The sequence below is a fragment of the Antedon bifida genome, chromosome 9, assembly GCF_963402885.1.
Source record: "Antedon bifida chromosome 9, ecAntBifi1.1, whole genome shotgun sequence".
Classification (NCBI taxonomy): domain Eukaryota; kingdom Metazoa; phylum Echinodermata; class Crinoidea; order Comatulida; family Antedonidae; genus Antedon; species Antedon bifida.
Window position 1 is genome coordinate 12,652,597 of NC_136234.1, and position 234,555 is coordinate 12,887,151.

Below are 234,555 nucleotides of genomic sequence, written 5' to 3' on the forward strand. Positions count from 1 at the left end.
AAAATTAAATTATCTGCAGTTATTATTAAGTCTACATTCTCTGACCATTATTGCCCGTTCTTCTGTTTGTTGTTAGTGCAAGCCTGCGTTTATCACGGTTGCGTCTAGCACTTCAGGCAAGCACACCTCACCTTACCGTATGAATCATTGTTGGACTTGGTCCATGTCCTAAATGTCAAAGTAAATGAAACAAGTGGCCACGAGACTATTATGTCAATGTCGTTTTAGTACAATGGTACTAAAATTACTATTAATAAAATATCACCAGCTGCCCCAGTATCATCTTCATCCATAATTAAATATTTTAAACGGAAACACGTGGTTTTATGAATTTATTCACAATAATATTTGATAAAAACATCATTTTCTAAAACTGTATTGTATAATTACATGATTAGGCATGATTCATTGTATGAGGTTTGCCGAGCCTGTCACGGTTTTTGTTTTCACCACCCTGGTAATGATTTTGTCAACACTATTCCAGATTTTGGCCTTCTCTGGTCAAGATTTTAGCCGACACTTCTCTGTTCAAGATTTTAGCAGACTCTTATCTCAATTTTACGTTTTTACGTTAACTTTCAATTCAAGGTTTAAATATGGTCATCCAAAACAGCTGTATGGCAAAGATTATAGCCAAAAGTTCAAATTTTACAGGTTTTGTCAGTATTTATGTAAACACAAGAAAGATTAAACTTACCATTCTAATAGGACCTTTGTGTTTTTTTAAAATTAAATATTGTGATTTAAACATGCATTTTAAAGTTGTATTTTTAGTCGCGTGGACGCGACTCTATAGTTCACTATGTCGGTCGGTCGGTCGGTCGGTCTGTCTGCCGGTCTGTCGGTCTGTCGGTCTGTCTGTCTGTCGGTCTGTCGGTCCGGTATCACTATGCATTGTAGCACGCGACTTAATGGCTGTTGGCCTTGTTTCTAACTGATCTTTCCTTCTAATATTAGTAAATAGTAGGTGTAGATTGGTATGTGACCATTATGTGTGGATTTTCTTTTGTGTGCGCGACCAATTGTCAAAAAGAAATGCGTGGGATAGTTGAATGATCTTTCGGGCATTATCACATATTGTGATGATTATTTTATATAGCATTCAACTCAAGTCCCAGCTAAAATTCTTTTTAAATATGAAAGTTTTTTTTCTTTGTGTGCTTGTTGGAGAATGTCGCAGACCGGTATGAAAAAAAAATTGAATTCCATCCGGATATAAGCAAACGTTCTACTTTCACAGTCTTTAGTTATATATGTTTTTCTTTTTTTTCTAATGAATAATTGCCTTCCTTTAGGATATCAGTCGTTTAGTTTTCCAATGAACCACATAGGTTAAATATGTAAGATTTCAAAAGAAAGATACTTCATATATATATATAGAATAAGTATAGGCCTTAAACTTTATTGTACTTAAAACTATCAATTACATGGAAACAAATTCTCATTTATCACTGTTAATTTTGTCCATTTTTTGCTCAGTGATTTGCACATTTCAAGCCATGTTTGTTTTTGACCATGAATAAATGGAATGAACTTGTTTTGTTAAAATTATTCTACTGCATTTACTACAGTAACTACATTATTGTCTACTAATAACGTGTTTTATGCAAGTTTTATTATAGTATTATTTTCTATATGTTGTCATTTAATGGATAATTTGTATGTAAGTATGTAAAGATGTAATTGTAGATTCTTTTAAATTAAATTATATAAGTTAAAAACGTATTCAGTACAGTATTGCTTTTCTGAAAAATGAGTTTTGAAAACAAGAAAAACCTCATGATAACCTACATCATTTAGAATATCAGTATTGAAGTTTAAAAAGCTGGAAATAGAAGGAGACAACCAGAGATATTAAACTAATAAACATAAATACTTTTTCATCATATCTGTTTAAAACGATTTCAATTTACAAGGTTGATTGAATTTTGGGTAATGTTTCGGAAATGAATGATCTATGAAACCTTCCCCAAACATGATACAATAATATAACATTGTCAAATGTAGCTGTTTTATAAGGCCCCAAAGTGGGAAGTAAATTCATTAACCGTTTGGTTATATATCTTTGTACTCTCGAAATCTTTCAGACAAAATAGTTTAACAACAATTTCCTTAATTATAGGTTTAATGTAATGTGAATTAATATTAAATTCCTCTATGATATAAATAATCAACTAGTGTATGTTATAATATAGAAGCATGCGCGACTGGCATATAATTCATGGGGTGTCAGTATAAAATATTCAAAGCAAATCAAAATCTAACTTTGTTCGTTCCAAGACAAAACAAGTTTTTCCTCGACGAAAATAGTATTAACAAAATAGAACAATACAATCTATATTATTAAAGTATTGCAGTATTCAAATGTATGATTCACATTTATATAAAAAAAGTATTTCGAAAAGAAGAACTTTCTCTCACAGATTTTCTCCTGCTCGTTTAGTCATTATTCATTTTCCTTTCTTTTTATCATAGTCACCAGTCTTCATCATTTTTGTTTGTTTTTATACAAACGTATAATAAAAGAGACACAATAATTGAGTTTCAAAATTCCCCCAAACATTGTTTATTGATAACGAAATATATGATATTCTACGTAATATGGCAGATTGCCATATTTTCTTTATAAATAGCAATAGACTTTAAAGAGTGTTATCTTTTAGATAGATCTCCTACAAACATATAATCTAGGCCTACTACGTGACGGACAAGCTAAGCTTGATATTATATTTAAAATGAGTTTTTACATAATATCTAAAAAGTTCATGCAATTTAATTCTTATGATAAAATTATAGTTTAAATTATGAATATATGTAAATATTATTCCAAAATCTGGTTTAAATTTGACAAAATGTTCTAATTTTTCTGTTGGCGTGTTTATCAAACATTTAATTCCATTCCATAATGTTAAATGTGTTTGCTATTGAATTAAGTAAAGAAATAACATATACCTTATGAAGAGGTCAGTATAGATTTTCAAATATCCGGTTAATATCATTCGATGACTTATATTTTGACTGACGTTCACATCGTCGGGAATATGTATTATTAGTATATCTCTAGGCCCCTAATCACCATGAGTCGCGTAGTCTGGTGACCAAGACTCGGACAGGATCATCAGTGTCAAAGTCACAAAAACGACTAGCGTTGATATCTGTAAAAAATTACTGCCTTTTTATATTTATATAAAAATAGCATTCTTCTGCAGTGAGACAGTATTTTCATATCTATATTGTTATCTTTTGGTTGAAGTTTCAAGTTAATACTGTAGGTCTAATCTACTACAATCCATAACCGTATATATTATATGATATATTTAAACTCATTTCGTTGCATTTTAAGTGATTTTCATCCATACTTTAATTTCAATTAAATGACTGAATGTTCAGCCAGGGGCTGCATTTGCACGACTGCGCATGACAATACAAGTAGTGCGTGTAACCATGGGGTTCATGCAACTCTTCAGTGAAATTTATATTCAATTCAGTTTAGATTAAACCTAAGTTACATGTTTAAAGTATACATTGTGGAAAATCTGTAGTTTCCTGTGGATTTATTGGTTACAATCTAATCACATACATGTTGTTTTTTTTTTGTCTTTTGTGTCTTTATTATTTCCACTCTTTTTCTTTTTTTTTTCATTACTTCTTACAAACATACATGTTGTTGATACAACAAAATGTTAACTTACTATGAAAGTAATTACTGTACCCCGTGCTGCTTATACGTTATAAGGAAGATAGGCCTAAATTAATATTTAAAATGTCTATTAACATTTACAGTGATGAATTTAAGATATTTTAATCTTGTGAAATTATAAATACGTTATTAACAAACAATATACAATCTATAATACAAAGTATCACTTTCTCTTTTGTTGACAAAGCTGTTTACACTTTTTGAAACATACTTATTCCTGTGTATATTCAGTTCTGGGTAATGTTATTAAGATAAGTGTCGAAATAGCTCATCAAAGTGTATAACTGTTATCTAATGTGCCTTCCTTTCTTATTCTTGGCGTTTGGCCATTCTCTACTAACTAATTTAGCTTGCCATGCCATTCCTATCAGACTAAGTTTTGCGTTAATTGTGGTACTATCGTATTATCTTATTATTACAAATGATAGTAACAGTTTCTTTGTTTTCCATTTTTTCCCCGTTTCCAATTCAACTATTTTCTTGAAGGAACAGAACAAAGTCCCGGTTTATTCGTGGTTTGTTCAAAGTAATCTATTAATCTTCGACTGACTGTGGGAATTGTGTGAATGTATAATATTTTCCGGACTTGCGCCCACGCTTCTTAGATCAAAGTAATATTAGCAAACATACATACAGAATGTTTTCTTCATAAACCAACCAATCATCAATCCCCATTCTAATTCATTCGTGCCAGGGTTTTCTTAGAAATTAAGAAGTAAACTTCCGAAACAATAATTAGGCCTACAATGATTACCAGATACGGTAACCGTCAAAATCAAATATACGGATCTTACCTAGTTAAAGGCAATCTTTCAATATGCTTAACGTTACCGTACCACGTATGTGAAATAATATTAAAAGTACTGTATATATTAGGCATACATTATATGTATTTCTGTATTATTTATCCTTGTCCAATTATGTTTTGTCGATGAGTTGTTCTCTAGGTTACCGTTGAAGGATTTTATTGAAAGATCTGATTTCCGTAATAAAGTAAACAGTTTATGATCTGTCAGTGTTACATAACGATTTCGAATGACCAGTTTTCAGAATAGGTACGGTAGCCTGTACCGGTTTTCGTGATAGTTAAGACGCAATAAACATAGTATTTTGTAGTAAACAAATGGGATAAATTTAGTAGATGGTATTTTTGTGGTAATTATATATTGCATTTCAAATAAGCAAATCAGTTTGAAGAATATTTACAGCTGGTTCAAAATCGTTACTGTTATTGCTATTTTCGTGTAGGTAATTGTTTACAAAGCTTTTAAGTTGTATGGAATTCTGCAATCAGTAGGCCTTCCTTATACACTCTCCAAACAGTATAGTTTTCCTCATAATATATATGTATAATTCGTTTTATTGGTTCACAGTTTTTTAAATTATTATAATTTTATTATTTTATTATTCTCCAAATGGTACAGAATATACTGTATCTGTTACGCTTTTATTATTGAGTTGTTTGTGACACATAGGCTCCAAATAGTCGTTGTTTCCCTGGTAATCTGTATTGATCGGTACTCCTAGAGTGTTTACTTGATATTTGAATGAAACGTTGCTTCTCAAACTGTTATTAATTTCACGTTTTTTCAGTGAAGCAGTCGGTTCTAAATACTCGTTACCTGTACATTTAATTGTATCATATGCACTAATATCATTGGCACATGTGATGTAAAAGTTTTGACCCTGGCCAGGTTTATTTGATGTTAGGCTTCCTTGTTCGCTTCGTGTTATTGTCGTGGCGTAAATACTAGGACGATCGGCGCATTTTCTAAACATCCACGAACTCTGTTCATCACCACCTCGATGTTTACTCGAACAAATGCATCGAATTAGCAGATAAACAGAACAAAATGAAACAGTAAATCCAGTTGTTGCACATATAAACATAATCCAGAAAAAAGGAATATCAAATTCATCTGAAGACTCTGCTACGTCAATTGTAGATAGGTTATGCTGGTTAGCATTGATGCTTACCGTTACATGAGGTTCGGTGTTTACTGGCGTAACTCCTTTTTTCGGCAATGTAGTGGCGGTGGTGTTGGTGACATCAATTGAGGTCGGTTTACTAGTAACATTTTCTTTTAAAGCGATAGAAGACATGTTCAATTTTCTGCTTGCGTTCCAAGTTCCTCCTGTGGATTTCAATGAGCAAGCAATTACAACTCTATCGTCTGATTCCTTTATATCAAATAGTTGGAGTACATGTGTTCGTTTTTTATCAACAACAGCTCGAAGTTTCGGATGAAGAAAGTAAACAGGTATGTTCCACAAAGTGCCAGTGTAAATACCTATGATATCAGTCCCAGAGCAAGTAAGTGTTACATTCGATCCTATGACAGCTGGATCAGATTGCTTGATTTCGACTCCAGGCTGTACTAACTTCAACTTGATAGAACAACGTAGAGAAGTACCATCAACTAGTGACGTCTCCATGCAGGTGAACTTGCTGTTGTGGTCGTTTTCCGTAACAACATAATCGTATTCGACAGCTTTGGCAAAGGTGTATGCTCCTAAGATGTTGCTATCCTTGGTAAGAGTTAGCTTACTCACCAATTTGGTCGAGGAGCATCCTAACTTTACTAGAGTACCGACTTTCACCTTTCTTTGGCTTGCTGAACAACGAGGACCTTCTACCTGGCATAATCCTAGTCGGTACAAAGCAAACAACAAAATGAAACTTAGGCCTGAAAACTTCATCTTATCGGACGAATAGGTGTACGTATCTGAAAAAGTTGGCCTAGCTTCAAAACCAAGCCATGAGTAGATATCCATAAAGATTTAGAATGACTGATTTCGTTAGGCTACTAGTAACTAACTCATCTTCTCTGAGTATACTTCCTTCCCTTTTCAACAACGCAACGCAGCTTACAAAATATGAATCAACTCCTACTTCTATGGATTAACAATCAACCAATCACAATGCAGTATGTAAAACAACTTTCTTGCCCTCTCAAATAGTTATACAACCTGTTTTTTATATTCGTTCTTGTTAAGTTGCAATTTATGTAATAAAAGACATTATTACATTTCTTTGTATTTAATTTTAACAAAAAACACGTAACTGCCAATGTTCTTCTATTACTTCATATCAGACAACCATACAATAACATAGAATATAATACCATAATTTCTCCCGTTTCGTAGAATCAATAACCATATAATTATTATCATATCTTGCTTTGGAGAAACTTTTTTCTCCATGGTATACTAATTATCTGATTTCTTTACAGTATGCCTAAAAATCAATCTATCTGTCTATAATTGGTATTTAGTGTATTGTTTATTTTCAGTCTGTTACATGTCTAATATACCGTTCTTTTCTTCTATTATGGCCCATTCACGACATAGGCGTATGGTAGCTTTCACAATTTCATTCGAAACAAATAATTCAGCAATCATTGTACAAAATTACGAAAAGATACAAGTATTTCATGGCTTAAAAGTAAAACGAATTTCTTTAAAACAATCACATGAGGATGATTGTGTTTGATTGTAAGAAGATTCCCGGACTATTAAAATGAAATGGAAGCGTCATTGCTGAAGAAATTCGTTTCTTTTTATAAAGGTCTGTGTAATCTATCTAAGACAAGTTCATCATCAGTTTTTTGATTGATTTATCTGAAATATAGAAGGAAACTCGTTTCCTGACACATTTTATAATGGAAATGAGAATGAGAAATCTGCTCTAAAGTTTGCAGTATATCGAGCATGAATTGTACATTTTGATTGAATAGCCTTTTGGCCTAATTGCCTCTCATGAAGGAATATTACGTCACAAGATGTCACTAATGTAGGAATATAATAATGAATATTTATCAAGAGCAGACATCGAGGATGATGTCATAGTAGATGACTAAACTTAATTAGCAACCGAACAGGTGAGTTCTGATAAATGATGAACAAAAACTAAGTAAAATATAGTTGGAAATTGGTATTTCCTGCTTTGTGGAGAGTGGGCCTATGGGTTGTAAGGTGAAACTAGAATGTAAGTTATCATGCGGATGCTGTTAACGTAGGCCTACTAATACTCAGCATAAAATTCCACCCCACACTTTTCAATTGTAAATTTCTTTTATTCATCCATAAGAAAATATAGTAAAAAGCATCAAAACATCAACACAATAACAGAGTGGACAAAAAGTAGAGAAAGGGCAACTACATGCCTATTGAGGAAGATTAGTGCTATGAGCGCAAAGGTATGGGATAAAATGGATTAACATGTAAGTCTTGTGAGCTTTTTCTCACAACGTTTTCCGGGCGGGGTGGCGCGCATCAATTGGGATTCCCTATGCTGTAAATGTACATTCTTTTGTCTGAAATTAAAACACGTTTGATATCAATGCTAATTATGTCTAACTTTTCTAAATTATTATGCGGCCTTAGAAAGTTAATTTATGTCGGGGCGTATGCTCATGGTACACTTCCCACCCAATGATGACAATTAGTTCTGCTATTAAGTCATGACTACCGTTCTATTCAGTCGAATACATGTATTGATTACAGTAGATATAGAATGTAAAATTGTCAAGATAATTTCTGTAGGCCTATTGTTGCTCCCATAAACAAGTATAGGACGTTCGTATCTGGGTGTCTATAAAACTTCTGTACGAGGAGTGAATTTTCTAAATCTCAAATTTATATAGGCATCCTCTATATATCATGTCATCCCCTCTACGATCTCCTTATAAAGAAATACACGTGTGGGTCATAGCACAAACACTACATTCAATCAGTTTCATTTTTGAACATAAGTAATTCAATCCGCCGTATCTCAACAAGAAATTGATATTAATAATGGAATATACTACACATTTTTTGACCAGGTGCGCGTAAACGTGCGTGGGCTGCGTTGTAACTTGCATTATGTAAGGAAACGGGATGCCATGTTATCTAGATCTTTAAGGAAATACGTTAATGTTTCTTATAAATGCATAAAGGTATGCAGCTGCGAATGAATGAGTCAGAGATATTATATAAAGATATTATTAGGTAACGGTATTTTTCATTTTCTTTGTCACGGGCCGGAATTTTCTAATAATTTTGTAAGCGAATCCCAGATTTTGATAATTTGAATGTAAAAGATAGGACAGTAGGTTAAGTAAGGTTTTTCATAGCTTCATTGCACACTTTCTTCGGTCCCCATATTTCAAAATCCGGGATCTGCCGATACAATGAATCAGGATCATAAAGTTCATGCTCGACTAGAACTACATCCGTCCGAAAACAGGATAAAGGTGTATGTGTGTCATGTAGCCTAAAGTTATGGGCGCCAAAAACGAAACATTTTAGAGGGCGACTCTCTAGTTTTTTAGATCATCACATTACGTATTTCACGCACAGTACAGCACCCGATTTAACAAACCGAATGTGTTTGGCTCGCTTAAGATGATGGAGAACAAAAAAATTAGAGCCTAATGAAAATTGTATATACTGTTCTTATAGTCGGGAAAAATCATATGTACTGGTGAACAGATCCACATTTGGACAAATCTTGACTTATCGCCGTACCCTATCAGAAGTTCTAATAAAATCTACAAAAAGGAAACAAATGTTCCTAGAGTCGAAATAAATTAATGTAGTGACGGTACACATTTGGGCTTTATAGCTATTACATTAATCAAGCCCGATCCCGGGGGGTCGTAGGGTTCGAAAGAACCCTCTTTTTCCTAAAGTGCCCTTTTCTTCAAACAAGAGACCAGCATTGAATGTTCTAATAGATGACCATGACAATCTTACCTAGCATTCAGGCAAATTATTGTTATCTACCATGCACCAGGCTATATCTTCCTCCGTTGCTTACGCTTGAACTTGGCCCTATTAGCGGGAAAAAAGAACCTCCCTCTAAAAATCTTCGAAATATCTAAAAGTAGGCTGACGACTCCACTCTACAAAAGAGATAAGAAAAGGGAAAATACTGAGACTTTTGCTGACATCAGATCAAGGATACGTTTCAGTCTGTACGTCATACATACATTTTTTTTCTTTCTAAATACTCTGACATTGTCGCATTAAGGTGCACATATTCTAATAATATCTAATAGTTCTGGAATGACTTAAAAGATTTCCTTTTTGAATAGAAACTCAGCTTAAAAGGATACAAATAGGCCTACTCAAAAAAACAAAATATGAAAATGTATGTATAACATTGTAACTTCTACCGATTGTTTGTAATGTTTAGGTATATATCTTCATTCGTTCTGTATCTTATGTGTTTATGTTAGTCACATGCTAAAACTGTAATGGGTAATATTTTTAACTTTTCGAGCCACTGTTTTAGTTGTTATGCATCTCCATTTGTTCTGTATCTTATGAAAGTTTTCTGATACGTCAGTGCCCATGTTAGTCACATGTTACAACTAGGTATTATTATTTTTTGAGTCACTGATTTCTTTGTAATGTAGTCCTGTTTCATTTATTCTGTATCTTATTCTGTATTACATGTTACACCTGTAATATAGCTATTATTTTTAACATTTAGAGTCACTGTTTTATAATGTATCTTATGAAAGTGTCCTGATACAGTGCCCATGTTCGTCACAGCTGTATTCTAAGAAGTATTCTTAATATTCTTAAGGTTATATTACTGGTAGCTATATATAATATCAATTGTCGATCCGTTTGAAATTCTTTTGGACACACATTTGATAGAACAGAGCATTAGTGTATTGGTTATCACGTGATATTTCATGATGAAAAATTCTTACAAAAAAAAATTGTGTACATACATATTATAGACCTAAACAAATAGTTTTTCCTATTTTCTGTTCTAGTAATAACTTAATACATCTTCCAATTTTGATTTAATAATGTTATGTTATCATATTAAAGACATATGTTCATGATTGTTTAACCTTAACCCGTATCACATGAATAATCCGGCAAAAATATAAATCATATTCTTTGTCAAATGGCCAATTACATGGTTTTCTTTTTACATCTTTACTTGATTGTGTCATACAGAAAATCATTTTTAATTATTACTTCTTTATCTTATTGGCTGGATTTAACGAACATAGTATTTCTTTCAATTTCATAAACATGTAAAAACATGTCATGCATCCAGTTAGGCCTAATGTTTTTTCTTTTTGAATATATTAATTTCTCATCTTTTTATTGGCTGGATATAACACTTGTCGTAAGGCAATGTAAGTGCTTTATTTATTTCAATTTCACAAAGTCGTCAAAATATGTAATTGTTATATACTTATTGTGAGGAAGTGAGCCCTCGCGGCACGTGTAATACATATTACAAATTGTGACAACGGCAAAATTAAAAAATACGAATACAAAAACAAAATCGTGAATAGAAAATGGAAACCTTCATTTCCGAATGAGCTTAAAAATATTAAATGAAAAACGGTAAGTTATAATATAGGCCATCAACTGTTGTCTCACGTCGCATCGTCTATCATCATTGTATGTGGTTATTTCAAACGAACATTTCGTCTAATTAAAATGTATTAAGTTTGTTTGTTTTATTCTGTAACAGTTGAAGTTAAAAATTATTTTTAAAAAACATATCCGCCTGTATCCCTACATATTATGGCATTAATTATATCCAAATTCTGTAAAATCACCCTTGACGCCCGTAGGCCTATTATTAAAGATTGAGCTTATGACACAGAACATGTTAAACACATGTTAGCCTATATTGTATCACAGAATTTGCTTATGATACTGGACATTAATGTGGAGATACCGGACATTAATGTGGAGATACAGTACAGAGAATCAGCCCAAACCCGTCATATCAATAACCGATACTGTGGGCCATTTCGTTGAAACCTAATTGCAATAACTGACTTCTTGCAGTCTATTCAAAGTAATATTTTCCTATTAAGGAATCCAACAAATAGTTTCCTCTTAATGGCGGTGTATTGGAGTGTCCCAAAAGAGGAGTTCTACTACTGTATAGTCAGAATGTTTTTTTTAATGAAGATGTAAAAAATATGACGATTTTAATAATAGTCATAATACAATTATTCACTATACCTGTACATTTATGAAACTTTATTTCCTTCACATATCGTTGATTTAAATAAGTGCATTTTAATATACAGCTATATATTGTTCTCATTTTAAAATCAATCGATTGTCGGTAATGTATAAATATTTTGTCCAATATCAGACAAATTTCGTGGTACAGTGTAACATAGTACCATAAGCAATAAACATAACCCTAACATAGTACATGCATAACATGTGATACATGCGATACTCTATTACGGAATTTGCCTATGATAAGATTATGTGGAGGTACACTATAAGAATCGGTTGTGTACATTGATAAATGTGCTAAATTATATTCATATTTATTTAAGAGTAAGTGATACTGTAATGAAAACTTCTGGCAACTCAAGTCTTGAATTCTACAGCAATAAAGCTTTTATTTTTGTGTAAAAAAAGCCATAATCATATCCTTGGCCTTATTAATAATTTATTTATATTGTATTCACATAAAGGTATAGTGCACCAACTTGGCAGCTAGAGACTTTATTAATGATATCGATACTTTTGAGTTTTTGATTAATATTTTATATAATTCTACTATTATTATTTAAATGTGTACCCATTGGGAAATCAGTAATATACAGACAGTACACGCTATTTACAGTAGCCCGCGCCAAATTATATTGGCTGATCGAGGTGATATTTCCGTTCACTATTCAGACTTAGTTATTTACATGGCTAAGTTGGTTCGTATCCACCACATTTTGCGATAATTAGCCTATGAAACCAACTTACTCGTGTAAATAACTAGATATGAACGGGCCTATATAAACGGTTATAATAATTATATTACAATTCAGAGAGGATGTGTATTCCATAAGTTTCAAAACTTGCTCTCTTTACAACTAACTCGCGCATTAGAAAACTTAACGTGTGTGAACGCAGTTTATACTATAATGGTAACATTTCTATCAAATTAATTAATTAAATATTCACAAACGTAAAAATTCGTCATCAATTGTCTCTAAATAACTCAACGGGTGCCGTGTACGTATCAACAAGTGACGTCCTCTTGTACTCTTGTGTGTGGTTATTATTGTTTGTCTGCTGTAGAGGAGGGTTTCGTAAATTCGCCAACATATCAATGTATTCACACGACCCATATTGCAGTTCTGTCGGTTTTACATATTCTTGTATGTTATACGAACGTTTCACTGTATCATATACAGAATCCATGCTTTTAGACTTGTGAAACATCGCTTCCCTGTGCAATTTGTTAGCGGGATGATGTCTGTTATGCCGCTTGCGAGACGGGGGAACAGGTTTTGCTACACGCGGAGGGGGTAAAGCTGGGGGTTGAGGTTTCTGGTGGTATGATGTCAAATCAACATGATAGCGTTCAGATGATGCTGTGCTTGATGTGTTGGTCGGTTGGTTAAGACTCATGTAATGTTCGTCTGGAATGACTGCTCGTCCGCGTTCACATCGTTTTGTTGCTCTGTCAAGATACGGAACTTTTGACGCGTGTCGACGACGTATTAAATTGACTGCTATGATAATACCGATAAAAACACCGATGCATCCCATCACTAGGCCTACACCAATGGCTGTGCCTACCCCAGAACTATGCTTCTCATCTTCAGATTTTGAATTACGATTATCGAAGTTGACTGTCCTTCCTTTAAATATCACCGTTTGTGTTGAGTGAGGCTGCATTAGCTCCATTATCCGCACTGTAACACTCTGTGACCATACTTGCCCCAAATCATTCGTTACTTCGCAAACAAACTCCTTATTATGGTCGTGATCGTTTAGATGGATCACTTCCAATGTCCGTTTTTTATCCCTTTCAGCTAATTTAAACGGTTCCATTAACATATGAAATGGTACTTTCCATTTATATTCCTGTACGTTCGGAATACCATGCGCTACGCAGCGCAAAGTCAGGTTCGTGCCTTTTTCAACGATAGGATCATGCGGAATGATCTCCACGTTTGGCTTAGAATATCTAATCCACGGTCCCTCATAATCACTCGAAGATGTATGGAATTCAGTTGGTAAAACATTTCCAAAAGAGCAATATACAGTGTGAACGCATATTAAGGCAAGTATAGTTAATACGTTCATGTTCACAGTTCCCAACTTCACAGTACAGTTTGTCGTTCGCAAATGATAGATGTTAAAATCATCAGGCAGTTTTTGTTTTGATATTAGTAATATTCTGAACCGTTCTGCTACTGATTAAGCTCGTTATGTTTTCATTTACTTATAGACTATAACTTCACGTCAACAGTCCCTATTGAAGTATTAGGGGAAGTTACGCATTACGCACCGGATAATACACTATTAACCAATAGATCAAACCATGCAAAACATTGCTTGCTGAACAAAATAGCTAAAATCATTAACGAAAGTTAATTTGATAACTTGGATTATTTATTAAAATTAATTATTAATCCTTTAATATGATACAAAACATCGTTTCTCTTGCTTGTTTTCAATAAAAATTCTAAGCTTTCGGTTTAACGAATTTAATCAGTGACATAAGATCCTCGGAGACGAAGAAACGTCCTTTGTGGCAAGGAACGAATTTTTTAGATGTGTTATTGCATTAATTATACTCCGTATAATACTCCGAAAGAGCGACTTCGTCATTGGCTGTGTTTTAAATACTCTATAGACATATCTGACTCATTCATAATTATAATTTTATTCTTCTACATTTCACTCTAAAAAGTTTAAAGTAGAATTATATTGGCATAAAAAAATATAGGCCTACATTAAATATGTATTGAAATCGAAATCGCAAGCAGAAAGCATTTGGAGTTAAATCCGACCCTCTTAAAGCTCTGTCTACACTATCAAACTAGTTTGACAAAACAAGTGTGATGTACCCAAACATTGTAGTGATATACCCAAATATGGTAATGATATAACATCATCATGTCCATATATGGGCACATCACATTTTTTTGTCACATAAAGTTTGATAGTGTAGACAGAACTTAAGGCAAATTTACACAGACAAGTGGTAACTGTAGGCGGGGGAAACCGCGTGTTTGTCCCACGTACAATCTGTATCTATCCTGTGCGGGTTTCCGTTCAACTACCCGTCCGCTCATGTAAATGGTCATAATAGCATAGATTCTACATTTTTGTTTTCTTCTTAATATAATATAATATAATGTGACATTTATATAGCGCTATTTCATGAAGATCAGAGCGCTGTGGACTTAGATGTTACACCTTTTCAACAACATTCTTCACCCCTTTACATTCATCGTGTCATCGGCAGCCAACTACGGCGCCATTACGTCTACGTTTACAGCTTACCGTTACTGCTCGTTCAGTTGACAAAACTGGTTACTATATAATAATGTACATGCACAGATGTCACCTCAACACATTGCATTTCAAAAAGTAGATGTTTTTGCCATAATTTTCGAAAAGAAATCCTGTACTATAGTACAGGGACATTTTCGAAAAATTCCCCAATTTGGACCCTTTTTTTCATAACTGGTTACTATATCATAATTTCCATGTTCAGAATTATATAATGTGTTCTGCGCATGTTACCTCAACATATTTTAATAAGCCATTTTTTAAAAATTGCAAAATTTGGACCTTTTTATTTTTTGACATAACTGTTTACCATATCATAATTAGCATGCGCAGACTGCGCATGTTACCTCAATACATTTTTTAAATAAGTAGATATTTTGGCAAATTTATAAGAAAACATATCTGTACTATTGTACAGGGACATTTTCGAAAAATTAACAAATTTGGACCCTTTTATTTTTTAAATAACTGGTTACTATATCATAATTGGCATGTTCAGAATCACATAATGTGTTCTGCGCATGTTACCTCAACATTTCAAAAGATCGATATTTTGGCAATTTTTCGGAAAAAATACTACTGTATAGTACAGGGAAATTTTCGAAAAAAATTGCAAAATTTAGACCCTTTTGTTTTTTTTACATTAGTGGTTACTAATATCATGATTGGCATATTATCTCAACATATTTTAATAAGTCGATATTTTGGCAATTTTTTGATCAAATCACTGTACTATAGTACAGGGACATTTTCGAAAAATAGCCAAATTTGGAACTTTTTATTTTTTTACATTAGTAGCATGCGCAAAAACACATAATGTGTTCTGCGCATGTTACCTCAACATATTTTAATAATTCAATATTTTGGCAATTTTTTTATAAAATAACTGTACTATAAGTACAGCGAAATTTTCGAAAAATTGCCAAATTCGGACCCTTTCATTTTGTTGACATAACTGGTTACAGCTATAACATAATTGGCATGCGCAGAATCACACAGTGTGTTCTGCGCATGTTACCTCAACATATTTGAATAAGTCGATATTTTGGCAATGTTTTGATAAAAATCACTGTACTATAGCCTAGTACATGAACATTTTCGAAAAATGGCCAAATTTAGACCCTTTTATATTTTGACATAAATGGTTACTATATCATAATTGGCATGCGCAGAACCACATAATGTGTTCTGCGCATGTTACCTAAATATATTTTAATAATTCGATATTTTGGCAATTTTTATAGAAAATCACTGTACTATAGTACAGGGAAATTTTTGAAAAATTGCCAAATTCGGACCCTTTCATTTTGTTGACATGACTGGTTACATCTATAACATAATTGGCATGCGCAGAATCACATGTTTTGATAAAATTACTGTACTATAGTACAGGGAAATTTTCGAAAAATGACCAAATTTGAACCCTTTTATTTTTTTACATTAATGGTTACTAATATCATAATTGGCATGCGCAGACTGCGCATGTTACCTCAACATATTTAAAAAAATCCATGGGAAATTTTCGAAAAATTGCCAAATTTGGAACCCTTTTATTTTGTTGACATATAACTGGTTACTATAAGATAATTGGCATGCGCAGAATCACATAATCTGTTCTGCGCATGTTACCTCAACATATTTTAATAATTCGATATTTTGGCAATTTTTTGATAAAATCACTGTACTATAGTACAGGGAAATTTTCCGAAAATTGCCAAATTCGGACCCTTTCATTTTGTTGACATAACTGGTTACAGCTATAACATAATTGGCATGCGCAGAATCACATAATGTGTTCTGCGCATGTTACCTCAACATATTTTAATAAGTCGGTATTTTGGCAATTTTTTGATAAAATCACTGTACTATATAGTACAGAGAAATTTTCGAAAAATTGCCAAATTCGGACCCTTTCATTTTGTTGACATAACTGGTTACAGCTATAACATAATTGGCATGCGCAGAATCACAAAATGTGTTCTGCGCATGTTACCTCAACATATTTTAAACAGTCAATATTTTGGCCATTCTTCGAAAATATACGTAGACTTTAACATGAAATGCGCGGGATCAAATAATACATGGGGGGGGGGGGTCGAGATTTTGGCCACATTCCGAAAAATACCAAAACTTTCACCTTTTTTGAGATAACTGGTTACTATATCGTAATGTGACATGCGCCGAATCAAATAATGTGTTCTGCGCATGTTACTTCAATACATATTTTTAAAAATCGATATTTTGGGCATGGTGATATACGTGCGCATATTATAATATTATCACATACAAATTAAATATTGAATAATTCATATTTTGGATGATTTTTTTATCCCTATTTGTCGAAAACATTTCGGCCCAAGCGGTCCTATGACAACATGATGGATGGTAATAACAATAATATCCCATTCTTGTTGAATTTTACACAGTTCATTTTTCTTGTGATTTTGCAAAAATCCCTTTAAAAAATTATAGATAAAAACAGTTAAAGTATGATAAATAGTACTTAATTAAAATCAAATACGACAACGATCATTATCCTTTCGTTATAAACAGAAAATGAAACAAAATACATCAAACTATGATACAATAATCCACAATATTAACCACCCATCCAAAATCATCCAAAATCTCAAAATAAGCAAGTACATTACGTGTACAGTGGCACTTTTGAATAGGCAAAAAACAAATAAACAAGATAACGTCATATATTTATGTTTCATAATTTAATCTTTCATATAAAACACATCAACTTACATTCATACACATTTTAATTAAAAATAAATATTAAAAAAAATCAATTTTAAACCAAACAAAAACATCAACCAAATCAACATAGGATGTTCCAACAATGAAAATTACACGGCAAAACCATGTCAACAAATTATAATATTTTTAAATAATAAAATCACAATCTTGAATTGGAATAAAATAACAATATTTCTTCCAATTAATTACGCATATCTTTAAAAAATATTTTCACGTAATATATTTTAGTTTTTCTATAAAAAGCTTTCCTTAATATTTACATTATTATACATTAGAAACACGTATATTAACACACGTACCGTTAAAAGTATACATTTTACACTAGTTACATCATAATGTATTTACAACTGAACGGTAAATCTTAAATATTACTACTTGTTTTATTCTTATCCAGAAATTGATAACATGGCGTAGGAATCTTCCTTTTTCTAGCAAAAAAAACTAATTAAGTAATTCCGGATCACATATAAGTTTAGTTAAAGAGAACAATAAAATACAATTTTAGTAAATAGCTGGATAGTAATTTTTGGGAAGATATCACAGCTTTGGCAAAATAATATTCTATTTAATAATTCTATAATTTAATAAACGCTCAATTACATTAATTAATAAGACCGAGCGTTATAACAATTCCTTTCTTTCATATGCAATCTTATTCTGTATGTTTTTCTTGTAACTATTTTAATCGTTTTTTTTTAAAGTTGGAATACAAATTTCATTTACATGTTGTATTTATTTGACAATAAAATGTAAACTTGAATTCCCTAAACTCATAGGTTTAGTATTTAGTAGAATATCAATAAACAATAAGTTTAAAAACAGTTGTTTAAATAGATTTAATTGTGGGAGGTGTAAATCACTTTACTAAAGTCTGTATTTAGTTTTGCAAAAGAGGTAAATCAGGTACACCCTTTCGATTATTTTATTTACAGGATCTTAGTTGAGCATCATCTATGGTGATTAAAATAGAAGCGGAATATGATTGTAAGGCAGAGGGCAACATGACGCATCATCAATACAATCATTGTGAAAAGACGTAAACAAAGTAGTCAGTTAGACGCATATACATCGAATTGGCATTAGTAACAAAACATATTCAATTATTGACGTTATACGCGATTGTGAATCAATCTTAATATAGTATACTATAAGAAATATGGAGCTGATGAGTTCAAAGAGACAATTACATCTTTATTCTGGAACAGGATATGATTCAATGGCTGTTTGGACGATACGGGGTTGGAAAGTACTTCAGTATAACATCCTTTATTATAGCCTTAACACAGAATAAAATCAATAACTTCCGGTCTGTTTTGAAATATCTGAACAATAAATCGTCATCAGCTACAAAACTATGTTGACCTTGACCTTGATAATAATTTTATGATTTCAATCATGATTAAAATTTTTTGTTTAAATTAATTTGATATTAATGAATTTGACCAATTGATGGATTCAATTTATGGTGGTCCAATCAAATAACTCCTACAACTTGAACCAACCAACCAACCAACATAAAGTTAACATTTAAAATGTGGATATGTATGTCACAACGTGTCAATAATTTATATCCAATTTACAGTATATCACATGATTTTCGAATTACAAAAATTAAAATGTGTAATTTGAACCAGAAATATGAATGTCAGATTAACAATATGTCTGAGCTTGTGAAAATTAAAAGTTAATTACATATCATGATTTGCAAATTTTAAATTAACATATCATTATCATATGATTAATGTATTATCAACATATCATTAACATATCATTAGCATATTATTAACATATTATGTCAAGCACACAAAATTATACAGATTTCTAAATTCTTCCATCGGAATAATTAAATCTTACATAATTATATAAACAGTAAAATAATATTCAAATTAAACTGTTTCACATGATTTTAAAATGCTTCTATAAAATTATAGTCATAAAATGAATCGATGGTTTGAACTTTTCAAGGTGTTAATTTGCAACAAGGTACTACACTCACAACCAAGAATAATATTCAAACTTAAACAAATTCATATCGCATTTATAAATTAATAAATCATAAATGCTTTTACAAAATTTATAATGGGTTTAATTATCATTAACAGAAATGAAATTATGATTTTATTTTGAATTCTATTTTTAAATTTTCCAGTAATTCCATAACTAATAATGTTATGTAATTGTTTTTTTTTGCTATATTTTTTCAAAAGCCAAAGGAAATCAATTTTTCTATTGTAATTTTTGGAGAAATAAATATATCTTATCTTGAACCATGAAACTAATTATTGTTTTATTGAATGATTAGATAGTGCCATGGCTAAATACAATAATATATATTTTATATGAAATACATGTTTTTCTGTCAATGGTTTGTATATTACGAATGTCAACAGTAAATCAATGAATATCAGATGTCTTTAAAAAGAAAATTATTAAGAAGAAAAGAAGTTGAATATTGAGGGCTACATTTTAAATAAGTATCATATATTGATATTTTTTCCTTATAACTTTGTGTTCGAGTTTTAGAAGGGCTTGGCATTTTACAATCAATTAACACTATAACTTTAAATGCACCAAATTTTAATACTAGTAATTGAGGTATAGCATGTGTTAATAAAGCATTTAACTCTGGGGTCAAAATTAAAACTGCTTTTCAGGATAATTTCAGCTTATCACTAATGTATTGCACTGATTTTTGGCAAAAAAAAAAGCTAATATACTCAAGGTTTAAAACAAATTTATGTGGGTGGCGGTCCATTTGTGTATGTGAGCATCGGTTGTAACGATCGAGCAAAATTGTTCATCAACAAACAACTGTAGTCTTCTTCAGTCATTGGGACGAGACAGGCGACGCCTAGCAACAGGATCATCAGAAGATGGAGTGGAAGAGCGGCACGGAAAACACGGCCAAAGAAGGCTGGACGTTTAGCTGGACTTGCTGCATTTCTATAAAAAAACAAAATAGGAATTATTACTAGATGTTCAAGGTAATAAAGTAGAAAAAAGAAAATGGCTAAAATCCACCATTTGTTTTTTCTCTTTCACTCTTTGTTGAATTTTTCCACATAATTTGTTTAGTTCAACACTTAATAACACAACTATAAAGCCAAATGGCCAAAAAGAAAAACCTTGATAGTGAGATAAATCCAAGATTTTAACCTATGACCCTATCATATAGTGCTACTACTAATTATACCTTCCTTCATTTATAAATGTTTTATTTCTACATTTAATAACACAACTAGGAAGCCACATGGTAAATAAACAAGTCTGGGGCTTAGGTAGTGACACTGGTTTTGGCCATAAGTAAAACCTCAAAAATTAGGTCAATCCAAGATTTTAACCCTTGACCCCTATCATATAGTGCCACTATCATTTTCATTCCTAAACTTTTTTTCATTTGTTCCCATTTTGCATAGATTGTCAATTTGTTAAGCTACTACTAATAAGAATTAAGTGAAACCTACGTTGGTTGTTCTGCAGATGATAAGGAAACTGGTGCAATTCCACTGATGTCATCCAGATCATCGTTGTCAGCTCCAGGAACACCAAATAGTGCCATTGGTGTACTAGACAAGATGCCTTCAGTATCAGACGGGATGCCTTCGATGGAATCAATGCCATCAGGAATGTACGAAGATGTTGATCCACTTCGACTCAAGTGAGGTGACTGCAACAATAAAGATATTCAACCAAATAAATTGAAAGTTTTTGTTTATACTGTTAAGACATAACAGTGTAGAAATTAAATGAATACATTATTCATCATATAACAAATGATAACAGTACACTATCAAACTAGTTTGACAAAAAAAAATTGTGATGTGCCTAAATACGGTAGTGATATTCCCAAATATGGTAGTGATATAACAACATCATGTCCATATATGGGCACATCTAATTTTTTTGTCACATAAAGTTTGAGCTTTACATAAAATAAAGTTATGAAATGGGGCCTCAGGAAACTAGGAAGATTTTAATTAGTTTTCTTTATATATAGTAAAAAGAGGAAAAAAGGAGGAAGTTAACAACAAAGGAAAAGTAATTTTTAGAGATTTGTTTAGTAAATAAATTTACAGATTATATTGTTTATATTTATATATACTGTATATATTGTTTCAACAACATGATGCACCACAACAAGTACTGCCAATTACAGCAATTATCCTTGACAGTCTAGAAGGATGTCACCTCATTTATATTTCCCCATTTGTCTATATTTTTAAGCCATCAGGATTAGAACAGGTTATCCCTCATGACAAAGAAAAGGAAGTTGGAAACACCTACCTGATTGATATCAAAGTCTGTAGGGTCAATGACCGTCTCCAAAAGTTCCAAGTTGTCGTGGCATGTTTTACGCAGCTGGTTGAGACTTGTGGTGATCACTTGAAGCTTCTCTCTGGTGTCTTGACATTCTTGTGAGTCAACGTCCACTAGTAACTGGTCAGCAGTTTCCTTGAGTGTCATCACTCGCGGGTGGGTGTCATCTAGCTCTTGCTTTAATTTCTAAACAAAATGAAAGATACTCTTAATATATAGTCATAATAGTGAAGTTCGGGTATATTTCTTAAAAGATTTATTCTTGTTCTCAAGGATTTTTGCCCTCATTTCCAATAAATCTTTAAAAGATTTGTTTTATAGATCAACTTTTTATTTGTTCTATGAATGCATTGGAATGGATTAGGAACTTTTCTGGACTTTTGGATTATATACTCTCTGCTCTCACAATAATAATTATCTCATAACAAAGGGAGACATAGTAAAACAAAGCAATCTAAAGGAAAACCAGAAGTGGATCAATGAATTTCAGCACCTGAAGCAGAGATTATTAAGGAAGAATTTTTGATAAACAGTATCATTTTGGGAAAATAATTGTTAAATTGTACATACCAAGAAAACCCTATACTGTTTTTGCAAGACCAGAACATTAGCCATCAGATCAACAGGTTCATTCTCCAGCTCATACTCCTCACACTGTCGCAACCACACCAGCAGATCATCGGTTGTCTGGTGGAACTCTTCACACTGAGTCACTGCCAACTGCAGCTCCTTCTGCCAATCTGCAGCATAACTGCACATTCTCTTCCATCGCCGGTTCATCAGTGATACATCCTCTTCCAGCTGGTTGGCTTCTGGACTGTTGGATTGCGTGAACTGCTGGCTGCAAAGGTTGATGGACATTGCGATTGCTTTCCGTGAATTCAAACCAAGAAGAAATTCCTATTTAACAGAAAATTATATTCATTACATTATTCACATTCAGCAGTTTATACAATATGTAACATAAGAATGAGCCAATTCTTTGAAGTAAGCCACCTTATGAGTTTGGCTTAGGGAATGGGTGCTTGTTGGGATCGAACCAAAGACTTTGGGAATGGTAAGCAAGCAAGTTAACCACCAGCATAGAGTTCTATTATCTAATGAACTTTGTTGATTCTGACAATTTTATTTTTAATACATATACAGTTGAACTTTTTAAATAGAAATGTACAGAAAGGCAAAGAAATAGCTCTTAGATTTCTCAGTACGGTAATTACTTTACTATTATGAGTGCCTTCAAAGTAATAGTTAATAATCATATCATTCAAGATACCAAACAATATCAAAAACAGTGCATAAGACAATAAAGTTACATTTTTTTTACTATAAATGCTTTCAAATAAAAATACACTGATAAAAACAATATTGATTTATGATTAGTAGTGATTTTTGGTTAGTAAATGTATAGCGCAAAATAATATAAAAAACAAAATAATGTGCAAATCAACTACTGTAAAAAAAAAACCGATGTAGAAAAAAATTTCTTCTTTTTATAGGATATAAATATATAAATAAATATTTAATTTATTATTTTTATTTTTTAAAAAAACATCAAAGAAATAAACATTTTGTTTTAGAATGAATTTGTATTTAGGATGCAATATCCAAATAAAAAGATACCCAGTACTTATAAGCAAAACAAACAAATCAACAAAACAAAACCACAAACAACCCAAATAAAAATCCTTTCTGGGAAAAATTAAAATCATACCGAACTATCATGATAAAATCTTTCTTTTATACAATCAACAAGATTTGTGAATATCTGAAACGGGAATGTAGTTAAAAATAAAGGACATTTGGAAAACTATTTGTGTTTGAATATTAAGAAATTAATTTAAAGAAAATAAAAAAATAAAGAAAAAAATGTCCGTAAACCCCTTTCTAATTTTTATGCATTTCTAGAGTAGGTAACCAAGTTTCATAGCTTTTTATCTCAATTTAGTTACAATTTGGAATGACCGTAATAACCGGTTAAAATCAGTAATAACTAGTAATCACCAGTGAAAACTACTAATAGTAAAAACCAGTACCTAAATGAAACTTTTGGCTACTGATTATGAGAACAGAAATAATGATAATTCAAGGGCTTGAAATGATGTAACTTTTTAGTGGTCACAAACTGCAAAAATAAACTGTAGATTTTTTAATTATAACAAAAGTTACCTTTACAGATATCTAATACACAGTAGTAATTCTATGTGCAGTGAAACTAAAACACAAAATAGCTGATGTGTGTAATTTCATGCAATAATAATAAATGATCATGAACAACTAACTATTATCTAAAACTAATATAACCATCAGACTATACATTTATTTATAAATGCATACCCTATATTTCTTAATGGTATCTTCCAAATCCTCCACATCGCCTGATTGGCTGTGATTTGTGATGATCATTTCTGCTTCATCCAGCCAGGTGTTTAAGTTGTTGAGATCGTTCTTAAACTGCTGCCACTGTTGGTACACTTGGGTTAGGTAAGCCTCTTTGTCTAGCATCTTGGGTTGCATAGCATCCCATCTAGTGATTATTGCTGAAAATAAAGTGGAACTTATTAGTTTAGGATAACATATATTTCAGACTTAGTTACTCAATTGATATTAAAAATCAACGTATGGCGTAAAAACTATGAGCACTCACTGGCTAAATCCGGGGGCCCCAGAGCTTAAGGGAAACTTAAGCTTAAGTTTAAGGGGTCCAGAGGATGAGCAGCCCAATACAACTATCTAGCATTGGAAGGTACTGTACCCTATGAGTGCTAACCTGAGGCCTCGGCCCACTGCGTCACTTCATTTTACAATTTTAGGCCATGGGTCCTCTCATTTTAAATCCTTAAAAGTTAACTTTACAATTGTACCAAATTGTGATACATTGTCTGGGTACTTACCTATAACTTGTTCATTGAGCTCAGGTTGATCTTGGATCCTGTTGCCACGACGTTTTACTGTCGCTAAACATACTTTACAATCTGCTACTAGTACATCCTGAAATATTATAATAATGAATATGTTGAAAAATATCCTTTCTTTGATGGAGGTTGTACTGTACGTAACAACAAAACATTTCTTTCTTGAAAATACTGTACACCAATACACATCATATAATTACTATAAAAATGACAACACTGTGGGTATCAAGGGCTGTTTCTCAATGGAGTTACAAATCAAATAAGCAGAAAGCTAAATCAAAACAATAAAGTACTAAAACAGCCATAAAGAAATTTTGCAGAGGTTTCGGGTAATTTCTACAAAACATTAGTTTGAAATAATTATGTCTTGAATTTACAAAATATTTTATTGTATTAACGACTTACAAAATTTTCTTTTTCTGTTTCAATTTCTGGTCCAGATGGAATTGGTATCAACGATACTTCATCCATCTCGTCCAGTTTGTCGGTGCATTCTTTTAGTGCCCTCTTGAGTTGTGAAATATCTATGTCTTGTTGGCGAGCCTTCCATTTCTCCCCTCCCGGTTCCATACCCTCTAACTGCGATTGGTTGCACGTAACATACATATCCCAGTCCATTGAGGCCATGCTACCCGGAGTGTCACGACCGGATCGATGTTCCCGCGTGGGTGACCGTTTGTGAACAACTGACCTTTGTTCTGTAGTCGGTGAAATAATTTTATTGAGTTCTTTTTCTAAGCTACTTGCTCGACTTGAGCGCAAGGATGGTAAGGGTGATGTGCGTGCTGATAACATTTCCATGGAAGAATCCCTATGACTGCTCCGGAGGGAGTGTGATATACTTCCTTGTGATGCATTGCTATTGTGACTTTGTCTATCTGGACTACTATCCCGTGATTCTCCTGTTTCATACTCGGAAGATTCTGCGCCATCATCATCAATCTGGAAAAATATGAAAAATGAGACGTTAAATGAAATGAAACACTCAACATAATGTTTTGTAAATTTCATTGAAATTAAATTTATTTAAAGCAAAGGCAAATAATTCTATTAAAAACAATTAAATCAGTATGTACACAAATATATAAAATGATATGATTACATATACTATTAATTTTAAATCCAATATTCATTATGAAAACATATACACTGTAAATAGTGGTTTCTCTGGTAAAACACAACGTTGAAAATAGTTTTCAGTGGTGATTTTAATACAGGCAACTAAACCGAACGGAATGAACAAACGAGTTTGGTTTGTCAAAAATCCAATCAAACTTAAGTGAGAAACATTGCAGATTTTTAATTAAGTGGTATTCATTTCAGATATCAGTATTTTTAAATGTAGGTGTATTTAAGTTAAGTGTGAATAGTGAATAAGTAAACTGATACAGTAGTAGACAGAATTTGGGTGCTCAAGAAAATTCCTGTTTTCTTTTACTGGTTTTAAGGGGTCTAGTTTATTTATTGAATTTTAAAAATTGTTAGACAATGTAACATTTTTTTTAATGCCTAATCAATGGCAAGTGTATTTTCTCTTCTACTAAACTTGAATTTACAAAATGGCATGTAGAGAATACAACATTATCAATGATAAAAAATGAGATCTCTGTGTAAGTAAAAGAAAAATTAAAATGTGCACAAATAAAAACAGTGACAACATCAATCAATGTGGAAAGCCTGAAATAGCCATTGGAATGAAAATGTTGTTGACATGGTAACAACACACGGTGGTTACTGCAGAAAAAAGGCAATGAAATTAAAAAATGAATTTGAAACACAACAAATTTAAAACATAATTTATAGAAATATGATGATACGAAATACATATAAACCAATTTTTTTGAGAATATATCAATAACAAAAACAATTTGCAGGTAGTTTATGAATTACAAAAACTTGAATTATCAACACACAGACTAAGGTTGAAGTCAGGTATCACAGCGGTGGATGGGGTTGGAAACAGAAACTGGTAAGATTTGGACAGCAAGGTACAGTGAGACTGTACAAGGGTGCAATAAAACTCTCAAAATACAGTATAGGTTCATGCATTTTACACTGAAAATTTATTTATAGGTGATTTTTTTTAAATGGTGCAAAAATGTTGAGGCTAGGTGTAAAGATAAAAAAGGTACTACAGTATTGTGAGACGTTACAAAGAAGCTTTCTATCGAGGGAATCCAGGATTAACCAGCAAAGTGAGAACCCTGAGGGATGGTATAAGCAATGGACTTATTTTATAGGCCCATGGTATAGCTAATGAACTAGGTACCCTGGATGGAATAAATTCAATGTCTTGTAGACATTAAGACGAAATATCTTTAAGGTTGGGTTCACACTCACACTTAGAGTTGCTCAAGCATGGACCTAACCTTAAAGATCATTTTGTCTTAGCATTTTCTTAACTGAATACAAATATGAGTTTGTAATTGTTAATTTTAAAATACTGTACTAAGTATAAATGTAATGTTAACTAACGGTGTAAAGGATACTTGGATATAATATTGTCGTTAATATATGAGTATGAAATACATATTTAATAAAGCATACAGTAATTGATATTGTACAGGTAGATGAAAATAAATGTAAATAATTGTCATTATAATTATAAGTATAAATGTATTTGTATAAAAATCCAAATTTGAACCACATACCACCAACAATACAAGACAAATTGAACAATGGGTAACATAAACAAAATGGTTTAAAAACATTTAATATTTGACAATCTTACCCGACCCCCAATTGGGAAGGTTAGGCTGCTAAATGTTAGCAGTTCACAATATGTGCCCTTTGAAACCAAAATTAGAAACAATTATTGACATATTGGAAATAAAATTAGTTTTGTATCATGGCCTGTGTCTACAGTATTTATTATAATGAAAATGAAGATAATATATTGGAATGTTAATAAAAAAACTGTTTCAATAGCTGTGAATATATTTCAATCTGAAATGTAAACAATGAAAGCAACTACAGTAGAACCTCTATTAAGGGGACACCATTGGGACTTGAAAAAAAGTGTACCCTTAATAGGGGTTGGCCATTAGTGTTAAAACATATATTTCTCCTCATTTTTTTCACGAGAAAATGTCCAAGAATAGAGATGACCCTTGAATATGAATTTCCCCTGAATAGGGATGTCCCAAAATAAAGGTTCTACTGTATTTAAATATTGAGAAAAGTATATTGAGTTATTGACAAAATGTGTTAGCAATGCACGCCATTCATTATCAACGATAGATGAAGAAGTTGAATCTAAAACCTAGAGACAAAGCGAAGAAAAAGCAAAGAGAAATCTTGTATCTGTGATAAAAGCCATGGCAAACGTGATAGAAGAAACACAACGCAGAGGTAAATGAATAGTTGGTAGCCTGAAAACGGCATAATTATTTGGATAAACTATTACTCTCAATAGAAAAACACTCCTACAATTAATAGATCAACCCATACATGTCATAAACCATTACATCCATGCAATTGGTGCATATATACAATAGATTCCACTGGTCTTCAGGGGTGTTTTTCTATATGAAATTCAACGGCATTAGTTTATCCAAGTAAGTATGCTTAAGGCAGAATCTTGTTTTAAAAGATAGAAATAGTTGGTGAGTGATCTAAATAAGCGCACACCACGGCCTACCTCTGGCGAACAAAACGAATAGTTGAAAATGTGTTACATGCTATCAGGATTCAATGAGAAGCCAAGTCGTAGCCTGTCGGCCCGACCTGCTCGAGTCTGTAATAGGGGGGAATCATTGGGGTTAATATATGCAGCCACCACCAGCAAAACAAAAACTTGCATTAAACCCATCTACAAAAATGACATAAGCATCCCACAACCCATTTATATCTAAAATAACATAATATAAAACATTTGAATTTAAACAATAATAATTACTAATATGTTAATGGGTCTATCAAATGGTTACATTTCAAAATGCTGTTTTCTAAAGCTTGGTTCCCACTTAGACACAAAAATGCAATGCAAGTACTGTAATTTGACCAATCACGATGTGTTGGACAATCTGAATTGTCGCTTGTGGTTGGTCAACTCAAATGCACATACAATGTCATTACGTTGTGTCATAGTGGGAACCAAGCTTAAATTTTCAATATCTGTGTAATGTGTAATATTGGTTAAGTTAGCTTAGCTTTGGGCTATTTTTTCTTTACTTTTGTGTGTGGATAATAGAGGTTGTTATCGGCAATTATTTCTCTTTTTAAGGTTGAATTTAAAAGCTACCAGCCAAGGCCGGGTATGTTTAATAGGGTATGCATTGTGTGTATTTGTGATGAATGAATTTTATAAGTCAATTAAGCAAATCCTAAGATATGAATTTTCTGTTTAGTGCCAAAATAAGAAAGTAGGCATGATTTGTGCATAAATGTAAAACTTTATGGTTTGTGTAAGTTGTAATATGATAATTTTCCTAAAACCTTTATTTATTTATTTGTTTTCGTAAAGCAAAGAAAAAATTGATATGGTCTGTGCAACTAGTGAAGTATAATAACAAAAATAGCATTTTTTTTATGTATAGTGATAATAGCATATAATATGAATTACTGTATTTAAATAATAATTTATTGAAAATGTTTTATATATTTTGTAACACAGCAAACCGATTATAGATATAATTTTTATAGATTGTTGTTGTATGAAAATATTTAGAAAGTATTTTTGTAAATTTTGTAATAACTAAGTGCATGCATGATATTTGAGATATGAATCACAAATCGTAAATATAACTACAAGATTTCTATAACATCCAAAACTGTCCGTAAGAGAATTTGGCTAATAAAACTGGAATTAATTTGGTTTTTTAATGATGTGTTAAATTTAGTAGCAAGTTTGTATTGAAAATGTGGATGCCAAAAGTATTATGTAAATTATAAGATTTATCTTTACTTTTAAAGTAGTTAATACATTTCCATTACTTTTATTGCCGGAACAACAACATTAACAAATATGGCAACAGGAAGAGATTGGTTAAAAATACAGTTGCGACCATAAATTAGAGGTTTAATTACTCTATATTTGTACAAATTTAATAAATTATTTTGGCTCAATTCTATCAGCCAAATTTTCTGATGTGCAGTTTTCGAGCAAGAATTAATTTGAAAGCAAATGTAACCCATAACTATAGCAGATAGATTTATAAAATGATAAAATAAAAGTGATGCATCGTAAAATAAAAATACACACCTGCGCCATTGAAATCCTTTGAAGTTTGCGTTGAAATCTGTCGACGCGAGAAAATACTTCCTCGCAATATCGATGCAGTTCATCCAATGATTCCTGAATGATTACTGCGTCGTTGGGGTCACAGCGCTGCATTAATAACTGAGCACTGGAGTTGATGTCATCTATTCTACATTGGTTTAAATCTATTTCATGTTGGAATGCCTACAAACAAGAAAAATATTATATTTTATTAAAACTTTCTTATTCTGTCTTTCAAATTTTTAAATTTTAAATTTAAGATTTATAATTATAATTTCAAAAACTATGCAGTATACAGGTATAATTCAACTCTTTCTATTTAGAATGTATCTAGAGAAATTGATGGGCGGTTTGAAAATGAAATGGTTAGTGGAAAAATAAACCATCAGGTATCCACTGGACATTTCTTTGGTGCGTGCTGTGTTGAATTTATTTATAGGCCTTAAAGTAAAACTTGTACTGGGTGGGAGACTTTAAAGGTGGTTGTCCCTGTATCACCCACTAACGTAACAAATACAGTCCATGCCTCCACAATTACATTCTTGTTCTATAAAACTGTTTATTATCATTTTCCAAATCAAGTTTTTTTGTTGCAAAAATCGTTAATAAGATATAGCACACATGTACAAATGAAAAATTGTATTTCATACATAATTTTTATATATAATTTATTATAAAAGTTTTTTACATGATTTATTTTAAGCTTTTAAGTAGTATGTATACACAATTCCTACCTTAATTTGTTTTACTTTAATTGATGTATCGGATTCAGAGAAATGCTCTACATTCGTTAACTGTAAATCAATCTCTGTTAACCAAACTAATACACCTTCCCTAGCACTTTCAAACTCTTCTCGTTCTGATTGCATGTATTTCAGTCGTCTCAAAATACTGCTGCAACGACGTGCTAGGCTGTCCCAACGATTGTTAGCCTCATGTACCCTGGTTTTTAGTTGGTCAGTACTGTCTGTTCGGCCTTCACGGGCAAGGCGTCGATATTGCTTGTTTATAATTTCTAATTGGGCTAAGTTTTCGTGAATCTTTCTCTGGAATCCCTGTAAAGATAATTATTTTATAAATTTTAAAACAATTTACAGTATCTTACTGTATTAAAACAGATTTGTAATCCATCAATTAAGAAAAGTTACATCATGTTAGTATTATACTGTATCTACATTTGCAACAGCATTCTATATTTTTTACAACCCATCTAATGTAATATTTATATTTGAACAATAAATGCTGTGATAATAGCAGATTCATTTATTCACTCATGGAGAACACCAGAACAATTAAGGACAGTTCCAAAACTGCATGTACTCTTGTAATTTACACAGCACTAACCTTCTCCCATAACCCTCTTTCCCATGTCTTGTGTCCATACTATTTTCTATTACAAGAGAAGGCATTATCCCACAAATACCCACAAAGTTCTAAAACATGTCTTACTGGTACAGAGCAATATGCCTAGAACCATGATACGCTTACCTCAAATTTCTTAATTTCATCTCTTACTACACAGAATTGTGTGGCAGCTGTATCTGGATATGATACAGCCTTCTCTGTTTTTAGAAGCCACTCTTCAAAACGTTTGTAATCCTCCATAAACTTCTGCCAAAGTCTCCACGTCTCTTCAATTCTGTAAGTAAAAATACCAAAGTGAAAACGAGAAAGCCCATAGTGGAGAAACATATATTTCCTCTTATTCTTTGATTGATCTGTGATAACAATCTTCACCTCATCAGCTACATTCTATACATTACCTCATCTTTTTCTCCATAGAAAGTGTACATATATTGCGCCATCTTTGGTCTAGACTTCGTGTGGCAGCTTGGATGGCTTCACAGTCCGCATCGGTGGAGCATGCATCACAATCGTGTAGCAACATCTCACAGAGGTTTAAAACGGATCCAACACCAGTACTGTGCTTCTCAATGTCCTTTTGGATCTCCTGTGAATGTCAAAGAGAAAAATTTCTTTTAATTTGAAATACAGTATTCACAAAAATATAAACAGTTAAATTACAGGAATAATTTGCTACACTACTGTATAGTATATCATACTATTGTACAGTAGTGTATTTGGGAATAAAATAAGAAGCTTTGGGCCAGCCTAAGCTGTCAGCAATCGAAGAGTGTAAATACTCCACAATGTCAGACTAACTTTTCCATGTTCTGGTTGTACAGTACCTGTATTCCATGTACGAAAGTAAATATATAATGTAAAGTAGTATTAACTATAACATCATATTCTCAGTATTAGAGTCAATAATTAACAATACATTATGGATTCAACGCTATGCAAAATATACCATATGTTTAATTGGCCATAATAAACCATTTTGAATGTAACCCTGTATAATTACATTTAAGTATAAAGCCACTAATAGTTATAATTAATGGTATCACTATTATTTGTTTTGCATACGTTTATCTGTTAGTACTGTTATTTTCATTTCTGTGATATGGGGCATTCCACAGTATTTGGTCCGTGGGTTTAAAAATTTCATTTACTGATTTTGATGTAACTCTTGGCCATTTCTCAAAGTAGACATGTTGAAGTTTATTAAATAACATTTTTTTTATTTTTCTGATATTGATTTTTTAAGTTATTGAATATTAAATATGAAAAAGTCATATTTGGCGTTACGGACGGGACATTTTTAATCCTATTTATTTCATAAACTATGCATCTTATTACTGTTTTTTCAACAGATATAGTTACTTTATGTCTCAATAATACATAATCAAGTATTTAATTAAAATTTTGTTGTTTATTAATTTCATACATCCATTTCAAATTCATAAATGTCCCGTCCGCGACGTTTTAGGCGGTTTTTTTACATTTATTTTAAAAGTAATGATGCAAAAATCTTGATATTTCATTTTCTCCTCCTGAGGACTATATCTCATTATATTATGAACAAATTTTTTGAAAATTTTAGATTTTGATGAAAATATCATATTTCAAAAATATATTGTTACGGACGGGACATTTTTGTTACGGACGGGACGTATCATTTAAATCTTAATTATTTCACAAACCATGCATATTTTGAACATTTTTTTGCCAGATATAGTTACTCTATGTCCCTATTGTACATACTCAAGCATTTTATAACACATTTTGTTTATTAAATTTCATATATACATTTCAAAATTCATAATTGTCCCATCCGCGACATTTTAATAGTAGTTTTATGGTGTTTTTTACATTTCAGTTAAAAGTATTGATACCACAATTTAATATTTTGTTTTCTCCTTTTAAAACTATATGCAATACATTATAAACAAATATTTTGAAACTTTTGGTGAAAATATCATATTCAAAAATATATTGATGATATTTTTCGTAGGCACGGGACAGACATTTTTGTTAAGGACGGGACATATCATTTAAATCCTTTTTATTTCATAATAAAACCATGCATCTTGTTAATATTTTTGCCCATAAATATACTGCAGTTACTTTTTTTTCAAAGTAAGCTCCAATTATTCATAATAAATTATTTTATTTAATTTAATTGTTTATTAATTTCATACTTGCATTTCAAAATTCATTTTGTTTACTTCTGAGACATTTCGATTGGGGTTTTTTCCTCACTTGTGTTTATTGAAGTAATTGGCTTTAAAATTGTTATTTAATTCCTAATTTTAAATCTTAATTTTCAACTCTTAAGGATATTAAATTGCAATAGATTTAAACAAGTTTTTTAAAACTTGGTATTTTTTTTATTAAAAAAACATTACTATCAAAATTTATTGAATGTTACGGATGGGACATTTTTTTTATGAATGTGATGACAATATTGTAAGAATTAAAAAGTGTTTTTGTACTGTAGGCTGAGAAGTACTGTACAAAGGTGTTAACTGTTTATTAATCACAAAACATTGTGGTCTGTATTTAAAATAACAATCCACAAAAGAACAATACCGAAATCCAAAAAAACATGACCAGTATGAATGGGAGTATTGGGTGCGGTCATCGCTTTGTCGATTTCATTGTTTGGTGAATTTGCAACCAAGAACCTTTTATAAATCAGATACTAAATAATTAAGATTGAATTTTAATAGAAGTAGGCCTACAGTTATTAAATCCAAGCAAGGATAGAAGAAAATTTCAGATGCAACTTGGATCCACTAACAAATTCAGACGTCAAGCGCCAACGCCAATTTTTAAAGATTCGCCTTAAATGTGTTAATATCTTGAAGTCTTGTTTAATATGCCAAGCATAACTTTTATATTAGTGTAAATAAATATTTTGATAACATTTTATAATATTTTTTCTCGTTATAACTCTTCGAATAATTAATTTTATAAATAATATTTCATATTTATGAATTTTAATATTTTCACTTGACATAAACTTTTAAACAGTGTTTCAAAGGTTGAATTATATTTTGATTTGTAAATAAAAGATTACATTGATGTAAAAAACTTATTTTTAAATTTTTTTAATAGCAAAATTATACAATTTTTAAACGTGGACAAAGTTGTCCTGTCCGCGACGTTAGAAATGTCCCGTCCGTAACGACATATAAATCATATTTATTAATAAATTTGCAGTTCAATTTTTATAATAAACATTCAGTTATCTAAAACAACTATCTGGCAACATAATAATACAAAACAAATTTTAAAATCTCTTTTAAATGAGGAGAAATATTACAATACGTAAACCTTCTCAAAAGTCATGTCCATTTGCCGTCCCATCCGCGACGCATACAATTTTCATAATAAAAATTTTTTTGTACAGTCTTTTTTCTTTTTTTGACTTTCACAATAAACATTGGCCATATATGTATACATTTATTCTACTTTGAATCTTGTATTCTTTTTTATTTCTAAGATATGTCTAGTTATATTCTCAAAAATGTCCCGTCCGTAACAAAAAAATACTGTGGAATGCCCCATATATATATTTATGTTTTTGTTTCTTTTTGTCTGTTTTGTTATAGTGTCCCTGACACAAGCATTTGCTTTCCAGGTGACGCCACCATTTTTTTAACTAAATGTTTCATGACTGATCCAAAATTAGCTTTATCATAAATTAAGACAAAACATACTGTACATACAGTGAATGAACACATTTTAATGACAATATTCTTGTTGAAACGTAAGTAACGGATTAATTCAATTCAATGGTCATACGCTAATGATCTCACCAAGTAATATTTTGCTATATGTAATATTTTTATCTTATCACATCAGGCTATCAGCAATTAGAAATTTAGGGAACACACATGGGTCCCTCTAATGATCAGTACCTGCTGGGTGAACCACACATACAAAATACCGGTACAAATAACAGAAACGAAGCATACAGTTGTATATCCATGAATACATGGCTTCAAGAAAAATACTGTATGTATGAATAGTTGGGCATGGCAGGAGGCAGGTGTGGAAAATACCGGTACAAACACAAAAATACTGAATGTATATGTACTGTATGAATATTTGGGCATGGCTGCCAGGTGTTCGTGGAGTCACCAGCAGAAGTACTGTACCTTCCACAAACCTGTTACCATCAACCATTTTTGTGTACCTACAGTAGTACAGTAATTCTGAACCTGTAATGAACTTATTTCAAAAGGCCATTGGTACTGTTACAGTAGTGTAGGCCTATTTTTTTTCAACCCACAAATACAGTGCCCCATCATTCAAATTTCATTCAAAGCAATATTTAAAAGAGATTTTGAGATTATTATTATAAGGGACTTTTAATTTGACTAAAAATAACTCATTTACCAATGAAATCTACAACAGGGAGCCCACTGGTTACAATATTCAGTTTTATTGTGTCGAACACAAAGGGTCTGTTATTGTTTTATTGGTTGTACTGTATAGATATTATTATCTCCATCCATCATCATCCTTGACCAATAAACCGTTTATGATGATATAGAATAAAGGAAAGGATGCGTGGAATTCCATGTTAGTAGCAGCTTGTGCTTAAATAGAGCATAACATTTGTTTTGCTCACTGAAAAATCATACAGAAAATTTAAATAAAAAGATTTCTTTAGTAAAACCTAGTTTACATAGTGTATTTATTTGGAAACTTTTGATAATATTGCTAGAAATTAGTATAAAATATCGAACACATTTCTGTGCTGGAGTAAATTTGTACATTAAAACACAAAAGTAAATTTCTACCCATGATCAAAAACAGATGTCGTTGTGTTCTTTTTCTTTTTGTACTATTTATACAATGTGAATACAGTAATTGTAGGCCTACAAGAATCACCATTGTACAAAATTAATGTGCTGACAATACTAGCCATTTTTCAGACTAAAAATCCCACACATCCCTACTGTACTACCTGTATAGGAACTGAAAATAATAAGGTTTATCTTCTCATGATTTCTTAAATTTTCATAGATACAATTTCAATTTTAAAAGTTATTCCAGTTAAGTATTAAAGTATTATTGCTTTATCTATAAAATGTTTGATGATTTAAGCTGGAATGTTATTTTATAAATTAATAAATTATTAGATTTATTTGTTTAAACTATTCTTTCATCAGAAGGCAGTCTTTTTGTTCATACTATTTCTGAAATATCTAAACTGAAGTGGTGCTGACTGAATGACACTTGTTGCTGGATGTAAGTGGAAACCACAATTTAAAACTACTGTATTACTATTACTAATTAATTTAACTATAAGCCTAGATAGCCTACTGTACTTACATAATCACTAATACTCAGTGCTCGTCTTAGCATGGAAGTCATAATGTATGTCAGTATGTTATGCAGTCATTTTAGCACATAAAACATAATATTACTGTAGTACCACCACTAGTGTGTAGGCCTATAATAACATGCTATGCCTCCAAAGAAAAGTTACTGACTATTCGACCATTCAACAAACCACTAAACAAAAGCATCTGTCAATTAGGTATAGTACACCAACCTAATGCTTTTGTTTCTTTGGAATAATTCATTGGGAATATGGGGTGAATTATCCTAAATTGTATAATCAAAATCCAATTTTTTCCCAACCTGCCTATAAATAACACCCTTAAATATGTAAATGGTATGAATGTTCCAGTATTACACAAATTAGAATTATTTGTCTAATAAATATTAGTTAGGAAGCATATGAAGGCAAATTATAGAGTAGATAATTCTGTAGTACCCCTCATGATAATAGCAGAACCTAATTCAAATTTGACCTTGATTTTACAGTCTTTCAATCAGAGGTCATAAGTTAATAACCTAAGGCAAAGTGAAAGCTTTTAGATTAGAAATAATTACCAGCAAATTCTATATGAATTTGTAACAAACTAAATACATTTATTATTATATATTAAAATGTATTCCAGTCTATGTGGTTCTCATTTTGTTCGATGATGAATTCAGTCTTGAATTCAGCGGTAAATAATAGTAAAAGTTTGCTTCTAATCGCACGATTCATCTGACTTTTTTACACACACAAACCTATCTATACACCTGCAAAAAGTAACAACTTGTAACATGTTGTAACCAAGTTTCCATAGTGTGAAGGGACCCCGCTGTGAAAAACACACTGACAAGGGTTTTTTTTTGTTCCGAGATGTCCCCAGTTGTTATGGTGGACACATTGGTATTAAACTGACCAATTATAGTAATCAAAGAGCATGTAACTATGCCTTCTCTTGAGATTTCTTACAGTTAACTTATGTGTGTATGAAAATGTGTCATAAATCAGGAGATCAAACCTGGTTACAAGTTGTAACAACTTATGCAGATGGGAAAAGACATTTTTAATACAAAATGCATCAGCCAATAAGTGTTTGTGAATTGTTTACTTGCCATATCATGTCCAAGATTTCTTTTTATATATATAGTGCCCTCTATCCATTTTAAAATCGGTATACTATAGATGCCCTATATTTGTATAGCCATGGACATTTGCTTGATATCAAAAAAGTTAAACAGGTCGCAATGCTTACCATTTGGTGGATTAGTTTGTCCTGTATTTCTTCACTGCCGCATGATTCATAGTTCACAGGGCAGGCAAGTTCTTTTTCAATGTAACTCAACCATTGTTTTAAGTTTGCCATGTTTGAATCCAACTGCTGTACGGCTGTCAGAGTTTCTTGCAGTTTCTTCACTCTGAAAAAATACAAAATATGAACAATGTTAAATATGTGTCAGGGGATGTAGGATATTTTTAAACTGGGGAGTGCTACTATAATAGTATTAATAGTTAAAAATAGATATAAAAAAGTAGTTGATGCGAACCAAGTACAATCGTGCCAATCCCCTAGATCCGCACGTTTGTGCGTACATTATGATAGAATATAGCATTGCACACTTAGGGAGGCACTCACTCTGCTGTTCATTCATACAGCAAACCCTATAACCATGAATGAAATTTATAATAGCACCACCCCAATTGGAAAGCCATGCCTGAAAATATGCTTTATATTCCTATGCCAAGAGCATTTTTTAAATGTTAAGCCACAGAAATATTACACTACACATCTCTGACTGAAAGAATACGCTAGATGTATAATCGTACTTAATAATTAAAAAAGACAAATAGTAAATAATCCTGCAAATAATTTCTTATGTGTACTAATTTATGCAATATTCAAATGACTTCTAAAGAGTTTAAGTTGTTTTCAACTCCCTGAATGAAATCATCAAAATCAAATATGATTCCTATCAGAAGATTAAAGGTTACCATGAGTTTGGAATGCTAGCTAAGGGGTCGATATCTATCGGGGAATATTTACTGCAACTTTGATCTACTGACAGCAGGTACTATAGCAGCAATGGTATTGATCTAACCATTTATCTCCTTACCAACAAAAAATTGGTTTTAACAAAAATTAATAAAAATATCATATTTTTGAAGAACAATGGATATATAAAACATGTAAATTTGAAAGGAATTTGAAAAGATGTTTATACAATGAATGGAAAGTCATAGAAATGAAAATACATTGAGTAAATTATTAATTTTATTCAGTTGACAACCAACAGCAATGAAAACCTCCACTAACAGGTTAAGTTTATTACAGTATTGATAATACATAACATTTTATTTACAGAAAGACAGAAAGGATGTGGCTATTGGACTAAGGGCGTCACATTTAAAAAGTATAAAGGAGAATACTGTACTGAACTAGTAGCCAAAGTGTGAAAACTACAATATACTGTACAACCCATGTACTGTTTGAAACAAGTCTGTGGTTATCAATTCAATGACAGTATGCCTTTTATATCAATAAGGCCAATTACTAGAAAAAAATATAAATGCTACTATGGCTATAATAAAGCATTTGAAACAAAATGTAAGCAACCATACCAGCGAGAAATGAAGCGTTACTAACATTCAAATGGTATAAACTACATTAATACAATGTACACCAGCCATCATAATATTATTACATAGTACTGTATCTTTATACATTCTACAGTATATTATATGATCAAATGTGTTTCACTGACATCATCTCAATTTGACCTGACCTGTTTCTGTAAACACTTCTATGTGATGCGTGGGCTCTACATAAATGATTCGTATCGTAGCTATTAAAATATATAAGAATCTTAATTTCTATATTTGTGCTACAATAAGTACTGTATTATCAATATTTTATGTAGAAGGCTTGCTTATGAATACATAGATATTTTCATATTTTTAAATATAGATGTTAAAACTGTATTACTTCAAAAATTGTGTATACAACGTATTATACGTAACATATACGTAATAATTTCAAAACTTAGCTATTTACAATCACAAGTTTAATCTATTATATTGTATTTTTTAATTCAAGATTTAAATTTATCAAAGTTTAATTTTTGTTCATAAACTTGAGCATTAGCTGTATCCAACTTGTTGAAGCTGTGGTTAGTTATTTCTCAATGGTTTAACAACATAGCATTTGTCCAAACTAGTTGTTACAGAATTTAAATTCATATGAACATAAATGCATTCATAATTTCACACTGATTGAAATCAAATACATGTTAATAGATACTAAAGCAGTAAGCACCTTAATATCAAATTGCCCTACATTCCTCAGTCTTCCCACAAAGCAATTAAATATCAATTTAAGATTCCTTAGCAAAGCCTAATTATTATTACAGATCACAAGATCCCATACCTTGGCTGGATGACATATTCAATAACCGCGTCCGAAGACATAGTATTATCCACGTTTGTATTATCTAACAGAGAGCATGGTATATCCTGAAGTGAGTTTGTATACAGTTGTTGCTTCAGTCTGTGTAGTATGCTAGTAAACATTCTCAGCCCTGTGTAATCTGAGACTATTAAGGGCACCCAGCTGATCTTGGTGAAATATTGATGCCTTGTATACCAGGTCACAACAGTAAATCACAGGTTTAGTGATAATAACAATGTTTGGAATCTTCCCAGTTTAAACATCAGACAGTGAGAGCAGTCAAAACAACAATAAACAAAAACAATGTTGTTACTCTAGCTGATAAAACTCTGATAAAACTCTGATGAAACTCAGATACAATTCTGATGAAACTGATAAAACTTGGATGAAACTCCAATAAAACTCTGATGTGCTTTGGCTTAGGTTGAAGAGGTATATCTGATTTAACTTTCTCACGTTTAAATACAAAACAAACTGACTGTTTAACTCTGATGAAAAAAGACATAGCTCTGTTTACTAAACTTGGTTGTGGAAATTCAAATTAGAAGTGACAGTCGCCATCAAGAAAATGTTAGCAGTAAATCATTAATCTTTGTCACCTACCATCATCTTTACTTGTCATATATATCACATCTGCCAATTGACAATAACACCAAAAAGATATACCAACACATTTCTAGCCCTTTCTAGTGATCAACTATTGCATAATAAAGAAGTTCCAACTTCATTTAGCTCTACATGTAAAATGGAATTTTGGCCTAATTCTTCTTTTATAAACAACACAATCTGTTCCCTGTATTCAAACCTTGGAATTGTCACATACGGTACCCTTGAATTACCCTGTACATGATTTGAATATGAATACTATACAGAATTCCATCACCAGTGTTTGTCCTGAGTAAATGGTCATTTTGGAAAGTAGAACACTGTATAAGGTGGTGAAGTGCTAACTCCAAGGATTACCATAATAGATGGATATTTGAGGCTTTGTTATAATGGATTGCTTCATAATCAGGTGTGCAAGATTTGTTTGTGAAATAGCCAACAAAGAAATATATAAACAGCACACTTTTTGTTTACGAAATTGAGAACAAAATATTTGGATTTAAATAAGTTTATGTTTATCAAAACATCGAGAAACTCAACATTTCTTTCAGAACTATGTACATGGTGTACCGCAAACTTTATATCTACAAATAGACTTCTACTATGTGGTCAGAAGTATGTTTAATATAAGGTACTTATTATATTTATAAATAACTAATAAGAGAAAATACAAGAACTGAATTGAGCCTAAAATAATGGAATGCAAACATTTCATTCCTTTAAGCATACTAACTGTAATTCTTCTTTGTAACTAATCTGGAATCTTTCCAATTCAAGTTACTATAACTCCACTGAATTTTAACAATAGAATTGATTAATTAAATCACATCAATGCAACACCATTCATTGTCTCTGATTCATTACAAAAAAAAACAATGCTTAATTTCTACACAGTGTGTGAAATTGCAAAGGGTTGTAATTTACAGTATGTATCTATAATAATAATTATTATTAATATTTCACCAGCTGGTATTGATATGATTAAGTACAATTATTGATTTAAGACACTTCAAAGATCAAAGAGGGAAAGCCTTTGAAGTGGATGCCATATAAATAATTCAAGAACACCAGTAATATTCTACAGTATTATCTTAATACATGCATAATAGCATCGAGATATGTCAAGTTGTAGATGTCAGAAAAAGAAAGGTTACAGCTATCTGCTGTAGGCTATGCATGTAATGGTATTACGCATGTTTAAATACTGTTACTGTATGGTGTAGGCCCCTACTGGTATGCAAAGAATTATGTTATGAAAAAACTATATATGAGGGCACTGTTCATTATTTTAGTAATAGTATTACTATGTAAGTTCAAGTAAAGTTCATTATTTTTATTATCATATGCATTATTAAATATGTTAATGTTTATAACACTGGATATAATACTTAATGTTGTTTTTCCTAAAAGCATGAATATCTTATTGTCTGATGAGTGCAGCGTCTGTATGCAAATCAGGGTGATTGCATATTTAAACAGTTCTTAGCTCAAAGCTTAAGACAAAGACAGTAATGCCGTTTACATTATGTTCTCATTGGTTAGATTTTAAAGAAATTTAGCTTATGTAAAGTAATGTTGAAAGGATTAAAGATTGTTTATAGGAACTCTAACTTTATTTTAGGGTACGTAGGACAACAAATAAAGCCTGTAGCCAAGTGGGGTTCGAAGGTTCCAACGAATCCCTGTTTTGCACAAAGTGCCCTTTTCAACGAAAGCAGCAAATTTCTCTGTGCTTTGAAATTAATTTTGGTATGAAAATACTGTGGATTTAGAGTTGGCCAAATGCAAATTTGCCAATACTGAATAATTGTTTGTAGGGTTTAAAAAAACTAAGTATGGGGTAAGCACTTGGTCCTTAGTGTATTCATGTACTTTCTTGTATGTGTATGTATATATCAAGGACTAAACCACACCTGTTAAGTTAAGTCAGATAAACCTTTGCTGACTTACAGGTAAGCAATAATCTACATTTTAAAGTTCATTTAGCTTCAATTGAGTAAATATTGTTCTTTCCTTTCTGCCTTTTTCATGATGCTTTTTCAAAACTATATTCAATTACTGATGGACGTCACTCTCAACCATCTTTTTAATATTTAATTCCTATGATTTTAATTGGTGAGGCATGAGAGATGATAAAGAGTATGAACAATTTCTGGTTTTCCAGAAAGTCCAGTTTCAAGAATGCATAGAAAGTAAGGAAAACTTGGAACATTTTAAAAAGTATAGTTTATGGGGAGTTTCTGAATGTATAGGTTTCCAGTTTTGTAATGTATAATTAAACCAACATTGAAACGTTTAGAGAGTGATGATCATGGCTAGGCAAACCACTCACCATTAAGCGGCATTTACTGATGATATCCGCAGAATAACTTTAAGAGGGAAACTTTAGGGAAGAGGGGAACTGTTAAGAAGAGGGGAACTGTTAGGAAGAGGGGCACTGTTAGGAAGAGGGGAACTGTTAGGAAGAGGGGCACTGTTAGGAAGAGGTGTACTGTTAGGAAGAGGTGTACTGTTAGGAAGAGTTGTACTGTTAGGAAGAGGTGTACTGTTAGGAAGAGGTGTACTGTTAGGAAGAGGGGAACTTGGAGGAAGAGGGGAACTTGGAGGAAGAGGGGAACTGTTAGGAAGAGGTGTAGCGTACTGTTGTAAAATTTGAAATGTGACATTAAATATTTCAATTTCATAATGTACAATTCGTCTCACTAACCTTGCAATGATGAGTTCCATTAGATGTTGCCATCTGTCGTTGAGTTTAGCTAGCTTATATTCGATGTCATTGGACTTGAGTTCATTACTAGCTTTCATTAAGCGTTCACCCAAGTCGATTAGTTGGTCTTTATTGTTCCCAGCTACTGCAATTTCATCTTTGAAACCCTGTAGGAAATAATATATTAAATGTAATCAATATTAATAACAATACAATATAGCATTGTAATATATACTGCTTACTCAAATATCTGGAGAAGGAAAAAAATATAAAAGAAAAAACCGTTACAATGAAAGTTCCCCTTCATTGTTTTTTTTTTGTTTTAAATTTTATTATTATTATTCACTCATTCATTGTATCTTATTCTTTATATAAGTATAAAAGCACTAAACAAAACCAAATTTTGGGTAAATTAAAATTGTATTAAATTACAGTGAAGTAGCTTTGGATAAGGGAGACAAACATCTGACCAATTAAATTTAGATATGAACTACAATGAAAAAATATCCTCGCATTCTGGTCGATTTAATAGCGACCTTTAATTTTCCCAACATGCCACTCATGGTAGTATACCTCCATGGTACCACTAGACTATATGCTGCTGTCAAGCTCAAAAGTCATGTTGTGCATTCTCACAAACACGAGTATGTGATGAGTGACTGTTAGACACAATAGCAGATGTGAAGAGAATAACTTGTCAAGTGATTCAATAAAATCAATTCCCTCCTATTGCCATATGTGCAAGTTCCTTCATTTTTAGCAGTTAAAAAGTAAACAAATAATTAAATATTAACAAAATATATCCATATGTACAATTTTACAAGTCAGTATAAAAATGCTTAAAAGTTATATGTCAGATAAGAAAATACCTTTTTAAACCTCCTATCCTAACCAGAAAATATAACTACAACATCTCCTGTCAAACCTATTATTCAAGACAGCTAAATCACACACAAGGAATTCTAACTACGTACCTTCCACAGTTTTACGCCTTTAGTAAGGCTCAGTATAGCGTTATCCAACATTTTGTAAAACTACCGCACTTAACCGAGATACTAGCATTAACTGAGAATGACTAAAAATCCACATAAAATGTCAGTGGCTTCTACATGACCTAAACAATAATAATAATATCCATTTTCTACAGATGATTCCATTTTATTGAGAGGGAGGTCACTGGCATGAGATTGATGAGTCATATTCTGATATAATGATTGAATTACTGTAGCCAATAGAAGTTCTTTTAAATTTACCGTTGAATAAGAATGTAAATACATGAATAATTCATACCAATTTGAATTTGTAATTTAATTAATAGGTCGTTGCTCATTATGGAATATTCACATACTTGGTAATTATGTTCATCAGCCAATCAATATGTTATATTCAACATTGAACAATGTGAACACTAGTTTTGGATCAAAGGATTCAGTTAATGGTATTTTTAAATCTTAACTACTTTAACCAATTAAAATTGCATTCTAAATCTTAAGATATTAAATTTATTTAAATTAACTGGCTAAATTTTGACATACAGTAATAAAAAATGTGACAGTTGTGACTGTCATTGGACAATAAAATATTTGTATACATTATTAATATATATTTATGATTTTAACATAAAAAAAGAAACTGCAAAGTGTAGGGGAAATTTGCAAAGCAAAGAAAGTCACTTCAACAAGACATGAACTGGAATATTCTGGTTGATATGCAGACACCCTACAATTAGACCACTAGAGCTCCAAAGGGATATTCAAGTTTATATTAATTCAAATGATTTCAAACTCCACAGTGTCTTTACAATTTGTATATCATTATGTATTTACACTATCTTTTGTTATAAAAGCATACTGTACATTAACATACAAACAATTTCTTTCCAATTCAAAATAGTATTATTATTTCTATGTATTTATTTTAATTTTAAAATAATTGTAATTTTGTTTGATTTAATTGATTACACTTGTTTTAATAACTATTCTATTTATGTATAACATTTTGTGTATGAGGGTGATCAAGAAAGTTAAAACTACCGACAAAGGTGATGATTGAATTATTTCTGTTATAAAAAGTGTTTACTTAAACTTACCAAATTCAAATTACTCTTTATTGTCTGTTTAAACTATATTAATAACATGTTTACATATTCATCATGATATCAGATGAATTGTGTAGAGCATACATGTATCTCATGACTTATTAATAATGTTTTATAACAAAGATAATGATTGAATTGTTTCTATTATAAAACGTGTTTACTTTAACTTACCAAATTCAAAACAACTCTTTATCAATTGTCTGTTTAATATTTGTACATAATAATATTCAATGGATTGTGTAGAGCATATCTCATGACATATGAATGTTTTATAGCTCTGAACAAGTTCGTAGACTGATAATTAACCTTATGTCGATGAATCACTTGATATTTTGACTCTCTGTGCTTAGTTTAATATATTTCCATTTAGGTTGCAGTAGTATAATCAAACCAGCTTAAAAGCTACACTGACTACAAGGATATTTGAATTTATTACCTTGCTTTTACCATTTTTAAATATGAGTGCTTGTTATTACTTGGCAAAATATAATTATAATAGTATTTGCTTTGTTTCATTTTATAGTTTTTTTTTTGTTTACACGATAGTGTCCACAATTTTTAAGTTATTGTCCTGAATACATGTAGTAATCTTAACTGACAGTAATCTATCTTTGTTACAGGTTTTGGAATTGAGAAATTAAATTAGTAAGTGTGTAATTATTAATAATTTGTAAGTTAATTAAGGCTTCAATTTCAAGAAGCTAGTATAAATGATTGTGAAACTAGCAAACGACTACTGTTCGCAAAATGTATAAATTATTTTCATAATACACCATACCAGAACATACAAATTAAAATTAATAATATTCTTATACGCTAATGATATTTTTACCTGCTAATATTTATTTTCTTGTCAAACTACTAAATTTTTATTTCCAGTAGTTAGATATATATTTAAATGAAGTATATTCTTATCTTATTTCATATTATGCTATTATTTTACCTGCTCAAAACCTCGTTTATATTTATACAACATAATCCTAGCTACTAATATTTCTTTTTTCGTCAAACTACTAAGTTCTTTCCAGCTTTAAATGTCATGCATTATATATTAGCCTATCCACAGCAAAGTTTGTAATTATATGAGACAGGATACTGTAATTTACCACCTTTTTACCACCAATTAATATCCTTCATGGTCGTGTTGACAAAAGACTTGCATAAGACTATATTATATGTTTACACTTTTCACTATACATACACAGCTGCCTCTAATGCTACGGTTGATCGATTTATATTAATCTTCTCAAAGTGTAAAGTCAGAAATAAAATTAAATATTAAGAAGACATTATTAATTATACAAATAAGCTCTTACAGTATATTCTTCGATAGAGAGAAGTTGGACAAAGTGTTAAGAACAAAAGAAGAATCATGTGTAGACATTTTTTAACATTACAAAGACAAATTTAACAAAACATTTCATCCTTAACTTGCATCTAAAATTATATATACTATGCTTACCCATTTTATTTGCATATTTGAATCAGTCCAGAACGCTTCCCTTTCCCTAGCATGACAACTTTCACAATCGCACAATACGTGTATCACACGTTTACCGTACTTACAAAACACGTTGACTGTTCCCATGTTGGAACAAATAACCCAAAAGTTACAATTAAAACCAGACACGACACTGAAGAACCATAGTAAAAAAACAACAACAAACAAAGTTGCATAAAATTTTACACAATCTTCTTGCTATTCATAAGGACAAACCGTTAAAATTAACAGGAAATAAGAATTTGATTTGAAGTATGTGATTGGACGATGAATAAGATAGGGAAGGAAGTCAATGAAAAGCCCTGCCTTTATATACTCTTAGTTTTTCACTTAGTACAGCTCGGAAATGTTTCTGTCGTCTATATATCTAAACATTTATTTGACAACTTTCGGTTTCACTAACTAGTTTCTACAATTATGAAAGACAAAAAATAATTTATAAGATACTGTATAAACATCTAAAAAAACATCTGAAAAAAAAATTCTGAAATCTAAATTGATGAACAACAAAACTATTTGATAAATTAAACTCTAAAACATTAACAAAATATAATGGTAAATAGTAATCTACAAAAATAAATATTGAATAATGTAAAATAATTTATTCATATTTATTTATTGTTCAAATTGTTAAAAAAAAATACTAATATGAGAATTACAGTGACTGTTTTATATTCTGTTATTTATTAATGGAAATCTGAAATAAGATATTTGTGAATGAATGAATAATAAAAAAACAATTATTTTGACCTTTTTAATCAGTTTGAATTTCATAATTATTAATAATGAATACCATAAAAAACATAAATAAATATTACCTCTTGTAAGTTGTACAAAAGATCTTCAATACTATGCTCTCCATTCTGAGATACTCTAGCTTCCATCTGCGACAGCCAATCACAGATCTCCTTATATCTCGTTCCAAAGTGCGTCCATCGATTAAGCTTTTCAACAATCCTCTTCTTTTTCTGACAAGTTTGATGATGTATTTCATCCCATTGCTTGCTGAGTAACAGCAATCGTTCATGCAACACTGAAATATCATCCGGACTTAAAATATCGGCTAATTTCTTTTCCTGGTTGTTTAACCGATCAAGCTTATGTCGAGAATTATTGAAGCAATCTTCGTACTCCTGGAAATATAAAAGAGCCATTTTCATTTGTGCATTATATTGCTACCTGGTTTCCATCTTGACAAACAATAATAAATAGATTATAAGAACATGGCCTTACAATCCCTATAGTGTACTTGTAAAGTCTTCCTACATTAGGAAGTAATCAGATAAATTATGCACACCTACCACATCCCTACTGACCTGGAAGAAAGATAATTATAGAGGGCTCACTCTACTATCAATATTTTAACAAAAAGTAGATGTAAATAATGGTTTAAATAGTTATGAGAAAAAGACAAAAAAGAAACATTTTTAAAAGAAATGTTTAAAAAGATCTCTTTCCCAAAATCAGACATCTTTGGGCTGGCATAAAAAGCATGGTTTTCTTGAAAATCTGCTGAATTTTTAACAGAAGGAAAGATATTTGAACTTTTTAATTTATTTTTAGAGTTTCGGTAGTCCAGTTTGAACAGAGTCCTGGTATATTAGAATTAGAAAGGTAGTCTATCGATAAATGTCTGTAATATCTCTTTATTATTATTATTATTATGAATTCTGATAAAAAGTTATGAATAAAATAAATTATGCACATGTAATAGCACAGGTCATGTTTTTAGGGGAAAATTTGAACTTTCACCATTCTGCTTAGTTACAGATAATAACAATGAATAAAATGTGTTTTTACCTTGCATTTCTGTAGCATCTTCAGCATATCATCATAAATGACAGGCAATGGATTTGATGACATTGTCCTGATGCTCTTAAGCCATGTGTTAATATCTTCAACGCTTTGATTTGATGTCTCCCAGGCATTGACAAGTTCCTCCAGCCCTTGAAGATTCCTCTTCAACGTGGTGGTAATTTTATGCCAATGGGCCTGTGAATCTGCTAGTTTTTGGCGGATCATGGATGATGCATTACGGTCTGTGTTACGTAATAAGTGTTTGCCTGCTTCATTAAGTGAGAGGTACTTACTTTCGTAGAGAGATACAGTCTTTTGCGTGACCTAAAAAAAGAAGAAATACAGATTGTTTGAAATAATTCAACACATTTTTTGTTAATACTCTTAAAATACTAAGTTTCTCTTTTGTAAAGACATGATCTCTGTTCTGCATGCATACAATCCAGAATTAGCGTTCAACCGTAAAAGAAAGAGGGCGACAAATTGCCAATGCATAAATACAATGTCCCCAGGATGTCTCCATACCAACATGGAGATATTATTTCAAGCAAAAAGTTTCAGTCTTAGTTGGGGAAATCTTTCCACAATTTTCTTATCTTTCTTTTTGCTAATTACTAGCATTCTTGATGGGTAGTATATGATTAACTATTAAATTACCTTAGCATCTTCAAGTAAGTTCTGTAGTGTCTCAATGGATGCAGTATCAAACTCCAAGTGTCTAATCTCTCCTTCAATGTACATAAACCAATCGTTCATCTTCTCTAGGAGTTCCTGATACACGTGCCAGTCGTGGATGTTTCTGTCAATAATCTCCTTACGTTGGCTTGCTCGTTTGATCACGTTCTGCCATTGTTCGCTCAACAATGTCAGTTTGTGTTGGAATTCGTCAGGGTCATCTATCTCCCCATCTTGGATCATTTTCAGGCCATCATTGACAATTGAGAAGAGAATTTGTTGACGATTGAAAATGTCTGCTTCAAAATGCTGTAAAAGATGAGGACTCAAGTAAATGGAATGTTTAAAGTAGTCATATTTTAGTACCAAGTAGTTGTACCAACATGCAATAAACAGAAAAAATGTTGGAAAGATTATCTGTGTTTAAGAAATAGATCCAAAAACTCAAGTATAGACCAGAAAGGCAAAATCAAGTGGGAATTTATTATAAACTTACAGCATAGACTTTTTGCTGTTTGAGCAAGTCTTCATAGTTGCCTGCAATATCAACTGCCAGGTTCTTCTCAGTCTGTGATAGGAAGATCATCCATGTGTCACACTTTTGAGCAAAGCTTTGATGTTGTAGCAGAACAGCCTGCATGTTGCGATACTTCTCTGAAGCCTTTACAGACAGCTTGTTCCAGTGGTTGTTGATCTGAATCAGACTGGAGGCATTCAGTTGGTTTAGGCTGAGCTTGTAGCCCTGGTCGTTTAAACCATCCAACTGGGGCTGATGGCTTGTGAAGTCATGCATGACACTCTGTAAAAATACAATATATAGATAAATAACAAAAGTAGTGAAAAATATGATTAGCATCTTTTTTCATTTAGCATATAAAAACTTGCTTTATGTTGCTCCAGTAAAATGGTAGAATCCCACTAGAGTTTGAGGAGTCAGTGTTGGAGCTACCTTTCTCTATTATGATTTTGATTTTAATATCCTATTCCTTTACTAGTGCTTGTTTAAATAGGTTTTTCCAATGTGGTATAGTAAATGGGTGAAAGCCAGTACTAAATAATCCCTAAATTTGGCATTGGGGACAGCATAAAAACTGGTGTGATCTACAATGTCTTCTTCTAGCAATACTCTTAAAATCAATACAGTAGTTGATTTCAACATTGGATATCTTACAATTTGTAGAGCGTGCAATGGTTCGTATCTGTTCTAGCAGTCGCGATACAAGTTACTTCAACATGAATGAAGACTTTCAAAGTGTTATTCCTACCTTTAAAGTATCCATCCTATCACGGATTGAGTTTTCATCTGATGACCTATTAGGATCTTCTTTAGCGATGACCTGCTCTTGGTCTGACAACCATTCTAGCATCACCTCTGCTTTACTGTAGAACTTCTGCTGTGCATCAATGTCATCCTGTAGGCTTGACACATGTCGTGACAATGACTGTTTCATGTTGTCAATTTTCTGTTGAACAAGAATAAGAAAGAATATTTATATAAAATTCATTAGAAACTAAATTTTTAGCACTACAAGTTCACCAATAAAATCTGTTAGAAGATTGGTACAACTTATGCTATGCATTACAGGGTGTACTGTTTTGATTCCTACAAATTGTTGATACTTTGCAAAATTCAACTCTGAAATTTTTACAAATATTAGAATTGTTATAGGAATTTACCTGCTCCATCATTCTGCGTCGACCTATGACATTTGTTGCAGTGGGTGTGTCCATTTCTTTGGTAAGATTTTGTATAAAGCTATTGAGATCTTTAAGTTCTTGGTAATTACTGAGGTCTGTTAACAAATCCTAAAAATAAAAAATATATACGAATGCCATATTAAACAGATATTACTCAGATTTTAAAAATAAACTAAATAAATGTTCCATGGACAACTGTAACCAAATAATAGTGTTGTTTGTTATTATAACATAATAATGCTGCAGCTACCTACATTAATTAATCAATCATGATAATGAAGAGGGTTCTTTGGCTCTCACAAATGGGTACCTGATTGGAAGTGGGCAGCGTCCTCCCTTAAGCTCTGTCTACATTATCAAACTAGTTTAACAAAAAATGTGTGCCCAAATATGGTAGTGATATGATGTCACCGTGTCTAAATATGGGAACATCACATTTTTTGTCACATAAAGTTTGATAGTGTAGACATAGCTTTAGGCTTCTCTAGCTACATACTGTTACTTACTTCACATTGTTTAAGTTTATTTCCTGAGTCAGTCTGATCATCTGCTTCATTGTTATTGTCTAGAAGTCTGTTACATGTGCGTTCCTTTTGCATTACCCAATCTTTGATGTCACTATACCTCTCTTCAAATGCTTGCCACATCACCAGCGCCTTCTCAAATTGTTTCAACGTGTCTCTTATTTTCTCATCAATTGTTTTCCATCTAAATCATTATATTATATTGATTTCATTATTTTTTATTAAAGAATTGTTCCTAAATAATTGATAATTGTATTGTACATAAGAAAGAGGTCATTTTAGTTAATATAAAAACAAGATCTACCTTCTAGAGACATCATCGATTGTTCTCTCAATATTTTCGGCAACTGGCTTCTCAAGTGCAGGAGTCAGCTGATTGGCTTGTTTTGTCAGTCGATTCAAATGAATTCGGTTATTTTTAAACTCCTTTTGTAGTTCCTGTTTTTAAAATATATAAATCATTTAATAGATTATAGATTTTGTTATAATATTATTTAATGTTAATTTTTCACAACAAAAGTTACAATAAAATAGATATAGAAATAGAAATTATGTTAAATTACATTCATAAAATACCAGTTGGAAAAGTTTGCTTGAAGATATTGTGTCACTATTTTGAAAGCTGGTTGTAATTTATGCATTTAAAATAAAAAAGTCAGTTTAAAGACAAGTAGTTAGAAAATAAAATCATGTCAGACCAAAATGTTTTGTTCAACTTTTTCAGAGTTCAAAGTTTTTTTTATTGTACTATTTTATTAGATTTTAGGAGAAACAGTTACCACATCACATCACATTGAAAAGAAGTATTATTATTATTATTTTATTTTACGAAAGTGATAAGAGAGTACATAAAAATTTTATTTTAAAAATAAATTAGTAAAATCATCACAGCAATCACTTTAATTAATTCTTCAGTTGTTAATTAGTTATTAATTTATTAATCACCTTGACTGATTCAATACTCTGAAAATCATAGTATAAAAAAATAAAAGTTTTAAAATTGCATTACATATTTGATTAATACAAAAATTAAAATGGTAAAACATCATGCTTATAAATATATTATTATTATTTTATTACTACAACATTAAAATATAACATAAAGTTAATTACAGTAGAACCCCTTCTTTGCGACACCATATTCAAGGAACACCTTTATTAAGGGGACACTTTCCCTTGAAACGAAAGAGAGGATATGTTTTAACACTACAGCTAACCCTATTAAGGGGACACTTTTCTGGCTCGAAGATGTCCCCTTAAAATGGTTCTACTGTATTCAACATTTAATTGTCCTCTAGGTACACAGTAAAAAAATAATTAAAGAACAAGTTCGGTACCTTTAGTTTATAAACTTGTAGCCTGAAAGATCCAAGTGTGCCACCAACAGTCTTCACCCTGCCTGCTGAGTATTCTGCTTCCCCCAGACACTGTGATACAGTCTGTAATGACTCGGTATACAAGTTCCACTGTTCTTTAACTCCTTTCAGAACAACTTGGAGTCTGGACAACAAATTTATTAAACTAATTTTAGATTGTTGGATGGTAATCATGGTTTGGTTGACGGCTGTCTCGTCAGCAACTTTTAAACCCATCTCTCGAACTTTTTCAATGTCATCTTCTTTTTTTTCAAGGAGGGCTGACATGACCTAAAGACAAACAAAAGACGATTTAACACTTTAAAAAAGTTAAATTCTTAAAAGGTTTGGATTTAACATACATAAATATAATAATTGGAGAGATGATGAGGAAACTAGTTAACATCAACAACTTTAATTGGTTATAGTGACCTGTCGGTAATCTCACAATGCATCATTCAACATAGTATTATAACAGGCCTACCAAATCTCCCAATAATCGTGGTATTATCCAAATATTTCAAGTGATCTCCCGGTTCTATACCTTGCTTGTTTTGCATCCCAATAGCGCATAAATTTACAATTTAGGTTCTACTACTAAGAGTCAATGAGTTGTCACATGCTTTGCATACCCATTTTTTACTATAGATTCTGATGTTTGATATTTTTTTAAAATAGCTCCTTCTATGTACCCTCTAACACCCTGAAACAAAAAGCTTTCTATTTTACCTCACAATCTCTGACAGCTTGTTGAACAGACATCTCATTTCCACATCGTCTGTCGTACTTCCTGATCTTGGCATCACTTTGATCAAGCCATGTGACCATGTCAAGAACTGCAGCTTCGTACTCTTTCCAATCATTACAAAGTTTTTCTAACGTTTTCACATCATCAGAAATCTTGGCATTTAATAATTGCCACCTGAATATGCAAATTAGATTTATTAGAAACAAATATGTTCATATCAATGGAAAGATGCGGCCAAAAAGGTGGAAAGATGTTGTTATTTAAAAAACAACTATGTGTAAGAGAGGATATGTTTTAACACTACTTCTAACCCTATTAAGGGGACATTTTTTTGGGTCCTATCTAGAAACGGTATTATTTAACTACTAAAGACTGTTAGTCTTTTTTCAAGAATAATAAAAGCCTCAGTGAACTCACCTTTTGTTCATACTGCCTAGTTTTTCTGCGAAGTCTGTCTTGTCACCTCGTTTTTGATCAAGATCTTGGCTGATCTGAAGAACTGATTGGTTGACGAAGTCTACAGTAAGCTGCTTAGCCGACAGGTCTATCTTGTAGCCCTAAACAAATATGTATATTATTAAGAATCTGTGCATATTATACAGTATTATAATATTGACAAAACATACAAATCAACTAAATGTCAATACATTTCTCAACAAAGAAGGACCAAATCAATTGTCTCAAACTTTATCCATAAGCAGAGAAGATATCTCGCTGAAAATAAGGCTTTCCGAACCTAACCCTTTCAGCTTCAATTTAAGTCTAACAGTCTCTGCTTTCCATGAATTATTCATTTTCTAACTAAAACATATTATCTACTAATATACTATCAATTTTATTTAGTATTTTGTTAAAGGATCTTACCATATATCTTTTATACTGTGTTTCCACTTCTTGTGATGTTGTAAATACGTTGCCAACATCTTTCTTCAACCGTTTCTCAAGTGCTTCAATCCATAATATTAATTCATTTAGAGCTTGCCGAGATGGCAGCATTTCCATCTGCAAGAATAACAAAAAATTAATATCAATATCAGTGGCAGGATCCTTCTCCACATTTGCAATATAATCTTGAATTACTTTATTTTATGTACCATTATATAAACTTAATTTGACTTCGCACAAGCAATGATTCAGGTAAACAATTTTGAGACAAATGGATTTACCAGAACATCAATTATATTTATAAACATACAATATATTCAATCCTTATTATTCGATGTTCTTAGCACTGTACATTATTATTAGTGTTAATATTGTTATCTTTTTTGTTTCTTATTTTTTTTAAATAAACATAAAACAAGTTGATATAAATTGTATATAGTTCTGAAAAGAACTGTGGAGTTTCTTGATCGTCCTCAGGAGTGAGAAACATAAAACAATAAACAAACTATGGTGAAAAAAAGACAAAAATATATATAATTGTTGAAATAAGTATGATAGACAAAGAAAGTATCAAACCTGAAGATGATGTAATTGGTCTTGTAATACAGGCATGGTGTTTTGTAGGTTTGACCATTCCTGTTCTATTTTGCTGAGCTTCTCACGAATCCTGTGAAGTTTCAACTCTTTGATCCGCAAAAGCTGCGTTCCGTGACTACAGACAGACACTTTCATTGGAACATGGTTCTCAACCTCTTTACGAAATTCCTATTTTGCAAAGAAAAATATTTATTGGTTTACGTTGATGGTTAATAAAAATCAATTCATGATCCTTTAAAAAATTGGTTAGGGAAAGAGAGATAAATCATTTAAAAAAACCTCCATTCTTTGGGACATAAACAGTTAAGGGGAAACTTCACTAATCAATTAATGACAGCCAATAAATCACCTATCAGGAGAAACAATTATTAAGGGGACACTTGGTATATTGCGAAAAAAAAATCAAAAGGAAATTAATCAGACATTTTATGAATACATTTCCAAGTAAAACTTACTGTAAATCTATCAACTAAGGCAGCTAATGCATTCAAATCATCCACTTGATTAGCCTTCACACTCCAGTCGTTTAGCTGGTTTAGTGACCGATCCAGCCACGGTAGAAACTCTTGGCTTTCACGTTCGAATGACCTCCACTCGTCTAACAGTGTGTTAAGCTTCTTTAAGTCTGTGTCAATTTTGTTCTGTAGCCCATTCCATCTGTCACTGAAATTGGACAGCTTCTTTTCTAGGTTTGCGCAAGTAATGTTTTTGAGTAGTGACTGGCCTTGTTCAAGGACTTGCTGCATGGCGGCTTGTCTTTCGCCTAAAATGTTTTTCATGGCCTGAAAAGAAAATGCATATAATTTAAAAGTTTGCATGGTAATTTATCTTAAGATTGAAGTATAAGCAGAATTGGGTTTGGTCAACTAGAATTCCTGCTCCTAATGAGTCATCCATTCATGGAAGTACTTATGAAAAAGAAATGGCAGTTCTAAGATGTGACTAAGACCAGTAGCTTCAACTTTGGTGATATGAAGATACAAATTTGGTTGTGGCAGTGTCACGAGATAAGTTAGATTTATGTTTTTTAGTTACGTTACGATATTTTTACAATACAATAGAAGTTAATTAGTACAGAACACTCCTTATATTTATGTATGTAACAAGTGGCAGTCTCTGATTGGATGCTCACTTGCACACACGGTATCACTTGTTATGCAAATTAGCAGGATAGAATGTTCTACCACGGGTTTAGATTAGTAGTTGCACAGTACTGGTCGTAGAGAATAGATGTGGGCTAAAAGAGTGTTGTTGTACACCTTAGCTAAGACACATTATTCAGAGTACGTAAATAAAAGGTAGCTAATGCTACACGCTAAAGCTGTGAACTCAAATAGGCCCAAGTGGGGAAATAACGACCGTGAGTACTACTATCGTTATAAGAGTAATTGTAAACTATTTATGTACTAGTATAATTGTGTTCTACTTATGGAATCTTAAATATTAGAAAATGTATATTTTATTATGTTACAATAGATGGTCGGAGGAGAAGCTGATCTCCGTATAAAGTTATTTGTAATAAGAAGTAGTGTAGAGGCACGTCGAAGATAAAGTCTTCTAGTGATCATTGCAGGACTGGAACACTGTGGAACAATTAATTGTGAGCGCCGAAGTACACGGACAGAATCACATGGACTGTTATTGTGTATTGAATTATATCCGTTTGAAACGAACTGTATTTGTTGGAATATTAAATCATTTAAACATATTACTATTACAAGTTTGTGTTTGTGTCTGGCAGTAATATCGTGACAGGCAGTACGATATTAACAAATTTGAATAAAGTACCTGGTATTTGTGAATGCCTTTCTGAACATTTTCCATATTCTCATGACTCACACTCCTCGGAAGCTGAACTTCAACGTGTCCTAGCCATCCCTTTAACTCATCAAAGTTCTTCTCAAATTGAGACCACTCTGTGACAATTTTCTCAAGATTCTGTCCACGAACTGTACCTCGCGCTTGTATTTGGTTGGTTGATTTATCAAGGAATGTTTGTTTGGATGCAAAAAGGCTACGAGTATATGGATCAGCTTTACGAGCAATTGACTCGATTAGGAGATGGTGTGTCTCTGCATCTCCAAAGAATTCCTTGTGTTTGTCAAGTTGATTTTTCAAGTCATCCAGGTCAACTGCGATGACCTCATCCTTTCGTAGTTTCTCTTCTGCCGTTGTTAAATAATCACTATAATCATCAATGATTTTGTGATACTGTTCCTGAAATGATTAAATTTTAATATAATTTTTAAATATATAAATCATGATTATGTATAACCATATTAATTATTTCACATTAATGATATAGCATACATTTGTTACACAGCATTACACTATAATATGACCAAGTGTGGATATGAAATTTGGTGTAGGGGTGGGATTATACTCGGATTGCATTAACAATGTATTTATTATATTTTCTCTCCAAATTTAGTCTAAATTGGAGGGTCATTTATGGTTCACAAAAATGAATAATATATATATTTTTTAAATTGAATATGATTAGGCAGTTGTTCCTAAACAAGGAACCAGTGATTAAAATAATTGGTACATAATTGGTATAAACATTACAAAACAAAAAAATTAATCTAAAAATTGGTCGCTATAACATAATGTACATAAATAATTTCATGACCAATTTGTGAGTACCTTACTTATTAATTTAAAAAACATACCAATATACATATATGAATACATTTAATAAATAAAACATTTACCTGAAACATTTTCTTGCGATGCAGTTGAGTTTTTTTGTTACTTGTTTGTCTTTGTAGCTCTTCCCAGTTTGTCCTTAGTCCAGCAACGTCGACAGCAACAGGCGTTTGTGGATTGTTGATTTGTAGCTCTTGGCCTCTGTCCATCAATTCACGGAATTTACCTTCATATTCTACAAGATCTTCTTCAAGTTTCTGAAAATATAAACAATTGTTTATATAGTTAATTAAAATCTGCAAAGGAGGTATTCTTGGAATAACAGCTATACCAGAACCAATCACCTTAGAATTTCAAGAAAACAACAAAATATATAATAAATTAATTATGCATTTTATGCTATTTTTAAGGGCTGGGGACCGCTAATTGAAAAATCTTGGATCCGCTGTTATTTGAGCCAATTAAATCACATAGACGAATTGTACAATCTGAAACGATGCCTCAAAAATATGTGCATATGTATACCAAGAAAATGTACAAATAAGTGAGTGAAAATGGTTTCCATTCAAAGTAAAATAAGCAGTTCCCGAGTCACTTTGAATACATACATAATGTAACATAAACATATTACTTATATGATAACAAAGTACTGTATTTAGTTATATTATGACAAAATGTAAATCAACTATTGTTAACTGCATACTACTATTATTAAATTGAAATGTTTAAAAAAATTGTGTCTTCATGTTTTTTCATCATTTTTTGTGACACTACAGTGAAATTGATAAATTTATATTAATGTTTGTAATTTAATTTCCAAGTCAAAGCTTGGAAGGACTCCAGTAAATGAAAGTGTATTTTAATCATTGAATGTATAACTGGTAACCATGACAACATGACTAAATACTTTCATGATCATGTGAAATTTAACAATATTGTATGTTCTTTGTTAGTAATATGAAAATAGTATTTGTAATTTTATCAAATTGTAAGTTAATGTGAATAATGAAATATAATATAAAATTTCTATGATATTTTATGGGAAATGATTATTTTAAGGAATCTAACCTGAAACTGTTGTCTTCTTTTCTGTAGAAACAGTTCAGAACACATAATTTGCATATATTATAATTTGCATATATTATAATTTGCATATATTGTAATCCATACCTGATTATTTTCATACCTGATAATTTGCAAACATTATAATTTACCGACTTTTAATTTGCATACATTATAATCTGCAAATATTATAATCTGCATATATTATAATTTACATATATTATAATTTGCATACAATACAAATTTAAACATTCACTTCTATTTCCATCAAGCTTCACCTTATAAGTGCATAGGTTAAGGTTTTATGTGAGCAATGTAAAATGCAAGGATCTCTAAGTCTTTGTGGCACCTGTTTAAAAATGTTTGCACTTAATTTGAATATTAAACTGTACCTGGTTAAGTATAAGACCCTGTTCAACTCCATCAGCACCGTCCACTTGATCTCCCTCATCTTCGTCTTGTAACATCTCTTTTGTGTCGTTCAACCACATTTGGAAATTGTTTACTTCATCCTAAAAATTATTTTGAAAATATGAATATATTATTATAAATGTTATAGGCAAAGACAGGATGACAGAATTAAACTACAATGGCTCACTTGAGACACACCCGGCCCACAACAGGAATAAATGGCACAAAATAGTAGAACGTGCTATGTCTAAAACGACGATAAAGTGTATTGATGATAAAAGGCATAATCTCAAAGGCAGTAAAATGTAATTTTATTACATTTATTTTTACAAAGTAAGTACTTGAAAAGTAAACAATTGAAATGGAATTAATCACTTTAAACTCAAAAACATACAAAAATAAACCCAACATCTACAAACTCTGCAGCAATTGACATATAAGTTATAGTTACTCCATAAACCTATTTCTGTATACTGAACACTGTTACATGTTTTTTCACATACTAAAATCCTTATCAATAACAGTGACAACAAATAACTTCTATAGTGGAACACTAATCACTGTCATTATATTACAGACAATAGAAGGTGTGTATTTAAAATATGTATTCAAATTTAAATGTGTTAAGAACAATAGCAGAATAGAAACAATAAAAACACAAAAGAGCTCAAAATCTTGTGGTTTTACCAGGGAGTTGGTATTACTAAGAAGGAATTCATTCATTGTTTACCCATCACAAGATAGAAAGTACAGTTTTGTCTTTGAAATGTGAAAGGTGGGTGGTGAATACTATTTCTGAAATGGTCATAATAATAATTTTATTGTTAAACCTAAAAAATCTCAGAAGTTTGAATCCATTAGTTGTTATATTAATGTAATGTGTGTTATTAAAACATTACTTCAATTCCTAGTAATCTACAAAATAACCACTTTCACTAAGAAACTTAAGACTTGATTACTTAGCCGGATGTTTTTGGTATTCAGTTGATATGAAAATTAAAGAACGAAAGGTTTCAGAAGTAATGATAATAAAAAGAATGACATTTTATTGCGGGGGTGGATTATTAATTTGGTAAGTTTGAAGTGATCTTACCACTCAACAAAGATGTATAATATGATTTCCTGAACTATTATTAGATTCTTTTTGTTGAAGAAAAACAAAGGTAACCAAATTAAGGTGTTACCTGCAGAAAGCATTTCCTAATTTAATTATTCTCATTGAATATTTAAATAGACAAGTTTCAAGTTGATTTTTCTTTTAAGGGCGGTGCACACAATTTACACGTAAAGCAACGACAAATTATTACAGTGTGAACATCAAATATATGACGTTTTAACTTCAACGCAGTGAATTCGGAGCTTGTGAAAGTTTTGCATGTGAATTCGCTTGAAATACTCCATGGCCAATTTTTTCTAGCTTTTCGCAACTGGCTTCATTTGATACTTGATGCTTCGCATGTAAATGTTCAGTGTGCACCAGCCTTTGCAATAAATTGGCAGAATAATGGAAATAAATAGTAGGGCCTAAAAGAACATAAACATAGCGGTTATATAATTATACGTAAACGTAAAATTAAAGTCTGAGATTTTGGTTAGTTTAAATCTACCCTCTACACCAAATTGCTGACACTACTTAATAAATTTCCAATATAAAATAGTGCAGCAGTCACACAATTGCAACTTTAATTTAAAAATAATAAAAAGTTCATAAGATTTTAATTAGATTTTAAAAATTAATTATGAAATTTAATTGATTGTTGTTGTAATGTACTTTATTAGTCTTGTTATGTGTGGCAATAACCACAAGCAAAATAGCAAGATAATCAATTTTCAATTCTTTCAAATAAGCTATATTTTCCTTGACCCACTTTTCTTTATGTTTTTATATCAATTGTCTGAGTGTTTTCCATTTGATTTATGTTGCAATTGTGGGTTGATAAAAACATCTAGGATGGTAATCAATATAAATGTGTCCCAGTTCTATCAAATTCACAACAGTTAAACGAATAATGTTGTATTGAATTGTATTTTCATATCAAAAGGTTGGCAACCATGGTGATATACTAAGGGTCTAGAAGGAACAACACTTCCATTTAAAAATCAGATGCAAATTATTTTAGTTATAGCTCTACAGCAACCACAGTGCACATAAAAGTACAGCCTGGGCCATCACCATCTGCACACCAGGCGATATTGATTCCTACTTTTTTTGTAATACTGTAGTTTACAAAGTTCCTTATTGTGAACATTTTCTTTACTTTCCATCCAAAGGATGAGATAAGGAGAGTAAAACATCTTGGGTACAAGCGATATGGCAGAGACAGGTCGTGAACATATTCTAGTTTTACATCCCTTATCTTGATACCATCTCACTCTCTATGAATGGAACACATGGGTAACAGTGGCAAAACACAAGGGCTCTCCAACGCTGGGTAATTGTATTCTGCTGTTTATACTCTGAGGCTCCTTAAGCTCTGGGGCCATGGGTTTAGCCAGTCAGCGTTCATAGCCATTACGCCACTGATGGGTAACCAATACTATTTTATAAGACGTTCTGTGTTCTAGAGTGCACATTAGTAATTGAAAAGACTTATTCCACCACAAGAACTATGGACTATGAAAGTCCCAAATATACACAGATGTTATGGCCACAACTTGCCCACTCTCTTCACACATGGCCAAATGTACCTCTCCGATACATCATCTCTTTCTAAATTCTTGAGATTTATTTTCAGTACCTGATAATCTTTGTATTCTTTATTTTTCTTCACAAGTTCTTCTTCTTTCTGTTGTGCTTCCTTCTCTAATGTATTCAGTCTCTCTTTCAGATCACTTAATGCTTGAGTGATCAGGTTGCGATCTCGTACATCGGCTTCAGCAACTATCACCTCGCATGCTTCATTCATCACCTTCAGTTGTTCTTGGAATAATTGAAGTTCATTTTGGATTGTCTTAAAGAGAAAAACAAAAACAAGAATTAATTTTATTGATTTTATAATGAATAACTGATAAAATAAAAATGTAAACAAATTTGTATTATGAAAACAGATTGTACATCTAGGCATTATATTTTGTAGGAAACAAGCAGGTAAATTTTAAAGTATGACAGGATGCTTAAACTTGATTTGAGTTTGACCTAACTCACCGAATTTTCATCCAACTGCGTTTGTGCGTCCTTGCCTTGGTCTGATTTGAATAACTTAACCTGAACACTGTCCAGCCATTTGGAAACTGTCTCAAGCGCTTCTTGATAATGACCCTGGAACTCAAATGCCTGCTCTAACTGTGTCTGTTTATCATCCACCTTTAAACACAAAAAAAACACACGTTATTATTATATATTATTTTATTGTAAACTTTATGATTTAAGTTGAGTCGAGTGGCCAAGCGGTTGGGGGGCAGGGGCACCGCAAACCACAGCTAAACATTCGGCACAGGTTCAAGGCACTCCTCGACTATTTTTCTGGTGGTAGAACGAGTTCAAATAATGACTCAAAACTGGAGAACTGTGTGCACTCCCCTTAGGGGAGTAGAAAGTTGTGGTATGTGTCGTCCACACCTGTGCGCAATTCAGCCTAGTAGGCTGCAAGTCGCAGGTTGATCCCCAATTTACATTTACAATGTACTGATAATTTTTATCTTGATGTTTTCTGTTTGTTTACAGAGAAGATTCAGTCTAAATATCATATGTGAGGGAAAATATATTTTAAAATGATATAACTGAATTGAATAACCTCTTTCATTTCCTAATGACACTTATAGCAGTAAAATGGTTTCATTATTTAAAACAGCTTGATTGAATCATCTTTTTATTAATGTATCTATCATTCTTTATCACTGTTTATTTTTACAAAATTAGATGCTTCTAAAAACATGCCAGATTTTGTGTTACACACAATTAATGTAGACATTCAAATGGCTGTTGCATTGATAAATCAGGTGCATACCTTTCTACAAACAGAATGAAGATTTGATTAATATCCCATAATTATATCACCTGTGTGAATAAAACTGTTCAATATTCTCTTACTTTGATGGTGATTAATACCTTATTACAAGTTAACAATTCAGCTATTATCATCAATAGTACAATAATGTATGCTAAAATATGAGCTCAGACAATTTGGCAACAGGTACTTTGATTAATATTGATTAATAGTGATGAGGTGTTATTTTAATTCAAGTTTGTTATTACTTAAATCCAAAGTCACCATCATAATTACATAATGGCTGTAAAGACAATAGCTTTAATACAGACATCAATGATTTATTTTGGAACGATTCCTGACATATATTTGTATTAAATTTAATTGTATATTTTTATTTTTATAATATTATTGTTTGACAATTTAAAATTACAAAAAAAGTTCTTGCTACAAAAAAAAAAAGAGTTCTTTTCTCATATCAGTTGACTATATTTACCTTTTTGACAGGTATACTTTTTTATTTTGTAATATTTGAATACTTTTAAATATTTTAAATTTATCATATTAGTGTTTTATATATTTTTAATCCGTTCTGTAAGTACTGGGGTTTTCTGCTGTTAAATGTGAGTAAACATTTTTTTAATTTTATGTGGCCAAGGATTACCAATAGCAAATAACCCAATATCCTATCAGAAAGGTGGTAATCCCCCTGATACAGGGCTATTTTGTAAACCAGTTCACCTGGGTAACTTCCTACTTGTCTCGAATTATGAACTGGGTTCTATAAAGTACACAAGGGTAAACTGTGTACACTATAATCTTTTTCCGAGATAACCAACACCAGAACTAGGAGTGAATCTGCCTCGAACCTATGCCGATATTGTTGGCTCCCTAGGTAAGGTAAACGGTGCCCCTGCACTAACCGCTCATTTATATATATGCTTTGAAACCCGACTGGCACTACATTTTACTGAGGTTGTTACGAGTAAAGCAGACTTGAATGTGTACTTACTTGCATTTGTAGTTTTTCCCAGCACTGATTCAAGTGTCCTAACGAAGCCTTGAGTTCCTCTGTAGATGTCACGTCTTCTTGATCATACGTCACTGATCTCCTAGACTGTCGATAAGAGGGTATGGAGTCCTGCAATCAAGTGCAATACAAAAAGATTACGATAATAATAATGTATGAGAATAAAATAAAACACTTTTCAATAGCTTAGCAGTAGAGAAATTTTAAATGTCAGTGTAAAAAATAAAACCACCTGCTATTGATTTTGCTTGAATTTTGTGATTTGTTTTATTATTAAGCTTTCAACCTTACAGTACATCTGACAGGTTTACTTATTTGACTATTCTTGTTTGTCATTGTTTTTCCACACACGAAATTGTTCATATTAAATTAAATTGGTGAATAATCTAAAATCATTTTGGGAAATATAAATTGTAGTTATTAACAATAAAAAATATTATCCCTGAAAGTCGTTTACAAAATGGGAATGCAAAGAGTGTGAACTTGAAGCAAATTCTATTCAATTTAGCCATAAATTTGGACAACTTGAACTCGCATCAACTCAGCCTAACATCTAAAACATACAGGTATATTTTGAAATGTAATAATTAGGGAAAATATTGACTTTTTAGCTTCTATACTTTATTGGGATCAAGTTGATTTGGAGACAAGTTAATTTGGGGCTGAGTTGACATGAGGCTGGGCTGACTAGGACAAAGTTGACATGGGCAGTGTTATGACTGAGTTGGTTTCCCTTTAAGTCTGTCACAACTTAACTAAATGACGAGACAACCGTCATAAGGAATTTTCCCACAAAAAATTGATTGCATTGCAATTGTTTTTACAGTAAAGGTTTTATTTATTCATGTGCAAATTTCATTGAAGAATTTAGTCTGGCACTTACACATGGTGATAAAATGGCACGCCTACCAACGAATCGTAACAAACACGATAGATATATAGATATATCAGCACATGTGACAGATTCCACACAAACTGTTTATCCTAACAATTGACTCAGCCAGTGGTCTTGTGTGCATCAACTCTTTTAAATGTAATTAAGTAATGTGCTATTGTAGGTGTTTAATTAGTGTACAAACGTTCTTTTCATAAGAACCAAGAGCACTTAAACTAATTAAGAAAAACCAGTAAACCTTAGTAATTACAAAATGATGATATACTATCAAAGAGAATTTATTGGTAATACAATTTATATTGAAGGATACATTCACACGTATAGTATAAGGCTGGAGTGGCTTATGCAAGACGTAAGGTAATCCCCGGATTAAAATGAAAAAAAAGTTTTATCTAAATTTTAACTGTCTGAATTGGTAGGAGGTAGTAATATCATTGATTTCAATTCAGTGCCATTGTTTGCCTATAGTTCGAATAAAATCATATGAATAAAATAATAATAATGAAATACAAACCTGTTTACAATGGACCGGACCAATCTAGAATTGAAAGCCGAAAGGATAAGGGTATGTGCATAGGTAAACCATTGTAAACCAACATTTCTTTAATTATAGCCTATATAGGGAACAAAATCTCTTTGAAACTGAGCAATATAATTATGATTTTAATAATACCAGAATAAAGTTCATATCAATAACATACCTAATGAATAACTTCCATACTAGATATCTTGGTACAGCTAGAACATACAATACTTAAAATATCCAATAGACAAATATTTACTGGTGTATAATGTTCCTAATATGAGATACTGTACCTCCATTCCTTCACCCCCTTGGATTGAATAAAACGTTTTATTGGATAAACAGAATATCAAAAAAGGACGCGAATAGAACCCATTGTTTTTGTTTTAAGAAGACATATCAATGAGAAAACAATAATTAGAATCACACTTTAATTAGTCCTGGTTGATTAACCCTATTTCCCAATGTCAGTGATGTGCACGGAACTTCGTAACAAAGAACAAGTTCTCTGTTGTCAGTCAGTGAACCTTATTAGGCCACTGGTTAGACTAAATATATTGTTGGGCTTGGGAAATCACCAGAAAGTATGTTATCATACTAAGCCTAAATAACTATTTTCAACCAATCTCTCTATTGCATAATGGTATCTTATCTCCGATCATTCACTTTCTTTGATGTAAGAGGAAGATGGCAAATATTTACAGAATTCAATTATAATACGTCAGGGCTGTTTAAATATTAAACGTTTCTTTGTTAAAAGATGGAACATTTGGACATATGGTGAACAAGTTTATCTATAGCTTTGTGATATCTGGCTTTACAAAATAAACAAATTGTTGTAGCATGACAACCAGAGTTGCAACTACAACAACCAGAGTAGCAACTACAACAGTCTGAGTTACAAGTACTGTATAACAACATAATTGCAAGTGCAACAGGCTGAGTTGCAACTACAAAACTCTAAGTTACATGTTAACCAACAACATACTGAAATACTTGAATATTCGCAATTTATTATTTTAAAAATCAACTCGATTTAAGCATGCACCACTGCAACAATTTTATAGTAAATTGCCAATTGTTATAATTCTGTGTAAAACGGTAAAAAGAAAATCTAAATATCTCCTTCCGCTAGAACACCTTTTTGCGGTAATATTACAATCGCAGTATTTAAGCAGTTTTGCTGTCTCATTCAGTGAACAGTAACAAAAACAAAGCAATATTAAGTCAGGTTGAAACAACAGTCATGTTGTTTGTTTGATTGATCTTTCAAGTTAAAAAACACTCACACAGAGAAACCTTTAATGAGTTGTGTCATCACCCGACAAGCCTGTATTCAAACGAAACTCCCATTTTTTTTTACCCAAACAAGAGATCAGCAGTGAAAGCTTTACCTTTACCTTTAGCTTATGATGAATTTGTGGAAAACATGAAACCTTCCGTAAAAATCCTGGCTACGGGCTTGCCCATTGCATACTTATACCATGGAGGTATAATAGATTTTTATACCTCCATGCTTATACTATATAATTTTCACCTGATATAATAATGAACTAGATTTATATACAACATAAGGAGTTTAATTAATAGGAATTTATTTTTGAATGTGAACATGTGGTTCTCTGTATTGATAAGTGGGTTTTTGTACAAAATGTAAACAACTTTGGTATATGTAACAGAACCTAATAAAAGTTCTGACAATATGTTATTCAATAATATAGTTTTATGATTAAAGTAATCCTGTATGAAAGGATTTATGGAAGATTAACATCTGATTACTTTAATCCCTTGCTGAATAATATAAGAAAAAATAAAAACCTGAGGTCTGGTGTATTCCAACGATGTCTTCAATTGTCGTTTCTTATCTCCAAGAAGTGCGCTTATTTCCTCCCATCGTGCTTTTATCTCATTCACATCCTGGTCACTGCCCCCACTTTCTCCATCATAACTGGTGGCGCTTGTGAGTCGGTGACGTCTTCTTTGACCCTTTCTGGCGATAGATTTCACAAGAGTTTGATGTGCTGATAACTCCTCTTCAAGTTTCTAAAAAAAAGATGATAAATATGATTAAAATATGAAACTAAAGAAACAAATTAATCTAAAACATAGTTTAATAGACTATAGCAACACACTTTTTGGGGTCAATAGAAATGATTTCTTTGTTAAAGACATAATCATTTTTTACAGTATGAAATAACGTAAACACAGTTTATACATTATATATTTACACAATACACTCAAATGTTATTGCTGCATCATCTATAATTATACAAAATTATTATTATAGGTATTGAATTGTTGAATAAATATTAATGAGGGTATGAAAAATAATTTGATTTCTGTTGAATGTGCATGTAGTACTGTAAAATGACAAACTTGTCCATCGTAATATGTTGTACAACATCATGATAGCCCAATTGGGATAACAATAATCTTTCTTTTGAGGTAATTCTTTATTTATAAAAATGTAACTATTCGATTTACAAAATGATAAGATTCCCATAAGGGAACACTCCCCTCGCTTCTGTTTTACCAAAACAGAAGCATGTTTCTGTTTTACCGAAACTGACGAGATAAATATACTGTAGTTGGATGCTTGGATATTGTGTTAATGGTTTGTTGCAGGTTTTAAAAAAGGTGTAGGGTAGTATTTGAGACTGCAGGTCTTAGGGGAACTTGTATTTGCATTGTCAGCCTATCTCCAAAATAAGTATACAATACAAAAAAAAACTACAATTGTATCAATGTACCATCTCGATTCATCCTGACCCATTAAAACCCACGCAAACACTCTATGAAACAACATTCAGTCTTTTGCTTTAGGGTCAAGTTTAGTATTTGCCAACACAACGAAACAATTGAACCCAACAAACCCAATTAAGGTTATCATTAACCCAATCTACCTCCGCATATTTAATTAGTTACTCAGGGTGTAAAGAACAAGGACAATGGTGATAAAAAGTAATTATATCTAAACTTCAAGTTGACCAAAAACAATAAGACTATTGTGTTTTTTCAGATGTCCAGGATATATAGGCAAACAAGGTTAGAAGAAGGGTAAATAGACAGATAGCTAAACGTGTTACCAATGATGTCATGATACTTGACCTTCAGTGACCAAACAAATCTATTTGACCAATTTTGTTATTTATCAGTTTGAACATAGATAAAACAGTATAACTATAGAATGATTCTGGTAAATAAAATCATCAATTATTTTATAAATTCAATGACTAGCCGAGAAGTAAAGTGGATAGAGTGAAGCGGCTAAGCGGTTAAGGAAGTGTGCCGCAAACTAATATATAGCCATAACATTTTTAGATTTTTATGTTTTCACGTCTTCAACATGATTACATCACTGAGACATTGTGCATGTAACAGGTCGTCTTCCTTGTTCACTTAGCTGCCTTGAGGGTTAGGTGACTATGGATCTTACGCCGCCGTCCTTTAATTATCTTTTTGTCGCCGTCTGGCCACGAAGTATAATCTAAAAGTTTTCAATGAGAGTAGTCAACTTGGTGGGAACGCATCACATGTCACACGATCTCTCTAATATCTGAAAATGTTCAAAGCACTCCTCGAACATATTTCGGTAGTAGACAATACGTCTTGTTGTAGAAAATGAAATAAAACTGAGATCCAATTACGCATTATCTGGCTTCTTTTAGAAGTACTGTAGAGAGTTACCATCTTAGCCCCGTCCAAGTGGGCGCTGAGTGGAAGGCTTGAGATACATTACAGTCCATTGATATACCAAAGAACATAATAGTCAATGAATGACATTTTAAATATTGAACTAGACATGAAACTCGTCACTTTGACGAGTTAGTTATCCGCACCACGACAAACGCCACGTGCACGTCATACGTCGGAATATTGCACACAGATAAAGATTATGGCATTATGACAAGAACTGAAGAATATGACATGCTGTTAGTGCTGAATTTTGTGTCATATAGTATATACATGCAAACAGTATAAGCTGTATACATATTACATACAGTGTAGAATAGGTGAAATTACGGGACCCGCCATTTATTCCAATTTTTAACATGGCGACGGTATCAAAATGAAACACTTAGATAGCAATTTCAGAAGGAAATTATCTCAGGAACAACATATTAACGTGTAGAAGAAATTTGAATACGTAAAATATAGATGCGCACCCTTTTAAATGTGATGAACTATTACGCAAAATATGAAAATACGACTTTTTTTATTCAACTGGCCATATGATGACGTCACAACATCCGATTGGCAAAATGTTTACATGAATTCGTATCTACAATCCAATAGCTTCCAGAAAACGTTTTAATCGTGATTATCACATTTTATTCTTACGAGCTATTACAGATTAAAATTTACTGTAAAGATGAAATTAATGACCCACGTAATTAAAATTTTTAGGCATGATGACGTCATAAAAATTAAAATATTTTTATCTCATGCTAAAGAAAGTTGATTGACCTACACAATATATAAATGTAGGAGAAAAAGGAATACAGATAAGCGCGATGCGCTCCATTGAATGTGATGAGCAATAACGAAAGAGACAAAAATCCTATATTTTACATTCGTGTGGCCATACGATGACGTCACAATGTTTTTTTAGCCTTATTGATGCATGATCCGATATCTACAACTCATCAACTTCTAGATTTTGTAATAAAAATAAACGGTTAACGGTTTACTTTAGAAACTATGACTGTTTAAAAAAAGACATAATTTTGACGATTTTTTAAGCTTTTTCATAAAAAACGCGCACGAATTGTCTAATTCAACGTGTTCGTATGGCGTTATTTAAACTGGAAAAGGTCTAAATTGTTTTCAAAATCACTGGGAAAGGCTTGAAAAATATAATTCAAGAGAAAAAAATATGTTTTTAACGCTATGTGCGCACCGCGCGCATAAAAAATTGCGCGCCCGTGGGAATTTTTGACATGCTCAAAATGACAAGAAACGCGTAAAAAGTTGATTAGAAATTAATTTTGCGCATTTTGAAATTTTAAATGCGCGTGCGCGCGTAACTTCTTGTCAAACATGCCATTTTTAATCCGTAGAAAGTTTGCCCCTGATATGACTTAAATTTTGTCAAAGTGTCAATACTAAATGACTTTTGGTTTTTAATCTATGATCATTGAAATTCATAAAATTGCGCATAAGTCACGTTGCGCAACTATGACGTCATTCAAAAATAGGAGGTGCACAACTTCACGTAAATGCCCATATGTTGTCAAAGTTAAGAAATGTTATGTTTACACATTTTAGAGGAACACGACTCACAAAAAGGAAGGAAGGAAAGAAGAATAATACAGAAAAAAAATATTGATCTCATACAATTACAAGGAGTTATCCGCTTGGTATACCAAGCGGATAACTAATAATAGTCTTTGTATTGCTCAAAACATAGCAGTACATACTATTTACTTGATGGGTAAATAGTGCATTTTCTTCATGAGTAGATATTAGCTACTCCACTTCAATAAGCTGCATATTATTAGAATTAAGAAAGTGGAAAGATCAATAATCATAACCTTTATTCTTTTATGTAAGTGCCTGCCTTATGACACAAAATTAGATATAAATGATTGCCGAAAAACCCAAGCAGGTCAATAATGGCAGATAATTATCTCGGCTAATGGTTAAAAACTTCCATCCTGAGCTATTATTATGAAGAAAAAACTTAATAAAAGCTAAAAATCTGATCTGAAACTCGCATATAAAGGACTAAAAACAAACATTTTAGTTTAGTTAATGGAGTTAGTATTTATAATGAATTAACTATAGTGATAACTGTTAAAAATATAGTCAACTACTAATCTGTCCAGAGCACTGGTGTAAACCTTCAAAGGGCACACAAGCTAGACGTGGACCTCCAGTAAATCATTATTCTATTGCTAAAATTATGATGGAGGAGAGCCTTGAACCTGTGCAATTCTACGGCTATGGTTTGCGGCGGCCTATTGAAGATGGTAGTGTGTGATAATAAAAAAATGCACCAAGATGACTAATGGCGTTACAACACATTATCATTTACTGCACAAATTGAGAACGCCTTTTACATGTTGAATTGTCCAGTTTCTGCTGCCCAGAAAATGTATTCACATAGTAATTTCTATGTGTAGACAGATACATACACGCCCATGGCTAAATTGACACAAAAGGAAGCTAAAAATAATAATATGCTGTAATAATAATAATATACAACATAACAACCTCAAGGTATCAATAAAAACAACAATAAATATTGTTTTGAATAAAAAAAAACAACAGAAATGGAAATTAATTAAAAGTACTATAAGAATCATAAGCCGACCTTGATGGTTGCTAGGCAACGTGACTCTATTACACAAACCAGCTCAATAATCTTACAACTGTATAATTTACGATAAACCTTGATCAAGTGAAAAGCAATTTAATAAAAGCTAGAACATGTGAGCTGCACATAATTACAATTATTCTCAATTAAATATCTCATTCAACAGCTTAATGCACGTTTTGTGACATTTGTTGTCATGAATGAATTCTTCTAAATGGTCATGCGTAATTTAAAATAAAGTACTGTTATACTATTCTTATATGAACAATGATGCTAATAACTCGCCTGGTTGTGGGGACTAGCCTATTGACTACCAAGGAAAATACAGACCAGACAACTAAACTGACATAGGTCAGCTCAAGGCGTGTGTTATTGGGAGAGCTGACCGTATTACTAAGCTAGTCTACTAATTACAGGGTGGATCCAGGATTTTTTAAACAGGGGAGTAATAATATTACAGTCAAATATAGATATCAAAAAGTAGTTGACAATTTCATTTTAGTATTCAAAGGGTGAGCATGCACACGGTAAACCTGAATTTAATCATCAAAACAATTTGTAAAGGTTGTATCATTGCACGTACATATGCACGTTAAACAAAACATTACACACATTAAAAAATCTGTCGTGGACAGAAGAATTTGTGCCGTATTTAGCAGCACTGACATGAGGCTTAGGGGGGAAGAATGTTGTTGAAAAGGTGTAACACCAAGTCCTCATCACCATGGCGCTATATAAATCTCCACCATTTTTAGAAATTTTTTTCAGAAGATACAGTGCTACAAACTGATTTATTTAAATACTATTGTATAATTTTTATAAATATTATTCTATAAATTTGATAAATATTATTGCATAATTTTACATCACACTATTATATTTCACTCTCACTTTCATTGTATATTCTTTCTTTCACTAGTTGCTAGCATAATATCAATATGGTTAATAGCAGATGTTTTAATATAATTATGTATTCAATCAGTTTTTCAATTGATAACGTCAATGTGTGTACTGAATATACAATGCAGTTATTTTAGGTATACACTGCATAGTAAGCGCAGATAGGTGTAAATAATGGATGGTTAAAAAATGAAAGTATCAAAAGTAGGCTCACAACCGTGAATGATCAACTGCTTTAGTTTGCCATAGTCTAGTATAGCATTCCTGGAAATAAGTCCAAAAACAATCAATTTCGTACAAAATCTAGTTGTTTAGGCATTTTTTGTGAGAGTACACTATATTAGTAATAAATACTGTCTTAAGTAGAAATTTATTTGAGTTTAATTTGTGCTGTACTAATCCAAAAACAATTTATTTCAGTTATCTGCAAAGTTAACTTTTGCCTATAGATATAACCATCATTACTGTACACACAATGAAGAAACTATGTATGTACTTGTACTGTATGTAGTATAATTACCATCAGTTTTTCCTATATACAGTAAGCATAAAAAGGCTAGTCACATACTATGATGCATTGATAGCATGAGTTGCATTTTTAATCGGTAAAATTGTGGCTAGCTAGCTTTACCAGGATGTTGAAATCAAAGATATATTTCTTTTATATACAAATTGAGTAGGTATGAGCCTCCCTTGCACATTTTCTCTGTTATTGTACTGTACTTGATCGACGGTCATATTTTATGTTACGCTACCTTGTGTTTTTATATATTTATTTTTCTGGTTTAAAGTGTTTTCATAGTTCTTGAGATGATCCTCACTCAATTTTCATAGTATGAACAAATTTACCTGTGTAGTTTTTTTATTAGTCAAATAAATGTGAGAGATTACCCAAGAATTTATATACAAAATAAAAGCTATTTTGACTTGAAAAACCTAATTGTTAAGCTCTGTCTACACTATCAAATTTTATGTGCCCATATATGGACATGATGATGTCATATCACCACCATATTTGGGTATATCACTACCATATTTGGTCACATCACACTTTTTTTATAGTGTAGACAGAGCTTTATAATGTCTATTAACAATCAATACAGCTTCCTGCTTGAGGTTTTCAAAGACGAGTTTGAAAGGAAAACAGAAATAGTCATGCGGTTTGAAGTTGATATTACGCTGAATTGACCAATTTAAGACTTGTACAAAAATCATTAATGACACAGTGAAAGATTCTAGGGCTTGTCAACAATTTTGTTGAAAAATATATACAAAAGAAATCCTTAAGAAATAGTCAGTGTTTTCCCGAAGCAGGTTTTGCCAGCAAGATTTGCTGGACTAAATTGCTCCAACCAGTATTAAAAATGGTGTAAACAAAAATATGTAAGAATATAAATAAACACATATCTACTGTAAATAAATAAATAAATAACTAAAAACTAAATCAAATTGATTAACATAGTAAAAAAAACAACAGTTGGGGCAATAAGACATGTAGTCTTACTATTTAGGAACCCTTAAATGTTGCCAATGCCCCCTTTTATTTCAAAATCGTTGATTTGCCACTTTTCAGTAACATTGCACTTAAAGTTTAAGAAAGCCATTCATGAATCTAGGAGCTAGAAAAAGAGGGAATCAGCCACATCTCTATAAATCAATGAAAACAATTATGATCAGGAGTACTGTAGGCCTAAATGAAATATAATGTTTATAACTTTTGGCTCTTATTGCAAACCACAGTAAACATTTTATCCACCCATCAAAACTAAGTATAAAGATGAGCTTACCAAATACAGGAGTAGTCCTACCTACAACAAGATTCCAAGTTTTTATTCTATATCCATGACTTTCTCTCACAGGAATTTTGTCAAATACAAAGCTTTTGTGCTTACTTTTTTATTAGCAATTCTTTCTATCACTGAATATAAGGTATTAATAGTATTTTGAATTAAATATATGCACTTGCTTCTTTACAATACTATTAACTGAAGTAGAAAGAGCTTTAAATCTTTTATTTGTAGTCATTTTCAAGCACTGTGTTGCAACTGATTAAACAAACACTATCGTATTAAATACCACAACAAAAAATTGTGATCATCATTGGAATTCGGGTTATTATAGAAGTTTGGTTTTCTTACTAAACAATACTTTTTCTAATAATAGGAAACAGTAGATTAACTTGAAAAAGTAAACGATTGAATGCACATTAAAATACAAATAATTGTGACAGAAAGATTATTAAAATTTTGAGAAATACCAACAAGAGGTCTTGCATCATTAAAATTTGGTTAAATACAAAGGTTTTGTATCTATTATTTCATTTATCAATAAATAGATATAGCAATAATAGAAGATTTACTTTAGTAAAAAAAATAAAACCTCAATGAAATACATGAACAAATTCTAAATCTAATCCATTGTTTGAAAGTTTACATGGTATTAAAGGAATGCTAGCGGTAACCACATTATATGTAATTGAATAAAGAACATCATCTACATCATTTTAAAATCAATAATTGTATAAAAAACCATGAAATGTTATTATTATTAACATTAATCTTAGGATAAATTGTCAAGGGCATTGAATTACCCCCATAGTTGAGCATACTGATAAATCCTAGCTATAAGGCACTAAACAATTATCCTATAGTACCCATCACAGTAACTATTACAAAACAAAAATGTTAATACACAGTGAAAAACACTTAAAAAGAGGTCTTACATAGCAAATTAATAGGACACATGATACAGTTCACTGAGCAGACATAAGGGGGGTAATGTGGCTGGTAATGCATTACAGCATGGGAATTAACGACAGCCAAGGGCAATAAGGCAACAAGGGAAAAGTGAGATCATAAGGTTAAACAGGGTTACAACATGTCTGTCTGACCATGTCTGACTGGCTATAGAAAATACAAGGGGAAATCAACAAATTGAATGCAATGAGATCACTTATGAAGATAAAAGAAAAGTTACTAACTAAGGGAATGAACAAATTTTGATCAAGATGGACATGGCTATTTTTTTGTTTTATTCAATTGAGTAAAGATAAAGAAGCATTTTACACATATGTTTGCCATCAATAATACACAAATTAGTATTACGATAATGTCATTTAATCAGGCAACTTGGAAAAAAATGTTATATTCGCAGTTGATTACAATACTTGAGAATTGGACTTTGAAATCTGAGACTATCTGGTATCATAATCTAATAGGAAATCATTGAAATACAGAATTTTATACTATATAATATATATATTAAATACCATCACAAAAAAGTGTAAACTGCTATGACAATTACAATTATATTATTCTTCTTGCTCCTTTCCATAAACATGACTGTTGATTAAATGTAACAAGTGTACCATATTGTAGATTGAACAAAATCAATTATTCCTAAATACTAATGCAACAGGTGGCAAGAAAGAAAAGGTGAATTGATCTAATATGTAATCTTTTAAAACATGATTTCAATGATAAAAAACTAAAATGTTCACTAATATTTTAAAAATAAAATGCAGTAAAATTTGTCTATTCAGGGGACACTTTCCCATGAAATGAATGAGGTGCCATATGTATTAACAATACAACCAACCCCTATTCAGGGGACACCCCTCTAAAAATGGACAATGTTTTATGAAATGAGGGAAAAATATGTTTTCACACTGCAGCCAATGTCTATTCAGGGGACACTTTGTGGGTCCCAAATAGGGATTCTAATAGGGGTTTTAATGTAGCATATGTTATATACACATTTGATATGTACTGTACTTCCTTTAAATTATGTATTGGATTCATGATATTTATCTACAACGGAAGGAGAATAGCTAGACTTCCTGCAATAAATTTGAACACACTCATTAAGATGTTTGGAAAATGGTTTCAGACCATCTACAGTATGCAGTGAGTAATGATTATCATTCCATGGGTTTATCACAAACAAACTGATATTTGGATATAATTTCACTATTTCAACATTTCTAGTTAATTTTAACTCTACCAGTCCATGGACGATAACTCTATGACCAGTCATACCCCTGTATAATTTTATCAGCAATGAATAGCAAATTCTAGCATATTTATCTGGGTTATGGTTACAAAAAGGTTCCAGAAAGATTGCAATACCTACCTAGTGTCAATACCTACTGTATACCTAAATTCTACACAAACATAAAATGTAAACAATTATTTGAATGCTAAACCGAAACGAATTCTTAATGAAAACCAAGACATCAAAATACTGTTAATGTTGTGCAACTTACATTATTAGTGGACGGAAGTAGTTTGCGTCTCTTTGGCGTAGTCATCTTTGAAATTCTATTCTAAACATCTACAAAACAACTTGTTAAATTGACCATTTCATAATAACTGATATTCAAGTTTAATCTTTGTTGGTAATATTCTTCCAGTGAGCAAACATTTCTGTGACAACAGATTTCTTATCAAAGTCCAGGGCACATATTGAACTATGTACACAACGCGATATGTTGAGCAACAATTGTGATAATGTAACTGATGAACAGTCGAAAATAGACCAAAACACGTACACACAAATCAAGGTGTTTATTTAAATGTCATAAGGCACTGAAAAAATCCACTGAAACAGCTGCTAATAATCAACATAGAATATTCCAAAAATAATATTGAGGAAATGGTAGAAGACGTATCTATAAATAAAGCATCTCATCTATTTCTACTTCCACCTAAATACTGTAGTACTATGACACACACAGCAGATGAGCGTTAAATACTGCTACACTACACAAACAAGTGGAGAATCCCACTATGCTTTGAATCTGTGAGGTCATTAAGATTATGCAAATCAAGTGAGTGATGACACATCCTGTTCTCTCATTGGCTGATAATTGTTCTGGTGTTTTGAATGGGTATTTAATTGTTGTTCATTTAGCTCAATCAAGCATTTAAGTACGGGTGACACATGTGTACACATTTGTATTGTATTATTATGATTTTATATTGATTAAGTCAAAAGTGTGAAATTTCCAGAAGTGTAAAAAGTAATACTTAATTTTGGTTGTCATTAATTATTATCAATTTGTTATTAATATTAATGTTATAAATGTTATAGTTAACATAGTAGCATTGTAATGTGGTTGTTAATAAATATTGTTTGTAGTTTAAGAGAACGCACCTTCATGTTACAAAAGTGTATGTTTAATAAATGATTGTTATTTTTAAATTTAAAAAAATCTGAATACTGTACTACCATTTTATGGACTAAAATATAACTAAAAGCAATCGGTCTTATTCCTCATTCATTGCAATTTAATTTTGAACATCTAGATGTGCTATTTTACTTTAAAATAGCAACTTTAAAAAATAGTATCTATCCACTTAAAACTGATCGGTGCTAATTATTTATACTTTTGCCAAATAAATCACCTTTTAACACAAAATATTAAAAATACAGTAATTTGGTTTACATAATGACACTTTGTATCAAAGAATGCAGTTGGTACTAATAATGGCCTTTTCAGAGTTTGTTCTATATATCGTATTTATTATTATATATTGTATTTAAAAATAAGGACTGAAAAGCTATTATGGTAAAAAAAAAAACATGAATAAAATATTACTAGTACTGTATATTCATTCATTAATTAAATTCATTTGGAGTATTTGCTTAGAACTATCTATGCATACTGTACAGGTATATTATAAATTAATAAATGAATTATTAATCAACTCAATTAGAACCTCCTCATTTAATCAACCATGTTAAACAGTAATTCTCAAATAAAAGGTCCTATTTTGAACATCTCTTTCAAAATATTCTGCCGTTTATAGCAAAAATAAAGAAATGTCCTATAAAACATTTTCATATGTAATGGCTTCTCTTTTATTAAACGGAAATTGTATTCTTTTATTGATTGCACAAAATAGGAAATACTAGGAAATTAAAATCAAACTAGTTGCCATTAATGTAATATTCATACTATATGTGTCGGCTTAGAGTTGTGTAACAGGAGAAGTTATTGTATATTATTGAATATATGAATATTAGTGGGTTTTTATTTTTAAGAAATATTATTTTTTAAATGCTTAAAAAAATAATAACCGTCTTCTGATAAATTGTATACATTTATGGCTAAAAAGGACAGCTTTCGTGTTATGAATCTGTCAGGGGCAGAACCTACTTTACTTACTTAAAAATAATAATTCAAAAGCCTACCTGTTGTAGTTCGGCTTGCTGCTGCAGCATCTCCACATTAAAGCATGCCTCCTCAGGTGATAACAAGAAACTTGATGCAGCCTGGTTCTTTTCCATCCAATCTTGCATCACTTTGTATTCCTGCACGAGTCGCTCAGCATCGCGATTAGCACACAAGTTACCTTGTTTATCGTTTAAGTCTTGTTTCAATCTCTCCAGTTTATCTCGGAGCTCTGCTTCTTGCTCCAGTAACTGGTGACCAAGAGGGATGTCTTCTACAGCAAGGGTGTCTTCGATGAAGGACTGGATGTCATCCAATTTCTGTAGCTTTCGACTAACTTCCAACAAACGATTCTATAATTTCATAAACATAATTAATTAGTCAAAGATAACATTTGTGCAATCAAAATGAAATATAATAAATAATATTCAAATTTAGTCCAGAAGTTACAAACATGTCATAGCATACCATGGGTTGCTTTCAATATAGCATAGTCTTTAGATCAAGGCTATATTGTATGGCTATGTCTTGATAATACCTGTATTGTTAATATTTTTAAGCACATATTATTAGCCCAGTCATGCCTAATCATGGACCTCTAATTTATAGGTCCATGGCTACCTGCTACACATTTTTTCACACTAAGTACTAACATCTATTTATACAACTAATTGTGTTATCCAAATTGTAATACTCACCTAAACTAAAATATATCACGAAAAGTAAATGTTACAATACTGAATAAAACATATTAACAAGCACTGCATAAAATGAAAGGGTATCCCCTGAGAATCTACAACAGTTTATTCTATTGAAATACAAATAGGATTTTAGCATTCATTCATTATTCATATTCTACTGGTATTCAATAGATTAATTGTTAAAAATTCCATCATTTGTTTAGTAAGCTAGCTATTGTTAAGAGTGATCAGGTCATCTGCTCTGCTATCATCCTTTTCAATTTGTTTTTTCTAAAGATTTAATACTATTTATTATAATAAACAGTTTATGACTAGCTTGTTCATTTATACAATCCACTCTCCCAATACCAGATTCTCTGAAAATCAGAAAGTCTCCCAAGACCAGATTATGTTATGGTCCCAACTTCTTTTTAAACTATTAGAATTACCAGAATTTCTGGACAAATTAGACCACCCGAAACATGTCCAGAATATGGGGAGTTGAAAGAGTTGCTATCCAATTGAATTTGAACCATACCATGAAAACTCCAGTGGTCTAATGGTTAGGACATCTGCATATCAAGCAGAAGGTTCCAGGTCTGAATCTCATTTGGTGTTACTATCTATGTAACCTATCCTAACAATTTAATGTATATTGTATCAGTTATTTTATATTTTTGTATAGATAGTAAGTCAAAATCTAAAATAGATTAATATAGTATATTTCACATCTCTCACCCACATACACAATTGTAATTTAAGACACCAGAAAAATTCTATAAATTTGCTAAACTGGTCCCAAAACTTTATTGAATTAAAGGAAAATTATAAACTTTTCAGTAGATATGTGTTCTTTTTCTGCTGCAACCTTGAATAAGCCATTGTACTTAATATATACACTTAATTAAGTACTGTATATACCTAGCTTAGAGCTAAATGACGGCTTGGCACGCAACAGGCATTTAGCAAATCACCGCTTACAGCAATCATGTTTTTATTCTATATTTCTCATTAATCGTATATGGCTAAGTAGTGATTTTACTTCAAAACTCCCTTTCATATCAAATAGAAATACATTGAGTTCTGGTGTAATAAAGTACTTTCATCAATGCATTTGTCATACTGAAAATGAAGGAGTTGAAATGATAGGTCTGAGATAAACACATGCTATCATATACAGTAATCACTCAAAATGGGCGGAAAGCTATTCTCATAAAAAAAATAAAAATAGCTTAACTGAAATGTTCATAATTGAAATCAAGAGGAAGAGACAAATTTTTGACAGACTAGTATTACAAATTAGTTCTCTCTGGTTTAACAAATCCTGGATCCATCACTATTTCCATTTTTCCAGATTATTGGTAGACATATAGTATTCTGTTTGGGGCATTGAGGTTTATAGATTTGATGTTCATATTTTGTCCTTGTAGATCTTTCTGTTGCAAAAATATTTTAGTATTTCTAATTTGTCTTTTCTTTACACACCCAATCTTCTTAATCTTGATCTTGTTAATTTAAAATAGTACTTATATTTGGTAAATTACATTATTTACATAACTTAACTTAAAACTTGACTTAAAATCAATATATTACTATTATAGAGGGCTCCCTTTGAAATTCTGTATAAAAACTGCTTAGGCAAATTGTTGGTAGAAATGAATTCATGTTAACAAAAAATAATCTATGGCAGTGTAATTTATTTAAAGTACAAGCTTAATTTTGTTACATTGTATATTTATGCATTTACGGTAATTTTGATTGTATTGGTGAGGATCTGGTGCTAAATGTAGTATACGGACACATGAAAATACATAGAAAATTACTGTTTGTTTTATATGCTGTGTCCTGTTTCTCAATACTAACTATTAGCTCTGTCTACACTACCAAAAATTGAAATGTGCCCATATATGGACATGATGATGTCATATTACTATCATATTTGGGCACATAGTGTAGACAGAGCTTAAGATACTTTCATCCTTACCTGGTTTTTGATGATTTCCTCCTGTATTCCAGATATATCTGGTTCAAGCTCCTCTACTTCCTCTTCATCATTTTCAACATCAAGAGTGGTATTCAATTCTGATATCCAGTCATCAACATCTTGCAAGTCAGCTTGACACTCCTCTAGTTTACTAACATTCTCCTCATGTTCCTGATGCCTTGTCTACACAATAAATAAACAAAATATTTGTTATCAATACTTAAAGATAAACTATAAACTAGAACCAGAAAATTCCAAATTCACACCCCAAAACTAATAAATAAGTAGTAAATTAAACTCCTCTTGTTGAGAAACTCCTTCCAGTTGACTTCAGAGTCTAGAAATTATAAATATATGTATAATGTAAAAGTAAGAAGGCTGACCTGATTGATGAATTGTGCAACTGTTTACAATTTTGATAATTCAATTCTATTCAAACACAACCTACTGTCTTAGCATAAAAGGGTATATACAGTAACAAAAAAACAATTCCAATTTCCAAAGGAAAACAAATATAAAGGAACTTGTTTCTTACCTCTGCATCGTAGCAAAGATCTTTAGCATTCTGCTTAAGTCTTCCAACCTTCTCTTGCAGAAGATCCAATGACGAAAGCATTGCTTCTCTGCTATTGACATCGCCAGGTAACAAGATACGCTCTCCTTTGTCATGTACTGTATCAATAGCCTTTTTGATGTCTTCCAATTCATCCAGAAGAATCTAGTAAAAGAGATTAATAAACGAAAATGATGATACTCATGTCACACTATCAATTAATTAATACCAATTATAATACCTAAAAAAAGAAATCAAAAAAGTAATTGGCAAATTAAAAAGACTTGCTTGTAATAACAGCGCTCTTGAGATCTTAATTCGCTATACAAAATGATCTATTGTAACTGATTATATAGTGGATAAATGGGATCCAAATAAATGGATTAGTAGATGTATACTTGTGACGTAATATCTTGTATTTATTCATACTGTCTTTACAGTATTCTCCACTGATCCCTCATCAACACAACCACGCACAATGTCTCTCTATCAACGCCCTTTATAGGAGAGTGACTTCTATTTAAAGGGTTACATTAAGATGTGAATGGAGGATGGCGGCATTCTAACACCGATAGGCAGCTCAGGCTTGAGGAAACACTCACCTTAACATGTTCAATCTTCTTGGGAAGATCATCAAGCTGTTCAATTGCTTTAAGGCTGGCTTCTGCTCTCTCCATATCATTGCTGACCTGTGACAATGCATCTTGGTACTCTATCTGACGTTTCAATGCATCTTTCAGTTGCCGTTGCTTCTCTTGCATCTAAAAATGATAACATATGGAAGACATTAAATAGACAGAAAAAGTTTAAATTTGAAAGTAATGAGTTGAAAAGAAACTGAGGCAATCATGTGGTTAATAGACAGACAGTAGAAAGTAGATCAGCTGATTTAAATTTCCTCATATTGCCACCGAAAAGCACTTCTACTACAGTATATAACTTTTGCAGGCATTCATTATATAAAAAATTGAATAAACCTCACTTTGTTCTGAAGATGAATCCATGATTTGTTAAGGTCTTCAACTTTCTTGTCATCATCAGCATCCATAAAAGAGAGTGCTAATGGCTTGGGTACCTCATCAAGATGCAGACCACTTGGAAGACTGACAGCTTTTACTGGACTCACATGTGAACCAATTGCAACTCTTGAACGTGGTGAAAGAACAAAAGAAAATGCATCTGGATCATGTGCAGACCTTGGTGATGAAGCAGAGTGCCAAGAAGAATGGGATTGACTGCGTGGAGGTGTTCCTTGGTTGCTGATTGGTTGTCTAGATGGAGGTAATGCTTGTGACATTGGGTAACTATCGATGAAGATTGGGGCATGGATATGACTTGTTCCATTTACTGCAGGTTTTTCATTCAGGTTCAAATCAGGAATATCATTCTCATGTGGATGATGGTCTTGTACAGGTGGATTACGCCATTTGACACGATTACCTGAACCTTGTCTTCCTGATGGAGCCTTTTCTAATGAAACTCCATCAACCTCATCAAAAAGATCTCCAATAGGAGCTTCAACTGGAGATACACATGTTCTGCTAACCCTTTCATCAATACCAGGATGTTGTGGTTTTTCATTGATGTCAGAATAATTTGGAATCAAATTGGAGTCAATTTCAAGATTCTTTAATTCCTCTTGCAGATCACACAGAGGTACATTCTCTTGAGGATCTAAAACTGGGGAAAGTTTTTGAAGCACTGCCATATCATTAGAGTTAAACAACTTCGGTGTTGTTTCCCCACCGACTGGTGATGGTGGGGGTGTTGGCGCATCTGGAAAGTTCAAAGCTATTGGCTTACTCTGGACATTTTGTTTTGAAATTTCATTTTCATTTATCATTTCCTCTTCTAAGGGAACAGTCACTGGTGGTACTCTACTCACTGGATTAAGGTCCACAATTAAAGGCTTCCAAATATGGACCTCTTCCTTTGGAACCAAAATCTCAAGAGCATTGTCAGTTTCATCTGGGACTTTCTTAATTTGCAATGCGCGATGAATTAGTCCAAGAGCAGAAAGTTCTGGTGATGCCCCAACTGGACTTTCCTCATCCCTCTCATCTCCAGAGTGTTCTGGTTGGGGACTTCCAGTTGGGGTGTAGAATCCAGGTGAGGATACACCACTGGCTGATGATGGCAATGAAATGGCATCACTTGATCCAGATAATTTACCATCAATATCATCCCCAGGAAGAGAATTTACAAAACGTCTACTGTGACCTGACAGAAGCAATTCTGGTAGTGTCTTGATGGATGTAAAACCAGGCAGTTTGTCTGATATGCCATCAGTTGTCCAACGTGTCATGTTAAGTGGTGAGAATTCTTCAGAAGGAAACTCTGCAGAGCTTCCAAGCCCACTTTCAAAGGCATCCTCCTCAGTCAGATTTCTCTTATGCTTCTTTTGAGGGTCTACAAGCTCTCTTGCAACAGCCTCCAAGCATACTGTACCTTCCTCTTCCAGATCTTCAAACGGTAATCTAGGTTTAGAAGCAAGACAAAAGGTATATTCTTCTTTTTCTCTTGGTCTTTCCATTGTATCTTCAACTTTTGATTTTTTTACGATCTCTGATGGAATTGGAGTAGAATGGGATATTGGTTTAGGAGTCGGTTCTAATTTTTCTTTAGCTTTCCTGCGAGCTTCTTGTCGCTGATTAGCTTTCTGCTGTAACTCCTCCTTCTTTGTCTTAATATCATGAATTCCAATCTCAAATGACTGTAATTCTGAAGACAATGCCTAAAGAAATCAAAGAATAGTGAAGATTTGTATAATTATGATATTATTAAATTAAAGCTAATGGGTATACCTCTGTCTAAACAGCATTCATAATTAATAAAATATGTAATTCAGTTTTTAAAGGTGTTTGTATGTGGAGTATGAGGCCAAGATTTGTTATCCTTGCGAAAACAAATTTGTAGGAATTTTTTCAGCACATAGGTGGATTCCAAATTTGAAAAAAAAAACACAAAAGCTTTTCATTTTAAAGTTTAAACCCTGCCTGAACCACTGCTGCACATGAGTCAGGTTAAGAAATATGTGTTTAATCAACAGAAAGTTCTTGGATAAAATAAAATGTGTATAGTAGACTCCTTGAAAATTAAATAATTTCTAATTCCATAATTTGATTTGTATAATTGACAAATTATGTCAGATCAAATATCAATCAGTGCACTCACATCATGTTGACTCAGTTGATGTTCTAAGCCTGGAATGTCATCAGCAGTAATTGGTGTAGACACAACTAGTTCCTCAGCTTCCAACAGCTTTCTGGATAACTGGTCAAGATGGGCTACAAAGCTGTCCTGCAGAGCAGCAAAAATAGACTAATTTAATGACAGACATAAATGCAAATTGATTACATTTTTTAGTACATTTATTTGAAATTCCAACTGTTAAAATTGTAAGGAATTGTAAGAGAATATCACATGAAACGCAGACATTTTTCTTAAAGTATCGTGCAGCTACCACCAAATGACTCCAATTTACTTATCCATGATATAGGTTAAGATGGACCAGAACACCCCTTTCTGGATAATAAGCTGAGTTCTTTACAGTGCAGACAAGCCAGAATAAGACATTCAGTTTAAAGTCCTTATACTAGAACTATGGTGGAGGAGAGACTTACATTTTTGCTGATTTGTATGGCTATATATTGCAATGCCACCATTAATAGTGCACAATGGAAGGGATAGAAATCCAAGTTATTATTCAGATTTAATATTCCGATGCAACTTATTCAATAATCTAATTTACCTGATGTTGTATGGAACTTTCTAAGATGTCTCGATTATCCTGAGTTATTTCTTCAATCTTGTCTAAATCTTCCACCATGTTAGAAAGTTCTGGATCCAAGGATCTGTCTGATCCAATTAGTTGCTGCTTCTTCTCTTGCAGTTCTTTTAGCTTCTCTTTTAATTCAGCCATCTCAGTAACAACAACCTTGGATATAAAATAAAAATAAATTTAAAAGCAAATATTAGAGCAATGAGATCAAGTATATGTTTAATGCAATTTAAATAAATTTGCATAAAAGTTGGTTAATATTCACCTGTGTATGTTCAAGTTGTTCATTCAAGTTCTTCTCATCTGTCTCAGGATCCATCAGCTTTTCTTTTAATTCCTCCAATTTCTTCTCCAGATCTTGTGCTCGTTGTTTGTAATCGTTCCAATCGTTGGCCAACCTCTTCAGAGCTTCCAAGCGCTGAGTGGCAGACATCTCCAGTTCTGTTGATTCTTCATTCATCTCAATAGCCTTCTCAACAAGTGGTGCTGAGTTGCAGACCGTTGCTAGTTTCCCTGCAGCAGTATTCATTGTCTCTAGGTTTTTGTGAATTGCAGGTGATGTAGCAACAACATCCTAAATAAATTAATATTAAGAAAACAATTAATGCTAAGTCTTTAGTTATTATTATTCATTACCTAAGCATATTGGCAAGGATTTTCTATAATCACTGTTTTAAATAGGTTAAAATCTGTTCAAAAGAAATGCACATACTGTACACAAGTTGCTCTCAAGCAAGTCTTATTTAACAAGTCTTTAGGATCAAGTTTTCGTAAGAAAAAAATCATGACAACTGATTAACCCAGCTCTAGGATAATTTAATATATCATAGGCATTTCAACTGTACTGTATTTTAAATTAGGCCTACTATACTTATTTATGATGCATATGATGCTTATTTTGTTGTATTTATTTGTATATGTTATTGTATATTTATGTCTGCTCAATCTTACAATGTATTCATTTCATATCTTCTTAATTCAGAGAAAATTAAAAAAATTATGAATCTTCAGAACAATATCCATTATTGTATTACTAAATATAATACCAAAAACTGTTGATATAAGCCTATGTTATTGTTTTACAATAAACCATTCAACCATTGAAATAAACAAACAAATGTCAACATGTTTAATAACACATGTGTACAAACTTATGATCATGACCTTTGTTTTCAATTTCCTGTGACCTCATTAAGATTTAAATCAAGGTCAAAGTTATTTGTTGAATAAAATGTGATGGTAGTTGGTGTAAAATACATACAATATTTGTAGTTGTAAAGTTGTAGAGTTGTAAAATAACTCCCTGATATTATCTATACAAACATGGCAAGCAACTATGCATAGTCATGCACAGTACAGAATAAATGTAACTTTTTATCAATTTGGAGTATTTTACACTCTACAATAAGCAGTGATAACAATTAATGACAATGAAAATAAATTACAGTTAAAAATTCATATTTGCACAAAATCTGATTTAATTTACTGTACTGTAATTATGTTAAAACACTAGTATTAAACTGTGGAGGTGATATTTGTTGACATTGACCCTTTCAGTTTCTACAGCAAGAACTTGCTGCAAATACTGGGAAATTGCAGATGCACATTTATTACATTGCTTGTTACTATACCAAGAGAGATAGTAAAATAGGTTACCTTATGCACATATAGTTGATCAGTGACATCATCTAGGTTATCGGTAATTAGCTCACTAGTTACTATTGGCTGACTGTTCTCGATCCAGTCCTCAACATTACGCAATGCATCTTGGTAAGCATCCCATACTTCTACAGCCTCTGACAACCTTTCTCCCTTTTTGGATGAGTCATGTTTAAGTTCAGACAGTTTCTGTTGAAGTGAGTTCACCACGGCTATGACTTGTTCTTTTTCTTCTCCACTCTCTGTCTGGTCGCTGATTTGCTGAGCCTGACTTTGGATAGCTTCCAGGATTGAGCTCAGGCTTAGAATGTCATGATGAATACCCTTGTAGAAGGTAGAAATATAAACAAGGTTTACTACAACATGCAGTGATGCATAGGAAATACACAGTTAAAACTGATCCAATTAAGGAACTCCCGCCACAGGAAGTTATACACTTGCCTGTTCCATTATAAACAGAGGGGTGTTTGATTCTTTAAAATGGGTTACTTCAGTTTAAATACTACACCACTGTTGCCATGTTTAGTTTACAATAAATTAAACATTTAAAAAAAATAAAAGAAATATATTTTTATTTTAATTATTAAATGAATAAATTGTAATATAAGTAATATAATATATTTCTGTTATATTATACACTATACTTATATATAATTATATTAATTAAATCCACTAATTTCAATGAAGAAACTTCATCTTCAGTTACTTAAAATTGAAATTAGATTATTCATTATTGTTTGATTCATAATTGGAATGAGATGATAAAAAAATTATAATAATTAATAGATTTATAAATAATAATTACAGTAGGACCTCACTGTGAAAAGAAGCGGGAGAAATATAATTCTAACAATAAAGGGTACACTTTGCTGTGTCCTAAAGATGACCTGTACTACTGTAATTGAATTTCATCAATTTTTTATATACCTATTCATTTAATTTACTAATAATTGTGAAACAGGAAAAATACATTACTCTGGAAGTAGTCTCATTGGGTAATAGAAAAAATAAATAAATGCATATAATATGATATTGCTACAGTTTAATTGCTTTGGTGATAGGGTGATTGGAGTATTTTACAAAATGTCCATTTCTTTGGGGAATTCTATATACTTCATTAGTTGTGGAAGGAAATGAGATAATAAATAGTAGGAAGGAAGAATACAAACATATATAATGTGGAATTGTACCAGAGGGAAATATACTTTATTTTAATATACAATCTCTTGGAGACAAAACCCTTCTAAAATATTTATTCTTTATGACACAAAATGACAGTAGAACTCATGTTTTTGAGACACCTTGGCGAGAGTTGTGCTCGACAGTATTAACCATAGTGTTAGAGAATATATTTCCTCTTATACGCTTCACGGGAAAGTATCCCTTAAATTAGGGGTGTCCCAAAGGGGTTCTACTAATAGGTAATTTTTTATTTTTATGTTCCAGATTTGATAAATTAAAAAATATATATTTTAAAACAGAGACACTAATAAAATTAACACTACCTCTTGAGCTACAATTCCTTCTGGTACTGTATCAACTGGCTCTTGCATTTTGTCTACTGTGGTATTTAGCTGATCTTCCAATTTCTCCAGCTGATCATGGAAGCTCTTCCTCAACTCTTTAGCACCATCAAGACTATCCTCATTCTCTTGCAGTTGTTGGGTTACATCATTTATCAAGCATCTTAACCTGCAGATTTCTGCGGTGATCTCAGTCGGAGGATCTGTATGGTACGCCACATATTTCCTCTCTTGACCACTCTCAATTCGATCTAGTTCACTGGATTTCTTGCTAAGTCCTTCTTGAATTTTCTACAGAGTTTAAATTATGATAACAATTAAGTAGCTGACGCAAGATAATTTTAAACAAATTCATATCTACTGCAAAGATGACCAACTATTTGAATCACCCTCGGGAAGCTGTTCGGGGGAGTAATAAAGTATCAAAATGACCTGAATTGTTCTGGGATTTTAAAACTGTCACATAGATTGGGAGTAATAGGATAACATGATAGGGCTTTGTACTGGGAAGGTTTTAAATGGAGTGAGATAGGGGCGGTTATTTTTTCTAGTTATGTTATTTAAACATTTAAATAAAGCTTTTGGGAATTTCCTTGAACTACAGGCTCACATGTTATTTATTACACAATTAGCATACATATCCACCTTGCAACTGAATAAAAACCTTTTACAATACACAATAAATAACCTTTTCTTCAACATACATACATGCGTACCTGCACGTACATCATAGATTAGACATACAACTCTGATTATGTTATCTAATAATGTAATAATCAGGGTTATTTAAACATTCAAATAAAGCATGTCATTTACCTTTGAGTGTTCTATCTTATCATGAACATCATCAAGTGCTGGGCCAATGCTATCATTCAAAGTGGATGCTGTTCCATTCAATTCACATAATCCCTCTTCTATTTCTGACAGCAATTCCATCACATTGCCTCGCTCCTCCAGCTCTATGCTAATTATCGCTTGTTTCTCAGATGCAGACTTTTGAAGTCTTTAAAAGAAAACACAAAAAGAATATTAAATAGTAATATCCTTTTTCTGACAATGGAATGGAGAAGAAGAAACAGAAAAGAGTTCTAGAATTATGCATAATTTATATTTAATGTTTTATGTTTAATGTAAAACTATTTTGATGCAATTCAAGAAAATTATACAAATATATTAACTTCTCAAAAAATTTCATCTGGTTTCAAATGGATATTAAATAAATCAATGTTAACTTTTTGGTAGCAAGTAAGTACTTGTCAACTGGTTTAACCAAAAAGTTAACATTGATTTATTTAATAAATATATTAACATAAATAAAAGTGATATTCATTAATAAATGGGTTTCACTTTCATTCTATTTTAAGAAACAGGATGCTAAAAACTAAAAGATGTGACAGCTAACTGTATGTGTACAAGTGATAAATTTATACTTTACCGATAATATGTATCCTGTAGCTTCTGGAAATCATCTTTGATTGGTTGAGAGCTCTTTGCATTTCTAATCTGACCAATCAGATCATCTGTAGCATTCTTATGGTAAACTAGCTTCGGTTCTCCAGTAAACAACTTTTCATTGGCCAACTGAAAAAAGAAAGTTAAATGTAACTAATATGAATGTAATGGTTAAAAGTAGAGTAGGTTAATAATCATGTGATGTGACCTATTTTCAATTTATTAATTGACTATGTACTGCAAATATTGATACGAAATAAGAAAAAGTTCTTAATAATAATAACTGTAGTTTTTTAATTAGGGGAGACTTAAACTGAAAAACCGTAACATTAGAAATCCACTTACAGTAGCATTATCTAACTCTTCAATCAAAGTATCATGAGGAGCATCATGGGATAAATTATCCGGTATAAACTGGTTTGCATCAGCTATAACTGCTTCAACTGCCTCCATTGATTGCTGGTGTTCATGCCATTTCTGCAGAGTATCTTGGGCTTGAAGTTCTTCCTTTTTAAGATGTTGCCTTAAATTCAAGATGCTTTCTTCAAGAGGTTTGATCTCAAGGCCAACAGTCTCTTTGCCTTGATCATTAGCTCTTTTATCCAGATTAATGGCCTTTTCCTCCAGTTTTTCAAACTCTGGTTGCAAGGCTTGTAAATCCTCAGCTATTGTCTAAATAAATGAAAAAATATAAATTTATAAACAAAATATAATACATAACATATGAGATGTCAAGCTGGAGCTTATTCAGTGTCTGTATAGCATAACATAATATGAAATCTCTCTGAATGGTTATCCAGTCAATCTAAATGTAACTAATAACATAATGTTGGTAATGTTTAGTAAATGTAACTCTTAATTTCTCAGCCAAGATATTCAAAACACTGCAAAAAATACACCACTGACCTAGTAATGTTATTGTACAGACTATCAATGACAAAATTAAGACTCATTTTCTGTAACATCCTTTTAATCAATTTCAAATATTTTTTAAACACTAAATAATGAATTCACATTTGGTCTCTTCAATTTTGACAATTTATACCTGATTCAGAAGTTGATTTTCTTTCGCAATGTCACACGTTGAAGGGATTGCCATTTTATCTTTTTTCTCTAGGACAGCAACTTTCTTTTCAAGTTCCTGCACCTTGTCTTTGAATTGCTCCCAACCGTTGATACCTTCCTCTAACATCTCTCCACATTCAGATGAAGATGTTGACATTTCTTTCAGATCTGATGACAACTTCTGTAGGACGGCTATCATTGTAGCTTTATCGTCTGCAGGTAGGTTGTTAGCTATGTTTTCAGCAAGTTGAGACAGGTCATCCATTCTGGCCTGGTATTCTGGAGCCTCATCAAAGAATTCCTGTGAAGAAATAACAGAATAAACGATTAATTTGGTGAAAAGCTAATAAGGAATATAAGAATGTAAATGATGCACAATGTCACAAAGAATACTGCATTGAATTTGAAGTGCTATTAAAACAAATAAAGGACTCTCTTTCTGTATATTTATACAGTAACTAAAGTTCTTACATCTTGAATAAGGCTGGCATTATTAAAAGACAAAACTAAAAGACAAGACAAAATAATAGTTGACATTGTCCAAAGGAAATAACAATCTGGCACAAGTATAATACAACTGACAAGGATTGTTCTTCTAGGACTTATACATACCTGATGCTGATGCATCTGGTCCTTAATGTTGTCATAGTCAATGCCTTGTTTTTCTTCTTCAATCAACTTCTTTGCTTTTTCTATCCATTCTTCAATTTCATTTAACTTATTACCAAACTCTTCCCTGAGCTTGGAAGCATTCTGCAGAGTCTCTTCCTTCTGTTTAGAAGCTTCAAGGACTTGTGAATGCAAGTTGTCAATCTCTGAAAGCTGTTCTTGGATCTGGTCAGGAACTTCATCTCCAAGTTTGCCAAACTTTGCATGTGTTGTGATAATGATGGCTTGTGCCCTTTGTAACATCTTCTCCACATCTGGCAGTTCAGACTATATAAGTATTCAAAAGTCAGTATGACGATAAAAGTACATTTATGACAAAGATTCCAAATTATTCTGTTTTGTAGTGTAGGAAATTGAAGAAACTCACAATATATATACTGTAATTGTAATTATTATTAATGCTATCATAAAAGGAAACGGTTCCTTGATAAGATCACCAACTTATTATCAGTCTCTTAGAATTAGACACACTTTGACAGGGCCACAGATATTTCATTTTAACACAATACTGACAATAAAAAGACATACAATAGTTAAATTTGATTACATTTACCTGGTGAATCTGAAGAAGCTCTTCAGCTTGATGTACATCTAGGCCAATAGGTTCCTCTGCTGACATAGTGTCCTTGGTAGCATCTAGCCATGCTAACATCTCAGCAACTTCAGCTGTCAGCTTTTCTTTCTCTAGTACCTTGTCCTTGATGGTTGCCTCTTCATCTTCAAGATCTTGAAGAGTAACATCCAGGTCTTCTTTAAGAGTTTTAATGGTTGCAGACAGCATGGATTGATCTCTGCTGGCACCATCAATGGCAAGAATTTGTCCACTTGCTTCTAATTGCTCAATCTTGGGATGCAATTCCTTCAGAATATCTTTGAATTCCTAAATTGGATAAATGTAAGAAAACATTTGAATATCGTAATTTCTGTAAATTTGGTGATTATTCATTCATTTTGTTTATTCGAAGACTTCTTCCAGTATTCACAATCACAATCAATACACTATGAACAAACATTAAATGAATTTCATAATCTAAAAATTATAGTAAAAGAACTAACTTGACTTTTATTGAGTTGATCCTCTGGTGATGCTCCTGCATCCTGCATGTCTCTTAGTTCTGATTGACACTGCAGCATTTGTCCTTGAACACTTAATAAGTCTTCATGGAATGCCATTCTATCTGCAAGAGCTCCTTCAAGTTTATCACACTGACCATCACAGATTTTCATCAGATCATCCAGAAGATCAATTTGCTCTTGTACTTCATCAGCATGATCTATCTGACCTTTGCTAGTCATCAAGTCTTTTTGTTCTTTTAACTCTTCTATGAGTGGAAGTTGAAGAGCTAATTGGGCTTTCAGTACCTAAAAAAGGAATGAAATGTATGAGATATTAGCCAATTTGAATTACACTGTAATACAGGTACTACTGTGTTCAGATTTGCAAGGATGTGGTAAATTTGCTTCAGTATAAGTATAACTTACTCTGCACTCTTTCAGAGATTCTTCAGCATCTGCAACGTTAAACCCAATTGGTTTTTTGAGCTGCTCAACTGACTTTTTAAGATTTTCTAGATCATTTTTACAACCATCAATTTGAGTTTCATAATCGTCTCGTTCTTCGAGAGCATTATTCAACCTCTCCACTTGTTCTTTTGTAGCATCCGATATCCTGAAAATAATAAAAGATGTTAAGGTATTTTCGAAAAATGCTTTCATCCGATTTTATTTAAATTGTATATATATAAGTTAAAACTATATTGTTTAGTTGACGGTAGAAACTACCCTGCATGTTAAAATGGTATTGAAATGAATAGAATAATTACCTTTGATATTTCTCACATATATTGGCAAGATCTTTTGTTGTTGGTTCACTGACATCTTCATCATTCATCATTTCAGCAAGAGCTTTTGTGGCATCTTGTAGTTTGGCAAGTTTACCTTGACCTTCTGTTAAGATTTCACTAGCAACCTGCAAGATATGAATACTACTGTAATATCTTTACAAACTTATTTTAAACAAACAAATTATAACAATTATATAATAATAAACACTTTTCAAATAAAGAGCTTATCTTTGGAGAAATTTATACCAATAAAATATTCTCAAATATTTTTGCTTGGATACCACCAAAACAAGGGCACATTACAAACTTGTCTTTCAAAACAAACAAACAGCCACAACTCTGATGACAAGCAAGGCTGTAATAGGAAACCAAACATAAGCGAATATCTATCTAATAAAACCAACCTGAGCATTGCTTAATTGCTGATTAATATCTTCTGTTGGAAGGTTTAGTGGCACAGATAATGGAACAAACTGCACTGCATCCATAATAACATCATTGACATCCTGCAGTGCATCTTGATAATCCTGCCATTTATCCACTGCATTTTGCAATTGAGGAGTTTGTGTAGTACAATCTGATTTCAATCTATCTAGTTGGTTCTTGATAGGTTGGATCTTATCTCCGACTGTAGCCTGTCCGGCCTTATTTCCAACATTTAAAAGAGCTTCACACTGGTTTTCAAGCTGTTTCATGGCCATTGTCTGCAACCAAACTTCTTTTTCAATGCTCTGTAATGTAAATACATTAACAGTGCTTTAAAGATATATTGTCCCCCTAAAAAAATATTTTTTTTAATTTTTTTGTTGAATATGTTATTTTAATGTCACATAATAGTTATTCACTCTCACAAAAAATTGGGTCTGAAAAAAATTTATTTACCTGAGAAAAATGTAATTTAAAGCAAAAAATGGTCAAATTGTCTGGAAGACAATGAGTTTTTGGGTAATTTAACTGTTTATTTTGTCTTTTTATAGGTGAAATAATTTTTTTCCCCCGTTTTTTTTCTTATGGAAGTGAACAACTTCATTAAAACTGCAAAATGGCCTATTCAAAGTTCGATTTTAAAAATCTCTATTTTTCATGATTTTGGGGGACAATACATCTTTAATGTTTAATTTATAAACAAAAGAGGCAGAGTTATAGATAAAGGTTAAAGTCAAGGATTGGAAAGTTTTTAGTCGCATGGACGCGACTCTATAGTTCACTATGTCGGTCGACTTAATGGCTGTTGGCCTTTTTAATAGAATACCTTGTTTAATAGCATATTTTCTTGTGCAACCTGCAGTGAATTAGGTAGTGGATAATTTGCTCTTTGATCAAGAGCTTCTAATGCAGACCCAACTTCATCAGTATTTCGCAAGAAATCCTGCCATGTACCACGACTTTCTTCCAATGTTCTGTCATTTTCTCGTGCAAGTGCAAGATCTTGTGACAGCCTCTCCTTCAGCGTGGTCATGTTGTCTTTGAGAGAAATATAGTCATCTGGTTTCAGCGAAGTTGAGATTTTCTCTGACAGCTCATCAAGTTTCTCCATTTTATCCAAAAATGAAGTTTCATCATCAAAGGCGTTCTGGAAAATAAAAGAAAAATACAATAACAAATTACAGAACTATTAATTGGCTTGATAACAACACACAACAAATGTATTTTATATATCAACATAGTAAATGATTTGATTCCAACATACCTTGTGCATTTCAATTTGTGTGTCAATATTAGGAAAATCAATGCCCTCAATCTCAGAAGTAAGAATTCCTTCTGCAGAATCAAGCTCTTCTTCCAATGCCTGCAAAGTTTCTTCAAACTCTTCTCGAAGCCTCAGAGAATTTTCCAATACCTCTTGTTTTTCTTCAGTTACTGCTAGAAGTCTAGTGCAGTCGTCCTCTATTTGATCTAGCTTCTCATCTAGTTCTGGTGGAATTGGTTCTCTTAAGTCTTCATACTTTTTCCTAGTGTCAAGTACAAGTTGTTTTGCAGTTTCAATCTGCTCCTGTATTTCTGGTAACTTGTCCTGCAATAGAAGGTAATAAATATCTTTTACAAATGTCAAATGTTAAAAACAGTAAAGAATACAACACACCAGACTAATGTACACTCTACCTTATGCTCTTCTAAAGAAGATTCAGCACTATCTGCACTCAGTGCAAGAGGTAAATCTCGCTGGAAGTCAGCAACCATCTCTTCCATCCATTCAGTCATTTCATCTACTACCTTTGCCAACTCGTCTTTCTCTTTCACATCAGCAGCTAACACTTCTTGATCCTTGACCAAGGTTTCCTCCAACTTGGTGATTTCCTCTTTCACTTGACTCATGAGGTTTTCCAAAGCATTAGCATCTTCTGGTTGGCCAAGTTCAGCAATTTCTTCATGCAAACTGCTAAGTTCATTTAAAAGGTCTTCCTTATTTTGCAACTCTGACATCAATGCCTGAAAGACAACGTAAAGAGTAATTTAGAATGTTAATAGAATAATATACTAGAACTAGTTTACAGTAGTCTCTAATAAATGCTTATAAACTGAAAACCTACATTGCAATCTTCCAACTTGTCCTCTGCTACAGTTCCTGGCTCACCCCAACCATCAATATCACTTTCACTTTCTTTCAGGAAATTCTTGAGTTTATCAATTCCATCATGAAACTTTTCTCTAACTGTGACTGCCTCGTTGAGCTTAGTACACTTGTCATCCAACTTGTCAAGAAGAGTGTTATGAAGAGCTTCAAGCTTATCAACGTCTTCTGCATGGTCAATTTGACCTTTGTCTTGCATTTTAGCTTGTTTCTCTTTCAGGATGTCTAGGACAGGCTTATATGCACCTACTCGGTCTTTTAAATCCTACAAAAATAATTGATGTTATATATTACTATCCAATCTGAGAGTACTGTTTTGATCTTATTAGAATACTACGTCAGTGAGCTACTCACGTTTAAAAAATAATGACGAACCTCATCTGGTTCAATATAATAGCAATTGGTTAATTGTACTATACACTTCCAAAGGTATGTGTAAATTAAGTACATTTTTGGATGTTGGTATATTTATTCAACAACAAATGTTGAATAAATGTCTCAACTGCCATATAGTATGACAGACAATGGAATGATTAGAATTGATTTATTAACCTCAAAGCTGTTTATAATTAAATTAATTAATGACCATCTTATTCTTCTGAAAGATTATTGATGATGTCACAATAATTTGTCAATTATTTACGCACCTGATGTTGATTCAGTTGTGACTGTGCACCTTCTACAGTATAACTACATGGTAGGTCGATATTCTGTAATATAGACTCTAGTTCCTCAAGAGCATGGTCACAGGCTTCAATCTCTTCCTCATAGTTATGTCGATCTTCCAAAGCAGTCTGAAGGTCTGCCATCTGCTTCTCAGTTGCATCCAACATACTTTAGAGACAACCATTTCATTTATTAATGTCAAAATATTGGATAGAAATTATAGAGAATTCAGTGTAATTTCAAACAAACAGACTAACTGAACTATCAACAAAAAAGTTTATAGCGTGAACTTTTGTCTTTTTGTCATATTCATAATTATAGTGACAGACCGAAGTTTAGGTTTCCAAGCAGTATATTTCTTATAATACATTTAAGCAGAGAACTTGCTATAATAATGTAATAATTCTACACTAAAGTACCTTTGAGTGGCTTCTTCATTAGCTCTACAAACTTCCTCAAGTGACTGCAAGCATTCCATATCTTGGACCTGTTCACCAAGTTCTTTGGCTGCTTCCTGAAGATTCTCAAAAACTGCTTTACCTTCCTCGAGTTTCATATTGGCAGCCTAAAAAATCATGAAATCTATGTCAATATTCTTACAAACTCTCCATATATAGTTGATGAAAACAGTATAGTAAACAATATTGAAATCTTTTGTTTGTTTCCGCAGAAGAATACATTTGCTTGAAAAATTCAAGCTGAACAAAATTGAAAAATAGGGTATGGAATGGAATGAAAAAATATGACTTCTCATTTAAATCTTGCATTGAAACAGTTGCCAAATGAATGTACAGTGCCATTCCTGATCATACAATCACAGTGATTTGTGTTTACCTTAGAATTTTGCAGTTGTTGCATTAACTGTTCTGTTGGCACACCAAATGTCAATTCCTCAGGCATGTAGTTAGTGGCACTATTTACGACGTCATTGGCTTCTTTAAGACACTCATTGTATTTCTTCCACTTGTCAGCAGTAGCTTGAAGGTCTCGTTTGCGGTCTTCTTGCTCAGTCTTGACAGAATCAAAGTGAGAAACTACTGGTTGGATGGCATCATGTATTGCTGTTTGTCCATTATCATTTGCTTCTTTGTCAAGGTTTTCTGCCATTTCCTTTAAGTCTTGCAGAGAACCATCGACTACTTGAATCTGATCACAAAGCTCCTAAAAATGCATAAGTTACACCATTTTTAAATATTGTTGCAAATTAAATAACAAACTAATTCTATATCTATATATCATTATCAAGTCAGAATTACAGGAATCTGTTTAGTAGTTTTACTCCAGAATGTAGAGCTTTGTTTAGAATCAGCTGTAGAACTATCAATGCCTGACAAACAGAAACAATGTAATTGCAATTACAAATGAGGTTCTGAATCTAACAAACGATATAGCATTCCAAATATGTAATGTCCTAAAAGAGTCACTGACACAAACGTTTGGAAGTTATTTTGTTTATTATTTTACAGTTTTTAGTTTATATCATGGTCACCCCCTTGTTAAAAAGTTTCTCTATATATTCTATATATATTAACAATAAATACCTTGTTAAGCAGTTGGTTCTCTTGTGCTACTTCTTCACTTGAAGGAACAGCATAGACTGCTCGCTCTTCAATGGCTTTTAGATCTGTTTCAACTTCCTGCAACTTGTTATTAAACTTATCCCAGTCATTCTTACAATCGGTTAGTTTATTGGAAATAGTACCAGAAGTATCTGATACATCATTTAAACGAACGTTCACATTGTTTAAGTCATCTTTTATATCTATCTTGTCTTCATTAGGCAATGATGAAGAGATTCTGCCAGCCAGTTCAACAACATCATCCATCATATTCTGAAAGTCTGGTTCCTTCTTGAAGAAGTCCTAGAATTAACAATATATATATATATGCATAATGAAATTAAATATGTGAGGAGAATGAATATGGTCAATAAGTATTCCAAAGAAATTGTCAACTAAGGTAGCTTTTTACCCTAGAGGATGTTTGACTTATTTTGTCAACATCCTATAATAGGGTCTTTGTTTCAAGTGTTTTTTAAGTTATAAAAAATACAGTTATTGCTGAAAACTTCTTTGGTGTTGTTGTAGGTTGTAGGTCATCGACATTCAACCTTCAGCCCAACTGAGGTTCAGCCAAATCTCATGACCTTCAAGGATCCACAAAAAAGCCATACGGTAATAGCTCTAGCTTTAATAAATACCTCATGATTCTGAATTTGGTTATCTAAATCACCAAAATCAGTGCCTTTCTTGGTCTCTTCCACCATCTTCTCAGCATCCTCTAACCAATCTTTAAGCTGTTCCAGGTCATCATGGAAGATTCTTCTACACTTCACTCCATCCTCTTGCTTTTTCATCTTCCCATTTAATGACTGAGAAACCTTACTTTTCAGATTTTCAATTTGGTCTAATTTGTGCTGAAGTTGAGGAGGTATCGGTTCGTTAAAATCAATATAGCTCTTCTTCACATCTGATATCAAGTTGGTTGCTTTCACTAGTTCTGCCTCAAGGCCAGGAAGCTTGACCTAATGGGAAAAATAAAATTATAATACTATACATACACTTGTAAAATACAACGATTATGATTATAAATAAAAATAACATTTATTCATCCTCCTTTTCTACATAAGTTACCTTTGATTTTCTTAGTGTGTCTTCAGCAACATCCATCGCTAACCCCATTGGTTCCTCTTTTGTCAACCCAACAGCCGTGTCCATTAACCACTTTAAGGTTGCTCTGATATCTGCATCAAGGTTGTCTTTCTGGTTGATGGCATCTGCTAAGCTATCAGCCTTTTGCTGAAGGTCATTCTTAGTGTCTGTGATGTTTCTACTAAGTCGTCCAATACTAGAGTCCATGGCCTTTTTATCACTTTCTCCTCCTTGCTTTATAACTTGTTCTGCTCTTGTTTTGAGGTTGTCTATCACTGCATCTTTTGAATTCAACTCGGAGAGCAATGACTATGAGAAATCAATTAATTTAAATCAATTATTAAGATAATTGTCTGACTCATTCTTACACTCATTGTCATCCTCATTGTCACTCTGCCAAACTGTCACACTCATTGTCATACCCATTGTCACATTCATTTCCACACTCATTGTCACAGTTATTGCCAAACTCACTGTTACCCTCTTTGTCACACTCATTGTCAAGTTCATTTCCACACTGATTGTCACTGTTATTGCCAAACTCACTGTCAAACTCATTGTCCCACTTATTCTCATACTCACTGTCACATTAATTTTCACACTCATTTCTGTAACTTACCATACATTTCTCCAATTTCTGTTCAACGGTGATGTTTGGCAGGTCTAGCTCTGCCATATCACTGTAGCAATGTTCAAGACAAAACTGAAGCTCGCTCATATACTTCTGACAGTCTTCACGCATAGCCACAGCATCTTCTAACTTTTTCTTATGGTCATCTGCCATGGACACCAGTTCATCATAGATGTGATTAATGGTGGAGACCTTATGTGTATAATCCACTTGACCAGCTTTGTACATGAAATCACTTCGGTGGCGCAGAGCTTCAACAGGTGGTTGACTGGCTGTCAATTTAGCTCTTACATTCTGATACAGAAGATCAAATTAACATAACATAAAACCATATACAGTACTGGTCAGAGGACTTTCGACATTCCTCGCGTGTTTTGAACGAGTGTTTACCGAGCGTTGTTCGAGTATTGCTAGCGATATTCACGAGCGTCGCTATCCTCGAGTAATACATTAAGGTCACAATCCACGCATGAACGGTTTTATCGAGCAGGGATTTCCGGCGAGCAGTTTATCCCGATGTCATTGTCTTTCGTGTTCCACGTTATTAGCGTGAAAAACTAGGCCGTTGTCGGCGATAATAATTTGTTTTAGAAATAGCAAATGTCAATCAACAATCAACAAGTCAGTGATTAACACTGTAACCAAGCTTATAATAGACGATTTTCGTTCGCTCAGTCGTGATCAGCCGAGTGTAACAAACAAAAATAACATAGCGTTTTCATGGTATTTCAGGACACCACGTTGATTAAAAATTGTACCGCCTGAAATGTCAGTAATTGATTCTATTGTTATTTATTTCAAAGGCATACCATGTCATTTTTTGGGGGCTCTTTAGATGTTTAATATAATAAAATCATTTAATAATGTTAGGCTTAGGCCTAGTATTTACATGTCAGACTCGAATCTTGCTGCGGGGAGGAAGTGCACGGTAGAGCATAATGTAAACAAAATGTTTAAAATGCTTTGGTATATTTCTACATAACATATTTAGATTGAATACTTGCTTTATAAATTCTTCATTTATTAGACCACTTAATAAGCTGTTGAATTGAATATTCTACGAGAAACCAACAAAGTACAAACAAATTATTTTCCGACATTTGTCTCTCGTGTGATGTACACTATAAACAACAACGTTTGGTAAATGGTACAATCCACTTCGGGGGTGTCCATATTTTATTATCACGTATTTGACATAGGCAAGGTTCGTGTGAAATCAGAATTTCAAAAATAATAATTTTAATAACAGTATGAGTATATTATAACAGTTTTTATCTATAAAAAAAAAAACGATACTTAAGGATGTTGTTTTTTCCACAAAAACATTACCCCATTTACTACACTGTACTCTTCCACTGTTAATTGAACCATGTGATTGATCTCATAGTTCAGTCAGTAAACACATTGTCTGCAGCCATGGTGCCGCAACTCGCAGATGGCTTAGTTTAAACGTTGTGCAGAAAGAAAAATAAAATCATACGTTAAGAAATTACATTTATTTTCAATTAATTACCGTAGCATAGCCTATGTACTGTATGTAATCATCACTGATATAATTATTATTTATATCTAATGAACAGTATAAATAAACAAAATAAATAAACTGCATCAAAACGATCGTTTTTGTATGCCCTGGAAAAAATCAACAGAAACAATTTTGTCATATTCGCAGCGCGAGAGCTGATGAGAAAACCATGTGCTTGCGGCGTGACGTCACATCGCCCAAAGTTTCGTAAATCTAGGGTTGATGACCACACCAACATAACAAAGATTGTAGATGCGCGTCTATGCGGGGAGTGAGCGAGCGATATAGTAGTCTAGCTATCATCTCGGTGTTGTTGACTCGGAATTTGAAGATATGAATTTTACCATGATTTTAAAGCTGTTCATGTGAATTTTAAACGTATATTTTACTGTTTTTTTATTATGTTAATTAATATATACTTTGTATTATTTGTTGAAGATAAACAAAGTCGGTAATCTAAAGATAAAAAGGGCTCATAATATTATGTACGTATGATTGATTTCTATTGTTGTTGTAAAACGTTCACGCTTCGCTGGTCGAGGTCAGCACTCGATCGCTCGATCCTCGATAAACACTCCAGAAACGCTCCACAAACACTCTAGAAAAACAGCAGAAAAACACGAGCGGGAATGTCGAAAGTCCTCTGACCAGTACTGTACTTCTTTCTTTTATATTGACACATGTGTTCTATTAAAAAGTAAAGTATTAAATGAAAAAAAACAAAATGCACATAGTTTCATACCAAGCACTTCTGTAGTTTCTCCTGAACGGATTCAATTGTGTGTGAAAAGGGTTCTTTGAATTCTTCAGACAATTCCTTCAACTCCTCAAGCATCTCTTCACACTTGGCAATCTGACTCTCATAGGCTTGCCTCTGCTTAATCATAGTCTGTAACCTTTGTACTCGGTCATCTGCTTCTGACACAATACTACAAAATTCAAATTTGGTTTAAGTATACAAGGTTTAATTGTGCGCCTGTTTCGCAACAGCAACATTTAAAATGTTATTATACATTATTTTAAATAATATATTGCAGTTACCTTTCATAGCTTTCTTGAAGTCTTGTCACTTTGTTGGTTAATATTTCCTGTGAGATTTCATCTATTTGTTCTTGCATTTTGCCAGCAGTGTCCAGCATTGAAGACACATTTTTCTTCTCTGCTACTGCATCAGCACAAACAGTCTAAAATGAAAACAAACAATATTTTAGAGTACCAACTAACACAAACAAATTCAGGAAATAACAATTTAAAATGGGCTTATCTTTTTTAACGTATTACATTATTTCATAGCTATTTGTATTCTCTGGTTCAGGCAAGGTATAAACTTTGTATATTCATGTATTTTAAATTATTAGCCATATTGAATCTTACCTCAGCTTGAGACAATTGTAGTTGTATATCCTCAAGAGGGCATTTTAGGTTAATCTCCTTGGAAACTAAAGGCTCGTTGACAGCTAACCAATCAGAGAGTTTATTTGAATATTGTTCAAATGCTTTGCAGTTTGACAAATGAGATCCCAGTACTGATAACTTGTTGGCTACAGTCCCTTGGTATGCCTCACATTTTGCTCTCAGCTCTAATAACGTAAATATAATTGGATGAAATATTACTTTTCTTGTACAGAAAAGTATATTCAATTCCAATGAGGACTATCTATCTTATATTTGTATGCACATATACCTCAAAGTACTTGTTCTGCCCAGCCACGAACACAGATTCTAATGGCAGTCATTTATTGGACAATAAAGGAATATTGTATTGTTTTATTACACCAGCTCAGAGATCCTGGATTTGATTCAAGAATTATTTGCAAATACAGTCAACTCTCTAATACCACACACCTTTGGGCTGGCCTAATATGTCTGGTTTTCCAGATAATATGATATTCGGAATGTGTTTTTAATGGTGAAATTAATTTGGGAAAAGTCTGGTTTTGGAAGAGTTTCCAGTTTTCAGAGAGTTGACTTTATTCGCAAAGTGTTCTTAATGTACTGAACATTCTATACAACCATGTCAGAGTAGGGCAAGCCATCTGACTTCCTTAGCTCTACAATGTAAAGCTAACTTTAATTATCATTTTACTTTCTTACCAATTAGTTTCTGTTGAAGTTGTTGTTTGTCAACTTCATTGCAGTTTTTGATTATACTTCCACTAGCATTACACACACCAACCACATCTTTGAGAAGTTCTTTTAAATTTTCATCAACAGCCTGAAAGATAAATATAAACAAGAAACTTAATCAATAAATATGAAGAGAGTTTGCAAAAGTTTTTTCAAGAATTATTAATAAATAAACGAACACTTTTTTTTACATTCACTTTTTGTATGAATATAAGGGACAATGTCAAAATTATTCAACTACAGTTATTGTAGTATAACTTTTTCTGCGTATTTATACACATATTTATTTCAGTGACTGCCTCATAAACTTTGAAATTGAAACAAACTGTAAATAATTACCTTTACTTCAAATATTTGCTTAATTATTTCATCAACCACTAATTTAGGGGGAAGCATGTCGTCAATAGATTTGGATTCCTCTTGAAGTTTCTGGTAACATTTGTTATACTTTTCCCAGAAATCCTGTAAATATTTAGAAAAAAAATAATACAAAAACGATTTAATTGAAATAATCAAACCGTTAGCAAAAATTATTCCGGGTGGGAGATACTAAAATCTGAAAGGTGGCTGGAAGGCTCCGACTGCTACAGATAATTTGTAATTATTTTAAAATTTTTCTAAAACATAACAACAACAAAAACTTACTTGTCTAGCATGTAAACAGGCATCAAGCTTTTCAGACTTCTTTGCTGCAAGTCGTTGAACCATATCCAAGTAACTGGAGATCTGTAAGATGTGCCGCTGTACGTTAACTTTCTCTCCTTCGCTGAGCCCCTTAACCATGTTGTCTCCTCTCTCTCTTAGACTTTGCATTAACACACGTCTGCCTTCGATTTCATTGCATATGTCCTAAAAACAGAAGAAAATATTTAAAGAATAGGTAAAAATCGGCAGCAAGCTTCAAATATCGAGATGGAAGGTAAGGAAATGGAGAGTTAACAGGTCTTGAAACCTGCTTTCCATCTTGTTGTTAAATGCACTTTGATTTTAAAACACAATGGAAGATGCTCAGTCTTCTAAACCACTTGATGAGTGTGCTTGAGTTATCCATGTTACGTCTTATGCAGTTAAGTATAGAAGGAAGGACTAAAAAACTCCTTACCAAACACTAACAAGAGGGCTTATGATGTTTTGTTTTTTTTAATGTCTAAACATCTCCCTACTGTTGTTTTAATATCCACACACAATACCTTATGTTTTTGAACAGCAGCCTGTACCTCAGGAACATCAGGACTGATGGTGTCAGGGCTAGCAACCTGCCGTTCAACATCTTTCAACCAGTTAAGGCATAGCTGAGCCTTCTCTATGAAACTCTTATAGTCAATGAGCAGCACCTCAAGGGATGAAGTGTGTTCCTTGGCTTCCTCATCATGCCTTGTCCATTTACCATTCTCTGCTCTGTAACACATAATGGTCATACATAACAAACAATTTCACAGAATTTAATAAAAAATATTTCAATATAATAGGTTAGTTACTCTTTGTTTAAGGCACTCCAATCTACAACCAGAGGAGGCGTATGATGTCAACAAAGTATTTCAAGACCAGTTGCTTGTCACCGAGCAGTCAATTGATAAAGATCTCTGATAGAGATCAAAAAACATTTTACTATAGTTTATTCAAAAAAGAGATTTCATTATAATAGTCACTCCTCACAAAATCCAATTATTTTGATAAATACATGTGGGGTGAAATTATTTATTTAAGCCTAATAAAACATTATAACTTCCTTATAGCGCAAACTAAATTATTAACAGCTTCTTAAAACAAAACACAACTCCAACTTCCTCCTTGATATGTTGTTTAAAAAAATGAAATGTCCATCACCCACGAAACAAGGCAAAATTAGGTTCATAAAAACATTGTCAATGTGCAATTGAGGCAGTGTTTCCACAGCCAAAACAAAATTATCGGTTACATTTTTAACCAATAAAGTGTGCATTATCAGTCATTACCAAACAACCAGATGCCCAATCACAACCCAATAATAATAATAATATTTATCGATTTTGGATGAGATAATTATCGGTTAATTTTTCTTAAGTGGAATCGGTTAAACCCTGTTTCCACACGCAGTTTATCGGTTAATTTTTGGCCAAAGACCTATTCAGGTGACACCTCTATTAAAGGGACACTTTCCTAATAGTTCCTTTCGAACGATAGAGGTAATATATGTTTTTTTTTTTCTGTGAAATGAATGAGGGAAAAGATTGTTGTAAACATTATGGCCAACTCCTATTCAGGGGACATTTTTCTGTATCCTGACGGTGTTGCCTTTACTGTAGTTGTATCTGTACTCACTTTAGGTGTTCGTTAATGGCAGCAGCATCAAAAGGCCTCAATCTTGGTGATATCTCATTGGTTGATGACTCTAAGCTTACAAGGCTTGGAAGCTGTCTTGATATATCACTACCCAATTTCTATATTAGAAAATGTTGAAACAACAAAAATACTACGGTAATTCACAAAATCTACTAATTTTCAAAATATTATTCTGTATAAGGTTTAACAGAGTGTTTAGTTCTTTGAGGAAATTAATTTTTTAGAGTTTCGTTTTTTTAAAAACAGGTTGGATAGTTCAGTACAGTACAGACTGAGAGTTTTCTTTAAGTTAAATAATTTCTTAAATGAAAGAAGCAATTACAGTAATTTGTTTGCAAAGCACTCCATTTTTCTTACTATAAAATAAAGTGAATAACTATACTCTTCTTTTGTTGAAAGACACTTGTTTCTCTGGCCATGGGTAGAGAAATGTATCTCAAGTGCTTCTGTACACAAATCAAATGACATGCATTTTTTTGTATTATCTCTTGGATATTGAGCAAGTCCATTGGGAGATGGTTTACAAAAAGACTGTTTGGATTTTAAAATGAAGCATATATTGACAGTTTGTGTTGATTCATGCTACTGCATACGATCTTTATTTTCGATACTAAGGTAATGTAAGCCGACTAGCAAATATGCATACGATGATGCATATAATGATGAAAAGAAAACAAGTTTGACAGGTATATGCAAAGTGGTATTGGTAATATTTTTACTTTTCAAAGTACTCTCACTTGCACGGAGGATTTACTTTTTTCTATTGCAAATGTAAACTCATTATTTAATTCTTTTTTTATTATTGCTTTGATAAATTAAAAATATTATTTAAAAAACACTAATGTAAACCAAAAATAAATGCAACATTAACACACTTGCACATTTCAAACTACAGGCCCTGAAAATATTGACTAACCAAAAACAATAACAATAGACCTACAGTCAAACAGGTAACGGGTATATACAAAAATCAATGTAACAACAAGACTAACTTATATTATGCTGCAAATACATTATTTGAATTTGATTTTTTTTCTATACTGTCATTACAATTTGTTGAATTAATAATAAAATATAATCTTATGGAAACCTCTATTTAGAGGACACCTCTATTAAGAGGACATTTTCTTTTGAAACAAATAAGGGACAGTAAATGTTTAATACTAAGGCCAATCCATCAGGGAACAATCATATAGGGGACAATTTGGTCCGAAGGTAGTGGTGAACCTTCCTTTAATAATTATTATTATTATTACTTATTAAGAGGAAAGTTTCCTGTGAAACAAATGAGAGACAATATTATAATGTTTAATACTATGGTCAATCCTTCAGGGGACAACTTTATAAAGGACACTTTAATGGAGATTCTACCACATAGAGTTACACAGTGTGATTGTCACCATTTTATAGAAATGGTAACTCTATAAATTAAATTTGATCCTAATACCAAAATAGTCCACATACTAACCGGACTTCTGCGCCGTTTTCCATGTTGTGCACTATTACCAGACTCTTTAGAGCTCACAACTCCCATCTCTTGACAACAATGTCTACAGAACATCCACAAGATATCTACACATGCTTAGCATTATGTCAATAACTAAAGAATGAACCTCTACCAAAGCGTCTTCCCTCAATCAAGACAAAATATTTAGAACTAACTATAGTATTGATTTTGCTACCCAGGGACAACAATAAGACAAAAATAACAGTGATAGAGTGGGAGGGGCTTAATATGATAATGAATTTGGCCTGCCAAGAACTAACATCATTATCCCAGTCAATAAAACCAAGCTATTGTTGTTGGTATTTATATATCACCTTATACAATCAAGAAGGTGATTAAATTATTATATGTATGCACATTTAATAAGGTAGTTATTGATCTTTTTATTTTATATCGAATTAGCAGTTTTTTGTTACTATGGTAATCATAAACCATGTTAATATTAACCAAACTATAAATTACACAAACCAGTGGTGTTGGTAGTCTATGAGTGAGATCCCTACCTGTATACACTCTTCACATGCCATTATAAATATTTTAACTGAATTACAGTCAGTCATTTTTGTCAAAAGACTCGTCTTAATGGTCTAAAATACAGAAGATGAACAACAAATATTTCAACCATTCAAATGTTTGTACTGGTTACAATAAGGTCCACTAATAAGTCTCTGGGGTGGATCCAGGATTGTTTTAAAAGGGAAGTGTTAACATATAATATTAATAGTCTTTCTGTCAAAATAGATATGAAAGAGTAGTTTTATTTTAGTAATAATTAATTTTAGTTTAGTTCAATAGGGGAAGGGCATAAATTATTTAAGAAATTTACCAAGTTCAAACTGTTAATTATATATAATTTATTAATTCAATTCAAATAACTTTTTGAATTCGGAATATAAATTAATTTGGGCATGGCAAATTCAAATTAAAACACTAAAAGTTATTTAAAAGTAAGACTTCAAACTTAATCAAGACAAATTACTAAAGCTGTTTTAATCAATATGACAAGAGTGTGTATTGTTCCAAAGGGTTTTACAAAACGAGAACACAAAGTTTACCTTCACGTCAAGGCAAACAAGAATCAATACACATCATGTATTATAGAGATTAAAGTTATTGATCTGAAGGAGGTAATCTATAGGGCCAAGCCTGAGGGTAACAAGAGGAATTAATAAACTTGGCTACATGTCAGTACAGTCAAATATATTTGCTCAGCATGGGGTCGTTCTGAGTATATTAAAAACTCTTTAATTGTTATAAGTGTTGCTATGAGTACTACTTCCTCCATGATGTTGCTAGTGATAGGTCAAGAGTGTAACTTATTTAAATGGACAATTGTATCTGTATCTGTTAATCACATTATATATAATAAAACTACATTATTTGTTGATTTTTTCTTTTTGTAAAAACTTTAAATTTCCCCATAAACTGAATGAAGATTAATCAAATAAATGGGCCATTTGCTGTTTTAATGAAGTTAATTTCCCTCGGGAAAGGAAAAACGATTTCGCTCATAAAAAAGACAAAATAAACTGTTAAATTTAACCAAAAACCCATTAGCTGACTATTTTTGCTTTAAATTGTATTTTCAAGTAAACATTTTTTTTTCTCGATCCAATATTTGGTCAAAGTGAATATATGAACTGTTTATTAGACATTAAAATAAAAAAATCAACAAAAATAATTTAAAATATACCTTTAAGGGAATTACTTTATGGATATGTAAAAATGGTTTCTTAAAACTTTGGCTTAGACTGTATTACGTTTGGGTGTTTGGGTTTAATTCAATCAGCACACAGGTTTTATTATTCAGACAATTAGTAAATATCAAACATGTTACTGTTGTTGAGAATATAAATCCAAAGGCAAATTACTGAAAAATTGCAATGCTTTGGGTATCAGTGGCATGATCTCAAAGGAGATACAAAATAAAATAAGCAAAAAGCTAAAACGATAAATTAAAACATCTAAAAAATGCAGTGTTGTTGAGAATACAGTATAGTAAATACAGTACAGTATATAGTATACAGTATACTGAATGAACATTCATAGCCATCTTGTTTAATCGGATGGCCAAAGCACATATTGATTGACATTCTTTTAAACCTGGGGTAAACATAACATTATTTTCCTTAAGGTCAACAATTGTAACATAAATCAATGTTCTTTTTAATTATAAACTTGTACTTGATGAAAACTTTATAATGCAAAATGTGTGACATTAGACATACGGTTGATTTAGAATTAAATTAAATGACAGCCTTGGTGATTGTAGTAGACGTTTAAAATCCTTGAAACAATCATTTTCTATTGCATATTTTAAAGTATGTTGAAGCAAGTGGCCAAGCGTTTAAACAGAGGCACCAAAAACCATAGCCATAATATCGGCGCAGGTTCAATGCTCTCCTCAACCATGGCTCTGGTGGTAGAAGACGTTTTGGATAAAAGTTTAGAACTGGAGGTCCAGTGTACACATCTAAATTGTGTGCACTTAAAAGAACCTAGTGCATCTTTTAATATGCATAGGAGGTTTACCCAGCTGCTCTGGTCAAATTCAGTCCTTATTGTTATTCATTGCATCAAACGACCCTACCAGTTTTATCACATTGTTATGGAGACCACATGAGTGACCCAATGAGGAAAATTTTAGCAATTATCTGATTCCATGTATGTTCAAACTTTGAAACTGTTATCATTTATTAGTATTTTATTATATACCTATTCACTAGGCTGTAACGTCTATTTTTTAAAGTTAATATAGTATTACTGACCTTTGACATTTCAAGTTTGGACGCAGTGGACATAATCTGTTCCTTTTCCAACATATCCAGCTCTTTGCTTGTCTTCTCCAGTAGGTCTCCTACAAGACTTCGCACTTTAAGGTAACTTTCCAGCAGCTTCAAGTCATTCTTTCGTTGCTTGATCAGGTCTTTGGTAGAATCCATCAAACTCTTCAGATTTTCCTGCAGTTGGTCGAGGTCTTTATTTGGAACACTGCTCAGTCTTTGATACTTGTTGACCAAGGTTTGAATCTCTGGATTTTTACCTTTTATTAATCCAAGTAATTCCTAAAATAAAACAAAATGTGAATGTGAAATAAAAATTATATATAAATGCAACAGCAAAGATAATTCTTATATAGTGGAATACAACAACTCTCATGACGTGGCCCTCTATAAAAAGTTGCAAATCAACTGTTAGTAATCAGTATCAACAACAAAACGTACCCATATATAAATCTTATGCGCAGTCTGATTGCTTTGTTGACATGTCTGTGTCGAGGATTGATTGACATTAACAATTTCATTTCATTAAAATTCGAACTACGGAAAGTTCCATTTCTTACAACCGTAGTTGTAGTCCGATTCCTACATTCAGGAGTGTAAGGGGTTACCCCTGGTGTACTGGTCAGTTAAGGTTCACAAATTTTGGAAGAGTAGGTTAGGGGTTTACCTCTAGCTTATTTTTTAGTAACTGTTGTTTTCCGTGTATGCAATTATACGAGAGAATACAATTATCAGGCAACAGTGTACCTTGGTGTTGCGGACATAAGAATAAGAGCCGTGTGGTGGCAACTGTATGAGGAGAAGTTGTTGTATGCGTCCTCCACACCTGTACACAATTCAACTCAGAGTTGCATTTACATTTGTTATCATGGTTTTTTGAGTGGGGAATCAATGTCATGACATGCAACACATGTTTAGGCCTGAACCCACAATCAATAGTACTAATATTTGTACCTGTAACTGCTGAATAGCTTGGCGAGCTTTCGATTTCTGTAGTTCAAGTGGTGTTGCTTTCTCTTCTTCAATCTTAGCAGCCATCTCAGTGACCCATGCCTGAAGGTCACTCAGTGTCTTCTCCAATTGTTGCCAACGTCCAATGTGACTGTTCATTTCATTTAATCGAAAATCAACCTAAAGTGACGATTACAACATTATAAAATTAATCTGGACACTTATTTCTACTAATATTAATAAAATGCAATTAATTCAATATTGTTTAAAGTTTTTAATGGTGAATAAACACAGAAAATGTCGGTTTTGAAATGACCAGAAATTTATAAATAATTTATATTTACCGTTTCAATTAAAACATTCAGTTGCTGTTCCACATGACCTGCTCGTGATTTTGTGAAAGAATCATCACCAGATGCTTCAACTCTGTCCTCTGCCGCAGACAGCAATTGTTGGTGAGACACTGCATTGTCCAAGATTTCCTACGAATAATGGTATTCCCATTATAAATATTTTTACAGCTTAATACAGTACGTTTATATGGCTGTGTTAATATAAAGGTAGGTGGAGGTATTATGCCAAGAAATTAAGTAATTAAGTCAATTTAAGTAATTAGGGAAAACAGTAAAAACAAAGAAACTATTAAGATGCTACAAATAAATTTTCACCTTTAAAGTATTTGTTTAAAATATTAAATTTAACTAATTATTATCTTCTAAATAATGAATATTACATAATAAAGCATTATTTTGAGAAACAAATTCATAGAGCATCTTTATGTAATAAACAATTTTTAATATTAAATATATATACAGTATGTTGTAAGTAATGAGAAATACTTTTACTATAAACTAGATGTAAATGTTTAGCATAAAATATACATACTATATTAGCAGAGATGAATGATGATTGTGAAAATGAATATGCTACGACAAATTTCAAACTGTACTTGAGTTTGACATAAGTTTTTCTTTTCTTCTTTCTTTACTACAGAAGTTATTCAGGTTTTTTAAATAATATCTAATTATTTTCATACATCCAAAGCTAAATCGCTGGAAAATGTTGTGGGTATCAGTGGTTGGATTTCAATGGAGATATAAATAAAATAAGCAAAAGGCTAAATAAAAATGGTAAAGTAAAACAGCCATGAAGTGCCAAGACACAATTCTTCCATCAGGGCTAATAAATAATCATTTTATACAAATATTTTAAGTGATTAATTACATTACAGAAATATGCATGCACTAAAACAATCTACAAGCACACAAAGTGAACATTAGTAATGTTAGTAATAATAATATTAGGCTAACAGCACAGCAGATTCCTTTTTACCTGCACCGCTAAAAGCTGATCTTGAGCATCATCAAGACCTTGAGCCGTGATTGGTTGACTGAGTGAATCCTTATCAACAGTCTGCATCCAATCAGAGCACTTGTTAACAGCCTCTTCAAATGCCTGTTGCTTATGCATGGAATCTTGCAACTGTATTTGCATCTCCTGAGCATTTCTGCTCACAGCGTTCAGTGCTTCATCTAGCTTAGCTAGCTGCTCATCAATCAGTTCTTTAAGCTCTGGTGTTTCATTGGCAGATGATGCTATGTTGTTTGCTTTGGTCTGTAGCCCTTCAAGTTGGGCTGCACAGGTTGCTAGTTCGCGAAGAGTGCCCTAACATAAAAGTATACACACATGCAAAACTAAATAATAACTTAGATTAATAAACAATATGCAAGCAAGTAACAAAATGCAGAATTTACACAAAAGCAAACACAAAATAACATTAATAAGGATAAAAATAGGCTTAAGAAAACTTAAGGGGTCATTCAAAAGTATAATAAAAACAGATAAGTTCCAAGCAAAGTTAGAAGATAAAAAACTAGTACTTAAACAAACATACTAAAAAACATCTTCAACACAAGTAGTACATAATATTTTATTTGTGTTATATTGGTAGGAGTGGGTAGTGGTGATGTTAAAAAAATCTAGACATATATATCCTGCTTCATCACAGCTTCAGACCAGGTGAGACACAAAAATAAGGTTCTCGTCCAAAGATACAAACCACCAGATTATCAAACTTGCTAAGCAATAATTTTGCTATATTCAGTTTTCAAAATAACAATGCAATAACAATTTTGAAATTTTTATATTTGTATCGGGAATACAATTAATTTATTAATAATGCTAAACCTTTCACTACCTTAAAATCATATCTTCCTCTTTAAGATTATGTATTTATTGAATATATTTTCAGACATATATAGAATAATCAATTTTTCTCACAATGAGGAATCATCAAGCAAATAGAACAATATTTGACAAATAAAAGAAAAAAGCATATTGCGATTATGATGCAATTCCCAATTACCATTACGCAACATGAAAGTCAACCAAGAAATATAAAAAGCATAATGACCAATATTTGAAGCTGTCTTAATGACAAGTGAATAGTGGACTTCAACCAGTAAACATCAAGGAATAAAGTAATATTATTTACCTGATGTTGAGCCATTTGTGCCTGAGTGGCTTCAAGACCACCCTCTGGTAAAGGACTACAAGAAGTCAGTTTGTTTGAGATCTGAAGCATGGCACATTCAGCTTCTTTCAAAGCATCATGGTAATCCTGGTGATCAGTGATGCTATTCTGCATTGGCTCTGTCAAATTCTAAGAATGAAAAATATTTATTTTATCTTGTAAATTTCTCAAAAAATTAGTAAATGAAATAAAATGTTTAAATACAAAGAAACCGAGATATTATGATATTATAATATGAATTAGCCTTAAGTACATTCAGTAACAAAACTTCCAAAACAAACAAAAAAAACTCTCCCAAAAGAACATCAGACTTTCATGGAAAGTATATTATTTTGGGCCAGCAAAGTTTGTGAGAGTTATAACTGTCTGAATAAAAGTAAATAAAAATGCAAAACAGATATTGTTACTAAATTATGTGACGCAAGATATTATAATATCAGGTAAGTACCTTTGACCTCAATTCTAGTGAATTGTATCGATGAACTAAGTCTTGCATTTGACCTTTGACATCTGTATCGCCAGTATCCAATGTAAGCAGTTCCTGTGATAAATGATCAACCTCTTCCAACTGACTTTTATGTTTTTCAATGTCATGTGAAATACCCTGAAGAAAACAAATTGAAGAATAATGAATCTACAAAAAAAAAATTTAGTCGAAACTAAACAAGATTTACTGATTTCAGATAATCATAATTTTTAGATAAGATAATTTGTTTTAAGTGGAAGGGTTTAAATACTGAATATGGCCACAAGAGACAAAAGCTTAAGCTATAAAGTTAGTAGTTTCATCTGCATGCAGCCCAGGCCACAGGCCCTGACACCCTCTAAGGGAAGGCCTCGATCAGAGACCATGCTCATCCATCATGATGAATTAAATTACCAAAGTATCAATAACAACAATAACAATTTGTGTGTTTTCTGACATTTGAAACTACAAGTAAAAGCATCCTAAACTGTTTAGATAAACAAAGATAATCTTAACATACTGCATATATTGCAAATTGTTGCTTCTTCTCTTCAAGATCAACAAGTTTCTTCGGTTCATTTTCTAACACCTTCTCTACATCTGTCAGCCAGTTTGCAAATCCATCAGATTTTTCTTCAAATGTATGCCACAACTCTGACCTTGCAACAAGGTTGCTTTCTACCTCAGTTGCATTTGTAGCTTGTTCACTGGAACGATGTTGTAATGCTTTTATCTGATTGGTCAGCAGGGTTTGGCCTTCATCATTAGTTTGCTGTAAAACTTGCTTGTATTTTGTTGAACAAGCAGATAATTTTGACTTATGTTCTGGCAACTTCTTGCAGATATCCTGTAAAGTAAAGTAAGTGCTTTCATTATAACACTATATGCATGTATGCAACAATATATGCTGAATATGGAGTACAATTCTGAAAAATAAACATTTCTTTGATGCCACTGGTATTCTGAATTACAAAAAAGTATGAAAGAATTTAGGACTTTTTTTATCTTCAGAAAAGGCATTTCAAAAATTGTAAAAGGAAATTCTATTCTCCTTTTGTTTTACAAAACAACAAGACTTTTTTTATTTACCTGAACAACTGTAAGTCTTGCATCCACGTCCATTCTACTACCATCTAGGTGATGTTGCGCTTCAATTGTTTTTTCTGCCGTATTCAAGTTTGTATCAAACTCTTCAAAACACTGATCATACATTTTGTGATCTTCAACACGGTTCTGTGAATGTTCGTACAATTCCTGCAAAATGGTATATCATACTTGTAATATATAAAGCAGTATTGTTTTTAAAATGGTTAACTAAAAGTTAATGTACATTTCATTGCTAGACTGTAGGCTACATTGGTAAAAGGAATGTATAGACTGCATACAGTTTGTGCATTTAAAATAGCAGGCTGTAAATACAAAATGATTTATTGATAACTGTTGAACTATGACATTAACATTATTCCCAACGTGCATGAATGTATCGTAATAAACCACTCATTCCTTTGTAAACAATCTCAAATTTGAATGTGATGTGTACAAGTATCACACATGTGGTACTTATACATTGCATATTGGGACATATGGTTCAAGAGAAGGTTTAAAATTCTTAATCGTTGTAAGTTCCACAATTAACAAATCGATTATTATGGAACTAGGCCTACTTTTAAGTGAGTGGAATTTTGTGGAAAATCGCTGTTCTAAAATGGCCAAATATTTTTGGGGAAGTGGAAGTTTCCTCAGTGCAAATGACTCGAGTACCTAACTCATGGTTTAAAAGACAGAGTACAAAGGAGTTAGGACTACAACTATCATAATAATATAGATGTATTGGCTCTTTACCATAGCTTTTTCTTTAACATTATGATATCTATGTCCAAGTTCATCCAATTGAACATTGATCGAAATATCATCACTGGTCTCAAGAAGTGGTTTGGATTTTTCTGAAGCTTCTATAAAATCTGCTTCATGTTTAATGACATCATCCAGAAGTTTCTGAGAAAGATAAAAATACATACAGTACTTTAAACAATTAAACAAGCATGCTATTATTTCAATTAATCTATAGTTTATTGTTTAACACAATACTTTGTGACCTTTGGTACACCATATATTGTAGCCCTCAGTACACCATACCTTGAACACTTTGCTACACCATACCTTGTATTCTGACTGTTGCGCAATCTTTTCCTGCAGATCTTTCTTCAGCAGAAGATCTCCTGCTAACTCAGTCTCAATGTCGGTCAACCAAGTTGTGATCTTATTGACACAATCTTGAAACATTTCCCATTGTCTTCTGCACACCTCTAACTTGTCTTTCAACCCTGTAGCATCTTTCTCCAGACTCTCAAGTTGTTGTCTGGATGTCAACAGGATGTCCTCAACTTCTTTGCAGCCAGCAGGAAGAGTTGAGTCAATGACGACTTCTGCAAGTCTTTCACATTCTTTCAAGTTTGAAACTCCTTGTGGTAATGAATCAATTAATTCCTACAAAAAGGGCAATATAGTAAATATGATTATATTCTAAATCCTCTAAATCATAATAGAAACACCACAAAAGCTGATATGGAGAAGAGCACATCAAATTACCTAGTAGGCCTAATGACATCACTTTTATGTTTTTTTTGTAGCTATCTGCCTGCATAAAGCACTCTTTATAGTGAGAGGAAAGATGAAACACATATTACAGCTTTCTATTTAAATTAGAATTACCTGAACATTGTCCAGTCTATGCTGGATAGCAGATATATCACCATCTAAGCAAGAGAACTCTGTAAGCTTTCTTTGACTTTCTTGAAGCCAATCGTTGGAAGACATCCAATCTTTGGCAAATTCTTGATGATTAGCAACTCTCTTATTAACTGTCTCACAATAACACTGAAATATATCAAAGATGATTTAAATAAAGACTCACTTACATATGTGTTTTTACATAAAACAGCCATGCTTTACTGGAAATTTAATTCAGTAACCTGACTGCCTAAACAGGTTTTCTTTCATTTAGTTTAATTTCATTTCTTTAATAGTTATTGGTACCATTCTGTTGACTTTATGAAATTCAATGATTTTTTATATTAGTAAGACTATTATACTACAGATCATGTTTACCAACCTTAGCAACTTGGGCTAGTGTCTCATATCTGGCTTTAGTATCATTAATGCCAATTTTTACAGCTTCATCATCAGTCATGTGATGTAATCTCTCACATGTGATGGATAACTTCTTCATGGCAGCTTCATGTGCAGTCACGCTCTCAAGCTTCTCCTGAAAACATAAATCATTTTGTAATTTTAATATGTTACAAGAATTAAGGTTACACAAGGTAGAATCAATATGTATTTGTTTTCAGTATTTAAAGTAGCTGTGTTGAGTGGTCGTGTGGTTAAGAGTCACTTTGCTGCACTTGAAATGACCTAGTGCATCTTTCGGAAGAGTTGGGATACTCCAATGTACTGGTACATCACAACCCTGTCGAAAGAATGACTGAAGGAGTGGCAACCTTGTGCAAAAATTGTCGTCATGTTGACAATTTGTGCATGCATTTCACATTCTCCTGCACTTCCTGCAAGTTGCCACGCATGATCCCTGCAAGTTGCCACACATGGAATGTGGAGTGCTGCGGGATCAAAACATGTGCAAATGTCAACAGGACTTAAAAAGGTTACCTCATAATTTTCAAATTGTTCCTCTTTTTCTGTCAAACTACTTTTTAACTCTGGATCTTCACTAAAATACTCTTCTGTGGTGTCAATCCATTGATGTACTTCAGTCTGTAACTCTTCAAAATGGTTCCACTCAGCAAGACAGTCCTCAACAGCAGTTTTACTTTCCTTCAGCTGGTTTTTGAAACTCTTAAATCGCTGCTTACATGCACTAACATCCTCTGAAATGCTTGCCTGTCCATTTTCATCAGTGGCGGGAAGAACTTTCTCAGCACTGGACACAATTGTTGAAAGCAATGTTGACCCTCTTTTCTTGTCATTTGACAAATCCTATTCATAGTTGAATACAAAAACATGCACATTGTGAGAAAGTTTGAAAATATGATACAGTTTAAAAAATGTTTGGTCTGCTTGTCATCGCAACATTATCATAAAATGATGGCGATTTGTGCGGCTTAAGTTGACTATAGGGGCTTGTAATTGCCAGAGTTATAAATAACAATACAAATATTCATAGTCTTACCAAGAGATTGTTCAATCGTGTCTCACATGTATTTCTATCACCAATGACACTCTTATTCTCGTTCAAACTGGTTTCAGCAGCCTCCATGTAGTTATTGAACTCTTGCAATGCATTCTGGTATTGTTCATGCTTTTGGCTATCCTGTTCAGACTTTCTTACTGCCTCCTATATACAGAAAAATGCATTGCATAATGAGCAGTATATTCTGAATAAATGTGAAAACTGAAGATGATACTGATACTGAGTATGTTATGATGTGCCTGCTCTATTTTCTGTCACAGGTGTACAATTCTAATACTGTAAGTAGAGGTAGGATCTAATAAAATAGAATAATACATTTGACATACCTTTGCTTTCATTACAAGTTTTTGGAATCTTGTTGTCATTCTGGTTGCATCACTAGCTACACCAACATTACCAGCACTTGTCTCCAACAGTGACTGGGCTTGGCTGCTCAACGTCTCAAAGGCTATCTGTTTAGCTACTATGTTGTCTTGAAGGTCCTGTTTGATTCAAATAAATAAGATTAGAAAACAATTAATGCTTCTTTGAATCTTAAAATTAATCATGTAAACATTGATTGACAATATTCACTAGCCTACAAATTTGGAAAAGACCCGCCACACAATAAACATAATACAGAAGAACCCTATTAAGGGGACATCTTTAGGACCCTATAAATGTCCCCTAAATATTTATATTATCTTACCTTGAATTTTTGCTTTTGTGATACTTTCTGTTCAAGTTCTGTCTGAGGTTTGACCCCATTGGCAAGTTCGTCTTCATAAGATTCCATCCAAGAGAGCAACTCAGCATTTGTAGAATCATAGCTACTCCACTGCTCTGCGCAGTTCTCTAGCTTGGCTTTGCTGGCATTTAATGCATTCAGAAGGCTATCATAATCCTCTTTAGCTTTGTTCAATTGGTCTAGTATTGCTACTTGCCCGATATTAGCAGTGTTTGGAAGGACTACTTCACTGATATCGCTCACATCATCAAGAAGCTGTTTACCTTTTTCCATTAGCAAAAATAGTTCCTATAGATGATATAAAACAATATATGGATACAAGAAATAAATAAAAACAGTAAGCATGTATTTGTATCTTGTACTACATTTAGCCCAAGTAAGAACAATTAAGCATACAAACCTTTGCAGTTCCAAGTTTATCATAGACCATTTGTCTTTTGCCACTTGTATCAGACACCATTGTAATCTTCTGCCTGGCTTCCTTCAACCAATCATTGAAATCTTGCAGATCCTTCTGGTACTTTTGATGATCTTTGACAACTTCAATGGCATTCTCACAAAGGTCCTGGACAGAAACAAATATTCATTCATATAACTTTTGCTTGACCCAATTGTATAGGCTGTTACCTCAAGAAAGCAAGGCACAAACAAACATACAATTTAACAAGTGATAGTGTAAAGTAAAATAAACAATGGAAGAAACTTAGAAAGTAAAGTTAATATGACAAACCTTTAAAGCATTTAAAAGTTGTTGGTATTTGTTTCCAAGTTCAGAAACCTCCTCACTTAGTTCGCTGGAGCCTGGATTGAGTTCAATTAGTTGTTCAGATGCTTGGCTGACTAAATTATGATATCTTTTGTGGTTTTGAGCTTCATTTTGTAGTACCTACATACAAGTTCAATAATCATTTAAACTTAGTTTCTACTGAGGCCAAATTATCTATTTGTAATTAGAGTTTTTTCAATTACAGTACTAATACTAATCAAATAGAAGAGCATTGGTGATGAACTGATGTGAGAGATCCATGTTTATCAATAAAGCTACACTTGCTGTGAGGTAGCCATTGATTAATGGTGTTGTCAGTTTTTACAGGCAGGAAACTAAGCATATTAATGGTAATTGATGATGATACTGAAATATACCATATTGTATGTTTCTGACTAAATTCTATATTCATGAAATGCTGTACTTCTATTTTTAGCCTATAACAAGGTACACCTACCTTTGCTCTGTCTTGACGAACTTTCTTTTCAGCAACGGTAGATTTTAGCTCTTTCAGTCCATCAATCTGCTTCTCCACATCTGTCATGCAGCTCTCTAGCTTCTCTTTACTGGAGAGATACGTGTTCCACAACTGCATTACCTCCTCAATTTGTTTCTTAAGCTTTGTGGCTGTGTCAATGGCATCATTGTACTGGTGTTTGCAGGTATCTAATGCTGACTGCACCTGAGCTTTACCAGCATCAGATGATTGTAATAAGAGCCGCTCTCCTTTAGATGTCACAGAGTTTAGAAAAGTCTGTCCTTTGTGTCTTGTTGACAATACATCCTAAAATAAAGAAAATAAAAATACCATATAATAAATATTTTATTTAAAAACTATGCTCCAAACCAAAGACACAAAATTATGAAAAAATAATAAGGTTGCAAAGATTTCAGTCAAATTAATATGATATTGTATTGTATAGGTGATTAATTAATTATGTTCTGTATCCTACCTGAACAATATGAAATCTATCCATTACTTCATTCCGTGACCCTTGACATGAGTTACAGGTTTGTAGTGTCTGAACTGTTTGGCTGTGCCAAGCTTCAAACTCATCACAATTTAGGCTATACTGTTGATGGTCTGAAAAGTTTTTCTCGACTTTCCTTTTTGCTTCCTAAAAAATGAAAATCAGAAACTTGAAATAAACATTTTTGTATTTAAATTTACTTTACAGTAGAACTCCTCCTTTGGAACACCTCTAATCAGGGGACACCCTTACTCAGGGGACAATTTCCTCTGAAATAAACGAGGGAAAATATATTTTTTAACACATGGCCAACCTCTGTTCATAGGTGTCCACTTAACAGAGACTATCATTATTCATTCTACAGTAAAATGATTTGAGAGTTCACACCTTTAACTTCAGTTGCAGTGTCTGATACTGGTTAGCCAGCTGCATAGCTTCACTTGCCATGGATACAGCCCCTGGGTTGCTTTCTATTAGACCTTCTGCCTTCTTCACTAATTCTTCTTTCACTAAGTTATGATGTTGTACATCTGCATGCAACTCCTGAAAATTTAAGTGAACAATACTGTCAACTTTCGAAAAATTGTACATAATCGTAAAACAAACTCTTCTCCGAAAATCATTTTGAGGTCATTTTAAACCAAGGTTTTAGTAAAGTTTTGTAGTGTTTTGACATTATATGGCTACTTATATCTTAATCAGAAAGCAATGCCATTGAACACTTTCTCAAATTTGGCAGTGAGTTGTTACTTGACTTGTCTTGTACAAATGATATGGTATTAGTTGACATGTGTAGATGGTGGACATGCAAGTCTCAATTACCTGAACTGTGTCTTGCACTTCTTTCTTCCCTTCAAGGTCATCTTGTGGTTGTACACACAGCTGCACAGTTTCATCTGCTTTTACCAACCACTTCTCAAAATCGTCAAACACATCGCCAAATTCCTTCCACTGACTGGCATTATCATGTATACGTTCATTGATTTTCTCTAAATCTTGTTTTAAAGTTTCAAAGTCTTTTGTGATGGTCTGTACATCTTGCAGAATGAGGTCTTTTCCTGTGAATCCAGTATCTGGTAAGACCTCTTCAGCTTGTTCAGTTGTCTGGTGGATTTTACTCTGGCCTTCTGGTAGGCTTTCAAGAAGTTGCTAAAACAAAGATTTTATGTAGTTTTGTATTTAAATCCTACTGTTATATTTAATATGATGAAAAATTATATCTCATATTTCTCAAATTACAGTACTGCGCAGACGGTCATCAACTTAGTAAATAAAGTGTGTATGAATAGGAATTCCAAAAATTTAAGACATTAAGCAAATTTATTTTATAAACAGTTTCCAAAATGACAACCCATTTTAAAGTGATGAAATCTTGTTGAAACACTTACCTCAATTTGATTCAGTTTATCATGATTGGCATTCTTATCACTAGTTGCCATGGCGCACTGAAGCGCTTGCTGTCTAGACTTCTTTATCCAGCCAGAAGAATGTTGCAACGTTTCATCGTATTTCATATGTTCATCGACAATTCTTTGTAACTTACTTGATGTATCCTAATATTTTAAAATAAATTACATACTACAGTGATCAATATATATTGTAATTAATAATATAACAGTAGGGTGAGACCACACCAGAGATATTTTAATAATTATTGAATGAATCAAGAGTTCAAATAAATAACACACATGTAATAGGTATCTTACCTTAGCAAATTGACAAAGTTTCTGATATGCATCAGTGACTTGCTTGACCTTATCATTGACCTCTGGATCATCAACCCCTACGCTGGTTAGTTGTTCTGGTTGTTCACTCAAGCGTTCAATATCTGGTTGAGCTGCTTCAATTTCTTCCACTAGTTTCTGAACATAAAAAAAATAACATAAATAAGATACAATATATATATCATCATTCTGTAAAACCAAGGCAACTCAACAACAGGATTCTGAGCTCCGGAGATCAAAGGGTTTGTCTGTGGCTGTGACACGATCATTTCCGAATGTCTCTTAAGAGACACTGTGCGCTGCACAGAATATGTACTGTTGGTATTTGTCGCAGCAAGACATAAGATCAAAGGATTGTTAGGAGTTCTTATCTTGGCAATGCGAGCTCATGTGTCCTGTTGTTAGATTGCCTTGATAAAATACAGTAGCTTTGCATCAGGAAGCTAGTAATTGGTCAGATGCTAGCTTTACTCTGACCCTAGCCATCAGCGCAAGCTCGTGGTCTAAAGGTATGAATGCCAGGCTAGTGATCGGAGGTCACAGGTTTCAGTTTAATCTGAGAATTACAAATTATGACCAATTAATTCACTTAACTTACCATCATTAATTTAGTTTTGTTCACTTTATCTTTAACAGAACTCTGCAAATCTTGAGTTTCTAGGATTTTCTGTTCCATATCTGCAATCCAGACTTCCAAATCCTCACAATCGCAATCCAGCTTAGACCAAAGTTTAAGGACCTTGTCAAGAAGTTCATTGGCCTGACTCAGTGAAGCTAGTAACCCAGACCACACTGACTGTTGTTCCCTTAGGTCATTCTGAATCGTGTCTCTACCTGCAGCAGAGGTCCTTTTTTTTACTTCATCAGCCTGACCCTTAGCCTCTTTCAGTTTGTCTTCACCATCATTTTTCTGCTCTGATAATGTCTAAGTAAATAGAAGTCAGTATATTAAATATATTATGAAAACCTGTTTTGATTTTAAAGTGTAAGCTATTTCAACTAAGAGGACAACTTCGGACCACTGACGACTTTACATTGTAATATTAAAGTATGCAAGAATATTACATTCTTTCAAAATTTAGGTTCAAATGCATCAGATATTATTTATATTACTTTGATTTTGGCAGCCTTTTGGAGAACCTCTTGCTTGCGACCTTTGACATTGCCACATTTTTCAAGAGTTGATGATGCATCTTCTAACCAATCAGTGTAGTCCTGAAGACATTCTTCATATACTTGATGATCTGTAACAGCCCCCTCAAGCTCATCTAAACACACCTACAAAAACAAGAAATATGTACAAACACAACAGTGTCATATAAATCCCATAATGTATTATAGGTCTTGAATAAAAATAAAATATTTTTTAAAGCCATTGGTAAAGTAGTTGAAAGAGTCTACCTTTACTTTATCTTTAAGTTCCTCATATTTCTTCAGTAGTTGACTCAGATCAGCTGTGAAAGTAGAAGCACCATTTGTAAGTTTTAGGAGGACTTGAGCCTCGTCTTTAAGCTTGAAGAACTCTGGTTCTTGATCAATGATGTCTTCTTCAACTGCCTAATATTGAAAGAAAAAAATAACTTTTATTTAATCAGTTATCTTTAGAGAAAAAAAGCAGTATAGGAGGTCTACTGCAAAATGTTTGCATTAAATTAATTAAACTAGGTTTTTGTTGTTGTCTTTGGTTATGAACACATCTCACAGTAAACCATGGCACTATTTTTAATTAAGTCAGTTTGTTTTTGTCTAAACAAGCAGTTCTGTCACATGTTAAAATGTCACAGAGGACAATGTCTATTCGTTGTCAATAATATATCATTTGGTGGATGACTTTACATATAATCTCACCTGGAATTTGTCCAACTGTTGTCGTTTGCCTTCAATGACATCCTGCAGGATTCCAGCCCATTTCAGATTCTCGTCTGTCTCCTCCAGCCATTGTGACAGAGCATCACTTGCATCGGTATACTTCTTCCATTGAGCCATCCATGTTTCCAGATATATTTGGGATTCATGCGCTGCTTGGATGAATGTCTCAAGCTCTTTTTCAGCAGTCTCCATCTGTTGCTGGATAGCTGGTCGACCAGCCTCACTAGTCTGGGACAGTGTTTCAAAACCATGTTTCTTCAGTTTGTCCAGTTTAGCTTTACCTTCTGGTTCTCTAGCAATCAATTTCTATTAATACAATAAAAACAGTTAGTATTCCTTTGTCTGTTTGTTGTTGAATTGCTAGTTATTATGTGTATTTAACGGGAAAGCTATTATAAATTAACAATAATAATATGAGCATCTTAACCACCAAACACAACTCCACTCATAAAGCATAACATTATTTGTCATACCTTTATGGTTTCAATATTGTCTGCATTTGTGTCTGAGTTTCCAGTGCATACTCCACACTGCTGCAACATCTGATTGACCTCAATCAGCCAATCACTATACTCTTGGCAAGCATCTAAGAATGATTGATGTGTGACAACATGTTCTTCACCTCTACTGACAAGATCCTGCAGAAAGAGATGAACATTGAAAATATTGGTGGGAATCAAAGGGATAAGGCTAAAATTCTTCTCTAAAAAGAATCATGAGTATACATTTGTTTGGTTACTGTATCTGATAAGCACCAAACTTATGGGTCATAGAGATTGCATTGGAGTTGATGATCTAGACCTTCGGCTTTCTAATATCTATGGTTTAAGCATTTTCAAACATATGGTAGTCCAACAAGACAAACAGTCAGAGGATGCTCTTTCAACTTATGTATGATTATCCATTAGAAATTCTGACCTACCTCAGCTTTTTTAACTGTGTCTTGATATCGGTTGGTTACTTCTTTCAGTTGACCTGTTATGGTGTCTTCTTTTCCTGAATGCTTGAGCTCCTCAGCTTTTTCAGTTAAAGATATAATGTTCTTGTATGATGTGAGATCCTCATGTATAGCCTATATGGTGACAAAAGTAATTTTGTGTAACTGCATTTGATTGGAGATGATTGTTAGTCTGGTGGTGGTTTGGATCATCTTACCACCTATTTACATTTACATGCTACCAAATTATTATTAAGTGTTAAAACCTGGGTTTTTGGGTGGTGAATATTAAATCAATCTGAAAAAATCTGAAGACCAAAATTCATTTAAAAATATTTAAAGCAGATTCTGTGTCAAATATACGTATTCCTGTGGTTCTTCAGAAACATACCTTGCGTTTTCCAAGATACTCTCGTTTACCATTGAGGTCTACATTTAGTTGATCTTTTTCAGCCTCACCAACTCTATCATTCATGTCATCAAGCCAGGTTTCAATTTGCTCTAGGTACCCTTGGTAGTTCATCCAACTAGTTTGACATGCCTCTAGACTGCTGTGGATCTGGCTTAAATTACTTAGGAATATCTGCCACTCATCTTTCAGGGTTTCAACAGCTTGCTTGGAAATAGCACGCCCTTCTGGTGATGTCTGGTTTAAAATGGCATCAAGGTTTCCTTCAGTATTGTTAAGTAGACTTTGACCTTCTTCTCTTTTATCTAACAATGTCTGCAAAATAAATTTTAGATAGAAATCAGTAGAATTAGCAATATTATTAATCAATTGAAACATATGAAAATTGGGGACCACATATTAAATAAAGCCATTATCAATGTTCTTGCTTTTCCAATATCAACATGTAGTTTTAAAAAGCTTTGCTGTTACCATATAGGTACATCATTCTGTAAGTTGTAATCTCAAAGTTGTGGTTCAAACATTTGTCAACTGTTTTGAAAATCAAATAGCATAGCATTTTCCCTTTTCTAAATTGATTGCATGTGCTACTTACTTTAATCTTATTTAGTCTTGCTTTAATAATATCATTTTCTCCACTAGTACTACTGTGTTCTTTTAGTTCTTGATTTGCTTTCTCCAACCACTCTGTAAACACCTTAGATGATGTCAAGTATATCTGATGACTATTGCAGTTCTCCTGTAACTGTTCGACATCAGCCTGCAAAAATAAGTTTCAATAATTAATAACCACAAAAATCAGCACAGGTTCTAACTCTCATTAGTTACAGTGCACTGCTCCATCTTAGCTTCAGTTGTCAAACTTGGCACGAAGGAACCTTTAGAGAAGATTTGCTTTGAGACAGTTATCACTGTAAAAAGTGCACTATAAGTACAGATCCATTATCCTAAGGTTGAATAAATGTTATTTAGTTGGTTTCTTGGCGATAATCAATTTTTTTTATTTCATTTATTTCAAGAATGTTCATAGAGGGTTACTCTTCCAGTTTCTTTGCAGGGGAGCTGATATCCAGGGGCCCTCTATATTTCAATTAAAAATTTACAATAAAAAAAAATACTATACAAACAAATAAAATAGACATTTAATAAATTTGAAAAAGTTAATAAAATTTATACTAAATATTCATTTCTTTGATATATAATTTAAGTTTTTAAAACAAAGAATATGAAAAGGGGGCACAGAGGGCTATTGTAACAAAATTAGGAGAGAGAAAAGTAAGTGTTTTGCATACCTTTGATTTTGTGAGTAGGGCATCATAGTTGTTTTTCAGCTTTTCAATTTGCCTTGGTATTTTAAGATCTGCGGAATTAGCTGATGTAACAACTTCAGCAAGTTGACAACATTGTTCAATATCTTTCTTTTTGCAGATGATGGCTTCAGTTAGTGACTGGAAAAAAAAAATTAATTTTTTGATCTGAAATTATATATTTAATTACTGAAATTGTCAAATCTTCTAACACTAGATTCTCAAATATGGGAATGTTCTCAAAATTAGAAAGTACCAAACTCTTTTAAGAATTTTTGGAAGAAAATAAAAAAAAAGTACAAATATACAAAAAAAAACATACTTTGCATTTTTTAAACATATCTTCTTTTTCCTTTAGATCATCTTGAAGTTGAACTATGACCTCTAAATCAGTAGTAGTCTGAACTATCCAGTTGGTTAAAGCATCTAACTCGTTCTCATAATCTACCCAGGCCTGAACATGATCTACAAACTCTTGCTCTGATTTCATCAACTGGGCTTGTAGGCTCTGCCAGTCTTCCAAGGCACCAGCATAATCTTCTTCAATTGAGGGCCCAGCCTGACTAGCAGTACTACTGACTGTGTTTTGACAGGCCTTCTGTAACTCATCAAACCACTGATCCATTTTTTGTTTTTCCTGTAACAATTCCTAATAATAAAATATCATCATTGATAGTTTAATAGTGATAATCAGTATGCTGTAGTTTTAATATTACACTCATGTTTCTGATAATTTTCATTTAGTACTTTGAGCAATAATCATTGAAATGATGGTATACAAAAATGGAATGATTGATTGATTAACCCTTTCACTGCGGAGCATTATTCCTACCTCTGTGCGTAATATATATTTAAGAAAAACATATGATATTTTAATAAATTGCAAAAAAATACTAATTGAGATAATTGTGTAATTATTTTTGTGGTGTGTGATGGGCAAAGGGTTAGTCTACAGTTAGGTATAAAAAAAAAAGTAATTTGCATATTGATGACGTCATGTGACGTCATTACAGGTATTTTGGATTTCTTGTTTTTTATCGAATCAATGATAAAAACTATATTTTTTATAAGAATTCTTATGGAATACGTTTTTCCAACTGGATATTGATGAAGATACGTATAACAAATAAAAATATTTAAAAAAATTGAATTATTTTGATTATTTTATAAAAATTATGCACAAATCAAAGTTTTGGGGCAAAATCGTGAAAATAATGACAGTTTCCAAAAATTCACTATAGTACAAAATCTAACTATTGTTAATAATTAAATAATTGTTTTGCCCATACCCGGTATTACCGGGTATACGTATTTCAACAACGTTTGTTTATACCAGGTAGTACCGGGTATACGCAGAGAAGGGGTTAAAGGAAAATATCTGTGTCATCTTGGAGACAAAGTAGAATAAAGAATTTGAATAACTTCTTTCCTTAAAATTGATTCCAAGATTTAAGCCAATCCTTTATGGCATTTAATTTGAATGGTATAGGTTATAGTTATTTGAAATCTAAACTAAACAGATGCGACAAGATTGGACAGTGTGAGTAAGACTGTTGGCACCTTCAGCCTTCCATACCTTTGAATATGCATGCACAAATTGTCAAATCTCCAATTACTGCGACAACCTATAGTATTTTAAAAGTAATAAATACCTGAATTTTGTTTAGTTTCTGTTGAATTGTTTCCTTGTCTCCCTCAAGTGTTCGACATTCAGCAAATGCATCATTCATGTCAGCAATATGATTACAAATGCTTCTTAGGGTCTCTTCAAAATGTTCATGAGTCTGGAAATACTTGGTGCTATTATCCAAAAGTCCCTACAACCACAAGAAATGTTACTTAACCAACACCTGCACTGATAGAAGTCACTGTACAAAAGTACTACTATGCACATTCAGATTAAAGTTTTGCAAATTCCCAGCCCTATTGGAAGAAACCCCACCCCATTCAATCTATCTAAGCAAGCTGGAAAAAATGCACAGTTAGTAAGTTTTCTGGGGAAAAAACCCTGCACCCCCACCCCAGGTCAGCTATTATAGTTTTTAGCTAATTAGAGCTTAAATAATAATTGTTATTCAAATTGAAATACTTTTGTTAGAAATATAGTTAACATTCATCAAAAAATATCATTTTTACTATAACCTTTTATAATCCCCACCCCCACCCCACAGTATTGTATTACATTTTTGAAATATTTTATGAATGAATAGACTCAATAGTATTACACCACAAGTTAAATATGTTAGTATTACTACATATACTGAAACATATTGTCAAGCTTCTGTATTCACAGTTAGACATATTCTTTAATATAGCTCTTACCGTTACTAGATTCTTTAAGGACTCATAATTTTCTGCAAGTTGCTTTAATTCTGCTGTCACATCATCTACAACGTTTTCAACATTGTCTTCATTTATACGTTCACCCTGCTTGTTAACAGTGGCCACCATCTGTGCATGAACTTCAATGTCGTTTAGCAGAGCCTGAAAATGTGAGGACAGGTGGCTTACATAAATCAACTGCTTTATACATGTAGGAAAATCACTATAAACTATTGACTATATCACCACAGCTACTACTGTATATTGTTTGTTTATTACTGTTACAAAATAAATATATTTTCTTAATATATCTATATTTACATTTATAAACACATTTGTCAATAAAAATGAAATGAAACATACGGTTATTTGTATTTATACTTTATTCTACCCGCCCCCGCCACCCAACCCATAGAACATCATTTTTAATAAATGCCTCCCCACATTTCTATTTGTACTAGAATTCATTGCAATTTTGATACAATTTTTAATGTATTTAATCAATTCTCGAAATTAATTGTGTTATATTTTTTAATATCTAGGGGGTATTTATTTGATAATAAATGTTACCATATTACACCTAAAAATAAAACCCTGCTGGACAATAAATGCCTCTGGGTGTTTATTCAAATAAATACGGTAAGTACATAGCATATTTCTAATAGTCAGGTGGGTTGGTTTTTATTTCTTTTTGTATTTTAACTATGTTTCTGTTGTTTGTCTGAATACTGGGCCCTGCTGGAGAAGAGGTCCCCCCAGTATAAAGAAAAAATAAATTGATTATTACAAAAGTATGTTAATTTACCTCTAATATTTTCACTCTATTTTCTTTTATTTGAAGTGTACATGCAGACTCAGAAAACACCTCCAGTTTATCTTTAATATCTTGCATCCAGTTTCTAATTAGTGCCAAGCTTTTCTCAAACTCTGTCCACGTTTGTACCCTGTCGCTTAGCACTGGTTCAGCATCCAGTAGATTGTTAGTGAGACTTTTCCATTCTTCTTTGGTAGAGTTGACTTGTTGTTGTAGTGCATTCTTTCCAATTGCATTTGAATGAGCTAAAACTTTTTGAAGTTTGACATTAACATCACTAATTTGGTCTTCAATGACAGGTTTCTCTGCTAAGCAATCCTGCAATAAAACAATTCATTACATTTTCTTAGCAAATTTAATAACACCATATTTGGTAATTGTAGCACTGATCTTTCGCGATGAGTAGATAGATAGACGAGGAGAACCTGAACTGGCAGCACTGACATGAAGTGACCCTAGGGGGAGAAGCATACAGTTGAAAAGTGTAACATAAGTCCATGAGCAACAATCATTGGAAATGCACTAAACAAATTGAAACCATTATCAACTGTAAAGCTTTCCTACATACTTAACTTTATAGATTATCTTATTTTTAGGTCACATGTGATGCTGTACATACTTATTCCAATTGTGATGCTGTATCTCAGATGCCAACTGTCTCTTTCATCAATGGGACAACCTATAGTAGTGATACTTGCTGGTGGCTTGCTTACAAATCCCAGGGTCTTTAGTTCAAATCCTTGTTCCAAATTGCCATTACCTAAGTCTAATATTATGTGACATAGTTTTGAGAGTCATGCCCTTGCTGTTGGATGGTGTCGATTTTAAGAAAAAGGTACAAAATCAAGTACAGTAACATTTATAACTTACTTGAATAGCTTGTAATTTTTTCTGACATTCAGTCATATCACCAGCAGGATTGCAATTACTATCATAGATTCCTTGGGTTTCCTCAAGCACATTATTCAAGGCTACAATACTGTCTTCAAATTCCTGGTGATCATTAACATGACTCTGCGAAACTTCTAGGCAATCCTAACAGAATATAATAATTGGAATAAACAACCTATCAAGTAATTTGTAGGACGTTGTAAAGAAGAAAAAGTATCTTTCTTTAAGTTATGTTTGCCATCACATAAATAGAAAATTAACCAAACCGTTAAAGCTTTTTATAATATATACATTCAAGAAATTGAAATTTTACTATACTGTACTTTGCTTAAGAGGTGTAATCTTCATTTGATGAGATATGACAACTAAAATATTGAAAATTACCTTCAGCTGTGCAGTGATAGAGTTAAATTTCTGCAGTAGTTTAGTCTTCTTGGGCCTGGCACCAGCATATGAGCAGCTGTTGCTCACCAACTCTGCTTTTACTTGAATACTTTGAGCTAGTGAATCATAAGATGGAACTAGATTCTGCAGATCCTACAGTATTATAAATAAAACATCAGTCAGAATTTATAAGCCATTTATAAGATTTGTTTATACCTTTTTGCAACATTAATTATATTTCTTGGCAGTCTGCTGTCTAAAATAGATGAGAAATTTAAAGAATTCCTAATACACAAACATTTTACAATCATGGTGCTAAGTATAAATAATAATCCTAGAATTGTATTTGAGTTCTAGCAAAGTAATCATTAATAAAGTAAATGACGACTACCACAGGTTCTCCACCTTTAACTATGTCTAAGTTTAAACTACAAGTTATGTGAAACCTGCAGGCTTATCTGCTTAGCCTCTAACACTCAACATACCTGAAATTTCTGCATTCTATCTTGTTTCTCTTTTAAATCAAATAAGAAATATTTCTCAGCATGAAGTGTTTCCTCCATGTCTTGTAGCCATTTTTCCAAGTCGTGACAAGAATCCTCAAAGTCTGTACACTGTTCAAGACAACTCTCCAACCTTCCCCACTCCTTCTTCAGAATGTCTTCATCTTCTGCTATCTTTTCACTGACAGTAGGGTCACTGAACGATTGGATTTTTTGACTTGCGCCTACTACTGACTCAAAAGAAGGTTTTTTACTTTCCCATCGTTTTGAAATTTCCTGAGGAAAAAAAGGTTAATGAAAGTTCATATCCAGCAGAAACATCCAAGATGATCAAAATCATCCTTGAGTTTGATGAAATGGACCTGAGGATGCAACGACACAGTCAATGTTTTGATAAGGCTGAGATGCAACAGCAAACCAAGATTACCACTAGTCTTCTAAAAGATGTACTAGGTTCTTTTAAGTGGATACAAGCCAGATGTCTACACTGGACCTCCAGTTTAAAGACGTTATCTGTGAAAACTTTCTACAACCAGAACTACCGCATAGGTATGTCTAAATCTGTGCAGATATTATTGCTATGGTTTTTGGCACTCAACCGCTCAGTCACTCGACTCACATTAGGTGCAAAATTCAGTTTCCATCTAACAAATACATTTTTAGTAAATTTACAGCAAAAATAAAATGTTGTATATATATTTAGGAATTAAAGACTACGGACTTCCTAACTATTGTTTGCAAATTCTAAATTTAATAATGTTTAACATACCTTTAGTTGTGAACTATGACTATTGCCATCAACTGCATCAACTGGTGTTCCTTCATCAACCTGTTCGACAGGTGTTACCAGTGACTGTTCTACAACAGCAAATAGTTCCAGCATATCGTTTCCTCTTGCTTCATACTCTTGCCAAACCTCTGCTACTTCAATAGCAGCCAACTTCTTCTCTTGCACCTTCTTTACAACCTCACTCCATTCGTTCTGGAGCTTGGTTAAGTCGCCAGTGTGAATCTTAGGAAGGTCGGCTGCTTCCTCTGCAACCTGATTCATTAACTTTTGATTGCCATCAATTTCTTCACAAAGTTTCTATTGAAAAAGAGATATATTATTATTTGATATGTTTAAAACATTGAAATATAAGATCCAATTAAATAAGGTGATTAACCTTGAACCTGATCAGAACTTTAATACCAAAGATTTGGAATTATGTTATGTCAATTAGGGCCAGACATACAAAGATGCTCTACATAAACAAAGTTTTATAAGCTTTTGGGAGTAGATTAATTGGTACTTACATCTAGATTATCTACCCTCTTTTTGGCCTCTTCCATTGATCCAACTACAGGCTCTTTATCCAGATTTTTGTTAGTAGCTGTCATCCATGGTAGAAGCTGTTCCTTTGCAAATTGATATGCTTGCCAATGTTTAATGTCTGCATAAAGCCTATCACGTAGTGTCTCTGAAGAAGTGCATAGATTTTGCCAATCTTTCTGAGCTGCATCAAGAACGTCTTTTAGTGTCTGCACATCTGGTCTGTTTGGATTTTCCTGTATTTCATCAAGTATTTCATTCACTTCCTCTAATGCTTTCCCTTTATTAGAAATTTCAGAAAACAAGTCCTGAAAAAGAAATAAAATTACAACTTAGTACATAATTGATGCTTGCTCCATTAAAAGCCAATCAACTTAAATCATACACAAGATGCCTTTTCCATGACGACTTATTAGCTCAAGAAACAGGTAGTTAGTTAAAACAGTTAAAACTATTAAGAACGTATACCATATCCAATTAAATGTCTTACTTTAGCCACATCATAGACTTTATCTGGTGTTGATTCATCTTTTGCTATATCATCCAACTGTTTCTCCATGTCAAGCTGCCATTCTGCCAAGGCATCCATCTTTTGTAAGAAATCATTCCACTTGCTCTCTAAGTTCTCCAGTTCTTGCAATTGTTTGCCAATGTTGTCTTTTGTAGAAGCATCCTTGGAATCAATGGTTTGAATATCTTGCTGTAAAGTTGCTTTTGTTGTTGGTGGGACAGATTGTTGTAACTCATTATTCATTGATATAACTTCAGTTTCTTGACCTTTCAAATCTTTGTGGATATCTTCTAAATCCTGTAAAAATATTATATGTGATCACTTATTTTAGACTACACAAAGCGTATTACACAATGTTCAATGTGAAGTAAAATGAATATGCATACAGAAACATCTTCAGCACCGAGCATTGTGTCCTTTTTAATAGAGGTGTCCTCTTATACTGTTAAAACAATAACCCTCGTTCCTTTCACCTATTAAATAGGGGTATCCAAAAGGAGGGATCCTACTGTATACTAACCTTTAACTGTGCCACAGCAGCCTTGATGTCATCAAGTGATGAAAGCTCCGGAGATAATGATTCAAGCGCATCATCAATCTCATTCAATGAAGACAATAACTTTGATTTCTCTTGATCATATTTCTCCCAAAGTCCAACAGCATCCTAAAAAAATAAATATAAAAGGTATGATTACATGCCTTCATCTTAAAATACAGTAAATGTGTACATATTACACATTTACACTGAAGCAAATAAATATTTCATTAAAATTACAATGTCTTTCTTTTACCATTCACAAAGTTAAATAATGAGGGGGAATAGGTTAGTGGGTAAATGTTGAACTCATATAGAACAACAAATTATAACATACATAATCATGAAACTGGTTTTAATTTACATCATCTACAGTACATACCTGAATACTCTTTAGCTGATTGGCTGACTGTTGTTTTGTCTCTTCTAAAGTTTTTGCCACTAATTCTTGTTGTGGAAGGGCACTTTGAAGATCTTGCTCGTCGGTTGCTCTTACTACCTCTTCATCAATTAGTGGAGTTGCTTTTTCTAAGTCATGTTGCAGAGCCTACAATAAATAAAAAAATGAAATAGATTGAACCTTTTCACAAATGATTTGGTAATCTTCAGTCACAGTATAACATGTTCCTAAATGGAAACTTCAGACATATGGCCATCGTGCATTTTCCTGTGCAGCACCCATTTTGTGGAATAAACTGCCAATCGACATAAAGACATCTGAAAACATCAACACTTTTAAAACACGACTAAAAACCCATTTTTACACAGAGGCATTTCCTGCTTAACTTTGTCAAGCGCCTTTGAACATTATTATGGATACTGGCGCTATATAAATCTGATTGATTGATTGATTGATTGATTGAATAAACCTGATTGCCTTACCTTATGCTTCTCCAACAATTGCTTTAAAGCAGGCAAATCTTCCCATGATGGTTTCTTTGACAAGTCTTTCTGTTTTTCCAGTATCCAGTTCCAAGTTTCTTTTGATTTTGCCTGCTTTTTAAACTTCTCAGATTTCTTGGCAACCTCAGCTGGTACATCATCCAACTTAGATTTCAGTTCTTCCTGGTGTTCCTTAAGCTGAGCAAGACCTTCCAGTTCGGATAGCACCTGCCCTGCTGGGCAAGCTTCAGTAATTTCACTTAGTTTATTCTGTGCTTGTAGAAGTTGTTGAGACATTTCTGGTTCCTTATTTTGAAGTTCCTGTAACTCCTTCTGAAGCTCTTCAAACTTTATTGGATCAGATGTTTTTAGGAGTTCCTCTGCTGTTTGGTTTGTCTGGTTCATCCAGTCTTTCACAAGATCAAGACTAAAAGATAAAAACACATTTACTTTTGAGTTTTTGAATTGTTTCTAAACCATAAAAGTGAGTTAATAATGTTGAGGTCCAGAATGGGAGAAAACCAAAATACTAAGAAAAAGAGAAAGAAGGGGGGAAATGAGTGGAATAAATGTTGTGCCATGAGAATTACTCCGATGATGGAAGCTAGGGAAGTTAAAATAAAGGGAAAGAAGCCAGAAGGGAGAAAACAAGCATGTGACTAATGAGATGAGATGAGAGGACAGGAAAAAATACTTGCAACAGATGTTGAGAAGGCAAAACAGTAGGTAGGTAGGTAGAACCAAAGAACATAAAACACAAAAATCTTCTATTTGTCAGTTTTGCATTACAAATACAGAGTATATGGGCTACGGTTACAGTGCTCTCAGAAAACTTTTTTGAGAGAGATTTTTGTGTTATAGGTTCTTTGGTAGAACCTTTGCTATCACAAACAACTAACCTCTGGTTATACTCATTCCATTTTTCAGGTAGCTCAACAAGCTTACTATGCATAACCTGTATGTCATTGAGCATTTTCTGCCAGTTCATGTCTGATTTGTTCAAGGCGTCTTTCAAGGTGTTGTCTTGTGGATCAATGGCAGACAATGTCTTCACACAATTCTGCATCTCTTGCAAACAATCACGGCAATATGGAATCAGCTTGCTCTCATGGAAGAATTCCTAAAAAGAAGAAAACACAACATTTTGAGCTAATGAGGAGAGGTAGTAACAACAAATGTTTTGTTTTTCACATAATTTGCATGGACAGAAAGTTAAGTATTTTCAAAAGGCAACTTTTTTTTAAAGATTAAAAGAAACACTTTACCTTGTGCAGACCAAGGACATGGAGAGGATTCTGGCCAGAGTTCAGAGCAACTTGTTCAGATTCCAATTCATTTTGAGAATCATCAATATTTTGTTTCAGTTCGTTTTCAGCCAATTGAAACTCCAGCTTGCATAACTTAACAGGACCTTTCTCGACAGTCTCTTTGTATTTGGTTTGTAGTAGTTTGATTTTCTCTTCAAGTGGTTTTCGATCTTTCTGAGGTATTGATTTTAGAATGTCTTCACTGGCAGCAAGAAATTCTTCCAATTTATTAGATTGTTCATCAAAAAATACCTGTTGAAAGATTGTAATTACTAATATATAATTTGAAAAGGCAGACGATAATTACACTAAAACAGTATACTACTAAATGCAATGTGAGTGATTTCCACAAAGGTTTACTGCTCAAATGAATATTCTTGCTAATTGCAATTTGGAGCATTTGATTTGTGACAACACCCACATTGAGTGAGGAAGCACATGACAAGGTCCTGCACATGACGTAACTAGTTTCTTGATCGTCCGACTAATGACATACAAACTTGTGCTGTAATTTAAATATTTCTATAACATTTTTTCCAGTTAAATAAAGTTTCCTGACCTTATGACCTTCAATAGCTTCAAGAGGGTCAGTAGGTTGGTCCTCCAGTCTTTGATCAGCCTCCCTTAACCAGTTTGTCAGTTCTGCAGCTTTTTGTTTGAAGTTTTGCATACAAGCAACTTCACTTGAGAGTTGGTTGGCTATTTCTGGAACAGTCTGGCTTAATGCCTAAAATAATATTCATATAAAAGTTTCAATATTTAAATGTTATAAATGTTTTAAAAAGCTGTCCCACAAATTACCATCCATCAAAAGGAAAATGGAATAGTCCAGATTTTCTAGTTACCTATTTTGTGTCTGAAACAAAGTATCTATGTTTGTATCATACCAACCAACATACTGTCAATCATAGTTTGTTAATAGGGAGCTTGCCAAAAATTGCCAAAGCAAACTCAAAAGTTATGTGACTAGTACCCCTATATGACATCATATGTTCTAGGACTTCAATTATAAACAGGCTGAATATTAGTAGTAGTTCTTCTTCTCATTTTTGTCATGTTCTGTGTATGTCTCCATCCAAAGAAGTAACCCCATTCTAAGTCTACATACACACGAAATGGTTGGAATACTAGGATCCATTACATTCTGGTGGTCAGATGCAAGTAAACTAACTCTAAACTTTATGTTACTTACTTGAAACCGGTCATTCATCTCTGAGATGTGACTTTTTAACGGATCAGTGTCCATGTAATTGGCGTTTAGCTGTATTGTTTGCTCAACTACTTTATTTTTCTCTTCAAGTATCTTCTGATAATGAGGGAGGTTTGAAAAATGCGCCTAACAATAAGAATATTTGAGTGAAAGTATTCAGTAAATTGATTTTTCAGTATTTTGTATAGCGAGTTATTTACTCTGTTTACAGGAGGTCAAATATCCAACTTGTATGGTCAAAAGGTGTAAGCTTATACGAGTGGTACCGATAGCAAACATGCCAGAAAAATGTCCATTACAGAAGGTATCTGGTTATATTAGAGAGTGTCTGGTACATTCAACTGTATTAATTAATAATAAGCCATGATAATTATACGCTACCAACTCACCTCATATCTCTGTTGCTTATCTTCCTTTTTACCAGTTGTCTTGTCTTGCTTTACCTCTGTTATCAGAGCCTCTCCATCATCCAGCCACTTCACCAGCTCTTTCATGCCATTCTCATACTCTCGTAAGGATGTCAGGACCTTGCTGGTGATGGCATACTCTTCATTAGTTGTGTCTTGGATATTTGTTAACCTGACTTTGATGTTTTTCAGAGTGTCCATCATGGCTGACCTACCATCCTCTGTACAACTCTTGAACAGGCCTTTGGAAATATCTGAAAGCCTCTTGAGGTTTACTTCTTGTTTTGTACATTGTAATTTTAATTCCTATAAATGGTTTAAAAAGAATGGAAATTTAAAATCAACATATAAATCTTTTCATGTTGCTAGCCCCTGTATTTGGTATACTGTATAATGTTCATGAGGGGTCCACTCTAACTAGGTTCGAACAACTCCTAAACTAACTGTGCCATTTAGTGTTATTTGTAATGCACCTTGAAATTATTTGATAAGGCACAATATAAATTGTGTATGTACTGTATGTAAGTATGCACTTAAATGTTACTTGTATAAGTTCACAGCCAAATACTAATAGTAGAACTTATATTAAGGAAACACACAACAAATTGTCCCTGAATAAAGGTGGGGATAAAAATAATATATTAAAAAAACCCTGAAACTCCTAAATCTCTGTGAAATCAAGAAACTCAAAACTGTCTTTGTGGTTCCACTTTGTTTTTACTAGGTGTGTTGGCTGCAACCGTATTTACCTCTAAATCCTGTATATGCTCCTTTGCAGGCAGGTACATGCATGTCACCCTAGCTGGTATGTCTTGCTCTTTCTTGTCTAACCAAATGCGCAAGTTTTTAACAAATTCTGCATACTCTCGTTGCTGTCTCTCGGTTTCTTCATTTTTCATGTAAACCTTAAAAGAATTAAGTAAATAATATTTTTACTTTTAATTCTGAATGCAGTTTTTACTAATTGTATTGAATTGCAAAATGTATATAATAACGAAATATGTTGATATTTAATACAATGGATAACTGCACATGGTCACCATTTTTCATGTTTGGATGTTGTATGTTATTTTAATGGTATAATGATGGTCAAATAACAACACATAGATTCTATCTACAGTCGAAACTCTCCTTTGGGAAACCAATATTTTGGGGACACAGTATAAGTGGATACTAAGATAGCAAATATATAAACACTATGGTCAATCTCTATTCATCGGACATCCTTAAGGAGACACCTTGTTTGGCCCCCAAAGGTGTCCCCTTAATAGAGGTTCTACTGTATTATCAACTTACTTTGGCTTCTTCAAAGTTGTCCTTCCATCTGCTGTTGACACTGAGTAGTTGTCTCTTGATTGTCTTTGTTACTTCTTCTTGGCATGTTTCAATCAAGAAGTTTCCTGCCTCATTCATCACTGTCTGCCGATCCTGCCAGCTGCTCATATCTTGGAAGAAAGTCTATGAAAGAAACATATAAAGTTTTAAAGATCTTCCAAGTACAGTGGTAGAGCAGTTAAGGTCAGGGTGCTGCAGACCATAGTCATAAAATTAGCACAAATGCAAGACTCTTCTTGACCATACTGTACGTCTGGTAGTATATGTCTTCATTTGGAGAATTAGCTATATTGACTACATAGCTCAGCAGTACAGTGTAAAACACTTTACATGGATTCCTACTCTATTGGAACTAATTGTTACAGGAAAAATTGCTTATTGTTCATTCTTCTGATATACAATAGGACAGCCCTATTCAAGGGAAAATCCTATTCAGGGGACACTCCAATACAGGGGACACCCCAATTAAGTGGACACATTCTTATAAAAAGACTAGAGGGAAATATATTTTAAAACCACGACCAAATGCTATTCAGGGGACACCGCTATTCAGGGGACACCTCTATTACAGAGACATTATGTTGGGTCTTTATAGCGTCTCCATAATGAATATTCTAATTTATATTCTTTGATGATATTTACCTGTTTACTGTCAGAGTTTTGATCTTGTAAAGCCACTGAAGATTGGCTTAGCCACGATTCAACTAGTTCACTGCAAGCATCATATTTCTTCCAATTTTCTATCACTTCTTCCAGCATAGTTTCAACACTGCGTATTTCAACGCTCAGATTTGTTTGTTTCTTTTGCATGTTGAGCAAGAAATTTGTAAGAACTTGTTTTTCGTCTTCTATTAAAGAAATAAAACATGTTTAATATACCTTAGTACCAAAAACTATTAATGTTATTCAGATAAAATAGCTACAAGTCTAGATACTTATTTCTTCATGTTCAAATATTTTAGATCAGATCCAGTGCACGTCAGTGACAAGACAGTACATTGAGAAAGTGTACTGCCCCCCAGATATTAATTCTCTTCAGCTGAAATCTGCAATGCGAATGGGCCTACTGTATACTATGCCATCTACAGTATTACAAACCAATATAAAGTTAACTTACTATCAGCAACAGCTTTGTAATTTTCTGTTTCTCTCTCCAAGTCTTTCAATCTGGCCTCGTATTGGTCAAAAAATGTATTCTCTTGTGTAAATGCCTGAAAAATAATTATATATTTTTTAAAATAGTCAAACCAACCACACTGACTAATTTTAGCTTAATTTGATATTAACTTAAAGTTGAAAATATATCTGTACACCTAATGAAGGCTAGATAAAAGAAAAAAATACAGTCTTGCCAGAATTGTGTGCTTCAACTTTATTTTCAATGAATGCATTTAAGAATATTTATTATGAGAGACAATTGTGTTTATGTTAGTTTTAATCAGAATAACACATTTTTCATCTTTCTGTGGAACACCAGCATAAAGTGTTCAGAACTTGACAATAGGGACTTTCAGATGGTCGTCTTCAACATTTTGAGGCATGCGCCACTTCTTCACCCTCGTTTACTAGCTGGCTTGAGAGGTACAGTAGACGACTATGGATTTGCCATACACCTCAAACATGTCGACGTGAACGGTGTAAATGATCACAGGATCTAAAGATCCCTAATCTTTTAAGTGAACAGTACAACATTGGTTGACGTACTAGAAACAATTTAAATGTCAAAAAAAATTGTTTGGTATTAGGTAGGCCTACTGTAAAGCTCTGTCCACACTATAAAAGTTTATGTGACAAACAAAATGTGATGTGCCCATATATGGACTTGATGATGTCATAACACTACCATATTTAGGCATATAACTACCATATTTGTGCACATCAAACTTTTGTTGTCAAACTAGTTTGATAGTGTAGACAGTGCTCAGTACAGGTTTGCTGCTTACATTATAATCTTGTAAAATATCTTTCACTTGTTCTTGGCTTCCATACTTGACATTCCATGTTGAAAACTTTTCTTCAGTTTTCACTATCAATCCTAGAAGACTATACTTCTTCTCTAAATAATTTAACTCCACTTGAGTATGTCGCCAGGTGACCACTACGATCTCCAGCCTTTCTGAGATACTTGTTAGAATGGCTTTAGACACATTTTTGCCATCACTTCTACCAGTGGCTTGTATTTGTTGGAATGTATTATGAACTTGACCTAAACTCTGAAAGTGTATCTGTGGGGGAAAAAATAACATTGAAACTTTAATTAAGTAACATTATTTAAATATCCTAACATCTCATGTTTTAAAGGATTTTTTGGATTCTAAGTTCTTTTTCATTAAAGGGTAAGTATTCATGCTCATGCTCTTTGTTGAAAGATCTGTAACATTGATTGACTTGCATACAAAAAATATAGCATAAAGTTTGATAGTGTAGACAGAGCATTAGCCTCAGCATTATGTGGTAGGGTGGCCTCCCTAGTATTTTTAAACCAGACTTAAACTAATTTACAGCTAAAAGGACTGGTAGTATTGAGGTCTACCCTCCCTAATACTAACCACCAGTTTTAAACTCATACTTGATATCAATTCACTTATAATTCTTTTTAATAAATAATTGAAACTATTCTTACTCTAAACTCTTCACATTTTCTCCCAATACTACTGGCTGTTTCATTCTCTAACTCAATCTGTCCCATATCTCGGTCTAGCAGATCCTCTGCTCCTCGAAGCCAAGTAGCAACTTCTTTTAATTGGAATGGTAGTGAGCCCTCTATCTTATCTCTCCATTGTTCGTAGTGCGACGATACTTTACTCCACTCCTCTATCGTCACATCAACCTCTTCTCGAGTTAGTTGTATCAGCATTTTCTTTTGATCTTTAGTTTTTATTTCTCGTACAAGCTGTTTGCTTTTGGCATGCCCTCTCTGAAGCTCAACAAATGTCTAAAAACACAAAAATATTTGCTATTAAATTTAGGTAGGGGGCTGAAGCTAAGTGAATATTATTCTAATTTGTTTGGAACACCAAATAAACAAACCTGCAGTGTTCACTAAATTGTATTTATCTAATAAAATATGTACAGACTATTCTTGCTCTGTGGTACAATTAATCATGTATTTTTGTCCACTGTTCTTTTTTCTTGTACTGAACAATTTAAAACCGATACACATAGCACAAAGTTGTCACTGATTATTTATTTTCAATTGTATAAATTGAATTCTTTCAGCTTTTTGTATTTATTTTACTTTATACAGAAAAATATAGTTGTATTGTAATAGATTATCAGTTATTATTAGACAATAACCTGTGGGAAATTCTGTTAGATGTCTTGGGATTTAATCAATGAATCAGAACATAGGAAATCAGTATCAGATGATACAATCTAGATCTAATAGTCCAGCTATCCAGATTCTTATTACTGTATCAGATTGAATCTGGATCTAAGAGTCTAGCATTGTGTACAATAAACAGATCTGAAATGTCATTGTCACATGTCAAAACAATTATTTACAATAAGACAGAAGAATTTAAACGACGTGTTGTGTAGATTTGAGATTTTAACACTTTCTCATGTTAATACATTCCTATACTAGCAATGTTAATAGTGACTGGTCACTACAGGGAACAATAATGTTTGTTTGGGTAGGTGGAGGGGAGTTACTCATGTGATTCCATTTCTACCATCATGTTTTTGTATTCTTATACTATGTAATAAAATAAAATAAGTACTACAATTCCAATATGGTCAGAACAACGAATTCAATCTTACCCAGTATGTTTCTTCTCGATTTAAGTGTTGTGTCTTTGTATTTTCAATTGCTGTTTGGCTCTTTCCAATCCATTCCATCACTTCACTTCGCATCCTTAGTTCTTCTGATGCTGCAGCAGTCTAAACAATAAATGATGCAATTTACAATGCTTGCTTAAACCATGGACCTAGGGTCTCTTCCCTGCTTATATAGGACCAAAGCAACTACCAGAAATACAAAAGATTACAAACTGACCAACCAGAAAAGCACAAATACAGGAAATAAAATAAACAAAAACTAAACAATTAAATATGTAAGAAAGGGTTGTTTATTCTAAAGTACAATGATGAATAAATTATCTCATTGTGCCTCAAAATAATATTTGTTTATTAGTTACAATAATTCATTTATGCAACACATAACATTATTTTTTGAAATTTTAATTTCTTGTAAAATAATAGTCAATAATGATTTTTATCATTTTAGAAATTTATTTTGTTCCAATAAATATGAAGTGTAATTTTTTAATGACGAACTAACCCAAACTTCAGTCAACAAAACCCCATGAATATATAATGATGTCTTATTGGTTAAACACTGGAGCAAAAAAATAAACTTACGGCAGCTGATCTTGTTGAAATACAAATAGAGTATAGATATATTAAATGAAAATGACAACATAATAATATTTTTTTTTTTTATTGTACATAACTGATTAATCAAATCATCTTACTTCTTGCGTTTCTTTTCCCACTTCTGGGAACGATTGAAAGAACTGTGAAACATACGTCATAATTGACTTCTCATCGGGTTTATTTGTGTCAACATCTGAAAGTAAAACATTAACAAAATAAATTTTAAATTGAATTTCAGCTGATTATTCCGGTATTTTAATGTTATTTAAATGATGATCATCATTTAATGATGTATGTCACTGAGGTGGTGTGAAACATGTATTTATGTATTGTAAATGTGAATGGTGAATGCGACCACTCACCTTTCTAAAGCTCTGTCTATTCTATCAAACTAGTTTGACAAAAAAAGTGTGATGTGCCAAAATATGGTAGTGATATGCCCAAATATGGTGGTGATATGACATCATCATGTCCATATATGGGCACATAACTTTTTGTTGTCACATAAACTTTTATAGTGTAGACAGAGCTTAAGGAAACAGTTAAAATAATAATCTTACCATAAGGGTCGAGTAACTTAGCAATACCAAGCTCTCTTTCTGCAACATCAAATGCATTTGAGAGATTTTCAATATTACTTCTTGAATTTAGACTATGTAAGTCCACCAGACCTTCCCTGATATTGTGTAGAAGGGTGGTGAATGCTCGTCCATCACGCCAACTTGGACCAAAATCTTTGATCGCTATATCTACCCCATGCTTCCCTCTGTACAATACAAAAAAATTAAGTATGTTTAGGTCATAGTGACTAACAGTAGAGAGTGTCATATCATGTAACGCTATAATACAATTTTTTTTATCACCATAGATATATGAGCAACATTTTCAATGCTTTAAACATTTTTGGCCTTACTTTCCCTAAATAATTATTTAATGATTTAGATGACAAAATAAATATGGGTCTGCACAATATAAATTACAAAGGCGATTGACCCCCATTAACTGAGTCATCATTTTGTGAACACAACATTCCTGCAGTTGTTTTCTAATGAAGTCAATCTAATGTGGTACCATTAATTAGTCATCACTTCTGTTGCTTGTAATATAAATAATTAGTAGATACATTGTAGTTAGGTAGCTCACTGTCTAAATTTTCTCATCAGTCTTCCAAGGGAAATTGATTGATTGAAAGTACTTTAACTGTTTCCAATCAACTTAAAGAATACTGGTTTTGGTAAAATAGATATTGTAGCAGTATTCATTTTTCATACTTAATTTGGCCACCCACCAACAGTGCTCATTAAACCAAATTTACCCAGGTAAATAATGATCACAATGGAAATAACCTACTAAGACTGGAAAATCTTCAATCACTTTGTATGTATTTTTTTATAATGATTTTCCAAATAATCAAACAAACTAAGCCTGAAACGATATTGTAGTAACCTTAAAATGAATACTACATAATAATTAATAATAGATCAAAGTATAACTAACTTTGCTTTTGATGCTTTCTTAGCCCACTCTAGAAGAGCTTTCTTAGCTGTAAGCCTGCTTTTGCCTGGTGTCTGTTTCTTAGCTGGGGGAGGTCCATTTCCAGCACCCTTTAGGGATGCTTCGTCTGTACTTGTATCTTCCAGTTGCATAGCTTGAAGAGCATTTTGTTCAATCTGTGTACAAGACAAGATTAAAGAAACAAATTAGTTTACATTTGTGGTTAATCTTTTTACATAGGAGAGCTTTCAAATTGCGATAACCTATGACCTACAGTATTTACGTCATGTTAATTCATTGTGCTTGTGGGGATGTATTTCTTCACTATTTCTTTACAAAGTTTTGGCGAATTCTAGATGACAATGACAAAATATTTCATAAGCATCTAACAGCGGATCTGTTATTATTTAATGATAATAATAATTGAGATGGCAAAATAAATATGTGTGACTGCACAATATGAATCACAAAGGGTGATATAAAACTTTGGAGCTAAAAAGTAAATGTGGAAGCTTTATTCTGGATTGTGTGTACACTCTACCAAAATAATAAGCTTTTCTTATGAGCTTCACTTGCCTGTCTTTTCTGCAAGGCAACTTTATTTTAGTTACAGATGAAAAATATATTTTCCTCATCTTTTTAATTAAAAAAAGACAAAGTTAAAAGCAAACTAACAAAATAAAAGATGTGTTATTTGACTGCAACTTAAAAAAACATAAAAAGCATTAAAAGATAGATTGAGATTAAAGAATCACTTTCTATTTTTAAGAAAGAAAAAGATAAATTTAAATAAATCTGTTACACATAATATTTAGCACATTATCTTCAAATAATTTTTTAGTCACTTTATTTATTAATAAACAGAAATATTATATAATATATCTTTTATTAAGATATCTGGATGGTCAATTTTGTGTATATAAATGTATGTTATTCTATCCTTAATAATCCAAGTTCCACAATAACAACAGTGACAGGTATTTGACTCGAACCTACACCTATACCTAAAGCAGTAGATCTGACTTAACCCCTTAACCATAAAATATTTTATGATTATTACTATACTTGTTATGAATCAATATACAAATAACCAAGAAGCATATAAATATAAAACAATAAATGCATAGTAATCAAGCAGACTATACCAGAAATCATACAATTAAGGCATAGGATATTGTCTGATGCAAATGATGGAATTTAGCCCAGCCAATTGCTGATGTGCTCTGTGTTGAATGTCTCAAGTATTACATACATATTATATGACATTTTGATAGGATTTGGTTCGAGATCTGTAACATACTTATTGTATCCTTAGGCTGTACTCTCATTGCCCTGTCCTCCGGATATAACGTAAAGTTATTGGTCCCGTGTACATAGTGCAAGTTAAAGAACTTTGTACACTATTTTTTTAAAAGTAGTGGATCGTCTCCCGGTGTGCTGATCTGGTAGGCGATGCACTGTGCTGAATATTGTGGGTTCTGTAGAGCGCCTAATCCAAATTTCCCCAGTCTCCAATTAAGTTTGAGGACGATAATTACTACATTTACCTTTATGCTTTACAGCAAAATAGTTACGGCACTAAATAGCTTGTTATTGCGAATTTAGGTAAACATTTGGAAGCAAATGGCTGATTGAATTCACATCAGTTGCATCAATATTATCTTACCTACAGAGGTTTCACAGAAACTGAAATACAGTAGAACCTATTAAAGGGACACCTTCAAGAGCCAATAAAGTGTCCCCTTAATAGGGTATACCAAAGGATTGGTTGTCCATGCATAGATTACATTATTATGCAAAGGTACCATTCAGTATAACATATGCTACAATACCATAAACCTACCATTCTACGAGGAAACTTCCATTTGGAATAATCAAAATAAATCATAATTAGAAAAAGAAATAAATGAGCTGTCTCTTTGACTAACATTATTTTACCACATCATGCAAAAGAATAGCGACAAAAAATAAAAAAATATGCAACTAAAAAATAGAATATTTTATACCGGTTAATGCAAGATTTAAAGAAAGATTTGAAATCATGCGCACTTTTACAGTTTGTATCATCAGAAAATGAATTAATTGTGAAGAATGCTTCAGAAAAACATTTTAAAAAATAGAATTACAATAATGACATGATATTTTTATGTATAAGCTTATCAATATGTTTTATATCAATATCATAGTTGAATTATTAAATGAAAGTGTTTGGTATAATATAAAAACATCTATAATATTTTAAGCTCTGTCTACACTATCAAACTATATTGACAAAAATATGTGATGTGTCCAATATATATTTTGATGTATAAGCTTATCAATATGTTTTATATCAATATCATAGGCGAATTATGAAATGAAAGTGTTTGGTATAATATAAAAGCATCTCTAATCTTTTAAGCTCTGTTTACACTATCAAACTATAAAGTGTGCCCAAATATGACATTATCGTGTTCATATATGGGCACATCACATTTTTTGTCACATAAAGTTTGATAGTGTAGACAGAGCTTTAGCTTTCATATATTTTGAATCTAATTTTATAAAGTTTTGAAGCATTCTTACAATAAATACATAAAGAAAAAGGTCTTAATTTTGGGTGAACCAGAGACTTACTTGTGCAGGGTCATAAAACTGGAAGTAAAAACACATAAACAAAGTGATAACACTTACTTAATAATATTTTAAAAACTTATTCTGTGCTATAAAAGTAGACAATTGCATAAAAATAATGACACATAGATTTGAATTTCTCCCACATCAGACTTCCTTGGGCTGGCCCAAGATTTTAAGTTTTTCACAAATTTTCGAATGCATTGCTTTTCAGTGGTATTAAATACGGAAATTGGAGGTGGACAGTGAAGACAATTCTGAGAGAGTTTGCAGTGTGTCAGGTTTTAGGAGAGTTGACTGTAAAGGGCCTCTCACATCTGCCCCAGTCAACGTCTCAATGTCTTTTTTTTTGTTTTATGCCTCATTCGAGTAAAAAGAATGCTCATGGATTTCCAAACATTTGCAAGATGATTTTTTTACTCGGTGGCCACATGTTGCATCGTGTAAACAAAAAGTTGTTGCTGATGTCAACTGACCTGGAGCTGGACTGGAGCTGGTGTGAAAGACCCTTAGCATAGGCATTTATCCAGTGCTGAAAGTGACATATTCAAATTAAGGTGGTGAATAAAATCATTCCCCTCCCCTTCCAACACCTCTGCCATGATGACTGAAAGTCCTAAAAATTTCAGTAACCTCTTGAATTAAATATTACGAAGCTAAGTAGTTTGTTGTTTACTATTAAAGTGAATGATGTTAAATGTAGGGTACGTCAAACTAAATTAGTTATAAATAGTGTTATAGTTATAATGAATATTAATTAATACAGTAAAACCCCAATTAAGTGTCCGCTCAGACTAAGGGTTGGCGTGACCCTCTTTTGGTTCAAGGGAAAGTTTCCTATAACAGGGTGTCCATGAATAGGGGTGTCACAAAGGATCAAAGGGTTCTACTGTTATCAATGGTCAATACTCAAAATAGGATATCACGGTGGGTAGTCTGATGATATGTTCCAAGAACAGATATTTAGCTGTCAATTTGACTCGCATCTCATCATCACACTGTGCTATCCGAGCCTGCCTAAATTAGCTATTGAAATGATCTTTCTATGCACTACACAAAAACAGGTTTATGTTATAATGAACAGGTAAATACATTAATTAGACACGCAAAACAAAATGATTGAATTACCTGATTAACAATAATGGTCCAAATAAGACCTAGTACAATATGTGTCTTGCCATCAGCTATGTCACTGGCATTTATGTTTACCAACTTGATCTGAAATAAACAACATGTTTGGATTGTTATTCAATAAAAATCAGTTTCTACATTAAACTACGATTAGATGTGGCAATCTAGATATAGCCATGTAACATTTTCCAATCTAGGATTATTTTGGGACATATCCATGTAACATTTTCCAATCAAGGATGATCTTGGGATACATCCATGTAACATTTTTTTTTGTAGGTCTACATGTGAATCAGGTTTTAAGGACGTGTCTTACTCTCATAAACTCATCCTTTGGATAGAATGTATAGCCATCGGTCAGTCGAAACATAAATGCACATTCAAAAAGAGTATGCTTGTCTCCCTCTACGCTCATTAGGCACATACTGGGCCTAATCTGATTTAAGACTGAGGACCATTAAATATATATTTCAATAATCTGTGAATTTATGAATGCATAAACTTATCTGGATAAATAAACTCATACCTTAACCACCTACACCTCATTAATAGGACACCGGCCTCTATATAAATGGTACAATCCATTGACTTTTTTTATAGCATGAGTGCATCAGCAAAGAGTACACATGCTTTATAAACTAGCACCATGATAACTTTCTGTGTATTTCTGAAATTGTTTAAACATGGGCCTTGAGGCTTAATAATTTACCCGGGTATTAGTTGGTTTTGAGGGCACAGTTATTGATACCTTTCGTGGGTAGAAATCAGCATTCTTGGGTAAATACCTGAACTGGCTCCACAGTATGAAAATAAAACTATAATCATTTACCTTTTTCTTTTCAAGGAACCTAAGAGCTGTGTTGATGTTTGTGATAAAATGAACTCGCTTTCTTCCTTGTTCCACTGGCTAAAATTACAAACAAATCATTAACAATGTTAACATTATATCATGTACCTAACAAGATGTGAAATACAGTAACATTAAATGAACATTATACCCGTGGGTTTGAATTATTTAAACATGAGTGAAACTTGGTACGAAGAAAAATAATGAATTGTATGAATTACGAAATAGATCCCTAAATACCACAAATAGTAAACACATAAATAAATTATGTAGATAGTATGTTTTGACACCCAAGATTTAATTTATATTCTATATTCTATTATATAAAGCTAGCTGGTATGATTTGGTGGTACACATGTAGTATTTTACAGTACAAGTGCCACAGATAAACCAACCATAACCTATTCAAAGAGGAGATTCAACTCAAAAAGTAGAACATTCATTGAACACCCTCTCCATAAATATAGTCTGCAAACCATCCCCTCAAGTGTGAGCATCTTCACACACTACTCTAATCATTTCTCTATTTTTGGTTTATCCAGGTAAGCTAGGCACAAAATAGACTGATAAACAACATAAAAACAACTGTACACATAAAACTTATGTCATGTGACTACATCAATGTCAAGTAAAAAAGTCAACATGACTATAAGCTGCATAGTCGCAGGTTGCATCATGAAAATAAGAAGTCTAATATACTTACTAGTCGTTCACCAGAAAGAACTGTAAGCAATGCCAGAAGGATCGTGCCATCTTTGATATCTTCAAATAAATCCTTCACTTCCTTTGGTGGTCTATGCTGTAAGAACAAGATAATGCAAACAAAAATATTTATTATGTATACATATTCATTATAATTCTAAGGTCAACTTTATCCAAAAATGACTGTGGTAATAAAATGTACAGCGCTTAGAGGTTTCACAACATTAGGCGCTTTATAAATCCAGGATATTATTATTATTATTTATTATTACTCTGTTGGCTGTGCATTAAGTTGAATAAGATAAAAATAAAACTTACCTTTGACAGATAGGAATTTATCCAATTTGTGAAAGTTTTCTTCTGTACTCTTTCCTGTTCATCTGGAAAAAAACACAAACAAAATGAATTATATTATTCCAATGCTTGTGTTCAAATCCTCTCTGTTTTATCTTGTAAAAATACATAAAGAAAACAGACAGGAAAATATTGAATTGATAACATACTTCATTTGGAATATAATGCATGTTTATAAATTTAGTGAGGAAAAATACAATATATTTTATATGGTAAATTTTAGCAAGCACTATTTCTGCTGTCAAAAATATACCATTTAAAAGGTATTTAAAAAATACCGTATTATTATATACAGAATTTATGTGGCAGCAGAAATTTGTTTAAGATCATGACACCACCACCTCAACAACACTACCATTGCACTGCTACCAGCCGAAAATTACAGTAATAATATATAATTCAATATATTATTAAATTGTAATTGTAGTTTTGCGTCAGGGAGTTGAGTAATTAGATGTTTTTGCCCTACTCTGACGTAATTTGTACTTTATACTAAGTACATTTGAGAATACTTGCGAAAAAATTTGCAAGTAGTTCTCGGGTGGGACTCGAACCCATGACCTCCAGATCACTAGCCTGGCGTTCATACCTCTTACTTGGGCTCAAATCTAACCACTAGCCATCAGCGCAAGCTCGGTGGTCTAGAGGTATGAACGCCAGGCTAGTGATCTGGAGGTCATGGGTTCGAGTCCCACCCGAGAACTACTTGCGAATTTTCTCAAATGTACTTAGTATAAAGTACAAATTACGCCAGAGTAGGGCAAAAACATCTAATTATTATTAAATTACTGTACATAGAAATACATGATACCTACTTCTATGTAGGCATTAGAAATACTATTAATATATATAAGTCCCGATATAAGTAATGAATTTGTAATTGTTTTTCCAACACAGTTAGTGATGTCAAACACCCAATTGACCTTGTTAATCAATTAAACAGTAAATTACAACCAACACCTACTGTACAGTACTGTAATTAATAATTGGTTTACTTTTAGCTTAATTATGAAGCAGTTTTGTTTTCAATGCACATGATTGTTGCATGTTTCACTTTATATTTATTTTATGACAAGATACGAACTAAGGGGTTTCACGACCTGTATACAACAGTCTTGTGCCCCCTTGAGACAGCTTTCTACTTGTCTGACTATGAGCCCATACGAACTGTTATATTAGTCTATGAATGTAGCAACACATAACCTAAAGGTCAAGTGTAAATATCAAATGTCAACATAGGGTATGTTTTTGCTGATAACTCAAAGCATGGAGAAGCCTAACTTATTTCTCCGTGCTCAAAATAACCATTTACCTTGTTGAATATTTATTTAATTTCAGCTACATTTTTGCTCCCAATTAAATTAGTATATATTAAGTGTGTAGTCACAGCCAAGAAGCTACTAATAAGGAGTGGACCAATGACTTTTAATCCCAAAGTTAACCAAATACTGTTGTTTTACATTGCAGTTACAAACTGCACAATGTTAAAAGCAAATCAATGTTTTTGAGAACGCAATATTGAAAATGCCATTTTAAATGATTCATTGAAATGTTTTATTTCTGCTGACGGAAAAAAAAATTGAGGTAATTTTAATACTCACACAATCTAACCCGAAAATACCATTCTTTGGGACACTCCATTAAAAATTAAGGGGCTACTTCAAATGAGCAAGGAGCCAGACCTTTATTTAATCAGTTAGATGCCATCCATATTAAAAGGGAATAATTTGTTGGCATCCGAATGTATGTAATACTGTATGTAATAATGTACAGAAATAGCCATTTTCAGCACATATGTTATGATTACGTTAAATTTTGTTTTGAATATACACACAATTTTTTATGTCAAATAAACAAATTCTGCAAAATGCATTTTCTGCATGAGAAATATTGTATTATGATCATTATAAAAATCATCAAAGCAATAATCTACTATTTGAAATTTCAACTCATTGAATTATTAAAACTAAAAATGTATATAAATTACATTAGCATTTTGATACAAGCTAAAAACAGCACTACATATGATGACAAGATTATTTGGATAAGTGCCAATGTTATACATTATCAAAGGTCACATTATATCAAATAATGTGATACACATTTGAAATATGTAGGCAATATGATTATGGTTACATTCAATCTAGATCACATGCTTGTTTTATATATACAGGTTTCCCTCTAATTAAAGACCGCTTTATTGCCACCTGTACAATCACCTATCTTTTACAGTACCATTTAGCTGCTCACTTCAATTAAAAACTCCATCTAATTAGACCCAACTGAACATTTTTGTTCAAATTTTCCCTCCAATTAAAAACCACTAACAAAACTTTTAAAATGAATGCATTTTTAGGGTAGAGCCATTGAAAATTAGACAAATACTGCATTTTTTTAAATACACAAATAGATAGACAAACCAACCTGATTCCATTTACCCTCCCTCTCCCTCTTCAGAGAGCAAGATTCTGATATTTATAATACTGTAGGTTGATTTGAAGACCACTTATAGTGCCGGCCTTTAGTAGGAGGGATTCTAATTATAGGCAAAAGATACTAAAGATCACCTGGGTCCCAAAAGTGTTCTGGTCTTTATTTGGAGGGAAACCTGTTAAATATCAAGTGGTGATTAGACTTCATCTCTTCGTAACTTATTTATGCAAAGTTGAAATGGACCAAGGTTTAAAACAAATTACCACTAAAATGAAACTTGAATTGATTACTGTAAATGTGTTGTCCTTCCAACAATAGCTAATCATAATTATTATTAATAATGTGTGGGTGTTTTACATGTGCAGTATATAATATTTTCACCATGTCTGTATTGCCTGTAATGTGAATTTCATCATGATGTTTGTTCGTATCATATAGAGTTCATAGCAAAATGACTTCATTGGATGGTGATGGAGTGAATTTTAAATGTTAATATCATCTCAACCTGCTAACTTGTAGTTCTTGGAGTCTTCAGTGTTTTTATTAACCGGAACTACACATTTTTTATAATAAATTTGTAAAAATAATGATACCGAATAAAACTAATTTATCTTTAAAAATATAAAAAATAGGCAAAGAGCAAATTCTAAATCGCCCAGTGATTGGAAAATTAAGTTTAGAAACGATAAAAATGAAGACATTTGTGTGAATGACAAAAAGCCAACCCAACCAAGATTCGAACTTGGAACCTTCTGCTTGATATGCAGATGTCCTAACCATTAGCTTTCATGGTAATAATTATGAAAATTCGATTTGATAGCGACTCTTTAACAACCTCAGCGTGGTATGGCGGAACCGCACTAGTTCTCAATTGTACAGAGATACTTAATATAATAAGATACACTCCTACAAAAAGAATTCTTTTAAAATTAATAATTAATTTAAAACTTATAATACTATAGTTTTATTATCAATTAACATACATTTATCTGTGGATGGGCGGGTACCAGTTAGATATTGTACTACTGTATACTTCAGGTACAGGCTTATGGAATGCTTAGTGAAGTGCTTTTGGAATGCAAGTACTGGTATAAGTGGTACTTGAATCAGGGCCTACTGGATCTCAACCGGACATTTTATGCAGCTAAATTAATTACACAATAGTAGATAATTTTGAAGCAAATATAAATTAAAAAGAAAATATATCATACTTAGCTGACTGTGTTGATATGACTGTCTCAATGTCTTTATATTGAACATTACAATTAAATTCCAAGCCTACAAATTGTCAATCGATATTTCCCTCCAAACGTTGATAGTAAAATTTGGACCTTAATACCGTTGCACCACCGTTTTATGGTGCTAAGTTTAACAGCACGTTTACCTGTTGCTATTTTCACAAGTAATCTTATCTAGTATATATTTGAAAAGTAATCAATACCGCGCCAATGAACTATTGTTTCCTGACCAAAGGTAATTCAGGAAATGCAGATTGATATCAATTACACAACATGTGAAAAAGCCACTCTAGTAGTACTTGGTGGGAAAAGGTAAACATTACGTGAACAAATTGTAAATCATTTATATGCATTTAAAAAAAACACTTTCACACAGATATTTTATAAAAGGTTGTTGCAATATATTTAATTATATACCATTTTGTGTATTAAACGGAAACTTTCCTGTGAAATGAACGAGGGGGAATATGTTTTAACATGTTTAAACACACCACTATTATTATTAACAGGACACACTATTAGTCAAATGTGTTCCCTTAATATGGGATCTACTGTACTCATGTTGTTTAAGCTAAGCAGATATGTATAGCAAGGTGTACAGTATTGATGTATACTGTATATTTTACTAAAATGCATTGATACAGTATGTATTGCATAAACTTGGATATGTTATTTTCAAAAGTTTTGGGGGTAGTTGCTAAAAGGATCTAGGTGTATGTGCCTATAAATTAGTTAGTGATACTGTACTAAGTTCAAGTATTTATTTTTTATTTTTAAAATCAGCCTGGTATTATTGGTCTAATCTCAAACTTTGGAGAAACTTTCATTTACAAGTTATAAACTGCATTAAAGCTCTGTCTACAATCAAAGCTTCATTCAAAATTAGCCAATTCCAGATGTAACCACTTATGTACATAAATTACCCCCTAATGAGAAGTAAATTACTTAATATTATAAACTTGTATTAATACCTCAATCAATTTACTACTTTCTACTAGATTTCAATGAACTTTTAAAATTTCATAACAGAACTTGTCAAAACAAAGCCAGTATACACACAAACAAAATACCTATATCGATTGTGTACAAATTACAAAATCATTTAATTCTAATGTTCTACATATTATCAAATACAGCAGATCCCCTCTTTAGGGACGCCATTTTCTCAGGGGATAACTCTATTAAGTGGATACTTTCTTGTGTACTGAATGAGAGGAAATATATGTATGTTTCAACACTACGGCCAACATTTCAGGGGACACCCCTATTAACTGGACACTTATTTGGGTTCCAAAGGTGTCCCTTGTTCTACTGTAAAATAAAATAGTTTTGCTAATTTAGGGTAATAGGAGGGGTGGTGTTAGTCCAATGATAGACAAACGACATAGGGGCTGATAGCCCAACGTAGTGACAAATGATAGGCATCTAAATGGACCAGAACACCAAGGTGATGCGAAAATAGATAGATGCGGAAAAAACAAGAACAAAATTTTATTTGTGCTTATAAACTTTGTTAACTAACCTCTTAGTTTTACTTTTCTAACAGAAGTCTGACGGTCGTACATCTTCAAATAATGGTAGTATCCCTTTTTGTAAGCAATCAAATTAAAAACTCCAAATTATCATCATCCAAGTACAGAATGTGGAATCCATAGTAAGTTTCAAATTTAAATATCAAATACTTTGGAACAATAATAATCCATATTTTACTAAATCCAATCAATTTTCCAGGTATCAAGAAACAAATTTGTTGTTGTATAATAACATTGCTCCAGAAACGTTAGTCATTGACTGAAGATGAGTAACTGAACAGCCGAAATAGTGGAACTTAACATTTATCTGCTTAGTCAACCATGAAAATTAAGAATAAGAAAAACAATACCGCTGACAGGGATAGACAACTCCAAGGTCAAGATACAAGAAGGTCACGATAATACAGTTGAAGTACTATACAGTAGTATTATCCATCTATTATCTATTCATTCATTTTAAAGTATTTTATTATTGTCAGTAATTTCTGTTCTGAAGTTTAGGGTCTGTATCTTGTTATCCATCCATGTATTTTGACAAGTGCTAGGCCTACATTCTTCGCAAGACATGAACTTTGTCACGTTGTATAGAAGGCTCATCAAACATGAAGGTGCTGGTGACATTTCACAACATGTGGTAGAAATACTAGTCTACTTTTATTAAATTTAACGATTGAGGGCGATGTTATGTATGCTTTAATAATATCATTAACAAGTGAATCATTATAATACAATTGTTTATTTGTTATATTTCATTAAAAATGAAAACACTTTAAAATTAATGATTTTTTTTTTAGGTGTAGCTATTTGTTGTATTGTGTACTGGTGCTAGTCATTAAAAATTGTATGTACAGTATACATACAGTGTTAAACTACAAAGGTGTAGACAACAAACTTACTGATATTGTTGTTTTTGTTGATTTTTCTCTTTTTTTCCTTTAAAGTCATCATCACTATCAAAAGAAACATTTTCAGGGGTTTTTTTCACAAAATTTTTATGAAGACTATTATGCAATTTCTTTCTTCGTTTTTTTGTTATAACTTTTCTTTTTATCTCTAAAGTTATCATGGTTAGTTTATTTCTTCATCAGAGATTGAACTTACCGTAAGTAAAAAAACAAGTGGCGGTATTCACCATTTTCACACTTAGGCTAAGGGAAACCATTAAAATTAAACAAATCTCCAATATAAGTGAATTACAATTTAAGGGAAATACTTATTTAGTTAAGTGAAATCTAATATATTTAAGGGAAATATCTCACCTAAGTGTGATTGGTGAATATGGCCACAGTACCAATAACTTTTTAACCTTTGTATTAAATGTTTATTTTGGAAATTATTTTACAATCAAGAAAATATAAACACTGACAAATGATACAGTATACCACAGCATTCAAAGATTACAATAGGGCATTTGTTTACTATGAAAGGTACACCACCCTTTGTTATTATAAATATTGCAACATCATATAAACACAACTATAACAACAATATACAGCCATATGCTGGTTGTGTAATGTCACACTATCCTCGTTGTCAAAAAAAATGTTTGTAGTGTGCAAAATGAAAGGAATTTTTTATTGGTTGGTCTAACTCATCAATTATCAATCACGCGAAAGAGAGGGAAAACTCTACAATCAACCTTCTCATTACCAACTTTCTATTTTACGAACGGTCCTCATATATCATTAATACCTTTCGTCCAAATTGTGTTGAAATTCTAAATTCTGGTTTTGTGAAAAAAAAAACTCCTCTCAGTTTGCATAGGTATTTTAAATTAAATACAATATGAAGTAGAGTTATATTGAAATAATAATAAAACTTTTAATAATAATAATAAACTTTATAAAGCGCTATTTACTGATATCTCACAGCTCTAAAAGACCAACAAGAATTATTGAAAAGATGAGATTTTAGAAGTAACTTGAATTGCTTAAGAAATTTACATTGATGGATATGGGGTAGAAGCTGGTTCCAAACTTGTGGCACTTGTGCAAAAAACCCCTTAGGGTAATAAAATAATTATGAATATGATACTTCAATATACAGTACTGTAACTTATAGGTTCATGCTTTAAGTATTTATACGATATTCTTCCAAATTTCTTATTTACAAACTGCTTTCAGACCAAGGATAGGAATGTCAACTGTATTGTAAATTTTAAAATTGAGAAAAAAGTTTTTAAACGTCTTGAAATAAAACCGCTACTATCCAATATTTTAATGTAATCACTTTTTACATCAATGTAAAGACAACATCTGCATAATACAATACCTTCCAACTCAGTCATAACAATTGTAAAGCCAGGAACTTACCCCAACAATAATGTATTTTTAGCCGATAGTCTAGCAATAAAAATTGAACAATAACCAAAGAAAATAGTGTATTGTTGTCAGTCACTTCCAGATGATTAACTCCAACTAAAAAGTGATTATTTGCTAAGAACTCAACAATAATATAGATTTACATTTATATATGGCAGTAAAAAGAGAAATTCCCCATGCTCAACTTGGTTTATTATTCTTTTATACCCTCGTAATATGTACATTTAATCTTTCAAATTTGTTGTTAAATTATGTTATGATCTAATAATCTGCAAAAGAATGAACAGTGGCTTTTATGCTAATGGCAAGATTAGATTGCTATTACTGTATTAAAGTCCTCATATAAAGTTATTACATAATTAATATCGCATATCACGATAATAACATAGCCAGCTCATAAATACTGGAATACTGTAGGGATAATATTTATCAATACAGTGGAAACCCTCCTTGTGGACACCACTACAGTATTCAGGGACACCTCTATTAAAGGGACACTTTATTGTAAAATGAAAAAAGAGCAATGGTTCACCCTACTCAAGGGACACCTCTATTAAGGGGACACTTTCCTGTAAAATGAACAAAGAGCAATATTGTTTACCCTATTATTCAAGGGATACCTCTATTAAAGGGACACTTTATTGTGAAATGAACAAAGAGCAATATTGTTTACCCTATTATTCAAGGGATACCTCTATTAAAGGGACACTTTATTGTGAAATGAACAAAGAGCAATACTGTATATGGTTTACCCTATTCAAGGGATACCTCTATTAAAGGGGACAGTTTCCTGTAAAATGAACAAAGAGCAATATTGTTTACCCTATTATTCAAGGGATACCTCTATTAAAGGGACACTTTATTGTGAAATGAACAAAGAGCAATACTGTATATGGTTTACCCTATTCAAGGGATACCTCTATTAAAGGGGACAGTTTCCTGTAAAATAAACAAAGAGCAAGAAATGGTTGAACACTATGGCCAACCCCTATATAAGGGACACCTCTATTAAGGGGACACTTTATTGTTAAATGAACAAAGAGCAATATGGTTTTTAACACTATGGCCAACCCCTATTCAAAGAACACATTGTTGGGTCCATGAATTAAACACCTCTTTCTTGCTCATTCATATTGACTAGAACCACAGTATGATAAGTGAACTGTGTCACGGTGTAGCCTATCCACCATGGTAAACAATTGAGCTGCGTTAATGTCCGCCTATCCACAGTCGTTTAACACGGATTAACAACCGTTGAATACTTTCAGCATAATGCGATTCATTCAACTTGTTGTTATATTATTTTAAATGCTAATTGAACCATACTAAGAGGTTGATAAGAGATGTATACATACAACAATCAGCTCTGTATTATAAATTTGAAATAATCATAACCGTGTAAATTGACGATATCAAAATATCATTAGGCCTATACCTGGTACAGTCAACTCTCCCAATACCGGGCTCTCTGAAAAGCAAAAGCTCTCCTAATATCAGATTTTTCTCAAGTTCCAAACGGTCCCAAATTCATTTTTACCAATAAAAACACATTCCACAAAAAACAAACATACAATTAGACAAATAAAAGCAGGGTTGACTACTGTAGTCTATATACCTTTTTTTAATTTTTGACATGGCTCTTATACTGTAACAACATCTCTAGGGTTTACAAGTCAATTTGGCGCAATTAATTATTATAGCCTGTTATCTGATGATCAGACATGTACAATTCAGAATGTTCTTTTCCATGTAATAATCTTTTGTTGGGATACTCCTATTCAGGGGACACCCCATAAGGGGACACTTTCACATAAAAAATAAATGAGGGGAATATGTTTCAACACTACAGCAAACTACTATTCTGGGGATAACACTATAAAGGGGACACTTTCCCATGAAACAATTGAGGGACAATATATGTTTTGTCACTACAGTCAACACTATTCAGGGGGCACTTTCGAATGTAACAATTGAGGGACAATATATGTTTTAACACTACAGCCAACATCTATTCAGGGACACATTTTTAAGTCCTGAAGGTGTCCCCTTAATAGGTGTTCTACTGTGTAATGCCAACAGATTCCCTCTTCAGTGTTATGTCAATGTATTATGCTAACAGCAAGACATAAAAGTGAAATATAACTGCAAACTTTCCTTTGTACTTCCTTCAGTAAACATCATTAAAACATTTTTATTAAATTAAAAATCAAACTTACTAGTTTCTTTACTTCTTGAACATCCCATGAATACATATTCCAAAGTAAACAAAAATGAGAAAATCTTTAACAACAGAGAAATTATCTGAGACTATTGTAATACTGGCCCCCTTCATTGAAACACAATATGAAACTGTCTGTCGTCTCGTTGTCATTAACATATGATGAAAATAGATTCAGAGTAAATCCGTTTAGACTTACATCGATGTGAATAATTTGATTATAGATAGTGGACTAATTTCAAACTACAAACTAACCATGGCGACATTCAATTAATACTATATTTCCTTTTGTTATGGACAAGACCTGTGATGTTTACAATGGCTGAACTAAAGCGTCATTCTATTCTCGTCATAAACAGATCAATCAGGTCATCGCATTCTTTAACAATACTTTTTATCTTCTTCTACAACTACAATACAATCTTTCAAATTTTCAATCTTCTTCTTATACAAATTACACTACTGTACAATATTACTGCATTTTTTATCTTTACTACAACTACAATATCATTTTGAACAATATTTTTTGTCTTCTTCTACAACTACAATCTACAGTGTTTTCCTCTTCCTCTACAGCTACAATACAATCTTTTAAATTTTCATCTTCTTATACAAATTACAATAATGTACAATTTTTTCCCGTAATTTTGAACATCTTCTATAGGTACAACTACAATACAATTTTTAACAATTCTTTTCGTCTTCTTCTACAACAATACAATCTACAGTGTTTTTGCTCTTCTTCTACAACTATATAAATCTACTATAATTACTTGTTCATCTTTTTCTACAACTACTGTACAACAATTCAATTTTTCAAAGTATGTTTGTCTGTTCCACAACTACGTGTACAATAACAAAATAAAAATTGGAGTACGTATGTAAAGATGTATTGTCCCCTAAACATAAAAAAATGAAGATGACATTATGTAGTTTTTATTAAAGTTTTTCAACAGAAGAAAAAAATTAAACATAAAATACAGATTGTTCTGTATAAGTTTATGGTTTAAGCCATTTTTCAATTTCACCATTTAAAAAAAATAAATAAATTTAACCGGCCTATTGCCTTCAAGACTATGGACTTCCAATTTGGTCAAAGTGTATCATAATCTGCAGCTAATCTGTAAGTCATGTCTTCAGTCCCTACACTATGTTTTAAATTAAATTATTATTTAATTATTCAAATTTATTTATTAAATATTTTTTCATACTTTTAAATATTCAGATTGAATGTTACACTAAAGTAATAAAAATGTATATCAAATAGTAGATGTTGCTAGGCAACCACAAGCATTAAAGATAACCCATAAATTATTTGCAGGTACAGTATTCACATGGGATAGCCCCATTATTAAAGAGTGTTGGTTGAATAATGAAAGAACCTGAGCATTGCAAACACGATAGGCCTAGTATTGTAATACCATGGTCTTTTCTTTTCTTTATTTTGTTAGCTTAAGCTAAGCCTATTCAGATTAATTATCTAACACAAAATAAAAGGCTGAGCTTCTTGTGTTCCTTTACAATAGAAACCTTAGGTGTTTGAAAAGTAGGCCTATACAATTTCTTGATTCATCAGGTTTATTTCTGACACAAATTCAATCAAGTTTTAAGATTCCTGTAATACTTTCTAAGTGCTAAAAATAAACTGACACCCCGAAATGGCCATCACAGAACATGACTATATAGGCCTACACATCACAGAACATGACCATATACACTGTCAACAACTACAAAAGTTATTGGAACCGGTTCTATGCTAAAAACAGGCCCAAGAAATATAAATAGTTTAAAACAATTTTTAAAATTAAAATATAATGCATTATGCACACAAAAAAGTGCTAGCTTACCCGATAAATGCCCTATTCTCCTCGAACAGCGAGATATACTCAAATATACTCATATCTCGCTGTTTTGAGGAGAATAGGGCATTTGCCAGTTTATCCAGGTAAGCTAGGCACAAAATAGACTGGCCATTACACCATCACAATGTACCATTAGAAAAAAATTTCAATTTCAATATCTAATCAGACTGACTTCAAAACTATTGAATTATTCAATTACTAATAGTTGATAGTTGAAAACCCTACATATAAACTTGACCATGATGGAACTATAGTTTTTTTTTAAAGAACACTGAAAATAGTCTAAATTTAATAATTTCATTTTTTTTCTGCTGTCTTTAACAAAAGTATTATTTGTTCAATATTTTAATAAATAAAAGACACATTTTAAATTTAAAATAAGCAAAAAATTTTACAAATTTCTGTATAGTAAATCAAATGGATCTTTAATGTGAAATATGTTAACACTAACTCCATCTCCCACTAAGGTGAACTTTGACACAATTCCAGATTTTAGTTTGTTTATATGGGATGAAAGTACACTGTATAAGTCAATCATAGTCTGTTTTGTATATATTATTGTTTTTGCTATATTTACATGTTTAATGCAATACTTTGTAACGTTTATATTTTTTATTTTAGATTATTATAAACGGATCCCAATGGAAATAAGCTAATAAGCTTTTTGGGCTATCCTGGAAAATCTGTTATAAATGTTATTTGTAAAGTCAGTAATTTATGTTATCACTTTGTATGTATTTTTTATAATGATTTTTCCTAATAAATTCAAATCAAATCAATGTATTCACATCCAAAAAAATAGGAAAGTACAATAATAAATGCTATTATAGTGCCATTTAAAAATTATCTCGATTAATCATTTACTAGCACCATCTGAGCATATGCCTAAAATATTTTACCCTAACGAAGCAATCTAACAAATAACTGTTATACCAACTGTTATATCAATTGAAAAAACTTGCTGTATTTGTTCATCTATCAATGAATGAATAAGTGTTTGTCTTGTATGTGGGTACTTCATACAACTATTTCAACATACAGTAGAAAGATAATGTTGAAACAAGAATCCCAAGTGCCCAAGTGAAATGTTCGTACATAACACAGTATTCACAAAAGCTTATCCCTGAATGTAGCATAAAGAGGCTAGAATGTTTACCCCAGTGTTGGGAAGAAGGTCCTGAAAAGGGGGCCACTAAAATGTATAGCTCTAGTTGGGATTTAATCAATGTTAATTGGTTTGATGGAGGTTTGCACAGGGTTTTTTGGGGGTTTGTGCTGTGAAATCTGAAATTTTCCCAAAAACTGAAGTGTTTCTAAACACCTAAAAAAAAATGCAAACGTCTCCTTTTATAGTTTTAGTTGTGATCTACAGTAATCAATATCAATTGGTTTTAAGGAGGTTAGTGCAGGGTTTTTTGGGGTTTGTACAATATTTGTGCAGTTTTGCACAAGGTTTGCTCAGATTAGCAATACCCACTAAAATAACAAAATATGCAGACATTGTTGTACCAATGTATTTGTATTGATCAATAATATTTAAATCAAATCAACCCCCATACTCCATCACTTAATAATAAGATTTATGTCTTGTAGAAAATGTTTTATTCTGTACATTAATAACTACTGCACATTTCTTGTAGGAGATTCCTAAGGGAAACAATTTTTTATTTCATATAAATCCAACAGTGAGAAAATCACCAACTATAGGATTGATAAACTATATAATTTATCATGCTTATATCAAACCTACAGTATATCTCATACGATGGTAAGGTAGACCAGGATTGTAACTCACGTCTCTTTTTACTGCACTATGATAGTTGTGTAGAAAAAGCTGTGATCTAAAACCCTGGTCAGGATTGAACACTGTACTTTGGGATTGGAAGGCAACAAGCTGCAGTACAGCTCCAAAAATTCATAGCTGAAAACTGTCAGTGTCAGTCTATAGCACTGTAGTTAACATTAATACCACTTATTACTTAAAGTAATATGATTCAAGATTCAATTTAAAATGGAAATAATATGAGTACTGTACATTTTCAAACATTTAAAATTGTAAAATGTATTATTACTATATAAAAATATTTAAGAGTGCTTGTCACCAAAAATCAGACATATTCGTAATTTAGTGGCAAGGGTCAAAATTTCGAATTGGCTCATATTTTGCACATCGGTAGACCTTGATGTAAGTAAACCTGATGTGTAGTTTGTTTGGTAAAATATCGCTTAGTTTTCGAGAAAATCGAAAAATAACGATTTTCGGTCAATTTTGTTAATTTTTGGTGTATAATTTACATTAAGTTTAACAGCCTCTGGAAGCCAAACGTAGCTACCTAGCGTTTAAATATTTTACACTTATGTTAACTAGCATCTTGACAATAATTAAGTAAAGTTTCAAAAAATTTGATGAAATTCTAAGATTTTTACTAATTAATTACTAATTAGCATATATAAAACTCTTAAAAAGTAGGGTAAAAACAAACGCGTTTTTTTTCATGTGCGACGAATTTTTTTTAAATAAAAAAATCATCAATCTAAAGTTTAGATACTAATATTTATGAATCAAGTAAAAAAAAATTGGGGAAACTTATTTGCGCTCCGCGCCAGAGCCACAAATTTGTAAGAAATTCAGATTTTAGAGAAGATTTTATCTGTCGGCAAGATCAATCGGATGTACCTATTGTTCTCTATTTACATATTTAAGGTAAATTTTACTATGAGAAACAAACTTTAAAGGTAAACTGAAAGGTCCTGAATAATTTGGATTTACGTTTTAATATAAACACAAACTAAAAATAAATTTCTAGTAAAATTTAAACGACTAACCCATGATGAAATTAAGCAATTACTATCTGAGCTCAACATTATAACTCGCTTAGCTTCATCAAGCCTGTTATGTTTTCCACAAGGTGAATTTATTCTCGCGAATTGAACATTTTTTGCATGCGCAGTTTATTTTTATCAACAACGTGTTCCATTGGGCGTGCGCGTATACGCGAAAATGTTTGATTTGCGCGAATAATTTCGCCTAGTGGAAAACAGGCTTTACAACATAATTTTCTTATCTTCTCATATAGGGAGTTTTCGCACGAGCACGTTAACGCTATTTTCCAAGCTCTGCCCACTTTGTAAACAACTTGATCTGTGCGTGCGCAAGCATTACGAAAAACTTTAGTTACGTGCGTCGAGAACCTTATTTCTGAAAAATAGCGTCAATGAAAAACGTTAACCAAAACATGATTAAACATGCCTGGCTAGGCTTAGTCTCTAAACCCAAGGTATTCCGTGATTTGTTTTAATACTTGTGGCGTATGTTGCGTGCGCTACACATGTGTTGCGTTCTACACTTCCCGTAGAAGCGCGAAATCAAAACGAGCAAGTACGTTAACGCAAATGTTCGCTGAACTCTGTTGTTATGCAAATGAGTAGAATGGTGACAACCGTTAACGTTCATGTGCTCGTGCGAAATTTCCTAATAATTCGTGGCCTAAACAATAAATTATTGTTTTACCATTGTTTCACCCCTTCGCTTTATTAAAAATTTACAGAACGCGACTTAAAATACTAACAATTTAGACAACAGAATCGTCCCACATATTAAATTGTTATTTTAAAGAATTCTCACAGACACAGTTTTACCTTCGTTGCTACCTTAATCAATCGAGCAACTGCACGTGGAAACCAGCTTTCCCAGCAAATCAATGTATGGCTTCTTGCGCTTTATGGTTATATCTGTGGTATCAAGTTCAAGAGAAGTACACATTTCTTGCAACATTGGCAAAGAGAATCTGGAGAGTTTTTCTTGAGCTTTCAGTTCACAAATATTATGCCTTTCAAACATTATTGGATGCTGTAAGCCTATTGTGTCCAGTACGGTTTGCGACAAAATTTGAATTTCTCTTTCTTTTTTTGAATCGTCTCCATTTTCTTGGACTTCGTCACCATCTTCATTACTGTCGTAATCATCATCTTCGTCATCATCATCATCATGAACGGCTGCATCTGTCCTCCTTTTTTTAGCTAAGCGTGAGAAAAAACTTGCAATCTGCTGTGCTGTTAAAAATTCACTCTTGCTAAATAGATGTGAACCATCGCTGTGCCTGGCCGATCTCATCTCTCGTGAGACATCACATGGATCAGCTTTCTGTCCTGTCTGCTCTCCAACGTCAAAAACATCAATAAGGTAGGTTTTCTGTGGAACAGAAAATCGGGTTTTTTTTGCAGAGGACTTTAACGCCCAGCCCATTTGCAGGTCGGGGCCAATGTCAAACCGTGGCAAATCGTTGGTTCTTGTTGGTTCTGGATTTTTAGAAGTACCCTCTTCTAGTTGTGTTGCGTATAATTTCATTGCCCTGTCATATAGTGTTTCATGTTCTAGTGCGTTCTTGTGATTTTCATAATCTAAGTGTTTCTCTAGGGAAGAGTATCTCTGATATGACCTAATGCAACCTTGTTCGCGATAAAAGAACAGTTTGCTGGGGGTGCCAGGACTTTCTTCACTTTCTATTTGTTCGTCGTCATTTATATCAGCTTGTTCTTCATGAGATGTCTTGGCTTGTATTCTTGCTTTTACTGTAATAAATGATACTTGATTTTGATCAGACGTTGTATCCTTGTTATGAATTAAATTGGGTAGTTTCGAGGGCACACAGAATTTACTCAAAAGTAGATTTTGTCCTGCACCAATACCATACGCCATCCACACCTTCATGGACCTGCTTCCATACTCTATGTTGTTGATGTGACTCACGCCTTTCCATTTCCCTGCTGCACAAATAGTACCAGTAGGTAAAGCACAAACTATGACTTTCACTCCAGGAATGCCTCCAAAGGACTCAATTGCTGCCTTCATCTGCTCTGGATTTTCAATATCTTTTCCTGAATTAAGATATTTATTCATGTGATTTTTGATATGGGCTGCCTTGCGGTCACATGCGCCCTTCCCCCCTTGAGGGTCCGAAAAATCAATACGTCGGATTTTGATCTTCGTTTCTTTCGCTATCTTTGGTAACGAGAGTAATGTTAGGGCAGAGTGGTAGCATCCTGCATTATCTTGACGCAGATACACAGAGTGTATATCGGGTGCAATAGATGGCAGCTGCCTCAACACATCGTCGATGATTGCCACAACAGTAGTACTATCCTGACTGCAAGATTTAAAAATATGCACAAACGTAAGCATCTGTACCTCTCTATCTTTATTTTTTTTCGTCAAGACCGTTATGTGCCACGGAAGTCCACGCTTTCCAAACCAGTCCAAACCAGCTTTACTGAGCAACATACAACGCGCTACTTTGCCTTTTTTATTATATTGTTTTTCTATTTATACTGTAGCAGTTATCAAGATATTTAAACAAGATTGTTATTACCTTATAGTCACCTTTTAGGTAGCGCTTGGCATCTTTAAGTTTTTGGTTTGTTTGTTTGGCCCAAGTCAAACCCATTTCATAGCAATCTCCCAGCTTATCAACGATGTTCTCCAGGTCATCGAAGGCTTTTCCACCATTGGCATGAGATATAATCAAGGCCCTGTAAGGATTTGCGTACAGAAGCAGAACAAACACTGAGAACTCTACGCAATGTACTGCGGCTCATAGGTTGAAAATTCTTCTCTTGACAGTAACTCTCGTATTGAAGAATACATTGTTCTGGGATAAGATTACGCACAACATTTGGGATTTTTATAACTCTGTCTGTAGAAAGTTTTAGAGTTTTTTCTCCAAATGGCAAGTCTTGTATAACTTGAGAACTTGTTATAAAGGTAACAAAGTGGTCAATTTTCCCTGGCTGTACGCATACTCTAGTGTTCTTTAGAGGTTGAATTACAGAACCTCTACCATGTAACAATAAATGGTGTTTGGCCACGTTAAAACGGTATCTAGTCAAGTTAGGTATCCATTTCTGCAGTTCCTTGAAGGTAACCTTATCAACCATGATCGATAAAATCTGACGTCTTGTACTCCAGTGGTTAGTATGAAGATAGCATTCTGATAGAGCATCTAATAGAGAAGAATCGGTTCTTTCGTCAGCTTCTGTGGTTTTATCACTTGATAAGCCTTCAAGTAGAGTAGTCGACTGACCAGGTGCGATTTCTTCCAGGCACATAGAGACAACTTGACGAGCCTTGCGCATGTGGAAACGTTTAGTACGGTCTGAAACTTGCTCCAGCGGTGCAGATAAAGGATATTTAATTGGACTGACGTCCCTTGAATTGAGAAATGCATTTAATTTTTCTCTTGGTGTAGATTGAATTGATTCATCTTCTGAGGTAGCTGAAGCAAAAGTTGGATCGCAAAATTGATATAGGCTCATTTGAGTATCCATAACATCACACGCCGGTGTTTGACAAGTTGGAGTGGCTAATGGCATGTAAAACTCATCCTTATTACTTTCCTGAAAATAAGAATAATATTGGTAAAAAATTACTACTGACTTTGATTCAATTATTGACGCACTGATTCGTGATATATATAAAATGATGATGACAATGGCAGGGAATGCAGAAAATATTCCTCCTACCACCAACATACGAAAAAAAATGAACAAAGTAACATGAAACACATTATTTACTTAATCTTTCCGCCAATAAATGCGTATTCATAAATGTCATACTGTACGTTTTTTTTAAACTTACAGTTGTTAGTGCGCTCATCTGATCGACGAGACTAGGGTTATTTGTTTCAGTGTTCGAGGTTACAGGTAACAATGACTTCAGCATCTTACGGCAAGTTGAACAGATACCTGATAAAAAGCGTAAAAACATTTACTTACAGGGTTTTGTTTAACAGTTTAAATTACATTAAATATATAAAAATATAAAAATTAAATTATATTTACCTGAACCAACTTGCAGGAAAGTTCCTGTTTTCTTTAATATTAGTTGCGAATCTTCTTTGCTAATACCCCTATCGCACTTGGGTCCCTTTCCTTTGCTTTGGATGTGATTAGAGAGATCAGGCGGCACTCTACATCTGTTGTTATTTCCTCGAGACCAACCTAAGCCAAGTTCCGATCGATGCAAGGGACAAACAGTCCAACTATGTATATCAGCGGGCAAGGTAAACATGGCTGCTCGACTAAGAATTAGGTCTACCTCACTATCGATGCCCGTAAACCTAAACATGTGTCTGTGTGCAGCGATTTCCTTCTGGCATGCTTGTAAAGGTAGGACTTCAGTGCTCTGTTTGCGGTCTTTTCTATCGAATCCACAAGCTCCGCCAACAACCGATTTAAAAGAACATGAAATCTCCATCTTGTTTGAACTTAAAGCCATCAGACAATAAGTATATATAAAAATTATTTTCAACACGTCTTTACATTGTAAGACATAAACTAAAATGGATAACAAATCAGTTCCGTTGTCAACGCCAATGAAGATATCGTTGTCTATCGAATATATGCAGTAAAGTGTTTTGTCTACTGTGGTTAATGTTTTGAAACATTCTCGTTGAGTAAGTTCGACCAGGTTCGACAAACAGGAAAACGATAACAAGTTTAAAAAAATGTGTTTTTCAGTTTTATCCTATAAACTATGAGAGGATGGAATAATTTATAATAATGTGGTTCGACAAAGAATAAGCGAGTGATTTTTAGTTAATTGCTTAATTTTGTATATTGATTAGTAATTGAAATTTTACCAGAAACGTATTTTTTAGTTTGTGTTTAAATTGCAACTTAATTCAAAATTATTCCAGGAACTTTCAGTTTATCTTTCAATTTTGTTTCGCGTAATAAAAGTTTAGCTCAAAGCGACTTAGATTGCTAAATAGATAACAATAGGTACATCTGATTGATCTTGCCGACAGATAAAATCTTTGAATTTCTTACAACTTTGTGGCTCTGGCGCGGAGCGCAAAATAGTTTCCCCAAATTGTTTTTACTTGATTCATAAATATTAGTATCTAAACTTTAGATTGATGATTTTTTTATTTAAAAAAAATTCGTCGCACATGAAAAAAAACGCGTTTGTTTTTAACCTACTTTTTAAGAGTTTTATATATGCTAATTAGTAATTAATTAGTAAAAATCTTAAAATTTCATCAAATTTTTTGAAACTTTACTAAATTATTGTCAAGATGCTAGTTAACGTAAGTGTAAAATATTAAAACGCTAGGTTGCTACATTTGGCTTCCAGAGGCTGTTAAACTTAATGTAAATTATACACCAAAAATTAACAAAATTGGCCGAAAATCGTTATTTTTCGATTTTCTCGAAAACTAAGCGATATTTTACCAAACAAACTACACATCAGGTTTACTTACATCAAGGTCTACCAATGTGCAAAATATGAGACAATTCGAAATTTTGACCCTTGCCACCTAATGTTTGATTTTTAGTGACTGGCTCTCTTAAGCATACTCGAGATATATAATCTAAAACAATTATTTATTTATTATTCTCCAACATCCACTACCAGTAAAATAGGCTAGAATATTTTATTACAAAAGCTGTAGATGCCTCGGGCGTATGGTGTCTGAACCACTATTTTCATTGCACACACATACCAATTGTTATTATACAATTCCTATTAAAGGCAATCCATGCTTGAATAAATTTGTTTATGCTTTATGTGCAATGTTCTATGGTGGTTTATCAATTTTGAAATCTAATACTGCAATTTGCCTTGCCATATTGTACAGTATTTTACTATAAAGTATAATAATTAACCATAATATGGTGAATTTGTAGGCCATTACTGGTTTACACGGGTAATAGTTAGATTAAGAAAGCTATGTTTTATTTCATCAATTAAAAACGTACTGTATTATAGGCCTAGTGGGTGAATGGTGGTAGTCATTATCATAAAAAATGCCATAGTTTTCATGTACAGTACTATGTATGGAATATCCACAATTCCTATGGAAAACATACAAAGTGGCAACAATCACTACGGAAAAACATATAAACTATGAAAAATTATGATTGTGGATGTGAGAAACCACCGAACATACTGATTATTATTTAACAAACACGAAAAATCTCCGGAATCTCTATAATTACTACAGTATGGAATTTCGTCCAATGAATGTTTGAAAATGGAGACATATACTATGGAAATACTGCATACAAACTCTGAACAATTATTTTTGTGACTGTGATAAACCCCAATATTAAAACACGAGGACAAATCAACGACCCACACACAACAGAAACACTCTCCTTCAGGGTTTTTCCCAACCATTCGAGTATCAAAACACAGCGTGGTAGTCTTTCATTTATGTACAGACAACTGTCCAGTCAGAAAATCAATCTACGCATACCAAGAACGACTGCTGACAAGCTGTCATATTAAAAACTGTGAAAAATTGTCAATTTACTACAGAATTTGTTATTAAGACTACTGAAATAAATTTATAGCAACAAGTTAAAAACTCTGAAATATATATGTGTTGTAAAAACTATGATGATTTTAAAAGCATCATTCAAAATGGTTTAAAACTGTTTTAATTATTTACACTTTAGTGTTTAAAACATATTTTAATGTAAGTAGGCCAAAGGTAATGAATACATTTTCAATGAACTGCATTTATAGTAACAGAAACCTGTATTTCAATTAAACCTACTGGTACTATTTGAATATTAAATTGGTTACATTGAAGATCCATTGAATAATTTTAGATTAAAAAAAAAGAATACTAAAGCGTGGTTCCCACTAGTGACGCAGTGTAACGCAACCCAGTATTGACACAAAGTGCTGTATTGCATAATCACAAGTGGGAACCGACGAAGCAACAGTGCTGCAAACATCGCAGGTTTGATTTCACGCAGGCGGGGGCAACACAATTATTTGAAGGCCATGTTCTTACGTTGCATAGTTTGCGTTACATTGCGTCGCTAGTGTGAACCAAACTTAAGGTGATACTTTGTAAAAGTAAATACTCTATAATAAAACCTAATGTACAGTACAGTTACTCAATACAATATACTGTAGTACTACCTTCTTCATCTGTATCTCCTTTGTTGTGGCTAAACACAGTTAGTTCTTTGTCAGTTAATTAAGATCAGCTGACCTATAATGTCTTAAGTTAAGATCTTAAAGCTCAGGTACAGGCATGAATTTTAAATATAATATTTGGTTAATTGTACATAAATCAAATATTTGTAACAGAAATCAAGACGAAAAAACTTGAATTTCCCGTAATATGGTCAAATACAACATTTGGCAAAATTCTTCCATAAAAACCAGGAAGACTTTTTTTCAGTAGTTAGGTAGTTAACCTAATGTAATAACATGTCTGGTGACTCCCTAGATGGTGAAAAAAGATGGTGGATATACGGTGGATAATTTTTGCTATAGCATGAAAATAAAAATCTGAAGTTGAATAAAAATATCAGAAATGTAATATTCAAGTTATATTACCTATATTTATTCAGCTGATAATATTTTTTACCACACCGTTTATTTTTCATAGCTTTTTAAAATGCCTCTCTATTTACAAAATGTGTGTACAAAAGAATAGAGATTTTACTATGTAATTTGAACTATCCCCCCACTGATAAGAAAGTGCCTATTTTCAACAAGCTCGTGTAACACAAATAAAATCTGAAAAATTATGAAACATAGGGGAAACTATAGATCGATAATTATTGAAATGTATGATCAATAGAAATTTTTTGCCCGTACCTGGCCTTTAAGTCAAACCAAAGCCATTATTAAAGCATTACCCTTCTTTAATGGCTAATGCATATCTGTGTCACATGTGTGTTTAAATAATATTGTTTTTATTTTTTTATTTAAATGCACAGACCATGCTGAAGGATTGAATTGAAGGATACAGAATATTCTCCATTCCTCCCACCACCCCAAAAAATAATAATTTTGTAAAATCATGAAATGAAATGTTAACTTTTTAGTACTTGTCTGTTAAAGTATGCTTTAAAATAGAAAAAGAAACACTCAGAACTTAAGTAACACTATGGGGTTTTATCCACAGCTAAGATTTTTTAAAAGCAGCATATATTTCATAAAAAACATGAATTATTGTTTTCTATTGTTTACTGCTGATCTCAACAAAGGTTGAAGTAGTTTTCAAGTCAAAATCATTTGAATTACATTCACAAGTGTAAACAAACCTCTGTGTATATAGCATGCATTCACACTGTGACTGAACAAATATACATTGTTGTACTCCATAGGACCTCATTCACACTGTGACTGTACAAACATACATTGTTGTACTTCATGGAACCTTTATAGCATTAAGCTGCTACAGGTATTTGACCCCACTTTCTTCTTGCAAAATAAGTGACAACCTTACCTGCTAAGTGTTTGATTGTGCTGCTGATCTGCCGGCTTGGGCCTCTTCGTCCGAGTGCATTCCGAAAATGTGCCATTTCAACTGGGTACTATTTAAAATTCAAAAATTACACCTTTTCCAAACAGTACACCTTTCTATATTATATTCCGACTGTAGTATCACTTCCTTTTTGATGTTGCACGAGTTGCGATTGCGTTACCATGGAAATGTTCATAAGGGTGATTAAAAGGCAGTAAAGTTGGTAGCATACTTGGTTGCTATGTAGGGCAACTTGAACTTGTTTAGCCTCTGCTGTTTGAAACCTGAGTGGAAGAGAGCAAAGTGAATTATAGACAGGGCCTCAAGAGACCTACAGAGAGGAATGCTATAGGCCTATACAGTCAGTGCAGTGTGATATGTGATATCTGTACACCAAGCCAGGTTGCCTTGTTTTTACACCCATTACTGCAACTTGTTGATTCTCATATTATTACTCCGGACCATGATACTTTACAGTATGTACAGTACAGATAAATAACTCCAAAGAAACAAGACATTTATCCTATTAATATTGTTTGTGAAAAAATAATCCTATAGCTACTGTAGCAGCCTCCATCTGGCATTGTGCTCATCTTTGTTTTTTAGCCAATTTACATTCATAAAGCTCTGTCTACACTATCAAATGTGATGTGCCCATATATGGATATAATGATGTCATATCACTACCATATTTGGACATATTACTGCCATACTAGGGCATGTCACACTTTTTTGTCAAACTAGTTTGATAGTGTAGACAGAGCTTTAAGCACATAGGGAAGGGCAGAGGGTCGTTTGATGGAAATAAATGAATATGCACAAAAAAACAAATTTTATAAAATGGCCTTCTTGGCCAATATAAATGAATGACAACCATGGCCGTAGTATGATTGATAAGGTTTCAACCTGACCACTTATTCACGAATCGCCTTTGATAACCCTCTGGCCCGCACAAAGATTGTTCCCTTTTCTTGCGATCAACGCACCACTTTATTTCTTGGGTACGGCACTGGTAACCACTAAAAATTATCTCGTGCCACGCTTTACTGTTCAATAATGCTCATTCAAAAACCAACCTGTGGTGTGCGCTGCCTGTAACTGCTGTACGCCATGGCAAAAATCAAAATCAATGCTTCATAGTTAATTTCAGTATATCATACAATATCAAGTAAAATTTCAATATTACATAAACAGTATTTACTATAAATATTTCTGTATGACCACGAAACAATGATGTAAGCTGCCTTAATGAAATTGGTAATAGCATTAATAATAACTGTACTATAAAATGTGTGTTTTATAGTAAATTAACCGATGCTACTGTACAAAGATCACATTTATTATCAAAATTAATAATTACACTCTAAACGTCGTATTGTAAATATAATAAACCCAATTATGAAACATTGTAATGAACTTGGTTTGGTAGTAACATTTAATAATAACTGTACTATAGAATGTGTGTTTTATAGTAAATTAACTGATGCTACTGTACAAAGATCGTATTTATTATCCAAATTAATAATTACAGTACAATCTATACGTCGTTTATAATATAACACAATTATGAAACATTGTAATGAACTGAGTAAATAATCAACAAGTTCATGTAAGGACATTCTAGACAAACAATTTGTATTGAAAACAAATGTGGGTTTCAAAGTCCGTAATAAAGATTAAGTGTGTAAATATAATTAACAAAATAATTAATCATTGTTGATTGATTCCGAATGATAGTAATAAACTTGATAAACATGTTTTATAATCAATGACAAACAACAGGAACAAACATTAAAAACATGTAATTCTACTGAAAAGTAAATACAGATACTGGAAAGATACACATAAACTTTATCAAGAAATTTACATGGTTGCAGTTCAAGAATACAATAATGATATTGAAACTTTATTTTAAATTTAAGTCAAAAAACTTTATCTGAGAAAAAAAAAGGACATACAAACAATTTAGGTCTACAGTTAAAGATGTATTGTCCCCCAAAAACATGAAAAATGAAGATTAATTAAATCAGACTTTGAATATGTTATTTTGTAGTTTTAATAAAGTTAATCACTTCTGAAGAAAAAAAAACGAAAAAAAATAATGTTTTCACTTATAAAATAACATAATAAATGGTTGAATTCAACCAAAAATCCATTGGCTGGCAGCCAATTTGACCATTTTTTGCTTTAAATTCCAGTTTTTTTAAGTAAATAAATTTTCTTTTTATCCACTTTTTGGTCGAAGTAAATAACTAATATGTGACATTAAAATGGCATATTCAACAAAAAAAAATGTTAAAAATTATTTTTCAGGGGGACAATACATCTTTAACTGAAAGATGTACGTGTTCTTTTACTGTACTTACACTGACCGGGTTTAAGTCCTATATCCGTGGACAAAATTAATTTGTCTTTATGCATCTGCTGGCACAAGTCTTTTTTTTATCCAACCTCAAGCTCTCACACCACACACATAAAATCTCACGCCTTTTCCACCAATCTCAAACTTTTTTTTCAAATTATTAAAACATTTTGAGGGTTTGGTCGGTGGTCGGGGACAGTGAGTGGAGGGGGTGTGGGGTCATAATTGGGAAATCCAGCAGCAATCTCAAACTTGACCTCAGTGATAATGACATTGCCATTGACAAAATATTTCAATCTATATTTAAATTACACAATATTTGGCATATTAATACAGTTCATCTGTGTTGTCTGTAACCGCATCTTTCAAACTGTATTTTCCACTGGTTTTATTTATGCAAATCAAAAGCATATTTCAATTTTCAAATACCTTTCACAAATTTTAGTTTTAGAGCAAAATCAATTATACTTAATACTATTACTAGTCTTACTTAACTACTGTAGCAGTTAGATTGAACAAAGATTTCCAACTGGCACAGCACTTTGTTTTTTGTATCTCCTTATTCTTACACTTTGAATTTGGCTCTACCCCAAAAACTGTTCCTGGTCCCCTGGACAATTATGATGCAGTCAGTCTATGGTTAAAAATGTAGGCCTAACTTTGATAGCAGATGGATGAAGTGGATGGATGATGATGGTGACTGTTTCCTTCTCTGTCTCACTCTCATCACATATGATTAGTTACTACAAAAGTAGAAGGCCTATACTATAATAAAATCTCACTGGATTTACAACTTTAAAATACATACCAACATAAACATAATTTATATCTTCAATATGAAATAAGGATCGAAATAATATATCCCATATAATACGACTCGAGTTTGTTGACCTTCCCAAATGACAGGCCGTTATATTTTAAGAACTACCGCCTTGGACACTCGGCATGTCCAGTTGCATAATAATATTAAAATGAAAATGTAAACAATCGATAAATTACAGACTTAACAATAGAGGGGGCTATTACACTTTTTTAAAAGATCAGGTAGCATTTTCTATTTCATTCACTGCCATGAAATATATTTTCTTTTACATAATTCTTTTTTCACTTTCAGTAAGAGTTATTATTCAAAATATAGTAAAATCAATATACGTATATTTAATCCTGTTAATTCCCGTTGTAAATATCATAGTTCCACGAGATTAATAAACTGACAAATTCATATGTAATAGTTATACAGTATTTAATATAAAAAAAAATATACATTTTCTGAAATCAAATATTTTGTATTATCTACTTTTATTTCCAAGAAAAATAACATTTGAGAAAATAAATAACCTAACCTATAACCCAAGAAATTAGCAAATGAATATTAATAATTAGGTATAGTTATATATAATACAACCTTTATATCAATAATATATTTTAAAATTGTAAAAATATATCAATCTAAATTCAAAGATCCAAATATTCAGAAAACGCATAACAAGAATAGTTAAAACTGTTTTTAAATGAACAGTCATTGTATTTAAAAGATTTGAATTCAATTTTCACTAAGAGCATTCAGAAAAAGATAATCCTAAATATTTGTTGATCAGCCTGAATCTGGCTATCCATGCAGACTGGGATTCAATGCCGTTTGCAATACCATCTGCTAGTGTGAAAACTAATAATGTATATTTCAAGATCCACAAGATGTTTGTTTGAGTGCAGTCTTTACAATTTATATGCAAACTTGTTTGGCAACATTTTCAATCATCCTGCAAGGTAAATTACATTACAATTTATTCATTCAAATGTAAAATGTAATGTTCGATTTATAAAGCGCTTATACAATCAAAAGATTGTCCCAAAGCGCTAAGCGAAAAAACAGAAAGAAATTACAAAGAAAAAAGATAAGTTTTTAAAAGTGTTTTGAAAACTATGATAGAGGATGCATTTGTAATAGGATCAGGAAGATTGTTCAACACCTCATTTTACCAAACTTCTCTCTCATATTCAGTGGGTAATGTAGAGGGAAATTCCCCTGGTTTAGCACTCTTAAGGGGACCTCCAACGCTGGGTAGTTGCATTGGGCGGCTCCTGTTAGGCTCTGGGGACTCTGGGCTGAAGGGTCTTTCACACATTTTCGGCACAGTTCCGGTCCTGCGCTGGCAAATCAAATCAAACGTCTATGTTTCGTTTTTACGATGCTCCTCGTGGCTATGCATTCATCGATATGCGTGTAGACGCATGTGAAAAACGAAACAATGACGCTTTATTTGATTTTCTGGCAACAGATCGGAATCAAGTTAAAGACCCTTGAGCCAGTGAGCGCTCATAGCTATAACACACAAATACTGGTACCATAACCTACCCATTCATCATCATCAGCTCCAGCGTTATCCTGATTATTTGAATCCTGATGAGGTGCATCCTGCTCCTTGGAAGCAAACACCTTATCCGTCCAAGACGCACCAACCTCAGCATCACCAGCGTAGTTACACACTCTGGTAGACACATCATCTAATTTAGTAATAGAGACTAAAAAAGGACAAATAATTATTACAAATCTGGTTCTTGATGAATGATTAATGAATGGTTTGGAGGAGAAACGGTATTTTACTATGTCGAATACTAATACAAGTTTTTTTAAATATTGTTCCATTTAAATTTATTGGAGCTAGATAAGCTGCACTTACATACAAATGGACAGTCACCAGCTGTTTTTAATCGGATTGTTTCTTCATTGGCTATTTCCATTTTGTCCATGTCAGCCTCCAATATCCAGAATGCTCCACAATCTTTTGGAGTGTGAGTGTCTGTTATAGAGGCTAATGGTGCCTTCTTTACTGTCTTTAAGACCTCAGAAAATTCAACCCTGTCTGTTTTACCTTTTGGGTCAAGTTCTGAAAAAGATTTGAACAACAACACTTTTAAAAAAATTATTAATTATCATACAGTATATATTAGATTCTTATTTATTTTCTTCATTCTGAAGATCAAAGTAGAACATTCAAGAGAAAAACACAGAAAAGTACAACTACTTAATTCCATATTCTTAGCTACCATTGGCATCTATGTCAACTATAATTTTGGATCTACCAATATAGTACATACAAATACAGTATAAAAAGTGAATTATATTTTATGGATATTGTACTTGATTAAGTTTATCCCATGCTTGAATATAATCCCACCTCCTTATTTTAGGCTAAATACGGACACATTAAATGTTAATGCAATTCAAGTATAATCCCATCTCCTAATTTTAGGCTAAATAAGAGTTGAATTACATGGTAATGCAATTCGAGTATAATCCCACCCACTAGTTTTCTACAAATGTCATAGCCCCTGGAACTATATTTTATCCTACATTATATTTTGTTTTCTTACTGTAAGATGAATTGAGGTAGCCTGTGTTTGTAACCTGTTTAGCACTGAAGTTTGGTTCCATCTCTTCACCTTTATCAGTGAACTGTCGCCGATGGGCTGTATGGCCTTGTATATATAATACATAGTAGCGATACTATGGTTATAATAAAAGAAACACATTATTTAGTATAATTTGAACAAGCTTTGAAAAACCAAAAATGCATATTAGGTCGACTTTTTTAAATCTATTTCTTCTTTATACAAGACTGTTCTCCTAGAGGGCCAAGCCCAGTACCATAATTGGCACACTGGGTGATGATTTCCTACTATTTTTTTAATAGTTACCAAGTTCTTTATCATGTACATGTGACCAACGACTTAATGTCCCATCCGAAGAATGAAGCTATATGATTATATAATTGATAATGATATGATAATTAGGCTATTTAGTATTAGGAACAAACTGTTGGAATATATTGTTATTGATCTATTATCGCAGATAATTAATTATTAAAGTTTATTGATTGTTATATTATATTGTTATTGTTGTTATATATACTGTTATTGATGCGAAACTATGTGCCAAATATTGCTTTTTGTTAAATAAATGTAGAAACTATTGGGTTAGCTACCTTTGTTTTTGTTGTATCATTTATAACATGTCTTGATTTACTTTTTAGAGTTCCTTCAATCAGAAAACCTTTGCCACTAAAATTAAAAAAACAAAACAACATAAAAAAATATAGGCCAAATTCATGAATAGGCCTTGACCAAGTCAAATCAATTGTACTTCTTTCTTTTTGTTTAATTAAAAGTTAAATGAATAAATTGGTAAGAACTTACTTGATCTGACTATTGGCCCTCTCTGGCCTAGTACTCACTGAGTTACTATCTATATGCTAACTAGGCTAGGCCTACCTAACTAAACCTATTTATTATTCTAAGCCTTAATTGAAAAGAAAGAAGGCTTACATGTTATATTTTTCAGGCTTCCAAGGTTCGCCCCAATCATGGTTCAGCACAGGTATAGATTTTAATGATTCATTATGATACATTCGAGACATTATAAATAATTAAATTGTCAAACAACATCAGTCGCTGTAAACAACGAAGGAGTAAAATCCCAAACCCGGAAGTAAGCCAGACGTGTTTTACAAGTGACCTTTGAATTGAAATGACGTCATATTCGAAAGGGGAAATCCCCTGTCATGTTTATTATTAGTCGTGCGTCTTTCGTTTCCATTTCCACGTCAGGTATTGTATAAAATACTATATAACGCGAACCAAAATTATAAATTATCATTATTTATTGGTTAATGCTGAATATAGACGTTACTTTTGCACTAATGTTTAAGGCTTTAAGCGACCGGTTGTTTTCATCGGACTCATCAAGCAAGGTAAGTCAGGCTAGCTAAGCCTAAGAATGAAGAGGAGGCTTAAAGTTTTAAGGCCTACCAAGCCTGGTTCAATTATCATGCACTTAAGAAAAACGATAAACAGATCCAGGATTTTTTAACGAGGGAGCACTGACATATTAATAGTCTGTCAAAAATGGTTTATTAAAAAACAATATAAGATTTAATTAATTGTTTTCTTTTAGATGGCTCAGAGTAAACGTGATATAAAGAAGGTTGATATCATCCCACCAGGTTTTAAGGAAGGAGAAAAGTTGGCTTTTTATCTTGACAATGTTTTTACTAAAGAGGTAATAGATCATTTTGATTTTAGCTTCAAAATAGCATAATAGAAGGAAAAGATGTTCATAATGTGGCTAACATTTGAAGGTGTATAAATGAATATATATTTTTATTACTTCAATGATTATCAGATGTTTCCAAGCTTATTGATGTTTCTTAATGCTTCTATAAATGCTTTCTCAAGCGGATGAAAGATTTCCCCAGAACAATATTGTCTATAGTGAAAAACTGTTAAATAGAATATTGCAATGTACTTACATTCACCATAGGAATGTGACGAATGGATTAAGCTAGCAGAAGATAAAGGATTTGTAGTGGCAAAAATCAATGCAGGTGCATCGTGAGTAACTCATCTTAACACATATTGAAATTGTAGTGACATTGTGTTTGTGACAGTTGTGTTGGTGACAGTTGGATCGATGACAATAAGGTTATTTATATGTATGATGGAATTAGTAAACAAAAATGATTTGACACTTTGGTGACAGTTGGGTTGGTGACATTTGTGTTGGTGACAGTAAGTTTGGTGACATTGTGGTTAGTGGTAACAGTCTGGTGACAGAGAGTTTAGTGACATAGTGGTTAGTGGCAACAGTTTGGTGACAGAGAGTTTAGTGACATTGTGGTTAGTGACAACAGTCTGGTGACAGAGAGTTTAGTGACATTGTGGTTAGTGACAATGAGGTTGGTTATAATAAGATGGAATTGACAGTCAATTTAGTGATAACAACAAAAATGGCAGGATAGGAAATACAGATAAAAAGTAATAATAAATTAATAATTTTTCATCAGTTTCTATATTATTAATGTTTCTTTATTTCTTTAGAGAATATTTGATGAATGACTACAGAAGAGGACATAGGTGTATAATTGATTCAATGGATATCAGGGATAAAGTATGGGAGCGAATAGCCGAGTATGTGCCAACTAATTTCAAGAATCGTGAAGTTTTAGGACTAAATGAAAGGTACGTATGTTTATTGATTCATAATATTTTGCTATAATGGCTCAAAATTAGTCCCAGAGGGGCCTAAATACAATTAGCATTCGGATTGCATTAATGGAATTAAAGTATTGTGTAGAATTTAGTTAATAAAATTAAGCATAGTATTATACGCATAATTGTGGAGGATTATTCAACAACACATTTAATGACATAAACATTTACGGTGATGTAGCCACAAGCAATAAAGTAGTCCAGTTTTCTCGAGAAAAGGGAACAATCTCTGGTCAAGCCACCGAGTTGCCAAAGGTCACTGTAAAAAAGTGGTCAGGTTGAAACCTTACCACTCCGATTTATTGTAAAAAAAATTAACATAATTGTTTTTGTATTATATTCTATAGTACAGTATTAAATTTTAAAATGTGCTGGACCACATTGCCAACCCACTCCAAATTTCTTCTTGCACTTGAAGTGCCTATCAGCAAAATGACTTATAGGACAAACCACTACCATAAGCCCATCAAATATTTTGTTGAATACAATTATATTAATTATTACCTTTCAATAATTTTGTTGCATCATTTTTTCAGGTTTCGATTTCTTCGATATGACAAAGGAGGATTTTTTAAGCCGCACTTTGATGGTTGCTATGTCCGTGAAGATAACTCAGCCTTAACACAGATTACTATTCAAATTTATTTAAATGAGGTAATATGCATATTTATTTGTTTCATTTTCAAACATTTTAATATAACTTCATTGCTAACATAATATTACTTATTTACATATTATTATATTATGTGTACATGTTATTGTGAATTATGATATGAGAAGATCACCTCAAATGTGAAGTATGTAACATGCATAAATAAACAGAAACAATTGTTCTTGGTAACCATGACAAAACAATAACAATATTTTTATGTTCATTTTGAAGGGGTTTTCTGGTGGAAGTACAACATTTCTTAAACAAGACGAACGAGTGGAGTGTGTACCAAAAATAGGTAAAGTGATATATGTATTTAATTTTTACTTCATAGTATGTCATTTAAGATGGCGATGGGTAGGATGAACTGAGTTGTAATGTGATATATTGCCTCTATTAATCTGTACATCCTTTGTTATGCAACGTGAACAAAAAAATGTTTAAAAAATGCTGAATAAATTCAAATACTGTATATAAAAAATTTGTAATAAAAGTAGTTAAAGCTGGCCTCCCACTTGGACACAATGCAATGATGTAGGCACAACTCAAGTGAGTGAAACAATCACAAGTGTTTTTATAAAACTTATTGCACAAAGCCTCTAAGAGCTTCACATTATTACTTCAGTCATTTTTTTCAAAATCAACATCAAACACGTATGGAAACATACTCCCACAATCAGCGCAGTTGTGTTTTGACTTTACCAGGTACCCATTTACACACCTGGTTAGAGAAAGGCAAACGCAAGTAAAGTGCCTTGCCTAAGGATACAAGCAATGTAGCTAGCATTGAATTCACATTTGCGATCTCATGATCAGTCCAACACACTGAGCCACTCGCCCTTGCGTTTAAAATAATTTAATTAATTTCTTTTATTTTCAGGACGAGTTTTAGTGTTTGAGCATCAAATAAGGCATGAAGGATCTGAATTATTTTCAGGCCGCAAATACGCAATTCGATCTGACATTCTTTACAAGATGTAACTCCTCCTTAAAACACTTACTTAAAGTAACTTATTTTATTTCATATACTGTACAGTAAACCAAGATTACTCATTTTGACATTGTATTATTAATTGTGTATATAATGCAGATCTACTTGATAATAATGTCAATATCATAGTATATACAGTAGAACCTCTATTAAGGGGACACTTTCAGATCTTACTTGATAATAATGTCAATATCATAGTATATACAGTAGAACCTCTATCAAGGGGACACTTTCAGATCTTACTTGATAATAATGTCAATATCATAGTATATACAGTAGAACCTCTATCAAGGGGACACTTTCAGATCTTACTTGATAATAATGTCAATATCATAGTATATACAGTAGAACCTCTATTAAGGGGACACTTTCAGATCTTACTTGATAATAATGTCAATATCATAGTATATACAGTAGAACCTCTATTAAGGGGACACTTTCAGATCTTACTTGATAATAATGTCAATATCATAGTATATACAGTAGAACCTCTATTAAGGGGACACTTTCAGAAAACAGAAAATGTGTCACCTGAATAGGGTGTCCCCTAATACGGGTTGGCTGTAGTGTTAATTCAAACATATTATTGCCTTTGTTCATTTCACAGAATTTTCCCTGAATTAGGGTGGGGTGTCCCCTGAATTAGGGTGGGGTGTCCCCTGAATTGGGGTGGGTGTACTTCATTGGTTACTTTGCATTATTTTGATATTAATTTATAAGCAATATTATACAGATGAGATATAGAAATAAATTATATTTCAGTTAGTACATAATAATACATTAATGAATTTGCATTATTAAAAATAGAGGTTATATTTTTCAGTGGAGTTGTGTCTGGATATTACCAGGACTTTTGTAATAAAAACTGCATATAAAATAGTTTGTCTGTGTCTTTACTTGAGCCTTAATGTGGGGTTTCCCCATTATTATGAATACACTCATATTATTCATTGTTATACATTCTTTGAAAGTGAAACCAAATTAATTTAACCAACCTACCTTTAATAGCCTTTAATATTTATTTATATAGTATATATGTTTTTGTCCGGTTTCAAGATCACGCAATTACCATGCGATACGAAAACAATTCTTATTGTAATCAGATAGCTAAATTAGATTCTGTAATTAAATATTTGTTTTAGTTTACAGTAAATGTAAAAATTGGTCCAATATATATAGGCTTAAAGTTTTTTTGTTTTGTTTTTTGTTTTTAGTTTAAACAGTGAAGGTGTATGTATATTGAATAGAATTCAAAATAGTTAAAGTAAATTATAGTGTCCTATATGTATTTAAAATATCTATTTTTTTTATATTGTAAATGTAGTGCAATAGGAAACCTACTAGATAGTGATTAAGGTCACTTTTTGAAAATCCTGTCAGCCTAGTGCTTGTTTTTTTTTCATGTATTTTGTTTTGTCTTTTTATGTATCTTTGAGGTAAAATATATGAAATACTTCTCCATATACAAACAGGCATATCTCTCAATCATGTTGAAACTTTCCACTCCAAGTGAATTTCTTGATCCGCCCGGTGCATCCTGTATCAACACGGTATACAGGAGTATTATCCCAAAATAAGTATAAACATTAAATAATAATAATAAACACTAGTTTGTATTGTGTTTTTAAGGTTTATTTATTTTCTACCCTGTATCAATCACGTAAATAGTTAAATAATGTATAGTACTTTTAGTACTGATGTAAAAATGAACCCTAGATATTTAAGCTATTAGCTATAAATTAAAACTTTCAGCGTCTAACATCAGGCTCAACAACAGTTTAAAACTGTCAATGTTTTAGATCTATGTTTAACATAGAGATTATATTACTGAAATATAAATTAATAAAAACTGTTTGCCTAATATAACATAATGTTAAAATGGTACAGATATTGAAATCTTCAAGAGTAACAAATTCACCCAAAATCACCCACCCCAATCCCACTGCTCTCAACCACATGTAAATCTAAATTCTTTGTTGATAGCTTCATAGCAATTTATAAAAATTATTCTCAATCCCATACAGTATTGGCATTAGGATAAAATAAAAATTAGTTGTTTTAGTACTACTGTATAAAGTTGAACCTCCCAAATGCCAACACTCCTGAGACAAGTAACTGTGTCAAAGGCAAACTTTTTATCTCGCTACAAGCATGTGTCCATTTATGCAAGGTACTGTAAATTATCATACAAAAACATATAGCTTCAATCCAAATTATGGGAGATATCAGCTGCTTAAAAGAGGTACCAAATGCACTGACCGGACAGCAAAACAAACAACTTTGTAAGGTAGTTTCCCGATGATTGTAAAATCAAAAGGGTACTGGGTATGATCAACTAGCGTTCTTGTCACCAACTAGCCATCCATTCATAGAAGTACTGATGTAGCAGCCTATCTGTACGGTGACTATAGAATGGATCCGAGACATGACTTACCATGACTTTTAGTTGATAGACGATTGAATTTTGTTATGAAGAGTTGTACGTGAATGTATTATGAAACTTTTGATTGGTAAATATTGAGGTGTCCACTTACAAAATAAACAGAATACAATTTTAAAATAAGTAATGTTATGTTAATTAATGTTAATTTATGATTTCAAGCATCTTTGGTTGTCCTATACCTGTAAAAGTATGCAGTGCAAAACCTGCAATAAGGCACTCTTTATTTACTTTCTTCACCACAGATTCCACAGTTTCAATTTGTTTGAAGCAATAAACACAGTTGGTATTATAAAGCTAGATAGTAGCAGTACATAAAGGGCTGAGTCAACTATCTGGAGAAAGACAAAAATGATAATTAATAGTTTTTAGAGTTTTTTGGCCAAATATGTAAACTTAATTTTAACATGATTTTCCAATATGCAAGATCCATCCACTTTGTAAAACAAATAAACGATAAAAAGAATTGTTTAATCAACAAATGCTATCACCCAATTGCAAGTTTTACGCCTGGGCCTAGCTCTTATGCAAATCAAAACTGTTGACCTTGTCTGTTAAAGGTTCACAATTTTGGCCAAAAATAATAATATATTGCAGTAAACGGCTATGAAACATTATAGCGTTGGCCTTGTTCAATAAACATAGTTAAAAACGCATTGATGAAGCTATTGCAACTTAAAGTTTCCTATATGCATGGTTGATCATGCATATAAATTATATTCCCAATTTTGGTTTTATGTTTTTAGTTCCTAATCAAATATGAAAAATGTTTTAGTTTCAGTTTTTTGTTTTTTTTCCATTGTTTTTGTATTAAATTTTGTAATTAAGCATATGTTAAAAAAGTGTTGTTCCAAATAAATATTATTATTATTATTATGGTGGTTATCAGCACAGTTGACCAAGCATGAAATTCACTGGCAAGGTCAACCTTGTGTCAAATGCCTTTTTTTTCGGCAATGCTGACCATGTTTCTTGATTATGTTGTCTTATTGGCAGTGGGAACTAGGCGCACATGATTATAGAAACTGCTAACAGACATGCACAGTTAACCATGCTAATAGTCACTTCATAAGGAAATATGCCAGTATGGACATGAACAATGATATGTACCTTTTTCTGGAACTTCCACTTTTTGATGATTTGATGATACCGTAATCGTGTGAAAGACACCATGGTGTAGAGTGGAATGAAGGAATTTGGCATGATCATATGTAAAATGTTATCAACTTTCTTACGAAACAAAAAACCTCTTGAATTAACTAGATCTCTCATCTGTGAAGAAACGTCATTATAATATGAGTAAGGTAGACAGGAATGGATTACTAATATAATAGACTAAGTGTTTAAAGGCACACCACTTTTCGCACATTGGCAAATTTACTATTTATATACTTTTTTTGTTTATATTATAATAATGATAATAACTATATAGTGCCATATCTGCAATATACACTCATGGCATATGTGGAATGGACACTTTAAACTACATGCTTCTCCCCTTATGGTCGTCACGTTATATATATATTATTATTAATAAAAAAAATATAACAAAATGGAAAAAAGTTTTATTTTGACTATCAAAGGAGAATGGGGGTGTATCTCGATAACATCTTCCTTTGCAGTGTCAGACAGGAGAAAGAATTGTTGCAGATAGAGGGTAATTGGATGTATTCTCAAATACATAGTCCGGCTATTTTTTCTTGTATTTTCAGTTACGATTAAATACATGGCTTTAAACTACACATTCATTAAAATTAAATTTTAAAATGTTGATGATTCTGTTACATTACCTCTACATAGTTGTACATAGCTAGATCACATATTGCTTTAGCATCTGGGTTCCTGCTTATTGAGTAAGTGTTTAGAATACTTTCTGAAAAAAAGAAATTATTGAAACACTGCTGTAAATACTACAAGAAAATAAACTCAACTGGTTAAACAAACAATTTTAAAAGATATGTTCACTATTTTTTATTTTTAAAAAATAACTTCAATATAAAATATAATGACAAAAAAGAAAACTAAAAACAAAAAAAGGAAGGTAAATTTAATCACAAATTCAAAACAGGATAAACATGTTGTTCTACATAAAAAATGGCGATTTTACGAAACAGAATGAGGACGCTGCATAATAATGTTTACATGACACTTTAAGGTCAGCGGTTAGGGTCTTTACACAGAGATCATCCTCGTATCACTATTAGCGTAATTTTTTGTTTCACAACGCGACACACTGATACACGCCTATCGAGTAAAAGGATAATTCTGTGAATGCTTAGAAACGTATGAACATACGTAGAATGATCTTTTTACGTGACATCCACATAGTCGCATCGACCATCGTAAAAATGAAAAGTCGCTATTTTAGTGAGTAAGTTATTCTGTCAAAAACAAAAATCCTGGAACCAGACAGAATTTGATTTGAGAATTAAGAAATACTACCTACCAAGATCATTACCAAATTCTTCAAATATTTCATCCAATACAAGACAGTCTTCCAAACCCTGTTTTAAATAAATTATTAAAACAATTTTTTAATTTAATAATTTGTCAGTGGTAAAGTAAAGTTGTTTGATAATTATTTGGCTTGCATACTTAGGCCAGTCATTTCACCTGCATGTGTGTTTAGTAGTATGTTAAACAACGAATTTCCAATTTGTTATCTTTATGAATATATTGGACCATAACAGTTTTTGAATTTGAATCTGTCTAGGAGTGACCCAGAATCTCAGCCTTGATCACATCCACTGGACTCTTAAAAGACCATTTATTCCCTTTATGCTACAGAAAGGGGGATAATATATAATACTAGTACTTATACAGTACTTATTGCACAATGCTTCTAAGAGCTTCACATTATTACCCAGTCATTTTTTGAACTTTGGAAACATACTCCCATAATGCAGCTAGTAATGCAATTGTGTTTTGACCAGGTACCCATTTACACACTTGGGTGGAGGCAAATGTAAGTAAAATGTTTTGCCTAAGGATACAAACAATGCAGCAAGCACCACATGCCCTTATAAGGTATGTGTATAAGGACCATTTATTTTTATTCAATAATACACATCCAACAGCAAATAACTCGGCAACTACAGAATAGTAAAGAATGCTTATAAACTAAAAGTCTATATCATAATGGACCTAATTTGGTCAAATACAAAACATTAGAAGTAGAGAAGAGCTCAATCATAAATAATAATAAACACACCTCCACTAAAGTACAAACATGGCTCTAACAAGGAAATGAGGAGTGGGTGAAACATGGCTCAGAAATGGGAGAAAACTACTCTCCCTTCTTATGTGTCTCCATATTAGTAACATGATCATCAATGGATGGGGCTACACACATTACAAACGATATCTTACACAATTCATTCCTTGTCCATAGAACGGAACCATTGCATGAGCTGCATCACCAAGAAGTAGAGCATTCTTGCCAACATGATAAGGCCAACACTGTTAAATAAAGAAAAACCCATGTTTAGTATGTTGTCTCTATACAAGCTTAGCTATTATTCCTGGCATCGTAAATAATAAGAGGCAATCATTTTATTTTGTCTTTAGGCACATGTGGCCAAAGATTACCAATAGTAAATTTATCACTGTCCTAGCAAATAGGTGGTAATCCCCCTGATACATGGGCTGTTTTGTGAACCAGTTGAACCAGGCAACCCTCTACTTGTCTTGAATGATGAACTGGGTGCACACAGGTTATAACTGTGTACACTGGACCTACGGTTTATAGTTCTTATCCGAGAAGACTTGCACTCGTAAACAGTCATTATTTGTATGATACTACATACCTTAATACTGACTAGTGGGAGAGCTTTACTGGAGAAAAAGCAGTCGCAAAGTTCCTTCATGCCTATCAAATCAATCGAATCCTTAAAATATTTGTTAAAAAAAATCAGCAGATCTTCGTTGGTTTTGATGCTTTCAAAAATGTTAAATGGCATAAAAAGAGTGAGTGTAAATGATTTATCTTGGTTAGGAAGTGCTATCATCATAAACTCTCCTCTAGGCCAAATGTGTAGAAAGTTGTGGTCCATCTGAAACTGAAAACAAAGGGTCCAGTTTGATATACTGCATGATAATATAAAACAAACTCTGGCTATGGAATGATGAAAAGATTCTATAATTTGAACTTTGTTCCTGAAAATGAACAAATAAAGGTCGAAATATAGAATCATATGGCTTGCTTTATTTTTTTGGAGTTTTTTTTATATTATCATATATCTGAATATATTTCAAAAATTTGTATATAGCACATTTTAATCAAAAACATGAATAAAAGGCTCCCAAGCGAGACAACATGATTAAGCATGTCATACATGCAATGTACCATCTCACCAGCTTTTTATATTTGAGATCTACAAATTACACAATATTAAAGTGTAAAATATCATTGGCAAACAAAACTAATTTGTGAATGCGAATTGATTACATCTAATGCTTAATTATTCAGAGCATCTGATCTGATGTCAAATTTAATTTGAATTGTGGCTGGATTTCTAGTAGTAATCAGTGCAGTTGTGAGAAGTGGAGAGAGGAAAACATGCTTGTGTCTTGCACAAATGTACAAGCAATGTAATGAGCATTGAACTTGCCGCCGATCACTGTGTCACAATATTTCACATCAATTATTAATAATTAACTTGTCATCCATAATTATAATACTTCTAAAAAATATTTTTAAAAGCCTAGATGCATTCCCTACAGAACATTCTGAGAGAACTTAAAGACTATCTCTTTCGCAATCCCTTTCTCAATATCCTAGATTCACCCAAGATTGCACAATCGTACCTTTTGACATTTGTCATCCATAACACTTTTAAAAGCCTAGATGCATTCCCTACAGAACATTCTGAGAGAACTTAAAGACTATCTCTTTAGCAATCCCTTTCTCAATATCCTAGATTCACCCAAGATTGCACAATCGTACCTTTTGACATTTGTCATCCATAACACTTTTAAAAGCCTAGATGCATTCCCTACAGAACATTCTGAGAGAACTTAAAGACTATCTCTTTAGCAATCCCTTTCTCAATATCCTAGATTCACCCAAGATTGCACAATCGTACCTTTTGACATTTGTCATCCATAACACTTTTAAAAGCCTGGATGCATTCGCTACAGAACATTCTGAGAGAACCTAAAGACTATCTCTTTTGCAATCCCTTTCTCAATATCCTAGATTCACCCAAGATTGCACAATCGTACCTTTTGACATTTTTCATCCATAATACTTTTAAAAGCCTGGATGCATCTCTACAGAACATTCTGAGAGAACCTAAAGACTATCTCTTTAGAAATCCCTTACCCAATATCTTAGATTCACCCCAGACTGCATAATTGTAACTTTTGACATTTTTCATCCATAATACTTTTAAAAGCCTGGATGCATCTCTACAGAACATTCTGAGAGAACATAAAGACTATCTTTTAATAGCAATCCCATTCCCAACATCTGGGATTCACTCAAAACTGCACAACCTTACCTTATCATCTTTACTTGGTGGAATTGACAGCTCCATGTAGCCATGTGGAATGTATTCTTGACTGTAATCAAAACGTGTCGTTCTCATGATGTGTCTACGTAACGCTGAATAGGCGCCATCACAGCCTACGATAAGGTCAGCATGTGCTTCTACTTCCTGTCCATCTGAACTGAAAGCATTCAAGTAATTCACGCAAATTAATAGTCTCCTTACAAAAGACACCTTTTTAAGAATGCATTTTAAATAGTAAAAAACAGAAAACATTTAGGAAATTTCCTTGCCCTTATATAATAATATTTCAGCAAATTAAAGGCCATATAAAAAACACAAGAAAAAGAATAAAATAACAATGCAAGATAAAACAATTTGCTCCATTTTGTGGTATAAATTGCAAATCATTAATAATTACATCTATGGCCTGTTATGAAAATCACTCTTTAATATGAATTTATATTTTATTGTTTTAAGTCCTTGTATTGTTTTTTTTGGTGATTGTTAATCATTATATAACTTTTTGTATCTATATAATGTAAATATGTATTTAATTATGTAAACATTTTGTATGGGTCAAACCTTTAAATCATGTTCCTCCATTTTAAAAGAGAGTATAATAAAATAAACATTTTTTTAAAACTGTAAATATACTTTAGTTTTAACTGTAACTATACTTTATCTTCTCGGATAAGGACTACTGTATAAACCGTAGGTCCAGTGTACACATCTAGCTCATGGGCACTTTAAAGAACCTATTACATCTTTCAAAATGAGTAGGGGGTTACCCCAGTGTACTAGTACATCACAGCCACACCATACCCCTCGCAAAATATCATTACATTTAAATATTAAAATTAACAACAAGGCATACACCATTTAATAATACAGGAAAAGTAATAAAATATTAAACCCATGATGAGAAAATCCATGCAGTTTAAGTATGTGACTGTATTGTACAATTAAATTGAATAATAATACCACTTTATTTATTTATTCATCACATAAAAATATAACATATGGTGGCCAGAAGCCAAATTACATGTTATTTACAATCAATAAAAAAATCAGTTTTCCTGTATATTTTCATATCTTTATTTTAAAGGGTAGCCTTTGAAAAAAAAATGCTCATTTGATCTCCTTGCCTTCGAATTTGTCACTTTCCCCCATAAAAGAATATGTCTCTCTATTCTATGAATAAATTAATTAATCTCATAAAAATATACCATATGGTAGGATTTACACTTTTCTTGGTTTTAAGGAGTTCCATTCAGTTTGGTTATGATAATAAAATTCCATTTTTTTAATAATCTAGCAACAACAAAGAAAGGGTCTGCCAGTGAAATATACGATTGGACAAAATGTTACTATAGAAACACGATACAATAATATAATTATAATATAATTTCCCTTTTTATAGCATCATACAAATAATCATTGCTCATGGGTCCTTTTGACTTTATGTTAAACTTTTCGTCTACTGTACATGTTTCTCCACTAAGGGTCATGTCATGTCAGTGCTGCCATTACAGGCGCTCTGTCATCTGTCCAGTCGCTGGAGCTAGACCAGGGCAACCCCCTACTCATCCTGGAAAATGTACAGTACTAGGTTTTTTAAAGTGTGCACAAGCACACGAAATGTGTGGATTTTACTGGTCAAACATGGTTTTTATGTATTAAAAATTGTACACTCTAAAAAATGTATTTTGTCGATTTAATGTTCGTTCTTTGCCTAATGTCCGTTTTTTTTGTCCAATGTCTGTCTTTTCTCCAACGTCCGTCCTTTGTCTAGCATTCATCGTTTGTCTACCACCCAAAAACAAAAGCTTGGTGTAGAAGTATCATAACAAACATACAGTACTCGAGTGAGACCATAACAAAATTATACTTACTTCAGAAACACTGCTTTTCCTTCATCTAAATCTGCTTTTATGAATTTATGTTTAAAATGCAACGTGACATTAGAATTGGATTCAGCAGCTATGGAGGTGGATTGAAATGTCATTAATAAACAAAAACATTTATGTCAGATATAGAAAAAGTACAGTGACTAGGTAAAGTATAGTTTATAGTTAACAACTCAAATCTCATATATTTTAAATTGGAGAGGAGTTGCGTCATAAAGCTCTGTCTATACTATCAAACTAGTTTGACAAAAATGTGATGTGTCTGAATATGGTAGTTAAATGACATCATCATGTCCATATATGGGCACATCCTATTTGTTTGTCACATACAGTTTGATAGTGTAGACAGAGCTTAAGAGGCATGTATTGTATGAACCATAGACTTTGCTTATAATTGAAAGGTGAACACTTAACTACAAGAGTATATTGTCTTTTATACATCACATGTCATTTGGAATTAGCCATATCTAACAGAAAAGTGATATCTAACGGAAAAGTGATATCTAATGGAAAAGTGATATCTAATGGAAAAGTGATATCTAATGGAAAAGTGATATCTAATGGAACAGTGATATCTAATGGAACAGTGATATCTAATGGAACAGTGATATCTAATGGAAAAGTGATATCTAATGGAACAGTGATATCTAATGGAAAAGTGATATCTAATGGAAAAGTGATATCTAATGGAACAGTGATATCTAATGGAAAAGTGATATCTAACGGAAAAGTGATATCTAATGGAACAGTGATATCTAATGGTGATAATGAACACACTCTAATGCACGTTCAGCTTGTAAACATGAGGTTGATTTGTGTTTGAAAATGTAGTGAGTGCCGATTTTAACTGTTCTACTCCACGTCCAAAGTTGGAGCACTACTTCTTTTAACAGTCTTAGCTTTTGTCAATGATTTATGATTGATGGATAAATTGAATAAAAGTTTATTTCATGAACAGTAGGTGTGTTTTAAAACAAATTGAATGCAGAGAGCGTTTCATTCATTTCACTGCTTTATTTATTCGTCTCCGCCTCATTACAAATAGATCAGTCAATTTTACAACTCAGGAAATATTAATATATATCTTTTTAATAATTGATTACTTACAAAAGGCATTATTTTGCTGGCTTTTTTTTATATATTTCACTTATCTTAATTGTTTAATTCAAGGTTTTACCAAGGTTATACCAGCGAACATATGGCTGTCCTCTAATATATATATTTTTATTACACTGTTGAATTATTGAATTTCTAACTGGATTTTCTGTACAGTTGAAAATAATGTATTAAATGTTAATAAATAATTATTATATAACATATAAATAAATTCCTGTTATTTGATTGGATGATTGTGGGTCACATGGCATACAATAGTAAAAATAATAAACTATATCCAATAGTTAAATTACATTTACTCATTTTATAAACGATATCAAAATTATATTTCTAAAAACTACCTATTATTTTTGTTGCTTTAAATTCTTTTCTAGAAACATTTTAATTCATACAGTAAACAACAAAGATTAATCTATTTATTAAAAATAATGATGGTTAAAAAGTAAGCCTACCTGATAGTAGAGTTTCATTTAATTTCCGTCTATCTATAGATAAGATGTACTGAAGAAAAAATATACAGTTTCTAAATTTAAATAATGCAATTAAAACAAGAATGTTAACACCTTCTGTTACTGTATTTCAAATCCTGCTAAATGGTTAGATAGATTACAAGCTCTCATCCTTTGGATGGGATCTAAAGCTGTTGGTCATATGTACACACATTGAACATGTCAAAAATAAATAATATGGTACACTATTCGAAAAAAGTAAGGAAATAATTTTCGGTGTGCTGATTACGTACTGTATTGAGCCCTCTAGCGGAACAGTCTTGTACTGAATAGGTCACTCAGTATGAAGATATAAATAAAAAAGGTACAAATTTGTTCCTTTTATTGTTCAAATTTCATATAATAATAAAAATCAGATTTTATTCAGATGGGATATAAGGCTGTTGGTTTGTGTACATAAATGTGCATGTGCAGGATTAAAACTGTACGCTACTAAAAAAAAGAGTACAGATCATCTCAAAGTTTGCTGATAAAGACTGTACTGTGGCTGTATTTTCTTAGTTTCAAGTTAAAACAGCCAATCAAAAGGATCTATTACCTGGTCTTTAGTGCCGTATGCTTGTGCTGAAAGCTTTCCATTAATGTCATGGATTTTCCGGGCATTCATTCGTATTCCACCAGACACAACCTATGGGATAGGGAAAAATAGGATACAAACTCTAAATTGTACTATGCATACTACAGAGAGAGGTACCTCAATCTTAAAGTAATCTAAATTCAATGTATTATGCAGACTTCTACATGAGAGTTACCTCAATCTTGAGGTACTCTAAATTCAATGTACTATGTAGACTTCTACAGTATTACCTCATGTTCCAAATCAACTGCTCCAAGAGCTTCTCTACCACGAACAGACAGAGCAAGGTTGATACTTCGTCCTTTCACATGCTCCAGCAAACGAATATCTGCTCAGAATAAAGGTTAGGGGAAAGTTACTTTTAAAAACCTATTTTTCACTAGTCAAATTTGTTTGTACAAATCGAAAGCATCAGCTTGCGCATTCATATTTCCATCTTCCAAATCACAAATATGAATGCACATAAGCTGACGCTTTTGATTCGAGCAAACAAATTCGACTAAGTGGAAAATCAGCTTTAAGGCTGTGACTATTGGTGGTCATGGATTAATTGCTATTGGCACGGTTGATCATACGTTTAATGTAAAATTTCCTATCTGCACAGTGCAACTACAGTAGGCCTAGTTCTGTGTTGAAAACTTTAAATTACTGTTCACGCACAATTGACCATGCTATTGATCATTAACCTTTGCAACATGAATTTGCTTAACTGAGTAATAATCAAGGGTCCTGGGTTCAAGTCCTGTCTGTCAGGATTTTTTCTAATGACAATTTATAACTCCACTCCCAAGACTTATAATTATATTGATAAATATTAATATTAATAGACTTGTTTATATGTAAAGCATCTTGTGTATATGTTTGTCTTGTAAACAGGATTGCCACCTTTTAAGATGGATGTGAATGAATTTGCTTATGGCTATCCATGGCAATTTGCCTAAATATATAATATAAAGAAATAAATAAAAGATTTATTATAAATACACTTTTTCACTGCAACTTTACCTTGTCTGGCTTCAAATAAATCTACCTTTAACCCTCTTTTTGCCAAAAAACATGCCTCCAATGACCCTACCTACAATTTAAAAACATTCAACATTTTGTAATATGACAATAATATTGACAACAGGAAGTTTATCGGTTTTTTATCAGTTAACTTTTATCGGTTATTTCTTGTCTGAAATGAATGGCGGTCGAAATGGATGCTAGTCAAGTCGCCCCATCGCAAAGTCGCCCCATACAAAGTCGCCCCTTACACAGTCGCCCCATCGCAAAGTCGCCCCAAAACAAAGTCGCCCCGACACAGTCGCCCCATCGCAAAGTCGCCCCATCGCAAAGTCGCCCCAACGCAAAGTCGCCCCATCGCAAAGTCGCCCCATCACAAAGTCGCCCTATCGCAAAGTCGCCCCAAAACGTTAAAAAATAGTTTACAAGTGCGTAAAATGTCGCAATGATACACAAAATAACACGGAACGTGTATGCATAAAAGGGGAAGCCCCGTCATGTAGTCTCAGGTTACACGATCGGCACGCACCCCCATCATCAGAGAGGAAACCCCGACTAATCACTCCGCGGTCGCACTAACGTGCTAGCTTACCAGAGGGAAACCCCCGTAATTACTCCGCCGTTGTCGCACTACAACGCACCATCTGAAGATGGGGAAACCCCGCCGGAGTTTTACGATGATATCAGTCGCGTTCGAAATCGGTCGCGTTTAATTTTGGTCGCGATAAAATAATGTTATACGATCTAGATTATTTTTACTTTGGTCGATGAATATTTATTATTATTATTAGGCCTATATTAATAATTGATTTTTGTTTTTATTTTACAGGTCAGTATGATGAGAAAGATGTGTGCCTTAAAAAAATGACAATTTGTAAACATAGTTTAAGATTATAGTATTATAATTATTTAAATGTGAAAAAATATTTTATAGGAAACGTAGGCTGCGTCTGTGTCTTTTATTTTATATGCAACAAATTACGTAAAACAATTTATTTATAAACATTCAGTTTACTATTATATACATAGTATTACAATGAACATTGATTCTAAGCCTGGAAAGGCAATCCCATCATTATATCCATTATAAAATTGCATCATATTACCACTATATGTCGTAAATGATGACGTGCGTGTGTGTATTCGTCGTACGTCCGTGTACGTATTATTCCGTGCCTCTTCACTGTCTTGTTTAATTTAAAATTAAATATACACCCGATATGAGGATATTTATTAGGCATATGATAATTAGAATGTTCTAAAACCAAAAGGGTTGAAAAGAATTTCTTCAGTAAAATGATCATTGTGCTGTTGAATAAAAGGCGACTCGCCATCTGAAACATTCTCTGAAACCAATCGGAGCTGCGCCTTCTGGTATCTGTTTCCTCACAGCTGCTACGTCTTTCTGCTGACCGTCGGGGATTCCCCTTTTTAAAAAACACGCACACGATACTGTACGATGGTTTTTCCATGGTCAAAATGTAGCGTTTTAAATTTTACTAAAATACCTGCATGTAAAACAATCATATCGGCGATGAAATTTTTTTTTTTTTCTTCATTTTTAAAAGTCATTATAAAATTAAGACACATAACTTGTCAATAAATGCAAAATGATCAATAAGTAGCCTATAACACTCATTGTCTTACAACACTGTTATTGTTTTAACTACTGTAAATCTATACGAAGGCCTACTACACATTTATACATTTATTATATTATCCTAAAAATGAGCTGGTATCCACGCGTAGGTTGAAGAAAGATTCGTAATTGTGGCTCTGGTAACTAATTTTCAAATCATATTAAATTAACATTTTAAACTATAAATCAGGGATAATCTTTTTAGAACTTTCAAACAAGGGACTATATTTCTTTAATGATTTTTAAAAAGCACATCACTCCATTAAAACCTGTAAAATAAAAATTAAAACACAAATTATGTATATAAGTAGGATAAACATTATAATGTATACGACATTTAGCGCGACCAAAGTAACAACGCAATCGATATCAAACGCAACCGACTACAGCGTACTACTAGCGGCGGCGCTTCATAATCATACCGAAATAAAACCGTGGGCGACTTTGCGATGGGGCGACCTTGCGATGGGGCGACTTTGCGTTGGGGCGACTTTGCGTTGGGGCGACTTTGTGATGGGGCGACTTTGCGATGGGGCGACTGTGCCGGGGCGACTTTGCGATGGGGCGACTTTGTATTGGGCGACTTTGTATGAGGCGACTTTGCGATGGGGCGACTTGACTGGATCCCGTCGAAATGACCATACACCCCAAGAGGCCCTAAATCATGTCAGCAGGCTTTCCAATCAACTCAGCACAACTGGCAAGCCTAGCTAAGCCTATGTAGGCCTCCTAGGCCTAGTATAAAATTTAGCCCACATAAATCATGAAAAGTGAATAAGAATATCATAAATTACATACCAATCCTCCACCAACAATAATAGCATGCATGATTAACGTGTAGGCCTTTTACAAAAACCAAACATATGAACAAACTACACACGATACACACACGCTGCTGCTGTGCAGTATTTTGTTTATTTTATATATTGGTGGGACATTCCATTTATATCAGAAGGGGTGTCCAAAAGTTAAGGAAGTACCAGCATGAAAAAGTTTGTTTTTGTAACAAATATAATTTAAATTATACTACAGCACTAATTAAAGGCGTATTGTATTGTCCCCCAAAACATTAATAAAATATGAAATGTATAAATCAAACCATTTTGTAGTTTCAATATGCTATTCACTTTGGTAAAAAAACCTGCCAAACAATAACAATTTAGCTTATAATTAACTTATATGATTTTATAAAAAAATAAAACTTTAAAGATGTATTGTCCCTTGAAACACAAAAAAATGAAGGTCAAAATATTCTAAATTTAAATTGGCCATATCAAAGTAATATTAGAGTTGTTCACTTTAAGTCGAAAATTCGAGCCAAAAACAATAAGTTTACGTAATTACAGTAAATTAGTTTGATTACATTTCGTCTGGAATTAGCGAAAGTAACCAAAGATTTCAAACCACGAGTACACATTATGCATATGCTAATTAGGATTGTTTACAACTCGTCACAGTTGAGAAGGTATTTTCACACAGATCGTGAGGAAGTTTTATGAAATATGCATACAGAGTAGCCAAACAAGTGCGTTTTATTATGGGATATGTTTTGATTGAAAACTTTGACTGGAAGTCAAAGTTATTTTTTAAACAAAAAAACGTCTGTATTTCAGTTAAATGATTTTTTTTTTCGAAAAATTTTTGGTGATAGTTATTAACTATTATGATACTTCAAAATGACCCACCTTTTCTTTAAATCTTTTATTTTTTATTTTTTTGAAATTAGTCAAAGGGACAATACATCTTTAAATATGCCTTTTTCTTTGTAGTTTTAATAAAGCTATTCACTTTTGGTAAAGAAAATCCAAAAAGAACAATTTCGCTTATGAAAAAGAAAAAAAAATGGTTAAATAAACCATTTGCTTTTTTTTTATCTTAGGTAGGATATTCAGTTGATAACTTATTATCTAAAACATAATATTTTATTGAGTGATTGTATTATACAACCCAATATTAGACTTTAATGAATTATCAAGACAAGCTAGCTATTTATTCACAACTGTCATAGTGATGTGAGCATATGTCTGTCCTGCCTAACAAACAATAAAATGAATAAAATGTATATGAAAAAATAATGAATTCACACAGAACGAAACAAGTGAGTCTTCAAGTGAGCTTTGAAGATCGAAATGGAGGAAGACTCACGAATCAAGGCAAAGAGTTCCACAGTTTTGGAGCAGCGACCACGAAAGATCGATCCCCACACGAATCAACTAATCAAAAGTGATTTGAAATATCACTTTTGATTGGTCAATTCACTTGCGCTGCAGCTTACATCTTTGCATTGCGTCCTAGTGGGAACCAAGATTTAAATTAAGAAACACTGAATGAAACATCTTTCCATTGCTTTATATAATGTAGGGCTACTTTTCTCTTGAGGCATGCTTTGTGATTCAACTGGTTCACCTGCACTTCAGAATTCTTATTATTTATGCTTCATGAAACTGGACTTAAGCTCTGTCTACACTATCAAACTTTATGTGACAAAGAAATGCGATGTGCCCATATATGAACATATCACTATCACTACCATATTTAAGCATATAACTCCCAATATAACTACATATTTATCTACCACAAAGAAATTGGAAGCCTGGCCAAGCGAGCAAAGAAAGTAGTTGGTTGTAACACCACATATCATAAAATACAAAATAATTGTTGATCTTCTTAGAAATTACAAATACAAATATCAGATATTATATAATTTTACAGAGAGAGAAGAGAAAGCAAATGGATCTTTTGATTGGGTAATGGGTACCAAATAACACAACACAATCTATGCTCAATTCTCAATTGCATTTTTTATTTCAGAAACAAAACGACCATAGTATGCATATAACGTAACAAAGTATAACAAAAAGTACTGTATACAGAAAAAAGAAACAATATAGAAACTGGCAGCCAATTTGATTGTTTTTTGCTTTAAAAAGTTTTTTCAGGTAAATATTTTTAGTCAAAGTGACTATTATGTGACATTAAAATGGCATATTCAACAACAAAAATTGAAAAAAAATATTTTTTCAGGGGGACAATGTGTCTATAAGCTAAAACATTGCATTTAAAAATGTACAAAAAAGAAACTTGCATATATAACAATAACATAACTTTTAAAAAAGTGATTATATAATGATTGCAAAGTAAGGCAAGACTGTTTCCATATATACACTTTTAGCAACGCACTTGGAATGTACTACAACATACCTTCTGTGGCTCTGATTATGTCTGATATATGTATAATACTTGTGCTCAAGACAAAAATGCAACAACTTGCGGACTAACATAAAAAGGAAAAATTAAATACAGACTTATTGGGGCAAGCCTATTGATTGGCACTATTTCTTGCTGTTTTCACTGTCTACATTAACTCTATGAATCCTTAAAGTAGAAAAATGATGTGCATTTTGTGAAAATTATAAGCATTACAGCTGTAGCTTATCTCACCATAAGTAAAATATCCACCGACATACTGTATATCTGACAGTAGTCTACATTACTGTACGTATTCAGTATAAACAAATTTAATTTTTCTGGAATGTATTTGAAATTTAGAAATCAAACTATACTGTATATCTCTAGTCTAAATCAACCTACTGTATGTACAGTATTATATTTGTATTGACATTTTCAGATAAATCTACAAAAAAAAGTATAATGAATATAATTTGGGAATAATTTGTATCACCACATACAAGGCAAGATAAGTTTTTTAGTAGTATAACAAATTTAGACCGTATAAATTTTTACAGACAAGTTTTTGTATATTTAATCGTACAATCCCACAGTGGTCAACATAAATTCTAAATAAGTTGTATATATGTTATTGTTGTAGAGAGTATGCCTACAAAAGTGTACCAATGTTACCATTAGTCTACTTTAACCCTGGTTATTTTATACAATTTAAAATTTGTTTTAAAAAGGGTTTAACAAAGAATATTAAAGAATGCATTTTATGGAAACTTTATGCATGGTCTCTATAACCATAATCTTACTTTTCACGCAAAAGATTTTGTTTAGGACTTTAAAAAGCAAGTAAAAACGTGCATAACTCTTATGCCCTAAGTCTATAAAAAGAAACAAAAATTGAGTCTTACAAAACCGAGAATGTATGTATTTTGTGGAAATTTTAGGCATAGTTTCTATCATCATAATTTTGATTGTTTTTTTATAGATAAAACAAAGTACAAATACAATAAAGTATAAAAATAATCCTGTGGATAGGGTTAGTATGAATCCGATATCAAGGACGCTACCCAAGGTCATGCAATGTCAAGGTAAAATTTAAAATTGCTCCGATAAACCTGAAACTTCGGTAAAGTCTTCAAATTTGGTGGATGCGTGCAGCTTTGTATACGACAGAACAAGTTTATGTTCGTTAGGTCGTCAAGGCCAAAAGTCAAGGTCATTCTAATTTCCAATTGCCGATCGAGCTGAAACTTGAAAATAATAAATTGAGGATAGGGTGAGTAGGAATCCGACATCGAGGAAAAATCTGGTAAATGAAGTTTTAAAACTACATAGTGAATATAACTATATTTTTACGCAAAGAGAAGGTTTTTAGCTACAACTAAAACTAGTTTACATTAGTCTATGTAATGTAAACAATGTCACATATTCAATATAAATACATTGATTCTTTAACAATAAATCTACAAAATGCACTTAAACAATTTGTAGGCATACTACTCTATATCATTAAACTGTAACTTTACAGGACCAAATTTTAAATAAAACTTTACATTTTTATCAATAAATACTACCATAATCTCTAGTTTACATTACTTTATGTATTTTATTGCTATACATTAAAATGTTGCTTTATTTGAAAAATATTCAATATAAAAGTATTGAGTTTTAACAAAAAAGATTTTATGAAAATATACAGTTTTCCAGTCCCTTATCTACATTCATTTATTATGTACTGTAGTTTTATGTACTGTAGTTTTATGTACTGTAGTTTTATGTACAAACATATAAGGCTTCCCATACAATGGCAAGTCTAATAATGACTAAACATTCCCGATAAGTATGGTGTACACCTAATTTCATCACCATTACTGGTGTATTTGTCATAATTAAGTTAACAAATCTGATGAATAGTCAACTACAATAGACAGTAAATCAATTGCAACAGGCCTAGGTGAATGATTTTCATTAAAATGTTTTATCTTCTACTTTTAAGTCTTCAAGACGAGTTTGGATTAAGCTCTCTCCTTGTGACAAACTAGGCGTTGATAAGGAAGTTGACATACTTAGTCAATCTGTTTCATCTTGAGTTGAAGACGTTGTGTATTGAACTTGTGTTTTCAAGTTGGTTGTCCTGTAGTTTTTCGAGGTTTTGGCAAGCTGATTTGAGCTTTACTTTGATTCACTACAATATTTTTCAACCAATTGGGCAGCATCAAATCGTGTACATATTTTTAAATATTCAACTAGTTTTTCAAGAGGCTCATCTTTTGCTTCCCAGGCTTGTAACACCAATTCAGTTGGTGATGGATATTTCTCACCTAATCTAATAAGACCTTCACAATCGATTACACTTGCAAGCATTCTCCAATCTCTTCCTTCTAGCACTTCAGGATCTAGTTTTCGAGACAATTGAGTGCGGAGTGTATATGGCACTTTTAATGGACGTAATATTGGTGAAGGTAGGGGTGAAAAAGTAGGTTGATATTTATAAGACATTTGCCTTAGCATTAGATGATTGAGAGGTGAATATGGATAGGAAGGACCAATGAGGGGTGAAGACAACGGACTGTTGAAAGATGTACTTGCATGGCCAATGTCAGTCTCACTTTGACTTTGGCTTGTTTCCATAATATAATCCTCAACCATTAGGGCAGCATCAAATCGTGTACATATTTTTAAATATTCAACTAGTTTTTCAAGAGGCTCATCTTTTGCTTCCCAGGCTTGTAACACCAATTCAGTTGGTGATGGATATTTCTCACCTAATCTAATAAGACCTTCACAATCGATTACACTTGCAAGCATTCTCCAATCTCTTCCTTCTAGCACTTCAGGATCTAGTTTTCGAGACAATTGAGTGCGGAGTGTATATGGCACTTTTAATGGACGTAATATTGGTGAAGGTAGGGGTGAAAAAGTAGGTTGATATTTATAAGACATTTGCCTTAGCATTAGATGATTGAGAGGTGAATATGGATAGGAAGGACCAATGAGGGGTGAAGACAACGGACTGTTGAAAGATGTACTTGCATGGCCAATGTCAGTCTCACTTTGACTTTGGCTTGTTTCCTTAATATAATCCTCAACCATTAGGGCAGCATCAAATCGTGCACATGTTATTAAATGTTCAACTAGTTTTTCAAGAGGCTCATCTTTTGCTTCCCATGCTTGTAACACCAATTCAGTTGGTGATGGAAATGATGATGAGATGAGATTTTCACGATCAATTGCACTCGCAAGCATTCTCCAATCCTTTCCATCTGCCATTGTAGGATTTAGCCTTTCATATAATTTAATGCGGAGGGAATAAGGCACTTTTAATGGACATGATATAGGAGATTGGGGTGGGAAAATTGATGGATGGTCATATGGATATGACATTTGCTCTGAAAATGTATAGTTAAGAGGAGTAGAGAGGTGAGAGAGAGGAGGTATGCTAGGGTGGAAAGAGTTTGGACCAGTGGAATGAAACCCTTCATTAGGCCCATACACAACAGTGGACGGAACCTGACTGTGGAAAGATGCACTTGCATGGCCACTATCTTGACTTTGTTCTGAAATCTGTGATTTACCAGATGACACTGTTGATTGGTTTTCACTGCCATCATCAATAAAAGAATGGTCTCCATGTGGTGCTGTTGGTAAATCTGAATTCTAGGAAAAATTTGAAAATTAAAGAAATATATCAAAAAAGTTTATAACCAATTTAAAATTATACAAATTGAAATAATTAAATGATATCAGACAAATATTTTATACAGACACATACTTGTTAAATCTAACAAAAGAAAATTGGTTAGAAAACTAGTTCGTTGTCAATAGGCCTACAAATAAGAAATTTTAAACTAAGTAACTTTCAGGACAATGAACATTTCAAATGGATCCGTGTTCAACAGAAATGTAAAAGTTGGGTACATTTCAAAAACACATTAATGGGCCACTATAAATCTATTTTGCCTTAAATTAATATTGATAATTTTATAGTTATATTCATGTTTTTGTTTGTATGCTTTCAGTGTTGGTGTGGCACACCTTATGGCGAAAGTTGTCCTTTGACCTCTTTTGCCACTCCTGGCACACTCAAAGTATATGTGTTTGTTTACCGCCGCCAAGGAGGTATATGTAATCTATCGCGTATGTTTGTTTGTCTGTTTGTTTGTTAGTAGGATTACTCAAAAAGTGATTACAAGATAGATATGTGGTCAAGGACCACTCCATTAAATTTTGGAGGCAATCCAGACCACGGTCAAATTCAATTCTTTTTAGTATTATTTTCAGACCTGTTAGTGTTATAAGATAGGACAGAATTTTCAAAAGCCGGCAAGCAGTCTTAAAGTAACAAATAAACTGAAATTGCATTTTCTCGAAAAAAACTTCATTTTTGTACAAGCACAAGAGGCAAGAGTTATAATTTTTGATTTGTAATTTGAAAACATAATTTGATTTTGATACGAGTAGTTTTAAAAAACCTATTTCTTTTCAAATTCAACCGTTTGTTTTTGGTGTTCTGACTGAAACTATTGTTAGTTGAAAGGCTGGTTACATAACCTTTACACCAAACTCGCATACACATGCTTGTAGTGAAATTAGCCTAAATCACACACAGCATTAAGACACACACAACAAAATACATATATATATATTTTTTCTGGAGAATTTTACAGTAGGCACTCTAGGAGTGGCTTTCTAGTTTTAAATGTTGATGAAATGAAATGAATAAATTAAATTTAAAAATAATACAATACTGTATCACATTTGTAAACCCACTCCTTTTCTCATACTGTAGCTGTGAAGTGAACTTACTTTAACTATATTTGTGAATTCAAGTTTTTCTTCCTCAAAACCAACTTGAACAGATATTTTGCAATGGAACCCCAAATTACCAACATTTTTAAATGTGTATTGGCAACTACCAATATCCCTTGTCCACAGGTTTTTCAAAATCTGAAAATAAAATAACTCAGTTAACAATAGTGAAATTGTTAATGATAGTAAAAATGATGATACTCAAGGCCAATTTGATGATTTACAGTTTACACATGTTTCTATTGATTAAACCATGGACCTATCTTTATACACGTAGGTCCATGATTAAACCATACCTCCATGATAAAAAAAAAACAACACATACCTGTTCCTTTTCTTTTGACTTCATAATCCAACCCTTTCCAGTTGTTATATTAACTGTTACACTTGAATCACAGTTGTAAAGCTCAAATCCTAAGAAATGAGTCATCTGACGTCTGCCTTCTTTTTTCTCTTTCTCATCAATAGCCTGTATGATACACAAATCATGTAAAATTAATTTTAAGTAAAAAGCTCAAATAATGTGGAAAAAATCAGATGTCTATCTTATATATAAAGGGATGTAAAACTATTGTAAGGTTGATGAATTTTGGATTGTAAAAGTTAATTTTGAAAGAAAAAGTGAAACTTTATTTTTAGGGGTTGTATTAAACAAAAATTTATCATGGAAAAATCATCATTTACGTATTATTAGCAAAATATCAAAATGTAGGTATCTTTAATAAACTCAAATCTTCTTTTACTCAACGTATTTTAATTAATATTTATAACTTATTAGTACTTCCCCATCTGCAATATTGTAATTTAATTTGGGCAGCAGACTATCCAACTACCATTTTACCCTTACAAAAGCGTATAGTTCGCATTATTTGTTTAGCACCATTTGATTCACCTTCTGTACTGTACCTCTTTTAAAAAAATTAAATATTCTAAAAATATATGATCTTCACAAAATTCAAATTTACACTTTTATGTTTAAATATATTAATGGTTTGCTGCCCTCATTAATTTCTAATATTTTGTTTCCCAAATATCAGCCATATCTCAAATATAATTTAAGGAATCCATGCACACTTCATGTTCCATTTACCAAACTTACTAAGATTCAATTATTTATAAGTGTTGCTGGTCCTAAACTATGGAATGAGCTTGATGCAAATCTACTTTTTAAAAATTTATCATGGTTAAATGAATGTTACCAAACAAGCCTTTGTTTGAAGTGTACAGTATACTGGATTCTTAGAAGTTGAAGTTCGATTGAAATTAAAGCTTTGTTTTTTAGTTATTTTACAACTTTATGGATTTTGTGTTTATACACAAGGGAGTTACTAGAGTATTTTCAACCGCTCGGAAACCTATGTAATAGGAGTTTGTGACAATACTGTATATGACATACAATAGACAGAATGCAGCCCTATAAATAAATTGAATTTCCATGGTCATATTTTAACATGTGTGCATATTTCATCGTGCATGTTACACAATGCTCACGCTCACGGTGGCAAGTTCAAATCTAGTTTAATTTTGAAATGCGATTCTATATAACCAGACGCCTCAAAACTAAGACTTGACAATTCCTGAATCAATAGTGTAACTGAAGCATACCTGTGTACATGTACAAATTTATACGGGTTTTGCTGACCATCATTTAGCTACTGGACACACACTGGTAAGTAAAATAAATAATATTTCTAAAGAGTAAAATATTAAGTAGTAGGCCTACATTTTTAAGGTCATCTCTTTTACCATGGCAGTAAATGTGAACTTCTTGGTAAGTTTGGCAGTCAACAAGCTCATTTGCATAAACTACAACTCTCATACGTTTAGCTTGCAATTTTTCTCCTGATGGTATGGTAATAACATAGTCAGCAAACTGGTTTATATATAGGGAGCAATACTGATTCTTGAGATAGAGTCTTGGAGGTGGCGAATTTTCTTTTTGGTAGTATTTGACTTGCTTCCAATCTTTTTCTTCATATAGAAATTAAAATAATTGATTAGTAATCAAAAATAGGTTTGTTTGTAGGATTTCTATAGCAAAACAGCATTAAGCTTGTACAGTTTATTTTAGGGGGAAAATGGCTGTGGTCATGTTACAAAGTGAGTTGAGAGTTGTCAAAACAACATACTGTAGACTATATGATAACTATACCACTAAAACTCCTAGAAAGTAGGAACCCTTTTGCCATTTTTCCCCCTGACTGTGTAGTGTATGTTCCATTATATTTTTATAGTCTGCTTTGTTGCTTTACAGTATGTTCCTCATGCACACTATTTACCCTTAATCATGTTAGCAAGTTCCTAATGGTCTAATTGACGGTGCTGTGATAACATCATGAATGCTAGTGTAATTTTGATTGAGACTGAGATTGATAACAACGTGACAATGTTGTTGAATTTATGAAAATGGTGTAAATAAATGGTGACAATTAAAGTCACTTTTCACACTCTCTTGTACTTTAATATTCCATACTTACGCATTTCAGTATTACTTGAATAAAGATGAAGAGGGCAGTCTTCTTGTTTTCCACAATGAGGAAACATAAGTAGCACAGGTGTTTGAAATTTATACCGATTTGGATGGCATGTTATTATTGGAGCAATGCATCCTTCAGTTGAATCTTTACATGGCACATTTGAATGATTATCCAGAGAATCCACAGCCAATCCAATATCTACAACTTCTCTTTTTGGTATGGCATTTTCAGGAATGATTAAAAAAACACCAGTATTTGGAATGTCCATGTTTGCACCCAGGAAATCCACTTTTTTCAGATTGGTGTCATATTTGCTAGACACTTCATCTGCAGATTCTTGAGGATTGCATTGGTTGTGCATCATGCTTTTCTTTTCACAATCAACTAAAACAACATTGTAATCATAAAATAGTATAAAAATAGATTTTATATTTTGTAAAAAAAAACAGAAGCTTTCTTGTTTTTATTCAATATTATTTATTTAAATTTTGCCCATTTTTAAAGTTGTACATATATATTAAAGTGCGAGTGGATTTTTAGCTAGGTAATTATGATGCTGGGCTACTTATCACAGGGTCCAGGATAATGTCCGACAAAAACATAGAACATCTTGTGTGTATACATATTGTCCTATACAGTACATACTGTAGGTATCAAAATATATTGGCAAAGCACCTAATAAAAAAAAAGCTCAGATATCTGATATTTTTTCAAGAGAACTATCCAATGTAGTACTGCGAGCAGATTGTGAAGATGATTGAAAATGTGATTTTATAAATTACTTTTATTTTCTAGGAAAAAAAAGTATTAACTCACTTGTTTCTTCAAAATTCACTTGCAATGAATCAGATGGTATATGGGATAACTCCTCTGATCCTGCTAAAATAAAGTCTTTACTTTAACAATAGTTAAATTATACTGTACTATGTAATATAACGGATGTTTTTTTTATATCAGTATCCTGTGCCAATAACCTCATCACTATAAATTAACATTTTAATATAACATTATTCAATGAAAATATTTAAAACTTTTGTTCTCACCTTTTCTTCCCAGTGAACAAAGTACTTCATGGTATCTCTGTGTATCAATGTGTGTCATCCACTTGGTTTTAAACTCATGCTGATTATCCTCTGCAACTAATATTTCTGATAAATCATTCAAAAGGCTCCCATCTTCATGCATTTGCCATAGATTTGTGGCTGCCATAGGCTCAAGCACACTCAAATGAAAAACTAAACATTTCTGTTCTGTTTCATCTAATTCTAAACCATGTTGTTGGTAAAAATTATAAATTCTTCTGAGTTTCTCAAAAGATATTGCTTTATCATCTAACATCAGAGTGCCCTTATGCTTGTCGAGCTGATCTATCAAATCACAAGCATTTATAGAAGGGTTTTCAAGCTTCTTTTGTACATAATGAGTACTTTGTGAAGTACTAGCTGCTCTTTTTAGAGATGGGCTATGTTGAGTACTTGGTAAAATTTTTCTCTTACGTTGCATGAGAGTTACAGGTAGATTAGCACCTTTAGTAAAACAGAAATATGTTACCTATGCATCAATAATTCTAATTTGAATTGTTGCATTCCATAATGAGTCAAAATTGTGCATTTTCCACATTATTTTGACCTAACCTTGTACTTCATCTAAGTCATTTTCACAACCAAAGTCACCATAAAGAGTTAATAAATTCAACATACCTCTAGTAAGAATGTTTACAGCTTGGTGTAGTTGAAGCTCCTTTAAAGTTTGAATAAATTCCTTCTCTTTTTCTTCACAAATTATTTGTCGGTGTTGCAGATCCAAAATAAGAGTACAACTGTCTTCATATTTTTTTGGAAAACCATTGTAGAAACTATCAATTTTCTTGACATCACCCTCCATTAGTACATTTGCTAGATCAATAACTTTCTGCTGATGGTGGCTGAATTTTGTAATTATGATTTCCTTTGCAGTAGTAACAGATGGAATGTATTTTTTAAGTTCAGCTATAAGACCAAACTGCTCAGTGAGCTTTATGGTATTATAAAGAATAGTGAGATTTTCAAAACTCAGACTTCCAGAAGAAATCAACAGATCCAGTAATTCCCTTGTTTTAGAAGCATTATGTAACTTCTGAGCTTCTTTAATATAACCATGATACAAAACTTTTAGTTTCGTAATAAGTGACCGTTCATCGTACCAAGTTGAAAAACATTCTAAAGCCAGTTTAAAAGATGTTTCTAGGTGGAAAAAAAACAAAATTGTACTGTAGTAATGCTCTTTGCAATATCATGATTAATAGCCTTTTCACATCCAACCAAACCAAAGTTTGCATAGTGTGAAGACAGTTTTTTGGAAAACAAATTGACAAGAGGCCTGTTTTTTTTTGTTCCGAGATGTCCCGAGTTGTTACTGCGCGCATGTATTTGTCTTGGTATTAAACTGAACAATCATAGTAATCACATAAAACGCAACTAGATTTCTCAGGGGTCGCGAATGTATGGGCGGCCATTAGGGCAAAAATAGACAAACGAACAATTCCGCTTCCGTAAGCCAAACAAATGGCATTAAAAACATAATATTTATCGAGTAATACAAATATTGCCATACGGACACACGCACACATTGCCCTATGAACAAATTGCCATATGGTTAAATTGGCATAAGGACAAAAATTGGCGTAAGGACAAATTGGCGTACAGTCTAACTAAATTTAAACGTTGAGGGCAGCATAGTATTTTAAAACCACGTGACTGAAACCACTCTGCTCTGGGGCCGGGTGGGGGAGGGGGATAAAAACATAATCATGGAAGCGAGAATTGCAACGAACTTTGGAAACAGAATTCAGCGCCTTGCAACTTCTCTCGAAAATAAGGAAGTTAATCTAAATCAAGTGCAATATATTTTAGATGGGTTATGTAGAGATGCCATACAATTTGAACAATATTTTCGTTACAATTCTCGCTTCCATGATCATGTTACCCTCCCCACCCAGCCCCAGCAGAGAGCAGAGTGGTTTCAGTCACATGGTTTTAAAATAATATGCTGCCCTCAACGTTTAAATTTAGTTAGACTGTACGCCAATTTGTCCTTACGCCAATTTGTCCTTACGCCAATTTTTGTCCTTATGCCAATTTTTGTCCCTTCGGAAATTTAACCATACGGCAATTTGTTCATACGGCAATGTGTGCATGTGGTGTCCGTACGGCAATAAATATATAATATAAAAATTGAATATAAAAATATAATATACATATAACAATAATTACTATAATACAATCTTAAAATTACAGTTCATAAATATTTAAATTAAAAATGAAGTTCATTACTAAATATCTTATTAATTGTTTTTATTGCCTATATTGTTACAGTATGTGCAATTACCAACAATTATTGTAGTTACAGTACTGTATTCATTATAGATCTAATTTACCTCTTGATGTCATTAAAATTAACATAAAGGTATCAGTTAAACTTACTCTCATTGGCTAATGATGGAACATAGGTAAACTGTAGTTTATTACTAAGGATACCATCTGAGGATCTCTTAAGCTGTACACCAACTTTTACCTTTGAGGTAATTTTCACATCGGAGTAAGATGGACAATAAAAATGAATTGTCTGAAATAAATAAAAGAAGTTAAATGATGCAAAAACTTGTGTAATAGAAGCAAAAATACCCACCGCAAATATGATTCCCCAAGAGGCGAATTTAGAGTGGACGCGAAACACCAAACCCCCTCCCACCAATTCTATATATAATTTTTACAAAATTTAAAATACGAAACTCAGGCCCCCAGCCCACTGTTTGTGCTTTCGTGGATGCTGGATTTTACCAGGATTACCTGGACTTCACCCAACACCAAACTCTACCCCCACCACTAAACATCCACACCAACCCGAAGGCCGTCTGATAGTGACGGTTGCATCAACAATAATGTTTTTTTTTATTTTTCACAATTTATTTGAAAATAATATTAATAATAATACAGTAAATAATATAGAGTTTTGATAGAGTTTTTACTTTAGTAAATATGTACTTACATTGCTAATAGTTCGTTCAATTTTGGCTTGTTTTTGCCATCCAGTCGTTTTCTCAATGAAATAAACTTCAATATCACCTGGAACTGTTGAGAAAATTGTAATATTGTAGTACACAAATAGTAAGTGTTTATGTATTTAACGCAGTAGTGTAACACAGTGGGGAAAGGCCACTGGTTTAGCACTCCTAAGAGGCCCTACAACGCTGGGGAGAGTTGCAATGGACTGCTCATGCTCTGGAGCCCCTTAAGCTCTGGCCGTTACACCACTTGTTCAACGTTAAGAATATATTATTAGTTGAATGATTGACTATTCTGTTATTCTCAATGCATAAAGTAGGCCTACATAGAGAGACTTGAGAGAGATCGGAAAAACCAAAACGTTGGTCTCACTGTAGGTTTACTTATTCTATTTTTGGCCTGCTTACCTTCTTCCAATGAATCTACTGTAGCTATAAAAATTTCATCACCAGTAGCTTGGCCTGAAGTAACACTTAAACTCTTCAGTTCCAAATTCATATTTTATACTATTTATCTATAAAATTAACAAAAAAATGATCATGCTTGTGAAGTAACAGTACTAAATAAAACATCATTATGTATATATAATATGAGTCCAGAAGATAACATTATAAATATTAAAGATTTATTGTCCCCCTGAAAAAAAAACCCATTCACATAATAGTTATTCACTTTGACTCAAAAAAATTTATAAAATAAACTGTAATTTAAAGCAAAAGATAGTCACATTGGTTGCCAGCCATTGAGATCTTGGATCCGCCACTGATTTTATTTTATTTCATCTTATTTATTTACCCTAAACAGTGTATGCTGACACTCAAGGTCATTATATTTTTTTTTTCTATTGAAGTGATTACTGTACCTTTGTTAAAACTACAAAATGGCCTATTCAAATTCTGATTTGATTAATCTTCATTTGTTATTGGGGGACAATTCAATATATCGTTAAAGATAACAGAGAATTTAAATAAAATTGGGACAAACCAACACACAATACAAACAAAAATATTAAAAGTTCTTCAACTAATATACATAATATAACAATACAAAAATAATACAAAAGCCCATGGACCCCAAACTCATAATACGTGTTCATTAAATCTCTCTGAGTAGCCTAAAAATCCCCAGTTTGCATCCATTGCTGAGCCATAAATGAATTAATAAAGTTTGAATTAAAATAAATATTAGAAGGAATAGGAATTATTTACCTTCCTTAAAAACAACAAATATTTAAAGTGATGTCAGATGTTGAAATAAAATAATAAAATACGAATTTACCCATCCACCATTTTGAAAATGTAGCCAAATTTTTTAAGCACTTCCATGTTTAGGATTCTTCACCACAGACAGGATATTTGCACCCCCCACTACTGGTACTGCTATTTCAGACAGGTAGGCCTACACTTTGACTTAGTATGTATATGCTACCCGAAATAACTTGTTTCACACGCTAACTGTACTCTCCATTAACTTGAAAATAAAATATATTTAATGTATAAAAACTTACTATGATTATTATCAACTCTGACATTTTTCAAAAATAAGAAAAATGTGGTAGCCTACGTAGGGCCTACTGTGTATTGTGGGAATTCTCTTCCATAATTATAATATTAACATGATATCATCATCCGGGTCGCTGGGAAAAGGGGAATTCCCAACAAAGATCGTTCCATTTTGTTTTAAAATAGCCCAGAATAGGCAAAAGTGAGGCGTGCCTGACTAACCAAAAACCAGTGTTTTTGTTACAATAATGTACAAAATATTCATTAAGTTACTTTTTGGCAGTATATGTTTCCTATAGATAAAATGAATACTCTCTAGGACGAGCGACAACAGCACGAACTCCCTAAAACTAGTAATAGAAGATTCTATTTTTTGCTGCCATGCGACCCCATAATATAGAGTAAAGTGCGATACATTTGAAAACAAATAACACCAGGTATTCACTCCGCCACACAACAGTGTGTTTACTAACTTTGTGATAAAGTTTAATATTTCGCAGTATGTCGTAACGGGTGTAGAATCTCCATCGTGCGACGGACCGTAGGCCTAATAATATAGGAAATTGACAACTTAAGTTTGAGTACGAATAAATACGATGTCTAGTTCATTTCTTTATTGATTCTTAAATGTGGAAAAGAGGCATAAGTGACAATGTTACAATTATTTTCACTTTTATTGTTTTTCTTTATTGTACAGTTACTTTGAAATATAATTATTAGCTTAATAAATGGTTTCATAATTACAACTAAGCATATAATCATTTGACTTTTATTTTGATTTAAACCAGATTAAAATCATCACAGAGAAATATCATTATTTGTGTTCAAGGGTTACTTAATCTGGAAACGAAAAGCCTATTGTATATAGTTTTAATAGTTATATAACAAAATTCGGTTAATGAAGTATTCGAGGCTGCGGTGAGGCTGAACATAAAGTCAAATCATTTTTAACACGAAGTAGACGGAAGCTTCATATTGTACTATCCTACAGCAGCAAATAATAGTACAAAATAGGTTCGGTCATTTGTGTCACTAAAAACTTTTTTCTAGACCGCACGATTTAATAAAAATATTTTAAAAAAAACGATACTTTTTTGCTGCAATTTATTTGTTTCTTTTTTCGGCAAATTTCGAAGTTTATAAAACAGTAAAATCAGTAAATGTGTGTTCCATTATTATACAGTTTGTTGATCAAAGGCTATCCTGACGTAATTAAATAAGGCTTTCTAAAAGCTTTTAGGCTACTGTGACAAGCCTGAATACTTTGTACTCAGATTACAGCTATCAATAAAAAGAAACCTCTTCAAACAATATCAGTTTTTAAATCTTTTATTTCGGAATCTCTGGTCCATAGAAAGTAAAATTACGTATAATTTAACAACAAAATAAATTGTACGGTACTGACTAATTACTACCAGCTCTAATCTCAGAATGGCATTCCACCTGGAGAGCATCTTTGACTTATATAAGATGTTGTCTATCGTTGTTACTACAAGCTCTCATCTCAGGATGGCATTCCACCTGGAGAGCACCTTTGACTTATATAAGATGTTGTCTATAATCGTTGTTACTACAAGCTATCATCTCAGGATGGCATTCCACCTGGAGAGCATCTTTGACTAATATAAGATGTTGTCTATAATCGTTGAGACTAAAACATTTCACTTGAATTGAGTCTACACATCAGGTTATATATTGATTTTCTTTAAAATTCATAAAAAAAGAAGGAATTCTACATTCCGTAAACATGAAAGCTTGGACTACAATGCCGAGGCCTTTGCAACAACACTCTTAACCCATCATTGTGTTGTAGCATACCGCCGTACTTGGAAAGAATCGCAAGGTACATTGATTATAATTTCACCATATTAGTAGCACAATACATGTGGTTGAATCACATATTCTAAACTGTTTCCATTAATGTATTTATTTCCTAACCTGTTATTGTTTTGTTATTTGCTCGAATAAATAAATTAAATGATAGTTTTTCTATATGACATCATTGGCAAATGTTATTACAGTATTCATTTTTATGTCGTTTAATGTCGATCTTCAATCACAAAAATTACCTTAAAAGTGACGGGTATTAAATTGCAATATACTTGCTTAGACATTAGTCCTGTCTTCTGAAATTGTCATCGTCAGTCATTATTTGATGAAGATATGTCTAAAAAATAATATGGCCACCTGGATTTTTAAGATAGGAACTGTTTCTCTTTTCTTTTAGTTATTGTTCATCATATTATAAAGTGCGCACTTTTCTTATACGTGCCAGAATTTCTCAGGCAATTATAAGTTACCTTACGTACCAACATTTTCATTTTGATGACGTCATCATGTCAATTTCCAGCCATCTAGAGTTATTCTCATTTTATCGTTGTAATTCTTTTTTAATAATATAATAATTGCACGTAACTTTGTACACGATTGTGTACGCGTAATAAAAGGGAAACACCGGTCTACTTTTAAATGAATAATGTGACAGATTTTTAGGTGCCAGGCAGAAGACCTCAGCCCCACGTTAAGTTGTTTGAAAATATAGACCATATTTACCATTTAGTATATAATAGTATGTGGCCCGTGGGGAGAAATATGCCTAATTTAGAGGCCGCGCAGGCGACCATATCATGCCCATACCAATTACAGTAAAAATTACTATCTGACATCGAGCTACGTCTGCAAATGGTTCATTAATGCCGTAAACTGAAGATTTACTGGTTCACATGAGTTAGTTTACGGTTTGCTGATTTTTTTTTAATGATAAAAACGATTGTAAGACCATCCATGGGATATTGCAGTACTGTTTGGCAGCATGTTTGTTGGAAAAGGTTCAACAGCGTGCATCAAGAATGATAAAAGATTTACGTCAGTATGAATACAGTCAACAGCTTTCCAAAATGCACCTTCCTACTGTAGAATACAGAAGATTGAGATCCGCAATGATTCAAGTATTCAAAATGTTCTACTATTTTACTAAATGTAACAGTGAGGATTTTTTAGGTTAAATGCCGAATCCAGAACCAGAGGGCACATTTTGAAAATTAGTAAACCTCGTAAAGGATCCGGCAGAAATGTTTTACCAACTCGACACATGGAACAACTTTCCTCAGGATGTAATAGAAGCTGCAAATGTTAATCAATTTAAAAACCGATTAGAAAAGTTTTGGAAACACCACCCACTAAAGTTTTTCGCATATGATAGAACATGTAATAGAATATACCAGAGGGACACACAAGCATTGCTTTAGATGTCCAAGATCAAGGTAAAATCAAGATAAATTATGTATTGTAGTGTGTAGGCCTACTTTTATTGCATTTATTTCTATTTTATTGCATTTAAAACAAATATCATATATTTGTTAATTAAAAACAAATCTTTTTCTAATAAAATAAGTTGTGTAACAAATCAGGCATAGTGTAACAATCTAGATTGTTGTAAATAATACATTTCAGATTTATTAAATAATGCTTGGCATCTTATTAAACTGCCCAATCATTTTAATATTTCATAATTGTTTAAAAATTTGAACTATCCTCTCACTCACAAACAAATTGTGTACAAAAATATAATAAATGAAACAGGGGAAACTATAGATCGATAATTATTGGAATGTATGATCAATATATAAATCAAAATAGATGCCAAATTAGACATTATGCTAATATTATTGCATTTAGCTGTACGACAAATAAAAACAGACATAAAAATACTTAGTAAGAACAACAACAACAACCTAACTTTAAAAAAATATTATATAATGATTGCAAAATAAGGCAAGAAGATTATTTTTTTTTCCCAGACAACGGAATGTACATACAATCTCAAACATAAAGAACTATTCATTTTATGTAGATTTTGTTGGTATTATTTCCTTACTATTTTCAATTCTACATATTTTCTACAATTTAAAATTTAATTTAAAATATTGAATTCTAACAAAGAGCAATCATTTAAGTTAATTGTACCGGCAAGTAGTTAAGACAAACATTAAACAAGTAGAAAAACACACAAATGTTTACTGTAGTGTACAAATTGAATATTTACAAACAGTATGGATGCTTTTGTTTACATTTTGGACATAATTTTTATCACCATAATTTAAATTTTACAGGTAAGAAAAACTTTAAAATAGGTAAAAATAGTATATTATATACAATTTAAATTTTATACGAAAAAAAAAGATTAATTACAAACAAAGTTAGGAAACTAAATGCATTTTATGGAAAAATTTAGGCATATTTTCTATGACCATACATAATAAGTATTTTAGATAAAAATGTTAAGCAAGTACAAAAGTGCCTCACTGCTTTTACTGTGTGTCTTTAATCTACAAAAACTTTAAAATAAACTATAAAATGGTTTAACAAAGAAAAATGTATAGAATGTATTTTGTAACAATTCTAATCATAGTTTCACAGTTTTTTTATATAAAAGTAATTACAAAAGAGCACCACTTTACTGTATGTCTACATGAACTCTATATATTCTATAGAATTTAAAATAAATTAACTTTGTTTTAAAAATATGCAGTATAAAAAAGTTTAACGAAATATAAGGAATGCATTTTGTGGCAATTTTGCATAATTTCAATGATTATAATTTTACAGGCAAAATTATTTTTTCGGTAAAACTTTTAAGTGCTTGCATAAAAAAAGTGCACCACTACTGTATGTCTGTAGTCTACATTAACTCTATGTATTCTATACAAACAGTTAGCTTAGAGAATGTATATTGTGGAAATTTTAAGTTTATTTTTAATTGCACGGTTTTATAGATAAAAGAAAGTATCCCTAGTAAATCTTACTCTATGTATTGAACACAATTTCACGTTTACTTTTAAATATTCAATTTTGTTGACAATCTATGCAGTGCATTTTATTAAATTTTATTTATTTTTTAAAATTTTATATTGTATAATGATCATAAATTTAATTTTCAATAAAATATTTAAAAAATAAGTACAAAAATATATTGGGAGAAGACTATAGAATACATTTTGTGAAAATATTGGGCATAAATTGCCAGTACCTTACGTAACTGGTACTGTAGTAGTCTACAAAACCTGCCATAATAACTATGGCCGATGATTACCTTGAACCATATTATTAAAGTGGTTTGGAGTGGCCCTATCTTACCCCCACTTGAGTTGTTGAGGGTGCATCAGATGATCTGTAAACCTATTCAAAACACAGTCAGGCCTAATACAATATCTTTGTACATCCAAAAACTCTTTCAATTTTTATTTACTTTATCCTCCATTGTCAAATCTTCAACACTCTTTGTAATATCTTGCATATTCTTATTGGTATCTTCAAACACGTCTGATGATGAGTGTGGAAAGTTTGGTTCTTTAAACTCTTTCTCTGGTGAAGAAAAACTAGATGTCGATGAAGATGTTGACATGTTTAGTACTAAATCTGATCCATTGGAGTCATCTAAATTAGGGATGGAGCCATCTGTTACATCTTGAGGTGAAGACTTGTGTGAACGTGTTGTGTCCTGAAGCTGGTTGTTCCTGTTACAGACATCACCTGTGGGACATATGGCATTGCGGTTGTATATGGGATTAGCAAGCTGGTTCAAGTTTTTAATATGATCTTCAACCAAATTAGCAGCATCAATTCTTGAACATGCTTTTAAATGTTCAATGAGTTTTTCAAGAGGTTCATCTTTTGCTTCCCAGGCTTGTAACACACATTCAGTTGGTGATGGATATGTCTCACCTAATCTAACGAGAATTTCACAATCGATTACACTGGCAAACATTCTCCAATCGTTTCCATCTGCCATCGGGGGATTTAGCTTTTCATATAATTTAATGCGGAGTGGATAAGGAACTTTTACAGGAATTGATATAGGAGATTGGGGTGGGAAAATTGATGGATGGCCATATGGATATGACATTTGCCCTGAAAGTGCATAGTTAAGAGGGTGGAGAGAGTTGGGACCAGTGGAGTGTGACAATCCTTCATTATACACAACTGTGGACGACATCTGACTGTGGAAAGATGCACTTGCATGGCCACTGTCAGTACTTCGAGTTTGACTTTGTTGTATATCTGAACTCCATCTGCTAGCTTGCACTTGTGATTGGTTTTCTCCAGTTCTGTTGTCATCAGCATTAACGCCTCTCAGCGGTGCTGTTGGTAGATCTAAGTTCTATGCAAAATTTGCAAAAGAAATTATAGAAAAATCTAAAAATGGATATGATAAAATCAATACAGGTCTATGATCAAGTAATAATTATTATCCAGTTGTCAAATTGAATATAGAAATTACAAATTTTGAAACAGGAAATGCTGAAATCATTGACAAAACCTATTGGCAGACTTAACCATGGAATAAACTAGGATCTTATAGGAGGAGCTGTACAAGCCAGTTCTTAATGGTTTGAGTTCAGGTTATGGATTTGAAGCCCAGGCCCGTATCCAGGGGGGGTACGTTGGGTGCAGACGCACCCCCCCCCCCCAAGTCCCAAAAGGTCCACTATTTCCTCGGTTGGTATTTTTTCTTGTCTTGTTTAACTAAAGACAATCATTATATATATACAAAATTTACATTATCAATGGTATACAAACAAAAATATGTTAATATAAAATGAAAAAATACCGGTAATTAAATTACGGAATCTGAACTGACTACAAACTCGATGTGAAACATGCGCAGTCGATCATGTGACGACAAGCAATAGCTTAGCGCTTCATGTACGCGGTAAAGTGTTTTTGCATGCTGGAAATACAGACAACCGGCGGTAATTTGCTGGAAATCCAGACAACCGGCGGTAAATACAGACACTATCGAATACGGCGCCTAAACATGGGAAGGAAGCAGGAAGCTAGAAAGCGGAAAGCTGCTGGAAAATCGACGCTGTCTAAGTTGGCCTTTAAACATCATGAAAGCGTTAAGTTCTGGTGTCCATCGTTCAACTAGCCCAAGCCACAACAAAGAGTCTTAAATCAGTCTTTAGAACGTCAAATAGCGCAAATTTTGCCCTGACAAGGGGGCCCTTGGCGGCCCCCTGGCCCCCAGCCATTGTTGCTCGCTTCGCTCGCACCCCCCCATTAGAAATGCTGCATACGGGCCTGAAGCCCATGGTTTGAGAATCATCAATGTCATTGGTTTTTAATAGTTGAGTCAATATAGTTGAGAGATTATTTAGAGTGTTACGCCCGTATTCTTAAACAGGACTTTAGTCGTAGTTCGAGCTAAAACTTAAAAATGACATCATTTTAAAGCCCCATTCCCTACGTTTTTTAGATCTAATTTAAGATCACAAACTATATTTAATGTAAAAATAATACTATATGGTCCTATTGCGATAACTTTTTTCGTCTTTAAACGGTTAAAAATGTGAAAAATAAGTCGATTCTAATAATTATAGCGGCCCGCTATAAATCCCAAAATGCATTGCGCGCGGATTGATATTTTTGTTTTTCACCTGTAATTCGCCCACTTTTCGATCGATCGTGAGGCCAAAACAAATGGAAGACTCCTAACTTTTCAGCGAAAATACCGGGTTTTCCCCAATTTGTATCAACGGAGTCTGGCAAAAATAGAAAGACAATTAATGCAGCAACTATACAACATCAGGCTAGGTATATAGCTCGCGTACGATGTTCGTACGTTACCGATGTTTACCAGCTAGGCCTACAAAACTAAGCCTAGCTAGGCTAGGCCTAAGACCGTCCACGAGAGGTCGATCGCCGCGAGCTACTTAGGTAGTGCATTGTTTCTCACTTTTTATCATAATTTACCATAAAACGTACATTTAAGACAAGAAATGACATGGTTTAATGTTTTTAAAGTGATATATATGTATTATTTTCCAAAAAACGTCCAAAATTGCAGGGAAGGGGTCTTTAATTCATAAACCGAACTTCAACTAAATCGGCGACTAAATCAGATCAATTTTTTTAGTCCTCGAGGGGGCAGGCTAAATGGCCGACTAAATGGTATTTAAACAAGGTTTATAAAAAATGCAACAGTCATTGAGTTGTTATATTGGCCAGATATTGAAGAATGAAATATCTATTTTTATATTATTATTAGCTTAATTAAATATACATTGGTATTGTTATAATAATGAAAATCATGTTTATTTATAACCGTATACAAATTACATTATTTTCTTCGCGCAAGTCCGACTTGAACTACGTCACGCCATAGCGACAATGGGAGATGCGGAAATTCACCACGCGATGGAATGTATAGGGGGCCTAGTGCTTTCTTGTCACGCTATGAAGTATGTGGTTCGTCGCGATCATACTTTGTTGGAGGCCTAGAAAATATGAAAGTTACCGTACCGCCATGGTTCCTAAATATATTTTGGAAGATTTTGTTTGTTGTTAATCAAAAGTACTTCAATGTTAAATTAATACTGATCTTGTTCTAATAATTAATGATTAAAATTATTTTTCATGTATATAGTCCTGATGCGTAAAAAGTTTTGTAAAAAAATGGAAAGTGATATCAATGTGCAAAATTTCGTCTACTCCTCAAATACTCTCTTGTCATTGGCCAATTTATAGCTTTTGTTACCCAGACGTGTGCAACTCGACTAAAAGCTCGACTTCATTAAGTCGAACTGCAAACTTCCGATTACTACGTTTATGAATCGAATTTGAAGTAATAGCTCGAACTACGACTTTTTCAAGTCGAACTTCGAACTAGGACTAAAGTCTGTTTAAGAATATGGGCGTTAGGTTCATCTAGGAAATAAGTTACTTATCTTGCAAATACAACTTACTTTAACTTTATTTGTGACTACTAGTTTTGCTTTATCAAAGCCAGATTGTTGAACTGATATTTGACAATGGAACTCATTGATATCACCAACATTTTCAAATGCATATTGGCAGCTACCAATATCTTTCCTCCACAGGTTGTTTAAAATCTGAAAATAATGGTAACAACAGAGATAAAGCAATTACTCTATATAGTATATTAATGGTATTTATTTTTAAATACTTTAATATAAAAAAAGAAAAAGGAATTTATCCAAAGGTAATTCCTTATTTTTGAATGCTAAAATAAATGTTTTCCTACATACTGTAGGTGCGCTAGGCCTAGATCAGGATAAGGCTAATCACCCTGATAAGTGACGCAGTAGAAAATATTTTATACCTTAAAGGCCAGGTGCGGGCAAAAAATTTCTATTGATCATACATTCCAATAATTACCGATCTATAGTTTCCCCTAAGTTTCATATTTTTTGGGATTTTATTTGTGTGACACAAGTTTTTATGGTTCGGTCGAACCACCCCTTTACAGCCAACCCCCCTTAACCGACTGCGAACCCCCATCTCCGACATGCCCAATACCTCACCCTCATCTCTGAAAATCCTCCAAATACACACAGTACAAAAGGTTATTCGTAAATTGAAAAATTTGTAAACTCGTTTGTGAATAACTAGATACATTCTTCGCTGTATAAGCATACGTCGAGCGATACGTGTCTGTAAATTTCCAAGAGTTGCAAATGAATTGCCGATTTTCATGTATGGATGTAACATGATATTGACGCGTGTATCGTACTCATACAGTGAGCTGGTGCATGAACGATTCGTACAAAGGACACTGCCAGACAACCGCGTACCTATATTGTTTAGATCACGGCAGTCAGCATGCATAAAGTATACCGTAAATCTTCTAATTGTAACCATGGGTTATTATTCTTTGATTGTTTTGTAGGGTGGGTTACAATTAGAAGGGGGATTACTATTAGAGTAGTGGGTTACTATACTAATCTTAATTTAGGCGCTTGAAAATAGTAACTCACCTCAACTATTCCGTTCAGCTAATCATAGCAAAATCGGGCAGTGTCCTAATTACAGTGTCCGAACCCCACCTTGACAGATCCTGCCTATGGCCCTGCACGAGCTTGTTGATAATAAGCACATTCTTATCAGTGGGGGATATTTCAAATTACACAGTAAAATCTCTATTCTTTTGTACACAAATGTTGTAAAAAGAGAGGCATTTTTAAATAACTAATAATAAACGGTGTTGTAAAAAATGTTATCATATGACTGAATATAGGTAATATAACTTGAATTTTACGTTTCTAGTATTTTTATTCAACTTCAGAGTTTTATTTTCATGCTATAGCAAAAATTATCCACTGTATATCCACCATCTTTCTTCACCTTCTAGGGAGTCACCAGACATGTTATTACATTAGGCTAAACTACCTAACTACTGAAAAAAAGTCTTCCTGGATTTTATAGCAGAATTTTGCCAAATTTTGTATTTTACCACTTTATTGGGAAATTCATTTTTTTCTTGATTTCTATTACAAATATTTGATTTATGTACAACTAAAATTAACCAGATATTATATTTAAAATTCATACCTGTACCTGAGCTTTAATCTATATTTTTATTGATCAAAGAAACTACAACACATACCTGTTCCTCTTCTTCTGACTGCATAATCCAACCATTTCCAGATTTTACATTAACTGTTACACTTGAATCACAGTTGTAAAGCTCAAATCTTAACAAATGAGTCATCTGACGTCTGCCTTCTTTTTTCTCTTCCTCATCAATAGCCTGTATGACACACAAATCATGTAAGTAAAATTGATATCTACTAAAATTGATAAATTTTACTAGATATCTGATATCAAGTAAAAAAAATCATGAGAATGTGAATTGTTTAATGTGTTGCAATAGGTGAGTCTAGCAGTCGAGGCAGGAGCACTGTAAAATCTGTAGCCATAAGACCACATGATCGCAACTGACATGCTCCATGGTACTGGTGGTAGAGCAAGTTTTCTCGTATAGAGGACTAAAGCTGTTCGTTCAGTAGTAGGTATACAATTGCCAGTGTGAACTATAAATATTATTTGTGATCAGTAGCAGGGTACCCCGAAGTACCCCACATGCTTAAAGATATATTGTCCCCTGAATAATTTTTTTTGAATATGACACATAATAGTTAATATTCAATTTGACCAAAAATTGGATTGAAAAAAAATGATTTACCTGAAAAAAACTGTAATTTAAAGCAAATTATAGTCAAATTGACTGCAAGCCAATGGGTTTTTTGTTGAATTTAACTGTTTATTTTGTCATTTTACTATTTTTTTTCAATGGAAGTTATTAACTTGGTTAAACCTACAAATTGGCCTATGCAAAATCTGATTTATTAACTAATCTTCATTTTTAATGTTTTTGGGGACAATACATCTTTAAATTAACAAGGGCCTGTAACTCAATAAACAATAATAAATAGTCTATAACATTTTCTTTACCTTATTAAAATAATAATCACAGCTAAATCTTGAGAAACTAGTCTATATTAAAAACAACTGGAGAGCCAAAACAAATGTGCAATAGAAAATAGGGGTATCTGAGCTTCAATTTACTTGAAACACGAAAGTAGATACTGTATAATTATACTTTTACTAAGCTTACCTTTTTAAGGTCATCTCTGTCACCATGGCAGTGTATGTGAATTTCTTGGAAAGTCTGACAGTCATCAAGCTCATTTGCATAAACAACAATTCTCATATATTTAGCTTGATATTCTCCTGATGGTAGTTCAATAACAAAGTCAGTAAAATGATTTACAAATAGGTAACCATATTGATTCTTCAGAAAGAGTATTTTAGATGAATCCTCTTGATTGTGTTTGACCAGCTTCCAATCTTTTGCCTCATCTAGAATTAAAATTAATATTAATTAGCAATCAAATGTTAGGTTGTGTTCTAATCATAAATGGTCGAACTGATGGTGTCCACTCAGTCACAGAGCAAACAGCATCTTTGGCAGTTGACTTACAAGTCATAAAAATTACGTCATAGTGTCAACTTAGTGAATGTGCGAATCGAAAAGTTTAATTCTTTTACTTTAAAATACTATATACGTACCAGGCTCAGAATTACTTGTATAAAGCTGAAGAGGGCAGTCTTCCTGTTTTCCACAATGAGGAAACACAATTAACACAGGTTTCTGAAATCTGTAACCATTTGGAAGGCATGTTATTATAGGTGCAATGCAACCTTCATTCAAATCTTTATATGGAAGCTTTTTATAATTATCGAGAGAGTCCACAGCCAATCCGATGTCAGTAACTTCTCCCTCTGGTATAGCCATTGGAGGAATTATTAACTGAACACCAGTATTTGGAATCTTCAAACACGCGCCAGACGAATCCACCTTAACACTGGGAATATTCACTTTGCTTTTCACAGGGCTTTGCTTTATGGAATCAACTTCGTCTTCCTTAATCTGTGGACAGATGGACTTTCTGTATTCTTCTTCTGAAGTTCCAGAGCAGTATCCACTAGAAACTGAATCTTGAGTATACAAAAAACGTTGGCATGGAGATAGACATTGGATGGTACAGTCTGCTTCAACGTCACTTTCAAGAATCGTCATACTCGTTTTTGATTCATCACAATCAATCTCCTTCTCAAAACTTTTATTAACAGTACCTAAGCTGTCATAACCACTATCTTGTGATTTACAAAATGTTTCTTGTTGAATCTTTATAAATTCAGCCTTCTGAAGTGTTTTCTTTTGCAGATTTGTGGATTCGCTAGACTCAAGTTTACTGCAACCAGTTTGTCCTTCATCTGCAGAGTCTTGAGGACTGTATTGGCAGTGCTTCATGATCTTCTTCTCAGAATCAACTAAAACATTAAAAAAATGAACATATTAACACACAAAAATTTTTATTTTTTATTTGAAACTTATACAAAACATTTAAACAAAACTCCTTATTACTAAATGATATTTTCAAAATGAAAAATCGTATTCCTGTAAATACATTGGTGTGGAGATCTAATTAGTTCTAATCAATGGTTCTATTGCATAGCCAGCTATTTGAAAAGACATCTTGAATTTTGTATGCATGTTAGGCTGCTGCCGCTTTCACATGGCCTAGACTTTGACATTCGATTCAAGATGAAATAAATATACTTGAATAAATATTAACATTTATATAATATTTTGGGGTTTTTTACCAGATTTGTTGAAGAAAGTGTTTTGAAGACTGGCGTACATTTTCATTTGTTCTTCAACTGGAATATCTGAAATAATTTAAAATATGATCTGTAATAATCTGGGATGGGACTGGTTTTCTTTTAATGAACAAAAATATTTTCCCCATTCCCCTTTTACCTAAGACATCGACTGCCTAATAATGTGGGGTTTGGATAAATCAAGTTTTGATTGGGGAATTCAAGGGATGGTGAGAGAGAGGGGGAGGGGGTGGTGAGAGGGAGGAGGGGTGAATCCAACCCGGTCCAAGTTCGGGTTCCTCCTAAATATTTAAAAAATAAAATAGAAAAGCACATTATATTAAATTCAGCACTTCATTTGCTATTGTAGGTGCTAGGCCCCCACTACCACTCCTACTTTATATGAAAATCCTGGCTCCATCACTGCTATAACAGATACAAATAACTTGTATTGTCCAAATAAACTGGAAATTGCATTGCTCACTTATCACAAAGACAGATATAAAAATATAGTATAAAAATTTAGTATAAAAATATAATATGACAACAATAATTACTATAGTACAATCTTAAGATTACAGTTCATATAATTATATTTAAATTAAAAATGAAGTTTATTACTAAATATCTTATTAATAATTGTTTTTATTGCCTTTATTGTTACAGTATGTGCAATTACCAACAATCATTGTAGTTACAGTACTGTATTCATTATAGACCTAATTTATTTGAAGTCATCATTAAAATTAACATCAAGGTACCAATACTTACTCTCATTAGTTAATGATGGAACATATGTAAACTGTAGCATATTACTGAGGATACCATCTGAGGACCTCTTAAGATGTACACCAACTTTGACATTTGAGGTAATTTTCGCATCGGAGTACGATGGACAATAAAAATGAATTGTCTGAAATAAATAAAAGAAATTAAATGATGCAAAAAGCACACATCGTTTCAAATCTAACAAAAACAATGATGAACTTAGGTAATGTAGCAAAAATACCCACCGCAAATTGGATTCCCCCAGAGGCGAATTTAGAAGGGACGCGCCATTGTTTGTGCTTTACCCCAACTCCAAACTCTACCCACTAAGCATCCACACCAACCCGAAGGTCGTTATGTCTGATAGTGATGGTTGCATCAACAATAATGTTTTTTTTTTTTTTTCACAATTTATTTGATAATAATATTAATAACTAGAGGGTACTCTGAGAGTACAAACCTCCGCCTACTGTAAAATTCCTCTACATAAAATGTCCCCGGAAAATATATATATTTTTTTATTAGTTCTAAGTGTAAATATAAACTACACACTACAAAGTTGTGAATGAGAGTTTGGTGTAATGGTTATGTATCCAGCCTCTCACAGTTGAGATCGCTGGTTCAAGTCTCACTGAGGTTTTTTTTTTTTTCATTATTTTTATATTTCTTTTCCCTTCAAAATTAACCCACAATTATATGATGAGTCATTGATCATTGTGGCTAAGTTTGGTGAGAATTGGATAAAAACTGTGGTCTCTAGGCAGTAAAATAGGTTTTTGTTAGTTGTGACCTTGACCTATGACCTTTTCCCCTGAAAATCTAACTTTTCCGAACTTTTGGGGCATAGATCATTGTGGCCAAATTTTGCCAGATTCGGAAAACTGTGGCCTCCAGGCTGTTCACAGACACACACAAACACACACACAAACACACATACAGGGGTGAAAATATAACCTCCTTGGCGGAGGTAATAATACAGTAAATAATAAAGAGTTACTTTCGTGAATATGTACTTACATTGCTAATAGTTCGTTCAATTTTGGCTAGTTTTTGCCATCCAGTCTTGCTCTCAACAAAACAAACTTCAATGTCACCTGAAACTGTTGAGCAAATTGTTATAGTACACAAATATTAAATTGAGCAAATTTTTATACAGGTAGTATACAAATAGTAAGTGTTAATGAGTTGAACGCAGTGGCGTAACACAGTGGGCAAAGGCCCCTGGTTTATAACTCCTAAGAGGTGCTCCAACTCTGGGGAGTTGCATGGGACTGCTCATGCTGCTCTGGGGTCTTTTAAGCTCTGGGGCCCTGGGTTTAGCCAGTGAGCGCTCATAGCCGTTACACCACTCGTTGAACGTTAAGAATATTTTATTGGTTGAATGATTGACTATCTATTATTCTCAATGCATAAAGTAGGCCTACATAGAGAGACTTGAGAGAGAGATCAGAAAGACCTTTTAATCACTATTCCCCCTTTCCTACCTCAAACCTTGGTTTCACTGTAGGCTTACTTATTCTATTTTTGGCCTGCTTACCTCCTTCCAATGAATCTAATCACCATTCCCCCTTTCCTACCTCAAACCTTGGTCTCACTGTAGGTTTACTTATTCTATTTTTGGCCTGCTTACCTTCTTCCAATGAATCTAATCACCATTCCCCTTTCCTACCTCAAACCTTGGTCTCACTGTAGGTTTACTTATTCTATTTTTGGCCTGCTTACCTTTTTCCAATGAATCTAATCACCATTCCCCCTTTCCTACCTCAAACCTTGGTCTCACTGTAGGTTTACTTATTCTATTTTTGGCCTTACCTTCCTCCAATAAATCTACAGTAGCAATAATAATTTCATCGCCAGTAGCTTGGCCTGAAGTAACACTTAAACTCTTCAGTTCCAAATTCATATTTTATTACTTATTTATCTATAAAATTAAAACAAAAATGATCACGCTTGTGAAGTAAAAGTAATAAATATAACATCATTATGTATATATAATATGAGTGAAGAAGATAACATTATAAATACTAAAGATTTATTGTCCCCCTGAAAAAAAACCCCATTTTTTGTTGTTGAATACGCCATTTTAATCTCACATAATAGTTATTCACTTTGACAACAAATTTTATAAAATAAACTGTAATTTAAAGCAAAAGATAGTCACATTGGTTGCCAGCCATTGAGATCTTGGATCCGCCACTGATTTTATTTTATTTCACCTTATTTATTTACCCTAAACAGTGTATGCTGACAATCAAGGTCATTATATAAATAAGTAAACAAATTTTTTTTTTCTATGGAAGTGATTTTTACTGTACCTTTGTTAAAACTACAAAATGGCCTATTCAAATTCTGATTTGATTAATCTTTGTTATTGGGGGACAATTCAATATATCGCTAAAGATAACAGAGAATATTAAAAGTTCTTCAACTAATATACATAACAATACAAAATAATAAAAAAGCTCATGGACCCCAAACTGATAATACATGTACATTAAATCTCTCTGAGTAGCCTAAAAATCCCCAGTTTGCATAAATAAATATTAGAAGGAATAGGAATTATTTACATTCCTTAAAAACAACAAATATTTAAAGTGATGTCAAATGTTGAAATAAAATAATAAAATACGAATTTACCCATCCACCATTTTGAAAATGTAGCCTAATTTTTTTAAGCACTTCCGTGTTTAGGATTCTTCACCACAGACAGGATATTTGCACCCAGACAGGTAGGCCTACACTTTGACTTAGTATGTATATGCTACCCGAAATAACTTGTTTCACACGCTAACTGTACTCTCCATTACCTTGAAAATGAAATATATTTAATGTATAAAAACTTACTATGATTATTATCAACTCTGTTTCTATACATTTTTCAAAAATAAGAAAAATGTGGTAGCCTACGTAGGGCCCTACTGTGTATTGTGGGAATTCTCTTCCATAATTATAATTTTAACACTAGAATTTAATTCGTCACTTTGACGAATTATAGGTGATCATTTTTATCATTTTACTGAAATTAATTTTTTTTTAAACATGCACGTACGTTAACATACGATCGGAAAATGTTGATGTATGCCATCCTATTATATGCTTATAGTGCTGAGTTGTGCCTATATGCCATATACAATATGTACAGTATATACTGTATATCTATATACAGTGTAGCATAGGTGAAATTACGGGACACATGTTCTATTTTTTTGGCATGATGACGTTATCAAACTAAACTTTAAGATGACAATTTCGAAAGATAATTAATTGAGCAAAAAAATATAAGATTTGGAAAAAAATTTGGCACGTAGAAGCGCTGTGCGCGCTCTTTGAATTGTGTATAACTTTGACGAAAAATATGAAAAAACTACTTTTTCACTTCAACTGGCCATATGTTAACGTCACAACATCCGATAGGCTTAATTTTTATATGAATTAATATCTACATTTCATCAGCTTTCATAATAAATTATAATCATCAAGGTAACCTTCAATTCTGAAGAGCTGTAAGATATTCAAATTTACTGCGAAGGTGAAATTACACGGCCTACGTTATTCAAGTTTTTACGCGTGATGACGTCATTAAAATGAAGATAGTGTCAACTCATGATAAAGATAATTAATTAAGCAAGCACATACTGAAAGTTGTGCGAAATTCGAGCACACATAACCAAGATGCGCTCTGTTGAATGTGATAATCTACACAAAAAGATAACAAATCCTAATTTTTAAATTCAAGTGGCCATTTGATGACGTCAAAACATTTTGTACGTAAAATGTGTACATGAATTCATATCTACAACTCAATGGCTTCCAGAATAAGTTAAAAAAATCGGGGGTCATCTTGCATTCTGAAGAATTATTTTCATTTTAAAAAAGACCTATTTTTCACCATTTTCAGAACTTTTGTAAAATAAATGTGCGCATTTTGTCATTTTTAACGTGCTCGTATAGCGTTATTTTAAGTCGGAACTGACTCAAATTTGGTGAATGTACTAAGGATGGTGAGTAGAATGAGATTTGTAAAAAAAATTCATATTTTTTACGCTTTTTAAGTATCGCGCGCGCAAAAACGCATTTTTGCGCAGTAATTTTTTGAAACACGCAAATGGCCTAATTCATGCTCTAAATTGATCAAAACTTAATTTTGAGCGTTTTAAATTTTTAACGCGCGATATCACGCGCATGAACCTACGTGCGCGTGCTTTTTTTTTTGCTAATATTTTTACCCTTGATCTGAAGTTTACGTGTAGTGAATTTCATTAATATGTGATAATGAATTATGGAGATATGATTGATAATGTGATTTCGCAAAATGGCGTATAAATGTCGTCACGGATGAGTGATCACGCTGGAAAGCTTATTAGGATTAAGTTGTATTATTTGAAAGATATTCTGAAATTTTTGTAATCATTGACATTAAACTTTTTGAGATAATTGTTACACAAAATAGTGTACAGAAACAATAAAAAGAAAAAAAATAATAACTAGAATTTAATTCGTCACTTTGACGAATTATAGGTGATCATTTTTATCAATTTAATGAAATTAACATTTTTTAAACATGCACGTACGTTAACATACGATCGTATGCCATGTACGCCATCCTATGACATGATGCATATACACTTATAGCGCTGAGTTGTACCTATTATGTGTCATATACAATATGTACAGTATATACTGTATATCTATATACAGTGTAGCATAGGTGAAATTACGGGACCCACATCGTGTTCTAATTTTTTGGTATGATGGAATTATCAAAATAAACTTGAAGATGACAATTTCGAAAGATAATGAATTGAGCAAATAAATATAAGGATTGGAAGAGAATTTGAGACGTAGAAGCGCAATGCGCGCTCTTTGAAATTTGATTAACTACGACTAACGAAATTTAAAAACTACTTTTTAACTTCAACTGGCCATATCATAACATCACAACATCCGATAGGCTTAATTTTTATATGAATTCATATCT

The 234,555-nt window shown here is 32.6% G+C and overlaps 6 protein-coding genes across 14 annotated transcripts; 1 reads left to right on the top strand and 5 right to left on the bottom strand.

Moving 5' to 3' along the window:
- Positions 1 to 18,725: 18,725 nt before the first annotated feature.
- LOC144852137 (nesprin-1-like) lies at positions 18,726 to 175,367 on the bottom strand. 8 transcript variants are annotated; one of them, XM_078709860.1, is made up of 141 exons: positions 175,071 to 175,367; positions 152,173 to 152,234; positions 151,856 to 151,951; positions 151,135 to 151,212; positions 150,303 to 150,392; positions 149,178 to 149,195; positions 146,565 to 146,737; positions 145,628 to 145,833; positions 145,166 to 145,260; positions 144,453 to 144,572; positions 143,314 to 143,625; positions 142,634 to 142,915; positions 141,808 to 141,901; positions 141,333 to 141,538; positions 140,652 to 140,813; positions 140,105 to 140,260; positions 139,338 to 139,661; positions 138,931 to 139,074; positions 138,298 to 138,465; positions 137,697 to 137,990; positions 137,331 to 137,551; positions 136,432 to 136,858; positions 135,932 to 136,096; positions 135,535 to 135,678; positions 134,994 to 135,311; positions 134,488 to 134,811; positions 133,961 to 134,278; positions 133,174 to 133,467; positions 132,689 to 132,841; positions 132,284 to 132,448; positions 131,405 to 131,731; positions 130,600 to 130,761; positions 129,930 to 130,094; positions 128,600 to 128,926; positions 128,263 to 128,418; positions 127,566 to 127,730; positions 126,953 to 127,285; positions 126,547 to 126,696; positions 126,098 to 126,262; positions 125,604 to 125,930; positions 125,157 to 125,312; positions 124,869 to 125,033; positions 124,354 to 124,680; positions 123,738 to 123,893; positions 123,420 to 123,584; positions 122,854 to 123,180; positions 122,419 to 122,574; positions 122,014 to 122,178; positions 121,518 to 121,844; positions 121,025 to 121,180; positions 120,695 to 120,859; positions 120,256 to 120,582; positions 119,894 to 120,049; positions 119,547 to 119,711; positions 119,027 to 119,353; positions 118,473 to 118,625; positions 118,073 to 118,237; positions 117,521 to 117,847; positions 117,203 to 117,355; positions 116,450 to 116,614; positions 115,881 to 116,207; positions 115,343 to 115,498; positions 114,856 to 115,023; positions 113,694 to 114,026; positions 112,706 to 112,843; positions 112,365 to 112,541; positions 111,396 to 111,692; positions 107,100 to 107,218; positions 105,989 to 106,196; positions 105,444 to 105,647; positions 105,138 to 105,260; positions 104,766 to 104,886; positions 104,046 to 104,251; positions 103,713 to 103,855; positions 103,414 to 103,600; positions 101,135 to 101,440; positions 100,498 to 100,824; positions 100,065 to 100,388; positions 99,406 to 99,726; positions 98,699 to 99,025; positions 98,284 to 98,429; positions 97,846 to 98,032; positions 97,158 to 97,463; positions 96,730 to 97,056; positions 96,317 to 96,640; positions 95,879 to 96,199; positions 95,031 to 95,357; positions 94,606 to 94,751; positions 94,265 to 94,451; positions 93,839 to 94,144; positions 93,336 to 93,662; positions 92,726 to 93,049; positions 92,094 to 92,414; positions 91,394 to 91,720; positions 91,032 to 91,177; positions 90,413 to 90,599; positions 89,579 to 89,887; positions 88,071 to 88,397; positions 86,680 to 86,988; positions 86,385 to 86,570; positions 85,808 to 85,933; positions 83,616 to 85,367; positions 83,236 to 83,394; positions 82,616 to 82,798; positions 82,081 to 82,263; positions 79,437 to 79,769; positions 67,841 to 68,065; positions 64,587 to 64,715; positions 62,794 to 62,952; positions 62,387 to 62,599; positions 59,630 to 59,749; positions 58,241 to 58,432; positions 57,315 to 57,743; positions 55,982 to 56,308; positions 55,506 to 55,694; positions 54,909 to 55,046; positions 54,462 to 54,601; positions 54,026 to 54,218; positions 53,279 to 53,587; positions 52,246 to 52,379; positions 51,924 to 52,125; positions 51,397 to 51,525; positions 50,985 to 51,182; positions 50,216 to 50,518; positions 49,702 to 50,028; positions 49,048 to 49,368; positions 48,066 to 48,380; positions 43,649 to 43,815; positions 38,146 to 38,308; positions 31,975 to 32,162; positions 31,700 to 31,850; positions 30,946 to 31,266; positions 30,194 to 30,394; positions 27,722 to 27,778; positions 25,396 to 25,932; positions 24,970 to 25,066; positions 24,413 to 24,615; positions 22,649 to 22,978; positions 22,046 to 22,264; positions 21,226 to 21,428; positions 18,726 to 20,704 (listed from the first exon to the last, which is right to left on the bottom strand). In XM_078709860.1, the coding sequence occupies exons 1-141, from the start codon at positions 175,144 to 175,146 to the stop codon at positions 20,497 to 20,499; spliced, it is 32,490 nt and encodes a 10,829-aa protein (XP_078565986.1). In that variant the 5' UTR covers positions 175,147 to 175,367; the 3' UTR covers positions 18,726 to 20,496. The 8 variants fall into 8 exon arrangements, with proteins under 8 accessions (XP_078565986.1, XP_078565989.1, XP_078565988.1 ...); XM_078709863.1 differs by lacking the exon at positions 175,071 to 175,367 and adding an exon at positions 161,949 to 162,006; XM_078709862.1 differs by lacking the exon at positions 175,071 to 175,367 and adding an exon at positions 157,402 to 157,489.
- Positions 52,146 to 185,364, top strand: LOC144852166 (uncharacterized). Of its 2 annotated transcripts, none has more exons than XM_078709916.1 (7): positions 52,146 to 52,159; positions 182,391 to 182,509; positions 182,771 to 182,841; positions 183,328 to 183,468; positions 184,035 to 184,152; positions 184,382 to 184,448; positions 185,031 to 185,364. In XM_078709916.1, exons 2-7 carry the CDS (start codon positions 182,405 to 182,407, stop codon positions 185,129 to 185,131), a joined length of 603 nt encoding a protein of 200 aa, XP_078566042.1. In that variant the 5' UTR covers positions 52,146 to 52,159; positions 182,391 to 182,404; the 3' UTR covers positions 185,132 to 185,364. The 2 variants fall into 2 exon arrangements, with proteins under 2 accessions (XP_078566042.1, XP_078566041.1); XM_078709915.1 differs by lacking the exon at positions 52,146 to 52,159 and adding an exon at positions 182,069 to 182,201 and having other exon boundaries at positions 182,405 to 182,509; positions 185,031 to 185,363.
- On the bottom strand, positions 169,209 to 171,286 carry LOC144852000 (uncharacterized). Its single transcript, XM_078709677.1, has 3 exons — positions 170,650 to 171,286; positions 170,447 to 170,553; positions 169,209 to 170,205 (listed from the first exon to the last, which is right to left on the bottom strand). The coding sequence occupies exons 1-3, from the start codon at positions 171,083 to 171,085 to the stop codon at positions 169,297 to 169,299; spliced, it is 1,452 nt and encodes a 483-aa protein (XP_078565803.1). The 5' UTR covers positions 171,086 to 171,286; the 3' UTR covers positions 169,209 to 169,296.
- On the bottom strand, positions 178,791 to 181,923 carry LOC144851774 (arpin-like). Its single transcript, XM_078709380.1, has 6 exons — positions 181,777 to 181,923; positions 181,437 to 181,512; positions 180,826 to 180,958; positions 180,132 to 180,338; positions 179,807 to 179,973; positions 178,791 to 179,210 (listed from the first exon to the last, which is right to left on the bottom strand). Exons 1-6 carry the CDS (start codon positions 181,866 to 181,868, stop codon positions 179,202 to 179,204), a joined length of 684 nt encoding a protein of 227 aa, XP_078565506.1. The 5' UTR covers positions 181,869 to 181,923; the 3' UTR covers positions 178,791 to 179,201.
- A 1,387-nt stretch (positions 185,365 to 186,751) lies between the features above and the next one.
- Positions 186,752 to 200,728, bottom strand: LOC144851504 (kynurenine 3-monooxygenase-like). The gene is made up of 13 exons (XM_078709010.1): positions 200,625 to 200,728; positions 198,188 to 198,257; positions 197,413 to 197,510; positions 197,144 to 197,233; positions 196,549 to 196,597; positions 194,966 to 195,053; positions 193,083 to 193,251; positions 191,388 to 191,639; positions 190,951 to 191,040; positions 190,028 to 190,085; positions 189,372 to 189,454; positions 188,692 to 188,853; positions 186,752 to 187,916 (listed from the first exon to the last, which is right to left on the bottom strand). Exons 1-13 carry the CDS (start codon positions 200,652 to 200,654, stop codon positions 187,818 to 187,820), a joined length of 1,338 nt encoding a protein of 445 aa, XP_078565136.1. The 5' UTR covers positions 200,655 to 200,728; the 3' UTR covers positions 186,752 to 187,817.
- A 19,563-nt stretch (positions 200,729 to 220,291) lies between these two features.
- Positions 220,292 to 232,493, bottom strand: LOC144852785 (uncharacterized). The gene is made up of 10 exons (XM_078710762.1): positions 232,422 to 232,493; positions 231,390 to 231,498; positions 230,595 to 230,677; positions 229,581 to 229,722; positions 228,813 to 228,878; positions 227,715 to 228,479; positions 227,260 to 227,504; positions 226,249 to 226,392; positions 224,588 to 224,734; positions 220,292 to 222,000 (listed from the first exon to the last, which is right to left on the bottom strand). Exons 2-10 carry the CDS (start codon positions 231,478 to 231,480, stop codon positions 221,074 to 221,076), a joined length of 2,610 nt encoding a protein of 869 aa, XP_078566888.1. The 5' UTR covers positions 231,481 to 231,498; positions 232,422 to 232,493; the 3' UTR covers positions 220,292 to 221,073.
- Positions 232,494 to 234,555: the final 2,062 nt, after the last annotated feature.

What these genes read in the sequence shown, in the direction of transcription:
- LOC144852000 (XM_078709677.1), bottom strand. Translation starts at nt 171,085, where the DNA reads ATGGCTTTAAGTTCAAACAAGATGGAGATTTCATGTTCTTTTAAATCG. An exon ending in TTTCCTGCAAGTTGGTTCAG is followed by an intron (nt 170,554 to 170,649) that starts GTAAATATAATT and finishes GCTTTTTATCAG; the next exon opens with GTATCTGTTCAACTTGCCGT. An exon ending in AGATGAGCGCACTAACAACT is followed by an intron (nt 170,206 to 170,446) that starts GTAAGTTTAAAA and finishes TCTTATTTTCAG; the next exon opens with GAAAGTAATAAGGATGAGTT.
- LOC144852137 (XM_078709860.1), bottom strand. Translation starts at nt 175,146, where the DNA reads ATGGCACATTTTCGGAATGCACTCGGACGAAGAGGCCCAAGCCGGCAG. An exon ending in ATAAACTGAATCAAATTGAG is followed by an intron (nt 123,181 to 123,419) that starts GTAAGTGTTTCA and finishes TCTTTGTTTTAG; the next exon opens with CAACTTCTTGAAAGCCTACC. An exon ending in AACAGTATAGGGTTTTCTTG is followed by an intron (nt 22,265 to 22,648) that starts GTATGTACAATT and finishes CATTTTGTTTAG; the next exon opens with AAATTAAAGCAAGAGCTAGA.
- LOC144851774 (XM_078709380.1), bottom strand. Translation starts at nt 181,868, where the DNA reads ATGTCTCGAATGTATCATAATGAATCATTAAAATCTATACCTGTGCTG. An exon ending in AAGCCTGAAAAATATAACAT is followed by an intron (nt 181,513 to 181,776) that starts GTAAGCCTTCTT and finishes TTTTAATTTTAG; the next exon opens with TGGCAAAGGTTTTCTGATTG. An exon ending in TGGTGACTGTCCATTTGTAT is followed by an intron (nt 179,974 to 180,131) that starts GTAAGTGCAGCT and finishes GTCCTTTTTTAG; the next exon opens with TCTCTATTACTAAATTAGAT.
- LOC144852166 (XM_078709915.1), top strand. Translation starts at nt 182,121, where the DNA reads ATGCTGAATATAGACGTTACTTTTGCACTAATGTTTAAGGCTTTAAGC. An exon ending in TTCAAATTTATTTAAATGAG is followed by an intron (nt 184,153 to 184,381) that starts GTAATATGCATA and finishes TTCATTTTGAAG; the next exon opens with GGGTTTTCTGGTGGAAGTAC. An exon ending in GGAGTGTGTACCAAAAATAG is followed by an intron (nt 184,449 to 185,030) that starts GTAAAGTGATAT and finishes TTTTATTTTCAG; the next exon opens with GACGAGTTTTAGTGTTTGAG.
- LOC144851504 (XM_078709010.1), bottom strand. Translation starts at nt 200,654, where the DNA reads ATGCATGCTATTATTGTTGGTGGAGGATTG. An exon ending in TTTATTTGAAGCCAGACAAG is followed by an intron (nt 197,511 to 198,187) that starts GTAAAGTTGCAG and finishes TATTCTGAGCAG; the next exon opens with ATATTCGTTTGCTGGAGCAT. An exon ending in AAATGAAACTCTACTATCAG is followed by an intron (nt 195,054 to 196,548) that starts GTAGGCTTACTT and finishes CCACCTCCATAG; the next exon opens with CTGCTGAATCCAATTCTAAT.
- LOC144852785 (XM_078710762.1), bottom strand. Translation starts at nt 231,480, where the DNA reads ATGAATTTGGAACTGAAGAGTTTAAGTGTTACTTCAGGCCAAGCTACT. An exon ending in TACAAGTAATTCTGAGCCTG is followed by an intron (nt 227,505 to 227,714) that starts GTACGTATATAG and finishes TTTTAATTCTAG; the next exon opens with ATGAGGCAAAAGATTGGAAG. An exon ending in AGTCAGAAGAAGAGGAACAG is followed by an intron (nt 224,735 to 226,248) that starts GTATGTGTTGTA and finishes CATTATTTTCAG; the next exon opens with ATTTTAAACAACCTGTGGAG.